The sequence below is a fragment of the Leuresthes tenuis genome, unplaced genomic scaffold (genome assembly GCF_036924035.1).
Source record: "Leuresthes tenuis unplaced genomic scaffold, fLeuTen1.0.hap1 SCAF_14, whole genome shotgun sequence".
NCBI classification, from domain to species: Eukaryota; Metazoa; Chordata; class Actinopteri; order Atheriniformes; family Atherinopsidae; genus Leuresthes; species Leuresthes tenuis.
This window is the reverse complement of record NW_027325368.1, coordinates 3,595,355-3,883,712: the sequence shown is the minus strand read 5'-3', so window position 1 is coordinate 3,883,712 and position 288,358 is coordinate 3,595,355. Positions and strand designations below refer to the sequence as shown.

The window sequence follows — 288,358 nt, the reverse complement described above, 5'->3', positions numbered from 1 at the left end:
TAATACCAACATTAACGTCCTCATAATGCAGACAAATTGGACAAATAGTGGCTAATTTCTGTTAAAATGTCACCAGAACTATCATATTCTCCTTAATGTGCCCATCAGCGCAGCTTCAGCCTGTAAACTGTTGATGTGAACTAATATTCTGAGTCAATCAAAGTCCAACCAAAATAAAAACAGCTCATTTTATCAGACCGTGTTGTAGACCTGCTGGTTTAAGGTATCGTGTTAACTCTCTGTTATTATTCTGAGTCTGATAACAGACAATAAGAGGCTGAATTAGGATCTCTGCTGCATTAAAACACAGTTCATGAAAGCAGAGGCAGTAGGTGAGAAGCAAACAGATGTTGACACAGCTGGACATTAGCTGGAAACCCCCAGTTTTGAAGATGAACTTCATAACTCGCCATCCACAAAATTAGGTTACATCCCTTTCTGATTACTTGCACTACAGAGCACAAAGAAGGGGATGCGTTCACAGAGTGTGGCTGCATTAAGAGGAAATAGCACCATATAATGAAATTCACCATATTAACTCATAAGATTTACTCTTTACTTTGATGTAATGCGGGGTTATTGATGAGATTATTGATACTGCAGAAGCTGTGTTACGTTCAGCCTAATATAGATACTAAAATTCTCATGTTAGTTTTGGATAATACTTAGTTCTTCTTGTTAAAAACACGTGGCTCCAGATGCATGATTATAATTGGCCATCTGATGCCAATATCTCTTTTTCACATGAACACGAATGCATCCAGAGTCGGAGTCGCAGTGCTGCACTAATCGTTGGTGTTAGTTAAGCCAGATTAGCAGAAAATACTCTGGATATGTTGAAAGATATGTGTTAATTAACACTAAACCACATCCTCACCCTGAAAATAGAAGATCTACGTGAGATAATGTTTGTTTTTTTCCAGTCTGGCCCCAGAAAAGTGACATTTATTCACATATTGGCGTGGCCACAACGTGAGGAACATGAGCCTCTTTCTCTCAGCTCAGCGCCTGAACGCAGCTTCCTGTCGGTGTGTGTTTGCAGTTCGCTGCCTTCCCCTTGCTGGGATCCATTTTGGAAAGCGACAGCCTGCGGTTTGAACCAGATGCTTTATAAACAGGCCTCCTCTGCAGACCTCCAGGTGAAGATTATCACCTCTTTTTCTCCTCAGTTTGTGGTGGATGAGGCTGATTTGGGGCCTTTGAATGCTTCTGACTCTGCCCTTTCTGAGACATTTACTCCTTTGAGATTAAAATGTAATGTTTTGAGGAAGTGGTGGGGGGGGGATTCTCCTCCATGATGTCCACAGGACTGATCTGTCCTTTCTCTCAGGGGGGATGTTTCTGAGCTCTTGGTTGTGACAGAGTCCTAATTTTGGGGGATTTTGCAGCAGAACGTGAAGCATCAGATTGCAGAGATCCTCTCCAGTTGACAGAGCACTTAGCTCCAGTGTGAACTACGCTCTCATCATTTATTCATGATTTATTTTGCACCAGGAACCATTTGTTCCACCCTTTCTTACCCCATCCACCTCTCTCTCAGGGACATAATGGAGCATCACTTTTTATTCCTCCGAGGCCCGTCTTGAGGACGACTCTCCCTCCTTCGGGCTTCTTCTTCTTCTGATTAGAGGCTTTGTTTCTCCATCGCTTTTTGGAGGTTTTCCTGAGGAATTTTGTTGCTTTTCAGTGAGACTTAGGAGACAGTTGAGTCAACAGAGGGGAGCATCTTTGGTTTTGAGTCATAAGAAGTAAAAAGAGGACTGATAGAAACACTCGAGAATGATCCAGCAATAACAAGGACACAAGGAGCCGAGCTCAAGGCAGAAAACTGGCCACTTTTGACAGACTGCTGCTGAATCTTACCAAAAACCTGTTTTTCTACACCGTAATGACTGTAGTAAAGCTTATGAGTGGATCCTGAGCTGTGTCATTTGAAATTCTGGAGGTTAAATGAATGCAGCCCGGTTAAATATTGAGTTTTGAGTCGTCAGGTCGCGTCTTTGCAGCCTCTTTGGGGACTTTTATCAATAGATTCAACTGAAATACATCCCACCACAGCAGCATAAATGTGTTGTTGGACTCTTTTATACTTTTTTTAACTTTCTTTTAACTTGTAAAGTAATTTTATCAACCTTGTAGCTTTTGAAACGAGCTACGGAAATAAAATTGACACGGACATAGGTGGGTTGTACATGTCGAAGAAACAGCCAGGACCTTTGTTCCAAAGAGCAAAACAATCACTTCATCAGTTGGATAAAATCCATAAATGACGGTTTTTAGCATCAGTCTGTGTGAAAGTCCTTATTTTAGCTGTATCTTGTTGATGTTCTCCTGCTCAAGTTGTAAGAAGCTTGTGTCTTTGTCTCTGGGAAGGTGAGTAGTTGGACCAGGTGTGCAGAGATGCAGGAGGTGGTGCGGTGGCGTGAAAGCTTGGATCGTAAGTGGATCAGCAGAAGCTGGGACGGGACATCCGGTAATATTTAACACAGGCTGAAGCCAAATCGCTGGCAGAGATGCTGACCCACGTGTGGTGTTTGAAGGGCGGGAGAGGACACAGCGGGAGATGATGGCAGAGGGACTGCTGACTTGACGAGGAGACAGTCGAAAGGGCAGCGGAGCTGCCGGTTTCAGAGGATAGTTGTGCTGAACTTTTCTAGAAAAGGAGATCTGGAATAAGAGCTCAGTCCTTTCAATTTGATGCCATTAAACTTGTCGCAACTGTGACAAACCAAACTTTCAATATTCATATTTTAAAAATTACTTGAATTACTCACAAAGAAGAAGACGACTCATCTGAAATTCTATGTAAAAAGCATCACACCAGTGGGCTTTATTACATGTATGTCAACTTTAAATTATTCATGTTTCAAACATAATGGGTAATTACATCCCAAAGGTTTCATTTTAAAGGAATTTGCTCAATTAAAAGCTGGTTTAACATGTGCTGTGGTCCCAGTTGTACAAAGACCACAAACAAGATCAGCAAATAAATCAAATTTCACTTTGAGGTGTTATGCTTGTGGAATAGATGAAGCTGCCAGTCATGAGAGATTGACGCTATTTTACCCTGGAGGCCCTTTTACCTTGGATCAGTTATTAGATCTGTTGTTAAAGCGCAATCTGTCTCAGTCTTTTTAGGTTGCTGAGTGAGCAAAGAAGCTGAAACCAAGGCTGGATTACAAATCAGGCTAAAAGGGAAACTGCTCAAACTGGCCCCAAAAGCCACAGTTTGAGGCAACATTGTTTTGGGACAGAAATGGCTACGTTGGTGGTTATCCTCCAAATGGAAAGTTGGCAGTTTGATGTGTCAGAGTATCCTTGGCAAGACATTAAACCCCACATTGTCCCCAAAGTCCCGGCAGCATTGTAACAGTAAGAACCAGGAAAAAAGAAAACAAAATGCCTCAAAATCTCAGCATCAGTCAAAAGATCATAGGGATGTTTTGGTGTACATGTGGATATGATGGAACTTTAATGTAAAGTGAAGCTCAACACTGTGAGCTTACTGCCATCGTCACATTCGCACCTCCTTAAATCAACAGACATGTGCAGACTTTCCATAAAAAGAAGAAAATAAAAGCTAGAATAAATGCCTCCTTCCTTCACCTGATATATCCTTAATGTTCACTACAGTATTGGACATGATGGAGGAGACGCTCAGGGCAAGACGAGGCTAATAACTCCTCCCGCTCTCTGGCCTTAAAGGGATAATTTGTGGGATAATTAGATCTGGAAAACATTTGGGCTCTGGGACGTCCAGATGTTGTTGTTTTTTCTTTAACTTACATAATGGAATCTATAGAACAGATGGCACAGACTATTAAATCAGAAGAAGACCACATCCGAGCGTCACAGACCTCCAGTGCTGTGGAATAATTCAATATAATTATTTAAAAAATGTTCTACTAGAACAATGGATTAATTTTCAAGGGACATTTGGCAAAAGTGACTAAGAACTGAGTTTTAAGGTGTGTAAATTGTAATATCTTAAAGCACAATTCAGAATTCCTTCCACCAGCTGCTCAGATAATTGAAAGCAAAATGTTTTGAGCTAATTTAATAATTCTACATCCTTCTTTTTAAACAATCGATTCAAGTATGTACTCAAATCTTTGTTGAATATGTATCTGACAGATTGAAATAACAATTCTACATATATCAAAGATTGAAAGTAGAGCTTAAAAATGAGGATATTTATGATTTCAAATAAGAGATATACGAGCAAAGGCTTAACTGCAGAGTCAGAAAGACGGCTAACTGCTTAGATGAAGCTAACATCAAAAAGCTAACAGCTAGTAACAGACAGACTGCAGAGCTAAAGCTATAGAAAAAGAGCTTGTCATAAAAAGAAAGCTAACACATTTATTTATAGAAAGAAAGCTAAATAGTAAAACTAGCTAGAGAGATGGCTAACTGATAACTAGCGCCACTAATATCAACTGACAGTTAGCTGCTGATATAGCATTAGCTTGTCTTAGCTAAAGCTACCTTTAGCTGTCGGCTATCGAAAGACACGTTCAAATGAACTTTATATCTGCTGTCTGACATGAATGATATTGCTTAACTTTAGTAAGATTATAGCTGAATTCCTGCTTGAGAGGAAATAAATGAACAAACTCCAGCTAATGGCAGCTAGCATAGCTCTCAGTGGGTGCCATCTTATTTTTTTCATACAGAAAGTATGTTTTCAATGTCCTACACTGATGAAGAAAATATGATTTATGCCTAAATATTTAATCATTGTCTTTAATTAAATTATTGTGCTTTATCTATTTTATAGTATTTGGAAGTATTAAGAAAGGGGGGGAAAAAGAGAATTTGAGAAAACTGTACTGTCCTCTCACCCCCTCTCAGATCCTTTACTTTACATGATATTTCAACATCTAACTTTTAGAGAGAACTATTCAGAAACACCACAGCCTGATAATTGTTTACAAATCAAAGAAAGTTCCTCCAGGACTGAATGAAATGTTTTAACGTTCAGCCACTCGGCCTCACAGACCCGCAGAATGTGGGTGTTTGTGGTGGTACGATCTGAGCATGTGCAAAGTGTGCTGACATTTTCCAGCCTTCCCAGTCTTGTGAATAATTGATCACAGGCCTTACTTCTTTCTGTCTGTGTTTGTCGCCCTCAAACACTCAATAAGGTGTCCATCCGACTGCTTCTGTGGTCTAGCAATCACACACATATATATATATCCCAATCATTTGTCCATGCTTAACTTTTTCAGAGCTATATGGATGTTGTATCATCAGTCTTGATATTCTCAGATCATAAAACACCCTGAAAACAACCATGTATACTACTATATATATATCTTTTTTCATTATTCGCTGCCATTTAATCATTACAATAATCCACAAACTAATGTGCCGCTGTGACTTTATCCATTGATTTGTATTTCCTGTCTATCGGTTTACTTTTAAAACCTTTAAAACTCACATGATACAGAAGCAGGACAATAAAACCTTAGCTTTGACTCTTTGGCCACAGCTGTAAATAATAGTTTCTTTAAATTGTGCTACTTCTTGTGGTAAAAAGTAGTGGAACGTAGCCTCAACTGCTCATAAAATGACAAAATAATCAAGTCAATACAGCTAGCTACTTTGTTTTCCACAGAAACAAGCTACTTGGCTACCAGTTTTAGGTTATTAACTCAGTCATAATGGTAAAAAATGAGAGAAAAGTAGTTTTAATATCCAGCAACTCCTTCAAAAAGCAAAAAGTAAAAAGACAATTGGTATTTCTTTCCATTAAGATCTTTATTTGGCTACAAACCTCCTCCACAATGGGACAACTTGGCTTATGATCAAAACTTAGCAAACCAACCAGCATTAAACAAGTTGGTATTAAGAGACTTTTTGTTTCCATTTCCACAGTTTTTCTGGAGGCAGAGCTGGATTTTTACATCATGACCAAACTCAAAGGTTCTGACCAGTGATTTTCCCCCAACCTACAACTCGATGGTAGAGTAGACATTTGTTATATGTGAATTATACCCCATAAAAGTGAATTAAATAACACTAAGTGGAGGTGTTTGCATTGAACATATCCGGGTGAAGTTTCAAGAAAACGAATAAAGATTATTTATGTTTTGGTTCAAATCTTTGCTGATGAAGATTCAGAGCGGGATAATTCCCTTAGAGAGAGATGGGATGTGGCTGAATGTGTGTCAGCAGTAATGACGACTGCGTTTTTCTGAATACTGATGGAGTGTATTTGATGAGCCCGTTGGCTGTCGAGGAGATTTAACAGATGCTGAACCCACTGAGTTGTTGTCCCTCCTCCTAACTGATCATTTCTGGACACTGAGAACAAATTAAACTAATAGATATGAACACCAGTTCACTCAAACACTGAAGCCAGAAGATCTGATTGAAAGATATTTTACTGATTCTTACTGACATATTTTTTTTTTTACTGAATTCCTAATGCTTTTATGTGGATAAAATGATAAAAAAAAAACCTAAAAAAGATCATAACTTGGAATAGCTTTGTTCATAGTTGTGTCCATGTGTTCAGAAAAGGATAAAAAAAAGAGGAAAAATTAAATAAAATCATGTGAAAATGTGTTCAAAATCCACTGTTAGCTCGAAATTGATGGAATTCAAGGTGCCGCCAGGCAGTGATGTCATCAGTGATGTCACCACATGCAAATTAGGTGATTAAATTTACTACGTTCACAAAGTTTGGGTCATCTTTTGTCTTAAAAAGATTCTCTGGATCATTTCAACGTACAGATGGTGAGATTTTCCCGAGTTAGCAGCTCTTTATGCTTGATTGGTTTGGTTCCTGTGCCACAATCATTCAGTATAAATCATTTTAATCCTGTTCAGTCCGTCCCCTGATGTCCATGGAGTGAAAATGGCTTTAAAAAAAGAAGAAGTAAAAGCTGCTGATGCTCTTTATATGGATGCATTGTTCACTTTCTGTGAGCCCTTTAATGAGCATGTTGAATATAATTGATGGCAGCGCAACAACAAGAGTGGAAATAATGGAATGATAAGTATGTGAAAGCAGCATTAATGATGATGTGAACATGATGTGAACCTGGAAGGAACAGATTGCACTACACAGAGCATGGAGTCCAGGTTAACTCAGAAATATGTGCTCTCAGTCTACTTCGGATGAAGTTCTGCCTGCTTTCAGTTGTTTTTAGGGCCGGCGTCTGAGCATTTTCTCAGTGTTGAGGTCGGCTCTCTGCTCTTTTATCAGCCGCCGTCACCACACTCTCACTTCCTGCCGCCAGCTGTCAGTTATCTCTGCTTCTCTGTTCTCTTCTTGTCTCACTCCAGCCCTTCATTTCTGCCTCTCACCCTCCCCTCTGTTTGTTTTTCTCTCCTCTCTGGCGGCTTTTCCCTCATCGCCATCCACCGCCAGCTGCCTCTTTGGTCGTCTTATCGTTTCCCTCTTTTCTTCTTTCTCTTGCTTCATGCTGCAGACCAGAGATCCATCAAATGAATATTGTAGCATCTACCAAATCAAAGTTATACACATAAATAGGTCTAAGGTCTGTTTAATTTGGCTTTTTCCCCGGAGAATCTCAAAAGGCAAACTTTATATACCGATATTTGTAAAAACAATGCTATTAGCAATGCTAGTAGTTATCATTTTATTATAATAACGGCTTTGTGCTTTCCCCTAGTCTACATCTCAATATAATTCTAATTTGTTTAGTCTTATTTATTTTATTTATTTGTTTAGTCTTATTTATTTATTTATTGTTTAGTCTTATTTCTGATTTAAATCCAAATACTTATCAGTAGTCATGTTTCCATCCAAAAGTGATTCAAATCAATGGGATTCAGTCATTAAAAGAAATGTGAATCATGTGTGTTTCCCTCAAATAAACGGACTTTGGTGAAAACCGGGTTTTCCGCAGGTTGGCATGACAACCAGCCTGTAAACGCTCCACCGGAGTGTATCACCATGGAGAGAGGACTTGACCTTTAATAATAATAATTGTTTCAGAATCGGGCAGGTGGTATTGGAGCTGTCAGCCCAGTTAGTCGTGGTCATTAGAGGAGCTGTGATTAGGAGGAGGTGTTATTTAATGCCCTTAAATGCCGAGATCGGGGTGAAAGTGCACTACGTCAGACTTGATGCGAACACAGCTGGAAACAGCTGTGTTCCCTTTGAATAAACCAAAACCCGGCTCTAAGCGAGCATATTTTATTTTCATTTGTGTGAATCAGGGGATTTTAATTTGAATTATGGCGTTTTCGTCATAATTTTCCGAAGCCATACTTCTCGATGTGCATCTTTACATGAAGAATAATTATGTAAATGCTAAATCTTTTCATTCTTAATCTTGGGTACCTCTAGATTAGCTTTGCACACTTTATAACTCCAAATAGATTGTAATTAGTTGAGAACGAGGGAGAAGCCTCCTCCTGAGAATGAGGATCTGGCTGCTGTCTTCTGACTGGTCGAACTTGGTGGGGAAGGGTTTGATGGCGACTCTTTACAACAAGAAAAAACACTACTTTACTGTTCAGAAATCAGGTTAAATGGTAAAGGTTAAGGCAAAAGTACAGGGCAGGGCGTCAAGTCCTCGGAATATGTAGGATTAAATGACACAGCTCTCATAATGATAAAGATTAATCTGAAATATCTTGGAAAATATTCAACCAGTGCATGTAATTTATTTGCATATAAATGCACGTATTTGTGCCTATAAGTAGTTGTAGTCTTAATTCTGCTCTGTGCTTTAAACAGTGACATGTAAGACCACTTTAAGGCCATTTTAACTTCACTTTTAGCGCTTGACTTGTGTAAAAAATCATGCAAATATTAGCATTAATGACAGAAGAAGTGACCACATGGTGTGACGCCGCAGTCCATTCACACCAGGTGTCTGCTAGTGAACAACAGGTGCGGCCATCTTCATCCTCGGTCAACTTCTGCATCTGTTTGTGTTACGACGGCAGACTGCAGTCACGCCGCAGAGTCACCGGAGCGCAGAATCTGAGGAATGGCGAGGCGCTCCCACACGAAACACAGAGCTGTAACCCCCAGCTTCCCCGGAGACGACGTGACTGTGCTGATCCATGGACGGCTGCCGCCTATATTTAGTAAGCTGGTGGGTGTGCTTGCTCAGATTAGGGAGTGTGTGTGTGCTTCGGCTGCAGCACGATGACACAGCCATGTGCAACAAAGAGTCTCAGTTGCTAGGAAACCCCATCCAAAATATGATATGTTTGCAGCAGCAGGTTGGAGTGCTGCAGAGGTTCAGCTTCTGCTCATGTCACCTGTTAAACGGGTTCTCGGCGAGCTTTTAGAAGCAGGTTATCTTCTTATTCGTACGTGTATGTCAGGTCAGAATATAAATATCACACAACATCCTCAGGTGTGATGTCTCCTGAACAGAGAAACGGTGAATAAAGATATTTATGAGGTCCATTTCTTCCCTTTAACTTCTTTAGGACCTCAGGACAAACTTCTGGGTCTTTTTTGCAAATTATAAAGCCTTCTTTTACACATTCCAGTTAGTTTTCTCATCATTCAGGATGGGAAAATTCCAGACTTGCTTCATGGACTCTCAACACTTACTGTCACTACAGACTTTTTGCAGTTGAAACTGTCCCTGGATGACCTACAGAGGTCTGTGGCAAGAGTTCAAGTCAATCTTTGGCCAAGAAATCCTTTCAGATCTTCTCTGCAGTGCAGCTGGAGCCAAGCTGAGTAATTAGTTGGTGGCGAGCGACCTTGTTTAATTGTATCTCTGAGAGCAGAAAGTGTCTCTTCACAGCTTCGTAGTGCTGATGCGCCCCTTAAGAAGGGCTCTGAGTTTAACTTTGGCGGCAGCAAGGTCAGATAATCACCTGAATACTGACAAGTCAGGGTTTTATTCTTGATTCTTGCTAATAGAAACAGTGGAGGCTTTTGTAGATGCAGGTGAAGCCAAATCTCAGTCAGATTAAATCAATGTTAAGTCAAAAGCAGAAAGCAGCAACAGCAAAAGAAAGCCATGGATTGGCTCCATGCTGCCTTGGGAAACAAAGAGTCACCGGCTGTTGGCAGAGAAGTGTGGTCTGATCTGAAGTTATTGCAAAGTAAGGTTTTAAACTTGTAGCCTGAAGTCCGGGGAGGACAGAAAAAGCTCAGTGCAAGCAGAGAGGGATGAGAAACCTCCAGATGTGGCCTTTCGGGTCACCTTTGGCCTGCCTGTGAAGCCAGCCAAGTGCACCTTTGACCTTTTTTCAGTGCATCTGGATGCTTTTGTGCTGTTCCAACCTTTGAAAGTGACTTTCCTCTCGCAGTGACCTTCATGTGTGGGCTTTACTTTCAGGTTGTGATTGATGAACAGATCTGACCTTAAAGTATAAATCAATGACAGATTCTGCAACTTTCTTCAATAGAAATTACTTTTTCGGTACAGATTGATAATTATTTCTGAAGACACTGCAGTCTGGATCAATGAAGGCAAAAAAAATATACAACTGCTATGTTTTCTCGACTCTTTTCCCTGGGATGATGCAGCTTTCATCTTCACATGTCGACTTATTGATAGCATTCATTTACATAATATTAACAAAAATCTCCCAAAAAGTTTAAGTTCATGTGAGCAACACCAGTCTACAAACCCAAAGTCTTTCTTTAAAACACACAAAAAAGAGACAAAACACTGCTTTAAAAGTTCAAAAAGACTAATAAATCTTTGTTGGTTGCAGCTTCAACATCCAGTGCTGTAAATCCTGGTTACATTATAGGACTTCCTCTGTTGATAAAGACTCGTTGACCCTCTGTTTGTCATCGCTGAAGCAAAGCAGATGAAATGGTGTCTCAGACAAGTGGACACCTGCGTGGGTTTGGCCCTCCGGAGAGTCTACGAGTCCTTAAGACCCGACCCGGACAGAAATAGAACAGAAGCTGCTGTTGTAGCCAGAATTTGTGTGGCTGAAGCAATAATAACGCCGTCTGCTCCGCCTTCCAGCCTCCATCTTTGCTTTAAACTGCAACAGGAAGCGCACCTCAGCTCCATATCCCCCTTCAGGTAAAACCACTAATGTGAATATGACTCCTTAGGAATGCTATGATAGTCTAATGCAGCACGTTTTACGTTATTTACACTCGATTAACAGCAGCTCACACGGTGCATCGTACAGAAAACAGAGAAGGGAAGGTCAGACATCACAAGGATGCAAGATTTAAGGTGTAAGTAAATCAAAGGGAGTTAAAGGAAAAGCAGAAACAAGCTGACCAAAGAATGACAAAATAATGGCAGAAATGCACCAAGATCACGTAGTTCTTATCTCACAATCACACCATTAGTTAGAAGTGAAGTGAACCATGAAATAGTCCCAAATTCCCACTTCCACAGCTTCTTATTCTGGCCAACATAACCTCACCCGATGACTCTTATTATGACTCTGGCAGCTGAGGCTATCCCAATAATCAAAAACTGAAAATGCACTTTTTATTAGAGTTGGGATTTCTCTGTTTTTTATTCCCCCAAAAGACATAAACCAGGAGACCTGCCCATGTCTCCAAGAGTTCTGGCTCATTATGCCTAAATGGATCAGCCCAGGTGCCCATCTCTTTTTTATATATTCCCAACGTCTACTACTGTTTCTTAGTCCCATCTTGGGTTTTTATAGAATATTGACACCTTATGATTAATAGGCTTATCTCAATGGTCAACAGTTGGGTTAGCAGCTAACCGTTAGCTAGTCTTTCTGACTGGAACTTTGTAAATATTTCCAGAAATCTCCTTTCTTCTTCTTCTCCTCCAACATTTAGTGTAGTAAACGACTTGAATTAGCCTTGTTTTTAAAGATCATTAATTGTCTGTATACCCTTGCATGTGTACATAGCTAAATATGCTAATGTTAGCTTTCTTCATTCACTTTTTATACTTGTATTTCAGCCCATGAAGTAAGAACAAAGTATACACATAAGTTATGACTAAGTACAAGTTTTAGGAATAGAAATGTGTGAACAGTATGATTTAGCATCTGTTAATGAAATAAGAACAGATGAATGACACACTGCCTTAATATTAGTGGTACTTTGGCACAAAATGATTAGTATTCTTATAAAACAAAGGAAGTAAGCTTTATTTTCGTAATCAAACATGTAAATTAGTACAAACCATGTTCTGAAGTGTTCTAGGTTTACTTTAGCAGATAAAAGTACAATAAATACATTTAAAATTCTGCTTTTTTACAATTTAATTACAACTAAACCTGAATTAGCACAAAACAGCTAACTTTAGCACACTTTAAGTTTCCTGAGGATTTGTTTTACTGCGGCAACACTCAAGTATGCAATATACTGAGTACATTTATTTTTGATAATAAATAATCAATCTCTGGACTCTTGGGGATATTTTTACTATTACTCTTTAATTTGAGTTTGTATTATTATTATTATGGTGATTTATTCTTTAAATCATGCAACCAAATTGTGTTTTTTACAAGGATTTGCGTCAATTTGCTTCCCCGTGGGGCTTTTTATCAGTTTTCAATCTTGGGAAAGCAGAGATCTTTAAATCATGCAACCGAATAGTGTTTTTTACAAGGATTTGCGTCAGAAATTTGTTTGAATTTCGTGTTTTCATCTCCAATCACACGCACATGAGATGTGGTTTTATCTGGCCACAGAAACGCTGTGTAACCAGTTTATCGCAGAAAATAATTCAGCTATTTCCACCTCCAGATCTCCGTCTCTTTTACCCACACACTTTCTGAGCCTCAGGAGACGGTGCAGCAGATCAGCACGCCGTATCGATAGCTGCGGAAGTGTTTTCCTTGAAGGGAGAAAGGGAACAAAAGCTGCCAATGGCATCACGCCGACCCTCCCTCTGAGGCTTCACACGGCCAAAAAAGTGTCCCAGATAATGAGCAGTTTCATCTGATACTGTCCTGAAATCGTCTCCAAGGAGGCGGTAAAACAGCTGTGTTGGACTACAGCTCTTTTCTACTTTTAACTTCACACTTGAGCAGGAAAATGGCAAAACTTGGGATTAAATAACCTGAAATGAACACCTGAACGCAACAGTTTGAACAACAGTTATTAATTTAATTGAATTAATGATAATTTTTAATGTAATCGCACTGATAATTGTTTCTTTCTTAATGAAAAACAAATAACTGTGGGGTAGAGGTGGATCTTTTAGGAATAATCAGCCCTTGATCTTATTATTATAATTATAATTATCAAGTGCTGTTTTTTTGGCACCGACATCAGGCCTCCCCTCCTGGATTTTCCCAGCAGCTGTGTTTACCTGCTGGGATTGTTTGGAATCCAATGTGAGACAATTTTGATGTGGAGCTGAGCTTCTGGCTCAAAGCGAAATAATAATCAAATGAATCACGACTTGATTTCACCCCTCTTCTCCTTCTATTGTTTTTTTTTTTATTGACTTTAATCTTTTCCTTTTTTACGCCAAAGAAGTTTCCTCGGAGGTAAAAAATAAGCAAAAATGAGCTGAAATAAGTCTGAGTTGCTTCATGGCGCCCCAGTAGATGGCGCTGTAGACTGTCCTCCTATAGGAAAGACTGGTACTGCTTCCAAAATGTCCATTTTTTCCTCTTTTATTTGGACACAATAGATGCGAGATAAAGTAGCTTAATTGTTAAAAAAAACATAAATTCTTTAGAAGTAGGGTTTGAAATCAAAACTACTCTCTTGATTTTTTATTTTTATTTAATTTTTTTATGTATTTTGTTTAAAAAAGAAAACATTGCAGTTTGGACTGAAATACATTCTTTTTACGAGGCCATTGTCATGTTAATGGCTGCCATTTTGACACTTTACGTATATCGTTATATCCATTGTTATTGTCTATTTAGCAAATTAGCACCAATCAATGATTAATTGAATTCTATTCAATCCAGTTTTTTGTCTGGTTTTATTAAAATAGCTCTAAATTACAACAAATTTCATCTCATGGCACTTCAAAGATGAACTCCAGTTCACTGTAATCCAATCATAATCCAATCAAATCCAATTAATTAAATTCCAAATGAGTCCAATTCATACAGAGACAATTTTTTTTTTAGTAGCTTCCTAAAACTGGAGAAATATGATCTCTCCTGCCAGTTGTAGGTCCTCCTGATGCCGCCAAATGAACTCTCACCGGTCATGGCGAGGCCAGTGAACATCTAAGGGTATTCTGGGGTGGTCGTGGGTACTTGAATGGCCCTTTGGGTTCTCTGTGGACTGGGCTTTCTTCCCAAAGGTGCCGTCAGATTGGTATCTGGCGAGTTTGGAGACTGATTACAGCTCATGTTTCTGGGCATCTCTCTAAAAGCTATTATTAGTTCCAGATAAATAATACGAGGGGAAAATGGGACTAAAAGGGCCAATTGATACCAATTCTTTAGAGATGGATGCACTTCAAACTGCGCATGCATGTTTTCCAGAATCCGAGGAGGCCCTGCTGGCCATTAAAACTCTTATTTAAGTCACATCCTCTCAGATCTGCTTCTCTCAGCATGAACCAGACTTTGTTTTAAACCCAGTGACCCGTCAGTCCAACGATTCCTGCTCAGTTCTTTTTCCTGCTGTCTCTGGTGTTTAATTTGTACTTTCATGTTCTAGTAGTATGCATTTTCCTTCTTCTTCTTCTTCTTCCTGTGCGTATGTTTTGTTTATTCTCCTCTCCGTGAACCCAATTTCCCAATAAAGCCGAGCGAGAACGCAGCCGTCGGTCAGAAAAACTGTGGGGGAGTTTTGCATTTTCCGTCCTCTCGGCTTGATTCTGCTGGGCGCTCGAGTCCTTTCTTCAGCTCCCGCCCACCAAGCTGCATCATTAAAACACGGGAGGCAAAGACCTCGTCTCCCCAGTGGAAACGCTGCCTGCTGCTTTGTTTTTTTTAACATACCATCCTTGTCTCTTTTCACTGTGTGTTTTGGTTTATTTCCCAGAGTGACTCGGGATGAGTGAGCCAGCAGCTTTTCATCATCTCACTGCTTTGTCTGCAATATTTTGGGAGATTGAACCTTTAATCCAGCCATAAAGAACAACTTTCCTGTTCCAACTCACCTCCTGAGTCACGATTAAAGCAACAGTGAGTTTATGACTCATCTTGAACCCCATTTTGACCTTTTTTTATGCACATTCCCGGGTCTGAAACTTTCCTGGAGCGTTCGGACGTTGAGATACCACAGTTCACGACTTAGGCACCGCGCTATTTCACCTTACAGTTGCTTGACATCTTTGTGGGCTTTTGTTTGATTGGCTGTACATATGCAGGGTTCACACGGAGACTTGTTTCTATGACACTGTTGTTACATGTTAAAACTGTAGCTGAAGACCTAAAATAGTGCTAATCCTCCAGATATTTAACCCTACTGCAGAAACAAAGATTATTACCAGACTTTAAATGATCTGATGATAATCTTTCGCGTCTGTAATACAGTTAAATACCTCAGACATTTTATTACAAAGCAAATTACAGATCATTTGCAGGCAAAACCACATAAAGATGTCTTTTTAGGGCACAATGAATACAACAATGATAGAAAAGCTAGTCTACAGAGACTCAAAGTAGCCTGAAATTATGCCATGAGATTATTATTGAGGTGATGAGGTGGTGCAGTGCAGGATTCAGCACTTTAAAGACTGTTTTAACACAGATTTAATACATTTTTAATATGCTTTGTAACCAGTGGAGATCTTGCAGAAGTCGAGGAGGTCCTGTGGTGCGTTCACAAACCTACAAATGTCTGAAATCAAAGAGTCCGGTTCTGTGTGTTGGTTTGTTTGTTCGTATTTCATTCAACGTGCGCTTCAGCTTGTTTGGAAGTGAACCCTAAAACTACGGCGTCATAAAACAGCCAAAAATATATAAATGGCTCAATAGATAAATGAATATGCCAAAAAATACAACTAAAAGGGAGCAAACAACAGATAAATGCAATGGTTAATTTAAACAATGTGTAATAAATTGATATTTCTGCTTTATTCATTTAACTTTGTGTTAACACCTTCGTTTGTTTACTCTGCCATTTATTTTTCCATTTCTTCATTCCAAATTGTTCATTTCTGTGTTTTATTTATAATTGCTTTTTGTATTTTGGTGATTGCCACTTTTCTTTATTCAGGGACGTATTTATATCTCTATTATTTCCCATTTTGCATCTCTCCCTCCTTTTAATTCCCCACTTTTATCTCCGTATTTCCTTTTTAATGTTTCTACATGCATTTCCTCTTCATTATGCAAACTGAAAAATAACCGATTTAGATAAATAAGTAAATAACATTTTCAATTAAAATGGCAAAGTAAATACATGGGGGTATTAACACAAAGATTAAAGCAGAAATATATATTTTTTCACATTCCATGCATCAGTCGCTGCATGAGTGCATAGTTTAGTTTAGTTTTTGTGTTATTTTAGTTATGTTTTATATTTATTTGTGATTATGGGACTTTGGCAGCAATCACACTTCCTCAAATAGTGTTTTAATGTGTGAGGATGCACTAAATTACTGTGTTGTGGGAGGAAGTATCAGCTGTTTACTGACAAACAGCAGAAAAGGTCACCTTTATGGGTAAAGTTTGGTCGATGTTGTGGATTTTTCTCTTTTTACACCTGAACATGAACCCAGATCTCCTCCCAGAGCAGATCAGGCACACAGATACTTCACTAAATGTTTGTGAAAACATCTGATTCTGTAGCTTTTTCTTGTTCACGCGCCCAAACTGATCTGAAACTGACAGAGCAGATCAGCCAAAGCCGATCAATTCAGGCGACAGGAAGTCAATTTAACAAGTTCGGCCAGAGCTCCGCTGCTAAAAACCTGAAACTCTGAAGCAAAGCGAGGATTCCACCCTCGTTCATATATTTTATTTCTGTGTTTTCATTTGAAATATTGAAGAGCAGTGGCAGCATTCATCAGAGTTTATCTGTAACGGCGCTTTAAATAACGGCTTTAAAAGCTTCCTGCTGTAACGAGGAGTGCAGTCTGCAGTCCGCCCCGTACCCAGAGGGGCAGAAACCTCTGAGCAGCGCCGTGTTTCTGCCCCTCGGTACGTTTGGACTCGGTGAATAACCTTGAGAGCAGCAGCCGTTTCCGTGTTTTCTTTTCTCAGCGAGTCATCCTGAGACAACATGCTGGGCAGCCGCACAGAAGAAGAAGTGAGGAATATTCCTGGAAAGTGAGAAAAAACAGAAGAGACTGGTTCATTCGACCTGTGAGGAGTTCAAAAAGTCTTGTTTTGGAAGCATGAAGAGCTGCACAGAGCAGTGGTTACCATCCTTTCTTGGTGGGATCACAGCGAGCATGTGCACGTACATGTGCACGTACATGTGCACGTACATGTGCACGTACAATCACAGAAAAAAGAATAATCCCCAAAACTTTACACCTCTTTCAGGATCCATTACTTTTTATTTCAATAGAAACTAAACGGCCACTTTGAACTGCGACATTTGGCAAGAGATTAGATTCAATTCAGTTTATTTAAGGGGCCAAATCTTGTCTCAAGGCTCAAAGATACAGTCCAATTCAAGCCAGTTCATTTAAATAGTTATAATACGATAAAATCCAGTTTATGAAATTACAAATTAGTCCAATTCATACGTAGCAAACTAAAAAAAAAAATAAAAAAAATTTAGCTAAGCTAAGGAAACCAACAGATTGCATCAAAACTTCTCTCCGATCCAATCCCCCGTCCTGGAGAGAAAAAACTCCCTTTTAACAGGAAGAAACCTCCATCAGAACCAGAACCAGGAAGGGTCCATCTGCCTGGACCAGCTGGGGCTGAGAGGACAGGAAAGAGGGGACAACAAGCAGCGTAACACCAGGCCAGAGATACCTGCTGAGAGAGAGAAACACGAGTTAATGACAACGATGATGTCATCTGTACATGGAGGGAGGAGAGGTGCATCATGGGAGCTCCCCCAGCAGGCTGGGCCTATAGCAGCAGAACTATGGGATGTTTCAGGCTCACCTGAGCCATCCCTAACTATAAGCTTTATCAGAAAGGAAAGTTTCAGCCTGATCTTAAAGGTAGAGAGGGTGTCTGCTTCCTGAAGCCAAACTGGCAGCTGGTTCCACAGAGAGGGGCCTGATAACTGAAGGCTCTGCCTCTCATTCTGCTTTTAGGGGCCTGATAACTGAAGGCTCTGCCTCCCATTCTGCTTTTAGGGGCCTGATAACTGAAGGCTCTGCCTCCCATTCTGCTTTTAGGGGCCTGATAACTGAAGGCTCTGCCTCCCATTCTGCTTTTAGGGGCCTGATAACTGAAGGCTCTGCCTCCCATTCTGCTTTTAGGGGCCTGATAACTGAAAGCTCTGCCTCCCATTCTGCTTTTAGGGGCCTGATAACTGAAGGCTCTGCCTCCCATTCTGCTTTTAGGGGCCTGATAACTGAAGGCTCTGCCTCCCATTCTGCTTTTAGGGGCCTGATAACTGAAGGCTCTGCCTCCCATTCTGCTTTTAGGGGCCTGATAACTGAAGGCTCTGCCTCCCATTCTGCTTTTAGGGGCCTGATAACTGAAGGCTCTGCCTCCCATTCTGCTTTTAGGGGCCTGATAACTGAAGGCTCTGCCTCCCATTCTGCTTTTAGGGGCCTGATAACTGAAGGCTCTGCCTCCCATTCTGCTTTTAGGGGCCTGATAACTGAAGGCTCTGCCTCCCATTCTGCTTTTAGGGGCCTGATAACTGAAGGCTCTACCTCCCATTCTGCTTTTAGAAACTCTGGGAACCACAAGGAAACCTGCAGCCTTAGAGCAAAGTGCTCTGTTGGGGAAATATCCAACTGTGAGATCTTTAAGATGTGATGGAGCTCAGTCATTAAGAGCTTTTTGTGTGAGAAGAATCCAATAACAAGTGCATGGAGCAGTTTTTCCACATCACTCTGAGACGGGATGTTCCTGATTTTGACGATATTACAAAGGTGAAAGAAGGAAGTCCTGGAAACCTGTTTTATATGTGAGTCAAAGGCCAGATTCTGATCAAAAATAACTTCCGTTTTGTCTGAATTTAGGAGCATAAAATGTGACTGTGGAAGGAAAACGGCACATTCATCATTTATATATTGTGTAGCTCATAAAATATAAACGTATCTACAGAAACTGCAGAATTAAAGAACAAGAACCTCTGTCTGTCACAATTTCAAATAAAAGGATGAATCTGAGACGTTTGTGATGATCTGGGGCAGTTTCTTGCCTCCTCCTTTGCTACCTGTTGATGCATCAGTGGCACAGCGGCGAGCTCATCTCCTTCTGGCGTACAGACGCTCGACACGAGAGGAGGAAAGCTTTCATCTGAGCTCATCAGCTGAGACTTCAGCCTGCAGTGTTTGGAACATCCAGATTTAGAAATGGTGGCAACAACGGCCTGACAGGAGCAGGAATCAGTCATCGTTTCAGAGACGAATTCATTACAATCTGTCCCTAAACGGATCTGGATAGTTCTGTTCTGTGTTGAGAGGCTGCAGCCAGTCCACTCATTAGCATATTTACTCCCGCTAAGGGAGCAGGTCTTTGCTCCAACATTGACTGCAAGGTGCATAGGAAGGATTGGTGGTGGGGGGGGGGGGGGGGGGGGGGGGGGGGGGGGGGGGGGGGGGGGGGTTATGAGCAAAAGATTTTCCTGTTACCATGGAAACTGAGATGCCAAACGCAGCAGTGTGTCGCTCTCAGGGAGAGAAAACAAACCAGAATCGGCTCCTTTGGTGTTTCACACTGCAGGCTCAGAGGCATGTGTCAGCGCTAAAAGCACAGATATGGCGTTAGAGCACATAGAAAGCCTCACCTGTTGCTCACACATATTATTGCTGTGTGCAATCCTGCTCTCTTGACTGAAAGTCTGGGTTTTCTATGGGTTTATCAAGTGAATTTAGGCCTTTGGCAAAGGTCTTCCTGAGAGGCAGAATCCAGGGCAAAAGAAAAACCAAAACCTAACCACAGTAAAGCTATGAATACTATGTAATAACTATGTAATAACTATGTAATAACTATGTAATAACTAACAAATATGATTATTTTGATTAATATTGGTTCTTTATCACGATTATTCACTGATGTTAGAGAAAAACAAAGTTTTTGTTGCACTCTTTTATAAGCTTAACTCTGCTTTTATCCATATCCTGCCTTATTCCTGCTAATGTACAAATATTTCTCCTCATTCAGCTAAATTCAGAGCATCTCTCTTAGATGTAAATAATTCAAACCTGTAGAAAACGGATGCGGTGCTGGTTGACGTTGTTCCCATTAACAACCATCGGACTGTTGTTCTTGGCCTTCATGCATTCGTCATCCTGCAGTTTGTGGTGTTTTCAGATGCTTTAATAACTAAATGATAAGCAGCTCTCTCTGCATATGATCTGTTCTGGGTTAATGACACTAAATCCAAAGTATTTCAAATCAGGGAACAAGCTCTTCTCCCTCCGCTGTGCCAGACATTTAACGCACATTTTGAGTATCGAACGGTCGTGTCGGTTTAATCGTAGGAAGTTAAAATAACTGTGCAGCCCTAATTAAAGATGAAGAACACATCCACTGTTAACCTCTCCTGTGTTGCATCATTGGATTTTCTACCCTTAAAGGGTTGAAAAAGTATTTCTTATCCATTTATTTAATTTATCGATGAAATAATCGATAGAATGCTCGATTACCTAAATTGTCATCTGCTGCCACCCTGGTTCCTGGTTCCTGGTTCTCAGACTGAACTAAATTCCCTTTTTGTACCATTTTTCCTCCGATTTGTTTTGAAATCTTCATGGTCGGACACATTTGCTCCAATTTAACTCGTTATCTTGACATTAAGCGCGGCTCAGACACGTTCTTTAAATGCTGGACTCCGGTTATTCGTCATGATCTGCTGTTAATGGTACAAAGCTGGAGGAGCTGAGGACCGGCTGGAGAGGAGGGCAGCGTCTGCTGGCTGATTGATGCTTTTTATTCCCCCTCAGCAGAGGACGCAGCGGATGATTCAGTACTTTGTTTTGTTCATGTCCGGTGTGTCTACAAAACATCACTGCAGGTCTCATGTGTGCTTAGGTGATAAACCATCAGGTCTTTGTGTGAAAAAGAGCAGATTGAGGTCCTTAAAAAGGTTTTTTTCAGATTTTATATCTATTTAGGTCAAACATTTAGCAAGAATCTCATCGTGTAAAACTCTCAGCAGAAGCAGGGAGTCGTGGCTGCAGGTAATATGCTAAGAATCTCAGTCTTTTAGGATGAAAATTGGGTAAAATACTGTTTGGTTCCGTTAATATTCACTGTATTATTTCAGCCTCAGAGGCTCATGAGATGAGTTTGTATTCGGAGTTTTGGGAAAGTTAATTTCCCATCGTGCTTGTCATGATTGGAAAATCTGAATTTCTGACTTTCAACTTCGAATAATCAAACAAAATACAACCTGAATTCACTTGAATAATGCTTTATTAAAACGTCTGGACTGTTGAAGTGTAGTAGAGAGATATGTGGTGGAGTTCACCATGAATGGATCGGGGTGCTAAAAGAACCCGTCCCCCCTCTGTTCATTGAGCTCCTCTGGCTGCCCTTAGCCGCCCGCATCAGATCCAAGTCCCTGATGTTAGCTACAAAGAGCTTAATGGAACGGCTCCATCTACTTGAATGCTCTTGCAAAGGCTTCTGTCCCAACTGGGTCCCTCCGTTGGTCCCAGGATTGTCGTCTAGCAGCTCCTACACCACGCCTAAGACAATCCAAACTCTGTTCATGTGTCGTCCCACGATGGTGGAATGACCTACCGAGCGCTACCAGAACAGGGGCGTCCCTGTCTATCTTCAGGAAGCTCCTGAAAACCCAGCTCTTCAGAGAGCATCTCCTATCCCAGCACTTACCTTGTACTTACCTACCCCCTCTATCTCTGCACTTTATCTTTCTGCACTTCCTTCTATGCCTGCACCCTATCTCTACTCTGTCCCCTCTGACAGAGTCGGACTCCTGGGTTCCTTCTATGTAGCTTATTGTTAGCTTTTATAAAGCTGTTATATCTTCATTTGTAAGTCTCTTTGGATAAAAGCGTCTGATAAATACAGAAACATGCTCAGTGTCAGCAGGTACCACAGGTGAGCTCTTCCAGGAGAGAACATGGACAGAAGCTAACAGCCAACAGTTGAATGAACTGATGCTCCCTCTACAGATGATTACATCATCTGTTCTTAACAAGCTTTGTAATCCTCCTCCTTTAGTCTTAACTGTCTGTCTGCAGTCTCTGTCTGCCCACTACAAACTCGTCCATCTTATCTCTTTGTGACAGCCCATGATTCCTCCTCACTTTATGTTGTATTCCTGCTGAACAGAAGGTCGATTAAACCAAACCAGAAGTCCGACATCCTGGTTGATTACTCGGGGAAAGTTTTGGCACACCCAATTTTCACGTTATTTTACACAATTTAGATAATTTCTTAACAAGGCATCTTATCAAGTAGAAATCAAATGTTGGTTTTGCTTATTTTTGATCAAATAAAGTATCAAACAAACTACTTTTAGCACATTTTAAGCAAGTTAAAAACTCTCTGAGTTAGCTTTGGTTGTTAAAAGCAAATCTTTTTGTTGTTTTTTTCCACTTTGTGCTTGAAAGACTTTTTCAGTCTATTGTTGCAAAAGAGACTTTGAATTTACTTCATGTTATACCATTTTTACACAAAAAGTCGCATGTTTCAACTGGATTTTTAAAACAGCTAAGATAAATTGATTAAATTATTTAATTTAATTAGTATTTCAGGGACACAACAAACGCAGAACTAGATTTAGTAACAACCACTCCATCCCAGGGGAGAACTTTATATGGACCACAGTTTTATATGGACCACAGTTTCTGAATATTACAGCTCTCTGAAATAATTAAGCTAGTTTATTATCTTTAACTGGACGGTCAGTGAGCCTCCAGCTGTTACAGATCGGTACCTTATCGGGTGAAGCACCCTCAGTGAAAACTATGCTGTGTTCCTATCAATGCCGATTGGAGCTGGAGCCGATAAATACTCTGGACTACTGCAGTCATTTGAGCCAAGACTGAACACTTTCTCAGTGTTCTCAAAAGCCAAATGTTAGTGGATGTTAACAGGTTTCATGATCAGTTCGAGTGCTTTTAAAATCTTTGTCTTCAGATATTTGTTTAAAGCTATGAAAACACAATGTTAATTGTGAATAGTTCTATACTTTGGTGAGCTTCAAATACTTTCAAATACTATCACGGTTAATTTGTGACCTTCTAGACCTTTTAAGCATTCATTTGTCTGGTTGCAGAATCGACATGGGATGACTTTTAATGTAAAGATGTGAAATTACATGTGCAGTTTCTCACAGAGGAGGTAACTGATGATGAAACATGGAGCGTGGTTGTTGTTTTTTATCAGAAACATGCTGGCAGACGCTGAAGGAACAGAAATAATAAAACAAAGCAAACACGCGCTGGTGAGACGCAGCTGGAAGTTGAGAGCAGAAACCAATTAAAAACTGAGGAAAACATCCTTCAGGAGCAGAGAGGGAAACACTCATTTGTTTGAAGCAGAGCACTGAAATGTTTGCTGTAGGGATTCACCATTAAATCTTCATCTAAAATTCAGTGTTGGAGGGAAAGCCAGGATAAGTTCAGCATCTTTATTGTCAGTCAGGGCAAAAGCTGAAGACACTTTCAGATGATACAGAAACTTTTCACTGCCTCTTTTCCTCTCGTGGATGTCCGCCTCAGTTGTTGTTTACTTATCACAACTACTTCTTCTACTAAACCACAACCACTAGCAGCAAGGCCTATGCTGCCACTTTCTGGAGTCACTAAGCAGCTGAGCTTATAAACATCAAACCAGTTAATAGAAATATGTCTTATTCACATTTCTTCAGTGGGATTGTTTCAGATTTGCTTCACTATACTGGATGCCTGGCTGTGTTTGCTGTTATCAGTTTTATGTCCATTGAATCTGATTAATCTGATATTTTAGGATTGTTACAGCAGAGATTATGATAGATTTTTTTTACATCCTGTAAAAACATGCAAGGTGGGGCTGCACAATTAATTAAAAAATAAATTAAAATCTAAAATTTACACATGTATGATCTCATTTTCTAAATTATGACGATTCACTTCCACTTATGCAACAGGTACATTACATATTTACTCGGCAACAATCTTTTAACTCTCTGATCCCCTCATTTATGGCGTGACATGTGACTTGGAGGTGGAGCTAAACAGGAGACCCGTTCATTTGGAGGCCGTTAGCACAACAAAGAATGAAAATTAACATTAATTTGCAGAGTCCTGATGGCGACCGCGAATTTGCAGCTACACTGGTGCCATAAAAGGAGAATATTCCCCAGTTTGAAACTTTAAACCCGATGCTGATGCCCAAAGTTACACTTTCTGTAAGCAGTGCTTTAGCATCATAACTGACTAAAGCACGATATGCTAATTTATTTGTATTTATTTATTATTAATGCTAACATTCTATTATTTTGACTAACTTTACTTTTATAGGTCTAAAATAACATATATTGTAATATTAAATCATATTTAATACTTTAAATAATAATAATGAAAACAAAAATAATTTAAAAAAATTCTAATAAATGTCTTTTTTTTTCTAAAATAACATATTGTTTCATTATTGAAAGTCCTGTCTTGAAAGTAGATTTTTTTTTTCTTATTTTAATACAATAAATGTTTTTGTTGGAAGAATGAGAATCGCTTGATTTAATCGGACTCTCAGTTCACACGATTTGTGGACTTTACTTTGTGGTTCTGCGAGTATGAATTTGTGGGACTTTATTATTTATAACCAGCTCTGATATCAGCTTACAGACTTTACATTTCTGTCTTGTTTGAACTGGTAGAAATATTCCTTTGAATTGATTTTTCTTTTCTTATTTAAAAAAGAAAGAAGGTATTTAACTCTCTTGAATCCAGCCTGAAATCCAGTGGCTGACACTGTTTAAGGAGCCTCTGTCGTCCCGTTTTATATATTCACAGTAAATAATAACCCTTGAGGGGTATTCAGACGACAAATGGCATTAAGCTGAAGGTCACTGTGGAAGTCTTTTCCTGCTATAAGACTGTATCTTTAGTCTGCGTATTAAAGTGTGAAGCATACATCACATTTCCACATCCAAGGTTGCCAGAGGCTGTGCATGACTGAAGGTATTTACAGCACATTGGTTAAAGCCGCTGTGCTTTCCACGTTTTCAGTTGATTGTCTGCTGTTCCAGGCATCCGTCAGTTGCTGTTTCCCCTGAACATTGTGAATGATTCATTACTGTGGTGAGATGTAGTGATGCAGTGGCGAATTTTCCAATTATTATCCATTCATTTGCATGTTATTTCACCACAATTCAGCCAGTTGATGGTTGTAAAGGGAATTTTTCTTCTTAATTTAATCGCTCAAGCAAGTGGTCTTCATTTTTGTTTACATAAATGAGTGGAAACCATCTCAATGCAGGAAGGTGTTTACTCTGCTTTTATTTTTAATTTATTTTTATGTGCAGTTTCTTTTTTTTACTTCCACCTCACCACATCAGTCGATCTTGTTACCATGGTTACCATCAGTTTCAGAAACCTCGATGAAAACGATGTTGGGTTCCTATCAATGCTGATCGGGGCCGGAGCCGATACATACCCTGGACCAACACTGAAGACAGCCACATGTTAGCAGATGTTAACTGTTTATTTTGGTTTTAATCAGAGTAAAAAGGCCTTTAGAGTGCTTTTGAATTCTTAGTTTCCTCGGCTAATAAAACTTAATGTTGCTCGGTTCTAAACTTTGGTGAGACGAGAGCTGGATTCCCTTAAGTTTCAAATACATGTTTAATATTTGACTACTTAAGGATTAATTCGTCTGTTTGTGTGTGTTACAATAAAATGCAAAGAGATCCAGATTCTACAGTTTCTCCTTTTGGTGAGACTTATAAGAAGTGCATTTGGTGGCGGTTCCTTTGTTCGTATCCTCATCAGTAGATTTGTTTTGCAGCCAGTCAGATAATAACATCCATTTCGACACACAACAAAATGTTGATAAAACATAAAAACGTCTTAAAAATCCCCAAATTATTACAATAAAATGATTTAAGTGCTCTGGATCCACAAACTAGAGCGTATAAGAGAGAAAAGGACCAGCCAATGACATCGATTGAAAAGATTCTACACAAATAAGGCCTTAAATTGAGCTAGAATGAAACCAAAATACAATTTAGCACTTTGTTCGACACCTTGGAACTAAAAACCAGAGGGAAGGAGCTGAAAATCACAAAAGATGGGATTCATCCACAGGGTGGACGTCTCTGCTTGTCGAGACCAGATCCAAAATCCTTAGAAACCCAGAAAATGCAAAAGTTTGGAGCAGTGGAGAAAAAAATTGGTAAATGTTGGTCTGTGTATCTTCTGATTATTGGATTTTCCTCTGAGAAAAAAGTGATTTTTGACTTTAAAAATACACAAATGTCCTTTTTTTAAGGTTAAAAGGGACTAAATGATCGTTTTTGGGGTTAATTTTATATAAGAAATCCCTACAGAACAAAAAAACGAGTAAAAGATTCTGTTGTAGATGCCTAAAGCTGCAGTTTTGTTACCACAAAATGATATGTGCATGTGTTTTTCAACCGGTAACAAAAAAAAAAGGAAAAGGAGACTTCAGTTTTCCCTCGTGCCAAGATTCTGCCTCAATTTAATGGAGCTGCCGTGTTTTATGGCTCTACTGAGCCCGAACACATCCAGATAGTGCGCCCCTCCTCACCTCGAGGACACACGAACAACAAAATCTATCTTCTGCATCCGAGCTGACAAATGGTTTCAGCTGCTGAGCCAAAACAAGAAGACTCCACAGCTCCGACACTGCAGATTCCCACGTTTCCTCAACGTGGCAAACATTTGTTTAAATGCTGCCTGAATGTCTCGACTTTAGACTCAGATCTCCTGAGTTCTAGTAGAAGTAGTACAGAGTAAGATCAAAATATGACTGCATTTATCACAGCGTCAATTATAAATTAGATGTTTCTGTGGAACATAGACCAGGTGAGAAGGTTGAGAGGAAGATGGTGTGACGCCACCGTCATTTACTCGCAAAGATTTGACCTAAAACAGCATAATTATCTGAATTAAAGGGATCATAGTTCAGTAAATTCAGTTTTTTAGATGTAGCAGTTGGTGTTTCAGTTTCAGCAGGAGTTGTTTAGCTAACATCGGGTTTAACAAAGAAAGTTCATGGAACATGTTGCGATGCGGCCGGTCTCTACGAATAAAAAGTGCGATCTGAATAATCTGGTGTAGGTACCAGATCGGCTCGGGGTCCTTCCTCTGCTGAAGATGTCACATAATACGGTTTCTACAGCAACGGCACTCGGATAAACTACATGGATAGATAGATGGATGGATAGATGATAGATGAATGGATAGATAGATGATGGATGGATGGATAGATGGATGGATAGATGATTGATGAATGGATGGATGGATGGATAGATAGATGGATGAATAGATGGATAGATGAATGGATGGATGGATGAATGGATAGATGGATGATAGATAGATAGATAGATGATAGATGGATGGATGGATGGATAGATAGATGATAGATGAATGGATGGATGGATGGATGGATGGATAGATAGATGATAGATGAATGGATGGATGGATGGATGGATGGATAGATAGATGATAGATGAATGGATGGATGGATGAATGGATAGATGGATGATAGATAGATAGATAGATGATAGATGGATGGATGGATGGATAGATGGATGGATAGATAGATGGATGGATGGATGGATGATAGACAGACAGACGCCACTTTTTAAAGCTAATTTTCAGTTCTTATTTACTTAGATTATGTATACTTTAAAGATATTTTTCAACTAAATTTAAACAAAACAAACTAGATTTTAAAGGGAAGATACCAGAACCCTTTGTCAAAGTAACAGCCAATCATATTGTGCGACGTCATCAGCAGACGAAGGACCCCGAGCCGATCGGGTACCGACACCGGCCCTGTGCCCCAGTAGGACTTTACATCTGGCAAGGCCACTGGTTTCCCCCCACGAGCAGCTTTCTGAGCTCCGTGTGACAGTTTTCTATGAAGAAATAGCGTTTCCTGCACTCATAAATGTGTTCTGGCACATTCTAACAGTCCAAACACAGCCCACCGAGGAGGTGGGGATGAGAAACACAGACAATCAGGACATGTCACAGCAGTCGACATGTTTAATCGCTGTCTTTGCTCTGACCTACTTGTGGCCATTGTGTGCTTTGCTTTAATTGCCAGCGTGCAAATTTGTAAACCCCCAGATGTTCTGCACATGTGCCAAGAGATGCCAGTCGTGAGAAAACTCCCCCAAACTCTGATTAGTCATAAAATGTTCATTTCTAACCGCAGACGAGTTGGTTTTCGGTGGTTTTCCCTCACAACAGTGAAGGTTTTAACCAGGACGTACTCTCTGTTTGAGGCATTCTGATGCGTCATCCTGCTCCATCCTCATTGGTCCGCCCTCACCTCGCTCTGCAATGCGACCACGTCACCGCCGGCGCTCTCTGTGGATAACAAGTCTAGTGCATTAAGAAGGGATGCTCAGTCAGACACGTCTGATCAGAGCTGTGCAGTTAATGGACCTCAGGTCTTATTTTTAAGGAGATGCCGTCTGGCTCCGTCCCCACTGGCAGATCTAGGATTTTCCTGAGCTAGGGGCCATAATCAAGGGCGTAACCATGGTTTAGACATTGGGGGGGTCCAAGAAAAACGAAATTGTTGAGTGCATTATCTACAATTCTTTATTTATATATGAAAAATTGGACATTTAGAACATAGTTTAGAGGACTACATTGACCATGTAAGTTCACATCTAAAGGAATAGTGTAATTTCTCCGAGACAGTGACTGCCCCCCCCACTTTGTTTTGGTTAGTTGCTTACTGTTTACTGACCTTAAACACACCTACCAATTACAATTATGCTCTTCCAGTAGTACTGCAGCAAATAGGACAGCTTCCAATGGAAAACGACCAAATACCCAAAGCATGTTTATGGAAATATTTTAATAAGGACAACTAATGATGTAACAAATTACAGACTTTTCCTTTAACAAAAAATGTGCCGAGGACTTTTAAGTCCAGGTTCATTTCTATTGTGTCAATGTCTCAAAATGTGCATTAACAATGAAAAGTCTAATAGTCTAATGTTATTTTTGTTTTAAGTTCTTTTATTTTGAAAGGGGGCGGAAGTTTATTTTGTTGATTCTGTGTTGGATTTCCTGTTCTGGTACAATCTGCTCTGTTGAGCAGCGGCTCCGTCAAAAGTAGAAGTCCAACGTAAAGATAAGGAGAGCCGCTGCTGAGACGGCGGCGCGCCCGGTGGGTCACTCTCATTGACTGTTAGCATCAACAACGGCGACCGCGGCGCAGAAGTTACCACGGTAACACACGGAAATAAGTTGAAAATAAACAAGACATAACAAGAGACCGATCCCTTGACAGGGTTCATAAAAGGAGAACATGCATTTTACATATTTTCTTCTGTATATTGGGGGGGATAGGTTGGTATTTTCTCAATATTGGGGGGGACACGACCCCCCAAAGAATGCGTGGTTACGCCATAGGCAATAATATTCATGGATGGTATGAATTTTATCCAACATCATTCGAGATTGTTCAAATCTTCTTCTTCTGTAAGCTTTATTCAAGCTGGACATTCCTATTTGGCTCATTAGTGCCACTAGTGTTTAGACATGGAATTGCATCCACCTATAATCTGATCATCGCACTTCAGGGGCCAATCAGATTTCAGCTGGGGCCAATGCCCCCGTGGCCCCACCCTTAGAACCGCCCCTGTCCGTCCCAGATTTTGGTATTCAGTCATTTAAAAAAACACAATGCTTTATAAATGATTTAAATTTAACTTTCTCAGGGTTTTGGGTTCGGTTTTCAGTCAGGATCCAAAGCAAGAAGTTTGATTTATTAAGTAAGAAATGAATAATGTTGGAGACTTCAGTTGATTTTGTATTAGACGCAGTTTGTCCACAATAAGCACGACTTTTCTTCTTTCTTGTCTTCATAATTGGTCCCAGTTTCTCTTGGATTCCTTGGGAAAGTGGTCATTCATACCAATTTAGCTCCTTAATAATCTTTTCCTTTAATCTTCACCAAATCTGTCTGTTTGTAGCGTTCAAAATTGGCGCCGATGGCCGTGGTTCCCCGGAGCTGCTTTTTGTATTATGTCCTTTGGCATTTTCAGGGCTGTATGCATGAATTCTCCTACCATGGATTCATGTGTTTTTGGGTTTGTTAATCTAGGCCCATGAAAATTAGATTATATCCAAAAGTGCTTCTTTGTCAGCTGTAATGCTTCAGTTTGCTTCTTTACCGATTAAGAAGTTTATGAATAACTTGTGCTCAGAAGGAATTACTCCTTAATTTTCATGTGGGAAAGCAGCTCAGAATTTTTATGAATGCGACTCAGATTAGCTAACATGGCGTTTTGTGGTGGTGGAAACATGGATTCCTTCTCATACTTTGAGGGTTTTGCTAGATCAGTGACGTCAAACTCAAATACAGGTTTTTCCTTCTCTTCAGTTATAAGGACGAACCTTTTAACCTTTAAGAAGTTAAACATTGAATCTTGAACAAGCAAAGCTTCAAACATCAAATAAAAAACACATCTGTGGCATTAATTTCTAAAATAAACTTTAAATCTCTATTTGTAGCGTTGTTCACAGCTTTTTTTGAACAGATATTCTGCTTCCCACCTGTCTAAAAAGCTCCTGTTTTCCACCTTTCGTTCTGCCATTTTTGGGAGGGACGACTGGTCAACAGAGGAAGGGGCGCACCAGCAGAGCATTCTGGGATTTGTAGTAAGGCAGCCAGCTCCAGTAGACATTTAAAAGTGCTAAAGGAACTCTTAAATTCTAGTTTTAGTGGACTGTGAGGATGATGGAGGAGCTGAATGCCTTTCTTCTCCCCTTTTATCAGGTGTTTTCTCGCTTAGAATGAAGAAAATCTATGATTTCTGCGGGTCCAGGTTGAATCATTGCCAGCTTTGTCAGTAAAACGCCTGCTTCACAGCTCACTGAAACCTTAGTTTCTGTTTGTGGTTGTCGGCATTAAACAGATCTGATTACTGTGACCAGAAATGTTTCCGTGAAAGACGAAACCCGCTGTTTGTTGCTCCCAAAACTTCACGAGGACGAGACAACATGATGCTCTTCAGGATTCTGTTTGAAGAATCCTTCAAAACGCTGTCATGACAGTGCAATTAAGGGCTGTTTTCTCTGCTTACAGCGTAAAGTTTTGTTCCACCACAGTGCTGACGCCTCGACTCGTTCTCATGTGTCAGGATTAAATCTGCATCTGATTGGCCCAGTTTTTCTGCTCCTTTTCTGCTCCGATTTAAGTCGGGTATGAGATGCATGACTGTCAGCTGTGGGTAACATGGTTTATGGGGAAAGAAACAAAACCTCGCATCACCTCAGAGTTCCTCTGTCAGATGAACTCCTTCCACAGAAAGTAGTTCCTTGGGAAAGTGGTCATTCATACCAATTTAGCTCCTTAATAATCTTTTCCTTTAATCTTCACCAAATCTTTCTGTCACAGAAAGTAGTTCCTTTCTTCTTGTGGAACAAAACACATCTAATCTAAAGATATCTGATCTTGCATGTAATAATGAATTAGAAGAATTAGATTTCGATATAAAATGTTTATGGGGAAAGAAACAAAACCTCGCATCACCTCAGAGTTCCTCTGTCAGATGCACTCCTTCCACAGAAAGTAGTTCCTTTCTTCTTGTGGAACAAAACACATCTAATCTAAAGATATCTGATCTTGCATGTAATAATGAATTGATTTTATATTAGACGCAGTTTGTCCACAATAAACTTTTAAGACTTTTCTTCCTTTGTTGCAGTGTTTCTTCATAATTGGTCCCAGTTTCTTTCGCCTCTCTTGGATTCCTTGGGAAAGTGGTCATTCATACCAATTTAGCTCCTTAATAATCTTTTCCTTTAATCTTCACCAAATCTTTCTGTCACAGAAAGTAGTTCCTTTCTTCTCGTGGAACAAAACACATCTAATCTAAATATATCTGATCTTGCATGTGATATTGAATTAGATTTCGATATAAAATGTGAAACAGTTTGTCCATAACGACTTATTTACCTCTTAATTACCCTTTTTTTCATTTGAATCTAATACATTTTTGATCCGGACACATTGTTGGACAGAAGTAGTGATTTAAAGTGTAACCTCACACTGAAAATCAACACCGATTCACCACCAGGAGACAGAAATCCAAAGCAAACGTCAGAGCAACAGCTTCTGAAAGAGGTGGAATCGTGTTAACGATCACCCTCCGGTTCTGTCCACAAACTGTCAGTTTACTGTTGATCCATAATGACTTCCTGCTTCCACCGTCAGGAGCATCGATTCACCTTTGGAGCCTTTTACAGGAGACCACCCTGAGGACAAACCTCATGTCTGACAGCAGAGTATGAATAGGACTCATACAGAGGAGGTAATGGTGGGCATGGCACCAACTGCTCCCTCTTCATCAGTCCCTCTGCTTGCTTAGTTTCAGATTGAATGCCCGTTGTTAATCCCCAGAACTCATTATTAATTACATTCAACACTGGCTGGAAACAGATTTCAGCTTCCCTCCGGTGTCGCTAACAGTTTCTGCACCTTTCAGATTCTTAATAATGTACCTGTCACCTCTGGGGAGGCGAAGCAAAGAGGAGGAAAGGCTGACCTTAACGCTGTGGATGGAAAATGGAAAATGTTCATCTGAACAGCTGCAGACAGAACAGATTCTTTAGGTTTTCCATCCATCTAAAGGTAACAGATCCAGGGGGGAAAAAAAGATTGTCCCTGGGGATCCCGAGGCATTCCCAGGCCAGATGGGACATGGGATTACCCTCCAGTGAGTTCTGGGCCTCCTCCCAGTTGGACATAAGCCTGAAAAACCTCCAAAGGGAGGCGACCAGGAGGCATCCTAACCAGAGGAACCACCTCAGCTGAGTCCTTTAAATGTGGAGGAATCTCTAAGTCTGAGCCCCCCTCAGAAGGAAACCCAATCTGTGACCATAGGTGAGGGTTGGAACAAAGATGGAGCAGGAAAATGAAAGCTTCTCCTTCCGGCTCAGCTCCATCTTCACCTCAATGGACCGGAGCGGCGCAACAGAACCACATCATCCACAAAAAGCAGAGATATGAAGCCCTGAGGTTCCAAAACCAGACAGCTCTTACTCTGGTTATTCAGCAACCGGATGGCTCATAAAAGCCACTTCGGCCCACAGAATCCCTGCAGGTAGCAGTGTGGTTTTCACTCAGGTCGTGGACCCGTCATGGTCCAGATCTTGGTTAGGTTTAGTAAAATATAACCCGTCCAGCTGTATTTTACCAGGAAAACTCAGTTTCTGCTCTCCTTTGGTTTCCTCTGGAGAAGAAATTAGCCGAATAAGATGCTTATCACAGGTTAACTCAGTTAAAAATGAGATGAAATGATAAAGATTAAAGCAGTTTATTATCTGATTAAATCACCCTACTTAAGGATAATGAGTAGATCTTCAGTCACCCTGGTTTCTTTGTGTCAGCAGGCGTATTTGTTCATAAATATGGAAAAGATGTCTGTGCAGTAAAAGGTGAAACCTGCAGGTTCTCCCTTCATGTGATATCATCTGTTAAAGAGGCTTAAGGGTTCTTGTTATCTGGATTTTCCTAATCTCCCCGCTGTGTATTTTCTTGTCTGACTGGCTCTGTTAATGCAGAAAGGCTCATTAGTAAACCACTGAAGTTCTTATTTTTATCCCTTCCATAAACCACTGAACAAGCACTGGGTTACTGGACAAGTGGAGGACAAAAGAAGAAGAGTCAGGCCTAAAAAACTATCTACAGCAGATGAACAGGATCTGAAAGTGATGTCCTTAAGAAAGAGGAAAAAATCCAGCTGTGACCTGACAGGACCTGAGAGATGCATCTGGACCTTCAGCTGATCCATCTACTGTTGGCCCAAGCCTCATCAGAAATGGTCTCCATGGAAGGGTGGCTGTCAAGAAGCCGTTCTTAAGGAAGGGAAACAGGGAGAAAAGGCTGAGCTGTGCCAAATGACACAAGAAGTGGACTGAAAATCAGTGGCAGCAGGTCTTATGGAGGGATGAATCCTCCCCAGAGCCCGGACCTCAACATTATTGAAGCAGTGTGGGATCATCTGACAGAGAACGGAACAAAAGGCAGCCCACATCCAAAGAAGAGCTTTGGGATGTCCTTCAAGAAGCCTGGAGAACTATTCCTGAAGACTCCTTAAAGAAATGACAGAAAGCTCGTCTCAGAGGGTTCAGGCTGAGTTGGAGAATAAAGGAGCTCAGACCAGATATTCACTTTAAAACTGAACAAACTCTGATTTTACCTTAAATACTGAACATAACACATAAAAACTGAACCTATTTTATTGAAATATATTGAAATATATGCAGACATGTAGTGTAAATAATAATATTTTTCTTTGTCATCTTGTCACTGAACCAACAAAGTCTGACACTTTTTAGTTTGGGTAACACCTCATTATTGACATATAAAAGGTTAATAATGAGCACATTAACTGGTAATGAGAATTATTTCTGTCAGACCTTTTGTTGCAGCCTTTTTAAAGCTCTTCACTTCAGATTCTGCTAATTTTCTGTTACATTCCTCCTGAATCGATGTGAAAAGAGGAGAGTTTGCTGACATGGATTAAACACAGCGATGTGTCACAAAGATCTTTAAACCTGTTTTCTAACCACTCAGGGGAACGTTTGCCATGTCGTTGTCCTCTATTGGCTCCAATTTGCACAAGTTGCGAGTTGTCTTATAGCAATCGACTCGTCTGTTGTTGAGTATTTGTTGTTTGGTGCAAGAGGAAGAGGCTCAAAGGTCGTCTTCGTTTCATGGCAGCTGTGATGTATGGCCTGGTGTGTGAAGTCATGCTGTGATTTCTCTGCTGGTTTTAGCTGTTTCTCTGCTGGATAAACAGATGATAATGACCAGAGTTTAAGATATTAATCAATCAGCAGTAATTATCACTCCTTAACTGTCTTTTAAATCGATGAGTAACTCAGCAGCAAGTGACAGATAGAGCCAAAAGCTGTCAAACCTTTGGGAGATAAGTTCGCTGAGGCTGTTAGAAAGTAAGACGCCGCTGTTGATGTTGATGCTTTCATTATAGCGAATGAGATGAGCATCGATCGGGCTGACGGCGTGAAAGAGGGCGTCATCAGGCTCCCAGGTGAGGACAGAACATGATGAAACTGTGGCGTTCGGCGTGCCTTCGTGTCGGATATTAGATATTCTGCTTTGTTGTCATTTGAAATCTTCCTGTTTTTAGCTTTTGTTCTCAGTCCTCAGCTGAGAGTCACAGAGCCCTCCATAGTGTTTGGGACAGGTGGCTTCCAGGTGTTCACTCAGGTGGGTTTCATGGCTCCAGCAGTGCAGGGATGAGATACCTCGGGTTGCTCCTACAATTTGCAGTCTGCAGCTGTTCAACATGAGGAGAGAAGCTGTTATGAGGCTGAAAAACCAGAATAAACCCATCAGAGACACGGGTCAAACCTTCGGATTACCGAAATCAGCTGTCTGGGAGGTCAAGAAGAAGCAAGAATGCACCGGTGAGGTAAAGAAACACCTGTCCAACAGACCAGAACCTCTTCAGGAGGCAGGTGGGTCTCCATCAGAGGTTATTATCCTCAGAAGACGTCCTGAACAGAAACACAGAGGCTGCCCTGCAACATGCATTTCTTAAAATGCATCTATGTGTAACTTCTACATCTTCTACAATGACTAATTTCCTTTTCTGATGAGGAAACTCTCCTCTTCCTCTCTCCAAGCGCCTCTTTAAATTTATTTCCTTCTAAAATATTCCTGGCGACCACGTGAGCAGAGTTCCCAGAGTTCGCCACTCTGAGAATGTGATATACGCTGGTGGTTATCATGGGAAATAAACTGAGAAAAGCGGCAGAAATAGACTGGCATAAATCTGAGAGAGGCATCTCTGAGCCGTCAGCTGAGGTCTCAGCACGCCGGGAACAGTTGGATTTAATGAAGTGTGATTTCATCCAGAATCCAGCTCCGACGTGACCATTTACTGAACAGAACCATGAGATTTGGACCCTTAGATTCTCCTTTAACGAACCCTTATATTAATGCTGAGTTTGAAGGTTCATTCATTATCTTGAAGTGAGTTTTTAAAAAAGCCCACTTTCCTCCTCATCTTTTATTCTCGTCTCGCAGTGATTATAAAGTGATTTAATAACCATCTATTATACAGACAAACTTCTGCATAAAAGGGCATTTATTATGTCTGCTGATGTTGGTCAAAGGAGGTGATAAAAGCTCAGAAATCAAAGAGGAGATTCTCAGTTCAGACTCTTTTAAAATCAGGATTTTATTAGAGCAGAGCGACCACCGGGTGACTTAATGGGCTGATTTTCAGTCCCGGTTTCTGACAGAAAAACAGAAAAATGTGTGAATGAGAGCAGCTTTATTCAGCTGGATTGATGGACACTATTTTCAATTCACTATTTCAACTAAAAGATTAAACTTTAGAGGATGTTTAAAGCACCGAGGAGCATTTTAAGTCCAGCTGGTCGTATATACGCTGAGGGATTCGATCCATTTACAGGGTGTGTTGGTCCAGCTTATAATGGGTTCATCTTGTTGTTGTAGACTCTGAGAGAGACGTCACATGGTTATGACCCTTCTACTTTGGTTTAAGGGCACTTTAATGCCGCCCACTATTTATTTTGAAGCACTTCTGAAACTCGAGTGACCTCATTTCAAGTGTTTTGTGTTGACGTCAGTGTGGAGCTCCAAAGCAACAAGACACGGAAATGACATTTTGGTTCAACACAGATGGAAAAATAGAGCAAAATTGGAAGAATTTGGAACAAAAACATTGGTCAAAAGCCTGAATGTGGAGTATAAAGGGAATAGATTTAAAACTCTGACTTTATTTCATCCCCATCGGCTGGATGGGGGTTTTCCCCTCTTCAGTTAAGCTTTAGCAGCCCTTCTGCAGCATTTTATTCTCCAACTTGAATCGCTCAAATGAGCTCCCTATAAAAAGCCATTCCTGTCCTCGCTGTTGTGTCATTTAACATGTTATTAAATAAGTATGGTATGGTGACAACCCTCCAGCTCATATCCAGGAGGATTCCCAGCAGTTACAGCCTGTGAGCACATAGACTGTGGAGAGCTCCCATGCATACAAATCTCCCAGATGTTATGTTCTGAACACATGCAGTGTAATATTTCAGGGCTCCTGCTCGAAAACGAGATGAATATTCTGCAGTTTGCTGTCTTTAGTGCCAGGATCCAGCAGCAGTGAGCTGCAGTGATGGTTTCCTGTGGGACGTTATCAGTCTCTCTCATGGTTCTGGAGGAATCTCGGCCCTCTTCTCTCCAGCGCTGCTTCAGCTCATTGAGGTTTGCAGCTTTGGTTTCTGCACAGCTCTCTTAAGGTCCCACCACAGCATTTCAGTCAGGCTGAGGTCTGGACTCTGACTGGACCATTGCAACACCTTGATTCTTTTCTTTTTCCCACATTCTGCTGTAGATCTGCTGCTGTGTTTGGGATCTTTGTCCTGTTGATGAGCCAGTTTCAGCCCAGCTTTAGCTGTGGGACAGATGGCCTCACATTTGACTCTAGAATACTTTGGTATCCAGAGGAGTTCATGGTGGACTCAATGACTGCAAGGTGCCCAGGTCCTGTGGCTGCAGAACCAGCCCAGATCATCAGCCCTCCACCACCGTGCTTGACAGCTGGTATGAGGTGTTTGTGCTGATCTGCTGTGTTTGGTTTCCTCCAAACGTGCTGCTGTGCATTAGGACCAAACATCTCCACTTTGCTCTGGTCTGTCCAAAGGACATTGTTCCAGAAGTCTTGAGCTTTGTTCAGATGCAGCTTTGCAAACCTAAGCTGTGCTGCCATGTTCTTTTTAGAGAGAAGAGGCTTTCTCCTGCAGCCCTTCCAAACAAGCCATCCTTGTTCAGTCTTTTTCTAACTGTGCTGTCATGACCTTTAACCTTTAACATGCTAACTGAGGCCTGTAGAGTCTGAGATGTAGCTCTGGGCTTCTTCACCTTGGGGTGACCTTTAACCTTTAACATGCTAACTGAGGCCTGTAGAGTCTGAGATGTAGCTCTGGGCTTCTTCACCTTGGGGTGAACTTGCTGGGACGTCCACTCCTGGGAAGATTGACAGCTGTCCTGAATGTTTTCCACTTGTGAATAATCTTTCTCTCTGTAGAATGATGGACTCCAGATAGTTTGGAAATGGCCTTATAACCCTTCCCAGACTGATGTGCAGCAACAGCTGCTTCTCTAAGATCATTGCTGGTGTCTTTCCTCCTTGGCATCGTGTTAACACACACCTGAAAACTGACAGAACTTTAATCAGTTAATTATTGATCAGCAGCACCTGGCAAAACGTCTGTCTCCTTCCAGCTTGTTTTGTTTCCTGTAAACCACATCAGCTCCGTTCATCACAGCCATGTCTAACGTAGTCGATCTATACTGCAGACCTGCATGTGGTTCTCGTCATTTTACAGTTATTGTGAGCTGGACTGAAGCTTATTATGGGGAGATAAACGGCCAACATTACAATGTTCGAAAGGTCGATACCAGGCAATTCTCCTGGAAAATCTTCCATGAAATCAAGCGCATGTTATTCTTCTGCTCTTCTTTGTTTAATTTGTCTGTTTCTAAGGTCAGTGCATGTTCAGTTGGGCGCTCAGCCTTTGCTGTTATAGACTTTGGAAGTAAATCCTGCATTAAGGGCCTAAATAATGATTTATTTTAACTGTGAACCATGCGGTACAACGTTAAAGGAGCCCAACAACAAAAAGACAGAGCTGGAAATGAGCATTAAAGGTCCTTTCTAAGTGTATTAAATTAACTGTATTAGATCAAAACAAGCAAAGATGGAGGCCTGAGAAAAATGTTTCCTTCCTGAAAGACAAATGGAGAATGAGTCAGGCTTGTTTCACTTCCAGGAACCGCAGATTAGCCGCCGCAGAGCAGATGATTATCTATTTTCTACTAAATATTGATTTTATTTTGTCCTTAAAAATAAATCAGTCTTGTCTTGTTGGTGAATTCAACATTCGAGTAAATAGTGTTTGCTAGTTACCGCTGTAAGCTTTTAATGGAGGTTTGTGGTCAACACTGTAGGATCTGTGGCTGGAAAAATCCTTCACACTAAAAAGGCTAATTATAACTCCCATGAGAGGCTTAATTTATTCAAAGATTTGCACATTGTTTCAGTAGAAATCCTCCTGTTTGCTGGTTTAAATCCGTGGTCCAACCTCCACAAACTGCAGATTTACTGTGTTTCTCCACATCAGGTTTAATTCAAAGGATCAAATTTATAGGAAGAAGAAAGAAGGAAATACATGAGGATAGTTTTTTAATGTCTCTGGTTTCTTTTCAGTTGTCTGAAGTCTTGTTAAGAAGGTTTTGAGTCACTTTCAATCACAGGAAAATGTGCTGGTTGACAGTAATTGTTTTGGGAGATCCTCTTGTCCTCAGCTGTCCCCTGAATCAGAGAAGATGGATATTTCTTAAGTGCATCCTGAAATAAGTCTGCAGACTTGCTGTTTTGGGCTAAACACACCAGACTCACATTACACTTTGGCACTTCTGCTCTTCTTGACCAAATATCCTTTGAATATGGTAAACATCCTCAGACAGACGGCAGCGTTTAAACCATGTTTTTCGGTGCATTTAGGAGCCTAAAAGGGTCGATTGTCTGTAGTTAATTCGCGTTTAATCCCAAAATAATCACACTTTTTTTGTTTGGAACATATATTATGTTCAAAATTCAGTTAAATTCAGTTTTATTCATAAAGCTCCACAAATCACAACAAACATCGTCTCAAGCTTCTTCAAAGATGCAGCTCCAGATTATCCAGGATGGTCGAGAAAAGACACAAAAATGTAGATTTTAAACACTTTTATCTGACCTGTACAGGATTTTTACAGGATTCTCATCGTAATGATTCATTACTAACAAACACACACAAAAACACACGTATGTTAGACTTTAAATATGCAAATTTACCTTTACTCTTGAAGATAATGCCTAATATAGCACTGGTAACTTGTACTGTTACGTGTATCTGTGTGTCTCAGGGACTGCAGATGGAAATGAGCTCAGAGCTACAATCTGGTACAAAGCATATTTTCCTGTGTGCTCAGTGCTGCTACACATGGTCTCTGCTCAATAAACTAAATTAATTGTCAACAATGGGGAATTCAGCTCGTATTCAGATGCCAGACAAAGGAGTAACGGTGCCAAAAATCCTGATTTTTCAAGCTACACATGAACGTTACATCCGGTTTTGGTTAAAATCTTCACTCTGGAATAGCTTCAATGCAAAGAAACCTGCGTTTACGCGTGGCGGCGAATGTAACCTGCGTTTGTGAGTACAGGGCGTTGGTCCACAGCTCACATTCACCATCTGCTGTGTGCCAGAAAGGCAAATTTCTTCCTGCTTTACTCAGATTTTAAGTTTCACTTTCAGAGCTTGTGAAGAAGACAGGCGACGAGATGTTTCCCGTCCACCGAATAATACAAAAAGTCAGTGAGTGCAGCTCCTCTGAGGGCGTGAGAGTCATTCAGCAGTCGCACATCAACTTCATTAGCACACAATTCACTCCAGTCTGATCCTCTGCCAGCTGAGACCGGTGTCACTCAGCGCAGCGGCGCCTCAAGTCCACCTGAAAGTGCTGCAAACCTCTGTGCTATAACCTTGGCCTGTCAGGGTGTCCACGCCTGCAGGCGGACTCATTAATCCTGGAACAAGGTGGAAATGCAGGAGCAGCAGAGTTCAGTGGAGGCGGACGCAGCAGGAGCCAAAGTAAACGAACCGGAAACTGAAGCAGGTGGGCTTCAGCTGGAAAAACAAGCGGCGCTCTGTGCATTTTTACATTTCTACAACTTTGAATGAAAACAGACTAAAAAGCATGACTGTGCAGCAAATCTAACAAAGCTTGACATCATCAGTAATTTCACACAACTGGTCGTTGTGCACACAGATGCTGATGCCACAGTTCTATGAAACAGCTTCTTACTCTTCAGTGAAATAATAAGCCAAGTCGGGGGTTTCCCCACCCAACATTTTTACATTCAGTTAACATATGACAGGACCAAGCTGTCTGCTCGATGTTCTTCAAGCACGTTTTAGCCAAACTCAGCCTGTTTGTCATCGTTCATGAGATCTGATTTGGTTTCACACTAAAAAAACGTAGTTTTTAACCTTGTGAACGAGTTAAATCAACCATCAGTGCTACGTCTGTGGATTTTCTGCCGTCTCTGCTCTCACATACTGTTATTTTGTGTTGTCATCAGACGACACAGTGAATCAGAAACCAGCAGCCTCTGACTTTACAGATACAACACGGTCTGATAAGGATGAGCTGGTTTTATTCTGGCTGGACTTTGATGTGACTCAGAATATTAGTTCACATCAGCAGCTGAAGCTGCTCTGATGGGCAGAGGAACATTAAGGACACTATGGTAGAGGGGTAGTTCCAGGGGACATTTTAACAGAAATTAGCCACAATTTGTCCAACACACTCAAGACAAGTTGCTTTTTGGAAAGAAAAAAAACTAAAAAAGTGGCCTCAGCTTCTGTTCTCCCCTAACAAGCCGACTGATTTCCATTAAAATGCTAACGTTGCTAATGCTAATGCTAATGTTCCCTCAGTGGACTCAATATGTGAACTGGCTGTTTTCTGGTGGGAATTAAATTAATTTGTAGCTTAAAAAGCAGGAGCGGGGTAGTTCCAGGGGACATTTTAACAGAAATTAGCCACAATTTGTTCAACACACTCAAGACAAGTTGCTTTTTGGAAAGAAAAAAAACAAAAAAGTGGCCTCTGCTTACTTCTGTTCTCCCCTAACAAGCCGACTGATTTCCATTAAAATGCTAACGTTGCTAATGCTAATGCTAATGTTCCGATATGTGAACTGGCTGTTTTCTGCTGAGATGCTGCAGCATTGACATTGTACTATCGTGCTAAGCTAACTGCCTTTTACAGCTTTCTCTGTTCTTTTTGTTCGAAAAGCTCACAAACTTTAGGCATTTTTCCTCTTTTTCTCTGATTTTGCTCCTTGTTGTTTTCCCGAGCTTCCTCCATCGAATCAAGCTGCTACAAACGTGCGCACGTTGTGCGGCAGGAATAACTGTTCGTGTGAACATGTTGGTGGGAATTAAATGAACTTGTAGCTTAAAAAGCAGGAGCGGGGTAGTTCCGATGACATTTTAACAGAAATTAGCCACAATTTGTCCAACACACTCAAGACAAGTTGCTTTTTGGAAAGAAAAAAAAACAAAAAAAGTGGCCTCTGCTTACTTCTGTTCTCCCCTAACAAGCCGACTGATTTCCATTAAAATGCTAACGTTGCTAATGCTAATGCTAATGTTCCGATATGTGAACTGGCTGTTTTCTGGTGGGAATTAAATTAATTTGTAGCTTAAAAAGCAGGAGCGGGGTAGTTCCGGTGACATTTTAACAGAAATTAGCCACAATTTGTCCAACACACTCAAGACAAGTTGCTTTTTGGAAAGAAAAAAAAACAAAAAAAAGTGGCCTCTGCTTACTTCTGTTCTCCCCTAACAAGCCGACTGATTTCCATGAAAATGCTAACGTTGCTAATGCTAATGCTAATGTTCCCTCAGTGGACTCGATATGTGAACTGGCTGTTTTCTGGTGGGAATTAAATTAATTTGTAGCTTAAAAAGCAGGAGCGGGGTAGTTCCGGTGACATTTTAACAGAAATTGGCCACAATTTGTCCAACACACTCAAGACAAGTTGCTTTTTGGAAAGAAAAAAAAAACAAAAAAAGTGGCCTCGGCTTACTTCTGTAACAAGCCGACTGATTTCCATTAATATGCTAACGTTGCTAATGCTAATGTTCCCTCAGTGGACTCGATATGTGAACTGGCTGTTTTCTGCTGAGATGCTGCAGCATTGACGTTGTGCTATCGTGCTAAGCTAACTGCCTTTTACAGCTTTCTCTGTTCTTTTTGTTCGAAAAGCTCACAAACTTTAGGCATTTTTCCTCTTTTTCTCTGATTTTGCTCCTCGTTGTTTTCTCGAGCTTCATCCATCGAATCAAGCTGCTACAAACGTGCGCACGTTGTGCGGCAGGAATAACTGTTCGTGTGAACATGTTGGTGGGAAGTAAATTAACTTGTAGCTTAAAAAGCAGGAGCGGGGTAGTTCCGGTGACATTTTAACAGAAATTAGCCACAATTTGTCCAACACACTCAAGACAAATAGCTTTTTGGAAAGAAAAAAAAACAAAAAAAGTGGCCTCTGCTTACTTCTGTTCTCCCCTAACAAGCCGACTGATTTCCATTAAAATGCTAACGTTGCTAATGCTAATGCTAATGTTCCCTCAGTGGACTCGATATGTGAACTGGCTGTTTTCTGGTGGGAATTAAATTAACTTGTAGCTTAAAAAGCAGGAGCGGGGTAGTTCCGGTGACATTTTAACAGAAATTAGCCACAATTTGTCCAACACACTCAAGACAAGTTGCTTTTTGGAAAGAAAAAAAACTAAAAAATTGGCCTCAGCTTCTGTTCTCCCCTAACAAGCCGACTGATTTCCATTAAAATGCTAACGTTGCTAATGCTAATGCTAATGTTCCCTCAGTGGACTCGATATGTGAACTGGCTGTTTTCTGGTGGGAATTAAATTAACTTGTAGCTTAAAAAGCAGGAGCGGGGTAGTTCCAGGTGACATTTTAACAGAAATTAGCCACAATTTGTCCAACACACTCAAGACAAATTGCTTTTTGGAAAGAAAAAAAAAAAAAAAAAAAGTGGCCTCGGCTTACTTCTGTTCTCCCCTAACAAGCCGACTGATTTCCATTAAAATGCTAACGTTGCTAATGCTAATGCTAATGTTCCGATATGTGAACTGGCTGTTTTCTGGTGGGAATTAAATTAATTTGTAGCTTAAAAAGCAGGAGCGGGGTAGTTCCGGTGACATTTTAACAGAAATTAGCCACAATTTGTCCAACACACTCAAGACATGTTGCTTTTTGGAAAGAAAGAAAAAACAAAAAAAGTGGCCTCTGCTTACTTCTGTAACAAGCCGACTGATTTCCATTAAAATGCTAACGTTGCTAATGCTAATGCTAATGTTCCGATATGTGAACTGGCTGTTTTCTGCTGAGATGCTGCAGCATTGACGTTGTGCTATCGTGCTAAACTGCCTTTTACAGCTTTCTCTGTTCTTTTTGTTCGAAAAGCTCACAAACTTTAGGCATTTTTCCTCTTTTTCTCTGATTTTGCTCCTCGTTGTTTTCCCGAGCTTCCTCCATCGAATCAAGCTGCTACAAACGTGCGCACGTTGTGCGGCAGGAATAACTGTTCGTGTGAACATGTTGGTGGGAAGTAAATTAACTTGTAGCTTAAAAAGCAGGAGCGGGGTAGTTCCGGTGACATTTTAACAGAAATTAGCCACAATTTGTCCAACACACTCAAGACAAATTGCTTTTTGGAAAGAAAAAAAAAATAAAAAAAGTGGCCTCGGCTTACTTCTGTTCTCCCCTAACAAGCCGACTGATTTCCATTAAAATGCTAACGTTGCTAATGCTAATGCTAATGTTCCGATATGTGAACTGGCTGTTTTCTGGTGGGAATTAAATTAATTTGTAGCTTAAAAAGCAGGAGCGGGGTAGTTCCGGTGACATTTTAACAGAAATTAGCCACAATTTGTCCAACACACTCAAGACAAGTTGCTTTTTGGAAAGAAAGAAAAAACAAAAAAGTGGCCTCGGCTTCTGTTCTCCCCTAACAAGCCGACTGATTTCCATTAAAATGCTAACGTTGCTAATGCTAATGTTCCCTCAGTGGACTCGATATGTGAACTGGCTGTTTTCTGTTGGGAATTAAATTAATTTGTAGCTTAAAAAGCAGGAGCGGGGTAGTTCCGGTGACATTTTAACAGAAATTGGCCACAATTTGTCCAACACACTCAAGACAAGTTGCTTTTTGGAAAGAAAAAAAAAACAAAAAAAGTGGCCTCTGCTTACTTCTGTAACAAGCCGACTGATTTCCATTAAAATGCTAACGTTGCTAATGCTAATGTTCCCTCAGTGGACTCGATATGTGAACTGGCTGTTTTCTGCTGAGATGCTGCAGCATTGACGTTGTGCTATAGTGCTAAGCTAACTGCCTTTTACAGCTTTCTCTGTTCTTTTTGTTCGAAAAGCTCACAAACTTTAGGCATTTTTCCTCTTTTTCTCTGATTTTGCTCCTCGTTGTTTTCTCGAGCTTCATCCATCGAATCAAGCTGCTACAAACGTGCGCACGTTGTGCGGCAGGAATAACTGTTCGTGTGAACATGTTGGTGGGAAGTAAATTAACTTGTAGCTTAAAAAGCAGGAGCGGGGTAGTTCCGGTGACATTTTAACAGAAATTAGCCACAATTTGTCCAACACACTCAAGACAAATAGCTTTTTGGAAAGAAAAAAAAAACAAAAAAAGTGGCCTCTGCTTACTTCTGTTCTCCCCTAACAAGCCGACTGATTTCCATTAAAATGCTAACGTTGCTAATGCTAATGCTAATGTTCCCTCAGTGGACTCGATATGTGAACTGGCTGTTTTCTGTTGGGAATTAAATTAATTTGTAGCTTAAAAAGCAGGAGCGGGGTAGTTCCGGTGACATTTTAACAGAAATTAGCCACAATTTGTCCAACACACTCAAGACAAGTTGCTTTTTGGAAAGAAAAAAAACTAAAAAATTGGCCTCAGCTTCTGTTCTCCCCTAACAAGCCGACTGATTTCCATTAAAATGCTAACGTTGCTAATGCTAATGCTAATGTTCCCTCAGTGGACTCGATATGTGAACTGGCTGTTTTCTGGTGGGAATTAAATTAACTTGTAGCTTAAAAAGCAGGAGCGGGGTAGTTCCGGTGACATTTTAACAGAAATTAGCCACAATTTGTCCAACACACTCAAGACAAATTGCTTTTTGGAAATAAAAAAAAAATAAAAAAAGTGGCCTCGGCTTACTTCTGTTCTCCCCTAACAAGCCGACTGATTTCCATTAAAATGCTAACGTTGCTAATGCTAATGCTAATGTTCCGATATGTGAACTGGCTGTTTTCTGGTGGGAATTAAATTAATTTGTAGCTTAAAAAGCAGGAGCGGGGTAGTTCCGGTGACATTTTAACAGAAATTGGCCACAATTTGTCCAACACACTCAAGACAAGTTGCTTTTTGGAAAGAAAGAAAAAACAAAAAAGTGGCCTCGGCTTCTGTTCTCCCCTAACAAGCCGACTGATTTCCATTAAAATGCTAACGTTGCTAATGCTAATGTTCCCTCAGTGGACTCGATATGTGAACTGGCTGTTTTCTGGTGGGAATTAAATTAATTTGTAGCTTAAAAAGCAGGAGCGGGGTAGTTCCGGTGACATTTTAACAGAAATTAGCCACAATTTGTCCAACACACTCAAGACAAGTTGCTTTTTGGAAAGAAAGAAAAAACAAAAAAAGTGGCCTCTGCTTACCTCTGTAACAAGCCGACTGATTTCCATTAAAATGCTAACGTTGCTAATGCTAATGCTAATGTTCCCTCAGTGGACTCGATATGTGAACTGGCTGTTTTCTGCTGAGATGCTGCAGCATTGACGTTGTGCTATCATGCTAAGCTAACTGCCTTTTACAGCTTTCTCTGTTCTTTTTGTTCGAAAAGCTCACAAACTTTAGGCATTTTTCCTCTTTTTCTCTGATTTTGCTCCTTGTTGTTTTCCCGAGCTTCCTCCATCGAATCAAGCTGCTACAAACGTGCGCACGTTGTGCGGCAGGAATAACTGTTCATGTGAACATGTTGGTGGGAATTAAATTAACTTGTAGCTTAAAAAGCAGGAGATATGTTGCTCATTACAGTTCGGTACTGGTGTTCTTAAACTTAAAAGACACCAGAAACATTAAAAAACTATCCTGATGTATTTCCTTCTTTCTTCTTCCTATAAATTTGATTCTTTGAATTAAACCTGATGTGGAGAAACACAGTAAAGTTCTTCGTGATATCTGTTGGTAGAAAAACACACAATATAACCCGAATCTAATATTCTGACATTCAGAATTCCTTTGGAAGCTTGTGACTTCTGTCAAAAAAGATATACATCAAAGCTGGCCAATAAGCCTTTACCCAGATATCTTGATGATTTTGGTGATCCACCAACCATGTCTTGATATTCTGTGTTTGAACACCATATAGTGGCTGAAATGGTGGGAAATCAGTGGTTGCACACAGATGATACTGGAATCATTGGTGTTTTGGTACATAAGGCCTGTTTTTTCGCCACATCCAGAACACTGGAACAAGGATACGACACGGATCCAGAATCAAATCAACTGATTCATGAGAACAGAAAATAAGGCAAAATTCCCTCTGCTACTGTCATTTTATGCAAACATCACTCAGAAAATCTGCATTTACCGCCCTTTAAAAAGCTGAAATTAGTCACTTTTCAGCATTCAAACTTAAAACGTTGAGTCAAAAAATCAATTAATGAACAAGAGAAGAAGAATCACGTCCCCGTATGTACAGATTTGTGCTTTTGCAGTACATTGAGGTTCTGCATCACCCCCCCTTTTTTGTTCTGCTGAGCGCCGGATGACATGCATTGTGCATCTCCATGGCAACTGCTGCTCATTGCACTCTCACTGGAGTATCCCTCCGTCTCCAGATCACCATGGCGACACCTGCTTGCTTCCTTCCCCCCTCCTGTTGGGGATCGCCGGTCAAACCTCCCCTCCTCGCTGCGTGAGGGAGGCTGCGAGGCGACGTGATTGGACGCTCTGTGTTAGCGGCGCTGCTTGCGAGTGGCGTTTCCTCTGAGTTTGGCGCAGCAGACGGCGAGCGGAGTAAACAGAGAATCCTCGATGACAGCATCAACACGAACAGCCGGCTGTCTGAGCACCGTCAGACTCTCTGTGTGGAGTAAAATCTGCCTTTAATCGGCTTATTTCTAACCAGTTAAACCAGTTAATAAAGCAGGAAATGTTCCCTTTTTATAAACTCTCCCGCCTCATTTTCCAGAGGATGTGATATGAATTTCCTACAGACTGCCAGCCCAGTTTAATAAAGGAGCACGTTATGGACCACACATGTTGAACAAATTCCCTCTTCTGCTTTCAGAAGACTTTCCTGAAGCATCCTGTTGTGTAAATACGGCCTTCAAGGATTTCATCGTCATGAAGACCAAATAAAAGGACAGAAAAAGCATCTAAAAATAAAGACGATTTCACAGGCTGCTCACACTCTGCTTCCTGCCCTGTTTATTTAAATGAATCCAAATTTTAGTACGATGGGATGAAAATGATTCAGCGTCCCTCTGACTGTTGAATTATCGCCTTTAATAAATAAATGAGGTGTTTCGTCTACTGAAAAGAGACATTAAAGGAGGCCTTTCTGAGCATTTAATCAGCTCTGATCACGGCTTCCAGCTCATACTTCTGGTCATTTAAGTCGTTTTTGTGAGTTTATAATCGAGTTATTAATGAAATATCGTGAACGTGTAACAGTAACTGTTGGTAACTCTTCTTCTACTGTTAATTTTTAATGTTTATCGCTGCTTTTCTTTAATCTGCTGCTTCAGTGTCTGTCCTGATTATTAAAGCCCACATTCCAGTAAGTTACTGGGTTTCTGAGCTCTGCTGTGAGGGAAGCAGTCTGGGTTTTCCTCCGTCTCAGTCTGCTGGGTTATTGAATCCAAGTCTAGGAAAATTAAGCGAGAGGAGCTGAGCGTGCCTCCCCGCCCCCCCCGGCGCTGCCTTCAGCTGTCAGCGAGGATGATAAGGTCTGGATCAGCAGTACCCAGAAGGCAGGGTGCTTTAGTTTGCAGTTCATATCGAGCTCAGTAAAAATCCTCCTTAAAGACCACAGTGAGAAAGATAAAGGCAGCGCATGCTATATTTTTCCTTGATGTTTTGTCCACGGTTTTGTACCCTGAAGGCAACATGGACGCTCGCGGTCATCCTGGGACACAGTCCAGGGACTTGAATGGGAAGCAGAAACATGCCACCAAAGCTGTTTTTGTTCTCTTTTGAAAAATCGCAAAGACATCAGCGTGAAAACGTTTTTAAATTCAGCCAGCGAGCGATTACATCCAAGCCAGATATTCTGCATCCCGAAGGTGTGATGATGCAGACAGCAGGAAGCTGCTGGGTTGCAGAAAGTGAAGAGTTTTTGCTGAACTCGACCCTCGGGTCACGCTGAGACGCACGGTGATGCAGGAAATACAGCCGTGTGAAAAGTAAAGTTACCAAATGCTTTCATTTTAAGGTTTCATGCATCGAGATGGTCCCGGTCATCAGTTATTGAACAAAAACTGACACAAAATGCTGAAGCAGTGTGTGAAAAAGTTAACTTTAACTGGAATTAAGAGGGTAGGTAGCAGCCAGGTGCTGCTGATCAATAATTAACTGATCATCAGTCAGTGTGAGCAGCTCTATAAAAGCAGAAGTTCTGTCAGTTTAACACGATGCCAAGGAGGAAAGACATCAGCAATGATCTTAGAGAAGCAGCTGCTGCTGCCCATCAGTCTGGGAAGGGTTATAAGGCCATTTCCAAACTATCTGGAGTCCATCATTCTACAGAGAGAAAGATTATTCACAAGTGGAAAACATTCAGGACAGCTGTCAATCTTCCCAGGAGTGGACGTCCCAGCAAGTTCACCCCAAGGTGAAGAAGCCCAGAGCTACATCTCAGACTCTCCAGGCCTCAGTTAGCATGTTAAAGGTTAAAGGTCACCCCAAGGTGAAGAAGCCCAGAGCTACATCTCAGACTCTACAGGCCTCAGTTAGCATGTTAAAGGTTAAAGGTCACCCCAAGGTGAAAAAGCCCAGAGCTACATCTCAGACTCTACAGGCCTCAGTTAGCATGTTAAAGGTTAAAGGTCACCCCAAGGTGAAAAAGCCCAGAGCTACATCTCAGACTCTACAGGCCTCAGTTAGCATGCTAAAGGTTAAAGGTCATGACAGCACAGTTAGAAAAAGACTGAACAAGGATGGCTTGTTTGGAAGGGCTGCAGGAGAAAGCCTCTTCTCTCTAAAAAGAACATGGCAGCACAGCTTAGGTTTGCAAAGCTGCATCTGAACAAAGCTCAAGACTTCTGGAACAATGTCCTTTGGACAGACCAGAGCAAAGTGGAGATGTTTGGTCCTAATGCACAGCAGCACGTTTGGAGGAAACCAAACACAGCATATCAGCACAAACACCTCATACCAGCTGTCAGGCACGGTGGTGGAGGGCTGATGATCTGGGCTGGTTCTGCAGCCACAGGACCTGGGCACCTTGCAGTCATTGAGTCCACCATGAACTCCTCTGGATACCAAAGTATTCACTTAGTTTTACTCACTGCTTCTGTGTTTTGTCTCAGTTTTTGTTCAGTAAATAATGACTCAGCGTCATATGAGGTTGGATTTACCTCATTTTAAGACCTGTTAGGGGCCTGGTTCTGTGTTATTGTGTCCTGATCTGTGAAGTCTTCGTGCTGATTATTGTCGGTGGGTTTCATAAAGGCAGATCAAACGCTTTTCTTCTGCTCTATGCTTAATGGGCCGCTGAAAGAAGTTTTCTTCAGACAAACAGACAGTCTGACATCGGAGTCAGTGAGCCGAGTCGTTTTCGCGCTAATGAGCGAAACTGTCGCCCGGGTGACACTGATTGCTAACACCTTCTCCTGCCAAGCCAGTCATGGCTGCCCCGGCCTCAGAGGCACTCCGGTGACAATTTACAGCCTTTGGCAGGCAAAGCCCACGGAGGAAAAGGCAGGCGTGCTCAGTAAAAAGGTTCTGCTGAACAACACAGCTGTGGACATATTTAACTGCTGTACCAAACGTGGTCATCAGTCAAAAACAAAGCCAGGGGACAGTTCTATCACCTGAAGAGTCACATGCAAGCCCGGGGCCCAATGCAAGGCTCGGGGGGAAAAAAAGGCGGGAAAAAAATCATGCACATGTGTAAAAGCCTACGTGGATGTTTTTTTTTTTTTTTCTTTTTACATTTATGCTCCCTGTGGGACCGTTCAGACCGTTCTGTGTATTAGAGCTGCATTGGGATTGGGTCCCACGCTATGGCGTAACCACGCATTCTTTGGGGGGGTCGTGTCCCCCCCCAATATTGAGAAAATACCAACCTGTCCCCCCCCAATATACAGAAGAAAATATGTAAAATGCATGTTCTCCTTTTATGAACCCTGTCAAGGGATCGGTCTCTTGTTATTTCTTATTTATTTTCAACTTATTTCCGTGTGTTACCGGGGTAACGGCTGCGCCGCGGTCGCCGTTGTTGATGCTAACACTCTAGTCAATGAGAGTGACCCAACGGACAGCAGCAGCTCTCCTTATCTTTACGTTGGACTTCTACTTTTCTGGGGTTTTTTACATTTATGCTCCCTGTGTGACCGTTCAGACCGTTCTGTGTATTAGAACTGCATTGGGATTGGGTCCCACCGGGTCCCACCGGGTCCCACCGGGTCCCAACTCAAATCTCGTGGCAGTGGGCGCCTAAAAAAAACCAAAAAAAACACTGCGGGATCGGGATGTATCCTAGCAACAGGATGTCGATAAATGAAGTGGAAAGGAAGCTCAAAGAAGGTCTTTGCAGCAGAAAGACAAAGCAAAGCAAGTCTGACATTTGGAGAAGTTTCTCAGTTGTCCACGAATCTCTTTATTAACAGCCTATAAAATGACGTGTTTCCTCCTGCGGGAGAAGACACAAAATCAATGCATTTCTATTGTTGTGCGGCATAAATCCTCAAAGATGAAGCGGGAGTTTTCAGAAATTCAGCGTAAATTTCTTTGACATTAAAAGTATGTTTTGTTCCAGTCAAAGTTATACTGCAGAGATTCTTGAAGCATTATTTTATGTGTTATAAGTATATGAGGGCCTTGAGAAAGTGGGGCCCACGGTGCTTTAATGCGGCCCCGGGGCCCACGGTGCTTTAATGCAGGCCCGGGGCCCACGGTGCTTTAATGCAGGCCCGGGGCCCACGGTGCTTTAATGCAGGCCCGGGGCCCACGGTGCTTTAATGCGGCCCTGGGGCCCACGGTGCTTTAATGCGGCCCGGGGCCCACGGTGCTTTAATGCGGCCCCCGGGGCCCACGGTGCTTTAATGCGGCCCCCGATGCCCACGGTGCTTTAATGCGGCCCCGGGGCCCACGGTGCTTTAATGCGGCCCGGGGCCCACGGTGCTTTAATTCGGCCCGGGGCCCACGGTGCTTTAATGCGGCCCGGGGCCCACGGTGCTTTAATGCGGCCCAGGGGCCCACGGTGCTTTAATGCGGCCCGGGGCCCACGGTGCTTTAATGCGGCCCGGGGCCCACGGTGCTTTAATGCGGCCCGGGGCCCACGGTGCTTTAATGCGGCCCCGGGGCCCACGGTGCTTTAATGCGGCCCCGGGGCCCACGGTGCTTTAATGCGTTCCGGGGCCCACGGTGCTTTAATGCGTTCCGGGGCCCACGGTGCTTTAATGCGGCCCCGGGGCCCACGGTGCTTTAATGCGGCCCCGGGGCCCACGGTGCTTTAATTCGGCCCTGGGGCCCACGGTGCTTTAATTCGGCCCCGGGGCCCACGGTGCTTTAATGCGGCCCCCGGGGCCCACGGTGCTTTAATGCGGCCCCGGGGCCCACGGTGCTTTAATGCGGGCCAGGGGCCCGTGGTGCTTTAATGCGGCTCGGGGCCCACGGTGCTTTAATTCGGCCCGGGGCCAACGGTGCTTTAATGCGGCCCAGGGGCCCACGGTGCTTTAATGCGGCCCCGGGGCCCACGGTGCTTTAATGCGGGCCAGGGGCCCGTGGTGCTTTAATGCGGGCCCCGGGGCCCACGGTGCTTTAATGCGGCCCCGGGGCCCACGGTGCTTTAATTCGGCCCGGGGCCCACGGTGCTTTAATGCGGCCCCGGGGCCCACGGTGCTTTAATGCGGCCCCGGGGCCCACGGTGCTTTAATTCGGCCCACGGTGCTTTAATGCGGCCCCGGGGCCCACGGTGCTTTAATTCGGCCCACGGTGCTTTAATGCGGCCCCGGGGCCCACGGTGCTTTAATTCGGCCCGGGGCCCACGGTGCTTTAATTCGGCCCGGGGCCCACGGTGCTTTAATGCGGCCCCGGGGCCCACGGTGCTTTAATGCGGCCCCGGGGCCCACGGTGCTTTAATGCGGCCCGGGGCCCACGGTGCTTTAATTCGGCCCCGGGGCCCACGGTGCTTTAATGCGGCCCCGGGGCCCACGGTGCTTTAATGCCCTTCCTGCAGCACCTCCTGCTGCGTGGAGGCTGGAGCTTACAGACCGTTTGGAGGAATCGACGAGCAAATCCTAAATATTCACAACTTGTACAGTCTGGTCTGGTCTCAAGGGAAGTCATTTGTCGTGTTATAACAGCACATTTTTGTATGTAACTCATTTTAAGATACGAGGAAATGACGTACCTGTGCCCTAAACCCTAACCATTTCACGGTATATTTGATGTTATGTAGTGTGATAGGAGGAGAAAGCAGCGTTTTATTTCTACGTGTTGTCATGGAAACACATTGACTTGTAAGCTGCAAATATTTGAAGGATTGTTTTGTTGTTCACCTGCGCGCAAAGCACCCTGGGAAATGGAGTTTTATCCGGTGGATATAGGTTTTTGGACAGCGTGAAGCATAGTTTTTGGTCTTCTTTTGCGGCAGGTTCAGTGCATTTTGGTTTTTTGAAGCTTGATGAAACAGCTGTTCACACGCCATGGGGTGAAGGGGTGCATCCCTGCTTTGTGTTTACATCTTTTTGCAGAATTTGTTTACCTGCTCTCTCATTGCTTATTGCCTCAGCTGTGTTTGGTGGTAATAATGGAACTGTTTCTGATTCTGATGTGTCTTTGGATGCCACACTTTGTCCATGTTGAACTAAGGGTTGAAGAGGTTTAGTAACCCTCATAAATATGTGATCAGCGCAGTAAATGGTGGCACTGAGCTTTTAAAGCAACACTAGAGAAATTTGGGAACGTCAAGCGCATAATTTTGAAGAACATCAACCATTATTTTACAAGTTTCCGACCCGAAACCCCCCCTTTGAGCACCTGGGGGCTGAGATACCGCAGTTTATCACTGGCCCTGGGTTTTATCCAGTACAGTACTGTTGTTCCTAAAGTTTAGTTCTTGGATTTCCAGCTCTTTTTGTTTCTTTTTGACAATGCTGCCTTCCACGTTTGGGTCCGCAAAACCATCCACCCTGGACCTCATGACTCTGGGAACCGCAAGTAAACCTGCTGCCTGAGAGCAAAGCGCTCTGTGGGGAAAATATCCAACTCTGTGGTCCTTAAGATGTGATGGAGCTCGGTCATTAAGAGCTTTATATGTGAGGAGAAGAACTTCAAATTAAATTCTATTCTGAATTTAACAGGGAGCCAATGAAGAGAAGCTAAAACTGGAGAAACACCATCTCTGCTGTTAGTTCTGTTTAAAAACTAGACCGTTTGCAGGTAAAAAGAGGATTTTTTGTTGTTTTATGAGGATAAAATGTACCTCTGCGCTGTGGTCATCGACAGAGATTCAGATTAAACCGAAGAGCAGGTCATGTTTTAAACGATCAGACTCTAAAAGCCTGAAATCTTAGAACAGGAACTTTATTTGATGACTTAATAAAACACTGAAGATCTTAATAAGATCCACGTTTGGGGACGAACCGTCAGCTTTATTCTCATTTCCTCGCCTCTCCGTGGCAGACAGCTGGTCGTAGTGGCGCTCTCCCTGCGGCGCGATGACGATGACTCTGTGGAACTGGGTCAATAAGTCTGGTTTCATAACTTCAGTAAACAAACGGCTGAGAGCCGCTCACGAGGCGCCTGATAGTGTTATTTTTCACCATCGCTTGACTCTGCTGTTAATAACTCCCAAACAGGCCGTGAGGGTGACAGCCGGCTGATTGATGGATGAGTTCAGAGGCTGATTGATGAGTGAAAGGCGTCCTTTTGGAGGTCGGAGCACACAGAGGTGGAGGCATCCTCTACTCAAGTACTTACAGAAAGTTTTGTTTCCTAATCAGCTTTTCTGATTGAAAGCTTTCCTTTTTCCCTTCCCTCCCTCTTTTTCCTGACATGCTTCTATCCTTTTTCCTTTTCCAATCTCCTTCATTTCTGATCTTTAACCCTTTTTTATTTCCTTATGTCCTTTCTTGTCATTTTCACACCTTTTTTCTTTCCTTATTTCCTTATTTCCTTAGCCTCCTTTTCCTTTTTCATTTCCTTCTTGGCTTTTTTCATGTTCTTACTAGCCTCAGTGCTTCAAACTCTCTAACTTTCCTTATTTCCTTCCTCCCCTCTGTCCTTCTTCCTACTCTCTTTCCCTTTATTCCGTTCAATCTTCCTTTCTTCCCTTCTTTCCTTTCCCTTTCCTGCTTCCTAATCTCTTAACTGCTCTTTCGTTATTATTTAACCTTTAACCCTCCTTATTTTTAATTTCTTCCATCCTAAATATCCTCATTTCCTTCTCTCATTTCTTCCTTATTTCCTTTCCTTCTTTAATTCCTCATCTTTTTTACTGTTTCTCTCCTCTTTCCTTTCCTTCTTTAATTCTTTCTCTCCTCTTTCCTTTCCTTCTTTAATTCCTCATCTTTTTTACTGTTTCTCTCCTCTTTCCTTTCCTTCTGGCCTTCTCTCCATCGTATCTTTTTTATATCCCTTTTTCCTCACCCTCTCCCGCCTCCTCCCTCAGTTTAAATCCTCCTTCTTGTACTTCTTCTAGCCTCAGTGCTTCAAACTCTCTAACTTTCCTTATTTCCTTGTTTCCTTAGGCCCCTTTGCCCTCCGGCTGCACCTTATTTCCTTCCTTCCTGCTTCCTTTCTTCTTCTTTGCCTTACTTTCCGTTCTGCCTCTCTACCTTTCTTTATTGTCTCAGTGCTTATAACTTTCCTTTTTCATTTCCTTCTTGGCTTTTTTCATGTTCTTACTAGCCTCAGTGCTTCAAACTCTCTAACTTTCCTTATTTCCTTCCTTCCCTCTGTCCTTCTTCCCACTCTCTTTCCCTTTATTGCGTTCAATCTTCCTTTCTTCCCTTCTTTCCTTTCCCTTTCCTGCTTCCTAATCTCTTAACTGCTCTTTCGTTATTATTTAACCTTTAACCCTCCTTATTTTTAATTTCTTCCATCCTAAATATCCTCATTTCCTTCTCTCATTTCTTCCTTATTTCCTTTCCTTCTTTAATTCCTCATCTTTTTTACTGTTTCTCTCCTCTTTCCTTTCCTTCTTTAATTCTTTCTCTCCTCTTTCCTTTCCTTCTTTAATTCTTTCTCTCCTCTTTCCTTTCCTTCTTTAATTCTTTCTCTCCTCTTTCCTTTCCTTCTTTAATTCTTTCTCTCCTCTTTCCTTTCCTTCTTTAATTCTTTCTCTCCTCTTTCCTTTCCTTCTTTAATTCTTTCCCTCCTCTTTCCTTTCCTTCTTTAATTCTTTCTCTCCTCTTTCCTTTCCTTCTTTAATTCTTTCTCTCCTCTTTCCTTTCCTTCTTTAATTCTTTCTCTCCTCTTTCCTTTCCTTCTTTAATTCTTTCTCTCCTCTTTCCTTTCCTTCTTTAATTCTTTCTCTCCTCTTTCCTTTCCTTCTTTAATTCTTTCTCTCCTCTTTCCTTTCCTTCTTTAATTATTTCTCTCCTCTTTCCTTTCCTTCTTTAATTCTTTCCCTCCTCTTTCCTTTCCTTCTGGCCTTCTCTCCATCTTATCTCTTTTATATCACTTTTTCCTCACCCTCTCCCGCCTCCTCCCTCACTTTAAATCCTCCTTCTTCTGCTCTCTGACATTATTCTTTCTGTAAACCTTCAGCGCTCGTCTGTTTCTGGAATCTCTGATTCTTCTTGCCCTCGTTCAGCTTCAGTTGAGGCACGTTTTTATTTAACTGAAGCACCCACAGTTGCCTTCCTCCCATCTTTCTGTCCATTACCGAAGGGGCAGGGAGCCGTTACTGAACCTAATTTCCTTTGAAATGACCCTGATTATACGACCAGGAAATCTAAGACAATTAGCATTCAGGGTTTGAGATTTGGTCTTTAATCCTTAAAGATGAGGTCAGTGGTGTGCGTCAGCTCCCCCTGCAGCGGAAACCGGGGGAGACGTCAGTTATTTCAGACCGATGCATCACTCCATCTGCTGTTATCGGCTCATCACGCTCCCCTAAAGCTGGGATCAGAGAATTTAAACCTCAGAGATTTAGAAACTGTGCTGTTCTCTCTATATGTTGTACTTCCAAAGCGTTAATATAGACAAACAACCAGCCAAACTCCTTTTCATGAGCCAGGAAAGTGAGCGTGCTTTCTCCTTTATTCACTTCTCAGACGACAACATTGAATTGGAGTGAGACTAAAAAAGAAAATACAATAAAATAGACTTAATAAACTACTATATCACCAACAGGTAAGTATGAATGACTTTGAGGACAATAATAGAACAAACAACCAGGTGAGTAGCATGTAACTGTTTGATGGTATTATCAGCAGTAACACTAATATATTCACACAAACTTACAAAATGTCCACAATAATCATGAATATCAAACATGTAAAGACATAAAACTTGGATTAGATGTGACAACCTTCAGATGAAACCATTTGTCTTCAGATTACAGAGCTTTCTACTTCCTATTTCCTGTTTTTCTCCACGGCTAAATGAAAAATAAAAGCAATTATTTGTGTATAAAACTGATTTTAACAGTCAGCTTGGATTCTCTTTAACATAAACATATTCAGGGTAGAACAGAAACAAAAGGCAGCCTTTGGTTGAAAATCATTTGTGTGTTTCCGTGTTTTTCTTCTCCGATTTCCACCGACCTCATCCAGGTCAGGTAGTTAATAAGATCAGAGAAGTGTTAAAGTTGCTGAAGTTTAAAGCTGCAGATGCTCAGTTAGACCCTCCAACATCTGGAAGATGCTGCCACGTTTTTTTAACTATCACATTTAGAGATATGAAGCCTTTTCCTGTGGTCACATTGGGTGTTTGTGTGATTTTAAGTGAAATATACGTACTTTAAACTGGTTTTGTTAACCTCTGAGTGACATTATTTGCATGTGTCGAGCTCAGGGAAACTGATAAGTGGAATAAATCTGTTTGATTTTAAAGATAAACACACAAGAGATGTTGACATTGACATTCACTAAGTTATATTTTTTTTAAACTATAACTATAACTGTTCTCCTTCTGACCGTATGGTCCTAAATTAGAGAGACGTTCGAGTTGTTCCTGCAGAAATGTCTCGATTGAATCCTTATCATTGATGCTCAGTTAGACCCTCCAACATCTGGAAGATGCTGCCACGTTTTTTTAACTATCACTTTTAGAGATATGAAGCCTTTTCCTTTGGTCACATTGGGTGTTTGTGTGATTTTAAGTGAAATATACGTATTTTAAACTGGTTTTGTTAACCTCTGAGTGACATTGTTTGTCGAGCTCAGACGTCAGATCGTCTGATAAGTGGAATAAATCTAAGTTATATTTGTTTTAAACTATAACTGACCGTATGGTCCTAAATTAGAGAGACGTTCGAGTTGTTCCTGCAGAAATGTCTCGATTGAATCCTCATCAACGCTCAGAGCTTGTTGATTTTATCTGCCAGTGATCACGTTTTTCCCATGATGATCAAAGGAAGAAACGGTTTAAACTTCCTCCTCCTTTTGCTCCATTTTGTTCCTGCTCTGCAACCGAGACGTCTCCTCTTCAACTCAACTTGATTTGGGGTCTTATTCCAGGCATTATTTGGGCTTTTTGGAAAGCCTTAAACTTAAATAGATGAAAAATTGTTTAAGTTCTATCATAGACAGGTTGATAATGCTGTCGAAAATCACAGAAAGATGATCTTTTATCAACCTGCTCTGACTTTGTTTGACCTCACTTAATGCCACCGAAAACTGAGACGAAAGCTTTGATCTGACACTAAAACCAAGCTGCTGCTTTTAAGCTGAACAGCATCCTTGTTCACATCACAGCGAAGCTCCGAGCTGCCGTAAATCTCTCAGAAAGAGAGATTAAAAGAGCTTCATTGATCCGAGTGAAGTCCCAGGAGGCCGCGGGGCAGCAGACGACTTCATGATGGGACTCTGAGGCGATTTGATTGGCTCATCACGGAGAGCTTTACGCTCCAACAGTCAGCCGCTGAAGACAGATGAGTGATCAGAAGCTTATTTCCTCCTCAGTTTCTCGAGAAAAGTCCCATCTGAGTTTGCTTCTGCAGCTTTTTGTGCCCAAGTAACAAATGCTCTGTTTTTGGCTTTAATGAATCAGATTATTTAGACTAATTAGCTCGTTTGGACTGTTCAAACATCCCTCCGTCCATTTTCTATACCTGCTTAATCTGTTGGTCGGGGGGTGGAGCCTGTCCCACCTGTCCTGGTCAAACATCAGTCAGAAAATGAGTCATTTCCATACATTTCAGTTCCACCGAGTAGAAATTACAGCACTTTTTATGCACAGTACTCCTCATTTCAGGGCTCCAAAACGTTTGAATGGCTTCAGGTGTGTTTTCCAGGTGTTTGTGGTTACTCAGGTGTGTTTTCCAGGTGTTTGTGGTTACTCAGGTGTGTTTTCCAGGTGTTTGCGGTTACTCAGGTGTGTTTTCCAGGTGTTTGTGGTGACTCAGATGTGTTTTCCATGTGTTTTCCAGGTGTTTGTGGTTACTCAGGTGTGTTTTCCAGGTGTTTGTGGTTACTCAGGTGTGTTTTCCAGGTGTTTGTGGTTACTCAGGTGTGTTTTCCAGGTGTTTGCGGTTACTCAGGTGTGTTTGCTGTTACTCAGGTGTGTTTTCCAGGTGTTTGCGGTTACTCAGGTGTGTTTGCGGTTACTCAGGTGTGTTTTCCAGGTGTTTGCGGTTACTCAGGTGTGTTTTCCAGGTGTTTGCGGTTACTCAGGTGTGTTTGCTGTTACTCAGGTGTGTTTTCCAGGTGTTTGCGGTTACTCAGGTGTGTTTGCGGTTACTCAGGTGTGTTTTCCAGGTGTTTGCGGTTACTCAGGTGTGTTTTCCAGGTGTTTGCGGTTACTCAGGTGTGTTTGCGGTTACTCAGGTGTGTTTTCCAGGTGTTTGCGGTTACTCAGGTGTGTTTTCCAGGTGTTTGCGGTTACTCAGGTGTGTTTGCGGTTACTCAGGTGTGTTTTCCAGGTGTTTGCAGTTACTCAGGTGTGTTTTCCAGGTGTTTGCAGTTACTCAGGTGTGTTTTCCAGGTGTTTGCGGTTACTCAGGTGTGTTTGTGGTTACTCAGGTGTGTTTTCCTGGTGTTTGAGGTTACTCAGGTGTGTTTTCCAGGTGTTTGCGGTTACTCAGGTGTGTTTTCCAGGTGTTTGCAGTTACTCAGGTGTGTTTTCCAGGTGTTTGCTGTTACTCAGGTGTGTTTTCCAGGTGTTTGCGATTACTCAGGTGTGTTTTCCAGGTGTTTGTGGTTACTCAGGTGTGTTTTCCAGGTGTTTGAGGTTACTCGGGTGTGTTTTCCAGGTGTTTGTGGTTACTCAGGTGTGTTTTCCAGGTGTTTGCGATTACTCAGGTGTGTTTTCCAGGTGTTTGCGGTTACTCAGGTGTGTTTTCCAGGTGTTTGCGTTACTCAGGTGTGTTTTCCAGGTGTTTGCGGTTACTCAGGTGTGTTTTCCAGGTGTTTGCGGTTACTCGGGTGTGTTTTCCAGGTGTTTGCGGTTACTCGGGTGTGTTTTCCAGGTGTTTGCGGTTACTCAGGTGTGTTTTCCAGGTGTTTGCCGTTACTCAGGTGTGTTTTCCAGGTGTTTGCGGTTACTCAAATGTGTTTTCCAGGTGTTTGCCGTTACTCGGGTGTCAGTCTGTAGTTGTTCAACATGAGGAGAGAAGCTGTGAAGCTATCATGAGGCTGAGAAACAAGAATAAAACCAGCTTTTTACATTCCTTCTTGATTTCCCAAAGTGGTTTACATTCACAGGTAAAACAAACTTTCAAAGAACTTTTACTAATTACGTTAAAAGCAGCGATTCACCAGGTTTCTATTTCCAGTTTTTATTTGCATTTAGAAGATGTGAATGAAAAAAAAGTGAAAAAGTGAATGGAAATCATAAAAACTGTGTTTTGTCTTTTTCAACTTGAACCCCAGCTGTTTCCGGTATATAGAATAGAAATATAACACTTCTGTGGCTGTGCATGTGTGCAGAGGTTCAACACGGCTCAACAGGAGTTCAACAGAGCGCGATAATAATGTTGGAGGTGCGATAATGATACAAGTCAAGTGTGAGCAGAAGTAGTTTCCGTGTAGGTAACACTTCTGTAACTGAGCAGGTGTGCAGGAAAGAGTATAATAGGAATGTTCAAGGTGCAGTGGTGAGATCTATGTGTCCAATGTTGTTGTTTATTGTTGTTTATGCATTTAGCAGACACTGTTATCCAAAGCGACTTGCAGGTAGGCAGGTAGCCTAAGGACCCCTACTGGAGGTAATACCTTTCATGCAATGTGTGCGGTTCCTGGGGTAGAAGCAGTGAAATATTGTCCATAGTTTGGCTGCTGTTTAGGAGCCTTGTGGCAGTTGGAAAGAAAGCCTGAGGTTGGTCCCTGAGGATGGAGGCAGCTCTCCTCTGGTGGTTGATGCTCTGCAGAGAGGGCAGTGGTGTCCTGGTGATCTTTTCCGCTGTCTTCGCCACTCTCTGCAGGCGTTTACGGCTGTTGTGCTGCCGTACCGTGCAGTAATGCAGCTCTCAGCCATGCAGCTGGAAAAGGATTTTAGTGGACCAACCAAGCTTTCTCAGCCTCCTCAGGAAGTACAGCCACTGTTAAGCCCTCTTAACCACCTGTGTGGTGTTTCAGGTCCTCACTGAAGTGATGCTCCTCTTCAAGTTCTTGGATGAACGGCGGCCAATGAGGTTTCCTTCCTCATGTTCGATATCTTCTCTGGTTGCTTTTCCACCTTATTCCTGTAAATAAGGGCCTCAGATGTTAAGCTGCTGTCCTTGCTGCTGAAACTATCGGTTTGTTTATCATCAGTGAAGATGTCAGCTGTCGTGTTGCTGATGCTGCATGTTGAAACGGGATCTTTCACACACCACATGGTGGTGATATTCCCAGTGAAACACTGTTCTGCCTGATCAGCAAATCGCAGCCTGAGTATCCTTTTCTCTGCTCCCACTGCTGAGCCATCCCCCAGCGAGGGAGGATGGGGGAGGAGGAGTCCCTGGAGGTGAAATCCATCACTCCCAACGTGGTTTTCTATTGAGATCACCGCAAACACTGTAAATCTGACCTCCTGTCAGCGACCAGAGGTGGCGTCGGGGTCACTGGAGAGAGCTCTGAGAAAATTACTACAGATTCCTGACAGACCCAAAGCTGTCCGGCTGAAATTAATCCGTAAATGATTCATCGGTCATCAATAAAGGTAGGGCTCAGCGATGGGGCGGCGTAGCTTCGATAAAAGTCCATCTGAAAGGCCATCAAACTGCGGGATAAGAGGAAGTGACGAGATCAGTCAGCTGAGATGTTAATTCTACCACACAAAGAGGAAAAAACACTTCATATCTGATCATTTACTAAAAGTTTCAATCTTAAACAGGAAAATATCTATAATAACATAATAACAGAGATGTAAATACATCTATAACCAAATTAGGATAAAGAAATGAATAATTTTGAGGGAACAAATAGATCGATACGATGTAAGAACTTCAATATATTTCAATTAAAATAACAAAATAATGTGAAAACTGAGTGGAAATAGCGGCATTAACACAAGCTTACATGAATGCCGTTTAAAATTAAAGCAGAAAAATTCATTTCTTTAACATTCTGTAAGATTATTTTTGCAAAAATTACTTTTTTATTCCATTTTAGTTGCGTTTATCATCATATAAACTTATGTAGCCAGTTTCAGTCGTCCGTACTATCTAATATTGGTGTTTACTGAATAGAGAACTGAATATGGGATCCACTGGCTGCTTTGTGATTGTGGGCCTGATATTTACAGATACATAGCAGCACAACGGGTAGATTCATAATCTGCTCTGTGGTTTTTGCTGCTAAATCTTTGCTCTGGTTTAGTTATTTCTTAGTGCCTTGGTTTAGTCTCTGCTCTGTGTTCTTATTTTGGTATTTTCTTGGTCTTTTTGATCCTGAAGCTTGACGTCTTTGTCCTCATTGCGCTGGTAGAACCATTGTTAGCCGGCTTCGTCCCGCAGAATGTGTTTGTTGCCCAGTTCTACTGTTCTACTGTTAGCGATATCTGATATCAACTGCACTTTATGTTTGATGTTTTTGCTGTGAGTCTCAATACAGTTATGTCTTAGTTGTATGTCACTTTTAACTCGTGCACATTTGGAGTTAGATAAACGAAATTTCAGTCTGCTTGCAATGTACTGTTGTAAAGCTTGATTGACAATAAAGTTCGCTTTGACTTTGACTTTGACAGATGATGGAAACACTTTTGTTGCCGTCTGCTCCGGCCTCATGCTGCTAAAGGTGCAAACTCCGGCAGAAACGGCGCCGTAAACCTCGGTTCCACGTCTCTTTGCTAGTGAAACAAGCGTCTCCTCCTGCCCCAAACAAAAAGTGGTCGACTACGTTACGCCTGATCCACCAATCGATTCGTCCCTTAGATCTTCTTTGATCTTCTTCCCCACTGTTTGTTCCAGCTGGATGTTGGACGCTCTTGTGGTGTGTTCAGGTGTTACAGGAGGATCTTCAAAATGTCAGTTTGAGGCTGAACTGAGGCTGAAAGCAGCTGCATTGTTGGATATTCACCTCTCACGTGGATTATATGTTTGCTCGAGGTGTTTCACAGCTGAATCAGTTGCTCTCCTAAAACATTTCTGTGAGCATTGAGGCTGCTTCATCCCAGCATATCAGACGTCCTCGGCTCTCATCTCGTCCTTGTGACTGCAGTCATTAACACCACGCTGCTGCTGTCCTTTTCCACCAGTGTTTGCATATCGCAGAGCAAATTAACTGTCAGAAATGCATCGTGTGCACTCTCTTCATTGAATCTCGGCGGTAAATTGGTTGTTGGGAATCCTCAGGGGAGGAATCAGCCCCGGGGAGCCCGGCAGGGCTGAGCGTCCGCTGGGCTGATGGATGTAAAGTGGATTAATGGAGACTGAGAGGCTGCGCAGGTGGGCTGCTCATCATTTCTGTCACATGACCTTAGATAAGCGATAAAGCCAGATAAACACATCAGATAATTAGAAACATCTTCTGGTTCTAAGCTCATGTTTTTTACGTCAGCTTCAAGTTTTCATTCACAGAAATCAGAACTGACATGATTGCGACAGAAAAAGTTAGTTTTTTCTTACTCTTTCTTTGTTTGAGTGTCATTTTATGACTTAATTTTGGTTTATTTTAGCCTGTGTTTGACCCACTAGAGCAGGGATGTCAAACTCCGGTCCTCGAGGGCCGCTGTCCTGCAGGTTTTAGATATTTCCCTGCTTCAACTCACCTGATTCAGATTAAATGAAACTCTTCAAAAGATTGTTACATTCTGCACAAACCAGCTAGTGATGCATTGATCTGAATCAGGTGTGTTGGAGCAGGAAACATCTAAAACCTGCAGGACAACGGCCCTCGAGGACCGGAGTTTGACATCCCTGCACTGGAGCCTCCTGCTGTTGTGTGAAATGTGGCTCCTGTAAATCAGCCTTTAAGGAGGATGTTCTGCTGAGGTGTTGCATGATGTTTCAGAGCCACAAAGTCAATGTAGGGAGGAGATTAGGGTTGATGGATGGGTTACTGTGCAGCCTGGTTCTCATGAAAAGTCGTAGTTAATGCGTGACGAGTTAGTTTGCGTGTTATTAAGCTTTTGTGTGCTTTTATGTTTCATTTTAGATGAAGAATTTCAAGGAAATGGCGTCCTGCCCTGGACTTTTGCCCTAAACTTAACCATTTCACAGCATTTAATTTTGATTGTTTATAACATGATGGGTGGAGACCCTCCACCATACTTTACCCTGAACCTAACCACCCACCAAAAGCTTAAAATGCAAATAAATTACACGCCAAAAGTGCCAAAACTGACATACTATAACGCATTATTCTGTCACGCCTTTGCTTCTTGATTCTTTCCTTCAGTCCTTCATTCCTTTTCCATAAAGTCTGCTCAGACCAAATACCAACAATTGGTTTGAAATGTATTTTTCAGAAGGTTATCAGAACTTAATTTGTGGTAAAGTTTAGCTTTTCTTGGAGAAAAATCTTGGCTCAGCGACACAGAAGCTTTTATTTAAGACAGCCACACCCCATAATGTCTTAATAATGTAAAAACTAGAGCACATTAGCATGTAGCTAGCTATAAATACTCTGGCCCCTGATGTAAATGACCCAGGAATGATGAGACGGACGGATACAGGTGTATCTACAGAGTTACTCCCTTTTCAAGACAATGTTTCACCTGATAGTTTTACAAACAACCACAAACAGCTGAGTTAAACTGCAGCTAGTAGCTAACCAAACTGACTTTTCCCCTCCTCTTAAGTCTAATAGCCGATCCTATCCCACATTGTGACCCCAACCTTTTTCTCCCATATGAATCCTGCATATCCTGAGGCTTTAGGACAGTTGTACATGTACAGTTAACACAGAGATATATCCATCAGCCATCAGATTTCACCTATTGAATTCCACTTTAAATGGAAGCAAACTATAAAACTATAGAGAAAACATCTGTTTATGTTTTATCATCTGAGATTAAATCACGATATTATAACAATCGTATTGATTTATTCTCTCCTAATATCACAGTTGCAGTCACTTCTGCTGGTAGATAGATACCAGTTTACCAGTTTAACTGCTCATCTGTGTGACTGGGATTGGATTAATGGAGCCCCCACTGTTGGTGGCGTCTGATAAGCTCAGAGTTTAAATGTATGCAGATTCTGTGCGGATTTGCCATCACTCTGCATTCAGTATGTCGAGCATTTGGATTGGATATCAGAGCCTTCTTGTTATTATGGGATTAACAACCAGCTCCAAGCAGTGAGCCATTTTCCTCAGAGTGTCGGCCCACTTTAATAAAAAGCCCCATTACTTTTAGACCTCCACGAGGTTCAGAAACACACTCCATCTGCAACCTGTCACTCTTCACCTTCTCTCAGAGATAATGGATGGAAAGAAATGTCCTGTTTCCCAGCATCCTCTTGATTCCCAATCACAACCCAGATTGGATTCTGGGCTTCATTTATGTGTCCAACAGGCAGGTAATGGACTGTTGCAGTGGTATCATCCAAAGCTATTACGCACTCTCACTTTTAGCCAGTCTGACTAATGGTGATGGTGGCCGGAGGTGTTTTGTATTATTTTTCTTTCTGCTGTATATTTTAATTAGCTGCATTCACTCTAACGCAGAGATGCACAGTTAAACCGATTTTGACGGCAGCTGCTGCACAATAAATTGTTTTAGTGAAAGCAAAGAAGAACTTTGCTCTGAAGCTATTAAAATTAAATAGTTTGTTTTTTTTCCCCTCGTCTAGTTCAGTTTAATGAGTTGATCTGACCTTGTGTTGTTGAGTTGGTCATTTCCATTCAGGATGAATTGGTCTGTTCCATTTGGGTTTGGTGAGTCTGATCCAGGTGGGATCAGTTAATCTGTTCATGTGTGAATCAGATGGTAGATTCCAGTCAGTTTCAGCTAATTTGGTCTGTTCTGGTTAATTTGATTGGTTGTTTTTCTATTCGTCTGTTCCAGTGGTCTTTATTTTTCACTTGGCCTGTTCCAGGTGGGGTTGGTGGATCGGTTCTGGGAAGGATCAGATGTTCTATTCAGTGGGTCTATTCAAATGATTTTTCTAGTCTCGTTAGTCCTTGTCTGTGTCTGTTGGTCTGTTCCAGTTTGGATAAATTGGTCTGACCTGTGGAGTTTACTTGGTAATTTCCATTCTGGATTAAACGGTCAGTTTGAACCAGGTTGAGCCAGTTAATCTGTTCCTGTTTGGATCAATTGGTTTCAGTGAAATTTAAAAAAAAAATTTGAATTTCAATTTTTCATCAGTGAGTTTTGTTTGGTCTGGTTTTTTTTCTCATGATGAATCCACAGAAATGTTGAACATCATCTTGAACTAATCAACTAATTGAGGTGTTGCTTTCCACATAGGATCAAGGCGTGTTTTATTAATTTCGACCTTTCAATAGAGACACGCTCTAGTTGTACTGTGTGCTGCTACTGGAGGAAAAAAGATACTCGACTTATCTTTGAAATATGATGAAACTGGCTCTGGTTTATGTTGCACTAGATTTGTATTGATTCATCCGTTTTTAGCCGCTCGTAGCTGTGGTTTAACCTGAAAACTGAATTATCGTTCAATTAAAATTCAAAGTGCAGTAGCAGCCTCTTGATTGAAGACTTATATTCACACTCATATTTTCTGTATGTGCCTTTTTTATTGATACCGTTTAACGCCTCTTCATGTGTTGGATCTAATGGGCATCGACGTCGCTCTGTTTGCTTTATTGAACAAACTATTTGAAGCATCTGTTGGATCGTATTGAGTTAATATCGATTTGGTCCGCTTGTTCCAGGATTATCTCTGACCTCTGGATACCTTTGAGGAGAAATGCTCCAATTTAATTTACAGAGCAGAGAGGCTGACATGATGTAACTTCAATAAATAAATAAACAAAAACTACAACGATGCACTCAGATGTAGATCAGCTAGCGTCCGCTAACTCTCATAATTACCCTGTTCGGCAGTAAAATATTCATGCTGTTATGATTGTGCAGCATGTAAAAATCTCCTCAATGCTGCCTAATGGCAACACTAAAGGACTCAGGGTGGAGGTTAAAAAAACAGGGCCAAAGGGCAGAGCAATCAGTGGCTTTTTGAGGCCGAACTCTTTCCAAACATTACAATTATTATGTTAAAAAGAAATCACCGGAAGGCAGCAATGAACCTGAAAAAAACAGCATGAACAAGTGACATTTATGCTTTCCCACGAGTGTTTTCTCTGCTGAAGGAGATGAATCAGACCTTCTTTAAAAGCCTGACGTGAAGGTCACAATCGTAACTCGTTGTTTCTGAAGGACTTTAAGTGACACATCTTTTATACATCATATAAACAGGTTGTTCACCTCAGTACCGAGGCGGCTGCTGCCTTGTATGTTCCTGACTTGGTCGCCTGTCATTTACTGCCTGTGTTGGAGCGCTCAACACAAAAACACGGGAATTATGACTCAGTCTGACTCATGCGGCTCTCTTACAAGTCAAGCTTTAAATATCTCATCGATTTGTATGTAAAACAAACATTTACGGGGTTGTTTTCCAAGAAGAAAATCGTATTATATGTATAAAAACCCTAAAAAAACAGCTGGAGGAACATGTTGCACCTGCTTAGATTAATTGGAAACAGGTCAGTAACGTGATTGGGTATAAAAAGAGCACCTTGGAGAGGTAGAGTCTCTCAGATGGACAGAGGTCCAGGAATCTCCAAGAAACTGCGTCTACTAATTGTGGAGCAAATTTCAGAATAATGCTCCTCGGACTTGTATTTTTCCATAATCTACAGAACATAATATCATGAAAAGACTCTGGAGACATCTCAGTGAACAAGGGACACAGACAAAAATCGTTTTTTTGGTTGTCTGTCACCTTCAGCTCTGCGTTAAAAACTGATTCTGTCCTGGAAATCAGTGCATGGACTCAGAAACACTTCCAGAAATCACTGTCTGTGAACACAGCTCATCGTAACATCCACAAATGCAGCTTAAAGCTCTGTTATACAGAGAAGAAGCCACATGTGAACATAAGACAACATGAATACAAAGCATAGAAAAAGCATGCAGTGTCTAAATTAAATTCATCCAATAATAGCCTTCTAAAATCAAAAGGATTAAATTAATTAAATAGAAATGAAAATTCAGAATTCAATATAAAAAAAGCAAGAAATTCAGAGAGACGAGTGACTAAAACTATGATAATCTGTGTCTGCAGTTGGAGTTTGAAAAGGAAATGGCTTGTTTTTATGTCCCGAAGTCGAACACCAGAGAATAAGAGACTCTGAAACTCACAGAAAACTTGCTTCCTTCCTTCTCAGGTCACGATAAAGTTCTCAGAGGCTTTCTTGCATTTCACGTTCTGTCATGTGATTTGGTTGATTTTAAACCTGCTCGCGATCTTTTCCTAAACATAACCGAGTAGTTTTAGTTCCCAAAAACCAGGATACTCTGATGCCTAAACTTAACCACGAAAACTGACACCAAACCAATGAAAACATGGACTAAAAAACCTGTCTCAAGGTGTGATTGAACGGCTCGTTTATACCTCAGAGACGCAGAAAACAGGAAAGTTTTGGTGAAATGTTCAGGCAAAAACAGTAAAAATCAACTCTTTTTATTTTTCATTAACTGAAACATTTTGAAAAGCTAAAAAATACATTTAACACAACACAGAGGTTTCAGGCAGAAATAGGAGACATGAGCTAATAAAACTTTATCTCTTGAGTTTAAAATCTAAATGACGGAATAATTGATTTGCTTAAGATTAATTTGCTGCTCCATTAATCAGTTCAGTGACAGCTGAGGCCCTGAGAGAGTGTCTGCCTGAGGGTGAAGCTTAAAAAACACCTCCAATGACTCACTGGGATTCTTTTGGCTCTTTAAAACCCAAAAACAGACCCAGGACCTCGAGTTTCTGAGCCGTATTTATGCATTTTGAAAGAAAATTTACATCAAAGTTGATATTTTGTCTTATTCAAACAGGTTTGTGCAAAAGGGACAATTCTGCTGTGTTTTTATTCACAATTTAATCTGTTTTCTTTCATTTTCCATGTCTAACCTTTTGTTTTTGTTTTATTTTCCTGTTTGTTTTCAACTTAAATACTATATAGATAAAAGCTTCAGTGTTTATCTCTGCAACGACACTCATTTAAAGAGAGAAACCACGCCCTCTAGTGGCGACCGTAACAAACTGCTGTTTTACAGCACACGTGGCCTCGATTTGCTGTTTTTTGCTGCTTTTCTGCATCCTGAATGCGAGCTGTATGTTGTTTTCACACCTGCTTGCTCTAAACTGCTTGTTATTTTGTGTTTCTGCAGGTTTCTAATCGTTCTGGGCTGTTTAATTCTGGCCATTCTGACTACATTCAGGGAACATGAGAAGGTGTCTGCACACTGGCTGGTTATACTGGTGAGATTACTTCTTTTTCGCCTCATTGTGTTGCTTTGGAAAGAGCTTTAACCTCCAGTTAACATTCCTTTTATTCTCTGTAAACATCTCAGTTATTATTTAGAAAAAAATTACTCTTTTACACATAAAGATGTCATCAAAATCAAAATGGTCTCATATCTAAAGTAAGAAATTGTCCTGTTGTCTTTTTCCTATTTCTAATCAAATAAAATGTTTAGTTAATTTTTAAATCGCGAGTTTCTGTTTCTCTTTGTTGAGTTTAGCTGCTCATTTGGAAACATGGTTCAAGTGTGTTTCGACAGAAACTTGTGCCTCATTTTCTACAAATTCTTCCAAAACTCAGAAAGAAGAGTTAGAAACTGAAAATGTATGTGGTTTTCTGTCCTGATCCGGTCTTCAATTCCTTGCATTTTCCCTCCAAGCAGCCAGACTTTCCGAAAATCTTTTAAAGTGGTCTTGAGCAGTAGTTCTCCAGCTTTCTGAAGGTCTTTCAAAGTGTTTCTTTGGACATTTTCTGCTTTTTCACTAATTTTGAGTCCAGTTTGTTAAGCCACTTAACTCTGATCTATGAACCATTCAGGCAGAAAAAAGGCTCCTAACTCAAGGGATGAACCAGTGTTGTGTCGACACAGAACAGACAACTTAGCAAAGAAGCCATTTTAAATTGGATCTTTAGGCACTTTGTCACAAAGACACATAATTTGTTCCCATTTCTTTAGTTGCATCTATGAAAAACAGCAAAGAAAACACAGTTTGACAGACAGAAAATAGGATTTCTGCAGCAACAAGGTGATTCCCAAAGAGCTATTAGCTGAAAACTTGGCATATCTCAGCATGGTGTGCAGTGTGTCCTTAAAACATTTGAGGAAACTGGACAAGTGGAGGACAAAAGAAGAAGTGTCAGGCCTAAAAAACTATCTCCAGCAGATGAACAGGATCTGAAAGTGATGTCCTTAAGAAAGAGGAAAAAATCCAGCTGTGACCTGACAGGACCTGAGAGATGCATCTGGACCTTCAGCTGATCCATCTACTGTTGGCCCAAGCCTCATCAGAAATGGGCTCCATGGAAGGGTGGCTGTCAAGAAGCCGTTCTTAAGGAAGGGAAACAGGGAGAAAAGGCTGAGCTGTGCCAAATGACACAAGAAGTGGACTGAAAATCAGTGGCAACAGGTCTTATGGAGGGATGAATCCTCCCCAGAGCCCGGACCTCAACATTATTGAAGCAGTGTGGGATCATCTGACAGAGAACGGAACAAAAGGCAGCCCACATCCAAAGAAGAGCTTTGGGATGTCCTTCAAGAAGCCTGGAGAACTATTCCTGAAGACTCCTTAAAGAAATGACAGAAAGCTTGTCTCAGAGGGTTCAGGCTGTGTTGGAGAATAAAGGAGCTCAGACCAGATATTCACTTTAAAGCTGCTCAGAACTGTTAAAACTCTTCATTTTTTTAAATTAAAGTTTTAATAATTGCACCTCCAGTACTTCCTTACTTCCTGACAATAAAATAAGGTTATAAAGAACCTTTATAATCGTGCTTTTCAACAGTAAGATGTATTGGTTTGTTGTATTTCTCACCTCTTTCACCATTTCTATTGATCACATCAACATTTTGGGACACACTGAACTCATATTTGATCTGAGCTCTAAATGAGACTGAAAACAATCCAACAGATTGTTTTTCATGCCAAACGTCTGATTTAATTTAATGCAGATCTTTTTTAACTATGCAGCAGATATATTTAGTGCTGGAGCTGAAAGATTAACACTCTTCCCACGCAGGAAACCTTTGCCATCTTCATCTTCGGAGCAGAGTTTGCACTGAGAATCTGGGCGGCAGGCTGCTGCTGCCGCTACAAAGGATGGAGGGGGAGGCTGAAGTTCGCCCGCAAACCGCTGTGTATCTTAGGTAAGGAGGTGGAGTCAAAGAAATGTCCTGATAAATGAACACAGGGTGCTCCCTGCAGCTCCCGCCCAGCGTTGGAGGGGAGTTTAAAACGTTAAAACGTTAAAACGGTGGGATGAAAAGTGGTCTTTAGCTAACTCTGCTGGAACATTAGCCTCAGATATAGTTTATCCACTGGGCTCTTATGTCCTCTGAGGCTGGAACTGAACCCTCTTTGTGGCCCAGTTTCCTCTTTAGCAGAGAAGGTGATTTAAAGATTTAGAGCCAGTGTTTGGCTTCTTCTCACAGTTTAACGATATGATGCAGCACCTGTTTATTCTCTTTAGGGCTGGAGATACAGGCAAAGATGGGCCTGGAGCAGCTGGTGATGATCAGGAGTTACGTGTTGTGTCAGAACATTTAACAGCAGAAGAAGCATAAAAACAACAAAACCAGTCGTGTAAAATGGTGGAAATGCATCCAGTTAGTCTCCAAAGAGCGAATAGGAGTGTGTGGAGCTAAATTAGAGACTTTTTCTGTAACATATCGCTATAACGTACAATAAAGTAAACTGAGTGTCTCAGTTTGGTGTTCAGTTCAGATTTCATTTGAACGTGTAAAACTGAGCCGTATTTGTAGTTATGTTGATTTGATTAGTAATTGTACTCGTTGTCGCACTTTAAGATATCAGAATACAAGTTAGAGTTACAAAACCTTCGTCTTTCTCCGAGTTTCGGTGAATCATAAAGTGTCCTTTGGAGGAAATGGCTCAAACTCCTCTGGATAACGTTGTTCTCCAGCAGCTCTGATTGGCTATGCCGTCCGAAGGCCTCTGGAGTCTCTAAGAGTCTTTACTTTTGCTCAGAATCAGAACGACATTTAATGTGGAAAAGACCCACAAAAGAGCTGGAAAAGCCCCACAAAAGAGCTGGAAAAGCCCCACAAAAGAGCTGGAAAAGACCCACAAAAGAGCTGGAAAAGACCCACAAAAGAGCTGGAAAAGCCCCACAAAAGAGCTGGAAAAGACCCACAAAAGAGCTGGAAAAGCCCCATTTGTGAGCAACAACCATCCTGAAATAACCACAAAAGTGTGACTGCGATTAGTTCGGTCGAAGCATCAGAAAAGCTGATTTTCTAATGACACGACCGACACGTTCCAGCTTATTATTCCCAGTTCTGATCCTACTTTGGATGGAAACACCCAGATAATTGTCTTTATGTCCAGCTTGCAGAGCACCTCATCAGCAGGTCAGACTCATTAAACTCTGGATAAGAGCCTCTTATTGAGATGTATTTCTGAAACGCTTTGTCTGTTGGGCCTCAGACATCTTCGTGCTGATCGCCTCCGTGCCGGTGGTGGCGGTGCGTAACCAGGGTAATGTGTTGGCCACCTCCCTGCGCAGCCTGCGCTTCCTGCAGATCCTGCGGATGCTGCGGATGGACCGGAGAGGAGGGACCTGGAAGCTGCTGGGCTCCGCCATCTACGCACACAGTAAGGTAGGAATGAACGTCTGAAGAGGCTCAAAGTTAAATGAGCTTCTACCTGAAGCTGCCTTTTATCTACCATCATGTAAAAAGATCTCGTTTACTGAGACAAAACTAAGTGAACCCTGACTGCTTCCACAGGAATTAAGAGGGTAAGAAGCAGCCAGGTGCTGCTGATCAATAATTAACTGATTAACTGATCATCAGTCAGTGTGAGCAGCTCTATAAAAGCAGGAGTTCTGTCAGTTTAACACGATGCCAAGGAGGAAAGACATCAGCCAATGATCTTAGAGAAGCAGCTGCTGCTGCCCATCAGTCTGGGAAGGGTTATAAGGCCATTTCCAAACTATCTGGAGTCCATCATTCTACAGAGAGAAAGATTATTCACAAGTGGAAAACATTCAGGACAGCTGTCAATCTTCCCAGGAGTGGACGTCCCAGCAAGGTCACCCCAAGGTGAAGAAGCCCAGAGCTACATCTCAGACTCTACAGGCCTCAGTTAGCATGTTAAAGGTTAAAGGTCACCCCAAGGTGAAAAAGCCCAGAGCTACATCTCAGACTCTACAGGCCTCAGTTAGCATGTTAAAGGTTAAAGGTCACCCCAAGGTGAAGAAGCCCAGAGCTACATCTCAGACTCTACAGGCCTCAGTTAGCATGCTAAAGGTTAAAGGTCACCCCAAGGTGAAGAAGCCCAGAGCTACATCTCAGACTCTACAGGCCTCAGTTAGCATGCTAAAGGTTAAAGGTCACCCCAAGGTGAAAAAGCCCAGAGCTACATCTCAGACTCTACAGGCCTCAGTTAGCATGTTAAAGGTTAAAGGTCACCCCAAGGTGAAGAAGCCCAGAGCTACATCTCAGACTCTACAGGCCTCAGTTAGCATGTTAAAGGTTAAAGGTCACCCCAAGGTGAAAAAGCCCAGAGCTACATCTCAGACTCTACAGGCCTCAGTTAGCATGTTAAAGGTTAAAGGTCACCCCAAGGTGAAAAAGCCCAGAGCTACATCTCAGACTCTACAGGCCTCAGTTAGCATGTTAAAGGTCAAAGGTCATGACAGCACAGTTAGAAAAAGGCTGAACAAGGGTGGCTTGTTTGGAAGGGCTGCAGGAGAAAGCCTCTTCTCTCTAAAAAGAACATGGCAGCACAGCTTAGGTTTGCAAAGCTGCATCTGAACAAAGCTCAAGACTTCTGGAACAATGTCCTTTGGACAGACCAGAGCAAAGTGGAGATGTTTGGTCCTAATGCACAGCAGCACGTTTGGAGGAAACCAAACACAGCATATCAGCACAAACACCTCATACCAGCTGTCAAGCACGGTGGTGGAGGGCTGATGATCTGGGCTGGTTCTGCAGCCACAGGACCTGGGCACCTTGCAGCCATTGAGTCCACCACGAATTACATGAAGCTATTTCTGTTAAAGGTGGTTCTACATGTTTGTTGAATACATTTCACGGCTAAAACCTCCTGAAAATGAAAGTCCTGCCGTTCTGGTCAGCAGATATTTCTCCAGTCATACCGGAAACACTCCAGCTCTATGTATAGATATAGACCACATATGTCAAAGTCCGGTCCTGGAGGGCCACTGTCCTGCAGGTTTTAGACGTTTCCCTGCTTCAACACACCTGATTCAGATTAAATGGATCTCTTCGAAAGATTGTTAAGTTCTGCACAAGTCTGCTAATGATGCATTGATCTGATTCAGGTGCATTGAAGCAGTGAAACATCTAAAACCTGCAGGACGGCGGCCCTCGAGGACCGGAGTTTGACATCCCTGATATAGAGAGTTACTCTATTGATCCCAGAGGGAAAGAGTTTAGCATGTAGCTGTAAGCTAGCAGCAGATGCTAGCAAACAATGCTTTCTCATCAACAGTAATAGACACAGCGTAACTCGTAGTGATGTTAACTGAGAGCACCACACACCTTCACACCTAACAGCTGGAAAGACGGCTTAACCCACAGAAATGTTTCAAAGAAGTCAGTTTGATTGTGTTTCAAAGGAAAACAGTTCATGCTCGTTCGTACTTGTGTTTTCGTAGGAACTGATCACAGCCTGGTACATCGGCTTCCTGTCTCTGATCCTGGCGTCTTTCCTGGTCTATCTGGTGGAGAAGGACGACGTCTCCGTGAACGTGCCCGACCATGAAAACCCGACAGCCCAGCCCAAACCGCAGGACTTCGACACATACGCAGACGCACTGTGGTGGGGGCTGGTACGTATGTACGTTACAGACCAGGCACCAAGGGGCTTATCCGAGTCCTGGGGAGTCCTGTGGTTCACATGGTTGGTTTTCTCTCATATGGCCCCAAATCAGAAAAAGAAAAAGAAAAAGTTTAAAAAGTGGACATTAAATGTGACTTTTATTTAATTCCAGACACGTTTGGTCTCTACAACTTCATCTTTGTGTTTAATATGAACTCATTTTTGCATTTCAGGCCTGCACACAAAGTTAGAAAACCCTGTAATCATGATTTGGTACAAATAAAAGAATCCACAAAAGGTCTTTCGGGTGCAAAGATGATCAGAGGATCTTCAGTTTGTCCACAAATGTGTAAGAAAATCACTGAACTGCTTAAAAATAATGTTCTTTCAAGGAAACACTGGAAGGGTTCTGCTTATTTCTGCCTCTACAGAGCAGAATATCACTAAAGCATTCAGAGAATCTGGAGGAGTTTCAGTGTAAAGGACAAGGGAGCAAGTCTAAGCTGGACCCCGTGACCTCTGACCCCTCAGACGCTGCATCAAGAACCGTCATTCATCAGCAGCTGATAGAAGCACATGGACAAGGGATTACTGTGGAAACCTTTGTCAAGCACTACAATACAGAGTTCCATTCACAAGCTTTACTGTGTAGGAAAGAAGCCTGATGTTAACCTCGTCCACTTCTCTGGGCTCGGAGGCGTCTGGGATGGACCGTCACACGGTGGAAACGTGGGCTGTGGTCAGACCCATCAGTATTCCACATCTTTGTTGGAAGAAATGGAGCAAAGAGCAAAAGCAGCATCCAGCCTGCTGTCAGCAACCAGTCCCTGCAGCCAGGCTCTGTGATGGTATGGGGTTGGATCAGGGGGCAAAGCTCATTTCCACTTCTGTGATGGCAGCATTAATGCAGAAAAGCTCACTGAGATTTTACAGCAACATATGCTGCCTTCAAGGCCACATCTTTTCCTGGGACGTCCAAGCATTGTTCAACCAGACCATGCAGAACCACATTCTGACACATGGCTGAGGAAGAAGAGGAAGAAGAGGAAGAAGAGGGTTCAGGTGCTGGACTGGACCAACGGAGAAGGATGATGTTGGAAAACTTGGGACAAAATAACACCTGAAACTCTTCATCATTTGGTGTCCTTAACGCCCGAAAGTCTTAAGTGTTTTGAGAAGAAGTGAAACCATTACAAAGTGATGAAAGCTTTACTGACCCAACTTTTTTGGAACGTGTTGCCGGTCTGAGATGTAAAGATTGATGTATATTACCAGATAAAAGGCAGGCGGTGAGATAAAAGTTCATTATGTCTACAATAAAATAATAATAATAATAAAATAAAAGTCAAAGTAAAAGCAAAGTAAGGTTATTAATGATGTGGACTGGATGGGAGTTGGCAGGTCTAAGTTTAGCTCCAGGTAAACCTCCCTATAAGAGATGGATGGAGTCATCAGTTAGCTCCTCAGCTAATGCCCTTTCTGGTTCGGACCCAACGGAGAATGACGAGAACTTTGAAATTAAAACTACAACAGCATAAAAACCTTTAGACAATCAAGGAATAGTGGTCATATAACCATCCAAATGGCCCCAGAGGTCAAGAGAACTTTATCCCTGCATCAGGTTGCAGGTATTTAATTGTTAGAAGGATTGAAAACATCACAAAGTGCTGAAAGGCTTCTTTCTTTCTTTGTTGATGGGAATCTGCGACATTAACAGCTTCAAAGTCAGCAGCTGGAAAACACGGCGTTTGTGTTGCATCCGAAGGACGAACGCGAAGATTAGCCTGCAGTTTGCAGAGCTTCCTGCTTTAATGAGTGCCTTCGGCCTTCGGCCTCATTAAAGCCGGCGTCCTTCAGCCAAAAGGACTAAACTTTAAACTCTATGGCAGCAAGCATCTGCTCAGCTGTGATTTTGTGATTCTGTGGATCGCAGCCAAGCTCCTCCACAGAAAAGCATCCCCACTGAGGTTGTTGTGATCACTGTGTGTTTGTCTGACTGCTCTTCTTCTGCAGTATTTGTCTGACTGCTCTTCTTCTGCAGTGTTTGTCTGACTGCTCTTCTTCTGCAGTATTTGTCTGACTGCTCTTCTTCTGCAGTGTTTGTCTGACTGCTCTTCTTCTGCAGATCACTCTGACCACCATCGGTTACGGGGATAAAACCCCAAAGACCTGGGCGGGGAGACTGTTAGCCGGCACTTTCGCTCTGATTGGAGTGTCCTTCTTCGCCTTGCCTGCTGTGAGTTTACTCTCCTGGACGTGTGTTTGGATCAGGGCGACTGGACTTCTTCTTCTTGCTTATTAAAGATGTTTCACGTCTCTTCCAAAAGGCTTCTTCAGCTCTGGATTCCAGTTGAAGCCAGAAGTGAAGAAGCATTTGGACTCAGACTCAACTTTATTGATCCTTTTGGGATGAAACATCTTAAACTATTAACTTTTCTATTCACTGTGGTTTTAAAACATTTGCAGTTGATTTATCCATAACCTCCTCAAGTCGAAAATGTGACCGTTTGAGACGACTTTTAGCGATTTTAGATAAATAAAGTGCTGAGTAATTAAAAACGATCTCCAGTTGGTTCCACATGTTGCATATTTTAGCAGGAATTTATCAGAATGATATATACATATCTATTATTCCTATTATTCTCGTTATTTTTGTTCAATTATGAAGGAATATTAATATTTTATTTATTTATTTTATTTAGTGATTCATTGGTAAATTAATTAGTTGGTAAACTGGTTTGTAAAATGACCAGTTTTTTATTTCTTTAACTGTTTAAAGATATAAAACACTTCTATTGTCATTATTTATCTGTGCATGTCGTAAAAAATAAATCATCTAAAAAACATTATTATCAGTAAAATCTTCTATTTTTACTGTTATTTTTATTATCTGACTGATTTAACGGGGACGCACCATGATTATCTACAAATATTCAGCTGGTTGACTGTAATCGGTCCATCAACGTAAACCGAAGGCAGAAGCTGATGTTTATCTGATGTTTAATCGATTTTAAACTGGTAGGATTATCCTGCAGCTGCAGCAAACATCCAGTAGGGGGCAGACTTTGTTTCGTTTGGCCAATAAAACACTGAAAAGTCAGCGAGTTGGTGACATTTCAACAGGCTAAAAGGGCTTTTGAAGCAGTTATTTTTCAGACTTCTTCTGTGAAAGGTTACGATAAAGGTCGGTTAATGAATTATGGTTAATGTCGAAGAAGTTGTGCTCATGCAAAGTGTGTCGGCTGCAGGGTATTCTGGGCTCTGGCTTGGCTCTGAAGGTCCAGGAGCAGCACAGACAGAAGCACTTTGAGAAGCGCAGACACCCGGCGGCTGGCCTCATCCAGGTGAGACGCCGCCTAACATCATCACCACGTCCGACTCGACCTGGTTGTAATTATTATTGTCTTCTTATCTCAAGTCTGCCTGGCGATATTATTCCACCAATCCAATCAGGGAGGACCTTATTGCCACATGGAGATTTTACGAGACGGTCATCTCTCTTCCCTGTTTCAGGCAAGTCGAACTGCGAGTTCCTTCCTCTGGTTTTATATCAGAAACATTTGTTTTCAGGCTGAGTGTAAGGAATGACCTGGAATGACCATTTTCAGTATTTAAATGTGAATCTCCATCCTGGGAAAATCGATTTAGACGTGCCACAAATGTAACTAAAACAGCACAGAATAAAACTGCTAATTCTTGTCTACATGGACATGAAGAAAGTAGTTGAGTTAAACATGTGACCCAAGTTTGTCTCCCATCCAGACCGGTTCTTGACTCAACATTTCGTGCTGTTCAGTCCGGTTTAACCCTTTCAGCACCTTTAAGCACCACATTTTAACAGGATTTCAAAAAGGCTGCAGCTTAAAAATGCTCCGAGATAAAGAGATGCAGTAAATGGGATAAATGTTGAGTCGGACTCAAAGTTTAAAGTAGATTTAATCGCCTCGTTTGTGTTTGATGACATCACTGACTCGTCTGCAGCCAGTGGGGCTGGAATATGAAGATTTCAAACAGTTCTGAGGCTAATCGTGACGTTTTCCTGAACTTAACCACACAGTTATTAATGCTTAAACCTAAACAACAGCTTGCTTTAACCCTTTAAGCGCCACCTTTGCAATAAAATAGGCTGAAAGTCCAACATAACGCATCAAATCTTGTTTCTACTCATTACCACTGGATGGCAGCCCTTATTATTTTATTTATACCCCCAAATTTAGGTGTGTTCCCATTCAAAATTGTCGAGTAAATTGATGATGAAGTGAATGAAATAACACGCCATATTGGGGAAGACCATTAGCTCATGTGGCGAAGTGTTCATATTAAAGATGTCCAGGAGAAATTCAGAGAAAATTAATAAAGATTATTTAGCAAGAGAAGATGTTTTGGTTCAAATCTTTGCTGATGAAGATTCAGAGGGAGAGAATTTCCCTTGAATGGAGATGGATCAGAGGGCGGTGATTTAAACCTGTTGCCCCACAACTGTGAGGGAGGTAATGATGCAGGAAAAGGTACGGGGGGGTCTGAATGTGGCTGGAAACAAGTGTGAAGACCAGTTCAATCAAACACCGAAGCCAGAATTTTACCAACTCTTACTGAGATTCCTTTTATGTGGATGAAATGACCAAAAAACATGAAAAAAATCATATTCTAACAATAATGAATTCAGAAAAGGATGAAAACCGTGTCATCAGTGATGTAATCGCATGCAAATTAGGAGGTTAAATTGAATACCTTTCTGCACACTCAGCATTTTTCCCATTTACAGCATCTGTTTATCTCTTTATCTTCAAACATTTTAAAGAAAAATGATGACAGCAACACTAATTCCTCTGTGCTCAGACATAATCTTGGTTTACATTGTTTTAAATGGAGCGTTCTTCAGCTCCCTGATTTCTCCTCAACAGACATGAAGAATGCAGTAAAAAAGACCCACAATCGATACGTTAATAAGGAGATATATGAACAACAATGTTCCCTCCAGGTCTTAAATGAAAAGATGGAGATTCTTTATTAAACGTCACACAAATCCCTGAAAGTGTGTTTTGATTTTAGCTTCTGTTCAAGGATGTTTACCTCTGAAGTAAATATGTGACCTTTGTGCTTTTTCTCTCCCTGCTTCAAAGGAAGGACACCTTGGAGGTCATGGTGAGGTGGGTCCCTGCTCCTTGAGCCCCTGCAGAGGGGCTGTAATTTACAGGAAAGCCCCATTTCCCATAATATCCCAAACAGTCCGATCTTAAATAACTTCCTCTATTAATCCTCGAGTCAGATTCATCTCTCTGTGAAGATTTGAGTCTTGATTTTGAACGCCCACTCGTCCCGCTGCCTCCCACATCAACCGTAAGGACATTTAAACTGAGAATAGAAACCTATTAGTGGCTCCATTAGTTGCATCTCAGCTATGAATGACAATTAGACAGTAATTACCGCCTGAGAAGAGGTTTGGTTTGATGATTTTTCTTTTTCTGTCCATGACGCTGAGCAAGAATTAGTCTCGAAACATGGTGGAAATTTCACAGATGGCGTCTTCTTTTGTGAAAGCTGATACTTAACAGTACACTTACTTTTATTTTAATCACATTTTAGTCATTCAGCGGGTTTGATTCTCCAGAAAAATGACAATGAGCACAAAAAGCTTGACTGGTTGTCACAATTTCTCCTGTTATGTGGAAGTATATTCATATAATATATAAGTATATTATATATAAGTACGTGTCAGGACATAATAAAATGGGGTAAATACAACCTCAGAAGATGAGCAACAGTACCCAACTGTGTCGTTATGGATTTAAAGCAACACTAGAGAAGTTTGTGAACCTTAAAACTATGACCAACGTTGACGTACGATGGCTTTTCCTTGCATTTCCAGGCCTGAAGCTGGCGTTTGTCGGCCTGTGTGACGTTATCAGTCTCTCACAACGTTTCTCTCTTCCCAACGTTGCTTCAGCTCATTGAGGTGAACGCTGACTGAGCTGTTTGCCTCCTTGTTGCTAAATTGGTTGGTTGTACCAGTGTAAAACCTTAAAAGTTTAAGGCGGTGGACTTAAAACAGCTAAAATGTGGTCCTCAAAGGTTGTTTGTGTCAATGCAGTGAATAGATTCTTGGAGCCTATAAGCAGGCCACTAAAATCAGTACCTGGCAGCCAACAAGAGCAGCATAGATCACTGAGAGGAGCAGCGGTTAACGGGTGTGGATGGTAATGGCATGTTAGGAAAAACATGGCCGCTGTGTTGGGTTTAGCATCAGAGGAAGCAGGGTCGGCACTGGGATAGAGGCAGTTAGGAGCCAGGGGCGTCTCCTTTCCACCAACTGGAATTAGTCTGAGGCTACACCTGTTTTTGTGGTACTTTGTGGCCCAGATCATCAGCCCATCAACCATCAATCTCCCAGATGTGATGTTCTGAACACATGCAGTGTAATATTTCAGGGCTCCTGCTAGAAAACAAGATGAATATACTGCAGTTTGCGGTCTTTAGTGCCAGGATCCAGCAGCTTCAGCAGCAGTGAGCTGCAGTGATGGTTTCCTGTGGGACGTTATCAGTCTCTCTCATGGTTCTGGAGGAATCTCGGCCACTCTTCTCTCCAGCGCTGCTTCAGCTCATTGAGGTTTGCAGCATTGGTTTCTGCACAGCTCTCTTAAGGTCCCACCACAGCATCTCAGTCAGGCTGAGGTCTGGACTCTGACTGGACCATTGCAACACCTTGATTCTTTTCTTTTTCACACATTCTGCTGTAGATCTGCTGCTGTGTTTGGGATCTTTGTCCTGTTGATGAGCCAGTTTCAGCCCAGCTTTAGCTGTGGGACAGATGGCCTCACATCTGACTCTAGAATACTTTGGTATCCAGAGGAGTTCATGGTGGACTCAATGACTGCAAGGTGCCCAGGTCCAGACTGCAGAACCAGCCCAGATCATCAGCCCTCCACCACCGTGCTTGACAGCTGGTATGAGGTGTTTGTGCTGATATGCTGTGTTTGGTTTCCTCCAAACGTGCTGCTGTGCATTAGGACCAAACATCTCCACTTTGCTCTGGTCTGTCCAAAGGACATTGTTCCAGAAGTCTTGAGCTTTGTTCAGATGCAGCTTTGCAAACCTAAGCAGTGCTGCCATGTTCTTTTTAGAGAGAAGAGGCTTTCTCCTGCAGCCCTTTCTAACAAATAAACCTGCAACACAAGTCACCACTTTAGGTCGACTAAATCAGCATCACAAGCTCATTACATCGGAGCGTTGTGCTTCGACGCCTCCTGGCCTCTGCTGAGCCACCATATTTAACACACTGGATTGAATTACTGCGGCTAAAAGCTACCGTTCAGCTGCAACAGGAGCCCTGATACACATGCTGATAGTGTTGAGAGGATGGGAGTTCAAGTCACTTAGGCTGCTGGAGATGGTGTGTGTTTTAGAGGCTGAACTGAAGGGTTTAATTTCCACAGCTGTGTGAAAATAAGCAACAGATATCGTTAGTACAATTCTTATCTTGACACTTTTTTCTGTTTTAGTTTGGGGAGAAAATAATGACAGAAGGAAACAAAGGAAGGCCCAAAGATGCAGACGGACACTGAGGGATGTGGTGAAATAAAGACTGAGAGGCAGAGAGAGTTTTAAGTGCCCTTTAGGATCAATGGCTGGGAAATTAGCACCCTGACATTATCTTGTTCCTCTGAGCAAAGAGGTGGATGGCGGCCAGGAACTACAACAGCTCTGTGATGTCCAATAACAGGCCGATAAGCCACTTTGTATGGGCCTCACTGTGTTATTAGAGCCTTTATCTGAGTTTTCCATTTGTAATGTGAGGTCTATTCAGTACAACACAGGGAGGAAATTATTACCCATCTGAGAGTCAATTTCATGTGTTTACATGTAACTGGGAAAGGACACTTCATTAGATCCTCTCTTTTGTCCAGAAATGTGGGAATGTTTGCGGTTCATTGCAATCTACTGTATCTTTATGACCTGTAGAGTACGTTTGAGCTTAATTTCGATGGAAATATTGCATTTATGGAGACAAAGTAAACTGTTAAGTGTGTCTTTTGGGGCGCTGTGGGAGATGAGCGGCATTATTTTTTCCTGTAGTGTTGATCTCCTTTACAGAGATCCGCGGGATAATCGCATCTCATTTTCTGCTCTTTATTCGGCCGAGGAACAGTCAGAAAGAGATTCTCTCTTCCTTTAAAGCTTCCTATTCTGCAGCCTCTCAGCGCGGTAATCTGCCATCCCTATTCTGCCCCAAGGCCACATAGAGGCTCATATTGTGTGTCTGCTGTGGGAGCAAAGTCGCTGAGAGCGCTCCACGTTTCAGAGGCCTTGTTCAGGCTGATGCCATCTCCGATTACCCCACCTTCCAAGGCACACAGGAGTCTTATTTTACCCAGGGAGCTCTTGTCTTTGTGCTGCCAAACATTGTCAGCCATTGGACAATAAAGGAGACCGATTTCCTTCAGCTCTTTGAGGCTTCCTTTTTCCTGGTCAGCAGCTCTGATATGTTGAGACAGCAGACCCTGAAGACCTTCTCTGAAACAGAAAATCCAAGAACAGCTGGAAAAGAGCACAAAAATACCTCTAAGAAATAGCTGTTGGTCAGAAATAACCCTGGAGAGATCTTTAGATGGGCGAGGATTTTGTTCTGAGCAGAATTGCTGAATTTCTAACTTCTGGGTTCCTCAGGGAGCCAAAATTAGATGTGAAGCCATAGAAAATAACTCCAACCTCGAAAACTCTATGGGTTTTCTCTTCTGTTTACACTTCAGCCAGAAATTGAGTTTACTGGAGCGTGTTCGCCTGCCCAATGCGAGATCTTCCTTGGTGATGAGCAAGAAGCTTACAGGTCACGCGGACTCCATCGAGGAGAGTCCCTCCAAGGAGCCCAAACCTGCCGGCTTCAGTAACCGGGAACGCTTCCGTACAGCCTTCCGCATGAAGGCCTACACACTCCGCCAGAGCTCTGAAGGTAGGAAACCCGAAAGTTAAGCATCTCTGCTGGTCAATATTCAACTATAACATTGGTGATCTCCTGTGTTTTCTTGCCAGATGCTGGAGCCCTGGCAGACCCAGCCTTAGAGGAGCGGGGCTTCCCCCCAGATATCCTCATGGAGGAGATGATCCCAACGCTGAAACTAGTCATCAGGGCAGTAAGGTCAGGAATGGTTGATCGGCGGTCCTTTTAAGCCACAATTAAACTCGACTGCAATGCCAGAAGATAGTAATGTAATATCATGTGATTGGCAGATAGTTGAGGTTCTTTGTCCTATAATACATAAAACTCAGAAGAGCCATCAAGAAAACATCTAAACATCATGACACACCAAACTGATGGGAGTCAATCGTGTCTGTTGGGACCATCTGGGGGATATCTGTCGCATTTTGTTTTGGGAGGTTTTCTGGAATCTTTTAAAATACTTAAATCACTGGTTAGCTGCAGCGTTGTGAATGAAGATGGCACACACTCAAGATAACTATGAATTATTTCAAAATGTTTTTTTTGTCAACCAGTTCTGGTCTCTGGTCTCTGGTCTAGTCATCGGCTGCAGGTGGACATGTGAAAACCTCTACGAGATTTAAACACTAATTTGAATCTGAATGAGATTAAATTTACTAGGATTTACCAGATTGTTTTCTTACTTAGGTGTAAATGTTATGTTTTTATGTTTTTAGCAGACGCTTTTATCCAAAGCGACTTACAGGTAGGCAGGTAGGATAAGGGGGTCTTGCCTAAGGACCCCTACTGGAGGTAATACCTTTCATGCAGGGGATCTGAACCCAGGAAAGATGGAAATCACACCACTACACTATCCAGTCCCTAAATAACTAAACGACTTCGATAATGCCAAAACAATCCGAGTTTTCAATGCCACATTTCAGTTCTTTGGTTTTCAGGACTCCACTGATTGGTTCCTGGAGGCATATGTTCGATACAACCTTACTTAGAGGAAGTACAAAGGTAAATGTGTCAGGGACAGCAATGCACACCAGACCTCACACATCTTGTCAATGTGCTGGTAAATCTATAGGCCACACAGCTGACATAATGCAGGAATTCAATCTAGCATGAGGGCCTGCGAGATGAGTGATTAACCCTGTGAAAGTACTTCTTCCTTCCCCTCCATTATACTGAGGTTGAATGGGTGTCTGAATGGGATGCTCAGACCTTGAGGGTTTTGGTTTCAGGACCCAAGACTTTCTGCCAAACACTGGAGCTCTTGCAGCTGCCGCTGACTCTGACTCTGGGAAGGATCTACTGAAAGTTGGACTAATGTGAGATAAAAGAAGGAGCACAGTGGCTGGCATCTATTCAAAAATAGGTTAATTCTGAGATTTTCCAGTCTTAGCAGCAGGGGGGTGGCTTGGTAAAAACCTAAAACAATAGCAGCATTTACTTTTTTAATCAGGTTACATGTGGGATAGAGTTATCCTCGAGCTAGAGCATACTTACCCTGGAGCTAGCAAGCATTTGTGTGGTTACTTGTCTTGGAGTATTGCCTAAAACATGCCCATTTCACCCAGCCTGCATATTTTATATGAATTTTGAATATACAGTAAGTTCACAGAGACACCCATAGAGGATTCCTTGAGAATAGATAGCTGTGGTTGACATGAACCAGTTCCCACAGATTTAAACATACACTTTGAGTGGAATAATTTTACTGTTTAGGTAGTGAAATTCATTGTTTAATAAAAAAGAAAACTTACCATCTGAAAGTACGTAAGTCAAGCTAGCAAAGCAATGGTGTCTCAGACAGTCTCTTCACTGACTGCGAGGTCCATTAGGTTTTACCTTTGGGATTTATTCGCCAGTCTGGGAATTGGTAAGTTTGGTGGCCATGAACTGGCTCTTCAATTTTCTGTCGTGTGGTGGATATCCACCATATCCACTCAAGTCCCTGATGTTAGCTACAAAGAGCTTAATGGAACGGCTCCATCTACTTGAATGCTCTTGCAAAGGCTTCTGTCCCAACTGGGTCCCTCCGTTGGTCCCAGGATTGTCGTCTAGCAGCTCCTACACCACGCCTAAGACAATCCAAACTCTGTTCATGTGTCGTCCCACGATGGTGGAATGACCTACCGAGCGCTACCAGAACAGGGGCGTCCCTGTCTATCTTCAAGAAGCTCCTGAAAACCCAGCTCTTCAGAGAGCATCTCCTATCCCAGCACTTACCCTGTACTTCCCTCCCCCCTCTATCTCTGCACTTTATCTTTCTGCACTTCCTTCTATGCCTGCACCCTATCTCTACTCTGTCCCCTCTGACAGAGTCGGACTCCTGGGTTCCTTCTATGTAGCTTATTGTTAGCTTTTTGTATAGCTGTTATATCTTCATTTGTAAGTCGCTTTGGATAAAAGCGTCTGATAAATACAGAAACATGAACATAAACCATTATCATTTCCAAACAATGTTCGTCTTCATCTCCAGACGCCGCTGATCTTTGGACAGACAACCAGTTTGTCCTGTTCATAGCTGTCGGATTTTACAAACTGTGTTGAAAGAAGCTGAAAGAAGTGAGTTTGTGGGCGGCTGCACTTCCTCGTCTTTAAGCAGTCGGTCTTTCCATCTCAACCAACAGTTAACCCCCCCTTTGGTGCTGCTTTATACCAGATTAGACCAGTCTGGCCCTTAGTACTTAGTACTTAATGGGCCAAAAGCCCATAGGAAGTCTCTGTCAAACCCTGTTTATGAAGTAAGAGTGGAGAAGTGGAGATTGGATTGGCTCTGGTATGCATCCATTCCCATTTTTGGCCCAATAGTCAAGGCATGAATGGTGCTGCCCATTTGGGTTCTCGCATGGAAAATTTCTGGAAAATTTCAAGGTTGCCGTGCAATGGTGGAAGCAACTTTAGTCCAGTTGCCACAGCAAACCAGCAATTATTAATAGTTGAAAGATTAAATAAGTTATAGTAAGTATAGTAGGTCAAAGCTGAACAAGGAAGTCACTTTACTGCTAATAAACAGATTAAATTGTGTCCAAGTTGGAGAAAATGTCACTTTAGTGGTAAAGTCTTCAACTCATACGCTTTGTCTTCTAGGATCATGCAATTCCTCTTGAACAAGAAGCGGTTTAAGGAAACTCTGAGGCCTTACGATGTCAAAGATGTGATCGAGCAGTACTCTGCTGGACACTTGGACATGCTCTGCAGAATTAAATACCTCCAGACAAGGTAGGCAGCAACAGAACAGAGAGGCTGAACCAAACAAATGTCTACTGTCCACATTGTAAACCAGTTTCTCCTCTTTTAAGGATCGACATGATTCTAGCCCCTGGACCTCCCCTCACTCCCAAAAACAAGAAGACTCAGAAAACGCCCTTTACCTACCCACCCAATCAGTCACCAAGGTAGAAAACAACCAATATGCACAGATTTGAATAAATATTAAACAATATTCTCGAATTTCTGCCGTTTAGCTTTTGTTGTTTGTGGAGTCTTCATCTCTTCAGTGTCCCCTTTGTTCCAGGCAAGAATCCTACCTAGCCAAAGCCACGTCCATGCCAGATGCCGATGACCAAAGCATGATGGGTAGATTTGTCAGGGTGGAGAGACAGGTGAGGATTAGAACCAATGCAACCAATTTTACCAAACGTAGTCTGGGTCGACTCTCTCCCCATCCCATCAATTAGAACTGAGGAAGACTTTTAACGAGAGGCGAAAGGTCTTCAGGAACCAAAAAGCTATCCAATTTGACTGGTATTGGATGGTATTACCTGTCATGGCTACCAAGGTACTTGTTTATTAGTCTGGTTCCTCGCAGCATACCTTTGTTTCCAAGGGACTTAGAGTCAGAAGAAGGGAATGCCTCACGGTATTCTGTTTGAATAGGATTCAAGTTATATCCACACAAATAAAATGTGATCTTTTAGATTAATACGGTTCTTGATGGGGGAACTTTTTTGGGTGAAATTAATCATTATATTTCCATTTATTCAATTTATGAACACTTTAATCTAAATATACTACAAGTGAGAGGCTTTTTTTCATTGTTATTCAGACAGCAAGCCTCTAGATACTTCTACACTTTGTCCGATTGACATTTTTTATATTCAAGAATATTTAATCTTCTTTAGATATTCAACCTTGTTTTTTTCCGTTATAAAAATCTCATATTTAGATATACATATAAATGTGTCTCTGTCTCAGGTGGAGGACATGGAGAAGAAGTTGGACTTCCTGGTTGACATGCACATTCAGCACACTGAGCACCTGCAGGTGGACTCTGCCGGGGCCGCCCACATGACCCTGGAGGCCTGCGATCCTACAGCGAATGGTGAGATCGGGCAGGTTTTCCTCAACTACTCCGAGGCGTTCCCGCACATGTCGTACCAGGTGCCGATCAGCAAGGTGAATCCGCATCACAGGAGAGGACAGGGAGGCAGAGAGGGGGCGGGGCTTGCCAAAGGAGAGGTCGTTCCTCCAGGTCGCCAACACCAACCTCCAGCAGCCATCCCCACGTACGCGGAGCGTCCCACAGTGTTGCCCATCAGCTCCCTGCAGGACTTGTCAGCAGGGCCAGGCAGGACCACAAGGGGGCGGGGGGGTGACTCGCCGCTCTCCATGCTGTCAGTGAACCACGAGGAGCTGGAGCGCTCGCCAAGCGGCTTCAGCATCTCTGGGGAGCGGGAGGGGGAGGAAGGGGTGGACCTATCAATGGGGGCTGGGATTGCCACCGGGGAGGCCAGCTGGACCAGACCCCGACCGAGCTACTTAGCAGAAGGGGAAACAGACACCGACACGGACCCCTTCACGCCAAGTGGGGGGCCACTGCCTCTATCCTCCACTGGGGAGGGGTTTGGTGATGCCGTGTGGAGCACACCTCCCTGAGTGGCATCTGTTGCCATGCGGAAAACCACAACTCTGAGTTCAGACCTTAAATCCAACCCACGTCCCTAAGCCCAAACCACGGCGTCGAAGCCACACCTTTGGGCCGAACCTTGGGGACGAAGGTGGGTCTTACCTGCTTTGATGCTGCAAGGCCTTAAGAAAGGTTTCAGAGGCCGCCGCAGATCTCATCAGAGCCATTGCGCCGAATCCGCCCCGAAAAAAAGGGAAACCAGACCGTTTGTAAAGTAGAACTCTGTACAGCGCACTCTTTAGCTGACATAAGAAAGAACATGAATATACATACTATATACACCCAAAGCTTTATTGCTGCAAAGCCAACCGCACTGCATGTAACGCATGCAATTATTAGTGTAGACACTGCAAAGTTCAGGAAATCAGGAAGCAGAAAAAGAGATCGAATGGATACATATACTTGCTATGCCATTTTGTAACACTTATTTTTTATATGAATACATTTTCATTGTTTTTGCATGGACTGCATGATAATGCACCACTGTAGGGGTGACGATTAGAGGGCGACACTGGAACCAAAAGTCTCGTGTCTCGTTGTTTTATGTGTTTTCGAGTGTGTGTGAATGTAAATGTGTTTCGGAGCTCGTGGATGACGGAGTAAAAGAAAGACCCGGGTAACAAAAACCCCGATTGGTTGCTGACGTTTGTGTTTCGCCATTTTCTGCTTTTCTGTCACGATTTTGTGCTCCGAGGATCATTTCTGCCCAGAAAAATCTGATTTTTCTGATCCGGTTGTTATGTTTTCACGTCACTTCTGTGTTTTTTATGCATTCAGACTTCTCACTTGATAAAAAAAAACAATGAAAATTGTTTTAAATTAGAAACACTAAATCTTTGCTGCTTTGTTGGCACATGAATTCAGGGATATAAACCACCTGCATGTCTAAGTTTTCAAAGGTTGCTGAGCTCTTACAGTTATAACAGTTATATTATAAAACAAAATGGTGGCTAACAGCAACTACACACCCACATGAAAGAAAGCATTTTAAATTAAGCACTTTTAGTCTCAGTGGTTCTAACATCTGCAGCGCCTGAGGTACGGAAGCACCAAGGGAATCGATAAAATGGTTTCTGAATTAACTGCACAGGTCGTGGTCTTTAAAAAAAAACAGGATTTTATTAGAGCAGAGCGACAGTCTGGAAATGCTTTAAGTGGACGCCAGCAGACACATAGTCTTGGTGGGCTGATTTTCAGTCAAAATGTGTGAATGAGAGCGGCTTTATTTTGGAATTCAGCACCAGAATTCACTTAAACTTTACTGTTTTTACAATAAGATGCAAAAAGGTGGAAATCTGGAGCAGGTACAGAGCACCTAGGAAGATTTAAGTGCAACCACATTAATCTGGGTGTTCTTAACCAGTTTTTGGAATCTTGATTTCATGTGATTGCAGTCACACCAACACGTTTAAATGCTTTTTTAAAATCCGGTTTAGGTGGAATAACTAAACAAAGCCTCCCAAATGCTGGACAACTTTGAGAAAAACTTGGAAAAAGAATTTTAAAAGACTAAACAACTGACACCCTCTCACATCGAAACACAACGTCACAATGAGTTTTAAGTCACAAAGACTTCAGATCTTACAGTAAAACCACAACTAGATGTTTCTTAGATTATTTCCCATCATGCACCTGATAGAAACGGATAAGCAGCTTTTAGCCACGAGCTGTATTTTTGACTGCAGATTAAACTTCGTAGAAACATTCGTGCTGTTGCCATAATGCAGACCGTTGTTCCTCCTTTTTTTACAGTCCAATTGAACCGTAAGTTTGTTCCCCCTCATCGCCATGGTTACTCTCAGTTACAGCTTCCCCTGCCTCCGGTTTGGAAGTGGCAACAGCGTTGAAAACGCATAAAACAAGACTAAATACTCTCAATAATATCAAAACATGTTTGATGTGAGTAGGGTCGTCTTAAAACAGCCTGGGATGAGTTTTATGATGAGTTTTATGACCACCTGACACCAAACGACAGGGATCTTGGGAGCGTGACACAACTATATATTATGTCGAGTACGGCCAGTTTAACACGTGGTGTTATTTCCAAGTGGACTGAATTTGGATTGGGACCTGTTGCAGATCTAGTGGAAGTCGATGGTTAACGTAGCTTCGGACGGGAGCAGATGGTCAAAAAATCAACTGAAATCAAGTAAATCCAGCTGCACGGGCTCCAGTTTTTGTTACCAAAAACACACATAACACACGTGGATTCCTCAAAAATACCACAACTGTTTGTTTTTTCTGCTTTGATTTTATTACAAGTCTTATATGTACGTTATTGTGCTCTATGGTGCCTCCACTTGAGCATAAAGTTTAAATTTAGACAATATAGTATGTTATTTTAAGGAAAATGACAACAGCAATACAGTAAATTCTTATTAGATTCTAATCTTGACTTTAACAGTTCATTATCATTGTTATTATTTCTAATAATAAAAGTTTTTAGTAGCCTGTTCAGTTGCTCAACGGTGAACGAATTACACTTGAAAATAAAGCAGAATTTAGCCACAATCCACGTCCTTAGAGCCAGTTTGCAACGTCCAGGCATCCCCCCTTCGGCTGCCCCCCACCTCACACTGCACCCAACCTCGAATTTCCTCCCACATGGAAGTGGCTTTTTCTTTGGGCTGAGCCCGACTGAGCCCCAGGAGCCAAGGCTCAGCCACCAGGTGCTTGTCGGCGTGGTGGTTTATCTGGTTAGGATGCCTCCTGGTCGCCTCCCTTTGGAGGTTTTCCTCCTGGGAGGAGGCTCCGAGGCAGACCCAGAACTCACTGGAGGGATTATATGTCCCATCTGGGCTGGGAACGCCTCAGGATCCCCCAGGAGGAGCTGGAGAGTGTGGCTGGGGAGAGGGATGTCTGGGTTTGTCTCCCGGACCTCGGATAAACGAATGAAAATGGATGGATGGATTAGCCACAATTCATTTCTTACCTCACAAGTTTGCAGTAAATGCTTCGATCTCAATGATCTCAAATGATTTGCAAACATTCAGTTTAAGACTGAACCTGCAACTCTTATTAAAGCCGTTTAAATGAATTTAATTGAAATGACCGTACTGTTCACCTGTTATAAACAAACACCTCATACTGAGCTGGAAAGCTGTTAAGTGATTGGCTGCAGAGATTTCTGGACGTTTAATTTTAATAAGAAGCTTTGCAGATGATCACATGTAGGCCTGAACTGCTTTTTACTACTTTAGATTTAGAACCACGCAGATACCGAATGTTATATCTGACAACACACTGTATCTACACACATTAATACTATTATCACACAGTAAGGGCATGTTCAAGTACCTTGAGCGTTGACATGACAGAGGAGCTTCCACACCATGCTTCAGCTGTGCTTTTATGACTATTGCAACGTGTTAAAAAAGGAGCCACATTGGCCAAATTAATGAGAAAAACACCAAGACTGGATAAACAGAAAGTAAAGTTCTGCTACTGGATGATATAAAGAGGGTATTACACAGCAATGTAACCCGATGAGCCAAAAACACAGAGGAGATGGTGATGTTAAAAGCTTCATTATGTCTTATAAAGCGTTTTAAACTACAGAGAAAAGAAGTGCTCTGACCAGTGTGGAAATCATTTGAATATGATCGATTCTGATTTTAATCGGCTCCTAGTTTTACTGAGTAAAAACGCTCAAAATGTAGGGTTTCGTGTTAGCATATCAATGTAGGGTTAGCATATCATTAGCTATTCAAGTTGATGCACAACTTAAGCAAACAGAAGAGGTCCAACATGACTATTTCCTTCTGTGTTATAGGTTTTAACTGTTAAAAATAGTCTAAATCGGTGAATTACAATAAAAAAATACCTCCAAAAACTAAACAAAAAACTTTATGTATTCACCACCTTTGCTATGAAGCTAAGAAGCTAAGATCCGGTGCCGCCAATCACCTTCAGAAGTCACAAAATGAGTTCAGCCGGGTGCACCTGTGTGCTGTTTAAGTGTCACTTGACCTCAGTGTATACACAGCTGTAATGAAAGGCAAATGTTCTGTTCGTAAAGACCACAGAGCTTTCCAAACCAGGACCAAGTCAGGGTTGGATTGGAAACAAACTGAAACCCGAAGCTCCATTAAATCCATAAAGAATATGGCCCCACAGCACGTTTTTATCTTGTTCCTGTTCCCTCTAATGAACCACGTCAAAAACCACGTCAACGTTCATCTTTTGTTACCGATATCTTCTAAAAAACAATTAGAAATAATCGGTGGAACCTGTCTAATGTTGTTGGGCGAGTTCTCCACAGAAAATCAAAGGTTTTAATTAACTTAAACATCCAGGACACTGTCTGCAGCTCACCTGGAAGCCTGGTGTGGCGCCTCCACAGTCTGTCAAGTTAGACTAAGCCTACTAAACTCTTATTATCTCGTATTTAACTTATTGTATCGCTATTGTTACAATTACTTATCTTCTACTCCTTGAAACAAGTCAATTATATACTATTAACAATCATCTAGAGACACAGCATAGATAGAAAGGTCCCAACGGAGGGATATATCCCTGTTGACGTTCATTCATTGTGCCTCTGCAGCAAGAAGCATCGACCAGAATGACTTTACCTTGTCGTTCTCTGTTTAGTGTTTCAGTGCCACAACATTTCACCACTCGCCTAACACACTACGCAGCATTTATGAATGTGAACTCTTTCCTCTTGTAGAGATCCATCGTTTCGGGGGAAAAAGAAAAAGGAAAATGTGTGTTCTTGCTTTTTTGTAAAGTGCAGTTTTGAAGCTTTGCGGTGCTTTCGGTTCGTTTCCAGGAATCAGACTCGCTATTTTTTTCAGCTTCACAGAAATGCAGCGTTTGTGATGTTTCACTCATTCTCTCTTTAATAGTTCTTATATCAATCTGAAGTTTAACTTCTGTATTTATTCACTTTTGTTGATGCTTTATGTATCTCTTTAAATGCTTTGAACACCAGCGTTTTGTTGCTTTGCACGTCAGCTTTCATTTACAGAGACACCCACAGCTTGGTTTTCTGTAAATTTACTTTTCTTCCATTTGAAATTTAAAGCTATGATTGTTTCCTTTTTGAAATTTACTGGAATTTAAGAATAACAATGGAAATAACTATTGAACAGCATTGGTGTATTTATGGCTAATTACTGTTAAATTTAACTTTGATTATTTTTAAATGATTAAAACAAACAAAAAAAAGTCTTCCAAGACACTGAAAACACTGCGAAAAGGTGATTTTAGCAAAATCAGTCAATGATTAAATGGAAGTAATTCCATATTAGCACCTATGACACACATAGACCTGAAGTTTTTCTCAGGAATTCTTAAGAATAACAAACAAAGGTCAAGTTTCAGTAAAGTTACAACAAGAAGTCTGTTTTAACAAGTCATTTGGTCCATAAAATATTCTTTCAATAAATCAGATCTGGAGGTAAAGTTATTCCACTTCTTTTTGATCCAAATGAACCTGCATGTTGGGGTATTTGGGGGTATTTTTGGAAACAATATGATGAAATATTATGACTCGATGACTCGTTAAGATGAGTCTGAAATGAGCTCACAAAAGCCATTCCCTCGATGTTTCAAAAGGAGTGCTGGCATTACTTTTTGATTTAAATAATGCTACTTTAATATCCTGTGCAGGTGGGTTTTTGTGAACTCGGTTATTTTGTGTTGTCGGTGAATATGGCTCAGCATGACGCTGTACTGTTTTATAGTGAAGGCTTTGTGTTATTTGTGGCCACGTCGCTCCATATTTACTCCAGTGATGTCTTTGTATTAAACCTCCCCGCTGCAAGCAGAAAGAAATCTGATCAAATAATACATTCCAGTGTTTCATAAATGCAAATGAGCTTTGCCACTTTGACTATTTTAAGAGAAACAAAAAAGGTTTTATGGCTTTTTCATCATTTTATCTGTTGGTCACTTCATCTGGAAAAACTGTTCGCAGCAGGTGAAATAATCTCAAGCCTTTAAATTCCTTTACCCAGTTATTTGTGGGTTTTTCCCAATAAGAGTTATACCATGGCTTTATAGCATGATTTACGACTGCCCGAGAAACTCAGTCATCAGGTCCTTATGCTAACCTGACATGCCAGACAGTTTACCACTCAGAAAAATTGAGGAAGTCCTCTTTTAAAGTTGTTAAGAAAAGGGCAAGACCTTTAAAATGTTTGTACTGGATGGAAAAACTGGATGAAACAAGTTTAGTTTAACAAATTGAGACAGTTTGCAAATGTGTTCCATCAAAGTCGATCGTCTTCAAACCCGCCTGTAGCTACCGAAATGGGACGGTTATCGATCTGAACTTTTGTTCTTTGCTATAAGTGAATGGTTTAGACTAAATGGATTAGCATGAAATACTGATCTCTCAAGAATCTTGCTGCCAAGCCCTTTTTGCAGCCAAAGAACCAAAACTGCAAGCTAAAAGATATAAAAGAAATAAAACTTTCAGATTATACAGTTATTTAATATTGTTAATATAATACATAACAATAAGTAATAACAAAATAACATAAATAGAAATGGTCCATTCATGTTTTCTAACTTTGTAAATTTGGGAATTGTTGTTTTGAAGGTTTTAAATTTAATTTAAAGCTCACAGATTGCTGCTTGTTTACTGTAATGGACCATTGGATGAATAAAATGAATAAAAAAGGTTATAGACTAACTAGAATTAAAAATCTAGTGCTGTTTGTCCTTGCTTAGACATATTTATGATGTACTTCCTGTAAAATGTTAGCTAGCTAGGTCACTTCCACTGAAAATGGATCATCACTATTATTACTACTGGCTAATATTTTGGGAAAGTCATATAAAATGTCCACATAAGCCTTTAATTGTACTAGATCCACTTTATCATGAAGGTCCATGGGAAATTAAACTGATAAACCTGCAAAAACCTGCTACGTGAGCTAGCTTGCGCTGGCAGAATAATTTTTCCTTACACTCAAACTGTGAGACTTTTGGTTTTTCTTTGTTGATCTGAAACATCTTCAGCTCTTAAAGTGACGTTTCATGTTGTCAAACTTCTTTTTGAGACTGAGGTTGACAATGATGTTACGATTGTCGTGCTAGCTGCAGCTAACGTGCTAAAAGCTAACACTTTGCCTAAAGTTTTGTAATTGGGGATGTTACCTAAAATATACATCCGCAGCCCAGACAAATTTCTTGAATTGTGTTAACTGTAAGTTTGGGTAAATCCTGAAGTTACAGAGTAAACATTCACATAGACATTGGGTAGAAATTAAGTGTTTGAATTTGGCTATTAGTTCATGTAGCCAGGGGCAGGATAGCTCATAAACATTTTCCTCTAGTTATGAGGAAATTAATACTCTATTGATACCATTAAAACCAAAATAAATGTTTTTTGCCTTTTTTCTTTAACGTATTGTATATAAAAACACTAAAACATTTAAAACTGTGAATTCATGGGAACTTATTCTGCTAAAACCACATATTTAATGAGCTGACCAAGAGATAAAACTATGGAAAAGCAAGAATACTACCTAATCTTCAGTACATTGACCCTAAAGGCCTCTCCGAATGACTCATGTTAGGGTGAGCATGTAAATGCAATCCATTATTCTCTCTTGTGAATCAATGCTTTGGTTCCCAGGACTCATGAAGGGGTTTTAATGAGCTCATGAGGTCACTGGAGGATTTACGCACTTTCTGTCCTGCTGTTTCTGTCTGTACCGGCAGCTTTGTCTTCATTTTCTGTCTTATTGTGCATCTGTTTTGTGAGATATGCATTTTCCATCAAAAGCTCACTGACCATAGTGAAGAGTGACTCAAATTGCATCAATGTGAAATCTTCATGCTATATTTTTTAACACCAACTTTAACCAATGGTTTTAATTGGTCTTTTACGGGCAATTTGAGTAACTAATGTGCACTGCCTCAAAAGGAGAGTACTGTAGTCTCTGTTTTCTATTTGGTCCTTTAAAAATCACCTTCTCAGGCTTCAAATAGCAGAAAATTTAACCTGATTTATTGTTAAAATCCAATTATCTTGTCAATTTGAAAATCAGCATTTTGTTGTTTTACTTTCAATAATCTGCTCTCTACACATTTTGGCAGTGTACTGAAACTGGCTGCCATTTTGTGATATTATTTGGTTTTAACAGTAAAGATTGTTTTGTTTAAGACTTTTTAAGATTTTTTTTGCTTCTTTGTTTTGTTTTGCAGCAATTTTATGACACAAGTTGTGAAACCTTTTGATCTTATACCAACCTGAGACTGTATATATGAAATGGACCTAGGCTACCGTTTCAAAACCTCAACTTCAATAACTGGCCATCGCCATCTTTGCTTATTCGGCACAAGAAGTGACCATATTTGGGGAAAAAGGCAGAGTTGGTGTGAGCCACTTGAAACCTTTGAGTCCTAATATCTATTTGTTTTATTTCTATTATTGTTTCTATTATTCTCAAATGACACTGGAGCCTATTTAGAGCTGTTTCAATCTTAGAAACATCTATGAATCGGTTTATTTTCCACATCACTGATAGCCACCGCAGAGTCACGACATTATGTCACTTCTAGCATCTCTTCCGTTATGTCATACGAACCTCCCTCTGGTGTATTCTGAATTTCTATGGAGGACCACACGGAAAGAGACCTTTTATCTTACAGTATTTGTCAAATTTTCCCAAAAACTTATGTGTAAATATCGCCAGTCTAGTTTATAAATGCTGTTTTTAAATGCTTTTTCCAACCTCTGACTGACGTGTATGAAAACACAATTTGATTAAAGTGGAATCTATAAAAGGCAGATGGTCACACTAAAACAATGTTTTTAAGTTACAAATGTTTATGAATTAAGTTGAAAACGGCGACTGTGGTAACACCAACTGGTAGCATTAAAACATTAAGTTGACAAGCGAACAAGACAAGAACAATGAGCTTAAGTGCTTACGCTGCTGCTTTTAACGTCCATATTGAAGCTTTTTTATAACTCCATTGAATTTAGCAGACTAAACACTAAGCTGTTCTTTTTAAACGTGATGGTCACAACATTTTCATCGGTCCAGTTGGTAATAATCATACCATAATCCCGCTACCATTCCCTGACGTAGGCAATCCTTTGCTTTGGACAAGCAAAGAGTTGGTGCTGGTTTACCTCTAGTTATTTTGGTGCTGGAACAGGTGCTTTGATGGTCGAAACAGAGAGAACTGGTTCTTAGTCCAGTGCTGGAATCAGCTCTGTCTGGCTGGGACCTTCAGTTCGATCATCCGATTCCACTGGTTGGGGTTTGGTGTTAGTGGGCATGGCTTCTAATTCTACCTTCCCACAGGTTGTAGCAAGAGGCTATTCTGCTTATGGTGACTTGTGGAGACATTTTTGACCTCATTGTCTTTCATGACAGACAATTTATTCATAATCTATGGTGGTCAGAGATGTTTTAGAGCCAGCATCTAGTGGTCATGAACGGTACTGCACCCTATGGCATTAACCTGACGTGTCCATCTCTTATATACAGTCTGTGGTACCAACCCATATCTTTTGGTATTTGTTTGATAGTATACAACATGATCTGGTTTTAACACCAACACAAAGATCTAAAATCTACTGTTTACAACATCACAAACTGTGCTACATTTTACTTATTTAATTTAGTTTCGGCCAGTTTTTTTGGGACAGACATTCGGTGCCAATACTTGTGAAGCTCTGCAACGGTAATAAATAGAAAGTATACAGCACCAGTCAAAAGTTTGGACACATCCACTCCTTGAAAATATGTGCAAGTGTGTAAATTTGTAAGTGTGACCTAACTTGTGACTGGCACCGCAGTAAATGTCTAATAAACAGAGATGAAGCATTGGTCCAACGTTGTTGCTGTTGTAGCAGCTTTTCACTCTTCAGAAACAGCCACCAGCTGCTTTAGAAAACCTCCAGGAATATCAAGGCTGAATGCATTTTACATATCACTAAATATATGATCGACACCACTTTGAAAAGTCTTTCTCCCATCTCTCAAAGCCATAACCCGAAGCATGACCTGAAACTTTGTCTCTCGTCTGCACTTAAATGTGTGTCATCTCGTCTCTCGGTATGTGAACTTGTCTGTTTGTGCAACGATTCTGAATGAAAAGGAGCACTTTATGGCATCCATGTAGTGAAGAGGGCAATAGTGCTTGCTGTAAATTTTCTGTTGTATTCACTTTAACTGCATACGAAGCAATGCACTGATCGGCACATCCTACATAACCTGTAATTTAAGGACATTTTGATTGCTACAGATTATTTGTGCCTTGGCCTTTTACAGTAAAGTTGGTTTTATTTAAGTCGTGCTTTTCTTGCTGTGGCTGTGAAAACACAGCACAAAGCTGTCAGATGTATCTGCGTGGACGGCTGCATTTATCAGACAGAAAACAGCAGAAATGTAGTCAGCTTGTAGCTGTTGGCTACGTGATCTGCTTCCATCAGATGATCGAACACGGTCAGGAAACTGAAAACCAGCCAAGGAAGAGAAGCTACAGTCTGCACTCTGAAATATTCAGCTGTTTTCCTGATGAAGACAAAACTTGGATCAATAATAACAGCAACTTTAATATTTCAGTGTGCACAAATCATCCTTGAATCCAAGGAGGAGTCAAAGCATAAATGTTTTTAATCTTTTTTTTTTTACCAGCACATTAACAAAATAGCGCAAAATGTTCTTTTTTTAATTAAACATAAACTAGACATTGCCAAAAAAGGTTTGCATGTGCAATAGCTCACTACTAAAACTTAATTAAATATTTTAAAAAGAACATTGATGTGAGACTGTTATGAAAAAGGAGAGAAAAGCTGGTAGAAGTAGCCAAAATAAACGTCTCAATTAGCACCAGACGCCCCACGTTCACTCATAAATGACTAATTTAGCTAATCTTTTAACGTGATGTTCTCATTTAAATTAGATTTGTGAAATCTTGGCCTTTTGATAAGACAACACATTCTCACGGACAAGACTTTTTCTTGTAGATAAAAAGGAAAAGAAGTGTTCTGGCATTTCAAGCAGCTCTCACGAAAGGCAGGTTTCCCAGTTTTAGAGACCATCCTCCTCCCAGAAATGACCTACCGAATCTTTTGTTTACGACCCTTAATTATGTTCAACGTAAAAAGAATGTATTTTCAGCTCTAATCATGATGTTTTTTTAATCGTAACCAAGTAGTTTTGATTTCTAACGATAAGAAAGTCGTGCTTTTACCTAAACCCAACCAACCAAATCACGTTTTAAGGACCTTTTGTCATGTTATGGACTGACTGTAACCCAGAGGTGAAAAAGCAGCTGTAATCTCTGTCCCCTGGTCCCCTTCTTCCTTAAGAAGGCTTGTTAAACCAAATTTCCCTCTAGTACACTCTTGTAGATCATATTTAAGGGTATTTAACAAACGAAAAAGTCCAAAATTGGTTGTTGGAGGGTGTCTTGGAGGTTCGTTAGTCTCCTCTTCTACCATTTTGGTGAAAACATCACATCTGTTTTCAGATTATTTTAACTTTAAAACCACTTGATTAGGTTTAGGCGTTAAAAACGTAATGGTTTGGGTTACAAAAGCCTCTTGGGATGATGTTTACATGATGTTTCCAGCCTAAAGGGTGATGAATCCAAACCAATTGGGCACAAAACTCTCACTGAAATACATTACTTTTGGCATTACAGGCAGTCTGGGAGGGAGGTTAATGAGCATGCTCAGTGGGCCTAAATTTGCTAAATCATATGAGGAATCCTGGTTTGCACCACTCAGCAGCTTCCATTCAAACCATCCTCTCGCCTTCTCTTGTGATCTGATACCAGATACCTTTCTGACATTAATTATAATATAGAAAAGGCACTTTTCATTGTTGAAAATGATACCATTTCTTATTGCTGCACAGTCCGACTGCCCCAAACTTATCTTAAAAGAGGCATCTTCCACAGTGCGGCCTCTAATAAAGTCCCATTATTTCCGTCCCACTGTCCAAAGGCACCTTAGGTTTTTGTTGTTGAGTGTTGTTACTGTTAGTCATATAAATTATCACTGTTTCGGTCCAGTTAGCCTTTAGTTAGCTACTTAAAAATGTGCCAAATAATAAAAGTAAAAAACCGAGGCTGTTTTCACGAAGATACGAAGGATTCCAAATGTCCGAATGCAGCCGTTTCACCGTTGAAAATAAGCAAAAGGAAATAAAAGAATGATCTTGATATTTCAGACAGCTTTGTATGAGTTTGCAGGCAGCTTGTTTTTTGGGTCAGAAACAGTTTTGTTGTTCTTAAGTTTCATTCGAGGAAAGTTCGGACAACTTTACACTAGTGGCCTTCAGAGCTGTGCATCGTTTTCTCATTCCAGTTTAAAAAGGTAAAACTGCTGTTTCTATCCTGTATTAGACCACTTTGAATATTTTGTTTTGATGATATAATATGCAAATGTATTCTTACTTGATTTTTTTATTTTTTGTCTTTTCAATTGCACCAGTTACTAATAAAGTATTGAACTGAAAACGGTGTCTGTGGACGTCAGCGTTAATCATCTCGTGCTTCCAGGCACAGTAAATCTGTGTGAAGCCTGGCAGACGTTAGTTTGTTTGTCGTTTCTTTTCTTATTTGTGTCGTTGTTGTTTCTCACAACTTTCTTTATGGGTTCTTCCTTCTTTTTCTTGTTATTTTGCATCTCGTTTGAGTCATTTTCTCTTTTTCTTGTGTCTTTAAACTCCATTTCCATGAAGACTTTAAATCTGTAATTTGTTGACTTGTTTGAATCTTAATTTAACACTCGAGGGTATTTAGAAAGTCTGTTAGGCTACGTTTACACTGCAGTTATAATTGTTTTGTGTGATTATTATAATTAAATGCAACCGCCTTCAGACCCTGAAGTGACCTGCATGTGCAGAAGAAGACGTCACACGCTGCAGAAATAAATATGGAGTCGACACATGTCAGCAGGGGTGTATCAGTTCTGGAGTTGAATCCCAAACCACTTACTAACTCCATGAAGGGTGCCTGCCTGCTTTACATTTGAACTTCCTCCGTTTGTCTCACTTCAGTGACGTAAAAGTGAGAAGCGCGGTGGCCGTTCAGACTGAGGTCGCTTTGAAGAACATCAGATATGTGCTGATCAGCCTGTCAGAAACATCTGATACGGGTCACAAATGGTCGTGTTCTCATTGTGTTCCTCAGCTTCTTGGTTCTTCCTACAGTCCCTGGTTGCTGTTGTCTGGTTCTCCTCTTCATGATGCTCCAACATCTGCAGCAGGAGACAGATGTGGACTGCAGGCAGGCAGCCGAGCTCACACACTCTGAGTGTATGAAGCTGCTGGAAGTCCTGCAGAATGAGGTCTGGCATCGTCCTGCTGAAATAACCACGGACCTCCCGGGAAAAGACGGCACCTTGATGGCAGCATCTGTCTCTCCAGAACTCCAACATCCAGCTGTGCATCAGTGGTACCTTCACCCAGATGAAGCCCTCCATGCCCTGGACTCTGCTGCAGCCCCAGACCATCACAGACGCTGGCTTTAAACCTTTCTCTGAGAACAGCCTGGATGCTCTTTCTCAGCAGTTTTTCCCAGAAGCAGCTGAAACTCATCTGCCCACAGAACACGTGTCCACTGTCTTTCTGTCCATCTGAGATGAGCTGGAGTCCAGAGAACTGGGCCGTGGTTCAATTCAATTCAATTCAATTCAATTCAATTCAATTCAATTCAATTCAATTCAATTCAATTCAATTCAATTTTATTCAATTCAATTCAATTCAATTTTATTCATATAGCGCCAGATTACAACAATTGTCATTTCAAGGCACTTAAGTAATAAAGTCCAATTCAAGCCAATTGGAATTCAATTCATTGTAATCATAATCCAATTAATTCTTATGGAGCCAATTCAAAAATAATATCCGAGCTAAGGAAACCAACAGATTGGACCGAAACTTGTCTTCAGTCCAATCTCCCGTCCTGAGCCTGAGGGACTGTGGAAAGGAACGACTCCCTTTAACAGGAAGAAACCTCTGGCAGAACCAGAACCAGGAAGAAACCTCTGGCAGAACCAGAACCAGGAAGAAACCTCTGGCAGAACCAGAACCAGGAAGAAACATCTGGCAGAACCAGAACCAGGAAGAAACCTCTGGCAGAACCAGAACCAGGAAGAAACATCTGGCAGAACCAGAACCAGGAAGAAACCTCTGGCAGAACCAGAACCAGGAAGGAATCCATCCGCCTCGACCAGCTGGGGTTTGAGAAGACAGAAAAGAGGGAAAAGAGGGGGGAAAAACACCATAACGCCATTCAAAGGATACCTGCTGGAACAGGGAAACACAAGTTAATAACCACAATAATGTCACATGGACATAAAATCATTGGAGAAATTAAACAGGAGGAAAAAGTGAGGAAAGGTGTGACAGATGAGGTCCCCCAGCAGTCTAAGCCTATAGCAGCTTAACTATGGGATGTTTCAGGCTCACCTGAGCCATCCCTAACTATAAGCTTTATCAGAAAGGAAAGTTTCAGCCTGATCTTAAAGGTGGAAAGGGTGTCTGCTTCCTGGACATTTACTGGCAGCTGGTTCCACAGAGAGGGGCCTGATAACTGAAGGCTCTGCCTCCCATTCTGCTTTTAGGGGCCTGATAACTGAAGGCTCTGCCTCCCATTCTGCTTTTAGGGGCCTGATAACTGAAGGCTCTGCCTCCCATTCTGCTTTTAGGGGCCTGATAACTGAAGGCTCTGCCTCCCATTCTGCTTTTAGGGACCTGATAACTGAAGGCTCTGCCTCCCATTCTGCTTTTAGGGGCCTGATAACTGAAGGCTCTGCCTCCCATTCTGCTTTTAGGGGCCTGATAACTGAAGGCTCTGCCTCCCATTCTGCTTTTAGGGGCCTGATAACTGAAGGCTCTGCCTCCCATTCTGCTTTTAGGGGCCTGATAACTGAAGGCTCTGCCTCCCATTCTGCTTTTAGGGGCCTGATAACTGAAGGCTCTGCCTCCCATTCTGCTTTTAGGGGCCTGATAACTGAAGGCTCTGCCTCCCATTCTGCTTTTAGGGGCCTGATAACTGAAGGCTCTGCCTCCCATTCTGCTTTTAGGGGCCTGATAACTGAAGGCTCTGCCTCCCATTCTGCTTTTAGGGGCCTGATAACTGAAGGCTCTACCTCTCATTCTACTTTTAGAAACTCTGGGAACAACAAGTAAACCTGCAGTTTGGGAGCGAAGTGCTCTGTTAGGAAACACAGAGCTGATATATGGCTTCCTCCTGGTGTGATGCAGCTTCAGCTCACATTTCTGGATGCAGCCGTGGACTGTGTTGAGTGGAAATGCTTTTCCCAGCTCCTCCTGAGCCCATGTGGCTGTATGGATCATGGTGGCCTGACGGTTTCTCATGCAGTGCTGCCTGAGGGCTCCGAGCTCATCCAACAGGGCTTTCTGTCCTTGGCCTTTCCACACTGAGACTTCCCCTGAATCTGTTCCCAATATTCTGCTCTGTAGATGCTGAAAGACCAAAGTTCTTTACTGTCTTTACTCTCTTTTCAGCTGATTCATGGTTCTCCGATTGGGTTTAGCACAAAGTGGTGACCCATCCTTACTTGGAAAGACAAAGGTCCAGTCCCATTTATTCCTCTTGGCCCTACTTTTACACAGATGGAACGGCCCTTTTCTTTTGGCACCATTTCACCATTTCACTTCAAGATAGAAGAGTTGAACCAGGACCTGAACCTTTGTTCGATGCTTTTTATAATGAAATCGTAGATGTTTCCATTTTCTAGCTACAATGAGCAGTTCATCAGTGAAGTTTTCTGAAAATGGGGCTGTGTAATTTCTTTTTATGATTGCTTTTATGACTTTTAAGGGGTTTTTGTGCGTCTTTTCAGTGACCCTTTTTAGTTGTTTTTTGCTGCTTTATGTATCTTATGTGATCAATTTGTGTCCCTTCATTGTTGTTTTTGTGTTTTATTTTCGCTTCTCCTCTAAATTGTTCCCATCTCCGTCAATTTGTCTCTTCACATTTTTTTTAAAATCTTTTTTTGTTTATTTTTCGCAGCTGAAGGTGGCATCAAACCTCAGCTTCCCAGTTGAAACATAACGTATACATGCTGCTGATTTCTCATCATTAGGTTCATGCGTTGTTCTTCTTGTTGAAGTTAATTGTAAAAGTCTGCACATCTTTTTCCCTGCGGGCATCTGTTCCCAGGCCCTCGGCAGCCCTGTTAACTCCTCTGCCAAATTACCGCTGTGTGCCTGAATGTGTCTGAATGAGAAGGCCAACGCGACCCGAGTGCCCACCAATCCCACGTCATTAACCACTCACAATCACTCGTCTCATTCACTGATCTTCCCCGAGGCTCGTATGTCACTCCAGCGGCTTATTATGGGTAGTTAGCCACACTGTAAAAAGTGCCTGGAGACAGATTATTCCGTGTTGAATCATAATCCTAATTAATTTCACTTGTTGAGACCAAAAGCAAACAAACAAGTGAACAACTAACTCAGAGAGATGCCTCTTTTTGTCTTTCTGTGAAGATGCATCATCACGATCTCCTCCACCGTCGCCATGTTTAATGTCAGAAACTGAACTGGACACTGCCCTCTGGTGGATGTGTTACTTAACAACGACGCCAACGTAAAGCACGCATCGGAGCACGAGGGCAGACGTACTTATTTACCTATTTACATACGTAAAGGCAGCATAAATTAGCCTTAAGCCTCCACCCCAAAAACAGAAAGAAAGGGCTGAGACACGAGCCAATTTTAAGCAAAACCGGTGCCTTATATCTCAATAAAACCCCAGAAAATTGTGTGAAATTGTCCAAAAAAAGGACATAATGTGTCACCTTTAAAGAAATGACAGGAAGCTCATGTAAGACGTTCAGGCTGTGTTGAAGAGTAAAGGTGCTCAGACTAAATATTGACTTTAAAGCTTGTTAGAAATCTCTTTTTTTCTTTTTGCTGTAAGTTATATTTGTTTGTATATATTTTCTGGTTTAATTTAACTCAGGGGGAGTATTTTATGACCTTTTCACATCCAAATGTAAACCTAACACCATGAAACATATTTTTAAATCTGTTTCTGGGCCACATTTCAGCTAAAAGCCTTTTTATGATGTCTGTAGCAGCTGTTTTCACCTCTTCAGGGCAGTAAAACGCAGCAACTTTGGCCCAATCTTTGATATTTCTTGCAGCGGAGCCGGTGGACTTGGCTCGGATCAGTGTCCAGCCTGCAGCCACACACTGGGATTTGTGTTGGTTTTTTATTTTTTTCTCTAAGGATGTCATCGAGTTGCCAACCGCTTGTGTTCAGAGGGGGGAAACGGGCGCCGTTTAATCCTTATCTGACCGCCGGTGTGTGACACACCGGGGGAGGTTTGATGCTCAGCGGTCCTGCTCGGCTCAGACGTCCAGCTGCAGGTACGAAGTTTGTGAAGTTCTGGTTTTCCTTTGGAGAATACAGGCTGTAGAGATGTAATTATAATTAAAAGTTCCTAACTACGTACAGCTAAGTGTGAATCAGGGATAAAATGAGCCAGAAAAAGTAGAAACAATGAGTTTTACAGCCTGCAACGGACTGGAAAGTCATCTGTGGAGGATACTGATATCATGTTGCTGTTTAAAAGCTGCCTGGCAACAGTCTTATTCATCTTATTATCTCTTCTTTTTATCTATTCTTTTATTGGAACACATCAGAAAAAAATTATGTGAAGTTTAACCTTAAAAATAAGTAAATGTTCTGGAGTTATCTCTGTTTTTCAGGCAATTTCACCATGAAATTTTCAATAATTTATTTTACAGAAAGTGAATTAGAGGAGATGAAACGAAGGAAATGAGATTCTGCTCAGTTTCTGAGGAAAAAGCTGCAGACATGCAGATTTGTAGCAAAAAATTAACAGGAAAAAGCACAAATTAAAGGATGAACATGGACCAAACTAACTGTGTGAAGAGAGGGAATATCGACAGCTTTTATTAACGTACAAATCAAGTTTTAATTGAATAATGTGTCTTTAAAAGTGTTGTTTGTGCTGCCGTTGTGAGGCGGGAAATGTCTTTTATTTCCCTTTTTCAAGGCACAAAGTTGATCACATGAGGATCCTGAGAGTGGTTTTAATGCCTCTGAGAGCTGCTTCAGATATCTGCCTCCATCCTCCAAAATCTGAAGTTTTCCCATTTTCTAATTTGACATTTTTCCAAAAAACGTTGATGCAAAATTGGTGAATTTACGAAGAATTGAACCATGTTTTACTCCTTTTCTTTCCTTTCTGACATCCCGCTGTCTCTCAGTTGTATTTACATCCATAAATCCTCTTTAAATGGTTCTTTAAGGTGTTTTTTCTGCTTTGTTTAACAGATTTAACACTTTTCTTGCAGCTCGTGTGTTTTTGGGGGTTATTTCAGGGCCATGGCAGGCTTCAGGGGCTTCATGCAGCAGCCACGTTTCCGTTTTGCAACCTTTGTTTCTGCAGTTTTACTCTTCCTGATCCTCAGCCAAGGTGGGTCAGCTGCAGCTTCTGCCCTATAAGCGCTTTTTAAATGATACAGATGGTTTTATTTGGCTAATTTAGACCCTTGAAACTGTTTTTTTTTAATTGTAATTGTCATTGAATTTCTGCTCCAAACACAAGGAGAAGCAAAACTCTGTTTTTAAAGGATGTTTTTGACAGAAATCAGCATCACACTGAATGTACAGATGATCTTTGAGGTGGAGATGGTTGTAAAATATGTACATTTTAGTTGTTTTTAACTTGTTTTCCGCAGCTTTAAGACCCAAACAGCGGGAAGAAAGGCACAAAAGAGACTTTCCTGACTGCACAGGTATTTTTAAAACACTTCATTTTCCAGCATTCAGGTTCGGTTTTGTTTCTTCTCAACATTTCAGACTGTATTGAACACATTTAAAGGGCGTTACTCAAAGACCAAAAACTGTAAAATGATGCATTCTGGGCTACAAAATGGTAACACGTCTAAGTTTTGCATCATTTTCACCTGTCGAGCTTGCTTAAAGATAGTAAAATTACAACATTTTCAAAGCTCCAACCAAGCTTGGGTCCCATTAAACATCCAACTTTTCTACTTTCCTGTCGGTCGCAGTTTGGTTCGGGTAAAAAATGGGGAGAGAAAGAGGTTTGGAGTGAATAAAAACACGTTTCCAGGTTTGCTTCACATCACCTGAACCCTGAAAATGTTCCTACCTCAAACATTTTGTTTTCTTTTATGAAAGAAACAATCTATTTTTAATGCAGTCTCACAGAAAACATAAAGATAAAGATGAAGTTTGAGAGATTTTGGAGGACATCCAGCACCTCTTTTAAAGTAAAGTGATGCAGTTGGATTCTGGTTCAAGCGTCCAGCACAGTTTATGTGTTTATAGGCAGCGAGTTTTTAAGGAAAATGATGTTTTCCCAACCTTAACCACTTTGTTTTAATTAACCACCTTTAACCAAGCAGTTTGTAATGTGTAAATTAGTGACTGAATGCAGAAAATATACAGTTATTTGAAAGTGCTGGTGGTCAGTGGGGGGGTTCTTCCACCTCCTCCAACCTCTAAATGTGGCCTTTTTCTCCAAATAAATGTGATCCGGGACTAATTAATGAAATGCTGTGGCACCGTATTACTCTATTCTAATCAATAGAATAAATGGATGTGACGACTTCACATTTTTGAGAATCAGGCTTTGAACTGAGAGCTGATAACAAGCTGGGCGGTCCCTCTCCTCTTTGGACTGGAGGATGCAGGGTCCATTTAATTAACCTGCTTTGGTCCAGAGAAGACGGCCGTGTTTCTGCATCACGTTCGTACGGCTTCTTCTCTGAGCTTTAAGCTGCATCGGTGGATGTTACGGTGAGTGTTCCTGAGTCCATGCAGTGATTTCCAGGACAGAATCAGGTCTGTTTTTAATCCAGAGATCACAGACACCCAGGACTGGTTTTCAGACGTGTCCCTGAACCATTGTCCCTCTTCACTTCAGAGAGGCTCTGCCTCTCTAAGGTGCTCTTTTTTATACCCAATCACAATCCCGACCTGTTGCTAATCAACCTAATTAGTCTCAACTTGTCCCTTCAGTTACTTTTTACTAAAAATTACTTATTTTTCCAGCCTTTTGCTGCACCTCTCCTGACTTTTACATCAAATTAAAGATGAACTCACATTTTCAGGGACAAAATGTTACACCAACTTCCTGTTTTTAAGACAACCGCCACCCCAGCGTGGAATTCCGATAACGGTATAGGGTTATATAATAATAGTGATAAATTCAACATATTATTGTGAGTCTTTAGTGGTGCTTTTGGTAAATTGTGTCATTCTGCGTGAGCTGCTGTCACTTCCAAACGGGAAGAAGGGGAAGCTGTTATTCAAGTGTAATTCAGTGATAATTATCCTCATTCTGCTGATGTTGCTAACTCTGTGGCTGAGACTAAACCCAGAATAAACTCTCTCCGCTTTCATTCTGCAGAAATCCCAGCAGAGCACATCGATCCCGCTGCCATCGACCTCACCTCCTTGGTCAATACTTTAATAAATTCAAGCCAGTCAGGTTTGTTGTCATAATCTCATTCACTGGGAGAGTTGTGCTGTGCTATAAATCTTTAATGTTTGTCTTGACTGAAACTGTTTCACTGCTTCAAATGTCACTTTTTTAAGTGCAACTGAGGTCAAATTACTCTTTCCTCGGATTTAGTGCCCCTGAGAAATTACATTCATCCATCTTCTGTTTCTTATCTGGTACTGGACTGTTTTTCCTAGGTGAAACAAAGGCATTCCCAAACCCTCCATCCAACCATTTTCCTCTCCATCCGAGAGTGGCTCACAGAGGCAACGCCTCCAGAAAGAAACTCAGACATCCCTCTCTTGAGCAACACTTTCCTGCTCTTTTTAGGGGATATCGAGACGTTTCCAGGCCAGAAGAGACTCCTAGGTCTCCTTTGGGGCTTCGTCCCAGTTGGACATACCAAAAGCATCTTAATCAGATACCTGAACCATCTCAGCTGACTACCTTCAATGCAGGGCTCCCCCTACAGATGCTCGAGCTCCTCAACTTATTTTTAAACCAGCCACCTTACAAAGGAAACTCATGTCAGCCGCTGGTGACAGTGATCTCATTCTTTCGGTCCCTACCGGCCATAGGTGAGGGTTGGAACTACGATGGACCAGTAAATGGAAAGCTTTGCCCTCCTTACTGCTGACGAAGCATGAATACATCTGTCCATCTCTTGCTCCGTCCTACCATGACCAGTCAGAGGCAAAGACCCTTCCTCTACCTGGAGGGATAACTCCACCTGTCTCTGGTGGAGAACCATGAGTTGACTTTCATCCTTGTAGAAAACCATTCCAGTTCACTGAAGGTTGTGGCTTGAGGAAGCCAACAGAACTTTAATGGATTACAAACTTAAACTAAGGTAAATGCTCTGTGTACATCTCATGCTTTTAAACCTTAAATCAGGGCCTCCTCCCAGTTGGATGTGTTAGGAAAACTTCCAAAGGGAGGCGACCAGGAGGCATCCGAACCAGATGAACCACCTCAGCTGAGTCCTTTAAATGTGGAGGAGCAGCTACTCTGAGCTCCCTCCACCCCCAGCCCCCCTCTGAAGGAAACCCATTTCAGCCGCTTGTATCCACCCCTCCATGTACGACTGTGTAGGGACAGGAAAAAGGGGCAGAACATGCCTGGGATTTATTCTATTCCACATTAAACCAGTGAGAAATTGTCAGTATGTCCAACGTTACACAGCAGAACTAAGTTAATTTGGTTTATTTGCTTCCCCTAAATGGTGCAAAGCCTGTGAATGCAGTGATAACTTGTCCTATAATCCATGTTTTCCCCTGTTTCTCGCAGGTTCTCGGCAGCTCTTCTCTCTGCTCAGTGTGACATCCTACAGCTCTCTGGCTCTCCATAAACTCACCTTGTTGGTCTACAACAGTAAATATTGTCTCCTTACAAACTTCTGTTTCCTGCAAACATTTAAAGGGGAACTCCGGTATTTTTAAACCTGGACCTTATTTCTGGCATGAAATACGTTCATCTGCTCACCAAGAACAGTTTGGTGAAAGTCGGCGTCCTTCGGAAGATATTTAGATAACTGGAGATCCATATAACGGAGTGAACGGGGCTTAGAGCCTCTAAATAAGGCATTATCTGTCTTTATTTCACCAATACTTTAAGAAGAATGAATGAATGAACGTGTGCTATAGCTCTGTTAGCTCATAGCTGCTGTTATGTGGCTACTTGCAGCTATAGGAGAGCTAACGGAGGGATTTCTACACAGGCACTCTACTGGGACCACTTCATCCACACGCCCCCCTGCAGCACAGTTTATTCACTCCGTGCTCTGTGACAGTCGGCTAACTTCACACAGAGTTTGCTGCTGATAGTTTTGTGCAACATGGCAGGATATTTATCAGATTTTGACAACGTGAACGACGACTTTGAGTAAGATGGACGTTCTTACCGGAGTGAATAAACTGTGCTGCAGGGGGGCGTGTGGATGAAGTGGTCCCAGTAGAGTGCCTGTGTAGAAATCCCTCCGTTAGCTCTCCTATAGCCGCCAATAACAACAACACAGCAGCTATGAGCTAACAGAGCTATAGCACACGTTCATTCATTCATTCTTCTTAAAGTATTGGTGAAATAAAGACAGATAATGCCTTATTTAGAGGCTGCATCGTTCACTCCGTTATATGGATCTCCAGTTATCTAAATATCTTCTGAAGGACGCCGACTTTCACCAAACTGTTCTCGGTGAGTAGATGAACGTATTTCATGCCAGAAATAAGGTCCAGGTTTAAAAATACCGGAGTTCCCCTTTAAAGGCACTTCCTCTGCCTGTCTGTGGTTTATGGTGTGGCATAACTTTACCTGTACTGCCATCTAGTGGTGGAGAAACACATTACAGAGCATGATTAAGGAACTGAATCATTTTGGGACAAAAACTGACACAATTATTGTGTTTTTTAATGGATTATTATCAGATTAAAAGCTTAGAAAATCTCTAATGAAGAACACAGGAGCAAACCCTGTTCCCAAATGATGTTGTATCTGATAAATGTGACACAAAAACATTGAAATCCTGTCAGATTTAGTCGGAATTTTGGAAAGTTTTGAATGAAATATCAGAAACGCTTCCATCTCTTTCTATCCTGTAATATAACTGTGTGTTTTTATAGTTTCCAGCATTAAAAGCATAGAAAGCAGCGCGTTCAAGAGAAGGTTCTGCTACTGTGTCACAAACGAGACAAACGACCTGACAGGTAGGAAACTCTCAACTCCATCTCTCGCTCGCCATCAAACTCTTTCTCTTTTTAAACTGTAACTCGTTCATTCATCAGACTTTACAGCCATACTGTTGGATGTGATGGGAAACTCGACGAGTTACCTTCATGAGCTCTTTAAGTCTGCCTCCATTTTATCAGGTGGGTGCATGTTGATTGAATAACAGAAAATACACCACGCTGTGTTAGTTTCAGGCAACTTACGGCGTGTTTTCTACTTCTTTGTCTCAGTAAGTCAGAGGAATAACTCAGACTGCATTTACATCTGTGTGATGGCAGGTCAGAGGGGTAAGTAGAGCTCACTGGATCAGCTCCAATGATCCTGATAATGATCCCAAATCAAATTATCTTCACGTTTCACCGAAAGTTTAGACTCTAAAGTTCCACTCCTTTAAAATACTGAAAGCTTACAACTGTGTTAAGAGGTGAAAAGAGGATAAAAATCCTTCCATTTTCGGCTGAAATTATCCAGGACAGGCTGGTTTGTGTGTTTATATTTAGTTTTTCATGCTTTAACACAGAGTTTAGGTCTCCAGCATTCTTTATGAATCAAATTATCTTCACGTTTCACCGAAAGTTTAGACTCTAAGTTCCACTCCTTTAAAATACTGAAAGCTTACAACTGTGCATATTAATGAAAAGAGGATAAAAATCCTTCCAGGACAGGCTGGTTTGTGTGTTTATATTTAGTTTTTCATGCTTTAACACAGAGTTTAGGTCTCCAGCATTCTTTATGAATCAAATTATCTTCACGTTTCACCGAAAGTTTAGACTCTAAGTTCCACTCCTTTAAAATACTGAAAGCTTACAACTGTGCATATTAATGAAAAGAGGATAAGAATCTTTCCAGGACAGGCTGGTTTGTGTGTTTATATTTAGTTTTTCATGCTTTAACACAGAGTTTAGGTCTCCAGCATTCTTTATGAATCAAATTATCTTCACGTTTCACCGAAAGTTTAGACTCTAAGTTCCACTCCTTTAAAACACTGAAAGCTTACAACTGTGCATATTAATGGAAAGCGGATAAAAATCCTCCCATTTTTGGCTGAAATTGTCCAGGACAGGCTGGTTTGTGTGTTTATATTTGGTTTTTCATGCTTTAACACAGAGTTTAGGTCTCCAGCATTCTTTATGAGCCGCATAGCGGTAAATAACCACATTATTCTAACAAATATCTTTTAAAAGTGGACCCAAATATTGTGCAAGCTATGGAGGAATAACTCCATTAAAGGTCTGGCAACTCTTCAAAGTTCCTTTGTCTTGCATCTTGATTTCAGGTGGTTGCAAAATGTCTTTCTGGAATAATTTTGCGCTGTTTCGAGGCTTGTCTGAATATGATTTGTGGGTTTTGTCCAGGCAGAGAGGCGCCCGAGTTGTGGGAGGTGGGCTCCATCACCCCACTCTTCAACCAGACCATTGTTGAGGGGCCGCACAAAGGTTCGTTCACGCCGGTTTCTGGTATTTTCTGGCAATGAGCAGCTCAGCCAGCAGGTGGCAGCATTGATTCATGGTTTTCTTGGGTAATCTTTTCCATTGTGAAGCACTGGTGGAGTCAGGTTTTTCGGCTTGTTTTAGAGCCACTGTAGTGACTTTCTTTTGGTTTCCTTCCTCCTTTTTAAGTGGCCAACATTTCCTCCTTCAGACTTCTTAAAGTAAAGGTTCATAAACATGTTTCCACCAGCTAAAACAATACTGAGGACAGGCTTTATATGTACATGTTATTAGCCTGAAGACAGTTTACAAACCCAAGTCTTTCCTTTAGCAGCTAGCTGCCTTGTTAGCATATGATTCCTGTCTCTGTAAAGAACTGCAGTGTTAAACAAAAACATCTAATAAGTTTTAGTGGTGTAACCTAAAGGCTATCCCACAAAGAAATGTACCTTTTTCTGGAAAATTCAGAGTGAAATTTAGCCTTTCTTTTGGTTTCCTTCCTCCTTTTTAAGTGGCCAACATCTCCTCCTTCAGACTTCCTGCTGGTGAGTACAAAAGCTCCCTCAAAAAGCTCATTCAAGCATCTGCTGCCATCAACGAGACACTGAAGGAAGCTATTCTGTTCTCAAATTAAAGTATCTATTTTAATCTCCAGATTGGCACCAACTGCCCACGAATCTGAGTCACATCTCTCCGTCTGGGATGAGCTCCACGTTGACCGGCAGAGTCCAATCTACTGCACATGGTAAGTCTCTGCAGGAGGTCGGTATTCAGGGTTTGGAGCCTTTCATTTAACTCCTCCTGTTTAATCTGATGGCTGCTGACAGACTGTAAAGATAATATTAGATGCACATTATCCAGAAAGACTTTTATTTGTCTTAAGCAGTGACCGGCTCCTGGTTATCAGTATTATTTATGGTTAAATGTAATATACGTTCTGCCCAACATCCTCCTTGCTCTGTTTATGTAAAGTGCTTTTTGAATTATGTATGTTTGAATTTCTCTCCACCTGTGCTGAATTGTACTTTCCAGCTGACAAACACTGGCTTTTATTCTTGTTCACCAAGATATGGATTGAAATCTCACAAATTTGTCCTAATTTCTCCTCTAATTACAATCAAATTGAACTTTTTCTGCAGAATTCTTGCAAAACTACCACGAAGCTTTCACAGAAATACGTACATGAGTGTTTAAAAGGAAACTAACTGAATTAGAATTGCATATTGGAGATCTGCTGATACATTATTTCACACTCAAAAAGAATACTAAGGCCCTATTTGTAGGTTTTATGCATTTTTATATGGAAAACAAAATTTGGGTTTAAAAGCTATCGCATAAAACACACAAATAATGTGGAAGTGATGCTCAAACAAGAATAAAGTGCATAAAAATAACATATTATGCAAAATTACCAATATTGCAGAAGAAAATTCATGTTAATAGTAGCAGGTATATTTATGTATTTGTGCAAATTAGACACATTTGAAGTCATTTAATCTGGTTTGTTTAACAAAATACAATATTTGAATTAATTTGATATGTTTTAACTGATTAAATAACAATTTAGAATATTAATTCTAAACAAGTTATTCAGCGTTATTGAACAGGCGACAGAAAAGTTAACTTTGTGACTATTTTCTTCAGCCACTCTGGGTGAAATCGATGTGACAACAGCGGAGGTCACAACCACTCAGCCGCTCACGACGCCTCGATTTCAAACAATCATCATGCCTGAAAGTACATCTGCGGTCCGAAAGCCTGAGATGTCTAAAGCGTGGACGACACTAAGCAGGACGACACTTTTACCACTCATCAGAACCTTAAAACCTGCGTCAGTGACCACTGCTGCAGCTGCAGTTATGGCTCCGAAAACAACAAAAACTCCTAAAACCACAACCTTCCCACCAGCGATTAGCCTGAGCCGACCGATCACAGCTACAACAACTCAACAGTCCACCTTCACAGTTCATCCAGCAAGACTTTCAACAGCAGGATCCACAGCGGCCGGCAGGACTACAGTTAGCACGAGAACTACAACTCCCAGCAGGCCGGTGGAAACGGAGAAACCAGGTAAAGATCCACTGGAACTGAGAGGTTAAAGTTAACTGAGTTGAGCTCATTTAAGAAGGGACGGCGTTCTCTGTGATGTGAGAGTGAAATGATATGTATGCGTTTGTCATTGTCCCTGAGGATGCTCCCTCTGTATGCTGCATCAGTGGAAATCACAGCTGAATACACGCATTTCTGCCGTTGTTCCCTCTACTCTGAGAGGTTGCTGGTCAGCAAAATGTAGAGCAAAGTCAACGTAAAACAAAATATTGACTGATTCTGATGGTGTGAGGGTGAAAAAGAGGAATTCACGACACATAAGTGGAGCCACAACGCTGCTGTTAGAGTCTGTGGAAGTTTGGACTTTGGATTAGTTTTGTTTCTATTCTGTTTCCCTTTGTTGTGTTGATTTAAATCCGGTTTTATTCTGTTATTTGTCTTGTAGTTGCTCTCATGGTTCATCTTGTCTCGGCTCAGTTCAGTTTCCACCATCTTGGCCTTACTGTCCCCGTTCAGGTCTTGAGCTCCACTCACTCACCTGTGTTCAGTCCTGGTTTCTCTGTCCTTAGGGTTTTGTTACAGTTTAAGAATAAGCTCCACTTTCCTACATCCTCCAGCCTTGGCTCCTCGTGTCTCCACCATCCTGCTGCTCTGCTCTCAGGAAGGCAGCTGTAGTCACATCACATCCATTCACTGTCATTTCTGCACACACCGACAGGCTACTGATTGAGTTTCAGCTCGGAGAAAAGGTGTCCAGTTTGTGTCTGTGTGTGCGAGCGTTGGAAGGAGATGCAGGAGATGGTAACCGTGACAACGCAGCGACAACAAGGAAGCCATCGATGGACGAATGTAAATGTAATTTATTTCTACGGCCCTTTACAACAATCCATTTCGGTACCAAAGTGCTTTACAGCAGATAATAAATAAAGAAAAGAATAAGTACAAAACAATAAAATAACAGTAAAAAACAATAAAATAACAGTAAACGCAATAAAATACAGCAAAATTGAATAAGATAATATAAAAGTGTCTCCATACTACTGGGTATTAAAAGCCATCTGAAATAAGTAGGTTTTTAGCCCAGATTTAAAGAGGCCCAGGTCAGAAATAAGATGCATCTGGGGGGGGAGCTTATTCCAGAGCCTGGGGGCACCCCAGGGCTTTTATTTTGAGCTGAACACTTCCAACAAAAGTTGATTTGTTGACCTCAGAGCTCTGCCAGGGTTACAGTTAAAAGCTCAGATAAATACGATGGGGTGAGGCCGTTAAGAGCTTTAAAACCAAACATTAAAAGTTTAAAATCAGTTCTATAAAGGACAGGAAGCCAGTGAAGGGAGTTAAGAACAGGAGTGATGTGCACAGGTCTGTTAGTGTTGGTTAAAGACGGGCAGCAGCAGCATTTTGCACCAGCTGAAGGCGACTGAGAGAAGTCTGGGAGACGCCGACATAAAGTCCATTGCAGTCGTCTAACCTTGAACTTATTAGAGCATGGAGGCTTAAAAACATTTTAACTTTGGCCAGGAGACGCAACTGGAAAAAACTAGTCCTGAAAACATTGTTAATTTGTTTGTCAAACCTCAGATGACTGTCAAAGGTCAAAGGTCACTCCCAGATTTCTAACGGTTGAACTGAGCTTTGAAGACAAGGTGCTAAAGTCAGCCGTCACAGTTTCCCCAAACACAATACATTCAGTTTTATCATCATTTAAATGTAGAAAATTTAGACAAATGAATAAATAAGACCGATAAGCAGCTTACTTTAAAACAAAAACATTCAAATTGAATGTGTATAAATCATCAAATGGATTTAAAATCATGTTAAAGAGCAGTTTTCTGGGATTATTATTTCCAAATCCATCACAACAAGTAGTTCAAACTGCATAAAAAGCCATTTCCAGTGATTTCTCCACTTTAAGACTCAGCTGAACTTCATGCACAACTCCAGCTTTGATGATAAAACGTATGAAAAAGCGTGTTTTTAATATTTAAATGCTGCTTAAACGCTGCTTTTCCTGTGAAAAAATACAGAAAACCAAAGTTCTTTTCCTTAATCTTTGTTTTCCCGACAGGTTACAGACTGAAAAATGAGCACTTATGTACGGAACATTAATAAGAATCTAATTATTATTTCCAAATCCATCACAACAAGTAGTTCAAACTGCATAAAAAGCTATTTCCAGTGATTTCTCCACTTTAAGACTCAGCTGAACTCCAGCTTTGATGATAAAACGTATGAAAAAGCGTGTTTTTAATATTTAAATGCTGCTTAAACGCTGCTTTTCCTGTGAAAAAATACAGAAAACCAAAGTTCTTTTCCTTAATCTTTGTTTTCCCGACAGGTTACAGACTGAAAAATGAGCACTTATGTACGGAACATTAATAAGAATCTAATTATTATTTCCAAATCCATCACAACAAGTAGTTCAAACTGCATAAAAAGCCATTTCCAGTGATTTCTCCACTTTAAGACTCAGCTGAACTCCAGCTTTGATGATAAAACGTATGAAAAAGCGTGTTTTTAATATTTAAATGCTGCTTAAACGCTGCTTTTCCTGTGAAAAAATACAGAAAACCAAAGTTCTTTTCCTTAATCTTTGTTTTCTCGACAGGTTACAGACTGAAAAATGAGCACTTATGTACGGAACATTAATAAGAATCTAATTAGAACTAATTAATGTGTGTTTTTATGGTAATTATGTGTTTAAATATGATTAAAATGCATGAACACTGGTGATTCCTGTGATGCAAATAAGCACCGAACATTATGCAAAATGTATGTAACGAATCCCCACTGTGGGCCTCCAAAGGTTAATGATAACGTCTCTGATCACCTTTTGTTTAGCTTGTTCTTAATTTGTGATCAAGCAGCATGTATTTAAGCAGGCTGTGGACTGGCATCGGCGAAGCTTTAACCCCTTCAGACCCTGAGCTCGGTTTAAAGCGGTCCTCTTAGAGAGGTGAAAGGTTAAACGAGGCCACCCGTGACTGACTTGACGTCTCGCTCCGTCTGTTGAGAGGCTGTCCTTGGAGAAGGCCAGAGCTGACCGGCGAGTCCGTCTCCAGCGGCACGACGACGGTCGGCGCTCACAAGCTGCAGCCCTGCGTCCTCGAGCTCTGCAAGTTCTTCTCCCAGTGCCTCTGCAGACCCTTCAGCCAGAAAGCACGCATGAAAAGGTTTTCACACCTGCAAATTACACCTTTTTATGCGGGATATTGGAAAAAAAACAGTAAAAAATGCTTGATTTTGTCAGGTCACAGCCATAGAAATCAATAGACAATCTGTAGATTGTAGGAAAGGATTATTTATTATTATTAATTTCACCTATTTTAGCTTCATGTGTTCAATACAGACAGGAAGTCCAAAAGGAAAGTCCCTCTCACATTTCGTTGGGCAGCCTTTAGCTTTCAGCTTCTCTTCAGAGCTCTTTGAATATATTCAACCATGGCAAAAGTACAGAAAACCTCTGGAATATCATTTGATTTTCTCTGGTTTTAATCGATTTGTTGTCAAAGTTTATCTTCTGGCATTAAGAGACAATTTTGGACTCTTAGATGATTACAAATCTCTTCAGCTGTGTTTGCTTTTACACTGTAAAGGAGCTGGATTTAGGATTAGCAACAGAATAAAAAACAGCATGAAAACACGCATGAAAAGGTTTTCACACCTGCAAATTACACCTTTTATACGGGATATTGAAAGAAAAGCGGTAAAAAATGCTTGATTTTGTCAGGTCACAGCCATAGAAATTAAGAGATAATCTGCAGATTGTAGGAAAGGATTATTTATTATTATTAATTTCACCTATTTTAGCTTCATGTGTTCAATACAGACTGCCCGTCCAAAAGGAAAGTCCCTCTCACATTTCGTTGGGCAGCCTTTAGCTTTGATTCGGCATCGTTTCCAGAAGCTTCTGCTCCAGGATCATTGCTTCAGCTCATTGAGGTTTGCAGCATTGGTTTCTGCACAGCTCTCTTAAGGTCCCACCACAGCATTTCAGTCAGGCTGAGGTCTGGACTCTGACTGGACCATTGCAACACCTTGATTCTTTTCTTTTTCCCACATTCTGCTGTAGATCTGCTGCTGTGTTTGGGATCTTTGTCCTGTTGATGAGCCAGTTTCAGCCCAGCTTTAGCTGGGGGACAGATGGCCTCACATTTGACTCTAGAATACTTTGGTATCCAGAGGAGTTCATGGTGGACTCAATGACTGCAAGGTGCCCAGGTCCTGTGGCTGCAGAACCAGCCCAGATCATCAGCCCTCCACCACCGTGCTTGACAGCTGGTATGAGGTGTTTGTGCTGATATGCTGTGTTTGGTTTCCTCCAAACGTGCTGCTGTGCATTATGACCAAACATCTCCACTTTGCTCTGGTCTGTCCAAAGGACATTGTTCCAGAAGTCTTGAGCTTTGTTCAGATGCAGCTTTGCAAACCTAAGCTGTGCTGCCATGTTCTTTTTAGAGAGAAGAGGCTTTCTCCTGCAGCCCTTCCAAACAAGCCATCCTTGTTCAGTCTTTTTCTAACTGTGCTGTCATGACCTTTAACCTTTACCATGCTAACTGAGGCCTGTAGAGTCTGAGATGTAGCTCTGGGCTTCTTCACCTTGGGGTGAACTTGCTGGGACGTCCACTCCTGGGAAGATTGACAGCTGTCCTGAATGTTTTCCACTTGTGAATAATCTTTCTCTCTGTAGAATGATGGACTCCAGATAGTCTGGAAATGGCCTTATAACCCTTCCCAGACTGATGGGCAGCAGCAGCTGCTTCTCTGAGATCATTGCTGATGTCTTTCCTTCTTGGCATCGTGTTAAACTGACAGAACTCCTGCTTTTATAGAGCTGCTCACACTGACTGAGGATCAGTTAATTATTGATCAGCAGCACCTGGCTGCTTCTTACCCTCTTAATTCCCGTGGAAGCAGTCAGGGTTCACTTAGTTTAGTCTATTTCAGTGTAATATCTGTCATGTGTTGCTGTTCATCTGAGGCTGGATTCACTGATTTTTAAGACCTGAAAAGGACCTGATTATTTTTTTATTGTCTTGTGTAAAGTCTTCGACCTGAAAGAGGGTGTACTTACTTTCACATTCCTGTAACCTTTGAACTGCTCTGCTGTACAACAACAAACCATTTAGCATAAAAACCTTTTCTTCGGCCCCATTCTCCTCCTCCCTTACAGATACTGCGATGACAGCCACCTTTGGTACCTAAAGCACACGTTTGAGGTGTGTCGACGAGTCCGAAGAATCTCCTTTTCCAGAAGTAAGTGAACTGTACCGGAGGATAGAGTCGATTGAGAAGCTTTGGTGACAACTCTTAGGGCTCAGTTTAAACTGAACTATAGCTGTTTCTAACCATCACTCTCTTGTTCTGGGTCTCTTTTCTGCAGCTTCCATCGTGTCATTTTGTCTTTCCTCAGCTTTATTTTGTGTGTTTGATCTGAGCTGATCTGGGATCTGTCAGTGAGAGTGTCTGAGCACGACTTATTGTCCTGTAGAGACCCAATTTGATCTACTTTATTGAATCATACATCAACACATTTGACTGTTTCAGGCTGTAGATATGTCTGCTTTATTCATTTTTAGGGACTACTCTCTGACATGTAGAACATGTTTCCGTGCTCAATGTGACACGCCTCAGCCGTGTTGCTGGGACTCTGTATTGGAGCTCATTAGAGAAGCAGCTCCCGCTCCATCTGACAGTCTGATCCAACAGAAAGCTGGAGAAAAGACTCAAAACGCTGCCATATCATCCGCTGCTCCAGCTCTAAGACGATCTGGGGATCCCAACACGTTCCCAGGCCAGAAGAGATTTATAATCCCACCCAGGAGGCACCAAAACCAGATGAACCGCCTCAGCTGACTCCTTTAAATCAACCTCCTGATGGTGCAGCTCCTCCCCCCCCCCCGAAGGAAACCCATTTGCAGCCACATTTGACATCTCTCGCTCTGACCTGCCGTCACTCATGGACGAGATGCTTGAGCTCCTCTGCCTGAGGCGGAAACTCCCGACCGGAGGGAGCACTAAGAACCACGGCCTCAGCTTTGGAAGAGCTGACTTTCATCCTGGCTGAAGGTCGTGGCTTGAAGAAGCCGACAGAACCACATCATCTGCAAAGAGCAGAGCCGGAGAACCCGGAGAGAACCCGGAGAACCTGGAGAGAACCCACGCATACAGGGGGGAGAACATGCAAACTGCACACAGAAAGGCCCCAGCCGGGAACCTTCTTGTTTGTTTATGTTTTTATGTTATTATGCATTTAGCAGACGCTTTTATCCAAAGCGACTTACAGGTAGGTGGATAGGGTAAGGGGGGCCTTGCCTAAGGACCCCTACTGGAGGTAATACCTTTCATGCAGGGGATTTGAACCCAGGTCACCCACATTGTTGTGAGGCGACGGTGCTAACCTGCCTCGAGATGCTGTCCATTAAATCACCAGCAGGGGGCAGCACTGATGGAGTCCAACAGGAGAGCCGCTGCTCCTCCACATTCAAAGGAGTCAGCTGAGGTGGGTCATCTGGTTAAGAGGCACACTGGAGGGATTATAGGTCCCCGAGGCCTGGAAACGCCTCGGGATCCCCCAGGAGGAGCTGGGGAGAGTCTGGGTTTCCCTCCTGGAGCGAAAGATAACGGATGGACATCTCATATCTTTTAATTCGTAAGAAAAGCTGCTCAAGATACATAATTTGTGGGACTTTGGTGTAATAAAAACACCCAAAGGTCCTTTTACACTCGTCCTACTTTGTCCACTGAACAAACCCTGAAGAATGTCACCTGGTTATCTTAGTTTAGTTTAGTTCCACCTGCTGGGTTTAAAACAATCAATTACTTTGCATTAGTTTAACCGAAGCGTCAGCTGAGAGGAACATTCATTCATTTATTTATTCCAGCTTCATTGCAGACGATGCGGAAGACAGAAACTTGTTTTAAGACCTTGTGTAACTCAGTCACTGTGTTGGTGTTACTTCTCACTGCCACAGCAGGCAGAAGATCTTCCTGTGGTGTCGGTTACCTGGTCGTAATCCTTCTTCCCTGCTCCACAGATCTGAAACAGAGATGCCTGACAAAGATGTGCAATAAACTGTGACCAGAGAGGAAGCAAAGGAACAAAGAGCCGCTCATCATCGCAGGAAGCCACGGAAACAAGAAAAAAACAGCTGAGAACACCACTGGAACATCTGGGGAGCTCATGGAAATACAATGTGGAGCTGATCTGGAAACTGATCATTCGGTTTTTATCACTTTAATGTGATTTGGTTTAGTTTTTTTCTGACAAAGGTGTCATAATATCATCAAATCTGGACTATTTCAGTTAAAATGAACATTAAAGACTTGAACATCTGGAGAGCAGCGTGGATCACTAAAGGGAATCTAAATGAAATCATCTAAATCAGAAGAAGCTTTTTCCTGTGTTGGATCAATAGATTTGTTTCCCTGAAACTCCTTTTAAGTGATTCTTAAACCCATTTTCACCAAATAAAACCAGTCCAGGCGACTCAAAGCCTCCGTTTCAGCTTCTCTTCAGAGCTCTTTGAATATATTCAACCATGGCAAAAGTACAGAAAACCTCTGGAATATCATTTAATTTTCTCTGGATTTAATCGATTTGTTGTCAAAGTTTATCTTCTGGCATTAAGAGACAATTTTGGACTCTTAGATGATTACAAATCTCTTCAGCTGTGTTTGCTTTTACACTGTAAAGGAGCTGGATCTCAGATGAGCAACAGAATAAAAAACCAGCATTTCACATTAAACAGGATCCACACAGAGCTGCATTTTGCTTTCATTAAATACCGTTTCACTGAGAATATAATTTATTTTAACTACGTGTTTGTGTGGGAGACAACGTGTCCGATGTCTCTAATGATCGATTTAGGACAGGAAACACATTTCAGCTCTGATTTCAACACACTTCCATCAGCCATCGTGGTCTTTCACGTCCTGATAATCTGGAAGTTTTATCTGAATTTCCTTGAGAAATCCTCCAGTAACAGATTTAGCACACAGACGAGAATGGAAATAACTAAATTAATATGAGCACAGGGTAGCAAATAAACTCTTCTGGCCTAAAACGAGTGTGATTCTTATTCAATAGTTTCAGAATAAAATCATGGAAACTGTAGAAAAACAGAAATTCCAGGAAATGTTTGACAGCTTTGCTTCACACACAGTATTTGACTGATTATTTTCTGATGTCTGTGATGAAAAATTGGAAGTAAAAGTAAAGGAGGCATCATGTTTGTAGACTGGGACGATTTGGTGATGGATCCACAGAAGATGTTCTGGTTTCCAGGTGGTTTCCTGTCAGTTTCCACAGTAAAAACAACAGATTACATCTCAGTTCTTTATACAGTCCCAGGAAAACAGGAAATGGGTGCAGAAAAAACTGAATATTTCACATGAGAGCATTCATTGTGTTCCACTAACTTTGAGTTTTATCTACCTTGTAAATATTATTATATTACCTGAAGTAAAGACTGTTATGCTGAGTGGTTTTGGTGTAATTCCATCGCTATGCTGAGTCTGTGTTAATGTATGACAAATAAACCAAACTGAACTGAGCTGATCCATCTACTGTTGGCCCAAGCCTCATCAGAAATGGTCTCCATGGAAGGGTGGCTGTCAAGAAGCCATTCTTAAGGAAGGGAAACAGGGAGAAAAGGCTGAGCTGTGCCAAATGACACAAGAAGTGGACTGAAAATCAGTGGCAACAGGTCTTATGGAGGGATGAATCCTCCCCAGAGCCCGGACCTCAACATTATTGAAGCAGTGTGGGATCATCTGACAGAGAACGGAACAAAAGGCAGCCCACATCCAAAGTTGTTGTTGAAATATTTGGAGACTGGTTAATAAAGACCAGACTCCCAGATTTACTTTGAAGGTGTTCACATCCAAGATGTAATTTGACATTGTGCTCTTGATCCAATCATTACATTTGCACCTGGAAAACAAACCTACAATTAAAAGAGCTGTCAATATATTCATTCAATCCACTGGAGAGGTTCCAAGAACAGTGGCCAAACAGTTTGGTGCATTCTGGGAGAAAATGGACCCATTTGTGAGCTCTTTTGGAGAAATCTACACAAGACCAGAAGAGCCCCAAACCACCACCAAACGGAGGCTCTCAGCTTCTCAGAGGGATTAAATCAGATCCTCACCCCCTTCATATAACACGGGCATGCTCATGCCTCAAAGCCCATCACCTGTTGGTAACAATGCTCCAACAACCGCATACAGGTGAGAAACCAGGAAGTGCTTTTCTAAGAGTCACAGTGCAGCAAAATGAGTCCATTATAGCTGAACCACAGGGTGCTGAAAAGGGCCAATATGAAAGGGAAAATCATAAAAATACAAACCTAAACTACTCCCCAGAGTGTCTCTTTTGGGTCACTTTAGCCGGTCACAAGCCCAGATAAAGGAGGGAGGTTGACCCGGTTTTAAAAGGACCGAAGTTACCCCCGGACCGTGTTCGGTTGGTTTGTTTACACGGTTTTTGGTCAAAATTACGAGGTTACAAAGTTACAAGGTTTTCCTCTCTCAGTTGACGCTAATCTGAGAGCCAAGCCGTGCTGCAGCTCGGGATCCCCCGCAGCCACACGGAGAACGAGAGGCCAAGAAGGAAGCTGGAGCTCATCTTAGGCCGGGGAGACCGCGGGATCTCCGGCCGGTGGAGGAGGGCGGTGGGGGTCTGGTGGATTTCACTGCCGGTGAGTTTCGGGGCTTTAAGACCTACAGAACCGGCGGTGGTTCATCTGTCTGTGCGACATGTTAATACCAGGGACACAGATGATGGATAATCTGACCAGCAGAGTCTCAGATAACTTCTTTTTCTCCATGTTTGCACCAAACTTAATGAGAAAACTCAGAATAATTCGCTTTATTAGTCATAGAGACATGTTTCTGATCGGTTTATCTGCTCAATATATGTTTTTGTGGCTCATATTAAATTCGGCATATTGTACAAATGCCAAAAATGATGTGAAAACTTATGGAAAAGATTGAGAAACAGCTGATGAATGGTAAATAGATCACTTAAACCCACCCTGAACCCAGTTAAGCAGCAGGTTTCCTGTGTGTTTGACCCAGAATGCAGCTTACAGTCCGAACTGCGCTCCCATCAGCCGAAAGCCTCAAACCTCAGAGGACATGGGCTGGTTCCTGTGTTGGAGACCACAGAGGTGACTCACGCCACAGCAGAGGTGAGAGCAACAGTGCAGCACATCTGCGGTCACATTATCTCTGAACCAGAGAGGAAATGTCGCCGTTTTCAGCCCCCCAAAACATGAAGTCTTCACATTTCTATGAACCATTATCACCTGGTTGATGCTTCGTCATTTTAGACACCTGTTAGCACCTGTCTTTGTCTGGGTGTTTCCATAAAGTTTAAAACAAAGTAGAAACACTTGAACTAAACAGGCAGAACCCAGATTTTTTTTCCTCTTTATTACCCCTTATTTCTTTATATATCACCAGGAAAACAGGACATAGGAGCCAGGATTTATTGAACTATGGTCAAACATAAATGTAAATGCAGGAAAATCAGAGTTTTAACAGTTCTGAGCAGCTTTAAAGTGAATATCTGGTCTGAGCTCCTTTATTCTCCAACACAGCCTGAACCCTCTGAGACAAGCTTTCTGTCATTTCTTTAAGGAGTCTTCAGGAATAGTTCTCCAGGCTTCTTGAAGGACATCCCAAAGCTCTTCTTTGGATGTGGGCTGCCTTTTGTTCCGTTCTCTGTCAGATGATCCCACACTGCTTCAATAATGTTGAGGTCCGGGCTCTGGGGAGGATTCATCCCTCCATAAGACCTGTTGCCACTGATTTTCAGTCCACTTCTTGTGTCATTTGGCACAGCTCAGCCTTTTCTCCCTGTTTCCCTTCCTTAAGAACGGCTTCTTGACAGCCACCCTTCCATGGAGACCATTTCTGATGAGGCTTGGGCCAACAGTAGATGGATCAGCTGAAGGTCCAGATGCATCTCTCAGGTCCTGTCAGGTCACAGCTGGATTTTTTCCTCTTTCTTAAGGACATCACTTTCAGATCCTGTTCATCTGCTGTAGATAGTTTTTTAGGCCTGACACTTCTTCTTTTGTCCTCCACTTGTCCAGTTTCCTCAAATGCTTTAAGGACACACTGCACACCATGCTGAGATATGCCAAGTTTTCAGCTAATAGCTCTTTGGGAATCACCTTGTTGCTGCAGAAATCCTATTTTCTGTCTGTCAAACTGTGTTTTCTTTGCTGTTTTTCATAGATGCAGCTAAAGAAATGGGAACAAATGATGTGTCTTTGTGACAAAGTGCCTAAAGATCCAGTTTAAAATGGCTTCTTTGCTAAGTTGTCTGTTCTGTGTCGACACAACACTGGTTCATCCCTAGAGTTAGGAGCCTTTTTTCTGCTTGAATCATTCATAGCTCAGAGTTAAGTGGCTTAACAAAGAAAAAACACACATTCCTCTGCTAATGGTCAGGCTTGGACTGCCGTCTGTGGTTAACTGTGTGGCATAACTTTACTTGTACTGCCATCTAGTGGTGTAGCTGTAAAACATTTCAATCTGCTGACAACCGCATATATTTTGACACCCACGACAGGATGAAAACTGTTCAAAATGTGATCAAAATGAGTGTTTCTTAAAGTAAAGGTTCACAAACATGTTTCCACCACCAGCTAAAACAACACTGAGGACAACAGGCTTTATATGTACATGTTATTAGCCTGAAGACAGTTTACAAACCCAAGTCTTTCCTTTAGCAGCTAGCTGCCTTGTTAGCATATGATTCCTGTCTCTGTAAAGAACTGCAGTATTAAACAAAAACATCTCATAAGTTTTAGTGGTGTAACCTTTAGGCTATCCTACAAAGAAATGTACCTTTTTCATGACAATTCAAAGTGAAGTTAAGCCTTTCTTTTGGTTTCCTTCCTCCTTTTTAAGTGGCCAACATCTCCTCCTTCAGACTTCCTGCTGGTGAGTACAAAAGCTCCCTCAAAAAGCTCATTCAAGCATCTGCTGCCATCAACGAGACACTGAAGGAAGCTATTCTGTTCTCAAATTAAAGTATCTATTTTAATCTTCAGATTGGCACCAACTGCCCACGAATCTGAGTCACATCTCTCCGTCTGGGATGAGCTCCACGTTGACCGGCAGAGTCCAATCTACTGCACATGGGAAGTCTCTGCAGGAGGTCGGTATTCAGGGTTTGGATCCTTTCATTCAACTCCTGTTTAATCTGATGACAGGAAGTTTCCAGAAAGCTTTTATTTGATTCAAGCAGTGACAGGCTCCTCATGTATCAGTATTACTTATGTTTAAATGTAATATATGTTCTGCTTAATGCCCTACTGTCAACCATAAAGGCCTCTGTTATAATACAGAAGCAAAATAAGGCAGAATCTGTGATGGTCAGTTTAATTTAGAGTTAATACAAATATTTTTTACTGCGTTTTGTCTCATACGGAGTGTTTAAATAAAAAATTTACTGTAAAACTATCAGAATACATGGGGAAGAGCACTTTGAGTGGTCAGCTAAACTAGAAAAGCACGGTATAAGTACAGTTAATTTATCTTTTTTCAGTGTTTCTGAGCTGAGGACAGAAAAAGAAAAGCAGTTACATTTTTTCATTGTTTATTTTTGATGATTTTTTCATTTATTACACTAAACAGGACGACACAACAGACGACTACGCCATCCGTAACAGCACCGCGGATTCAAACCACAGAAGAAACAACACTTTTACCACTCATCAGAACCTTAAAACCTGCGTCAGTGACCACTGCTGCAGCTGCAGTTATGGCTCCAAAAACAACAAAAACTCCCTAAAACCACAACCTTCCCACCAGCGATTAGCCTGAGCCGACCGATCACAGCTACAACAACTCAACAGTCCACCTTCACAGTTCATCCAGCAAGACTTTCAGCAGCAGGATCCACAGCGGCCGGCAGGACTACATTTAGCACGAGAACTACAACTCCCAGCAGGCCGGTGGAAACGGAGAAACCAGGTAAAGATCCACTGGAACTGAGAGGTTAAAGTTAACTGAGTTGAGCTCATTTAAGAAGGGACGGCGTTCTCTGTGATGTGAGAGTGAAATGATATGTATGCGTTTGTCATTGTCCCTGAGGATGCTCCCTCTGTATGCTGCATCGGTGGAAATCACAGCTGAATACACGCATTTCTGCCGTTGTTCCCTCTGCCCTGAGAGGTTGCTGGTCCACAAAATGTAAAGCAAAGTCAACGTAAAACAAAATATTGACTGATTCTGATGGTGTGAGGGTGAAAAAGAGGAATTCACGACACATAAGTGGAGCCACAACGCTGCTCTGCTCTCAGGAAGGCAGCTGTAGTCACATCACATCCATTCACTGTCATTTCTGAACACACCGACGGCTACTGATTGAATTTTAGCTCGGAGAAAAGGTGTCCAAATTGTGTCTGTGTGTTCGAGCATTGGAAGGAGATGGTAACTATGACGATGCAAGGTGCCACATTCATTGGAAAGCATGGATGAAACTGAGCGAATGAATCAAAGAATGAATAAGTCGGACAAATAAGACATTTAAAGACATTTAATTAGTATAAATCCATCATAACAAGCAGTTTCAGCTGCAATATTTCCATTTTTATTTGAAACTAAAGAAATGGGAACAAATTATGTGTCTTTGTGACAGGCTGCGAATAACCAAGTGCCAAAAGATAGAATTTAAAAGTGGTTCTTTGCTAAGTTGCCTGTTATGTGTCGACACAACACTGGTTCATCCCATCCACAGTACTGTAGATAATAGTTCACATGACTAACACATCCCCTGCTGTCTGATCTCTACGTTATCCAACTGATTCACTTGTTTTTACACTTCAGATAGTCTCAATGTATGAAAGTATCACCAGGGTCGACACCGCATTTCCCTGAAAAACCACTAGATGGCAGTAACATCACAACGTAGAAGCCCTGATGCCCCTCCCTCTGACTTCTGCCTAGCAACAATCAGAAAGGAGCGTCCTGTGCAATTTGTGACTGAGTCATTAGTGCAGTGGAGTGAGTGTTTGTTGGCCATCAGCACGTGTCTGCACACTCAGGCCTTGACCAAAGGTGTTTGTTTCATGCACACACATACCAGCGATAAGAGGCTGCAGCTCTTGGTTACATAAATGGCTGATCTGTGTCAGCTGTGTTAACATGGCGCTGCTTTTGTGCTCATTTCCCAGATAAAAAAATGGTAATAGCTGCAGCTGTTCAGGGTGATTTGGGGACAAAGACTTTATTTAACACCAGAAATGTATGTGGTTCCTGTAATACTCTGAAAGAAATATGGTTTAAATGGTCTGAAAGTCACTTTCTTTTGCTTTGATTAGAGCTTTCCATGGTTCCTTTTTCTCTCAGCCGGCTTCATGAGCTCATCACTTGGAGCTCTTCCCACATGATGAGCCATTGTTGGCTGCATTCTGCTTTGCATTAGTAGTGTCAAACTGACCTTAACAGATTGTCAAAAAAGAATGAACACCTAAAATTTGTGGTTTTAAACTCTTTAATTTTGATGAGGTCTCCATGCTCCTTTCTCTCCCAGCTGGCTTCATGAGCTCATCACCAGCAACTTTTCCCGCATGTTGAGCAATAAATTGGCAATAACAGATTGTGAAAAAGAAAGAATGAACACAGAAATATATGTAGTCACTGTAATATCTGAAAGAAATATAGCTTTGATGGTTTTAAAGTCGCCTCCTTTTGCTTTGTAAAAGATTTCCATGCTCCTTTCTCTCCCAGCTGGCTTCATGAGCTCATAACCAGCAACTTTTCCCGCATGTTGAGCAATAAGTTGGCAATAACAGATTGTGAAAAAGAAAGAATGAACACAGAAATATATGTAGTCACTGTAATACTCTGAAAGAAATATGGCTTTGATGGTTTTAAAGTCGCCTCCTTTTGCTTTGTAAAAGATTTCCATGCTCCTTTCTCTCTCAGCTGGCTTCATGAGCTCATAACCAGCAACTTTTCCCGCATGTTGAGCAATAAATTGGCAATAACAGATTGTGAAAAAGAAAGAATTAACACAGAAATATATGTAGTCACTGTAATATCTGAAAGAAATATGGCTTTGATGGTTTTAAAGTCGCCTCCTTTTGCTTTGTAAAAGCTTTCCATGCTCCCTTTTTTCCCAGCTGGCCTCATGAGCTCATCACTTGGAGCTTTTCCCGCATGATGAGCACTTGTTGGCTGCATCTTGTTTGCTTGGATTGTGACTGGTAGCTGATAAGCGATCGACTCAGCACAACTCCAACTTTGATAATGAGACAGTATTTCAGAGGAGGTGGACATTGTGTATTTTTGGCTTGCTTGTAATGTTTCTACATGCTGCTTTTCTGTAGTAGAGCCAAAGCGACCATAATTATAAAAAGGAATAACATAAATAACTCGCTTTGTACTTCCTGTTAGCTGTGATAAAGGGCACCAAAGTGACTGTCTGGAGTATAGAGACCTGTTTCATTAGTTTTATTTCGGGAATCAACCACAGGTTGAGTAAAGAAAACATGAACCAGAGAGCTCATCAGTTATTACTTACTGATAGCAACATTGGAGCTAACTCTGAATCCATCTTTTTCCTCTGAGAGCATTGTTTTGGGTCTCTTTTCTGTAGCTTCCATCGTGTTATTTTGTCTTTCCCCAGCTTAATTTTGACACATTGAGAGTGTCCTGTGATGTAGAAACCTAATTAGATCTACTTTATATAACCACTCATCTGTGGCTGAGTGATTAGCAACACATTTGACTGATGTGACAAATTCATGCTGTAGATGTAGATCTGCTTTATTCCCATTTTGTTTCCATGCAAACCGCTGAATTAGCTTTACTCTGACTTTAAGTCGCTCTAAGTTTGTTTTAATCGACGGCCATTTGGCGACTTGATATTTTAGTGCACGGGTCCCCAACCAGCCGAAAAAAGAAAGGACAGTGAATGCAGCATTTTGTTTCGTAATGACTTGAACACACCACAGTTTGGGGTAATGTCACCTGCATTACAACTAGATGAGAGTATATGTTACAACCTTCCAACCTCCTCCCTGCAGCAGTCATAGCGCAGATATGTTCGTGTATTTCGGCCGGATAACGCAGAGTGAATATTGTCACCTGGAGAAAAATGTGACTTCCCGGTGCAAACCAGCAGCATTAAGATGATTGGAAACAAACAAAATAGGGCGTAGATTGGTTTATTTGACCCAAAAGTACTAAATTAGGCAAAAGTGCTGAACAGAGTTGGATGTAGATTTTCATCTAAGCCATTTTAAGGCGTCATGGAATTATTTTAAAGAAAAGAAGATGCAGGTTTAGTTGAAAGATTTGTTTTTATGGACTTAAACTGATGGACAAAGAACTAAAGAAGCTAACTTGTTGTTCATTGTGTTGGAAAAATTATATAGTTATACTATGACAGAAGAGTCCCTCCATCTTTTCCTCTTCTATGATTCAAGCAAAAGTGTTTTGACTCTGGTACTAGTCTTTCCCATAATATTAACTGGTGAGAAGCACCTTTTATGTTCCTTCCCATAACAAGGAATGGGGAGAAAAGCGCCTTTTCTCATAACATTGTGTGATCAGCAAGCATAAACAACATAAATAGCAATAGCACCATTTTGTTGGCAGACAACTCTGAGCGTTCTTCCCGACAGGTTGTATGGATTTGTGCGGACTTGTCTCTTTCTTGCAAGAAATAAATGTTTTGTGTTAATCGTATCCAGCGACTCTGAGCCTAATTTTGAGAGAATTTTTCTAACATAATGGTCCTTCGAGCCGGATTCTAAGTCCTTTCCACCTTCCAGAATCGGAGCTGAAACCGTGCACGGGGGAGTCCAGGACTCCTAACTGAAGTCCTCTCAGACACATTGCTTTAAATATTCAGTCAAGAGAACTTATGGAAAGATTATAGACAGATAGATGACGTGTGTTCATGTGGGGATCATGTTGGTGCTTTTAAGACACTTCAGAGTAATGAGTGTTTAAAGCAGAAGTAATTGTGGGGTGCTGTTGATCCTTCACCTGCGCTGATTGGGACATGTCAGCCCTGTTGCTGGGAGGCTGTATTAGAGCTCATTAGAGCAGCAGCTCCTGCAGGAGCTTAATGGGCCTGAGAGGTCGCCGAGCACGCCGCCTCATCTGACGCTCTGATCCAGCAGAAAGCGGGAGAAAAGACTCAAAACGCTGCCATATCATTCCCTGCTCCTGCTCTAATAAGACCTCGGTGCTTATTTTTAGCTCCCCGGTGGTTTGAGGGGGAGCTGACATGAAACGATGTGAGTGAAAAGAAGATTTAAAAACTCCCAGAGAGATCACGTACTTGCACTGAGGCTGCAAAAGTTCGAACAATGTTTCAGTCAGAAAGGTGCTGAAAAACTCAATTCAGTTCAGCTTTATTTATACAGCAGCAAATTACAACAAGTGTCATCTCAAGGCACTTCAAAGATTCGGTCCAATTAGAATCCATTTAATTGTATTACAATTTTAATCCAGTCAAATCCAGTGTATTAAATTCCAAATTAAGTCCACCTCATTGGATTGAAACCTCAGTCGCCTCGTTTACGCTCAGGATTGGATTGAAATGAGGTTTCAATGACTGGCGATTGAAAAACGAGGCGACTGTGGAAAGAAAAATACTTCCATCAGAACCAGAACCAGGAAGGGTCCAGCTGCCTGGACCAGCTGGGGCTGAGAGGACAGGAAAGAGGGGACAACAAGCAGCGTAACACCAGGCCAGAGATACCTGCTGAGAGAGAGAAACACGAGTTAATGACAGCAATGATGTCAGAGGGAGGAGAGGTGCATCATGGGAGCTCCCCCAGCAGGCTGGGCCTATAGCAGCAGAACTATGGGATGTTTCAGGGTCACCTGAGCCATCCCTAACTATAAGCTTTATCAGAAAGGAAAGTTTCAGCCTGATCTTAAAGGTAGAGAGGGTGTCTGCTTCCTGAAGCCAAACTGGCAGCTGGTTCCACAGAGAGGGGCCTGATAACTGAAGGCTCTGCCTCCCATTCTGCTTTTAGGGGCCTGATAACTGAAGGCTCTGCCTCCCATTCTGCTTTTAGGGGCCTGATAACTGAAGGCTCTGCCTCCCATTCTGCTTTTAGGGGCCTGATAACTGAAGGCTCTGCCTCCCATTCTGCTTTTAGGGGCCTGATAACTGAAGGCTCTGCCTCCCATTCTGCTTTTAGGGGCCTGATAACTGAAGGCTCTGCCTCCCATTCTGCTTTTAGGGGCCTGATAACTGAAGGCTCTGCCTCCCATTCTGCTTTTAGGGGCCTGATAACTGAAGGCTCTGCCTCCCATTCTGCTTTTAGGGGCCTGATAACTGAAGGCTCTGCCTCCCGTTCTGCTTTTAGGGGCCTGATAACTGAAGGCTCTGCCTCCCATTCTGCTTTTAGGGGCCTGATAACTGAAGGCTCTGCCTCCCATTCTGCTTTTAGGGGCCTGATAACTGAAGGCTCTGCCTCCCATTCTGCTTTTAGGGGCCTGATAACTGAAGGCTCTGCCTCCCATTCTGCTTTTAGGGGCCTGATAACTGAAGGCTCTGCCTCCCATTCTGCTTTTAGAAACTCTGGGAACCACAAGGAAACCTGCAGCCTGAGAGCAAAGTGCTCTGTTGGGGAAATATCCAACTGTGAGATCTTTAAGATGTGATGGAGCTCGGTCATTAAGAGCTTTTTGTGTGAGAAGAAGAATCCAATAACAAATGCATGGAGCAGTTTTTCCACATCACTCTGAGACGGGATGTTCCTGATTTTGACGATATTACGAAGGTGAAAGAAGGAAGTCCTGGAAACCTGTATAACTCAGTCGTCATTGTGTTGGTGTTACTTCTCACTGCCACAGCTGGCAGAAGATCTTCCTGTGGTGTCGGTTACCTGGTCGTAATCCTTCTTCCCTGCTCCACAGATCTGAAACAGAGATGCCTGACAAAGATGTGCAATAAACTGTGACCAGAGAGGCAGCAAAGGAACAAAGAGCCGCTCATCTTCGCAGGAAGCCACGGAAACAAGAAAAGAACAGCTGAGAACACCACTGGAACATCTGGGGAGCTCATGGAAATACAATGTGGAGCTGATCTGGAAACTGATCGTTTGGTTTTTATCACTTTAATGTGATTTGGTTTAGTTTTTTCTGGCAAAGCGTCAGAATATCATCCTGATCTCTAAGATCTTTGACCCCTGAACTAAAACTGAACAAGTTATTTTCCTTTAAGAGGAGAAATGAACTGTTTCATTCATGTGTAACAGGACCCATTTCCTGTGTGAAAGGTGACATTTATGTGACAAACATTTGTAGTTTCCTCCCCCACAGATGCAGCTGTTTGACACAATGCCCCATTATCAGCCCCCCCGCCATTACCCCAGCAGTTCTTCTGCCTCACTGATCCTCCTCTTCCAGCTGGCAGTCATTGATCTGAACTTCTGTGAGGATCACATCAGTCCAGTTTGACCTCAGGTCGCAGATCCAGACCCCTTCTGAACAAAGACCACTCTGTGGGGCCCACATTAGGACTCCATCTGTAGCCGAGCTTCAAATATCTACAGAGGAACAAAACCACGATAAGCTCCCACTAAGAAGTCATCTGATAGCCAATAAGAGCTGATCTGAGAAGACTATCACCCCCCCTCCTCAGGTAGAACTTATAAATTCAGTTAGTGGAGCTGAGAGTTCATTCTGTTGGGAAATAAGAGGCCAACCTTCGACTGTAATTCCTGCAGAGATCCATCAGAGCTGTTTCCATCTTAGAATAACACACTTCAGTAAAGAACCACAACTTCTACAGGTGCCGCTCCACAAATAAGGTAAGATTTTATTCCACCTTTACCATGTTTTTAAGTGTATTTATATGTTGAAGTTCTTTTGAAGGCCAATGTCTTGCTTATGAGGTCATAGTTTGAGTTGTTGCTATTTATTTTTGCATTAGAGGAAAATGTTACAATCAGATGTTATGTCGCAATCCTTTTAATAAAATATCTGGAAATGATTTAGAAAGATCCTTTATTGTCATTGTATATTAAATAAATAAAGAGGAAATGAGACCATACTGGCATTAAAAGATAAAATAGGACTTTTGTGCGTTTGATACAGTCCAATTAATTAAAAATAATTCACTAATACACTGTTTAAAGCTGTTAAGATATTGTTAAATTTCTAATATCTGGATTGTTTTACCTTTTTGACATTTTTGTTTGCAATTAGAAATGTTTAAATTTGGGGGAAAATTTGATAAAATGTAAAAATGTTTATGAACAATACGCATAATTAGACTGTACTGTAGCTAACTGCTGCTGGCATCAGCTAAAGCTAATTATCGACTTCTTCTAACGCGTTTTTGTAAAGGAAAAATAAACTGAAAATCCCAGAAACAACATTTATTAAACCCAATAATAATATCAGAAGATAAATGATTACAGGGGAGAAGATTTATGCAGAGAGGTTCAACAGAGTGGTCTTCTGTGATATGCTAGCTGGCTTAGATGAGATGTGTTGATGTGTTATAATGTGCTAATCTCGTTATTTTAGGAATATTTATACCAAAATTACTTTAAAAGGGTATGGGACTCATTTTGCTGTTACACTTTGAAATATATAGCTAGCATACAAATGCTGGCTTCCTATTTTAGCTTGAAAATACTAAAATATGCAGCTAGCATTTGCATGCTAACTACATATAGCTCATCACATATGATGCTAACTGAAATATGACGTTAGCATCCAGTGGTCATGGCAGTATGTAAACCTAAACCTTTCACTTTCAGTTTGTGATTTCAGGAGACTTTGTGGGATGATTATTTCTCCTTTTTTTGATAATTCTTTGACATTTATTCAATATTTTGTCTTGTCAAAAGTCAAAAGTAAGCTTCTGTCTTTTGCTCTCCCAACTCTGTGGAATATGGTAGCTTTCAAAAAAGTAAACGTGTGCATATTCACTTAAAGTTGTACATAAATAACATAAATAAGATTTTATTATCTTTTGCTTGAATGATGGTGTCTGTGACAGATTTTTTACAGTAAGAATCAGTTGACAGTTAATATTTGTAATGAAGAAACCATAAATCAGCACTTCATATTTAATTTATTCTATACTTTGTATTCTTATAAAGAACACATTTAACATTTTAGTCATACAAAAACTGACTACATTTATATTTAAGCAGAAATTTAGATGAAAATGCTCACGTTTACGTCTTTTTTTACTCCTACCTCACCTCATAGCTTCCCCTCTTCATGGAGAAATATGACCTGCAGGAGCTCCGTCATGTGAACAATCAGTATTATAATCATTATAGTCTTTTTTTGTTGCCTTTTGTTGGTCCTGTGGACATACAATAAGTTATTCTGACACATTTTCATGAACTATGAAGTATAAATTACACAACTAAGCAGCAACAAATGCAGCAAAACATCAGTTAAAGTGCTGCAATGTATTATTTTTTTCCTTAAAATGAATTAATTAGGATCCAAAACATTACTGCCCTAAAGAATAAACCACAGAGTTTGTCAGTCTTGGCAGTTTTTCCAGTTCTGAACTGTTTTGTAGTTTATTACTGAAAGAAAATGTACCATCATTTGGATGCTTTTTCTACCTTTAAAGGTTTCTCAGAGCCCCGGATCATAGAAATGACTCTCTGCAGTCACTTGTATCCATTAACGCGGAGACCTGAGCACTTCAGCTTTTAAGTCGACATTAAAGATTAAATATAACTGCATTCCAGACCCCTCAGAGGTGCTGATATGCCGCCTGCTCCTCGTGAAACATAAACGGGGCTTGAGCATCATTAACGACACACTTGTTCACCTCACCGAGCTGAGTGGAGCCTCAGGTGGGCCGAGCTGTTTGAAGCCATTAACTCCAGATGTAGCCAGCGCTGAAGGTCCTGTTTGGTGCGGAAGTAATAATCACTGTGATGATGGGGGTAATTGATCGAGCTGGATTTTAGATGTCAGAGTAAATACAGGTCTCTGTTACACTCAGGAAAAAGGCAGCTGTGACATTTCTGCTCCCCTCTGATGAGCCTTACACATCCATGGTGGGTGGGGGGAGTTTGAGCCGGGCTTTGGTGATAATGATAGCGCCGCAGTCTTTGGTGGCGTTGTATTATTTCTGCTCTTTGGCAGGGAAGCACAGCAGCATTTCCATCTTTTTGTCAGGAGAACTTGTTTAATAAATCAACCAGAGGATAGCCTTTCATGTAGGGTTTCAAAGCTGCAGGTAAACATTGTGAAACTGGGTTTTTTTAAGCCTTCTTCGAAGTTTTTCGTGCCTGTTTATCCTCGGCTCAGAATGCACTCATGAAAGCTGAAGGAACCACAAACCAGCTGCTGTCCACATGGGGCACAGCATGGAGTTTCAATGGATCAGCATCCACAGCAAGAGGTATTCCAGTAAAATCAGCCATGAAGCCTGCACGGTAAATATAAATTAGAAGATTGTCCTCTAAACCTCTGGAAATCTAAAGACAGGCAACTAAAAAATTATTCCATCATGGCAAGAAACCATCATGAAACCTCATGGTTTCCTCACAGGAAGCAGATTCCTGGTTTGAATCTCGGTTGGTGTCTTTCTGCGTGAGTTCGGCTTCGTGCTACAGGCCAAAAACGCGTTTGTTTGGTTAATTGGTGGATCTAAATGGATCTAAATGGATCTAAATGGATCGTTTAAACCAGTTGGATTGTTTTGGCTCTGTGTTTATGCGATGGAAGCCCGACCTGTCCTGGGTTTAAACTAAGAATTGGATTGAGCAGATCTGGATGGTTGTACTTTTATTAATATTGTTTTGTGTTGGTAAAGTTGTTCTTGTACTATATTGTAACTTGAATGAGTCTTTTTCTCCCCCTTGTCCTGTTCAGCTTTATGGCAGCAGAATTGTAGTCTGTACCTTTGATGCCAAACAGATTTGCTTTGCCAAGGGAAGTTTTATAAATGTAAAGCTCCCCTTGATGCCCTTTTATTTATTTTTGTTTACAATATATAACATGTAGTAGAGCTGAACCGGACCGGGGGACAAGGAAAGAAGAAGAGGAAACCGAACAAAAATAGAAACAAAAACCAGCTGCTACACCTTTAAAAAACAGACAACAATCCATGGTCTCTGTTGGGAATCCAGCCTTAGAGCCACCAGGAGCACCTGAAAGCAGACAAGCAGAGAAAAAACAAACACACAAACAAACAAAAACAAGCACAAGTAGCAGCAATCGCATACAACACAGCTGTGGATATAGACGACATGATAATACATCAACTGCTTAGCGACCATGCTACTGGACTAATGAATGTGTGTGTGTGAACTTGAACTTGAATGAGTCTAAGATGACTGTTTGTTTCCTTGTGTTCACATTTATGGATGCGTTAAACATGTTTATGTTTTATGTTTAAACATCTGGACATGGTTCCGACCTTCAGCCCAGTTATCAGTCCCACTGCAGCTCAGAAATAGCTCCTACCTGATAGCTACGTGGCTCCATAGCACAAAACACTGCATTTTAACAGTTGGGGGGGGGGGTTTTCTAACTAAGTTTCCGACAGAAAACATCCGAAGTCTCTGTTCAACATCATTGATCAGGTCACAAATGCCTTTTAGGAGGTTGGAGGTGATAACTGGGGGAGATTTCCATCCAGGGTTACAAAAATATACTCAGGGGTTCATATCTCAGCATGTGCTCAACACAGATCAGCGGCTGGAGGCTGGAGGCTGGAGGCTGCTGATCTCACCATTTCTAATCCTGGATTGTGTGCTGGTGACACTTTTCTACAGAGACCACAATAGTGAAAGAGTCACCTGTAAAGTTGTGGGTTGACTTGAACCATTACTGAGCATCTAATGAGGATGAGTGTGAACCACCACCTGGAAAACTCCCGTTCAGAACCAAACCAGCATCTTAATAGTCTTAATTCCTCTGAAAGCTCAACGCTCTCCTCCCTCAAACCTCTCAGTTCCTCCTGCAGATCTTTAAAAGCTGATCACAGATATCTTACAGCAGGTAGCAGCTTTATCTGGGTCATGTTCAGCGGTGGATTAATCCTGATTTATTTACTGGTAGCAGGATATTTCATGTTGTCTACAGAAAGTTTGATAAATATCAGACAGTTACTTTCTATGTTCTTTGCTGATAGCCACAGAGTGAGTTATGTAGATTTGATGGTATTCCAAAGCATGCAGACTTGTTGATGAGTAGAAAAAGAATACGCATGTTCTGTTTAATTTTCATTAAAACATGTCTAACCGTGCAGGTACAAGTCATGCTTCTGCTGTGGATTTTCCTGCTTTCTGCTCCAAACGGTGAGTTTTCTGTCAGGATGTTTAAACCATGTACAAAAGCTTCATCTTTATGCACCGAATCGACTGCTCTGACAGTCGTTTCCATGATAGTTTCATCTTTTTTGTGTAATTACGCTAATTACACAATGATTTACGGATTCACTTCTGATGTGTTAAACGTTGCAAACATGAATTAAATCAGCGCTTCTGATTCATTTTCCTTCAGCGCTCCCGGCCAGCTTCTTCTGTCCGGACCCAGAGGGCAGCGACCAACGCGCAGGGCACACGATTGGTGAGAATCACGCTTTATATAATGAGCCGTGCGCACTCAACACGCACAGCTTGGGTTAATTTTAATTAATGAATCAGCTAATCAGAGATTGTTGGTTCATTGGGCTGAAAAGATGAGTCAATGAGTGATGCTCAATCACAGCCTGCAGGGAACACACTGTTTTCTATCAAATTCCTTTAATTTGCTAATATAAAGGCTGTTTTTAAAAGATAAATAATTTAATATTTGAACGAACAGAAGCACATTTTAGAAGATAATTCCAGAAGGAATCCACCATTTAGGATAACAACCTGTTTCCACTGTAGAGACTGGTTTGAGAACAAATTATATATATATATATATATATATATATATATATAAAAAGAAAGGACAGATACTAGTCAAAGTATAATGTTAATATCTGAATATCATGTCCAGGCACAGTCTCTTTATAACAGAATAGAGCTGAAAAAGCCCAATTTACAACCTTTCTTACCTGTTTGCACTTAATCTTAACTAAGCAAAGGTAATTTAATATGTATAGAAGAGTGTCATTTTAGGCTTTTAGAAACCAGAAACACATGCATTGTCACCAGAAATATTCAGAATTAGTTCCAACTATGACAAAAATGTGGTGAATTGAGAGGAAGCTACATGTTCAAGAGATGCTAAATAGCCATTCAGTCCATCCCGTCCTGTATAAAACCCTTAAAAGTTAAGATTTTAATTTTTGTTTTATTTGAATCTTTTGGTGGATTTGTCTCCCTTCTCTCCACTTAAAGTTTTTCCTCCAAAGACATTGAGGAGAATGGCTGAGAAAGTAAATCGTCTGCTTCATTCAAGCTAACGCGACATAGCAATGCTTCCTCCGCTACACAGGCTAGCATGAGTAGCATCTCCCTTTACGTCGACTGTCTTTGGTCAAAGCCTGTTGCCTTTGTGCTGAACAAATTTGGCCCAAATGAGCAGCAAATGAGGGCCACGACTCCCTTTTACCCTCTGAGCAAATCAAAGATACGGGAAAACTTTGGGCTGTAAAAAATTAGCCTGATTACAAGGATCCTGCGTCTTTCTCGTAACTTACGAGCGCGGTTTTATTTAAGCACTTGAACCAGCCGTCCCTGCACAGAAGTGGACTAGAGGTTTGAAACCAAGTCTGAAGGACTGTTGCTTCTTATTATATTATATTAAATAAAAATTCAAGTTAATTGAAACCATACTGACTGTGTGTTGCTGGAAAATAAATCAGCCAATAATCTGACTGACACATCCATTCCCCGACAGTTGTTTGATGTCAACAATGTCATAAAAAGTCAGAGTTGACTGATTCCCAATCTGTGATGTTGTGGGACACCGACAGTCCTAATCAGCAGAGTCTGTCTGGCATGTGGAGAGCCGTGGCCCACATTTTCTGCCCCGCATGCTCCTCTGGACTCGGGTTATTGCAACCTGCCAACAGGATTATCTATGATTAAATCACTCTGCTCTCCACCTGCGAGATGACAAAATCTATTTAGGTTTGTTCTGTTACAGCCACTGTGTGTCGGTCTATTCAGACTCCATCCTCCTCCCTGTCAGATTGTCTCGGCCCGCGCTTCACCTGGCTCCACGCGGTCTTCGATAATTTCCCCTCGCTGCTGAGCTTTGTGTCGAAGCTGCGCTGCGTCTCGGGGCTTTGTCCACGTGACCTGGAGGATTACGGCTGCTCCTGCAGATATGTGGCGGCTGGAAACCCCGTGGATCCTCTGGACATGTAAGCATAGCTTGGATCGCAGCAGGATGCAGCAACAGTAGCTGCTGAATTTAAAATGCAGTTGATTTGAGGCTGCAGGCAGGTGTGGAAAAAGCAGGGAGGGAGAGTCTTGGGGCTAAGACGAATCCTTCTCCCCCCGTGACAAATATATTATTAAAGTTTGCCTGTTCTTTCAATTTAGCAGCCTTAAGTGTAGGAGTTGAAGCAGAATTGGATAAACCAAACAAATCTAACCTTTTTCCATATTTACTGAAGCTGTAACTGTCTGACATGCAATTTGTGTAAACGAATAAACAAATAAATGGATAAATAAATACAGTTTTCTGCTTTGAATAATCAAGATGCTTGGGTAGGAGCCTGCTGCATTACTTTTAAACACAGAGGGTACCCCAAAGTGCTACTTGTGGATATGCAGGGTTTCCCGAGCTGGTATTTTGGGGGACGCAGCCCCTATTTTAAAGCTGAATCATTACATTTTCTTCACCTTAACCCACTACTTTTACAAACTAACTTTAACCAAGTACGTTTATTGCATAAAAGAGAAGTTTAGTAGGAAAAAAAGAGTATACGAAAAAGCCAGGGATTAAACTTAAACAGTTTTAAGGTTGCACACAGAATATTACCCGAACCATTCCTGAAGTAAGAGGAGGGAATGTGGGAAAAGTTGTGCAAGAAGGGCCTCCAAGGCGAGTGCCTTCAACCATCCGAAGCCAAATGAACGTGAAAATCATCACACAGCGAAGACGTCTGGGGAACCTGAGCATCATAGTAAGACAGGAGACATTTTTAACATTTTGTGAGCAATCTAGCTGTTACTAGTTCTGCTGTGACGAGATATTCTCATTCCCAGTTCATCACTTCCTGCACCTCTTTACAGTTCCTTCCCACCTCAGACAGCAGCTTTACATCTGAACATTACGAGTTTTCCTTCTGCAGCAGCAGCTGAAACACCAGCTGCACCCATACCGAAAGAATAATGCTAATAAGTATTATTAACCCCCCACTTTAATGTAACCAGCCTAGAATAGATTTATCACAAGTTTTCTCAACATAAACACCTTCACCTTTTCTTTTAAATCCTTCTTTGTTGCAGTTGCTGTGAGACTCACAGAGTGTGTTACCAGAACGCTGCCCCCTGCAGGCTGGAGCTGCCTCCACCGCCGTTAAACTTCACATGTGCTGCGGCAAACACCAGCTGTGGTGAGACTTTCCAACTGTGCTCAGACATCTGAAAGTCCGTAAAGTTTAAATTCAATTAAAAAAAAAAGAATTGTTTGATTTTTAATCTTATTCTTCAATTTTCAGTCATGAAGAAAATGATCTTATATCCCAAAACGTTGAGCTACTGGAGTTATTTAATGCTACTACGGCCAGTTTTACTCTGGATTATATATAACCAATGAAGACTTTATGCAACATTAATGTCTTGTGTTGTTGTTATGAGCTCTTCGGGTCTTAATTTGGTAAACTGTGATATTTTATGTACAATAATGAGAAAAATAGTTCTCTTTCATTTCCAAGTTTTTACCTATCGGGATGTAACAGAAAACTCATGTGTTCCTCACCAGATGAGCAACACATGACAGATTACACTGTGTCAGAAGCAGTAGTGAGAAACTAAGTGTACCCCAAGATCTAACAGCACCTTTGCAGCAATAAGTTGAAATAATGGTCTTTTTCTAACTGTGCTGTCATGACCTTTAACCTTTAACATGCCAACTGAGGCCTGTAGAGTCTGAGATGTAGCTCTGGGCTTTTTCACCTTGGGGTGACCTTTAACCTTTAACATGCTAACTGAGGCCCGTGCTTGACAGCTGGTATGAGGTGTTTGTGCTGATATGCTGTGTTTGGTTTCCTCCAAACGTGCTGCTGTGCATTAGGACCAAACATCTACACTTTGCTCTGGTCTGTCCAAAGGACATTGTTCCAGAAGTCTTGAGCTTTGTTCAGATGCAGCTTTGCAAACCTAAGCTGTGCTGCCATGTTCTTTTTAGAGAGAAGAGGCTTTCTCCTGCAGCCCTTCCAAACAAGCCATCCTTGTTCAGTCTTTTTCTAACTGTGCTGTCATGACCTTTAACCTTTAGCATGCTAACTGAGGCCTGTAGAGTCTGAGATGTAGCTCTGGGCTTCTTCACCTTGGGGTGACCTTTAACCTTTAACATGCTAACTGAGGCCTGTAGAGTCTGAGATGTAGCTCTGGGCTTCTTCACCTTGGGGTGACCTTTAACCTTTAACATGCTAACTGAGGCCCGTGCTTGACAGCTGGTATGAGGTGTTTGTGCTGATATGCTGTGTTTGGTTTCCTCCAAACGTGCTGCTGTGCATTAGGACCAAACATCTACACTTTGCTCTGGTCTGTCCAAAGGACATTGTTCCAGAAGTCTTGAGCTTTGTTCAGATGCAGCTTTGCAAACCTAAGCTGTGCTGCCATGTTCTTTTTAGAGAGAAGAGGCTTTCTCCTGCAGCCCTTCCAAACAAGCCATCCTTGTTCAGTCTTTTTCTAACTGTGCTGTCATGACCTTTAACCTTTAGCATGCTAACTGAGGCCTGTAGAGTCTGAGATGTAGCTCTGGGCTTTTTCACCTTGGGGTGACCTTTAACCTTTAACATGCTAACTGAGGCCCGTGCTTGACAGCTGGTATGAGGTGTTTGTGCTGATATGCTGTGTTTGGTTTCCTCCAAACGTGCTGCTGTGCATTAGGACCAAACATCTACACTTTGCTCTGGTCTGTCCAAAGGACATTGTTCCAGAAGTCTTGAGCTTTGTTCAGATGCAGCTTTGCAAACCTAAGCTGTGCTGCCATGTTCTTTTTAGAGAGAAGAGGCTTTCTCCTGCAGCCCTTCCAAACAAGCCATCCTTGTTCAGTCTTTTTCTAACTGTGCTGTCATGACCTTTAACCTTTAGCATGCTAACTGAGGCCTGTAGAGTCTGAGATGTAGCTCTGGGCTTCTTCACCTTGGGGTGACCTTTAACCTTTAACATGCTAACTGAGGCCTGTAGAGTCTGAGATGTAGCTCTGGGCTTCTTCACCTTGGGGTGACCTTTAACCTTTAACATGCTAACTGAGGCCTGTAGAGTCTGAGATGTAGCTCTGGGCTTCTTCACCTTGGGGTGACCTTTAACCTTTAACATGCTAACTGAGGCCTGTAGAGTCTGAGATGTAGCTCTGGGCTTCTTCACCTTGGGGTGACCTTTAACCTTTAACATGCTAACTGAGGCCTGTAGAGTCTGAGATGTAGCTCTGGGCTTTTTCACCTTGGGGTGACCTTTAACCTTTAACATGCTAACTGAGGCCTGTAGAGTCTGAGATGTAGCTCTGGGCTTCTTCACCTTGGGGTGAACTTGCTGGGACGTCCACTCCTGGGAAGATTGACAGCTGTCCTGAATGTTTTCCACTTGTGAATGTAAATGTAATTTATTTTTACAGCCCTTTACAACAATCCATTTCGGTACCAAAGTGCTTTACAGCAGATAATAAATAAAGAAAAGAATAAGTACAACGCAATAAAATAACAGCAAAATTGAATAAGATAATATAAAAGTGTCACCATACTACTGGGTATTAAAAGCCATCTGAAATAAGTATGTTTTTAGCCCAGATTTAAAGAGGCCCAGGTCAGAAATAAGACGCATCTCGGGGGGGGGGGCTTATTCCAGAGCCTGGGGGCAGCAGCAGAAAAGGCTCGGTCACCCCAGGGCTTTTATTTTGACCTGAACACTTCCAGAAAAAGTTGATTTGTTGACTCCAGATAGTTTGGAAATGGCCTTATAACCCTTCCCAGACTGATGGGCAGCAGCAGCTGCTTCTCTGAGATCATTGCTGATGTCTTTCCTCCTTGGCATCGTGTTAAAAAACACCTGAATGCTGCTACTTCCCCTCTTAATTCCTGTGGAAGCAGTAAGGGTTCACTTAGTTTAGTGTCAGTCTTTGTTCAGTAAATAAAGACACAGTGTATTATGTCGTGTTGTTTTTCATCCGAGGACCAGATGATGTTTTCACATCCTGAGACTTGAAACATCGTGTATTAGACGGCGCTTTTCTCTGAGAACATGAACTAATTGCTCCTTGTTTAAATGTCAAAGATGCCGGAGACTTGTGTCAGCAGAGGTTCTGTGAATGCGACCGGGCGGCCATCGGCTGCATGGCTCAGAGTCGGTACAACTCATCACTGAGAGGCTTCGCAGAGTCGTCCTGCTCTGCTGCAAATCGAACAGGTGAAACATGTTCACTGCTGTCAAGTGTGAGAAAAAAGGAGCAGCAGGAATAAAATGTAATGTGTGTGGAGTTCAGTTTCAGCTGCAGTTTGAGCTGTCGTTCCTGATGGGATGCAAGACTCGTTATGAGTGTCTGTTTGACACTTTACTCCATCATTTACACGCTTTTCAAAGTGGATCTTTTGAGAATTTAGGTCATCTTACTGTCTTTTGTTGTGATATTAAGCTCATTTCTCCGTGGAGGACATCTGCTGCAGGAGTCCTTGAAGATATTCTGATCAGTTCTGCTGTGGGTCCTGCTGCAGAATATATTTCGTATTGATTCAGTCCATCACACCGGCGTGTTCTGCCACAGCTGAGCTCGCTTTCTCCCCCAAACGGCAGCCTGCATCTCTAATTAGTTTGTTTCCGTGTTTCAGATCTGCTCGGCGGCGCCATGGAGACAGACGAGGTCTTCACGGGAGCAGGTGAGTCTAAATGACGTTGAGAACGAGGGAGGTCTCCGGCGCCGTCTCCAGACTGTGCGTCACTCCCTGAGCGGGTCAGCGAAGTCGGATCACAGGAAGCGGCTGAGTCACGCCTCAGCCAATTAAAACGCTGACCTCCTGACGTTTAATCCTGCAGCTTCCCACCTACGTTCAGCTGGGGAAAAAGGAGAAAAAACGTGGATTGTACGGCGTTCCTTTGATCCGAGCGTGTCCAAATATAGATGCAGGACCCAGCTGAGCAGCTCCGAGCTGAAGTAGAGGTTATTAAAGTGGAGAAGTCGGCTTCAGAGGAAAAGTTTCTGAAGCCTGTTGGAGGCCCGTGAGACCGTTCCAGCTGAGTTTTTCTCTTTGAGTAAAGGTTGTAGTGAAACCAGCAGCCAGCAGATCTCCTCTGTTTGAGTTCAGGCTCAACTTAAATGCACTTTATCCCATCTTCAAAGGTGTGTTTTTAACAGTGATAAATGGCCTCCGTCCTAACAGTCTGCAGATTTAAAGGGTCTCGTTTTAAATGGGGCCGATTCAATAAGTTAATCAGGAGGTGGAGAGCTGGTTTGCTTGGGTTTGGCCTGCTGCGCCGGACCGCTACACGGCAGAGACTTACGATTAATGCCAGTTTCTGTTTCACAAAGGAATGTTTTCAGGGTTTGATTTCACAGGATTTCTGTGGGATCCATTTTGTTTGAAGGCGGAGGTTTCAGGCTGCACATTTCATAAAACTGGTGCCTGCAGAGAGACACATTTGATGTACTTGGACTTGTTTTTTTGGCTGTTTTCGAACTGAATTCACATTGCTGTGAACTGGCTTTTTTAAAATGGTTCTGGACTGCATTAGTGTTGCTTCTGAACTTGGTTTGAAACGATTAACTGGACTTGGTACTGGACGAGCTTTAGAACAGGGTCACACTAGGTGTTTTGAACAGATTTCTGATTGATTTCAGCTTTTCTTTCACACTGGTCTTGAGGTTTAAAGGGCGAGTTTGAGCCTGAGAGGCATTGTGCTTAAACCACAGATGGTTTGTGTAGAAATCCTGTGTCGTGTATCAGAAAGTCACCTTCAGTGGTTTTTTTTTGTTCTGTTAAATATTTAGTGTTAATCTTAAGAAGGTTTTCATGATTTGAGTGATTAAAGATGGTCATTATGGGGTTTTAGGAGCTGGTGGGAGGCTGCAGAGAGAGTTTAAGACTGTAATTTATCATCTCTGGTAACAATCCCATATTACTCCTTTATACTGCAGCTATATATTAACCCTTTGGGGCTTAATAAAGTGCCATTGAATTGAATATATACCTGTGTACCATCAGTTTGTTAGAGTTGGCATTTGGCGCACGATCAGCCGTATATTTGTTGTCCGACAGCTGGCTTTAGAGCTCAGAGAGCTGTTATCTGTGTTGTCATCACAGAGGAGTTTAAGGAAGGTTTAAGGGGAGGAAAAAGAGGAAGAACTGACACACCTCAGTTTATTCTCTTCAGGTAACAGTTGCATCACTCACAGTCTCCTTTCCATCTGCTCACGCCCCCTGTGGTCCCAACCGAGCACTTTTCTGGCAAACGTGTGCTTTTCCAAGCTGCTCATAATTTAGCTTTGGCTGGAGCCGATTGTCCTACAGCTTCCACAACACCAGAAATAATTTCCCCGCTGTGCGACTCCTGCTGCTCGATGACTCACTTGGCTCATGCGTTTCCTGTTGCTGTGGCTGCATTCACAGATCTGAATGAGACCGTGGCAGAGGAAGCACTTGAGCAGGAAGAGATAAATGAAGATCAGATGACCCACAGTCCTTCAGCAGTCAGCCCCGGTGAGCCAGTAACGCCGTGTGTCTCGATCACGACTAATAAAAGGAACACACTGCAGTCTAAGAACAGTTGGAGATGGATTTCTTTTTAGTTTGATGAGATTAAAGTGTTCGAACGACTCTTTTAGCTGAGAGTTGTGATTCTGAATGCTGCCACTCAGAGAGTGCTTCCTTTTATCTTTGGTTTTGTGTGAAATAAACAAACAAATGTCAGGAAAGATTAAAAGAACAAAGAATATAAACCTTTTTTGTTGGGTAAAACTTCGAGGAAACCCGTCAAAGCAGACCCTGACATTGATGTTTGAAAGGTTAAAGAATCTTCCTAAAAATAAAACTTTTAAATAAATGGACCACTTGAATCGAATCAAAACAGTTTTTTTTTTTTTTTACTTTCTGAATCATAGTCACCAAATAACAGCAAACTTAAACAAAAGGTGTCTGGCCTTGGATGCTTTTGACTGGCAAGTATATGATCATCCAGCTAAACTTCCACAAAACTGATCCTTTAACTCATCACTAACTGGTGTCCGCCATGTTTCCATACAGTTAGCAACATGCTAACTGTAACATTTGCTGTGCTGTTGTTGCTAAAAAAACCTTCCCAAGTAGATAGTATATTATCAAAGAGTTAAACAGCTGAGATAGTCTTTTAAATCATGTCTGTGTCACTAAATGTCTGCTATATATTTGTATAATTAGTGACTGTGTTAGCTAGCTACTTTGGTTTGCTCTGGCTTTTCTAGCTCTTGAATGTTCCTGGTTAGCTTTGTTGGCCTATATGTTGACAAACTAGTTCTTTAAGTCATCAGTGTGTTGGAAAACATCTGCTCTGTTTTTGTATTGTCAGTTACGACATTAGTTAGCTAGCAATGTTGTGGCTTGCTAGCATATTATCGTTCAGCTCACACAATGCTGCAAAAAGATCTTTTTATGGAGAGTTTCTGCAGACAGGCGACGAAAAGTTGCTAAAGCAGCTGAACTCATGTGATCTACAGTTTTCTTACACTCTTAGGCCAAATATCCATGTTGAAATAGTTATTTAACAGTTAAAACTGTTAATTCTGTGTCTTACAGAAGGCCACACTGAGCAGCAATAGTGATGCTTTTGGACCTACCAGGGAGAAAGATTGACAATCTAATTTATTTATTCATATTATCAGTGGTTTTGCCCATATTTTAAACAACTTTTCCACAGTGGAGCCGAGAGGGGAAAAAAAATAGCAAAGGCAGGTGTTCTTTCAGATTTTTTTAGTATGATTACATGATAATTCACAATCAGCATGTTGAAAACCTCTGTTGCAGATTCACTTTTGTTTGTCCACGATGTCGAATCTGAGCTAATCTCTCTGAGCTCTGCTGATGGAAACGAGACGACGAATCAATCATCGCTCGCTGGCGTCGCAGCGTTTGTTCACGCCACAACTTCTACGAGAGAAACCTCACTTAGAGAGGAGGCATCGTTTGGAGAAGGTGAGGAGGAAAAGTTTGTTTTTACTCTTTCTCCTTTTTAATGAGGTTAAAAAATACCAGAAAAAGCAAAAGAGGCCTCAGGTGGCTTTCACAAACTATTTGATCCCAGTAGCTGAATTATTATACATGAAAGGGAAATTTAACTGGTAGGATCTGACTCCTGCAGATTCCACTGGAGCTGGCAGGATGTAATGATTATTTTCATGACTTCCAGCTGATGTATCTGAGGAGGAGGTTTCTACTTTGTCTGCACCGAGTTGTTTATTAAAAAGCTATTTTTTAGCTGATAAACTTAGGAAAAGTAGGTCTGTAGCATGCAACAGATAGTCTACTCTAAGCCAGACTGTTATGTTTGACACCTTAAAGGAAAGAAACAGGAAAGTTAGAATTAGATAAAGGCGTGGGACCACATCAGATGGGAGACGGACTGTGGGACACCTGGTAAAATTCCTAATTACTTCTTTTTTACCGCTTTCTTAGTTCGGTAACAATTTTTGTGTCTCCATACGTTAAGAAAAAAAAAAGAAATAGAAATTTGTTTGCAGGGGCAGAATATTTCACCTCTAAAGCCTCCCAAAAACTAACTCCTGACACCTCACGTCTAAAGTTAAAGTGCAAAGACTTCAGATCTTTCAGGGTCACTATTTTCAAGACCCCAACTAGATATTTCTGAGATTATTTCCCATCATGCACCTGGTGGAACTTCTTACCAACAACGAAGTTGACCGTGAAGCAGATTTTAGTCACAGCTGCATTTTTAAGGACAGAAGAATCTTCGTAGAAACATTCGTGCTGTTGCCATAAAGCAGCTTGTTGCTCCTCCGTCGCCATGGTTACCGTCGGCCACAGCTTCACCTGCTTCCTGTTTGGAAGTGACACCAGCGCACGTATCGGATGAAAACGCATAAGTCTTCAGTCTTGCTGACTTTCATCCTGGTGCTGGAAACTGTTTAAGTGTTTTCATGAAATTAGCATAGAAATTTAGCTAAAAATTACTAGTTTTTGTGGCAGCTGTGGTTTGTACAACAGATATTTGTGGCTTCTTTCCTCCTGTCCTGTTGCTCTCTGGGTGTCGTGTATTTATTTGAACTTTGACAGAGCAGAAGCATCAAGTAATCCAATTTTACTTTATGTAATGTTGATTAATGTTAGTTATAAGCAGCCATTTTGAGCCGTCTTGGCAAAGTTTTAAACACCTATCAGGAGACGAAACGCTGCCTTTTAAGACTCCTTTTAATCTGTGACACTAAAAAGACGATAGTTCTGTTATGAAATTAGTTTGTGCTTTGGGAAAAGTGAGTATGGTAGTTCAGCAACAGCTGAGGTGGACAAAATGCAACAAATTCAGGAAACAAAGAGCTGGAACAAAGTCGAATTACATTGAAACAAATGCATCAAGACAGAGAAGAGAAACATTTAGTCTAAAAACAGCCTCAAAGCAGAGTTAGTTTAATAATTCCTGTCACATTTTCTGTCGTTGCCACAGAGTCAGCAGTGATTTCAGCTAAACCTCAAATCAGTCCAAGTTTGAAAATGACTCCCAGCACGATCCCCCCAAATGAAAAAGAGGATGATGGGGTGGAGCGGGATGCATCTGAAGAAGACGGTCAGTTCCCATCAGGCCACACAGAACGATCCGGTGTAGGAAATAACTGCTCTGAGACATAAAAGGTTGAGTCTGTTTACGGGAAGGTTTGGCTTTTTGTTCTTTAATCATCGATGAGCTCAAAATCCCAACCGGACAGACGGTGTCATCTTTTTAGTTCCTGCTTTTTTTCTTAGCTGTAGCATGTTCTCACCGGCTGTCACCCGCTTCAGAAAGAGCGTTTTAATCGAGTCAAGGAGGAACTCTGACTTATAACCGGCATCCTTTAGTTATTTTCCAGTTGGAAGTTGTGAGTTACGGTTTGTCAGTGAATGCACCGCCTGTACAAAGGCAGCCTTGAGTTAAAAGTGGCAGCAGCTATGAACCACTGCAGCCTACAAACTGCACCTTTAAATCGGCACCAAAGTAAGAAAAGGTTACGAAAGAATTCAAGCTATTGAACATCAATAAGAAAATTGAACAGTTATAACTACAGATTTCCCTTTTAACGAGAACACAAAACGCACAATAATCCAAATTCAATTGGATTTTTCTTTTGAAGTTTGTCATTTTCAACTATTTGTTACTTTTCTGTTCTTAGATATCGCAAAAAATGTCATTATTGGCGTAGAAATGTGATATTGTGACATCCCTGAGTCTGTAAAATACCACAAGGAAACCATTTATTTGGAGATTATTTCTCAAACCGAAACAAAACCAAAGAAGACGGCGCTTTGCTTTGGGAGCAGTCGCAGATTGAAGTGTTGGTGAGATGATGAATTACATCCTGATGCAAACAGACAGCACATTTAAGGAGGTTTTTGGTGTCTGCGGGGGAATAAAAACAAGCTCTTACATTAGAAACGGAGGGGAGATTTATATTCTCATCATCCTGCTTGCTTCTCTGTGGGAGGTTTCGGGCAGAGTACGAATTCTGCAGCTTCTTAAAAACACAGCGAGTGGCGAAATGTCCCAACCTCAGGTGGGCAAAGGCAGAAAACACGAGTGAGTCTGTAATTAGAGCCCGAGGCTTTGAGAGAACGCTTTAAAATCCAGTGGGAAAAGGGACTCTCGCTTTGTCTTTGCAGAATGTATTAATATCTCACTTCTGACTGTCTTTGTGTGCTCCTGTGTTCAGGTGTGAGCTTTACATTAACACCTCCGGCCTCAGAGGACAGAGGAGAGCCGGCTGTTGGCTTTCTGAAGCAGACCCAAGGTCAGGCCACTGCTGCAAAGACGCCGCTTCACTCTGAATAAAAGCAGTTTGTTCCATAAGCCCAAAATCCAACTTAGCCTGAGACACAGAAATATGCTTATTGGCTGTCTGGCAGAGAGATAAAAGAGGATGAGGACACCAGGTGGCTTCCAGAGCCACCGTCTAATCAGTTTTTAGCTTGGAATAAGAAATAACCAAACATTTAACCTCCTTCAGCAGGAAAATTCCACCCCAGAAGCCCTTTAAAAATGAGTTAATCTGATTTTAGATGAGTTTCTGTAGAATATGTGCTTTTAAAACCTGGTTCCTTGTGTTCAGGGATGAGAGCCCGGCACACGCCAACATTTGCAAGGACCGCGTCCTCATCACCAGCCGTCACCCGGACGACGGCTGGAAGGCGGGGCTCCTCCATGGCGCCCACAGGAGGCACGGCAACCGTAGCTGTGGGATCTAAATGGCTCACCATGATGGAGGCTGAGGCTGGGGAGGAGCTGCAGGAAAAGGCCGAGCAGGCGAACGGCTCGCTGGGGACGCCGGGTAGAGTTTATGAGTTTAGAGGTTACGCTTTTATCCAAAGTGACTGACAAATGAAGATATAAGAAGCTAGCAATGAGCTACATGGAAGGAACCCACAAGCAAGACTCTGTCAGAGGGGACTAACTAAATGTAATCGAATGTAATGTAAAGTAAAATGTAACTAAAATAACTCATTATTTATTATAACTTATTCAAGTGACAATTACAGTTGCATAGAAAACATATGTTTGCTTGTTGCTCTAACATCCTTTTAAATTTTGTCAGCTTATGAAAACCCACATAACTCCATTAATGTTTCTGTTTCTGTATTTATCAGACGCTTTTATCCAAAGTGACTTACAAATGAAGATATAACAGCTCTATAAAGCTAACAATAAGCTACATAGAAGGAACCCACTAGTCTGACTCTGTCATTCACTCCTTCACTGGTATTTTATTTGTAAATGTTTATGTTTATATGCATTTAGCTAACAGCTAACTGTTAGCTGCTAACATCAAAGCTAACAATAAGCTACATAGAAGGAACCCAGGAGTCCGACTCTGTCAGAGGGGACAGAGTAGAGATAGGGTGCAGGCATAGAAGGAAGAGCAGAAAGATAAAGTGCAGAGATAGAGGGGGGAGGGAAGCATGAGCGAAGTGCTCGGATAGGAGATGCTCTGTGAAGATAGACGGGGACGCCCCAGAGTTTAAAAGTGCAGCATGTTGTTCCCTGTTTGACCTGCTGATGAATAACTTTAAAGCTTCTTCTCTGAGGGATTCAACCAAGTTAATTGTATTTAAAAGGATGAAGTTAAATTAAGCAGTTTGTGACCTGTAATGACAGCCGGAGAAAAGCAGATAATTAGAGGAGAAACTTCCCCAAAGGAGCTGAAAGACCTGCAACATGTTCCAGTTACTGCCTGGAGGAGAAAGCTCTGTTTTCCCTGGTGAAATGGGTGCAGGATGCTAATCTCTGGGTGTCTGGGATGTGCTTCTGCCGGCAGACGTGGTTCAGAAGAGGGCGGCGCCGTTCTTCGCCTGGTCCTTACTGGAATCTGTTGGGCTGACGGAGACCCAGCAGCCAGACAGCAGAGGTGAGGATGATCTGATGGGTGATACGTGTGGAGATGGACGTCTCTGCTTCAGCGCTGGTCTCCGGCTGTAATTAAACCCGGTTCCTTCCCAGCAGAGTGCGGTGACTCCTTCGGTGTGTTCAGCAGCGACGGGCAGAGCAGGCGGGAGTTGCCGGCGCTCGGGGAGATGCTGCAGTGCCTGACAGGAAGATGTCCACATGAGTACCAGATGTACGGCTGCTACTGTGGACAGGAGGGCGGCGGGCAACCTCTGGATCAGCTGGACAGGTCAGCAGTGAGAGCCGCCAAGTTTCCAGGAAAAGTGATTTATGGAAATATTCATTTAGATACAGAATAGAAGGAAAAAACAGAGTTTTATCAGTTCTAAGCAGCTTTAAAGTGAATATCTGGTCTGAGCTCCTTTATTCTCCAACACAGCCTGAACCCTCTGAGACCAGCTTTCTGTCATTTCTTTAAGGAGTCTTCAGGAATAGTTCTCCAGGCTTCTTGAAGGACATCCCAAAGCTCTTCTTTGGATGTGGGCTGCCTTTTGTTCCGTTCTCTGTCAGATGATCCCACACTGCTTCAATAATGTTGAGGTCCGGGCTCTGGGGAGGATTCATCCCTCCATAAGACCTGTTGCCACTGATTTTCAGTCCACTTCTTGTGTCATTTGGCACAGCTCAGCCTTTTCTCCCTGTTTCCCTTCCTTAAGAACGGCTTCTTGACAGCCACCCTTCCATGGAGACCATTTCTGATGAGGCTTGGGCCAACAGTAGATGGATCAGCTGAAGGTCCAGATGCATCTCTCAGGTCCTGTCAGGTCACAGCTGGATTTTTTCCTCTTTCTTAAGGACATCACTTTCAGATCCTGTTCATCTGCTGTAGATAGTTTTTTAGGCCTGACACTTCTTCTTTTGTCCTCCACTTGTCCAGTTTCCTCAAATGTTTTAAGGACCCACTGCACACCATGCTGAGATATGCCAAGTTTTCAGCTAATAGCTCTTTGGGAATCACCTTGTTGCTGCAGAAATCCTGTTTTCTGTCTGTCAAACTGTGTTTTCTTTGCTGTTTTTCATAGATGCAACTAAAGAAATGGGAACAAATGATGTGTGTTTGTGACAAAGTGGCTAAAGATCCAGTTTAAAATGGCTTCTTTGCTAAGTTGTCTGTTCTGTGTCGACACAACACTGGTTCATCCCTTGAGTTTGGAGCCTTTTTTCTGCCTGAATGGTTCATAGCTCAGAGTTAAGTTAACTCAGATAGGATTGAAAATGAGTGAAAAAGAAGAAAATGTCCCACGAGAAACTCAGGAAGACTTTCAGAACTATTAAAAGACTATGAGCTTTATCACAGATGCTGTTTGATGGTCTGTAAGAGTCTTCGGTGGAAAGATGTTGACTCTGGTCCCTGTTTTCTCCTCCTCAGGTGCTGCTTCTTCCATCATTGCTGCATGAAGCAGATCAGCTCGATGGGCTGCAGAGCAGAGAGGAGGCTCAATGCTCACGTCTCCTGTGAGGGCGGCAAACCCCGATGTGAGTGCAGCAGGTCCACTGATAGACCCCCATGCTTGGTTTCTGTGTTTCCAACAGACCTGGTGGGGAGAGAACGCTGAGCACAATCTGCAATCTGAGAGAATCCTGATTGGTTTGGTTTGTCTTTACCTGTGGAAATGCAATGTCTCCAAAAGGTTTAAGACACTCTGGATGCTGTGATTTTGTGTATGTAGAGAATAAATCCTTCTAAGAGGGGAAAAAAAAGGACGAAAGTCCACCTTTATTCACAGAGTAAGTTTAAATATCAGGAGGAATTTAGTCTCTTTCACCTGTAAGGTTTGTTAAATGAGTTCAGAGTTTAGCATCTCTACTTAAACTCTAAATGTGGAGCAAAGCAATCCAAAGACTCGTTGATTGTTTCCGGCACACATTGAAGCATTTTTCCTCCTCGGTGCTCTGCTCTAAACTCCTGTTTCCATCAGGTGACGGCGTCTCCATGTGTGACAAGCTGCAGTGCGTCTGTGACAGAACCACAGCGGAGTGTATGGCTGCGGCGCCTTTTAACCACAACCTGCCGTCACAGCGGTGCCGTGGACCGCCGCCACCCTGTCACCGAGCCAGCAGACCCCCCAAACCTTCGAGGGTGTCCTCTGAGTCCAGCGAGGAGCTGCAGGGGGCGGGATTAGACACAGCCACGCCCCTCCAGCATCCCGACAGGTGAGGTGAAATGTGCCAACCTGTGTGGTGCAGCACTTTTAGTCAGATGATCAATCCAAGACCAATAAAAACACCTTGGAGAAGGGGGGAAGAAAAGCCTTTTAATAGTCTGATTAATCAATTTCAGCTGAGAGTTCCCTGTTCAAACCACATGGAAGTGAGCTGAACTGATCTGGTGTGATGCAGCCACTTTATTGTTTGGTTTAGGTTAAATATCTTGACTTCTACAGTAGATTCAGAGCAGGAAACAGGCTACTGTGAGCTGGAAAATGTTTTTCTTTTATTCTGCTTGTTATTATGCAGCAGGTAGAGGTTAATCTGTGCTTTGTAGTTTTAAAGTGACATTTTCTGATGAATAGTGGTGAGGTTAAACCAAAAGAAAGCAAGCTTTATCATGGGGTACCTCTTCTTTTTTAAGATGTACACCATCTGCTTATGGCCTCATTGATGTTTCTGTGACAGACCCCCAACTAACTGTGATGTAATCGTTTTCATGGTGGGAATGAAGAGTGAACAGTGAGTCGGGTCAATGTGCTTTTATTCTGGCAGCCATTTTCATTCATCCAAAGTGCCTTACAAGCAAAAAGGAGAATTACCAAGTGTCTACTTTTTAAAGAACAATTCCAGTTTAATGTAAACAGATACAGTGTTAACAGGCAGCTGGAAGGGGGGGGGGGGGAGTGCATGTGTTGAGGTTAAAGTGCAGCTTTAGAGGATGAGGAAGTGACTGATCAGGGTGCTTTGGTTGGTTTATGAGCTGAGGAACTGTTGGGAAAGTGATGTTTTGAAGGGCTTCTTTAAGGCTGGGAGGGGCCCTGCTCTGGCAGCACCAGGTGGTGTCCATTGGTGGAATGAAGGAGCAGAAATGCCTTTGTGGGCTGGCGGTAGTGGTTAGACTTTGATGAGCAGCTCAGGTCCATGAACAGAGGCGCCACTGGGAAGGGGTGCAGGAGAAGGCTTTGTCTTTGGCAGCGGTGTTACCTGTTTGAAGGCTGTAGGAAAGGTTCCTGAGGCCACTGAGGTGCTGAGCTGGAGGTTGGTTGGTTGGAGTTTGAACAGAACAGGGTGGAATGATGCAGTCATAGACCAGGAGGACTCCTACATGTTGCAGGTGGGGTGAGGCCCTTGACTGGATTAGGAAGGTTGTGCCGGCTGTGTCCATGATGGCTGGGTAAGTACCAACTGAGAGGTTGACCATTGTTTGGGTGGGAGTTGGCTGGTCCTGGTTCCCTGTCCAAAGGAAAGCTGAGTTGTTGGAGAGTGCAGCCAGGCTGGCTTTGTTCTGTGGTGGGATGTAGGTGGTGGCTGTAAGCAGCAATCACATCTTCTCTATCTGCTGTGGGGGGGCAGTTCCACAGCCTGATGGAGAGGGATGTTGGTGTGAGGTTCCCGGCCTGATCCGTTGGCCTGTGCTCGGTGGACTTGCGCAGGTTGACTTGCTGGTCTTTACCTCAAAGGTCTTCACACGAGAAGGGCTGAACCCAAGGGCTGACGCTTCCGCTGACGCTCCACATTCAGCTGACTGTTATAGAGGCTTTATTACACACAGCTGTCCTCACACTTCACTGATTGCACACGACCCAACCGTGACCCAACGGTGGCAACAAGCGCTCCCAATAACACGTTCCAGGTGATCCCACTCAAGGACAAATCAAACCAATTTCAAAAGCACACCAACAAAAGCTTAAAATACTTACAATCAAGGTCCTCTGTGCAGTGCACACATCTGTCAGATTCAAACTTTACAGCACTAATTTCACACATTATAACTAACTAACTGCATCACGTCTGCCATAGCTGGACTTATCCAGGTGTCTCCTTTGTAAACTACTAAGCTCTGCATGCTAGCCAGTGATATTTAACACTCCACATACTCCAATGAAAACTTAGTTGACATTGACAGTAACAGCAGATGACTTTGGTCCTGACAACACAACCATCTAACAGGGTTTTCTAAATCAACTTTCCACAACATTAGGCTAAATCCCTTCCTGATACATCAAACAACAAAGCAGACCAACAGTCCCCACATTAATCAATGACTGACATTAACAATTCCCATTTACACATTAATTTTGGCTATGGCCGCTCAGGAAAGCATCAGAAGCCGATACATCAATGCATCACCGACATATAGCCTCACTTCCTGTTAGCCATGTTCATGCTGACTTTGATTGGCTGCCACAGGCAAACAGAAGCAAAATTAAACAATACACATGATCACTTTTAGGAGGCTTGGTCTGAACATTCTGTGCCAAGTCCTGTGGAAATCAGACCATCTAAGTGACTACAAAAACGCTTTTCTAAGCATTTCAATACAATCCAAAATGGTCACAAATATATTTAGGCAGAAATTGATGTCATAGGGTGCATTGGACTCATCATGATCCAAGGATTCCAACAGCACCCCATTAGTGAACCTTCCCTGCTTGGCCCCCAATAACAGGAAAAGCTACAAACACAATAAAAGCACATTACAAACTACATACATTACCTTCAAAATAAGAGAAAGTGTGCAAGCAGAACAGCAGAATACAAACCTTCAGCCACATGGAAGCAGCTAAAGATGGGAAACATCCTTTAAAATGGATTCCACTGAACACTGCACCTGCTGAGATTCACCAACCACAACAATTAATTCAACAACTTTGACCAGAGCCAACACATCTACACCAGAACAGCAGGTCCAACATGGTTCCACAGTGAAGGCTTCCTGAAAGACGCCACTGAGCCTTTTTCAACACACACCTTCACTATATGCTTCAAAACTAGGTTTCCTAGCAACAATCCTCCACCAGGTATCCTGACCTTTGTGTGGATGTTTCCCCCAAAGTCAATGCACAGATTTACCTGGAGGTGACATTCCTGCACAAAGTAGATCACCAGCCCACTGACTGTGACACACAATGACTTCTCAAGACAAATGGAAACTGCATTATTGTCAACTACAACACCAATAACATGATAGTATGTCAACTAAACACTTTTTACCTTCTGCACTGATGAAAGCTCCCACCTGCCGGGTGAAGACAAGTCCAATCCTCCTCCTCCTCCTCCTCCTGCCTCCAGCCAGGACAGCAGAGAGCCACCAGCTCTCAGCGGGATTCAGACCCACAACCAACAGCCAGGAGTGGGAGAAGAAGAGGAGGAAGACAAGGAGGAAGAAGAAGAAGAAGAAGAAGAAGAAGAACAAGAGGAGGATGAGCAGGAACAAGAAGAAGAAGAAGAAGAAGATGGAAACTACAAATGAACATGTTACTTATCAGCTTCTCCCAGAAAACACATTGAGGAATTGTGTCTGAGCTGAGAACCGACAGCCATGAACACATCACAACTCAACAAATTTGATAGAAACACTTTATTTTAATCTCGTGAACATTAATTCCAATCCACAGATCTATTAGGTAGAGGCTTTGTCATAAAACGCAGAGACTCTGCTGCTGCTGCAGTTCCAGGAAATTCAGAAAATAATTCCTCAGTTACTGTTGGACTCCGCCCAGTTTAAGATAAGTTGGTTGAATGTAGAGGTCTGTGTGTAGTCAGAACCTCTCACAGACATGAACCATGTGATGCCACAGTCCAATCACCCCACTCCCAATGACAGTCGTCTCAGTATTAACAGACGAAGCCAACCTGCAGTTTGTCTTCTCAGATCAGGCAGAAAGTAAATGATAAGTCAAGTCCAGCTTCTCTGGACCAAAGTGCTGAAATTCATCTGAACCGTTTCCTGAACCCGCATGCAGGAGCCGAGTCTCGACGCCATCTAGTGGTCATGGTCCCCGCCGTGTTTGAATTAAAGCCAAGCTGTGAAGGCCGAACAGATGAGACATTTTATCTCTAAGACTGGCACAAAAACACAAACTGTTGCACCACAAACAGAACAAAAAAACACGTTTTTGTTGTTTTTGACATTTTGCAGCTGGAAAACTGAAAAAAGTCCATCTGGAAAGGTGAAAGACAGCAGATTTCTTTTTCTTTTTAAAGGAACTTGTGTGTACAGCAATCTAAAATAAGGCAGGTCTGTAGTGAAATCATTTCACCCTGTTTACTGACTCCTGTTGTTTAAGACCAATGTGACTTCTATCACCTGTCCAGAGGGAAACCTTTTCCAGCCTCACCATTTTTGTTCTATAACATTTCACCATCTGAACATCCAGAAAATAAAAACACTTCAAACAAACAAGAACTTTGTACCCAACTAATCTGTGCTGATTAGCCTTTGCGATAGTACACAGTGATCAAAGTGCAAACACAACATCATCATTAAACATTTAGACACTCTTCTGCATTGGATTTTAACACCTGCTGCTAATGTTCAAAGGACTGAGCCAAATCCATTACAAATCCCATCATTTACTCATTCAGACGGATGGATTTCTGCATCCTGCTCAGCTTCATCCTGACTTAAACATTATTTCTGAGTCAGCTCACTACAGACTCTGGTCCAGATTCACACAAATCATCTGAGAGCCGGTCTCCTCTGACCACAAAAAGCTCAATAATTAGATAATATTTATGGCTTTCGTCACTGATCTTTGTTACATGTGGACAACATTTTTAATTATTCTATATTTGTAAAAGAAGTAGCTACATTCTGGAGTGTCTTATCTGCAAATTCTAGCTGGATTCAGGAATAAATCGTTGCTTTATCTGTCATATAATGACACTGTCTGACAGTGTAGAAGCCTTCGTACACAAAGGTCATATTTTTCATTGCACATTGAAAAGATCACATCATGTCAACCATATCTACACCCGTCTGTCTTCCAAGTTTTCATCAGGCCAGATTTTTCTAAACGTTCGAAATTATCCGAAATTATATCTGACAAACTGATTTACTTCAGCCTCTTTATGCCTTTTCATGCTGGGACTTATTTGCTTCCATAAGTGCATCATATAAACACGTGAAAGTACAGGTGAAACGATCCTGCCTCATGCGCTACACTTCGAACTCCAACGAATGTTGCCGTCATTCGGCAGCTGAGTCCATGACACATGGTGATGTGGCGCTGAGCTGCTTTATGTGGCGCTGAGCTGCTTTATGTGGAGCTGAGCTGCTCCTTACAAGCAGGAACAGCCGTGGGTTACAGACAAGGTTTTAAAGACGGGGTTTTTGCACTCAGGAGCAACATATGTGCAAAAGACACTTTTTGTTTCCCAGAATAAAACACTTTATTCTGGGAAACACGCTCATTTATTTGACTTGTTTTGGATAATGTCAGCTGAAGCCGTGAAGAAAATATGGCGTAACCATAACATTTTCCTCATCTACTCCCTTTTTCCACATGAAGGATTGATTAATAAACACATCTGAAAACTAGGGACTCCAGTCTGTGCATTCAGGTTTTACAGGGATGTGACTTTAAGACGGAGTGTATTAATTTATGCAAATACGCTTCAGATTACAAAGGCTGTTGAAGTCTTGCAGGAATCACTATTTTTGTTCTTGTATTGATGTCACCGAGGAGGCTGAGCATTAAAATCTTTACCAAACTACGACATTTGATGGCTTTCAGTGAATCTGGACCCGATTCTTCTCTACCAAAAACCTGAGCCGACTCCTTAGTAAAAATAAATCTCAATGCTAATATTAGCAGATTGCACTTATCATCCAAAAATAATTGAGATCTGACGATATATAGATTATATTCATTTGTATATATCTGAAATGATAAAATGGATTCTACTTGAGAAAACAAAAGATAAATGATAAAAATTCTCCCACATTGATTACAACTGCACGATCCCATTGAAACCCTGAACTGTTGTGTAAACAACAAAAAAAGACTAAAAACAATTCAGCATTTGTATTCCTCTCGATAAATCTCTAAAATCTCTAGGAGGCAACGATTTGACAACATGATGCATACAATGTACAAAAATATATGATATGCTGCTGAAATGACACATTCATCACGTATTCCAGCCACATCTAAACAAACAAGTCATCCATGGCTCAAATCGGACTTTTCTCTCAACTACATTACAAGTTTTCCTTTGTGTCATTTATCCTGCGTGTGAAGAAAAGTCTGATTGTGTGTCCAGCCGATAAAATAACTTGTTTAGATGGATTTTGTTGCAGTATTTCTCGCTCCCCGTCCGTACTCCACGATGTAATACTAAGAAATCATGCAGTTATTTCCTGTAATGCATGTCTTTAAGAGCTATGATTCTAACATGTTAAGTCACAAGAGTCATTGTTTAAAGCTAAGACATTATGCAAATTAGATATGCACAGATGAGAGGAAAACACTCGTTTAACTTTCAATCAGGCTTCTCTGCTCATTATCCTCTTTTTAAAGTACGTTTTCAGCCAAGATTCACACAGGTTACAACATAAGACTGATTTCTGCAACTGCTATTAAAAGATACTGTAGAGCTGTCTGCAAACTCAACTCAATCTGATTTCTAAATGGAAACTGACAGCAGAAACAGAGAGGGATGCTTTCAGGGAACGCTACGATGTGCAAGGCTCGGGTCACGTGTTTAACAACAGACTTTCAGCTCATGCTGCCCATTTAAAGTTCAGACTGTGGTTGCTCAAGACTTTTTAAAAGCCTATACATACTTAAATTGAGGGATAATATGTTCTGTTATTATCTTTATAATCTCTGTGGTTTAAAGGGCCAAGTTAAAGTAATTCTTCCACAGAATTGTGAAGGTACTGAGCTGCACCATAGAGGTTCTTCTTCTAAGTGTGGAAGTTTCAGGAGTTAATTACAGTCACTTAAATGACTGTCAGAACCACGATGATAGAGTTCACGATCAAACTTGACTATCTAGAGGAAGTAAAAGTCGGAACAAGGATCACCCGCCTCAAAAGTACTGGAGAATCATCATTGCGCTGATATCTCAGCTGAATCCTTAGACCAGGATTGCACTGCCTTTATTTACATTCTGATATTGTGGAATTAAGATGCCTTGGACATCCTGTATTTGTTTGGAGTGTGTTTTGAGTATGTCCTCAGAAATTACCGTCAAGTGTTCACAAGCTGCAGAATGTAGGGCCAAATTTGATCAGATGCAGCGTCATAGGGGAGATAACGGTAAAAATGGCTGGAAATTATTAGTAAAAGACACCTAGACACTACTCCAAATGGTTCAAAAACAGCTAATTCCTGCCATTTTCACCTAAAAATGCCTATGAAAGCATACCCAAAGTAAATTTCAAGGTGGTCTTAACCCGACTGGATTAGAAGCATAATCTGATGGAAATTTCGAAGGTTTCGTCTTTATGGATCTTTTTACTGGAGGACATTCACTGGACCTTTGCCTACGTAACGGGACAGTTTTTGTTGGAGTTGTATTTGTTCTCGGAATACTGCGAGGCTTCATTATTGCATAGTTTTTTGCATTTGCAACTTCTTTGACAGTGTTTACTGTGTCTACAGTTATGACTGTATCCTGAAACAACATCATTCAGATCCCAAGAACTTCAGCTTTCCAACGCTGTATAACATGTAGGTACATAGAAAGGGGGGCTGAGGAAATTCTTTGATTTTTGGACGCCTTAAGGGGTTAAACCCATTATGTTCGGTTGAGTGGCCAATAACACTTTTACTCAAAAACTCAGAAAGTAGATTTATTTCTGCTTTAATTGAATTTTGGCCACTTCTGCAACAGGTTCATAAAGAAAAACCTTCTTGCATAGAGTCGCTAGCAAAGAGTAAAATCATCTATACTGCAAGGTTTGCAAATTCAAACTGGAGCCATTATAGAGCCCACAAATAGGGAAATTCATTATATTTCATGTGCAGAGGATGTGACATGTAGCTTCGGTCTCTGGAGAAACAACAAAGCCACAGGAAGCTTCCAGCTCCACAGACTGTATGTAACAGATGGACAACGTGCCATCGTTTGGTTCGTGGACTGTTTGGGAGCATTGATTTGACCGTCTCTATTTTGGTCTTTTGGAACCAGAAATGACCATATGTTGACAAGATGGTGGCCATAAATACATATTTTTGAGGCCTTGTATCTATTTGATGAGGAATTTCTTATCAAAAGGACAACAAACGCACTGATCAGAAGGGGTTATGCTCGCTAATTACATCATAATAACTTTCTACGCTTACATTTCATCACAGAATTTGATGCTTTTTCAACTGAAATATACGTACATAATGGCCAGAAGTGGTACTACAGCTTGAACCTGAAGCTTGAAAGCCTCATTTCATCACTGGAGCCGATCCCTACATTTTGCATCATGGTGGGTAATTAAGGGGTTGTCCTTCAGCCAGGAAGAGGGGGATGATTCAGATGGTTGCATGACCTCTACTCCTTGATCTTCCAAAGAAAATGGGTCCCCTACAGATTAAAAATGGGAAGTGGGGCCAAGGACAATCGTCAGTCGATAGCTTTTATGACCTGATCACATGACTCCTGTCTTGCACACCGTGACGGTCCCTGAAGCTTCTATGTTGGCTCTGGCTATGTTGAGCCAGTCATCATTCAAACATTCTGGTGCTTTATGTCCTCTTTTGCTTCAACAAGAAGCTGCTCCACCATCGTCAAAAATCAGCTGCAGCAAAACAAAGACCTTCAGAGTTCATTCATTCAGGAGAACATCCAAAAAAAAACACCCGAAACATCCGAAACCACATCGAAAACATCCAACATCCTGCTGGGCAGAACACAGTCATGTTTCACGTTCGTTCTCCACCATTTCAACACAAATCTGAAATCTTTCAAACAAGCTCCCAAAAATTCACCCTGACCCGACAACTGATCCGCTCCTAAAACTATCAAACAAACCAAGTGGAAGGAACCGCTGACCTTCAGCCTGGAATAAAACAGAGGCAGCGGCTATGGTCCTCCAGCTGGAGGGACTTTCTTCCCACATGGAGCTCAGATCAGAAACATACTGATAGCCATCTGCTATGACAGATCCCAGCTGCAGCTGTGCCTCGTGTAAATGACTCCCGAACCACTCTGGGAACTTAACGTGGCGTCGGGACTATAATAAATGTCACTGCTCTGTCAGAGTGGTTGAAGATGGACGTTAATACTACGGCACGAACCTTGGCCTTTAGCATCCGAGCAGGTTGTGGTTATGAAGAAGCTGTGAAGAGGTAACTGCTGGTGTACGCCACAGAAATATTGCACTCTCTTTATCTCCCTTAATGAAACTCAGCTGGTTGTTGAAGCCGTTACTGAAACAGAGGATTTAGCCTAAAACTCAACATTAGACTAACTAATCTCACACAACTGCAGACATTTGTTTAAGAGGCAGGGGCATGTCTCACGTGTTCACCCTAAAAAAAGCTTTTATCCATTTCTAAGAGCTCGAGTTGATAGTTTTCTGCGCTGTATGTACAAGGTGTGAAGCTTCCGCTCAGCTGCAGGTGAAGCAACGTCACATCAAGCATTGTTACATTAAAACCGCAGCACTGAAGTGGTTTAGGTCGCCCTTTTTTTCTTCTGAGTGACTAAAAAATGTTTAGGTTTAGGGATGCGAGTCAGGAAACAAAAAAAGCAGCAAATCAGGTCATTTCCAGCTGCTGCTAACAGTTCACTAAACGGTATTTTTAAAGTGTTTTTTACATTTGCTGCAGGTTTGTGTCCCTGATTGCATCCCTGACACCTCTGTGCTGGCTGAATGGAGGAAACCGGAGTACAGATTGGGATGTTTGTGCATTTTTAATCTTGCTTGTGAGCTGTGCGGTGGGGGTGTGGGATGGTTATGGCTGCGGTGTGCTCAGTACACGCAGAGGTCTGGAAACTTCATCTCGTAGACTGGGACAGATGGGTGCTGGGTGTGTCCCGCTGAGATGGAAACGACGCCGGACGGACTGGGAGGAGGCCTGCAGGGGATGAGAGAAGGCAGACATTTTACATTATCCCGTAGAAACTAGTTCAAAGTTAGAGGTTTAAAACCATTAAACATTGACTGGTGAAACAAAGTACTCCTTCCTGATATGTAAAAGCTTAAAGTTGAGTTTAAATGTTCTTTTTCTTCTTTAATGACTGTAATTTTTATCTAAAACTAAAGTTTTTACACAGAAATTGTGTGAGTTTCCGTAAACACAAACGTAGAAAATAAATAAAATATTAAAGTTTAGCTGAATAATAAAATAAATAAAGCGTTCACTGATTTATTTTCAGTGTAAACTTAAATTTAAGAGTTCACAGACTTACCGGATTGTAAGTTCGAAGATCTGAGCCAGACGGTCGTGCAGCATATTCGCCTGGTGGAACACAAGGTTTAAAATGAGCAACACATCCCTTCAGGTTTTATTAAAGATGCTGAGAGTTTAGTTCTGAACATCGTTATCCTACCTTGGACTCGCAGTGAGCGGCGATCTCCTCAAATGGAGCTTTCTGGAACTTCTCCATCACCTGACGCCTCTTCTCCCGCTCCTGCTCCTCCAAACCGGTCGTATCTGGAAACACAAGGAAGTTAGATCCCACTTCTGCTTTATCAGTGATTTATATCTCTGGGGGAGGTGCGAACGTTTCTGTCTTTGGTCAGTTATATTGCTCTCGTTCGTTGTGGTAGTTGACCCTTAAAGCCTCATTTAGGAGCCAATAATTACTGTCATCTCAAGGCATTTCAAAGATACAGTCCTATTAAAGCCAATTCTAATCCAATTAATTGTAATACAGTCATAATCCAAACAATTCCAATGATTTCAAATCCAAATGAGTCCAATTCATACATTTCCAACTCAAAAACGTTGCCAAGCAAAGGGAAAAAAGTTGAATTGAAACTTAGTAGGCATCAGCTTTCCGTTGGTATTTAGTCTATTTTAGCTAAATAATACCATTGAAAATGTGCCGAATTATCTAATTTCCAATTCTGAAACTTGCTCATCACAACCATAAAACCCTGATATGAAATAAGACAAAACCAACACTTTGCAGATGGAAGACTTCGAGTGCGAAGTGAAAGTTACCATCAACAGTCTGACTTCCTGTCAGAGAAGCTGCAGCCTTAAACATGAAGGCAAATATCGGATTTCATTTGTGGTGAAGGACACAGAGAGGTGAGGAAAGGCAAAACAGATACTTACCGATGGCCTTCTTCAGGGTCTCAAACGTGATCTCCTCAGCCAGCTGGGACTGCAGACACATAAGAAACCAAAGAATGAGGAATACTCCACCATATTATCCATCTTATAGATTAACATTTGGGGTCTTAAACCCAGATGTACCACACTTGTGTTCAGGAGAGTCTTAATGCCCAACAATAACCAAAGGAAATCAAACCTTATCTGGGAGGCTGTTGGACATGATGTCCACTTGGAGCGAGATTGTGTCCACAAAACTCTTCCTCCGGGTCAGACGGTCTTCATCTGAGGGACGACAGAGACAGTTCAACCAGAACCTCTTCAGTTTATGTTTTCTGTTTCTAATGCTCATCTTTCCTCCCCCCTCAGATAACTTTCCTACTGTTGGAACCAACAGTATGTTTATGTTTCTGTATTTATCAGACGCTTTTATCCAAAGCGACTTACAAATGAAGATATAACAGCTTTATAAAAAGCTAACAATAAGCTACATAGAAGGAACCCAGGAGTCCGACTCTGTCAGAGGGGACAGAGTAGAGATAGGGTGCAGGCATAGAAGGAAGTGCAGAAAGATAAAGTGCAGAGATAGAGGGGGGAGGGAAGTACAAGGTAAGTGCTGGGATAGGAGATGCTCTCTGAAGAGCTGGGTTTTCAGGAGCTTCTTGAAGATAGACAGGGACGCCCCTGTTCTGGTAGCGCTCGGTAGGTCATTCCACCATCGTGGGACGACACATGAACAGAGTTTGGATTGTCTTAGGCGTGGTGTAGGAGCTGCTAGACGACAATCCTGGGACCAACGGAGGGACCCAGTTGGGACAGAAGCCTTTGCAGGAGCATTCAAGTAGATGGAGCCGTTCCATTAAGCTCTTTGTAGCTAACATCAGGGACTTGGATCTGATGCGGGCGGCTAAGGGCAGCCAGAGGAGCTCAATGAACAGAGGGGGGACGTGTTCTTTTAGGCTGATCCAAGACCAGACGCACCGCCGCGTTCTGGACCATCTGCAGAGGTTTCACAGGCTGGAGACCAGTTAGGAGACCAGTTAGGAGACCAGTTAGGAGACCAGTTAGGAAACCAGTTAGGAAACCAGTTAGGAGAGCAGTTAGGAGACCAGTTAGGAGAGCAGTTAGGAGACCAGTTAGGAGACCAGTTAGGAGACCAGTTAGGAGAGCAGTTAGGAGACCAGTTAGGAGACCAGTTAGGAGACCAGTTAGGAGACCAGTTAGGAAACCAGTTAGGAAACCAGTTAGGAAACCAGTTAGGAGAGCAGTTAGGAGACCAGTTAGGAGAGCAGTTAGGAGACCAGTTAGGAGACCAGTTAGGAGACCAGTTAGGAGACCAGTTAGGAGACCAGTTAGGAAACCAGTTAGGAGACCAGTTAGGAGAGCATTGCAGGAGTCAAGGTGGGAGATGACCATATAGCTTTTTGTATAGCTGTTATATCTTCATTTGTAAGTCACTTGGATAAAAGCATCTGCTAAATACAGAAACATAAACATAATTGCTCAGGATTTCTGGTTAAATAAAAAATTTCAGCACGTGCCTTGAAATCTCTGCATTAAAATGTCCACATAAAGAGGCTCTGAAACCCGCGTTATGACTCTCTGACTCTCGTTGGAGTTGTGCTTTGACATTTCTCTTCAAATGTGGAGCAGTTATTGTGTGCTTCGAGTCTGCTTGATATCAGCCGAAACATCTAAGCTCCCACGAACCAAAATCCATTTTCCAAACAGCCAGCATCCACTTTGAAGTTCTGGTTTAACGCAGAACAAATCCGTGTGATCCTGCAGAGAGAGATCAGCCTCTGAGCTGCTCGGGAGGACGTGAAAAAGCCAAAGAGGTGGAGTGATGCGGGTCGGTAAGGCATCAGATCAGATGTGAAAACAGACAGAAACACGCTGCAGCACTTTCTAATTAACTTCTACATGAGTCACCTCTGCTGTGCCCTCTGAACAGGTATGACTCAGCAGTAATGAGGAAGCTCATCCAAACAGACACGAGATGAGAGGCCCTCAGAAAGCTGTGCTTTTCTTTCTGTCCAGAATATTCTGATACTTTATGGATCAGTTACGAATAAAATTTCTAAAAAAGACAAAAAAAATTGAAGGAAAGAATCAACGAGGATGAGAGAAACTCTAAAAACTAACGAGTCTTTACAGAGAGGCTGTCCCTTTAAATCAATCAGTCAGTCCCATCATAGAGCCGATGCAGATATCTGACTGCTAATCTGGTCAATGAGCGTCAGCCGTCAACCAGCCGTCATCACGGCTGGTTGATGTTTGAACAGATTTACGCCTACCAGCTTCTCAGCTTGGTCACCAAAACAACCAGAACTCATTCAAGTTAATGTTTAATCGGCTCCTTGAATGTCTGCGAATCTTAAGAGAAGATCAAAGATCATGCAGAGAGCACAGCTGACCCATTTCTAAAGTCAGTTATTCTTTATTTAACCTTTAGCTACACAGGAAACCTCACTGAGACACGGAGGCTCATTCTCACCTGTTTGAAAGGTGAATTTTTAACCCATTTTTGCCCAGATTTTCATCAGTTGAGTCCCTCTGAATCATGTTAAGTATTTTTTTTTTCATTTTGTACTTTGTCTTGAAGAAAATAGCATTTTTATGACTGGGAACCATTGTTATCATCCCAATAAGGTAGCTAATGATTGAGGTTCAAACCTTGGTTCCCCCCATATAAAATTCAAACAAACAATTTGAACTGGTTTCTTTATACTCAAAACACCTAAAAAACGTTGTTTCTTTGAACCTCTAAAAACTTATTTATCTTTCATGCATGTTCTACGCAGTGTGCCACTTCCTGAAGCACTCCACATGTAGCGGCACATCACAGCTTCCACATGTAAATGATGTGCAGCGTTGCTGACATCATAACCCTCTGACCATAGGAGACACCACCTTGGGACTGTGTTGTAAGCACTGGTCAACCATAGAAGGTCAGAAGTTCATCCTCAGTCAGGTTGAGTGCTTTCCCTTTTTGCTTGGTGTGGAGATTGGATATTTCCAGGGTGGCATCTCTGAGGAACTGGGGATAGACTGTGAGGAAGATATCCACTGGATCATCTGATGTGAAGCCAGGATCGTGTTCTTTGGGGACTTTGCGAGGGATCTGATATTTTTTGTTGGCTTGTGGTGGTGCTTTGGCTGCAATCTTGATTTTTTTTTTTTTTAATTTCCTGTCTTGGATCTTGGTTTTGTGGAGCATGGGCCCAACAATCTGACTGGTCACCTTTTCATTTGTGCCACTGACCTTTCTAGTCTCTGTCTGACTCACTGAGGATGAGCAGTTACCCAGCAGTTGCATTTCTGAATTAAGTAGAAAGCCTTCACCTTTCAGTAATCTCAATGGGAGGCGGTTATGGTCACCAGTGGCATGCATTTCTGACTATCAAAATCCCATAGACACAGGCCTTTGAATACCTGTGAATTTATTTAGGTAGGAAGAGTATTCTAAGAGGACTAAAATGAGCCATTGTACATCATTCTACAACTTTAAATAAGTAAATTAGGTGCAATCCTGCAGACAGTGTTTTCCTTTAGTTAGCAACAAGCCATGTGCCCACTGGCAACATTTAAGCTTTAAGTTAAGCACGTAAACAAAAAAATATTTGTCCTAGGTAAAAATTTTTGGGGGAAGGTTATTCTAGAGACTTGAATGATTAAATAATTATTAATATGTTTGGGGGAAAAATGGCGAGAAATTTATGAAAATGACCTCTTTCCCAGAGGATTTGCATCCGGCATGTTTTCAGCCGGAAGGAGTAGGAAACAGATGATGTCATGCGATAGGAAGCACTTGGAAACGATTTTTTTATAAATCCAAACCTTTGCCTAAGTTGTCTGCGAGCATATAAGTGGAAAAAGTTGCATTAGTACCGTTGAGATTTTTTATTGTGAGTCGAAAATAACGTTGATACACTTCAGCAGCAATTGTTACCAGTGGGGCAAAACGGGCTAAGGCACCACACGACCCAAAAGGGCTTAAATTAAAAACCGGGAACTCAAGAAGTCCATAAAGCTAAATAAGAATTAGTGACAAAGCAAATATTTAAAGAAAACAGCCTTATTTAGTAAAAAACGTAGGGTTTCTATTTTCTAATATCTTTATTTGTATTATTTATTGACATTTTTAATCTTAATTGTGTTTTTCGTGCTTGAAATGATTCTTTATTGCCGTTTTCGGACATCTCAGCTTATTGAGCATCATCTTGAGGTCACAGTTTGTTTTGTTTGTCTTGGCTGGTTAATTTCTGTTGTTATGTCAACATTTATTAGAGCAGATCAGGCAGAGGAGGTAGCAGGTCTCTCATTTTTGACCCACTTTAGCTGCATGTTGAACCAGGGGTCAAACAGAGTTCCAGAGAAAGTTCACCAGAGAAAGTTCACCTGAAAGTTCACCCTGAAATAGGCCCAGTTAGGGAGGAGATAACTTCCGATGACCCAAACATTGAGTTTCCCACCTTATCAGACCCCTACACCCAAGACCTCTGTGGAAACTCCAAAACAAGACCGAAATAATCTCCTTAAAAAGCTCCAGTCTTTTGCAGAATAACTCGTATAAATGTTTTTGAACTGATAATCTTTCAGTCTTGGACACACATGTCAAAGCATTAAGAACTCTGTACTCTTGATTATGATTATGCTCGAAGTTCTGAACTTTCTGAGAACCTGTTGTGTAAAAAATATCCAGGTCAGGGCCACTTTTAACACTGGACAAAAATGCATCATTACAGGAATATTGGCAGTAAAAACAGAGTTCCTTCTGTTTGTTTGAGTCAGAAAAAAACCCAATGCAGCCGAGTATTTATGAAAGTTTTACAGATCTTACGGGCTTTTATTCACTCAGTTTCTGGTAAAACCCTGCCTTTTCTGTAAAAAAAACAAAAAACAAAAAAAAAAACCTCTTTTTTCTGCCCAGCAACAATTACATCACACCCAGTACTTCTCCCCTATTGGTTTGGCTCTCTGCCAACATCCCAAATTCCTTCTGCACCTGTGAGAGGCCCCACTTGGCTCATCTTTGGGGAAATTCCCAAAACTTTAGTTCTTGTGCATTCGTATATCTGGTTCATAATGAACTTAGTGTAGAACATATTAATAATACATTTGAGTGATTTCAATGCTGTGTTTTACGTCACAGTAACAGCAAAATTAGTATCTATGACGAGAAATCTAGTAATCTCTTCTACAAACCTTCTGTCAGGAAGCCCCACATGAACCTGAAGCAGCTGCATAGGATCAGACTTTATTTGTTCTGCTTTCAGATCAAATACTCTGTGTGAAGCTCCACAGGACGACAGCACACCACCGTACGGAAACTACAACACTCCCACATGTAGTACGATTACTCACCGTAACAAGTCCAGGTGCGATGCAGGCAGATAATTACAAACATCATCAAATTACTGAGCTGTTTAGGTTGAGGTCTACAGCTAAAAAGCTACAGGATATCTCCAGTTATGGATCAGCTGCAGGTTAAAACTGACGGTAGGTTGAACAGATTCATGTCATTTATTTGCAGATTTTACACCACTTATATTTTCTGCCAACAGCAGCAGCCGTGACTGATATTTCTCATTTAAAGACAATCAAATGCTTTGATTGAGAAGAATGTGTGCTGGGTACAGTAAAGACAAAGCAGTGGAACAGATTCGGTTATTAACTGCGTCCCATTTCAAACCTGCAGCTGAAGCCACCGTCAACATTCACCGCCTCTGGCTTTAAACATCTAAAAAGACGTGTCTGTGTTCCTTTATGTACATTTAAAAGGTTTATCTTTACCTCGCTGCTCTTTTTAGGTGCAGTAAAATCACATTGAAGTTGTAAATCATTGGTAAGACTTAAAGTATCACTGGAGAATTGTTTTGCTCTTTAGCTCCCCCTACAGTGGTGGGATGTAACACCACCATAGTAAAAACAAATGAAAATGCACAGCCATACATATGAATGTTGAAAAGACCACAAAGACGCCATCAGAAGCCCACAGAAATGCCAGAAGACCGTAAAGTAGAAACCAAAGTCGTGAACTGCGGTATCTCAGCCAACTTCAGGCAGAAACAAAAAAATTCTCCAGTGTTGCTTTAATAAAAAGCCATACAGGGGGTTCACTAACACTAACACTACAGCAGTGTAATCTACAGTCAGTTCATCTCAACAGATACACCAGCTAGTGTCACACTTTACTGGACTTACACTGATCCGCACCATCAATTTAAAGGGTTTTAAAATTATTCTGATGTTACTGAGCGACTCACGGCTTAACATCTACAGATTTTACAGTTAACTACATGAAATCTTGTGTCCTACAGTTAATCATGTATAATGGCGACAAATGGGTATTCAGAGGAAAATGACTTTTTTTTGTTTAAAGACTGACTTTTTTGATGAAAATGCATCTTAAGATACAAACTGGAGTCGTAAATGTGTTCTGGAGGGAATGAATGCATGAAAGGATGAGTGGAGATCCAAAATGGAAACAATATCATTGTCCAGTCACCTACTTGTAGCTCTTAAAGAAACTATCACAGCTGAGATTTAAGCTCTGTAATCAACTTTATTATCAATTTAATTTGATGTGTCAATTTTCCATCAATATCTGTTCCAATGATAACAAAGAAATGTGCTTGTTGCTATTCAGAGTGCGATATGTCCTGGAAAACTAGTAAAAATTAACTTTAACAGGTCTATTGGATCCAATTGGGAACGACTCATTGAATTGTGATGGAGCCTCTTCAGCTCAGTGGAGCTGACCAATCAGAGCAGATTGAGCTTTTGGGGGAGGGGTTTCTAACATAAAACATGAACATATGCAGGGACAAACAACGTTTCATCATGACTTTAAATAATAACTTGCATAAATGGAACCAAACTGAGCTCTAATGGGAGGCAACTACATCTACAGCTCTACTGTAGCCGGTTACCTCTGGATGTCTGCTTGCACCTGTGGAGGATCTTTCCTACCGTGTAAAGCACTGATGGTACATGAACGCATGACAAAGGGAAAAAAGAAGCAAGCACACTGGTGGTTAGAGCAAAGACGAAGCAATTAACTTCTTTCTCACCCCGTGAGAAGCTTTTCTGAGTCGCTTTGACTTTAGTAGAGCAAGGACAAAGTATAGAAATATATATCTATGTTTTCTTTGAAGAGCAAAGATTCAAAGGTTACAGTAATGTGAGACTGAATAAGGAAAGAAAATTAACCTTGAGGATCGATTGATTCTAAGAAACATTTCACACAAGAGGGTTAATGTTGCTCTGATGTGAAAAATGCCTTTAAACCCACAGGGTGAAGGAGAAAGACTGTGACAGCCTTCAGTCTAATGAGGCTGATAACACAACGACTCATTTAAACTTTATTTTCTCTTCAATGAGCAAGGCCTTAAGCTCTTAATCCCACAAAGCTTGGAAATGTAACAGTCAACCCACATCCTTCTTTATGACATCTTTATAAAGCACCACCATATTGCTTTTATGCTTGTTCCAAAACCTTTGTTGCAGATATGCAGCGTAATCTGAACACTGAGACCAAAACACAACCCCGATTCCACCATGACTCCAACAACCTTTGTTTTCCACTGATAAATGACCTCTTTTCTCTAGAGAATTGAGGAGTAGGGTCATCTAACCCAGTGGTTCTCAACCTTTTTGAGTTGCGACCCCCAATTTAACATGTATTGCTGTCTGCGACTCCCCCCCCCCCCCCCCATCCCCCACACACACTACACTAAACAATGCCTGATCAATACGCCTTATACGTCGCATTTACTTAATCAGACAAGCACTTATGCTATGAACTCACTTCAGCTATTAGTTTCTTTATCATTTTATTTTGAAACACATTGGAAAAACATGAAGTAGCATCAAGAGGCTAACTTTCCGGCAGACATGAGACTAGTGGACAGGTTCGTTGTTGTTTTTTTTGGTGTAGCCTAGTTACGACCGACAGTAACTGGTTTTGAGTAACAAAATGCCTGTTTAAGACCAACCGCTTGTCCTCCTTCTAACTCCAGTCGGAAGCTACATTAATTTTTTGCATTTATATTTTTCAAAAATGATTTGGCGACCCCCAGAAATCATCTCGGGACCTCAAGGTTGAGAATGGCTGATCTAACCATCCAAGCGCCTCAATTTGTTATGTTATGTTTATGCATTTAGCAGACACTTTTATCCAAAGCAACTTACAGATAGGCAGTCAGGGTAAGGGGGTCTTGCCTAAGGACCCCTATTGGAGATAATACCTTTCATGCAGGGGATTTGAACCCAGATCTCCCACATGAAAGGTGGCAATCATACCACTACACTATCAAGTCCCTAATTTAAGGGGCCCAAAGGGCACTTTATCCTTAAAAATACAGTAGTGGGTCCAAGTCTGTGGCTGCGTTCCATCAAATAAAAATGATTTCAATGTCAGAGTTTCGTTTTTAAAAACCATTTAAAGAAAAAGTAGAACAAACCCTCCTTTTCTGCCCTCTAACATACATCAGGGTGGACATGGTGAACACGTACGGTGAAGGTAAAGGTGGGACCGGTCGTACCTGTGACCTGAGGAATGTAGGGGATGGAGAGTCTCTCTGCGTTGTATCCTGGTCCTGCCAGACACTCAGCCATGTCGGCCGTTTGGAAATACAGCTGCTTGTCATCCTTGTCCAAAGATTCAGGGAGTCTGGAAGAAGACACGGAGAAAGACGAAGATCCAATTTGTCTGATCTGAAAATGAATTTGGACGTCCAGGATGTCAAGATAATAAAGTGCTCGTGTTCAAATCTGACAACAAGGTTATGGACATTATGTTTTACGTCTGCAAACAGATCCCCCGAATGCTACACACCGGATCTTTAAACCTCTAAAACTGCAGAGTATGTAGCCAATACTCACGGACACCTATCTCTGAAGATGTGCTCTGGCAGGAGATATGGAGCGTCCATGTTCCTCAACTCAATAACCTGAAGAGGAAGAACCAGAAATGTCCAACAACATAACGTCAAACTACGTCACTGCACAAGTACGAGCAAAACAGTGAAACAACGGTGTATCATCAGCATATTAACTGAACTTCAAATATTACGTCTGCCTTAAGAACCTGATGACACACCTTACTGACGTGCTGACAGAAAGGCGGGTTGGCGATCATCTGGCTCAAGAAGTTGAGGTACGCTGCCACCAGCGCCATGATGCCACAGCGAATGAACATGGGCATGTTCTCCTCGTTGATCAGAGCCATGTCCTGCACAAACCAGGCACATGTTAGAGATGGTGGAGTTTTATTTCCTCCCTTATTTCACTCGTCAGTCCTGCAGCCGTTGAATCCCCAAATATATTATTTATGACAAAAACAACACATTTTCTACAGAGTAGAGGCTGTAAGCAGCAACTGGTTAAGGATTAAACCCAATTTAGATGGTTTCAAATTATATTATTATAAATTATATAGTGAACTATTCACTCCAATTATTGCTAAATGTTCCATGTTGTGGGTTATAAATAGCAAGCTGCAAGACTAATGTTAAATATTTTGTAGGAATTTACTTGATCATTAGGTATGAAGATATTTACTTAAAATTCGTCGTTATTTAAGAAACAAAACTGCTTTTGAAGTCCTACAAGAAGGAAATGCAATGTGTGCATTCATATGTGTGTTTGTCTTTTGTCTAAATTGAGGTGACATTTGGAAATGATGAGATCTCAGCGTGATCCAGGATCCAGCGGCTGGTGTGTGCGTCGGAGCGTTTTATCTTAACACCTTTCTGCTGTCATAAAAACAGGAGGTTTCATTGAACCTGTGTGACCTTTTCAGTCTAATGACATTAAGCACTCGGCTGCTGATGCTGCTCATCAACAACAGAAACATGACGGCGGACAGCACAAATAAACCATCGTCACATCGGAGAAAATGAAGAGCTTATTCTTATGAGTGTTTCGACCTTTAAATAAAATCCTCAAGACCAAATATGTATTTGTATTTGTATTTTAGAATAGTTTATGTCGCCCGACAGGCTCTTCTGCGGCATTCAATTAAATATTGAATGTCATATTATTATTATTGTCAATATTATGTAGTTTTCTTTGATTTCTTGCATTCAGAGTTTGAAAAATCCAAGTTTCTTGTGGTCATTGAATGCAGCACTACTTACAGAGGCAGCTCTCATTCGAATTATCCCCATGGCGCCTGATATCTACGAAGCAGCCACCTCAGTTCACTCAGCAGGATAAAAAACATTTGTCATTTTAAACCAGACTGCATTTTGTTTGCTTCATGACATCACGGCGGATACAGAGCAGCCGTGTCGCCAACACGTGTGTCTCTGTGGAAATCTTCCACAGTTCAAATCATTAGAAATGGCTAAATTTTCAACTGTCAAGCAGTGCGGTTTTTTTACAAATAAAAGATTTTTATTCACGATACAGGAAAATGGTTACATTAAAGTTTCTGAGTGACGTTTCTGCCAATGGATGTAGCGATAAGCTGGTGTGGAAGATAATAGTGACATATTATCAGCCATAATACCTGCCATTTTGTCACCATAATGATCTATAAAATGTTTACTTTGACTCCATTAAATATGTGACTTTGGACTTCCTCATTACAGTCCAGAGTTGCAGTTAAATTTACTTTGATTATTTCATGATAACCACCACTTTTCCTTGTGAGAATCCATATTCTTGTAAAACATGCGGTAAAAGTTTCATCAGCAATTATCTTCCTTTTAAGCTTTAACAGACATTTTTTGGAAGTAACTGGATTTTAAGAGCAGAAATTAGCCCAAAAACCTGCACTTTCACCTTCCTTTGCTCTTACTTTGTGTAATGACCCTGATTCAGATCATAGAACAAGCAGCTCCAGTTCAAGGACAGCTAAACATCTGCTGAGAGCTCAGAAATACCCCAACGAAACGTGTTGTTTCCCACCTAATGACTAAAACCTTTGATAGCTGCAAATTAGAGAGAAATAGAAAGATCTGAGACAAACACCCTGCAGCGGTATGAATAGCGAATGCATCGGTTTTACCTGGAGAGCAATGGCGAGTCTGATGAGGTCGATGACCACTTCCTCGTTGGCCAGCTCAATAGTCAGAATGGCGAGAGTGGTGAAGAGCAGCTCAAAGTTTTTGTGGATGTTGTCGTCCTCTTTGCAGCCGAGATAGATGTGACGGTAGAGCTGCTGGCCGTGCTGCAGAAAAACAAGGTATTACCAACGTAGTAATCACAAACGTAGTTCTAAAAGATGCCACACGGCACCACTTACGTCTGCAACCCAACCCCCACAGCTGAGGGTTCGTGTTAGAAAAAATAGCAATTTTTAAGGCTTTGGTTAGTTTATGCAGCGAAACTGCATCATTTCTTGTTTCAATTCAATTCAATTCAATTCAGTTCAGTTTAATATATCGCTATAGCACTGACTCAACAACAACAGCCAACTCAAGGCACTTAAAATCAGGTCCAGCTCAGTCCAATCATAGTAGAATTCATTCCACTGCAGATCCCATTATTGTTCAATCCAGGTTAGTTCAACACAGTCCACTTCAGCAACATTCTTATTAGTGGAGGACCGCCCTCCTCCTGGGCTGCAGTCAGTTCTTTTTCACTTTTTACATTCCTGCATGCATTTCTGCTTCAGTATGCAAATGAGGGGGCTGCATCATTGAGGCTCGCTTCACAACAGAAACCAGACGTGGGGAAGGCTAGCAGTGCTAGCAGCGCTAGCGGCTAGCTTCCCAGTCAGAACAACGGCCTAAAAGCAGTCAGCCATGTAGCGTACTTTTGGTTTTAACTATATTAAGAACAGTTTAAGCAGGTAAATTACAGACTTTGGGAACACAAATTATTGCAGTCTGCTGGATAAACAAGCTTTGATGATCAGCCAATAGGTGAGCAGACATTTCTCTCAACCTTCATTATATTTCATTCTGTTAGTTGGATTTATTGGTATTCTCATGTTTTCCATCGAATTTTTTCAGATTATGTCAGCATCACTCAGTGCCGTGCTGCTTTTCTGACAACATGAGCCGAAGCAGAGGTTAATGAGAGCAGCTGCACTGACATTTAAAGTGAGTGATGACAGAGAGGGTTGGAGGCACAAAGGGTTGTCGCTAACAAGCGTTTCAATGACCTGCAAACATGTCATTAGTATGTTGGGAAACATGCTGGCATAACGACTCTGAGCTACATTATAGACGTGGCTACTGAGGAACAGCCACAACGTTCCGATACCCAAAACAGCTGGATATATATTCGAGTTTTCTGTTTAACAGACCCAAACCAAAGTCAGACAGGACTCTCTGACCTCTATTCTCTGTCTCTGAATGTTGAAGTCTTTGGAAGACATTATTGATGTATTAGCTCTGTGATTATTCTTAAAGCTCAGTGTGACTCCAGATGTGTGTGATGCAGGTGTTTCTGGGCCTCTGTTTTTACATCAAAATATACAAAAGGGTAAAGGACCGGATCCTTTAATCCTCTGACAGCCGCTCATGGTCGGCTCTCCCACCTGCTAGCATCCCTGCTAGCTGTCCATCTTTCACCATTTAACTGGATGGAAGCGAGTCCCTCGGCCCCCAGCTGCAGCCCAGTATGCTGATGAACTGTGGCTGTTTTGGTCTTAACTTTTATTCATATTTGTAATCCTTAAAATGACCTCACACAGGAGGCGTTTGTATTTCCTAAAAAACAGGGACAAGGGTGCGTTCGTGGGCAAGTGAACCCAAACCCAAACAAGCTGCAGCGTATGTGTTGATGCTAATGAAGCGGTACATCTGCCAGGGATCCGCAGTGGCTCACTAATGTGTTTTTAATAGCTGTTGGACAACAATGGGGCTCCGTGGCACTGAGGATGGCGGATATCAGGCTCTGATACAGAACCAACACACTCAAGTATGATGAAAATCATTTAAATCTTTATTTTTGTCTCCTGCGATGCTAAACGGAACATCGCTTAGTTTCAGACTTCTGGTCTGACACAACAAGGCATCCCAGGACTTTTCCTCCCTTTAAACTAGTTTCTGACATTTTTGGAAAACTTCATGCTTTACTTGAGGAAATAATCTGTTTAATCAAAAGGCGATTTAATGGCCCGCTTCTGAAAATAACATTTCATAGCTCCTCAGAGCAGCTACAGTCGCTGCGAAGGGAACGAGGAAGCTACTGTGCTGCTGAATGAAGAGATTAATCCAATTAATTCTGAATCAGTCTAAAAATAACCCACCGTGTCGGGACCTGTGCTGCAGGAGATTGCAGATCGACTCAATGAAATAAATAAATGTGCCCACTCTCGGAGCCTGGCTCGTGCATTCATACGCTTGACATGGAGGTTAATGGGAAGCGAAGGCCAGTGACTTCTATTCGCCACTAATGAATTACAATTAGATTCCATTAATGGCCTCTGGCAGCAGATAAGAGGCGGCTTCATCTGTTGTGAATACTGGGTGTGATTATCCAACCCCGTGGTTGCTCTTCCAGGTGTTTGACGTGTGGGTGAAGGCGGCTGCTCAGGTGTGATTCACATGTGAACAACTTCAACTGTGAGTCTCAGTCTGGAAATGTCATGTGCTGATGGTGACCGGGCTACTTGCTGTCAGGGTCGATCAACTCCAAAATCTTCTTAAATGAATCTGTGAGGGCGCCCAAAGGCAGCCGACGTCCACTGGTGTCAGCGCTTTCCTTTCAGGCTGGAATCTGTCCTGATACAATGTTTTTGCTCCTGCTGTTGAAGCCACTTTTACATCTTAGAAACATAATATTTACTTCACAGCAATATCTGGGACACCAGTGCCCCCCTCACGCCATTAGGATGGAGAAAAGAGCTCCAAATACAGCCAAACTTTCACAAATCCTCTTCAAACGTCATATTCTGTCTTGTGCTATTTGAATTTTTCCAGGCTTCCCTAACTACGAACACCAAAGAGACAAAGATACACTGAAACTAGACTAGGATCAGTAGCTGTATACTGAAAGGTTCTGACTGTACAGTCCAGAAAGAGTAGTGTTGCCATGGTGACTTTACGTAACTCTCTGACTGGAATTCAAGAAGAAGAAAAAGTTCCAAAATCCACACCGTCGAGCTCCACTAAAGTTTCGTATAGTCTGATGAGCCACAAGTGAGTTGTGTGTCCCGGAGTCTGTATCAAAGACTTACTGGGGTTTCAAATAGCAGGATATTTAATAATCCATCTATACATCGGTTCCTGCAATAATAAGTTTCTCCTCCATGGTTTTTACTCTCTCGCTCTGCCCTTTTCCCTGATTTTCCGCCTTTTTTCTGCCATTTTTCTGCCATTTCCCGCCTTTTTAATGCCATTTTCCGCCTTTGTTATGCTCTTTTCCACCTTTTTTGGCCCTTTTCCACCTTTTTCTGCCCTTTTCCGCCTTTTTTCTGCCCTTTTCCGCCTTTTTTATGCCATTTTCCACCTTTTCTATGCCATTTTCCACCTTTTTTCTGCCCTTTCCACCTTTTTCTGCCCTTTTCCGCCTTTTTTATGCCCTTTTCCACCTTTTTTCCGCCTTTAGAATCCAGATCAGCTGTGTTGCGTCACTGCTCATTTGCATAAAGTTGAGCCTCTCTCAACTTTCGAAGCTCACGACGCTCATGAAGCTCACAATGCCGGCCGCTCATCGACGCCAGCTTACATTGAAAATGAATGGCAGCTGGTCGCCTCGGCCACTCAAGACGCTTTTGGTGTGAGCGCCTCTTAAGGGGCAGAATTCTACCCCCAAAAAATTCATGGTTAAACACGGTGGTGGCAGCACCATCCTACGGGTTGTTTTGCTGCCAGTGGAACCGGTAGATGACACAAAGGAGGTGCAATAAAGAAGGACAAGCTCAGAAGCCTCCAGTTTAACCTCAAACCATCAACTTTACAGTTGAAATTTAACCGCACGAGTCAGAAGAAGCAGAATGACCCTAAAGACCCACAGAACCTGGCTGAGGAACGGAAAACGCACCCTGACATCTATGCCAGGACACAAGCACATTTAACTGAACTCTACTAGTTCTACCAATAAGAGCTCTCTGACATCCAACCAGAATTAAGCAAAAAGCTTGTTTATTTTGACCAAAAGTGTCTGTTCAAGGTGCCAAGTTGCATGTACTGACCGGAGTCTATGTTAGAGGGTGGAACAGAAGGTAAAGTTTAACTAGAGCCGGACGCTCTTATTCAAAGTAACTAAAAAACTTAGTATTATGGACTAATTGAGGTGTTGGTTAGATAAGAGGAGTGACCCCTGCAGGGCAGGAACTTAGACGTTTTACCTTCTTCATGAACGCTATGTCTTGTTTGGAAATCTTCTCTCTTTTAATCTTGAGAGCTGCGACATTAGGGATGATTCTGTAACAAAGAGACACAAAACCTCTGTACTGTGACATGGGAACCACTTATAGAGACGTTAAAGCTGCTGGTGCAGACACCCAAAATGCTCCGTACCTGATCCCTCGCAGCTTGGCGCGGTTGTCGTGTCGGTCCAGGATGTTGTGCAGGATCTCCAGCACCAGCTGCCTCAGCTCGCCGTCCTCCATCAGAGAGATGGAGAAGAGCGGCTCCAGGAAGGGAGGAGGCAGTGCGGCGGCCATGGACTTGGACTTAAAGCCTGAGGTCACCTGAAGAAGAGGAGAGGGGTGAAGAAGAGGTGAGAGCCAACATCACAGCGTAAAGCCATTAACAAGCAGGAGACGCTGCTGCTGAGAAACAGAAAGGTTGCGTTCACAAGCAGCTGAAACTGTCCAGATGTTGACCTTTTCTGTGCTGAGTGGCCATGACGCAATGACTTAGGATCAATGCGAACAGCAGCAAAAAGCTCAGCGACTCACATGATGCAGCTGAGTTTCAAGTAGCTGCGGTTGGACCCGGGGTCGGTTCAGGTGGTGATTCCAGGGGAGAGAAGGCCTAATATGTTTATGTTTATGCATTTAAACAGACGCTTTTATCCAAAGCGACTTACAGGTAGGCAGATAGGCTAAGGGGGCCTTGCCTAAGGACCCCTACTGGAGGTAATACCTTTCATGCAAGGAATTTGAACCCAGGTCACCCACACGAAAGATGGAAATCATACCACTACGCTATCCAGTCCCTAATATGATCAAACTCACACCTATACGACTCATTTCCAGTATTCCTCCTGTGCCCGGCACGCCCCCCTCCCAGGATTTTATGTTTAGTGCCTCCAGGTGTGTTCACACCTCACAGAAATCACAGCAGCCAGTGTATCAGCTTTAACCTTCACCCCTCAACCATCTGGGCTTTGCCCCGTCACCGCAGTTTGCACACAGACACCCACTCTGACTGACCCCCCCACAGCCCCCCGCTCAGCCCCATCTGCAGCTGCACGGCAATATTAATACTGTAACCTTTCACCCCTCCTCCAGCTGCACTGGGAAGCAGGTGGGGGCGAGCCGAGGGGAGCCGAGGACAGAGGGCAGCTATAACGCTGCGTTGGAGCGTGCACGGACCGCCGCAGTGCACGAGGATGGGACCGCCGCAGTGCACGAGGATGGGACCGCCGCAGTGCACGAGGATGGGACCGCCGCAGTGCACTGTGAAGGCTTTCAGAGGCATGAGTGTGCAGATGTGAGCCCATACATCAGTGTGGGGGTGTTGGTGCCACCTGTGCCTCCTTATCTCAGTAATGGGAGCCTCTTACAGGAAGATGACGAAGGAAATGACTTCACAGACACTTCTGATGATTAGAACTGACTAACAGAGTATATAAGGAGAATTAGCTGCAGCATCAAATGCTTTTCCTCTGAAAAAGGTTAATATCTAAATGCTGCACTTGTTGCTGAGTGGACACTTTGGGTGTGGGAGGGACAGTGATGTCTCCTGTGTTTCTGTTGTTTAAATGCTAATGCTAGCGCTGTTTGGGAATAGTTCTTACCTTCATAAAACTGACATTTTATAATGTTTGAAAGGTTCAGATGGCAGCCAGGTTTTATGTGTTTTTACTTTTACACAAAGCACCATCTTGATAATTTCAGCTAAAAAGTAAAGAACTCTAACTCTATTTAAGTTTTTCTACACTGGAATATCCATCTCTGTTTTGAGGAGGTAACGCTGCAAATCTTCCTGAAGAAAAATAGATTTTGTTGCATTCAAACCTATTTAAAATAAGACTTTATGCTGTTATGGTTACAGAAACTGATCTTGGCTGCTTTCAAGGATGAGTGAGGAAAAAACAACCAGAAATCAGTCAAAACACACATTTTTACTGTAAGCAGCTCCAGAAATGGTTAATAACTGTTCACACCTGATGAAGTTAGTGGTTAAAGAGAAGGACTCACCATGATGAGGGAGCTGAGCAGCATGGTCTGGATCCGCTTGGTACCCTGATGCCTGCGTCACACAAAACAGTGACAGTCAGCAGAAAGGCGACAGTCTCTTTCATTTAAGGTTAGTAGAACTCAAGCACGGCTCGTTAATGATGGGGGGGCATCGATCCTGGTCGCCGTTCAGTTAGAAAACTGTTGTTTAACCACAGTGGGCAGAAGAAAGCAGCACTGGAACAAGGCACCACCAGCAGATGCTTTAAGTTTCAGTGCATGATCGTATTCATGATGGCATGAAACTCTAAAACTAACAGATTTAAAAAGAACAGATGGGTCTTTGGTGGGTGGGATGCTTCATTTCCATTTATATCTCTGAGCATTTGTTGCTGCAGCCAGTCCAGTGGCTCCAGTTTGGACGCGTCTTCTCTTTGGTTTGTTCATTTATGTCCAAAGACCAAAGACAATCGCCTGTTTCTGCCTCCAGAGGATGAACATTCAAAACTCTGACATGAAAGAACCATCAAAATGTAGCAGAAACTAATTCTCCAGATGTTTTTCCTCTCTTACGGCCACCAGCAGATGCTTTAAGTTTCAGTGCGTATGATTCTTATGATTTTACATGCAACGCACCAAGCAACAACAGCTTCTTTCTGTCAGACTCTCGCACACTGCAGCTTTACTGCTGTTTCATCCCTGGTCTGACGGTCATTAGAAAGCTTTAAGTGGTTACCCACACGTCTCCTGAGTCAGTTAAGACCTGCTCACTGTTAATCAGACCCAAGAGGTAATTAAACCGTCGGATAAATGAAGCAGTAATGGGGAAATAATAAAACTTTTCACAATGGTGAATTCATCAAGCTTCAATCGACTAACTGACAAGTCAAAGCAATCCAACAACACCGGAGGTGATGGTTTATCCATTCATCCGTCCAACTAACACCCTTCAGTCGACCCATGTCGACATAGTCAGATTCTCTCTTAAAGCACTTTGGTTGAAATTCTCAGTGAGGAACTTTTAGGGTAAAACTTAAAGGGGAATTTTTAGACCTACACCTTAAACCTTATTTCTGGCATGAAATACGTTCATCTGCTCACCGAGAACAGTTTGGTGAAAGTCGGCGTCCTTCAGAAGATATTTAGATAACTGGAGATCCATATAACGGAGTGAACGGGGCTTAGAGGATGCAGCCTCTAAATAAGGCATTATCTGTCTTTATTTCACCAATACTTTAAGAAGAATGGATGAACGAACGTGTGCTATAGCTCTGTTAGCTCATAGCTGCTGTTATGTGGCTACTTGCAGCTATAGGAGAGCTAACGGAGGGATTTCTACACAGGCACTCTACTGGGACCACTTCATCCACACGCCCCCCTGCAGCACAGTTCATTCACTCCGGTAAGAACGTCCATCTTACTCAAAGTCGTCAAAATCTGATAAATATCCTGCCATGTTGCACAAAACTATCAGCAGCAAACTCTGTGTGAAGTTAGCCGACTGTCACAGAGCACGGAGTGAATAAACTGTGCTGCAGGGGGGCGTGTGGATGAGGTGGTCCCAGTAGAGTGCCTGTGTAGAAATCCCTCCGTTAGCTCTCCTATAGCTGCAAGTAGCCACATAACAGCAGCTATGAGCTAACAGAGCTATAGCACACGTTCATTCATTCATTCTTCTTAAAGTATTGGTGAAATAAAGACAGATAATGCCTTATTTAGATATTTAGAGGCTGTATTTTCTATGCCCTGCTCTTTCCAGTTATGTGGATATACACGATCGCGAGTTATCTAAATATCTTCCGAAGGACGCCGACTTTCACCAAACTGTTCTCGGTGAGCAGATGAACGTATTTCATGCCAGAACTAAGGTCCAGGTTTAAAAATACAGGAGTTCGCCTTCAAAGAACAGACTGTATGTTCAGAGCCAAACGTATGACTCGTGGAGGCTTCTGGGAGCTGACAAAGTGGGAACCCTGGGGTTATGAATGTGTGACTCACCCAATCTTGACGGTGTCCAAGGTGTGGCAGGGAGTCCCGTACACTGGCACTTTGCCCATAACGAACATCATGACTTCAGCTCGCTGGTAATCTGGCAGGTTTCCACCAAAGAAGCCTGGAGGACGACACGTGAGACGAGTCACATCTCAAAGACTTTTGGGCAAAGTTTTACTTGTGAAAACTACAAACTTTTGATGACAACGAGCAGCGACAGACTACATACGATGCATGAGACAGAAAAGCTGTCGTACCGATGGTCTGGATGATGGCGTTCTGAACGATCCGCTCTTCGCTCTCTTTGCCGCGGACGGATGAAACGCTGCTGCCGGAGTTTCTCCTCGAGGTCTCGCCCAGCTCAAAGTCCACGCTCATCCTCAGGTGTTTGAGCAGAGTGTTGAAAACCTCCAGCACCGTGGGACCTGCCGCCACACCGACCAGCACATTAGGGTAAGTAGAGCTGATGGAACCAAAGCGTTTGGCAGTTTTCACGTAGTTTAAAGGTGGATTTAAATTTAATAGAGAAAGAAATATGCCTAAAATATGTCCTTCCAAAAGATATTCAGCTTAGCTGACTTCAGAACCTTTCACTGAAGCATCTTTACGGTTTAAAACGTTCTCCTTTTAACCTCCATTTGACAGCATCAGAGTTGGATTCTTAAAAATTCACTTCACTGTCATGTTTACACAGAGTTTGAGCCTGTTGCTGGCTGCTAAATGAGCTGAATGTAAGAGGTTAAAGTGAACCTGCAAACTCTCTTTATCAAAAATCCAGTTAAATAACATTCACTGAGTTCTATTCAACCGAGCTCTGCCTTCTGTTACCGTAAACTGGTCGTGGTGTGGAAACTATCACCTCATGTTGAATGTAAACCAGATAAAAAGATGACTGTGGGTTTTAGAAGGACCAGGAATAAGCTAAACTCTATCTACATACAGGGAGAAGAGGTGGAACACGACAGACACCCGGCTGTTTCAACAGACTAGACAAGAAATACAACACAGAGTGTCTACCAGAAGGGACAGAACAGACTTTAGTCATGAGGAAGTTCCTTCAATGTCTCTTTCCAGATGTTGTATATCTTCTATAAGACAGCGGTGGACAGTGAAACCTGCTTAGCAGCATCTGTTGGGACTCAAAGAAGCCAAATAAACTGTTAAAGAAGGCTGGCTCTGTGCTGGGGAACAGTCCCAAGAGCTGATTGATCAACAAAATGGACCGATTAACAGCACGGTATGTTCAGTCAGAGGCTTCTTCAGCTGTGTTGCAACACATAACGGGACAGGAAGTCATTTACTCTTGTCATTTGTTAAAGTTTTTACACTGAAACAATATAATTTCCCTTCGGCGACTGATCAAGTGCTACTGAACTGAAATATGGGCGAAATAAAGATATCTTCTTTATGCTGTACTTTCATCAGTAGCTTTAAGTTGCATTTAACAATGATTTGTGGTATTTTTATAAATCAACTGAAACTGTTTTGCTGCAAAGGTGCTTTGGTAAGAGGAAGCAACCCAGTTGGCTTCAGGTCTGATGGTGCCGGCTGGAAAAAAAAAACAGTTAAATGAGTAATAATACTGAGGTTTCATGGCAGGTAAGAAAATATATGAATGTAAAACCTTTTCGTGGCTCCTGAGGCGTTTCTTTTGTTGTGAAACTGAATTCAGCTTTTCAGAGCCTGCAGATACCCGACACAAACTGCAGCAAAGGGCAGTGCTCAGTTCCACACTGTGGTCCTAATTTACTGTGTCACAGCAAGCAACACCTCAGATTATCAGGCTGTCGGTGCGGACCGGTTCATCCCCCACCGCCTGTGGCCCGGCGAGGCCTCAGCTCAGAACAGACCGAAGCACTGAGGACCCGTCATTTTAAAACACATGGGAAGACATGTTGCCTGCAGTCTGTACGTGAAACTAGGGTGGCAACATCCTGTGAAATCCATCTGCTCACCAGAAACAACACAGTTTCCTTTGGACTGTTCCTTTAACTTTTACTTTCATCTTTACTACACAACGAACACCAAAACTGAGCTAAGAGACCCAGGAAAGCAGAAATATAGAATAACCACAGTATCAAAGAGCCGTCGAAAAACACAAAATACATACAATTAATGGACTTGTATTATTGTTTAAGGTTGTTTTTCTGTCAGGTAGAGATGCACCTTTCAGTAATTCATTCAAATAAAAACAACCTCAACATGTTCCTGAGGACTGACAGTTTTTGAGGTGTTTCTTTGGATATTATCATTCAAGTCCAGCCCGTAGCTCCATAGAAGATCTTTTAACCTGATTTAAGAAACAAACCATTAAATTAGCGTGTATCATCTGGCATTTCTGCGTTTCTGGTCACTCTACATGGGTTTGGATTGACTCTGTAATAACTGTTGGGTTTAACCGGAGTCCTATTGAGTGTGTGTGGCATCAACATGCATCTTAAATCCATAAATACTTCAATTTATCTCAGTGAAAGTATCTGCCACATGGTGTGCCTCACGTTTTAACCACCCAATAAAACACTCGTTAATATAATCAGTTGGATCGTTATTTTTTTACAGCGCAGAACAAAACTGAAGACATCAAACTATGAGTTTTCAAAGTGTGAACTGGCTCATCTCAGACCATCTGAGCTGGGTTAAGGTAGCGCTCTGTTACCCTCACTGAGCCTTAAGATGCGTTTAGGCTCATCGTCCTGATGATGGGACCAACTGAGCCAGAAGAAGTTCAGATGGAAAAGTGTTGCTCCAATCAGACTTTAAGTGGCACGATGTAGTTCTTTGTGTTTCTTATCTTCTTCTTGGACTTCCTCAGTGGTGGCTTATTTAACTCCACCATGAAAGCCGGCTTTACCCCGGTTTTGTTATGTTTATGTTCATGTATTTAGCAGACGCTTTTATCCAAAGCGACTTACAGGTAGGCAGATAGGGTAAGGGGGCCTTGCCTAAGGACCCCTACTGGAGACAGTACCTTTCATGCAGGGGATTTGAACCCAGATCTCCCACATGAAAGGTGGCAATCATACCACATACTATCCAGTCCCTAGTTTTCATGTCGGCTCGAATCCAAGCTGCTGCTGCTGATTCTTCAGTTCTGATTAATATTTTCTCTACAGAAGAAGGAACTCTCGGAGCAGCTCCAGAGCTGCTACGGACCCAGTTCCAAACGAAAAACCATCTTTTTTCATTTTGATGGCAAAAGTACTCAAGCTGCAGCCCCAGAAAACTTAAACTACAGCATTAAAAACCCAAGTGAAGGACAAACCAGACCGACTACTGTGAAATCGCAGAGTCAATGTAACGTACGGTCTGCCTGATCCAAGGGGGAACAGTAAAATCTGAGCTTTAACATAGATATGAAGGCGTAGTACCAGTTTAAGTGCTTGAGCTTAGTATTATGTCATTTTTTTAAATATCAGCAGTTAGATTTGTGAGCAAAATTACAGCTGAAGCTGTATTCACAAACACTGCTGTCAGATGGATTTATAAACCCTGTCGGGCGTCTTCTATCCTTCACCAGCTGTGGTTTAGATGCTCAAAGCAGCAGTATAAGTCCTGTTTGCAGCTCCGTTTATAAATGCGGTTCGGTGTTCCATAGAGCGTTCGCAAACACCGACTGCTGTTTAAAACAGTGCTCGTAAATTCAGTTTGTAGGAAAAACAAGACCAACACGGTGATCTGTAGATAAACTGTGGTGTTGGACAGAAAATCAGCACTTTAAAGCAGTGGTTCCCAACTGGTCCGGCTTCAGGACCCACCATCATTTGTTATGGACAAGCTGCGACCCGGGAACTTTTTTAACATCTCAAATTTCTTTAATGAAAACATGTTGCAGTTTGAAGCTCACATAAAATAAAATATCACAGTGTGTCAATAGACACAAAATTCAAGTTTAACGATTTAAACGACGATTTAAAACAAACGTAGCTTTTCTTCTATCTGTGAAATGGCCAGAGTCGATTAGCATTACAGGGCATCGTCGCCACCTGCTGTTTAGGAGTGTGAATAGCATGCATTCTGAGCCCTTGAAAATTAAAGCATGGTCATTTTTCCGAACTCTTTTTTTCCCCCAGTCAGAGTCTGGCGACCCACCAGTTGGGAAGCACTGCTTTAAGGGAAGTGATGTAATGACCTGGCTCTGTGTTAGCTCTCTGGCCGGGTAAATCAAACCAGTTCTTAGCTGGTTCTTGGTGAGAAGTGGCTCTAAAATCAGCTCTGAAACCACTTTGGTTGGTATTTGTCTTCCTGTTCTGGTCCATTTGAACCAGGAGTAATTGGGTGTTTTGGCTCTAAAGACATCCTTAACTTGGCGACCCGGCTGGGATGGCTGGTCCCCCCACCCACACCATCATTTGATCCAAGGCAGCATTGAAGCTTTTTCTTTTTCTGTCCCGTAACCCTCCTATGTGAACCGGACTTAGTGCCCTACGAAGCTCGTTCAGCCCACTTCAACATTTAAACTATGAGAAACATAAAAAGCTGAACTTCTTCAGGAGCTTTGATGTCTTCATTTTGTTTCACACTCTGGAAAAGAGTGAAAATGACACCTTGATGGGGAAAGTGGATGTGCTTTATTCGAACTATAAGTGTGTGCTTTGTGTTTCTGGTACATGAACACAAATATGCTGCTGAGTGCTTGTTAATGCCAGCTCACTGTGGGGGGGGGGGGGTCATCTGCATTTTCAGTTCAGTCTAACTACATGGTCATACTGTACCGAGCCACAGATTAGGAGGAGTTTCGCTTTCAATGCTGAACACGTCGCTTTTTCTGGACTCTTGGATCATTCCTGTCCGGATGGAAGTGCCCCCCCCCAGACAGAGACAGTAAAACAGGTTGATGAAAGCAAAAATGATTATGATAAAACACGTTTGTTCCCAAGTTAATTTAAATCAGTTCCCTCACCACAGCCGGAGGTTTTCACCTTCATTTAACAATCAAATCAAAATAACTTCTCGCAGCAAATGATCATTCGTTTTCCGTGGATTTGTTTCCATTCTTCCTTCTTCAAGGTGACAACCTTCATTCTTATTCAATTATCATATAATTAGCACACACAAACACCAAGACGGAAAATGGCACTATCAGAAACACTCCAGCACCTGCTGAAACACCTGTAATTATCTGCTGTTATGTTCAGGTTAAAGGTCACGGGGGACCTGAGGTTTGTTTAATGGAATAACCTCAGATTTGAGATCACACGCAACAGAAGTGCTCAAAGTTGGAGACCACGTTCTTCACTGACCTCTAAGAACTTCCATATTTCCCTTCATCTGTTTCGCAGAGATGTGTCAAAATGAGTTTCATCCTCTGCTAATTAATTAATTAAATTTGATACTTTAACAAAATGTTTTCTTCTCCAACTCACCGATATAAAAAGCCTTAATTGAGACACCCCGTGATGTGGGAGGTGTTTCCATTAACACTTCTGAACCCTGACATTTTCTTCTCGACTTAATATAGCACATTTAAAATAAGAGACTCATTATTCTGAACCGAATGGTTCACATTAAGCAAAGCAGCAGCTTGAGAAGAAGAAACTTAACTCCAGGATGTCGATGTTTCTGCTTCTGAATGTCTCTGGGTTTTAAAATCTAAGTATTGTATTTTTTACCACGATGGCAAAGCTCCATTTTAGCTGAATCTTTGGTGAGATTTAAACTCCAAAGCTTCCACTGAAGGACGAGGGTCGGAAGTCGTGAGTCGCCACCACTTAAAGGCACGGATAATCTCACATTTTTTAAGGGTTGCATGTTGCTTAATGCAGTGTTCTTCAACCCTGGTCCTCGGGACCCACCGCCCTGCATGTTTTCGATGTTTTCCCTGCATGTTTCCTGCTCCAACACACCTGATTCAAATTAATGGCTCCTTATCAGGCCGCTGCAGAGCTTGATGACGAGCTGATCATTTGAATCAGGTGTGGTGGAGGAGGGAAACTTCGAAAACATGCAGGGCAGTGGGTCCCGAGGACCAGGGTTGAAGAACCCTAAAGCAACACTAGAAAAGTTTGTGAACCTTAAAACTACACGATTGTGAAGTACATTGTGTTTTGTGATGCCCACCCGGGGGCTGAAGGTACCGCAGTTCACGACTTTGGTTTCCCGCCCTGCATCACATTGTTCTTCTTACGGTCTTTTGACATTTTCGTGGATGTTTGGTGGCGTCTTCGTGGTCTTTATGTTCCTTTCTATGGCTCTACATGTTCGTTAGTTTTATGAGAGACATGTTAGATCTGTAGGTGGACTTTAAATATCAACGTGGAAACTCTGTTCGGGGTGTTTTTATTGGGTGTTTATTGGGCATTTACTCTCATATGAAAACAAACGTAGCTTTTCTTCTATCTGTGAAATGGCTGGAGTCGATTAGCATTACAGGGCATCGTCGCCACCTGCTGTTTAGGAGTGTGAATAGCATGCAGTCTGGCGACCCACCAGTTGGGAAGCACTGCTTTAAAGGAAGTGATGTAATGACCTGGCTCTGTGTTAGCTCTCTGGCCGGGTAAATCAAACCAGTTCTTAGCTGGTTCTTGGTGAGAACTGGCTCTAAAATCAGCTCTGAAACCACTTTGGTTGGTATTCGTCTTCCTGTTCTGGTCCATTTGAACCAGGAGTAATTGGGTGTTTTGGATCTACAGACATCCTTAACATGGCGACCCGGCTGGTATGGCTTTCTCTATTGCGTGAGAAACATGTTGGTGTTGACTGGATCTTTTAGTGAAGACATATTCGTGAATTTCGAACAAATTTTTTTCGCTGAGAGTTTAAAAGAAAGCAGCAGAGATGTTCCAGTGCATTCTGGGAGCAGGATCCCATTACTTAAAAACTAACGGTCGTCATCCTCCTGTTACTGTTTCAGAGAGGGGAATCTTTCCTGATTTCAAACTTCATCTGTGGTTACGAACACATTTTCTTTGAGCTCGGGGAGTCTAACTTATCTCTTTTAAATGTCTCTAACAAGAAAACAGAAAGTATGAGTATAACTTACAGATTAATTACAGCTCGACACAGACTAACTGGTGATATATTCAATCAGCATACGTGTATTAAGTGTAACAACCCCAAACTTACTACATTTACACTGTTTTGGGTGTATTCTTGTAGCTCCAAGCTTCAACACCATGAACCCATGTATAATAATATATTTCTACTCTTTCAAGCATGTGTCTGCAGTCGTCTCTGCAGCTGATAAATAAACTAAATTTAAATGTAATTTAGCCTCTTTAAATCTAGGCCAAATACATATTTATTTCAGATGGCTTTTAATACCCAGTACTATGGTGACTCTTTTATATTATCTTATTCAATTTTGCTGTATTTTATTGCGTTTACTGTTATTTTATTGTTTTGTACTTATTCTTTTATTTATTATCTGATGTAAAGCACCGAAATGGATTGTTGTAAAGGGCTGTATAAATAAATTACAATTACATTTTAAATCAACACGACTTTGACCCCCCCTCCTCCGTTTTCATCCATGTTGACTTGACAGCAGGTTTCATCCTCATCTTTGCTGACACTTTGTTGAATATCTCTGCACATTATTGCCATCTGTGGATGTATATAGTGTGAAACCAAAGGCTCCAGTGGGATTTCATTAATTACATTTGGAGGTCAGAAACTCCACATTGCACCTATTAAAGCTGTAAGCGTGAAAATCCTAATGTAACATCAGAGCTAGGTGATGACTGTTTGTATTGTTCTGTTTCTAACAAGATTTACATAAACATTAACTTATTATATACTTTGTGGTTTAAATGTTCATTACAAGACATGAAATTAGCATCGAGTTAACGGAGCATGATAAGTTAGAAAGTAAATATTTTCCCCAGTTACTGATCCTACAAGGGGAAGCAGTGGCTCTCTTTAACTCACCCACAGATCCTTTGGCAGCGATGGCCACCGTCTCCAGCAGGACCTGGACGATGCCGGCTCTGACCCGCGGTGTGTTCTTGTTGTTGGTGTCCAGGTGGTTCAGGACCTGCTGGATGACGTGGTGCGAGTGCTGAGCCTGGAAACAACAGAGAAACAAAGAGGATTAAAATCAGAGCCGAAAAAGAAGGACACAAAGTTTCCAAGAAAAAAACGGCTGCTTGCTAACTCGTATTTTTAAATGTTTCCTGTAAAAATAGAAGCCAGGAGGCTGTTTGGTCAGCTCTACTGACCTTAAAAATATGACCCATCATTCTAGTTTAATGGTGACTTTAAATGGCTGAGATATGATCTTTGGAAACTACGAATTCAGACTAAAACAACAGCCAAAAAACCTAAAGAAAAGCCTTCAAGCAGCTCTTTAAAACTCTTATTTCAGCTAAACAGGCCAATTTGGACTTGTATCATATCCGTCTCTTTGTGGGAATCATATAAACCAAAGGAGGAGTTTGTTCGGAGGAGGAAAAGCTAGAAATGCACTCAGTTTCAAAAAATCACATGAGTGGACCCTTTGACAGAGAGCTAATGAACAGGAAATGGAGGGACAAGAGGGATAAAGTCAGTGAGCTCTGGTAAAAACAACAATTTACAGATGTAGCCTCTCCCAGAAAGGCTAGTTTTCAGTCTGAAAAGTGATGAAAGTGGATTGTTTTGCAGCCACAGACCTGAAATGGGAATGTGGATGTGATCAGGAAACCCCCGAAATACTTCGAAACATCCACATTTCACACTTCCATACAATTCCTACTTGGAGTGGGTAATCCACGCCTTTCCCACGCTTGCAGGTGCTAATCTTTATCCCATTGCTTCGTATTGGGCCACAAACGGTCCCAGTGCCTGCAACTTTGAGTTATTTATGTAATCGATCCATAACCTATCCGAGGTCAGGTCACAGAGGCGACGTTTAGTCCCTCCAACGAGTGCTGGGTCTTCCCTGGCTGCTGCATTCAGCTGCAACTACTGCTTTAAGACTTCATAATGTTAAAGATCAGTCTAAAATATTAATGAAAAGAGCTTTTTTTCCGCTTTAAACTGGCAGCCGTCCATAATGTCCGACTGTCACAGCCCACAAGGGTGTCAAAAAGAGAGAATATATTTCTCATTCTTACTAATTTTTAAAGAAAATAAAAGTGAGATTAGCTCCTGAATATAGAACGTTGGCTGTCGCTCTTTTAGATCATTTCCTGAAGTTGCTGAATGTGACATCAACCCGAGGACATCGGCAGCGTGTTTCAGGGATGGATTTTGATCTTTCTGACGGCTGCCGACACCGTCGATTCCTTCTGACAGCCGACTGTTCGATGGGTGCGTTTGTTTTTCGTCACTTTTAGATCAAAGAGGTCTCATGGCAGACAGACGAAAACCTCCCCCGGTAGATCAAACAGTGGAAACTTTGCTATAAAACACTAAAGATGTGCCGCAGCACGTCCGATTCACCTGGGAGTGACCAGTCAAACAAACAGTAGAAAGATAGAAATTTCTAATTGATGTTGGTTCAAACCATCCTCAGGAGGATCACAGCCCAAAGACTGACGTCTAGTTTAGATAAAACTCTGAACAATACTCTTTTTACAGTAAAATACACCTGTTAAAACAAGGCGTTTGATTCCTTTCCAGGTACCAGAAGCGGCGTGGCTCCCTTCTGTGCTCTGGAACGGATCATTGCTTCAGGGGACAACCCTGCAGAATACTATCCTCCAGGCTGTGGTTGGCCACAGTCTCTGATAAGTATGCCTTTCTGAGAAAAACATGTTATTTTCCTAGGCAGCGGGAGTCAGCCCCACACAGCCAGACTGAGAGTGAGAGCTGCCAGAAGTCATGCAGACTGGTGAAATCAATCCATGTCCTCTAGTTCTATCTGCAGGTCGCTGCTCTTATCAGTTTCAGAGCGTCTATAAGGGGCACTATGAAGGGTAACCAAGCGTTTTAAAGCATATTTCTGGGCTGTGGTCAGAGAGCAGTGCTGTCAGCAAACAGCCACTCTGGTGTCATGTTTAAATCCCCCGCTGATCAGAGCTGGAGACGACAAAAAGCCACAACTATTCCAGTCATTTCACACAGGGAATGAACGTAGATTGCACCCTTCAGGCAGATGTTAGAGGGTATTTCCACCTGTTATTTTGCACCGTGCTGAAGGCACATTTGCCTCTTATTTGCCATCATCTTCTGCGAAAATGAGCAAATGTTTCCGCTGAAACCAGTCTTCTGTATGATTAATATTTCTGTAGAAGAGGTGACTGGTCTTACTGGTGAGTTTCCCATAAAAAACTGTTATTCAGCTGATCACTAACTTGCAGGATAAGGTTATATTATCAGCCAGGGTATTCAAGTCTTGATTAAAATGCCCTAATTTCCTTAGTTTTTATTAGGGCTGGGAAAATATTAAATTCTTTAATCGCATTAATCGCATGATTTCCTGTGATTAATCACATTGTTATACACTAAATCCAATAATCAATTCAAAGTATGTTTGATCAGATCTGAGTTTGCCATTTAGTAGAAAATGTCTCCAAATGCTGAGGATGTGCTCTCAAGGGGAGTAAAAGCATTGTGTGTGTTTCGAATATATTCGAAACAATATTTCAAATTTCTTTTGTGAATGATAGGTGGAGCTTTATCAGGCCAGTCGAGCTGGCCAATCAGAACAGATGTGGCCAACAGAGCAGCCAAGCTATGAAGCTAAGAAAGTTCCAAGCTTTATTAAAACAAGATGACGATTTCAACACTCGTGTTTTATCACACATTTCTGTGAATTTTAGGGCCGTTTTAGATAATTGTTTTTTTTTAAACAAAGCTCAGGTCGGAATGAGTTAAACTAAATTAACTAAACTAAATTATCTAATAAATATTAATAAAAACAGTATGTTTGATCAGACCTGAGTTTGCCATTTAGTAGAAAATGTCTCCAAATGCCGAGGATGTGCTCTCAAGGGGAGTAAAAGCATTGTGTGTGTTTCGAATATATTCGAAACAATATTTCAAATTTCTTTTGTGGATGATAGGTGGAGCTTTATCAGACCAGTCGAGCTGGCCAATCAGAACAGATGTGGCCAACAGAGCAGCCAAGCTATGAAGCTAAGAAAGTTCCACGCTTTATCAAAACAAGATGACAATTTTAAAACGCCATAAAGGCAACGTTACTCAGTTCTCTTTCAGAGACGACTACAAAATTAAAACAGCTGCTCAGAGAATAAGAAAGTCACTTAAACTAAAAGGCAGTGTTCAGATTTCTGCTCACACAGTTGGTTTGTATCGCACCTGAATGGAGTACATGATGATTCTGAAACAGGAAACAGCAAAATCATTGGGGTCCCACAGGTGATGGTTGTCCAGGTGACTGCAGAGAAGGAAAATAAAGAAATTTTTTCAATTTCACAAACACTCCACAGCAACATTAATGTGAAACTTCACCGAAACTTGGCTACGGTGAGAAATGGAAACAGCCCAACTGTTTTCATGAAGGTTGAGAAACAATCAGTCAAACAACAAATACAAGTTTATAGTCGAGACCGTGTCAGGTTTCATCTGTTCTATCTATTGATTATAGATTAACCCCAAGAGGAAGCATTTACAGTGTAAACTAAAGTGGACCAGATGTGGATCCTTGGGGTACACCACAGGGCAAAGAGGCTGAATGAGAAAAGTGATGACCAACGCTAAAAGAAAAGGAAACTTGGTAAGAACTTCTATTGGTTAATTTAATTAAATATGAAGTTATTGAACAATATAGTTATATCGATGTCACTTGGTTTTCATCACCTTCCCCAAACATTTGGAAAGTCCAATTGGAGAAGTAATAATGAGCACAGTCTGACCAATTCTTTGGCCTCTGAATGACATACTGGATTCATTTCATACAATATATTTAAAAAAAAAGACATTTCAGGTTTAATAATGGCGCTAAATAGTAATGCTTTAAAGGCATAATGATGCAGCTCCACTGTTTAACTGAACAATGCTCCAGTGGACTACCAGACAAGAATAGGCCGATATAATTAGATAATGCAGAGGAGGCCCAGTTACACAAAGGGCATGAAAGTACAGGGAAAGCAAAAGGGAATCCGACACATCCCACTGCTGATCTTTGAGGAGCCACAAGGTCAGAGGTTTTTAAAACAAACACATCAGCGGGCGTCAAAGACGCCGGACGGCGAAAGATTTACTCATCTCCGCGGGAGCCGACCTGCAGCCTCAAGGTAAACTCAGATACACTCATCTATAGGATACATCTGCTATTTATGTGTGTGGAAAAACACACACAGGTGGAGGTTGGCTTATTCACCCCACCCACTTACAGCCGGAGCAGCTTCCACAACATTACAGCCTTCAACATGCACACCGGGTTTATAAAAGCTGCAGGTTTGAGCCAGAAGTACCTCACATTTCTGCTGTTTATTAGTATAAAATAAAACCAGATGCAGCATGTGAGTGAATCTCCTAATACTGACGAACATGTGGCAAAGCCAGTCGTTTATGATGAAAACAGAAGGTTTTGCCTCTCAGATTAGTCTAATTTAACATGTTTTATCACACATTTTTGTGAATTTTAGGGCTGTCTTAGATGCTGTTTTTTTTTTTAAACAAAGCTCAGGTTTGAATGAGTTAAATACTGAGACCAAGTCACACATCCACAGGTGTTGTTTCTCATCATTAAAAAGAAAAGGCCTGTCACAGGGCTGTTTTTTTTGTTTTAAATGGGGGAAAAAGGAGAGTGAATCCCTGTCCAAATGAAAGTGTTTTCAAGAGACAACAGATTTCTTCACGTTTTATGGCAGAATTAGCTTTATACCTACTATAGAGCAGGAATCACCTTTTTTTAGGCACCGAAAGGGCAGAACAAATGATAATTAAAACTAAATACCAATGAAGCCTGGTGACAGTCACCAGGACTTTACTATAATAGTAGCAACAACCGTAAAAAATTAGGTTTTGTCTGAGCAGGCATCCCAGTTACAGAGGCCAGAGGGCCTTTAGTGTCGATAAAATGGCCCCGAGTGCCCAGAAACCTTTGGAAAAAGGAGTTATAAAGCTAAATTAAGGTTAGGATGCCCCTTATTCGACTGCCTTTGGACTTGGGAGGAGGCCCTGGGGCAGACCCAGAACTCGCCGGAGGGATTATACATCCTCTGTGGACTGGGAAAAGATTATTCTTCTAAACAGAGAAACTCTTGAATACCACAGGTTCTATGTTTAGGAGGCAGTTGGGTGGATATTTACGCAGGTGTGGGTTGGCTTCCATAACAAATCCTGTGGGTGGAGATGTAAAAAACCCACTGATCAAGTCACTAACAGGGTCTTTATGAATGTTATTAAAGGTGACTGAGTGTCTGTGAACAGGTAAACGTGGAATTTGGCGTGAAGCGATTTTATTAGTCAAGATTAAAAAGAGCCATTAACCAGTTAAATGTCTAAAGACAAGCAGCTTATTCTAAAATGTCTCAAACTTCATCTTCAGTCTAATTAGGAACTATGTGAACAAACAGAGTCTATAATTAAAATTTTAATTTGGACACATGAATGGACCTAAAACACCAACAAAGAGGGGACACAGATGGACTTGGTTCATCTTTCAATCTCTGTGTTGTGTTGCTCTTCAATAGAAAGTCAAGATGGCGCCTACAGGTCGTCCGTAATTAACCCAACTCGGCCGGTCATTGATCTCTTCTGACTTCTGGCTATTGTTAAGAATAAGTGTTCATCTCTAAAAGCTGAGGGGAGCTCTCTGACTGATGTGGAGCCTCTTTAGTTCAGGCCATGAGATGCGTTACGTTAAAGCTGCGGGTGGAAAGCGTCGGGAATGAGACGGACACGAGGACGGCTGGATACCGCCACACATGAACGAAGCCATCTGGCTGATGGATGCTTAAAATATTCCCAGTGACCATCTGGCTTTCAGTGCAGCTCTGAAAAAGTCTTCAAAGCTATTATCTTAATGTCCTGAAATACTTAAGATAAGAAATAAGAAGGGATAAACAAGCTGAACAACAGCTTTTTCTAAGAAAACTCACTAAAAAGAGATCAAATTTCCAGTAAAAATATGCTTTAAACAGACATTACAGAGCGTCTGTAACCGGCCAGCCAAACTTTTCCTTTTATTTTTTGGTAAATATCGAGTGAACGATCGGGAGAAACATCAAGAATTCCTCCAAGAGGAAGCATGTACAGTGTAAACTAAAGAGGACCAGATGTGGATCCTTGGGGTACACCACAGGGCAAAGAGGCTGAATGAGAAAAGTGATGACCGACGCTAAAAGAAAAGGAAACTTGGTAAGAACTTCTATTGGTTAATTGAATTAAATATGAAGTTATTGAGCAATACAGTACAGTCTGACCAATTCTTTGGCCTCTGAATGACATACTGGATCAATTTAATACAATATATTTAAAAAAAAAGACATTTCAGGTTTAATAATGGCGCTAAATAGTAATGCTTTAAAGGCATAATGATGCAGCTCCACTGTTTAACTGAACAATGCTCCAGTGGACTACCAGACAAAAATAGGCCGATATAATCAGATGAAGCCTTTCGATATGACAGCAACCTCTTTCCTTTCCACACATACAACGGGATCAGACTTCTTCTTGGTCACCGAGAACAAAAATTTGGCAAATTATTCAGAAACTTTGCAGTTTGCTCTGAAAACCAAGTGTGAAAATAACATTTCCAGAGTTTTACAGGGAATTCTTTCCCATTTTTATTCCATTTTTGCTCGGTGGAAACGTATTTTTCACCAGATGGAATCGCTTGTATGATCAGTGGATTTTAAGCCTCTGATCTTTGCCGGTACTCTGATTGGACACGTCTGCACTCAGCAGATATCTGAGGTTTTCCATCACAAACACAGCAGAACAGGCGACCTTCGTCTTCTATAACACGGTGCATTAAAATAGCGTCGCTTTTTGACCCAACCCTCTCAATATCTGCCACGTTTTCTATTAAAGTCGATCCGAACCGGCCTGAACTGCGGGACCTCAGGCCGCATAACGGGCTCCTAAAGTCGGGTTAATATAATTAATTAAGCAGCCTATATCACTGATCTTTCAATTATCTCTCACTGATATTCCAAACTCTCCGACAGTCTGCTGAAACAGGACTCACATTTAGGTCCACAGCTTTAAAATGAGAAGCCAACCATTCACACAGAACCTTTTAATTATACACAAACAACTCTTTTTCTGATAGAAAATGTAAAATATATTGAGCTCTGTTAGAGGTCCAGTAACTGGCTGAAGGACCTGAGGATTGGGAATTAAAACCACCAGGATATCATATTCGATGTGTCTGCCTTCTTTGGCTAAATATTGGTAAATCGGATCCTTCAGTGTTTAAGAGAAGCTCATGTTAATGCAACAAAGCCGCAGACTGAGGGCTGAGGATGTTCAAACCGTCCTCTTGTTACTGCAGTGATGAGACGTGTCAGGATCTGTCAGATTCGGCTCGGCTGGGGGCCGATTGATTGATCGCGGTGCTGCTTCATGGACTTTAATCAGCTCAGCGTGTCGCAGTAGCAGGAGAAAGAAGAACTTCTGGGTTTTTTTGGGTTCTTTTTGCAAAAATGAGGAAAAAAGCTGGAGCTGATAATCACACATTTTACAGGAAGGACCCGTTTCTGGGCTTCTGTGCCGCTCTTTAACTACATTCAGCATTTTCCAGGGGAAACATGGAGCAAGCTATTAAATAGGAAAGGAGACGAGAGGGGATAAGTAAAGAGTAAAGAGAGAGGAAAAGGCAGAGGGGGGCGATAAAGATGACTGGAATCTACTCGTATGAGAACAGTCCAACAAAATGACGTCAATCCAAACCCCCGAAACCACCCCCCCCCCCCTCCCCGTTAACCCCAATCCTTGCTATTTATAGCCTGAAGACGCTCCACCTTTCTCCTCCTCCTGCCTGCAGGAGGAGAAACCGTTTTCACCCTCAGACAATAAAACGAGCAGCTGCTTAATTGGGAGAAAATGTAAAGGCTGGGTATTAAGTCCTGTTCTGCTGCTGTGGAGCAGGCGGGTTTCTGTACGAAGCAGCAACACCAGAATGCGTCACATCTGTGGCCTGATGGGTGTGGAAACAAAGCTACACCTGAAACTCCTGAATTATTAAAAGAGAATGATATGAAGGCTAAAAATACAGCACCGGCCAGGACATGCCGACCCGTTAGAGGGAATCTCTACAGCAAAATCTGAAAAATGAAGCTTGTATTGTTGAACTAATGAAATATTCAATATTTTTAACGTTTCGCACTGTTTGCTCTGATTGGAGGAGTCTTAAACAGCTTCACAAGGTCGTCATAAAGCTGGATTAGTGTCCAGTTCAAGTAATTCATCCAAGTTTGGCGGCTCTGAGCCGAGGTAGCATCAAACCACGCTACTAGTCCAGACGATAACAGGAGCCACTCGTTTTATTTAAGGGAAATAACACTAAAATGCATGTTGATTTGACCTTGATCTGGTCAAAAACTCAAAGAAGTTCAGCTTACTCCCATGAGAAATGAGAAATGTAAAGAATTTATGTTTAAGAGGCTTAAACAAGCTGATTTAAGGCATTTATCCATTGAAACAATGACCTTAAAGTCCTCATGACACGACTACGTGCCACATGCCTCCAGATATACTTTACACTGGCTGCTAAGTCTGCTCTGATTGGTCAACTCCAGTGGCCTGATCAGGCCCCTCGAATCGGTCTAAAAGTCCTTGTTTTAGGGCATTTCAGCAGCTCGCTTTGGTTTCACACCTGATCAGAACCTTTTGTCTTGAGTTTAAAAAGCCAGACAGCTCCAGACTGTGGCGCCGTCTGGCCTGCAGGGGGCGCAGGAGGCCAGCCTGTCAGAGCTGCTGCCTGAGCACAGAAACAGACACATTTGAATGGAGAGGCAGTGTGAAAACGACCCGATGCTGCAGTCTAACAGCAGCCATGTGAGGCTGAAGGCAGGAGATGTGTTCGGACTCAGCAGACGTCCTCTGTCACACCTCAGATAAATACTGACGGGGTGTCAACAAAAAGGAAGGAATGACACCGTTTCTCTAACAAAAACAGGCACAAAACGGGAGAAAAGACCAGAAACACACACACATTTACACAAAGAACCACTCTCACTTTGAATCGCCACATTTCAGAGTAAAAAATATTCATTTTCATTTACAAATGAACAAATAAAAATGATGAACCACTGATTAAAAAGGCTTTAATCGATAAATATCTTGATTATAGTTTGGAAACACTTCCAAGGTTCAAGCTGCTCGTCATCATCAATAAATCAGAAGTGGTTCCTTTAATTAATAAAAACATGAAGCATTTAAAAGTGTTTCTAAAAAAAAGTCACACTGTAAATGTGATGCAGTCGGTTCTGAAGGAAAACCTGAAGAATGCCGACGGCTCCCAGTTTAAATAACTTCAGTCTGACACTATGAACCGCTGTGTATAATACAACCACATTATAGGCTGACGTTTTAACGCCTTTAACGGGTCTGAATAACGCAATAACCCGGAGCCTGGCCCGCCGTCGCCATGGAGAGGAGGCGTGAAGCTTTAGCAGAAGCTTATTAAATTCAAGTTTGGGTTTAATGTCATTCCTCTGTCCAGAATTTATCCAGAAGAATCAGAGCTGCTGCTCCAGATCTTTGGATCTAACCACAAGTATGTGAACTGACGGCAGAAATAAAGAGCAGAGCAATAATAAAACTGGACGAGGTTTGTAAGAAGCTACAAAAAGCATCAACAAGCCTTCATTAAACCCGTTGTAGATAGTATTGATAACGGTAGATGAAGCTGAAGATGAGCTGCAGCCAAAGATATACTGAAGACACATTAAGAGCCAGAAACAGACGCTTCAGTAAAGATATACTGAAGACACATTAAGAGCCAGAAACAGACGCTTCAGTAAAGATAAACTGAAGACACATTAAGAGCCAGAAACAGACGCTTCAGTAAAGATAAACTGAAGACACATTAAGAGCCAGAAACAGACGCTTCAGTAACTATTAATTCTTCCTTTTCTCTGCATGTAAACATGCTGTAGATCCATTTTAAAATTCCACATCTCCAGCTAAGCTAAATCAGAAATTCCTGGTTAGTTTAAGCTAACCTCTGGTTAAAGTTCTCAATAACATTTTTAATAATCCTGCACACGTTTAAAACTCGACTGCTGCCTGTGGAGCTGAGGTGGTTAAAGAGTTAAAAAGGTCTTTAAGAGGTTAAAGAGCATTAATGAGCTTTCGGTGGGTTTTCAGGAGCAGCTCCGAGGCGAAAAGGAAGGTGAGTAAATGAGGAAATGCAGCTCCTAGTTTTCCTGATGGTAACCAGTTCAAGTCATTCTATGGCCGACTGTTTACGGCAGCATTAAGGTTTTCTTGCCATTCATCTTCTTTGTTTGGATCATCATTTCCAGGTTTTTCAAACTTTAGACCAACCCCTGAACATGCGTTTTGCCACTTCTGTGGATTTGTAACTTAATCCGATGTCCTGCTTCTGGGTCAATTTATCTGAAACTGCCACCATCTGAAGTGATGGGATGGCGAGATTAGATTAGATTAGATTAGATTAGATTAGATTAGAGTCCAAACCTGTTGTTGACCATAAAAAACATCCTGCATCTTTTAAATTAGGCTTCAACTCATCTCAGGACGGTCATGAACAGAATCTGATGTCTTGGACTCTTGACATTCAGAGAAGCTCCATCCCTTATTATCCCATATTTTCCATTCCTTTCTACATTTTGGAGTAAAGTAAAAAGTAGGATCCTGCTCTGATTAGCTTCATTGGGTACATATGATGCTGTGGCCCCTTTTTTTCCTCAACACAAAACAGAAAGATGACTTTCTACGGGAGCTAATTTCCTTCTTCAGTGAAAATGAACAAAACCATCCCAAGCAGCACGGCAGCCCCCCCCCAAGGACTGTTGTTTCACATCACTGCATATTAGAAGAGTTTCATCAGAGTACTCCATCTCTTTTAAGTGGCTCAGGCAGCCCTGGGTGCCACCAACAAGCTGTGAATTAAGTAGATCAGTGGAGGGATGAAGAATAAACCCATTTTTCCTTCATGTTTTTGCTTCTGAGATCATTTGTGTTCTACGGTATTGCGTCACTACTGAGTTAAAGTGTTTCCCGCAACTTCAAAGTCAAAATAATTTAGTAAAATAATAATAATAATTAAAATTTTTAAGGATTTGTACAGAGAAGCTTCAGAAAGCAGCCTTCCAAAGTTGTAGAGGATGACATCTTATCCCTCCCAGGCTCTGAGCAGTGGATGATAAATTAATTCAAACAGTTTAAGAAAACCAAAGCTTAAAACCGAACTCAGAGCTCAATCTAAACACGTTCGTTTAACATTTTAGGTTAAATGTGAATAAATATCTTTTGATTTATGTGATTCTGTCTGGAGCTTCAGTGAATTAGGAATATTTTCAGACCTTTTTATGTTTTGTTGTAGCTGCCGGAAGCTCGTGGGTCACCGCCATCCACCCCCCCCAATCTGCTAACCTCAAGCAAGTCGACCAATCAGAAGATACTTTAACCAGATCCTCTTATTCTTAATAGAGCAATAAAGTTGAGGAAGGAGTCCAAAATGCTAGCTGGTCACATGGTTCATGTCGCCTCCAATAGTCCTTTGCAGGCTATTTAAATGCATATTTTCGGCGGGAAAGAACTGCGATTTTTGGCCATTTATGGTCAACAATACATCAATCTACATTTTTTATTTACTCTAACGAGCATACATAGTCTAATAATAATATATATATATATATATATATATATATATTGATTGATTGATTGATTGATTAGAAGCAGCTTCACAATTATTTCACGTGTTGTCTAAGGATATTACTCACAAATAATTGAAATTATTTAGTCACTTTGCGTACATCTTTAATGTAAACAGATATGCAATATATTAAAAATTCTAAAGAGATATGTTGTTTACTTTATATGCACCAGAAACAAATTGCTCTATTGATTACATGTGCAGAAACCTGCTGTTGAAACTGACACATTAAACCACAGATAGAAATATTTATACACATCAATTTATACTATCGATGTGTAAATATTGAGGATTTTTTTATTATTATTATTGCATTATTAGCTTATTTACTTCAATAAATCCCTAACAAACATAAGAAAATTAATAGCATGTCAAGTTAATTCTTCTACATTGTTCATACATATAGTCCACCATGTAATGTGCACGAATGTACCGTTTCCTCACTGACACAGAGAGGAGAACATTTTTTATTAATGTTCCCCAAATGCAGTTATTTAGTCATATTAATTTAATTCAGAAGTGGAGAAGATGTAGAAACTATTTTTTTTTTTACCTTTTCAAACTGCGTCATTAGCAGTTCACTCTATAATAAGTCTATAGCGTTGCTAACGCTAGCGGCTAACGCTAGCGGCTAACGCTAGCGGCTAACTTCCGGAAACTATAGAGTCAATTGGAGACTTTATCTCCACAATAGAAAGCGCTTCCTCATTCTGAACCAATTAAAACCTATTTGGAGCTATTTGAAGTGTGCAAAGCTAATCTAGAGATACCCAAGATTAAGAGTTAGATAACATGAAATTATTGTGTCCACTTTAAAAAACTGTGGGAGAGAATAAAAGGAAATTAAATTACTTTGCAGAGGTCAGATATGTGGAAAGAAAAATAACAACTGCCGAAATCTGCAATGAGAAAGTGTTTAAGTTTTTATGTTTTCTTAGCTTTGCTCGTCTCACCTGGGTGCACAAACTTCTTATTAATGAAGATGCTGCAACAGTGGACACAGCTCACCTTTACCAGCAGTAATACCCAACATAAAAACATCTGAAACTGAAAACAACCCGCAGACAAAAAGCTGTCAGTCCAGAACACAAAACTCTAATTATCCCAGAAAGTTGTGCTCATTAGAAACTGTGGTCCAACACAGCATGGAGGACACAGAGAAACGCCATCCCTTCATGCTGTGGTGGCAACAGGCCGTCCCCTGGGAGATAGTTACAGCTGCTGGAAAAGTTCGGAGTAAGCTGAAGCCCCCCCCCGAGCTCTGAGGTTAAACACTGCTGCTACTTTAAATAGTAAAGGATTTCATCAGCTTGTTTTAGCAGGTGCACCAGAGTTTAAAGAAACTGTTTCAACGTGATATAATATATAATAATATAATAACATAACATAACATAACATAACATAACATAACATAACATAATATAACATAATATAATATAATATAATAAAATATAATATAATATAATAAAATAAAATAAAATAAAATAAAATAAAATAAAATAAAATAAAATAAAATAAAATAAAATAAAATAAAATAAAATAAAATAAAATAAAATAAAATAAAATAAAATAAAATAAAATATAATATAATATAATATAATATAATATAATAATTCAGATATCAATAACAGGAGATGTGTGCCATGACTCCTGGTATTTCTATCTATTTTTTTTATCTTGAAGCCATTGAAAAGATTGTTAAATTCTTGCTGTACGGGCAGAGATTTTGATGAATAATAAGAATAGAGTTTGTTTCCTTCAGCCCATTAAAGTGCATTCATTCAGCATTCACACCACTGTTTTGCACCTTCGAGTATGTCATAGAAGGCATTAATTAGCTGTGATTTTGGGGTCATATGTCAGTATTTGTGTTTATAATCAGGTTAAACTCAAATAGATTAACAATAGTCAACCTTTACGTATAGTTTTCTTCAAATTCCTGATGAGAAATTGCAGTTAAAACCATCCCAGAAACCAACCGAATGACATCACCGCCATCAGGGCTAAACCTGCTTCATGGTAAAAGCTGATGTTTTAAACATGCCACTTCCACACAGAAACACACCGTGGCAGAGAAAATCTCAGCAGGGATCCTCCGACTGCTTGATAACCGCCTAATTTATGCGAGCCGTGCTGAGCGGCGGGCGAGGATCTTTACCCTGGAGACGGTCGCCGGGTGGCGACGGAGCGCCGTGTGATAACAGCGCTCTCTTAATTTCCTCTGTGTGCCGGGGGTCTGCACGGAGAAATGAGTGCGTGCGAGACGGAGAGGATGCATGTGAGGAAATGATTGTACGAGGACGGCGTTTGTGTCCATCTGGAGGCGAACAGACACCGTTTGTACACGGATCTCCAGTCCCGTCCTCCTGCTGTCTGTTTCATGACCTCCACGTTTGATCATTCAGCGTGAGGAAGGCAGCAGGTATTTGTGTATGAGGCCGTAATGAAAAGAAAATCAAATGGAGATTATCTGCAGCAAACACACAGCCGACACCTGCCCATAATGAATAAATATGGCGCTGGATGGCAAAAATACACGACTCACCAACCCTGTTCGCATAAAAACTCCAGGATCCTTAACACCGTCTCATATTATTTAGCTAGGATATTATTTTGTTTTATATTATATTTATATTATTATTTTTATTTATATATTTTATTTCTTCCTGGTTCTGGTTCTTCCAGAGGTTTCTTCCTGGTTCTGCTTCTGCCAGAGGTTTCTTCCTGGTTCTGGTTCTGCCAGAGGTTTCTTCCTGGTTCTGCCAGAGGTTTCTTCCTGTTAAAGGGAGTCGTTCCTTTCCACAGTCCCTCAGGCTCAGGACGGGAGATTGGACTGAAGACCAGTTTCGGTCCAATCTGTTGGTTTCCTTAGCTCGGATATTATTTTTGAATTGGCTCCATATGAATTAATTGGATTATGATTACAATGAATTGAATTCTAATTGGCTTGAGTTGGACTATATTATTTAAATGCCTTGAGATGACAATTGTTGTAATCTGGCGCTTTATAAATAAAATTTAATTGGATTTTATTTGAACACTTTAAACATTTCCAATAAAACTGAAGCTCCATAGAGCAAATGGAAGATCAGTCTGTCAAACTTTGAGTTCTCCACAGCTGCACTGAGCCTCTTTTTCTCAGCCTTCTTCAACACTGATTTCAGATTGGAAAAGATGTTCAGATTAAATCTGAGGTTCTGCAGCACCATCAGTGCAACATTTATAAGAACAGAACTGATTTGTTTGTCAGAAAGTAAGCTGTGATGCAAACTATGAAAGGAATAAAGTAAGTAGCACAGATTTCTCAGATAGTTTAAATTAATCTGGGACTAAAAGTGTCGTTTCTGAGCAAATGTTTCAGATGAGATTTGCACCAAACCATTTGGAATCTTGTCGTGATAATATAAAAACTAGAATTCTACGGCTAATTACACACTCACAGTCTTACACAAGTCAGATAAAACACCACCACCTTCACGAGTAACAGCTAAAAACAAACGCATTTACAACATATTGACCTAATAGAACCACTATTTTTCCTTTAGGCAGCATTCTGTGGGACATCTCCAAACTTCACAGAGGTTAGCAGTATTTAAGCAGATTCATTTTGGGCCACTGTGCTAATGCAAAGGTTGCTGAACAACCTGATTATCTCAGTGAATTCCTAGAATACAATCCTGTTGAATATTGTCTGTGAGTGCAGTTCTTCGTCCCCAACAGGAACACCGTGCCCTCTTCCTTTATCCTTCACTTCCCTTAGTACCTACACTTAAGGTCATAGGACCAGAGCCCTAACCATAAGTCCTTCCCCTGGCTCCACCACGGGAAAATTAATTTTCATAATTCCAACAATTTTGGCTAAAGCTAACTTTTTTCAGCCTATATCTGACCACCTGTTTCTTTTTGCTTAGGCCTTTCCCTGCCATTTATCCTTACCCTAAGGTCCTAGGACCAGAGCCCGAACCATAAGTCCTTCCCCTGGCTCCACCAGGGGGAAATTAATTTTCATAATTCCAACCATTTTGGCTAAAGCCAACTTTTTTCAGCCTATATCTGACCACCTGTTTCTTTTTGCTTAGGCCTTTCCCTGCCATTTATCCTTACCCTAAGGTCCTAGGACCATAGCCCTAACCTTAAGTCCTTCCCCTGGCTCCACCAGGGGGAAATTAATTTTCATAATTCCAACCATTTTGGCTAAAGCCAACTTTTTTCAGCCTATATCTGACCACCTGTTTCTTTTTGCTTAGGCCTTTCCCTGCCATTTATCCTTACCCTAAGGTCCTAGGACCATAGCCCTAACCTTAAGTCCTTCCCCTGGCTCCACCACGGGAAAATTAATTTTCATAATTCCAACCATTTTGGCTAAAGCTAACTTTTTTCAGCCTATATCTGACCACCTGTTTCTTTTTGCTCAGGCCTTTCCCTGCCATTTATCCTTACCCTAAGGTCCTAGGACCATAGCCCTAACCTTAAGTCCTTCCCCTGGCTCCACCACGGGAAAATTAATTTTCATAATTCCAACCATTTTGGCTAAAGCTAACTTTTTTCAGCCTATATCTGACCACCTGTTTCTTTTTGCTTAGGCCTTTCCCTGCCATTTATCCTTACCCTAAGGTCCTAGGACCATAGCCCTAACCTTAAGTCCTTCCCCTGGCTCCACCAGGGGGAAATTAATTTTCATAATTCCAACCATTTTGGCTAAAGCCAACTTTTTTCAGCCTATATCTGACCACCTGTTTCTTTTTGCTTAGGCCTTTCCCTGCCATTTATCCTTACCCTAAGGTCCTAGGACCATATCCCTAACCTTAAGTCCTTCCCCTGGCTCCACCACGGGAAAATTAATTTTCATAATTCCAACCATTTTGGCTAAAGCTAACTTTTTTCAGCCTATATCTGACCACCTGTTTCTTTTTGCTTAGGCCTTTCCCTGCCATTTATCCTTACCCTAAGGTCCTAGGACCATAGCCCTAACCTTAAGTCCTTCCCCTGGCTCCACCACGGGAAAATTAATTTTCATAATTCCAACCATTTTGGCTAAAGCTAACTTTTTTCAGCCTATATCTGACCACCTGTTTCTTTTTGCTTAGGCCTTTCCCTGCCATTTATCCTTATCCTAAGGTCATAGGACCAGAGCCCGAACCATAAGTCCTTCCCCTGGCTCCACCAGGGGGAAATTAATTTTCATAATTCCAACCATTTTGGCTAAAGCCAACTTTTTTCAGCCTATATCTGACCACCTGTTTCTTTTTGCTTAGGCCTTTCCCTGCCATTTATCCTTACCCTAAGGTCCTAGGACCATAGCCCTAACCTTAAGTCCTTCCCCTGGCTCCACCACGGGAAAATTAATTTTCATAATTCCAACCATTTTGGCTAAAGCTAACTTTTTTCAGCCTATATCTGACCACCTGTTTCTTTTTGCTTAGGCCTTTCCCTGCCATTTATCCTTACCCTAAGGTCCTAGGACCATAGCCCTAACCTTAAGTCCTTCCCCTGGCTCCACCACGGGAAAATTAATTTTCATAATTCCAACCATTTTGGCTAAAGCTAACTTTTTTCAGCCTATATCTGACCACCTGTTTCTTTTTGCTCAGGCCTTTCCCTGCCATTTATCCTTACCCTAAGGTCATAGGACCAGAGCCCGAACCATAAGTCCTTCCCCTGGCTCCACCACGGGAAAATTAATTTTCATAATTCCAACCATTTTGGCTAAAGCCAACCAACACAGCCATGTTCTGCCACCTGTCTGAGCACTTTGACCCGTATCGTAAGGAGATATTGAGCCAGAGCCCGTCTGAACAGACCTGGGAGGAAGTAAAACCTGAATACTTACACCAACACGGGGCGGACGGCGTTGTTCATGTTGCCATAAGCTGCTCGCCCCAGCAGCTCTCTGAAGCAGCTCTCAGCCAGAGCTGACGGGTTCTCCTCGCCATCCTGACCCACCCCCGAAGGAGTGCTGGGATGCCCCGCCCTGTCACAGAAAGAAAAGAGCTGTTAGGAAACGCAGAAAGTGGGAAAAAGAACGAAAATACAAGCAGCACAACGGTTGTGTTAGCTAATCTGAGTTTAAAAGTTTGCTTTAAGAAGAGTTAAAACGACTGGAATCAGCTGCATCCAGAGAGAAGAGGCCGAGGGGGAGTGCAGAAAAGGAGGGATGGACGGAGAGAAAGAGCCTCTGAGGAATGAAGGAGAGGAGGAATCAATCAGAGCAGCTAACAAAAGGGAGAAATCAAATGAAAGTATCGACCAGCCTCAATCAGATATGTGTGTGGAAACAGTCGGCTTCCAGCTGAAGACTGAAGCACTGCAGAGCCTGTCCAGGGAGGGCGTTTTTCACCCAGCGGCACCCCCCCCACGCTGAAAAGAGCTCATCAGAAAATCCATCACTTTTAAATCTCTTTGATTTTAGAGTCCAGGTGATGAGGATAAATCCTGGTTTAAAGGAAGTTCAGCATCAACAAACATGATGCCACTTTCTTTACTACGGGTAATAAAATCTGCTTCTTCACTGATAATTGGCACTCCTTTATCTAGTAATATATATATATATATATATATATATATATATATATATATATATATATATCCTTTATGTAGTAACGTCAGATTGGCTTCGTACTCCAGATCAGAGCGTAAAGAGCAACGTATCTCAAGAATCTTTTGGTCCATGCTGCATTCATACCAGTTTGTTTGGGATGACAGCGTTTTCTTAATTAATAGATCTGCTTTCATGTTGAACAATCAAACTGCTACCTTTAATTCAAGGAAAAAACAGCTCATCTGTAAAGAATAATAAACATCTGGTTACGCTAACCCTTCCAGCACAGCTTCACGTTAATATCCTCCTTAAGATGGCCGATATCCAAGATATAAAACTTACCAACAAGTTGGTCATTTAATTCAATCCAGTTTTATTTATAAAGCGCCAGATTACAACAATTGTCATCTCAAGGCACTCAAATAATATAGTTCAATTCAAGCCAATTGGAATTCAATTAATTGTAATCATAATCCAATTAACTCATATGGAGCCAATTCAAAAATAATATCCTGGCTAAGGAAACCAACAGATTGGACCGAAACTTGTCTTCAGTCCAATCTCCCGTCCTGAGCCTGAGGGACTGTGGAAAGGAACGACTCCCTTTAACAGGAAGAAACCTCTGGCAGAACCAGAACCAGGAAGAAACCTCTGGCAGAACCAGAACCAGGAAGAAACCTCTGGCAGAACCAGAACCAGGAAGAAACCTCTGGCAGAACCAGGAAGAAACCTCTGGCAGAACCAGAACCAGGAAGAAACCTCTGGCAGAACCAGACTCAGGAAGAAACCTCTGGCAGAACCAGAACCAGGAAGGGTGGCCACCCGCCTCCACCAGCTGGGCTTTGAGAGGATGGATTTACCGTCGTGGCAGCAGAGCAAACTGCTCTGTTTTACATTTTTTTACATCATAGTAAATCACTTTCCCAGCAGGCAGCTGGGTCTCAGGAAACAAACAATCCAATTACTGTCAGACCACCAAGGAGGTCCAGGGGAAGTTCAACGCTTACTGCTTGTTGGAAGCAGGGAAATGGGAGAAAAACAAGAAAAGCTACGCTGTATTTGAAGGTGGGATGTTGTAGTTTAAAGTGTTGACGAACTTAAAGAGATCTTTAAGGTTTCACTTATGTTAGAAAGATTAAAATGTCCAAAAGTGAGGGAAATGAGTGTCATCTACAGTCATCTTAAAATGACAACGAAAACAGGACTTATTCAAGGATATTGCCATGGTTACGATATCAAGAATCAGGAAAATAAAGGTCAACGAAGAAAATCCATATTTAGGTCTGCCTTCATATCATTAATATCTGAGGTGTTAACCTGGTTTTCTTTAAGATGAAATCATGTAGCAAACTGAGAATTTAAACTGGTTAATATGCTAATTTAGATGCTAATTTAAATTATACAGTTTTACATCTTTGCCAGGTCACAAAACCTCAGATGCACAGCTCTCTTAAGGTCCCACCACAGCATTTCAGTCAGGCTGAGGTCTGGACTCTGACTGGACCATTGCAACACCTTGATTCTTTTCTTTTTCACACATTCTGCTGTAGATCTGCTGCTGTGTTTGGGATCTTTGTCCTGTTGATGAGCCAGTTTCAGCCCAGCTTTAGCTGTGGGACAGATGGCCTCACATCTGACTCTAGAATACTTTGGTATCCAGAGGAGTTCATGGTGGACTCAATGACTGCAAGGTGCCCAGGTCCTGTGGCTGCAGAACCAGCCCAGATCATCAGCCCTCCACCACCGTGCTTGACAGCTGGTATGAGGTGTTTGTGCTGATATGCTGTGTTTGGTTTCCTCCAAACGTGCTGCTGTGCATTAGGACCAAACATCTCCACTTTGCTCTGGTCTGTCCAAAGGACATTGTTCCAGAAGTCTTGAGCTTTGTTCAGATGCAGCTTTGCAAACCTAAGCTGTGCTGCCATGTTCTTTTTAGAGAGAAGAGGCTTTCTCCTGCAGCCCTTCCAAACAAGCCATCCTTGTTCAGTCTTTTTCTAACTGTGCTGTCGTGACCTTTAACCTTTAACATGCTAACTGAGGCCTGTAGACTCTGAGATGTAGCTCTGGGCTTTTTCACCTTGGGGTGACCTTTAACCTTTAACCTGCTAACTGAGGCCTGTAGAGTCTGAGATGTAGCTCTGGGCTTTTTCACCTTGGGGTGACCTTTAACCTTTAGCATGCTAACTGAGGCCTGTAGAGTCTGAGATGTAGCTCTGGGCTTCTTCACCTTGGGGTGACCTTTAACCTTTAACATGCTAACTGAGGCCTGTAGAGTCTGAGATGTAGCTCTGGGCTTCTTCACCTTGGGGTGACCTTTAACCTTTAACATGCTAACTGAGGCCTGTAGAGTCTGAGATGTAGCTCTGGGCTTTTTCACCTTGGGGTGACCTTTAACCTTTAACCTGCTAACTGAGGCCTGTAGAGTCTGAGATGTAGCTCTGGGCTTCTTCACCTTGGGGTGACCTTTAACCTTTAACATGCTAACTGAGGCCTGTAGAGTCTGAGATGTAGCTCTGGGCTTCTTCACCTTGGGGTGACCTTTAACCTTTAACATGCTAACTGAGGCCTGTAGAGTCTGAGATGTAGCTCTGGGCTTCTTCACCTTGGGGTGAACTTGCTGGGACGTCCACTCCTGGGAAGATTGACAGCTGTCCTGAATGTTTTCCACTTGTGAATAATCTTTCTCTCTGTAGAATGATGGACTCCAGATAGTCTGGAAATGGCCTTATAACCCTTCCCAGACTGATGGGCAGCAACAGCTGTATCTCTGAGGTCATTCCTGATGTCTTTCCTCCTTGGCGTTGGCCTCAGTTTCAGTTCATTTTGTTTCAGTAATGTGTTGTTGATCCTCTGAGGTCATATTCACTCTAAGACTTGGATGATTTTAATAGTTTCTTGACACCTTTTAGACATGAATGTACCACGTAAATATATTTTAAGGAAACATAAGTGCAGACGCTCGTCTTAGCGGCTGAGAAGAAAACAGCTGAACAAAATTACAGCTGAAGGTCAAGTTCACGTTGAAGGAGGACGTCCTGATATCCATCGTGCTGCATTTCTGTGCCGAAGGCCAAACACAAGCAGGTGGTTAACTGTGAACCTGGAAGAGCTTTTCCTCATTCATTTCCACCCTCTGCACGCCGGCCACGTCCGCCTTCCCTGAGATGCAATTAACCGAATCCGGCGCCCTTGACCGCTGCTTCCCGCCAGATCCACTGAGGCTCGATTAGAAAGCCACAAGCTAAACTAACCACAGCTGTGTCTGGAAACAACATTGTCCTGAGATTGTGTGCGAGTATTCAGGGGAACAAAGGAGCTAAACACAACCAAACGCAGCTCCATCCTGAGAGGACTGTGTCACACATTAAAGTGACAAACCTGGACTCTGCGGAGGGAGGTCGGCCTCTGAGAGGGTCCAAAACTGCAGCAACAGCATTTAGCTGTTCGATGCTTCTATTTACTGAGCGAGGCCTCAGAAAAGTGCACATTCAACCCCCTTTTTCTGCAGGGTTTAGTTGGAAAGCTTTACACAACGAAGCAAAACTTTACCCTAATTTTAAAGACTCCAGTGGAACACCAAAGATATAAAAACAGAAGTAAGTTACAGGTTAAAAAGGTGGTAAAAGCTTTAAACCTCTCAGACATATCGCCCAACAAAGCAATCAAAAGTCATCTTTTACCATTTAACATGATTTAGTCTTTGACATCAGTCCCACTTCTACACCTCCTGTCTCACATCTGACTGATGTAGCTGCTCATTAACACTCAGCATGACCCTCAGAAACTGCCTGAATGATTCTGTTAACACCGAGCTGTTCGCCCAGGTGATGAATACGTGCAAATACGGATTATGGGAAGGCTGCATTTCCATTTAAATGGAGAGAAATGAGACCTAGAGATTGGTCTGTGGGGTGCAGGAGTGCTGGGAAATAAAACGGTGGGATCATAAAGAGAGAAAAGTGAGTTTAATAAATGTTACACCTGCAGGGAGTCTGATGGAAACGGTCAGCTGTAATAAGAGGGAACTGGCTGCTGAGCTGAGGCCAAAATATCTGACAGGATTTGGAGGATGGAAGCGGTTCAGAAAGGCCAGTCACATGAAACTGAAGCGATGTTTTTTATTGTAGATCTGTCACACGATTTCAATTCAATTCAGTTTTATTTATAAAGCGCCAAATTACAACAAATGTCCTCTCGAGGCACTTAAATGATAAAGTCCAATTCAAGCCAATTGGAATTCAATTCAGTGTAATCATAATCCAATGAAATCCAATTAATTCATTTCAAAATAATCCAATTCATTCATATAGAGCCAATTCAAAACCAATATCCGAGCAAAGGAAAGCAACAGATTGAACCGAAACTTGTCTTCAGTCCAAACTCCCGTCCTGAGCCTGAATATGTTGTCCAAAACAGTCCAAAAGCTGCAGAGTAATAGAGAAATAACATCCCAGCTGGTCTCTGGTCTTTAGTGAAATGGAACCTATTTGTATTTGATGATTTCCGGAGGGAAACCTGGTGGTTTCAGGCCATCCTAAGTTAGTCAGGTCACTGTAGGGTGGAGCTGGGCGTTTATTCTCACGCTAACTGTTGAGCAGAGGTCAGGACGGACAGTTCGGCACACAAAGCCTCCGACTAACACCGTCTCTGCCCATCTGCTTCCCAACAACCAACGCATTGAAGGTGATCCAGCTTTAACCGCGTTGGTTATGTTGGAGAACAGTTTGAATACCTTCAGACGAGGGGTGGGCGATATGGCAAAAATATCATATCACGATTACGATTTTATCACAATCTTCAATTAAAAAGTGAAAAACAGACAGTGTTGCAGAAGTAATTTTCGGCTGGGCAGCTCGTACCGCGGCTCAACTACTTGAAGCAGACGTTCGAACCTTTTCTACCGTCTTGAACGGTACCGATACTTTGCAAGATAAAAGGTAACTGCTTCTGTTACCTCTTTCTATCGCTTGTTTGACTTGTCATACGGAGTGCCTTTGTTAAATGCCTGTGTTAATGTTGTCTGTTTTGGTCTTAGCTAGCTGCTGCTAACGCTAGCTGCTGCTAACGCTAGCTGCTGCTTACGCTAGCTGCTGCTTACGCTAGCTGCTGCTAACGCTAGCCGCTGCTAACGCTAGCCGCTGCTTACGCTAGCCGCTGCTAACGCTAGCCGCTGCTAACGCTAGCCGCTGCTAACGCTAGCCGCTGCTTACGCTAGCCGCTGCTAACGCTAGCCGCTGCTAACGCTAGCTGCTGCTAACGCTAGCCGCTGCTTACGCTAGCTGCTGCTTACGCTAGCTGCTGCCTCCGCCTGCGGTGCCGGTGCCGCCGGGCACCTAGCTTCTTGGCTCTCAGCATCCTGTTTGGATGCTTCCTCTTCAAGTGATTGAACAGCTTCGTCCTGTAAACTTTGCAAATTACATTTGCTTGCGCTTGATCAGTTGCGTAAAATCCAAACCAATTCCATATTTTTTTTTTTGCGACCAACTTCTACATTTGGCTTTCAGCCACAGCTCTCCATGCAGCTACACACAAACAAGGAGGCGGGTAAGAAAGCGCGTCACTGCCCGTAATTCGCTGTGATTGGCCGGTCAGGTTGATGATGTAACACGTCTGGTGCATCAGTATAGAACTGCAATTTATAGAATGTGCCCGAGACGATCCCACGATCTGTAGTTTGACAGATCGTTACGGATCGTCTTCACGATTTAATATCGTCATATCGCCCTACTATCAGCCCTACTTCAGACATGGACAAAGAGTGAGGAGCCGTTTCCTCTCCATGACCTTCGAGGTCCACAGACAGATTGTGGATATGGTCGTCTTCCTGCTCAAAGACGTGTGGACTCTGCTAAAGCTAACTCAGACTGAAGGACACGTCGCCACAGACCCTGCTGGGTTCAGCAGAATTCACAGCAGAATCAAACAGAATCAAAGAATTTTTCATGTGCCAACAGTTATTTGAGGCCTGGTGTGACAGTTTTCATCAAAAAGAGCTCTGCTCTGCACATTTCCAGTTAAAAAGAAAACTAATTAGCAGCACTGCTCCACCAACAGTCCACATTAAGGTGGAACAACTCCCGCTGAGGTTCTGACCTCCAGCAGAGATGTTTTATTTCCATTTCCTGCTCTGCCAGCGGACGCACGCAGAGGTATGCATGCAGAGGTATGCATGCCGGTAAATCATGAGCTCCGAGTTCGATTTTAAAGCAGGTGTCGGTTAAATCTGGGATCAGATGTGAACATATTCACCCTCCGGCTGAAAAAACAACCACTAATGATCAATTACACGGAGGGACACGCTGCCCTTTGGCTTTGTTTCAGAGGCTTCTCAGGATTACGGCACGACTGCCCACAATATAAGATTCCTGGTCACGGCACAACCTCAGGAGACACGCTTTTTGAGGGATGATGGATAGACGTTTTTAGGAGGAGCCGTGAAGGTGGCGGGGGGCGCGAAACCCAGACAGAGGTGTGAACGTGAGCAAATAATGAGCTTAAAGCATCGACCCGTTTGGGACCACAACCTTAATCTCCAATTCCTCCTCGAGGGGAGTCGCCTCCACTTCAGGAGATTTAGGTGGAGGAGGTGTAAGCAGGAGAGGAGGCATGCAAAGACAGGCGGAGAGGCACCCAAAAATAGCTTTTTGTTCACATGGAAACCACACAAATGAGATGAGGAGGAAGGAGGAAGAGACAGCGAGAGCGAGGAAGAAGGGAGGGGCGCCTCAATGAGAGAAGGTGAGAATAAAAAGTGAAGAAGAAGAAGAAACTGTGGTCGCTGTTTTTAAGATGAAAAAGGTTTCTAATCTTACTCAAACAACTTGTTTAATTAAAGACATTAAACAGCATTTATGGGATGAAATGAGAGCTGCTGGACTCAGAACTGAACTGAAGAAGCTGCACATCTGCTTTATTTCAATCAAAACTGCAAACAAAGACAAAATACAGATGTTCAGAAGCACCTAAGCTCTGCTTTCTGCTTTCTGTGGTCTCTGGTCTTTAGTGAAATGGAACTTATTTGTATTTGATGATTTCCGGAGGGAAACCTGGTGGTTTCAGGCCATCCTAAGTTAGTCAGGTCACTGTAGGGTGGAGCTGGGTGTTTATTCTCACGCTAACTGTTGAGGACGGACAGTTCGGCTCACAAAGCCTCCGACTAACACCGTCTCTGCCCATCTGCTTCCCAACAACCAACGCATTGAAGGTGATCCAGCTTTAACCGCGTTGGTTATGTTGGAGAACAGCTTGAATACCTTCAGACGAGGGGTGGGCGATATGGCAAAAATATCATATCACGACTTTTTTTTAAAAATAAAATCACGATTTCGATTTTATCACAATCTTAAATTAAAAAGTGAAAAACAGACACTGTCTGTTTTTCGCAGAAGTAATTTTCGTCTGGGCAGCTCGTACCGCGGCTCAACTACTTGAAGCAGACGTTCGAACCCGTCCTTTTCTACTGGCTTGAATCTATTGTATAAAAGGTAACTGCTTCTGTTACCTCTTTCTATCGCTTGTTTGACTTATCATAGGAGTGCCTTTGTCAAATGCCTGTGTTAATGTTGTCTGTTTTGGTCTTAGCTAGCTGCTGCTAACGCTAGCTGCTGCTTACGCTAGCTGCTGCTTACGCTAGCCGCTGCTTTTATGGGATGAAATGAGAGCTGCTGGACTCAGAACTGAACTGAAGAAGCTGCACATCTGCTTTATTTCAATCAAAACTGCAAACAAAGACAAAATACAGATGTTCAGAAGCACCTAAGCTCTGCTTTCTGTAAGTCTTTAAGGCCTAACGCACATCTGGGAGATGGGAGATGGTGGTTCAAATCTCCTGCACGAAAGGTACTACCTCCAGGTAGGAGGTCCTTAGGTGAGACCCCTTTACCCTACCTGCCTACCTGTAAGTCGCTTTGGATAAAAGCGTCTGCTAAATGCATAAATATATATATAACATAAACATCTGCTTTATTTCAATCAAAACTGCAAACAAAGACAAAATACAGATGTTCAGAAGCACCTAATCTCTGCTCTTTAAGGCTCTTTAAGGCCTAACTTTGTGAGTTTAAGTCTCCTCCTGGAGTCTCGGTGGAAAACTTTTTCTGTTTTTTCTGTTTGTGCGTGCAGTACCTGTCCAGGTCCTCGCCGTCCTGCATGTTGAACAGCATGGAGGGAATCAGCTTGTCCATGTGCTGAGGCTCCCAGATGATGGCCTGAAGCTCGTCGTTCACCGTCTTCCTCACCACACCCTGAAGACCTTTGATCCCGGCGACTCGGATCCTGATGCAAACACACAGAAGAGCTCACTGCCAGCGTTTTTCCTGTTTCTAACTTCCTGGTCACAGATTGTTGCTGTTTCCCATCATTAACGCTCTGATTTATTCGACCGATCCAATGTGAACAGAGATGCTAACACTCTGAAGCTGTGCTGCATTCGAATGAGGCCAAACATTTAGAGGAAGAAGCAGAATCTTTCTCATCTGTCTGCACAGCATGATTCCTTTCAGAAGCCGAGAGAGACGCCAACTTTCCTTCTCATTGTTCTGTTCTGGACACAAAACTCTCTGAGCAATAACGCAAAACACAGGGCAGGCGACCCCGCCTCGGGCTTTATCCAATCACTGCCCCAGAAATCCTATTTGGGAATTCATCTCCACCTGTGAGGAGTCGCCGCTGAAAGGAACAATGAGATAGAGAGGAGAAGCGAGGAGTCCTACTGTTTACAGCCAGGCAGCTGCTGAGAGTAAAGAAATAACTCAGAAATAATCCCAGCATTCCCCAGATGCTGCAGCCCTCCACTTCCAATAAAACACCGGCACACGAGTAAAGATAAGAGTGGATTTTATGCAGAAATATTCTCACCTCTCAGCTGCCGCTGAGAGTTTTGCAAATAGTATCAGTCATTCTGAGCAGGGAGGCCATTTTCATCATGAAAGAGACGGAAAAGTCTTCAGATATTGTTTTCATACGCTGCTCATCTGTGTTAGAATCGAACTGCCTCCACCACGAAGCTATTTTTACCTCCCTAAAAGAGGCCGGAGAGCAGAGCGAGCCTTCAGAACGACGAGCGTTTTATTCCTCTCTGATTAAGAAAGTAACTTTTTGTTTTACTGAAGCATCCGCTTCACTATCAGTTTTTATCCTATTATATTTAAGTAGCTGAGCCACACAAGAAAAAGGCTTTCTGAAGGGATTTCAGAGTCTTTCTTTGGACATTTTCTGCTTTTTCACTTGTACCTGAACATTTTCAGAGGAATATGTGTTTTTTCTTTGTTGAGCCACTTAACTCTGAGATATGACATCCTCCTAACTCAAGGGATGAACCAGTGTTGTGTCGACACAGAACAGACAACTTAGCAAAGAAGCCATTTTAAACTGGATCTTTAGGCACTTTGTCACAAAGACACATCATTTGTTCCCATTTCTTTAGCTGCATCTATGAAAAACAGCAAAGAAAACACAGTTTGACAGACAGAAAATAGGATTTCTGCAGCAACAAGGTGATTCCCAAAGAGCTATTAGCTGAAAACTTGGCATATCTCAGCATGGTGTGCAGTGTGTCCTTAAAACATTTGAGGAAACTGGACAAGTGGAGGACAAAAGAAGAAGTGTCAGGCCTAAAAAACTATCTACAGCAGATGAACAGGATCTGAAAGTGATGTCCTTAAGAAAGAGGAAAAAATCCAGCTGTGACCTGACAGGACCTGAGAGATGCATCTGGACCTTCAGCTGATCCATCTACTGTTGGCCCAAGCCTCATCAGAAATGGTCTCCATGGAAGGGTGGCTGTCAAGAAGCCGTTCTTAAGGAAGGGAAACAGGGAGAAAAGGCTGAGCTGTGCCAAATGACACAAGAAGTGGACTGAAAATCAGTGGCAACAGGTCTTATGGAGGGATGAATCCTCCCCAGAGCCCGGACCTCAACATTATTGAAGCAGTGTGGGATCATCTGACAGAGAACGGAACAAAAGGCAGCCCACATCCAAAGAAGAGCTTTGGGATGTCCTTCAAGAAGCCTGGAGAACTATTCCTGAAGACTCCTTAAAGAAATGACAGAAAGCTCGTCTCAGAGGGTTCAGGCTGAGTTGGAGAATAAAGGAGCTCAGACCAGATATTCACTTTAAAGCTGCTGAGAACTGTTTTTCAAACATTACTGTAAGTATATTTGCACTCCTGAGGTGGTGTTACTCAGCCATGTGGTCTCAGTGGAAGGGAGAGGCCATGAAATATGGATCAGGTGGAGCTATATTTATATCTGTATTCTGTATGGAATCAAGAGAGATGAGAGCTGCTCACGTGGGGCTGTGTTGCCTCCCCTCCCTCATGGATGTTGCTGTTGATATGAAATCCTTCGCCAAGTTCAAAGAAAACTGGAAAATCTCAAACATACATATGCAGCAGCGAGCAGCTTAGTACTGAAATGTAAAAAATCCACTGAAGTGATGTCCATGCAGGTTTTCATTTTATCCAAGGAACATGTTTAATGGAGGCAGCTCATTGCTGTGACTGCTCAAAATCAGTTAATGAAAGGGTTTAGTCTGCTTATTTAGAGCGATTTTAATAATGCAGCCTCTCCCTGGTCACATGGGAATATTTCTCTGCATACATATGTACATATATATATATTTATTAGGGATTTTTGTGAAGAAGGAAGTGGGGAAAGTAGTTTATGAAATACATATGAAAAGAAGCAGAAATTTCTCCTAATTTCACATCAGAACGATAACTAAAAGATTAACACAATCCAATGTGACCAATAAAACAATGGAGTAAAAAGTCAGGGGGCTATTGGCTCATATTGGAGCAAAATATGTGTAACTATAGAAAAAAATAAATAATATGGGCTATAATTATTTTTTACCATCAACTGAGGTATGTTCTTGATACTTTGCAGAACAAATGCTCCCAGTTTAACACGCTAGCATCAGAGTAACCATTTGAATGCGTTTCACTTTGACAGATTTAGCACTGAAGAGGAAAAAAATCTGGCCAAAAATGCATGTGGTATTAAGAGTTTAATTTCATGAAGACATCCAAGTCTAAATACCTTGAATACAAGATTTTAATATGCAAATGTAAACGTCTAAATGTTGTCTACGTAGCTTTGAAAACATCTTCACATGGAAGCATGTTTACAAAGAACTACAGGAGGCCCATTAATGAACCCTGAGGGACGCCACAGAGAAGGAAACACTTCATTATCAGCAAAAAATTACAACATAGAAGCAGAGACATACCTAAAAAAGATGAATCAAATAAAGAAATTAATGCACTTGCAGGTTATGACTAAATATTGAAGGTCAGGGGATATCTTTTTGGGATTATACCTGGTTCTGGTATCAGGCTCGTCATGAGTAGAGTGGCACATGGCGCTGAACTGGGAGACAAAGAAGTCGTAGCGGCGATGATAGGATGGCGTGTCCTCCTCAATGTTGGCAAATTTCACAAACTACAGAAAAGAAATAAAGAGGAAGAAAACATTTACAAGCTTCATCTGTCTTAGAATTAAGCACAAAATATGAGGCTTTGTGGTCAGAAGTATACGCAGAAACAACCAATTCTGGCTGGTTTAATTAACAGTTTTATGTGAAGAATACAATAAAAGTGTGGACAATACTTTACAAAATCACTTGAAAGTCAAAGTTTGCTGGTATTTTGATCCATCCATCCATTTTCTATGCCCTCTTTATGCAATCCAGGTCACAAAGGGAGTGGAACCAATCATAGCTACCACAGAATAAACCCTGGACAGGCTTCCAGTCCATCACAGGTTGGTATTTCCTCTTAGAATAAGCTAATAAGCCAATAGCTCTTTGGGAATCACCTTGTTGCTGCAGAAATCCTATTTTCTGTCTGTCAAACTGTGTTTTCTTTGCTGTTTTTCATAGATGCAGCTAAAGAAATGGGAACAAATGATGTGTCTTTGTGACAAAGTGCCTAAAGATCCAGTTTAAAACGGCTTCTTTGCTAAGTTGTCTGTTCTGTGTCGACACAACACTGGTTCATCCCTTGAGTTAGGAGCCTTTTTTCTGCCTGAATGCTTCATAGCTCAGAGTTAAGTGGCTTAAAATGCAGGGAAAACGCAGCCAATGTCCAAAGAAAACTTTGAAATAGTCTCAGAAAGCCTGGAGAATAGTGCTTAATATCACAAGAAAGTCTGGCTGCTTGGAAGAAAATGAAAAGACACGAATGCTCGATCAGGACCTTTGCTCTGGCTTCATCATTATGACTTGCCTCAATCAGCAATAATTTACTGGACACCTGTTCACTTGCTGTTAAGTCATCCATCTTCTATCTCTCTGAGTTGCAATACGACCGAAAACAGATTTATTTGAACAAGCCTGGAATGAAACTTAAAATCAGAGCTGAAAACCTCCCTGAAGCGGTCAAACCAACCACTGCAGAGCTCTGAGAACGGTTCCTGGGACTAAAAAGCATCATCTTGCATTGCAATGCTGATGACAGCCATTGAAGAGTTTCCCCTTTAGCCCAGACTATAATTTCCTCGCTCCAAACAAGCATCGAGTGTCCTCTGGAGAGGCCTCTTCTTTTCCACACAGTCGGCGGCTCTCGAGGAGCGCTTGCCTCCACCCTCTCATTGTCCACTGCGACAAATTGCCTCTGCTCAGTTTGGCATCAATGACAAAACCTTGCTGTTCTACCTGGTAATTTCCTCCCATTTCGTGGCTAACCTCTCCTGGGGGTAACGGCTCAGATGGAAGGCAGCTGGCACACGGGAGCGACTTCCCCTCAGGCTGCTAATACACCGCACAACCGGAGGTAGCACAGCTGATGGGTGGCGTTTAGGACCAAGGCGAAGCTCTGGTCAGGATGTAAATTTGGGCCCACGAGCCTTCCATAGATTTAGTTTGGTTTAATTCTGTCATAAGAAAATAAAACAACACAATAGCCGAAAATCTTACAAAGTTACTGACATTAAAGTGTAGACACACCTGCTTAAAACCATCAAACAGCAACTCCCATTTGTCCATTCCTGGCGTTTCTAGGTCAAAGCATTTCTCCTCTTCGGCTTGTTTTCACTCCACCTTCTCCTCCAACAGTGGCCTGTGAGATGTTTCCTGAACATTGGCTCTAATCTGATTGGTGTAACTCTCTCCAGCAGAGGGTCTTCCTTGCCTTGTTCGCCACTTTAACTCCATTCAAATCCAGTTAAGTCCTGGAAAAGCCATCGATGGCTTACTTTAAGTAAAACGAAGGCCGTTCTTGAACCATGGGGTAAAAATGCTTGATTTTGGTCTCGTTTGAAAGCTGACCTTCATATTTTGTTGCCGAAATCATAGGTCTGTAGTCTGGAAAGTTGGCTGTGAAGTGTTCCTGAACATGCAGATTTAGACACATGCAGCCTCTTTAACAAGCTTCTGTTGAATTTCTGATACCTTTCTCAACAGGAAACTTTTCCAAGTGACACAAATTCAACTAAAAGAAAACTAAAACTGCTTTAATATTTCAATTCTACAAGAAAGCACCGTTTGATTCAAGTACTTTGGGTAAACGCCAGCCTCACGTTGCCATGAAATACAAGGATTCTGTCGTGCTCTGAATGCAGAACAGCCATAGAAACCTTTTTACTTCAGACTGAAACCAGTGGAGAACCTGAGATGTGTGAACAGCTGCAGATGAAATGATGTGACGGTGACAGAAAGATGAAAACACGTCTCACGCTCCGACACATCAGCCAGACGAACATGCCCAAAGTGACGAGGCCAACGAGACACAGTGGTAAATTTAAAGAGATTCCTTTTCAGGCGGCGTTATGCGAAGCTTTTCTTTCTTCCTTCCTTCCACTACAACATCCACATGATGCCAGCTGAGAAGCAAATGCAGCCCTGAGATGACCCAAAAACATGGGAAAACCTACAAAGCTTTCTTGTAAACCCTGATAGTGAAATAAGAAATTCCAGAAGCTTTCACTACAATGATCATTTTGCTACATAAATGCCTCTATTCTTTGATTTCTTTGCCTTAGAATCTCTTCTGAGTTTTAAAGCTTTAAATACAAAAATAAGGGGAATAAATGCAGAAAATGAGACCCAACTATCAGGGGATCGAACTGGCATTTAAACACCCATCGAGGGTGTTTCTGGCCTGAGCGACTGGTTCACTGATGGTCCTGCTGGCTGCTGGAGTGGCAGCTTCACAGTTTGAGTGGGAGGAGGCTAAATGTTTGTCGACTCAAGCCAAGAAGGAATTTTATAGCTCCTTCCTTTGGCCTCAGTTTGGGCTTTAAGTCGTGATAACAGCAGAATACGAGGGACAATATTCAGTTTGTGTACGCTGTAATAGCTTTAATAGCTTTAACAGGCCATGTGTTGGATATCCTGACTTCTTTTGCTCTCGTCAGTGCTACAGTTTGCCAGAGGAAAGTTTCCTGGTATCTGCAGCAGGAACGTGTTGCAGACAGAGTCCCAACATGCTGCTGCCTCCTGAGTCCTGAATCAGGTTTGTAGACGGTCTGGGAGTTTGTTTCCTGAAACATCTTGTTCGTACTGTCGATCAGACCCCACAAAGCTGAGCCCTTCGGTAGCCGTTAGATAAATGCTTCTCATGAAACTTTTGACTTATGGTCTCTGGATGATGCAAACAGGATATCTGCTCGCTATTCCATGAAAAGGCCCAAACATTTCAGACAGCGTCAGCAGTCTGAATGCAGTTTCTGTACCTTTCCTCCTCACCTTGTTTAAACTCATTTCAAACATGAGAACCTGATGAATGCACAGCCAGCTAACATTCAGCTAACTTTCAGCTAATGTTCAGCTAGCATTCAGCTAACGTTCAGCTAACATTCTGCTAATGTTCAGCTAACATTCAGCTAACATTCTGCTAACATTCTGCTAACGTTCAGCTAGCATTCAGCTAACATTCTGCTAACATTCAGCTAACGTTCAGCTAACATTCTGCTAACGTTCTGCTAACGTTCAGCCAATATTCAGCTAACATTCATAACCAGCTGATCTGGTATAAAAGGACAAACTGACAAAAACAACACACATTTGTAAAACAGCAAAATACAAATAAATCTACAAAAAATGCAAATAATTCGTTGTCTTTTTTTTTTCATTTTCACTGTATTATTAATTTTTTCTTACTTTTCTTACGTACTTACGTCCTGGATCGCATCTATTTCTCCTATTTTCACTTCGAAATTAATTTTAACTCCATTTGCAATTTCTCCCCCAAAATATTTATTTCTGTGTAAATTTTCAGGTCAAACGCTGCATGATTAAAGAGGCTTAAAGCATCAAACACTCCGATTCACTTTGAATTTTGCCTTTAAGCAAAATAAATATGCACTAAAGCCACATTTCAAAGTGACATACGAGTACTAAACCGCTTCTATGTTTACCTGTTTGTGCTAAACCAAAGACTTTTTCTGTATTATAGAAGGAAAAACTGTACATAGACACAGTTAAACATGTCGGAAAGATAAAATAAACAAAAAGACAGAAAGAAAATGAGCTGCTGTAATTATTGTGAACACGCCCATCTGTAAATTACAACATGTGGTGTACAGTCTTAAATCTAAATATAATTGTGGTCTGTCAAATTATAACATATTTTATAAAACAATCTTCAGTCCTGCCCAGATCTAAACAGCTTTAAACATACGAGCTTAAATAAAAACACTAGTTTCTACTGTAAAAGCTCATCTCATATGACATTTCATAATCAAACTGTCAGATTTTATTATTGGCCATTGGCAACGCTCTACAGAGCAGACAGAAACAAAGACGTAACTGTAGACTAAATAAGTTGGAACAGGAGCTGACACTTCTCTGACCATCTGTGCACTAAATGTGATGTGTGAAATTAAAAGTGAAAGAGGACAACGAAGCCAACAGCGAAGTCAACAGATGGAATCTAATAAAGACGACATTGATTTTCTGTACAGCCCACTGAGATTAAGCAACACTTCGGTCCAGTAAAAACAGGCATCAAACTGATTTAATGCTAAGTTGTACTAATACCTCGGAAAAAATCTGGAAGATCTAGTTCCCATTTTAGTTTTTTAACTTTAAAAAAAGGAAAGAAAAGAAATGTCGAACTGTCCATAAATTATAGACCAACATGATTAAAGGAAAATAAACCATTCAGACCAAGAGTAACAGGTTTTCTTGGCAGGGAATCGGCTGTACTGTATGTGCAACACAGCTGGCTCCACAGGCTATAAATATTGGACCTGAACTCCCCTGTGAGTCTGACTCATTGGCTTCATGTGTCTGAGTGTGGGCTGATGACTGTCTTTTCTATTGAGATGGAGGGAGACGCTTCTCACCATCCCAGACTGCCAATAAAGTCGACTGGCAGGTACATTTAGCAAGTGAAGAGTGAATACCAGGGGGTGCAGACAGCAGAGAAACACTGCGGTGACGTATTTATTTGGGAACTGCACACAAATAAACACACAGGAGAAAAATGATGTCATTTTAAAAGATGTTGCTCCTGATGTTTGTTGTGCTTTCGGAAATGTTTCATTGTCCGTTTTATTGCGTTTTCCTAAATGTTTCAGCGTTTGTTTTATTGCATTTTTTCTAAATATTTCAGCGTTTGTTTTGTTACTTTTTCTAAATATTTCAGCGTTTGTTTTGTTACTTTTTCTAAATATTTCAGTGTTTTTTTTTTGTTACTTTTTCTAAATATTTCAGCGTTTGTTTTGTTACTTTTTCTAAATATTTCAGCGTCTTCTGTTTTGTTGAGTTTTCCGAAATATTTCAGCGTCTGTTTTGTTTCCTTTTCCTAAATATTTCAGCGTTTTTTTTGTTACTTTTTCTAAATATTTCAGCGTTTTTTTGTTACTTTTTCTAAATATTTCAGCGTTTGTTTTGTTACTTTTTTTAAATATTTCAGCGTTTGTTTTGTTTCTTTTTCCCAAATATTTCAGCATTTTTTTTGTTACTTTTTCTAAATATTTCAGCGTTTTTTTTTGTTACTTTTTCTAAATATTTCAGCGTTTTTTTTGTTACTTTTTCTAAATATTTCAGCGTTTGTTTTGTTACTTTTTCTAAATATTTCAGCGTTTGTTTTGTTACTTTTTCTAAATATTTCAGCGTTTGTTTTGTTACTTTTTCTAAATATTTCAGCGTTTGTTTTGTTACTTTTTCTAAATATTTCAGCGTTTGTTTTGTTACTTTTTCTAAATATTTCAGCGTTTGTTTTGTTACTTTTTCTAAATATTTCAGTGTTTTTTTTGTTACTTTTTCTAAATATTTCAGCCTTTTGTTGTGCTGTCTGAAATGTTACTTTCGTGTCTGAGTGTGGGCTGATGACTGTCTTTTCTATTGAGATGGAGGGAGACGCTTCTCACCATCCCAGACTGCCAATAAAGTCGACTGGCAGGTACATTTAGCAAGTGAAGAGTGAATACCAGGGGGTGCAGACAGCAGAGAAACACTGCGGTGACGTATTTATTTGGGAACTGCACACAAATAAACACACAGGAAAAAAATGATGTCATTTTAAAAGATGTTGCTCCTGATGTTTGTTGTGCTTTCGGAAATGTTTCATTGTCCGTTTTATTGCGTTTTTTCTAAATATTTCAGCGTTTGTTTTGTTACTTTTTCTAAATATTTCAGCGTTTGTTTTGTTACTTTTTCTAAATATTTCAGCGTTTGTTTTGTTACTTTTTCTAAATATTTCAGCGTCTGTTTTGTTACTTTTTCTAAATATTTCGGCGTTTGTTTTGTTACTTTTTCTAAATATTTCGGCGTTTGTTTTGTTACTTTTTCTAAATATTTCAGCGTTTGTTTTGTTACTTTTTCTAAATATTTCAGCGTTTGTTTTGTTACTTTTTCTAAATATTTCAGCATTTGTTTTGTTACTTTTTCTAAATATTTCAGTGTTTGTTTTGTTACTTTTTCTAAATATTTCAGCGTCGTCTGTTTTGTCTGAAATGTTTCGTGTCTTTTTTGTTGCGTCCGTTTTGATTAACAAAATATTGTTTCTGTTAACAAAACATCGCTAAAACATCAAATATCATCTAAATGTTTTATGAAAGGTTTCACCTATTTTTCTCTTACATTTTCTGTTTTGGTGTTAGTTTTTTTCAGGAAATATTTACTTGTTTTGTGAACTCTTCTGTTTGTTATGTAAAATGTTTTATTTCATACACCTTAGGGCCACCATATAAACGTCTTTAGACTCTGGTGAGCCTCCGATTAAAGCTGCAAATCATCTTTTTTCCACCAAATTTATGTAATTTTTTCTAGCTTTGTGTTGATGTTGCTCTGAAGACATCTCAAACAAACTCATTTAATTGATAACTAGCAAAACAACAAATAAAAGTGCTTAATTTTGCCCGGCTATGATGCAAAACCAAACACCGACATTAAATGGAGCACATCACCTTTGAAGTGGGCCATATGTGGAAAATTTAATTAACATGGCTCTCACCCACAGGCTGCCAGTGTTGAAACCGCCCCCCACTCTCTAACCACCTGATTTTGCCACCCGTCTCTGCATCTGTTCTCCTCTGTCAGAGTCTAAATACCACACATAAATAATGCATGGGCTTTTGCATCTAAACCTTCAGCTCAGTATCCTGCTCAGATGAACCACGAACAATGGCAAAGACAACAGGTTCAGATAGGAAGTGGTATGAAAGGAAGTTGGAGGGAAAACAAAGCCCTTTGGGTTCACCTTTAAAGGACTTTGAGGGAGAAAATTGAGCCGAGGTTTACACCTTATAATAAACGCTTTACAAAGGATTCGTTACAGGGCCTTTTCCTTTCCCAGAATGAGAATTAAATTAGCTATGCAACAGCAAAAAAATCAGCCTCTGGGCTGAAAGTAATTGATTTATTTGGCTTGTTTTGAGAATAAGAAAATCAACTTTAGTCAATACAAGTCTGCTCTGCAGCTACAGGACAGTCAACATAAAAGTATAATAATCTGAAAGGAAAGCAGAGACACCACCTCATACAAATGAAACAGCCAAAGGTGCTTTAAAGTATTGTTTGGTGAACAGTATTATTGTGAAAAGTCCTGTTTGCTGCTCAAAGAAATTTGATGTGAAACCCTTCAGGGAAGGCAGCAGAAGTACTTTATCACATGGTAATTTAGTTTAATTTTCACACTCATCTCCTCCTGGCTTTCCATGTGTGCTCCACCTAGAATACCAAGTTATCCCAATGGCAGTGATAGCTGTTATGAAGCACGTGCACGCCTTTAATCAGACCCACGTGAGCTTTTTCAGGACCCTAGTAGAGAAATGTATCAGCCTGAATGCCCTTTTCTTCAATTGACCATATCTTGAGAGCCATAAATAAGCTTCTGAGAGCAGAGGCAAGATGTCTTTTTCTGCCCAGATTTCTGCTAGCATTCAATATTAATGCATCTATGTTTGGTGGCATTTTCTTAGTATGTTTCTCAGATATTTTCCCACAAAAATAACCTCTCAGAGGGTGAGAAAGATCTAAAGAATTCATGTGAAACGAAAATGTCTGAGTGCCATTTTCGTGTCTTACCGAGTTGGTTCCCAGGACCTGTAGGTCCGGCTCTCCGGACTCCAGCAGCTTGGCTACCATGTGCAGGAAACTCTCCACAAAGGGTTTGATGCTCTGAGAGTGACAAGCCATCAGCAGCTGGTCCAGTGCCTCCATAGCTATCACCACATACCTGCAGACAGGTGGCAGGGGGGGGTTAAAGTTCCTCATCAAGGTGTTTTCCAATTGAAACATAACCAGAGCACATCATCCAGGTCAAAAAGTCAGCTATGGACACCAAGTCAGGTCATTTTAATCCTTCACAAAGCTTGAAAACAGTCTTTATTCATCTGCATCTTGTAGATATTTGCAGTAAGAGGCAAAAATCAAGAATTGTTGTGGTCCTCTTACTCGGCGTCCCTTTTCTTTTGCAGGAGTGGTCATCCAGCCCTTCAGCCTGGGAGTTGGGGGGTAATCTGGAGTTGAGCTACATCATATTCCACTAAGTTGTTTTAAAGAGCAGCTTGGCATTCAGGGTGCTGTCCTGCTGTGGTTTACTTCTTATTTAACAGGCAGGATTTCCTCTGTTAACACAGGGAATTTCTCTTCAACAGCCCCAGTCACTAGTGGAGCTCCTCAAGGATCTATTTCGGGACTTATCTTATTCCAACTGTATATGCTTCCCTTAGGCTACATTTTCAGCAAATATAATACCTCATTTCATTGCTACACAGATGATAAACAAATCTACCTGCCCTTAAACTGGAGGACTCCACTTCTATCCAAAACTTCTTCAGGAATAAGCTGAATCTTAGAAACTCGGAGGTGGAAATCCATTCTTTCCGGTAACAATTTGAAGACATTTGTTACAGCTTTGATCACCTGAAGGAAGGATTATTGTAGCTGCTTTTACTTGTGCATCAGCCAGTCTCTTTTAGCCCATCTGCAGCTTCTAACAGGCACCTCTGCTTTAGCGTCACTCCACTACCTCCAGATTAAGCACAGAAGTGATTTTTTAATTATTTTGTACGTGTTTTAATGCTTTAAACGGGTCGGCACCAACTCCTCTGATAAACTGCTTCCAGCTGCTCGAGTTTAGTGAATAAAGGAGACTCTCTTTGCAGGTTTCTGCCGTTTATTAAACATTCCCGCTCAGCTGAGAGTTTTAAAACACAGCTGAAGACTTATTTGTTCTCATTTAACTGCATTTAACTCTCTTAACCATTTCCAGTTGTTTTCTTTCTTCATTTTTTGCTTTCTGTGCTTTTAATCCATCTCTACTCCTGATTGTGTCAACTTTGGTCAACTGCAGTTGCTTTAAATGTGTTTTTAAAAGGAATCTGATTAGATTTAAGGTAGGTGAAAATAAGTGGAGGGATGGGTTGAGCCAAAGTGTGACTATATGGTAGATTTACTGATACTGAGTGAATTAGCTGCAGTAAGAATCCACTTCTTTGAGTTTGCTCCATCTGGAAGGTAAAGGCTGCCAACAGCTTTGGGATTTGAGTGAAATAAACTCCAACATGTGAACACGTCACTCTGTTAAGAGCAGAACGTCTGAGGCAAAGCCAAAGATGTCTGTAACGGCGGCAGATGGAAGAGGTAGGAACACGTTCTCCGGTGGTCGGCTTTGGGAATCAAAATCACAGCCAATTAAATGGTTTCTGACATCATAATGACTCCATTGATCTGGTGACACTCAGAAGGGCTGTTTGCATATTTCAGCTCATTTCAATTACTTTCCTAATGGAAATAAACAAAGAATAATATCAATCGACCCAATATTATTGCATAATATATCCAGAACGATGTTCTGAAGCTTCTCCAAGCAGCAGGTTACCTGCTGACAGGTGAGGGTGTCAGGATTGGGTATAAAAGTAGCTTCCACCAAAGATTCAGCCTCTCCAACAAGGATGGGTCGTGGCTCACCGCTTTGTGCCAAACTCCATCAGAGAATCATCAATAAGTTCAGGAAATATTCCTCAGAGTCAGACTGTAAAGAACTTTGGTCTTTCAGCATCTACAGAGCAGAATATTGTGAACAGATTCAGGGAGTCTGGGGAAATCTCAGTGTGGAAAGTGGCTGTGAAACTCATCCCGGCTGCTCAGATGTGTGTTTTATTACTTTGGTTTCAAGCTTTAATTTGCTTTAAACGCCAACAACGAGGTAAAAACCCTCAGAAACACAGTTAAAACAGTTAAAACAGTAAAAAACTATCAAAAATCAGCCCCAGAGTCAGACACAGCAGCAAGAAAAGTGTCACGGGAAGTGAAGAAGAAGAGAAGGAAGACAACAGGAAGTGAAGAAGAAGAGAAGGAAGACAACAGGAAGTGAAGAAGAAGAGAAGGAAGACAACAGGAAGTGAAGAAGAAGAGAAGGAAGACAAGAATAAACATCAGATGCTGGAGAGATCAGAGGAAAAGACACAGAAGCAGAGAGAAAGAATTCTTTCTTCTAACATAAGCTCGAACCTTATTGGTGGAGCCTCAGTTAGCTCCAGTTTTATCTAATTTCACTCAGAAATCTAGTTTTCAGCCTTTCAAAATGTTCTTTCCAATCTCACACTGACACATATCGAATGAGAGAAAAACATTTTATCCTCCTGTTTTGTCTTTTCTGAGCAGGTTTAAGCTGCTTCACTGACCAATTTTTATGTATTTGGAATATCAAAAGAAATTAGTTTAATGCAGCAAAACACTCTAAAAGCTGCTGTAGAGTCAAAGAAAGACAGAAAGTTTATAGAATCTACAGCAACAGCTTCTGGAGCTTCTCCAACCAGAAGGTTACCTGCTGACAGGTGAGGGTGTCAGGATTGGGTATAAAAGCAGCTTCCACCAAAGGTTCAGCCTCTCCAACAAGGATGGGTCGTGGCTCACCGCTTTGTGCCAAACTCCATCAGAGAATCATCAATAAGTTCAGGATATATTCCTCAGAGTCAGACTGGAAAGAACTTTGGTCTTTCAGCATCTACAGAGCAGAATATTGGGAACAGATTCAGGGAGTCTGGGGAAATCTCAGTGTGGAAAGTGGCTGTGAAACTCATCCCGGCTGCTCAGATGTGTGTTTTATTACTTTGGTTTCAAACTTTAATTTGCTTTAAACGCCAACAACGAGATAAAAAACCCTCAGAAACACAGTTAAAACAGTAAAAAACAATCAAAAACGAGCCCCAGAGTCAGACACAGCAGCAAGAAAAGTGTCACAGGAAGTGAAGAAGAAGAGAAGGAAGACAACAGGAAGTGAAGAAGAAGAGAAGGAAGACAACAGGAAGTGAAGAAGAAGAGAAGGAAGACAACAGGAAGTGAAGAAGAAGAGAAGGAAGACAACAGGAAGTGAAGAAGAAGAGAAGGAAGACAACAGGAAGTGAAGAAGAAGAGAAGGAAGACAAGAATAAACATCAGATGCTGGAGAGATCAGAGGAAAAGATGCAGAGAGAAAGAATTCTTTCTTCTAACATAAGCTCAAACCTTATTGGTGGAGCCTCAGTTAGCTCCAGTTTTATCTAATTTCACTCAGAAATCTAGTTTTCAGCCTTTCTTAATGTTCTTTGCAATCTCACACTGACACATATCGAATGAGAGAAAAACATTTTATCCTCCTGTTTTGTCTTTTCTGAGCAGGTTTAAGCTGCTTCACTGACCAATTTTTATGTATTTGGAATATCAAAAGAAATTAGTTTAATGCAGCAAAACACTCTAAAAGCTGCTGTAGAGTCAAAGAAAGACAGAAAGTTTATAGAATCTACAGAAACAGCTTCTGGAGGATTCTCCAACCAGCAGGTTACCTGCTGACAGGTGAGGGTGTCAGGATTGGTTATAAAAGCAGCTTCCACCAAAGGTTCAGCCTCTCCAACAAGGATGGGTCGTGGCTCACTGCTTTGTGCCAAACTCCATCAGAGAATCATCAATAAGTTCAGGAAATATTCCTCAGAGTCAGACTGTAAAGAACTTTGTTCTTTCAGCATCTACAGAGCAGGATATTGGGAACAGATTCAGGGAGTCTGGGGAAGTCTCAGTGTGGAAAGGCCAAGGACAGAAAGCCCTGTTGGATGAGCTCGGAGCCCTCAGGCAGCACTGCAGGAGAAACCGTCAGGCCACCATGATCCATACAGCCACATGGGCTCAGGAGGAGCTGGGAAAAGCATTTCCACTCAACACAGTCCACGGCTGCATCCAGAAATGTGAGCTGAAGCTGCATCACACCAGGAGGAAGCCATATATCAGCTCTGAGCAGAACCACGGCCCAGTTCTCTGGACTCCAGCTCATCTCAGAGGGACAGAAAGACAGTGGACACGTGTTCTGTGGGCAGATGAGTCCACGTTTCAGCTGCTTCTGGGAAAAACTGATGAGAAAGAGCATCCAGGCCCTCTGAAAACCTCCAACAATGAGTGTCTGAACCATTAAAAAGAGTCATTAAAGGAAGCTGATCGCTCCTGCAGCCTAACATCATGACTCTGGGTATAAATAAGTGCTCCCCCTGTTTAACCCGACCTTCATTTGGACATCCACTGAACCAGTATTGTGCCTTTAATCTAAGAATATTCTCCTTCTCCCTCAGCTTCATCATGTTTTTGCCCAAACAGCAGTAAGTAACCTCCATCTTTTCCTGTTCTCAGAGGAAAAGTGTTGCCATGGGTTTAAGCTTCTTGAGCTTCGGTTGCTTTATTTCACAGAATCTATGAATTGAAAGGGTTAATATGAGCAGTTGTTGCTGCTTTACTGAAGAAAAACTGGTGTAAAATGCATGAAGCACTCACCCGTAGCGGTGTCGCACCACATCTCTGCTCAGCCTCTCGGCCAGGTAAGCCCCGATCCTGTCCAGCTTTTCTGGAGCCGATACAGCGTAGAAGGTCAGCTTCTCCATGTCAGATTTACTGAGGCCATCCTGCGGAAAACACAGGATAGGCTTCAGAGATTAGGAGGGATCACAGTTTGTTTCTCCAGCTTTTACAGGAAAGTTTAACCACAGACGAAACCAAAAGGGATCTCTGTAAAATCAGAGACCGCTGCTTAACGAGAAGCTCTTTCCCTCTGTTTCTGAGTCGCTGTGCCGTCCAACAACAGACAATAAAAAAGGAAATAAGAGGCTTTGTGAGGATTTTAGCTGCATCGAAATACAGCAAACAGACAGCAGGACAGAAGCAAACAGATGTTCACACAGCTGGACATACATAAATGTTCATGAAACTTGTGATTTTATTAGCTTCTTTACTCAATAAATCAGTTAATAATCAACAAAATACCTAATTTATCTAAATAATACAGGATGACGTGTTCTTCCACCATCAACTGTCTGGGTACTACTCCCACTTATCAAAGCACTTTAAAGTATTAAAGTAGTTCACTTTGGGCAACATTCAGTGTCCGTTTAAACCGTTTAAACTGTTTAAATGTTGCTTAAAGTGAAACCGAAGACTCCAGGTTTGTTCATTTCCAACGACAGACGCATTAAACCCAACAGAGATGTTAAATGAACCGTGAACATGTTTGATTTGGCTCCTCTGCTGCAGGAATAAATGGCCGAACACAACAACTCACCGCTTAGAAACCTCACCGGGCCTGAAACGTAATTATGAATCATTCAAACACAGCTCAAACCGCCAGCAATCAGAACAAAATACACTGAAATTTGCTCCCTTTCCTGCTCAGAAAAACAGACAAAGTCACTTCCTGCAGAAGGCAGATGTTCTTCTGGGTAACAGGAAGGTCAAACTGAGTGTTCTTCAAGCTAAAAGACAACAGGTGTAAATAAATACTCATCTGAGAGGTGGGGGGAGCTAATCTGAGACCGTCCCCTGGGGGCTTTGGTCTCAGCAAGCAGAAATTCATTCAGCATGCTCTCTGCCATGCTTCCCTTTATCCATCAGCCAAAAGGTTGAAGGTCACGAATGGATGGATTAAATATGAGCGAATTAAGCTTTTTAAATCAACCGAGACGGCATCAAACAAGTGAAAACAATGTTCTCTGGTTTTCAAAGCCATGGCAGAGTTATTCAGTTCCTTCACTTCAGCGTTTCTCTGCACGGGTCTCCGCATCAAGCTCGCCGCCGCCGTCACAAGCGGCCACCAAACGTCGAGTAATTCACGGTGAAAGCGCCCAGCTGCCTCCTCCGACATCAACAGTTTTACTCCAACAGCCGCTGGGCGACCACTTCCCAGACGGATGAAAACATTTCCATCAACAGAAGCATTTAACAGATGATCAGAAGCCAAACGGGCGTCTCTGAGCGGGTCGATACGTTCAGATTAATGAGAGCAACATTTAGCAGGAATAATCAGCACAAATTTAGCCAATCAAAAGCTGCAGCTGAAGTTGGTAAGTTAAAAAGTGCCAAATGACCTTTTTTAAACACGAACCATTCATCTCTACTAAAACCCTGGATGCTCTATATCAGGGATGTCCTGGAGGGCCGCTGTCCTGCAGGTTTTAGACGTTTTCCTGCTTTGTTTCAGATCAAATGAAACTCTTCAAAAGATTCTTACATTCTGCACAAACCAGCTAATGATGCATTGATCTGAATCAGGTGTTTTGGAGCAGGAAACGTCTAAAACCTGCAGGACAAACGGCCCTCGAGGACCACAGTTTGACATCCCTGCTCTGTATTAATGGCAGAGGCCTGCCAGGATTACAGATAGCACACCAACACATTAGCTCTGCGTGATTTCTGTTCAACGGAGGATGTTTAAGGCTTGCCAGCACTCACTTTGGGGTCCTCGGGGAAGATGTTATCCACCAGGCGTTTGTACCTCGGCCTCAGCGGGCCGCAGCAGCCACAGACTCCTGTAAGAACAGCAAAGATGACACAGTTAGCAAAGGTTACCCTGACCTCCTGGTACTCTGGGACTGAACATCTTCCTTTATAAGAACTAAACAGCTGAAGAAGCCCAGAAACGAGACATGGAGCTTGGTTTCCACCAAGCTGAGTAATCTGAGCTAGAAGAACTCATCAGTTTTGCCCCGATTTATGTTTATATGTATTTATCAGATGCTTTTATCCAAAGCGACCTACAGGTAGGCAGGTAGGGTAAGGGGGTCTTGCCTAAGGACCCCTACTGGAGGTAATACCTTTCATGCAGGGGATTTGAACCCAGATCTCCCACATGGAAGGTGGCAATCTTACCAGCCCACTCTGTATTCAAGACCCGGCTGCGATAGGTCGTCTCCTATTGACCAACGTGAATTTGTATGACCGGCCGCAGCCTGAGTCAATAAGAAGTGTCGAGTCATCAGAGTCACGGAGCGTCTGAGCGGATATCAGATTCCACTCTCGCTGCGGTGCGTTCACTGACCTCAGAGAGGAGTAAATCACCTGCATTTGTTGATAATTTACTGATTTTTTTGATGAATTCCTTCCCTTTTTGCTTGTAAAATTCTGGAAACCATGCGTCTGAAAGCTGAAAATGTCAACAATGAACCCGACAGAGAGGAGCTCGGCTCAACAGAAGCATCGATTAAACCCGAGTGCACATCCCGAATACAAAAACAGGAGCAGGTCACCACTTTCCTGATGCTTCACCTTTACACAAACACTTAAAGCCTTTATTCTGATCTGCCAAACGATACCTTCACTGAAGAAGGCAAAGAGGCGACTTTAGGGGGCAGAATCAGTACGAATCCGTAAGAAAATGACTCATCGCCCACTTCTGAAGCCGTGCAGCTCCCTTTAAATCAGTTTCTGAGAGTTTGATACCTTTCTTCAGCTTAGTTTTATTCCGGTTTAATCCGAAACTCGTCATCCAACTGGTTTCTTGTGTAAGGAGGAATAATTAGATCATGGAAACCTAACCGGCTCCATTTACATGGGCAGGGATACAGAAGTTTCAGTCCAATTAATGAAACTGATCCACATTACTTCGCTTTAACCACTCCGATGTTTAGTCCCATCCAAAGTCGTTATAGTGCAAATATTCTCTAAGAAACGGAGCTTTTCCATCATCTGAACGCTTCATAGTGCAAATATTCCCTAAGAAACGGAGCTTTTCCATCATCTGAACGCTTCATATCTTTAAATGTATGATTGCTGACTCTGAATATGATCTTATTTGGGTTCAAATAACACTTATTCAACTTATTAAATCGGGTTAATGCACGAAAGCTGCTGTTAAATCCAGATGTTCCAGAGGAGCTGCAGCAGTCAGCCAGCTAAAGGGTAAGAAGTTCGGGAGATAAAATAGTCCCGAGACGTCCATCGCTCAATGATATCGACACAGAACCAGTGAGCAGGGAGCCTCATCTGCCCCTCTGCAGCCACTCCAGAGTATTTCCTGTAAAGAGGACAAAGTTTTATCCTATCCGGCTACAAAGGCCAGCTTCCAGATATCACTCCATCGTGAACCTGCAAATATCCTCAAACTTGCCGGTGCACAAACTTCTGAATGTTCCTTGCTGCTCGTTGACCATCAGCACAGCCGGCCTCCTGCGAAATGTCAGTGTTTCTGAGTCTGAAAGAGCAGCAGCAGCAAAGGTCACAGCAGCAATCTCTCCTCTGAGAGCCGATCGATGAGGGAAGCTCTTCGGCATCAGAGACCCAGCAGAAACACTTCAGGAGGAGCCAGGATCACGACTGCCATAACAGGGCTTCTGTTCACCTTGTTTTCCTTCTTTAATGATTCAATTCAATTCAGTTTTATTTATAAAGCGCCAGATTACAACAATTGTCATCTCAAGGCACTTAAGTAATAAAGTCCAATTCAAGCCAATTGGAATTCAATTCATTGTAATCATAATCCAATTAATTCATATGGAGCCAATTCAAAAATAATATCCTAGCTAAGGAAACCAACAGATTGGACCGAAACTTGTCTTCAGTCCAATCTCCCGTCCTGAGCCTGAGGGACTGTGGAAAGGAACGACTCCCTTTAACAGGAAGAAACCTCTGGCAGAACCAGAACCAGGAAGAAACCTCTGGCAGAACCAGAACCAGGAAGAAACCTCTGGCAGAACCAGGAAGAAACCTCTGGCAGAACCAGGAAGAAACCTCTGGCAGAACCAGAACCAAGAAGAAACCTCTGGCAGAACCAGGAAGAAACCTCTGGCAGAACCAGAACCAAGAAGAAACCTCTGGCAGAACCAGGAAGAAACCTCTGGCAGAACCAGAACCAAGAAGAAACCTCTGGCAGAACCAGGAAGAAACCTCTGGCAGAACCAGGAAGAAACCTCTGGCAGAACCAGGAAGAAACCTCTGGAAGAACCAGGAGGAAACCTCTGGCAGAACCAGAACCAGGAAGAAACCTCTGGCAGAACCAGAACCAGGAAGAAACCTCTGGCAGAACCAGAACCAAGAAGAAACCTCTGGCAGAACCAGGAAGAAACCTCTGGCAGAACCAGAACCAGGAAGAAACCTCTGGCAAACTATCCAGAAACCACCTCAAATAAGAATCTCATTTTGGAAAGAAAAAAGCGATTAAACAGCAAACCGCAGAGTGAGACTGAGCCCTCGGCTACACTACCGCGAGGCGTTCATAACGGTCCAGAAACGGGATTTCACAGCTCGCTCGGGAGGATTTATTCAGTCTGGCAGTAGCTGAATGCAAAGTGGTGATAATGCTGAGCTGGTAACTTTCCAATTCCTTCATGCCTCTTAATTAATCTCCAGAGTCTGCAAAGAAACAATATTTATAAAAGCACCAAAGAATAATTCAAATATACCGGAACTGTTAAAGTATCTAAACTTGCTCAACTCAGATGATCTTTGCCTCCATCTGTTGCCCTGAAAAATGAGGCTTAATTTCCCACGAGCCCCCCCCCTCAGACAGGTGAAGGAGCTCCCAGAGCCCCCCCCCCCCCCCATGCTGCATTAAGACCTCTCAGACTCAGGAGGAGTCACCTTCACACGACCAGCCGCTCCTCACCTCGTATCAACCTTTCCTGCGCTTCTATTCGTTCATTATGGATCCTGGACTTACTCCTTCAAGCTAAGGGCGTGGGGGGGGGACTCGCCGGGTTTAATGGGATTCAGCCCTGAAGCCTCTTACTGCACACGCTCATGATTAAACCCGATCCAGCCTGTTTGAGACGTTAAATAACAACAAAATTAGCCCTGAATTTAACTCTGGGAGTTAAAGCGATGCGCTGGTAGTCGTGGAAACAGCTCGATGGTTAAAACAGGCAGCGAGCTGATATCTAACAAAGCGTTTCATCTGTTGGTCGCACTTCCAGATCTTGATTTTCTTCTTTTTCGGGGGGTTTTTTGTGCTTAATTTGGAATTTATTTTCAGTTTTGCTGAAGTAATGTTTCAGTTTGTGGTTCTTGATCCCTTCTCAGCACCAGCTAATCAACCCATCCTCAGATGAAGCATGCAGGCAGAGCTGGAGACTCCAGTGGTGGGTGTGTGGGTGGGGGGGTGACTTAATCAATGCATTTTATTTAGTGGTAGACTTGCTTTGGCTCCCCGTTTAGATTTATGAGGCTTTTTCAGCGTAACGTGCAGCAGAATCCAATCTGATCCATTATTCCAGTCACAGGTTGGACATCAGAGTGATGTCACTGCTCCAAATATGGATCCAGACTGATCAAACGCTGCCAAAATGTTGTCGCCTACTTATTTAAATCATGAGTTATTCAGCTTTCAGATATATAAATAAAGCAGGCGACAGGAAGGCTAAACGGATCGACTTTAAGCCGAGTCTAAAGGCTTCAGAAACCGTCCAGGTAACACACACAGAATCAATATTTATCCATTTTATCTTATTTTACTGTGTGTGCGGCGCAGATCATCACCCCCCCCCCCTCATTAGAAACACACCCCAGATCAAAAGATGACTGCTCCGAGACCTCATTTCAATATCGTGACAAACTCTATATTTTGGTGTTTTTCTTGCCTTTAAATGTGTTTTTTATGCATCTTTTTACACCCAGAAGTTGCCTTGTTTCATCATCTTCGCCCCCACAGATGAAACACCTCTGCAGCCGGCTTTAAATTAACTTCATAATTAGAATTTCGCTCAACACCATGAGGTGAAATGCAGCTATTTGGACCGAGCAGAGCACTGGATCGAGCCGAGGGGCAACACGGGTGCTTGTTGTGAGAAGAATCCTCATTATCCACCTCTATGATCAGCCGTAGACCGATTACATGGGTTACATGGTGTTGCCACAGCTGAACCAAAAAGGCAGCACAGAGCGACTCGGTTTGTGCACGTGGACGGGAAAATCCTTCCTTCTCGTTTACAGATCAGACCCTGGGTCTCAATGAGATTTTACCTGTATAAATAAAGGTTAATAAAAATAAAAGAGCGGAGAGTTTGCTGTAAATTCAGGGACATTTAATTAGATCCGATGCGTCGGCCGACATCAGAAAAGACTGAAACTCTGCAGCGAGCCCAGAAGAGGATGAAATCCAGTGGGACGCAAATGTAAATGGGTGATTCTCACGAAAGGTAAGGATTTGATAGACTAAACGACTAAAACAATCAAACTTTTGTATCATATATAAAACTATGGTATGTACTAATTGTAGAACTACTGTTGTCATTGCATTTGATGGATTACTCTATATTTTATGACAACATTTCAACCTTAAAAGTTCATTACCGTAACGTTTCCGTTATTTTTTTTATCTTAAACCCAAAATGATCACAATACATCCTCATAATTTAATATACATATAAATAGAAAAAAATGGTTGGGGTTATACCCTTTAACTAGCAGTGTTAGCATTTTGGGCCAAGTATTTGTGAATAATTATTTTCTGGGCAAAAATTGTTACAATTCATTTCCGTAACAATGATATTTGGCTCCATTAAAATCCAATAAATAGGTTTGTTTTTTTATCCCATGATGCCTTGTGTGGAAGAGAAGTTTCAAAATGGCTACTAGGTAAGATCATCTTTCAAGTTCTTCCAGTAGATATTTAAAAAAAATTGTAATTATCCATCATATATATATATTCAGTTATCATCAATTGAAAATGTGTTACGGTAATGAATTTATTTGGTCAACGACTCAATAAAACATTCCGAAAATGTATTAAAGAACGTGTATTGATCACTAATTTTAATTGAGCCAGTTAATTGAGACCCTGCTTAATACTAATAAGAGAAAAAAAATAGCAAAATTGACCTAAATTGGGACAGTTTCGTGAGAATCACCCAAATACGACTGGAAACACTGCCGTGACCATATCAACAAGAGTCATTTTCCAGGAAAAGTTCAAGTTAAAAAGGGTGAAAAAGTTCAAACTGCTGCGTCTTTAGCATCAAGTCCATCATTTCTCATCTTTTTGTCAATCGAATTGTTGTGTAACTCTCATACAACCGCATCAAAGAGACTCCTGATGTTAGCTTCTGGTAATAAAACTAATCATCATCCTCTGAATCAGCCGGACTTTAAACCAATCCTGAAAAGTTATTTATCAGGAAAAAACAGCAAATACTTCCTGCCGCTTCTCCTTTGATTTATAGCTCTGTAAATGCAACAGTTTGGGGTTTTTGGATCATTGCAATGCGATTTTGTGGTAATACAGGGCTAATTAGTTGATAAATGATCTAATTAAATAATGACTGAGACACCAACAGAGCTTCATTGTTTATTTCCCAATGGTTAGCATTAGCAGAAGAGCTAATCGTCTTTCAGAGGAAATGTGACAACAGCAAAGTCAGTGATGTTTTACAGCCAAAGGCGTCGATGGGGAAGAGCTTAACACTCGGTTTTATCCCAAATTACAAAACTAGCTGAAGTCTGATGTCATTTCTTTAGCTTGGTCAGTAACTGGCAGGCAGCACATCCACCCACACAGCTGCCATCCGTCATGTTTTTCAGTGAGCTGGAGGATTTTGGCTGGAAACTACAGAACATTTAGAAGAACAGGGAGGTTTTTATCAGCCAATTACTAATTGCTTTGAGAATCAGTCCAGATTGGCGATATTAGTGACCGCTTCCTCCAGAGAAACGGATGGGCTTTAAAGGTTGAGCTTTTCAGAGCCCATCATAGCACTGTTCCTTCATTACTGCAGCTTCCTTCAGTGTAGATTTCCTTATGTGCAGCCTGAGAAGGTGACTGAATGTAAACACACATCACAGCATGTGTGGCTGCAGACGTAGATGAAGTGCAAACACCTGAGAGGCCGCTCCGGGGACAGCAGATGGACGGCCCGACGACGGAGGTGGTGCGACAGCTCGCTATTTTCATCCTCATTATTCTACCTCCGATTCGGGAGGAGAATGAAAGAAGCTTAGCACGGCCTGGAGGCGATGCCCTGAAGTCATGTGGCACCATGAGGAACATTACAACCTCTCAGGTAACCAAATGACCTCAGCCGAAGGATACATCTGGTGATATTTCAGGCGCTTAACGAAGCCCAGAGGCAGAGCCGAGCAGCAGGGAAACCGTCCTGCTAACAAGCAGTTTGTGTCAAAGCCTCGATGCTGTTACTCCTCGGTTTAGGAGCTCTATTGTTATCATGAAAGGATTAAAAAAGGCAACTGTTTTATTTTAGAGTCACGTGGCATTTATCAGAGGACATGGGTTGGAATCCTGAGTCGTGGTCGTTTAGAGCTCGGTCCGATTGGCCGGGAATGCCGAAGAACTTCGTACCTTCATGTGGTAATTTGACCAAAGATTATTTGGCTGCTAACGCTAACAGCTAGCAAGTGTTTTTATTCCCCCTCTCTTTCTCCGTGTTCTGTTGCGATTCGTTATCATTAAACAAAATAATGTTTTCTAGCCAACTTATCTCAGAACATGTTTTAAATTTTTCTGTTTTATCAGTTTGTTCGGAACGTCGCAGTTTTGTCTTCCTCGACTTCCTGGAACCTGCTCAGCCCCAAGGCCCAGAAACCAAAACAAACAGCACAGCAAAGACTTGTGTCCATATTCAGACTGAGAATTTATCAGAAGACATTGGTTGGAATCCTGAGTCGTGGTCGTTTAGAGCTCGGTCCAATTGGCCGGGAATACCGAAGAACTTCGCACCTTCATGTGGTAACTGATAAAGATTATTTGGCTGCTAACGCTAACAGCTAGCAAGTGTCCCCCCCCCCCCCCCCCCCCCCCCCCTCCCCCCCCCCCCCCCCCCTCTTTCTCCGTGTTGCGATTCGTTATCATTAAAGAAACTTATCTAAGAACCCCAAACATGTTTTAAATTTTCTGTTTTATCGTTTTTTTTTGGAAAGTCGCAGTTTTGTCTTCCTCGACTTCCTGGAACCTGCTCAGCCCTCAGGCCCAGAAACCAAAACAAACAGCACAGCAAAGACTTGTGTCCATATTCAGACTGAGAATTTATCAGAAGACATTGGTTGGAATCCTGAGTCGTGGTCGTTTAGAGCTCGGTCCGATTGGCCGGAGAACTTCGCACCTTCATGTGGTAATTTGACCGAAGATTATTTGGTTGCTAACGCTAACAGCTAGCAAGTGTTTTTTTTTCCCCTCTTTTTCCGTGTTCTGTTGCGATTCGTTATCATTAAACAAAATAATGTTTTCTAGCCAATTTATCTAAGAACCCCAAACATGTTTTAAATTTTCAGTTTTATCATTTTTTTTTGGAAAGTCGCAGTTTTGTCTTCCTCGACTTCCTGGAACCTGCTCAGCCCTCAGGCCCAGAAACCAAAACAAACAGCACAGCAAAGACTTGTGTCCATATTCAGACAGAATTTATCAGAGGACATTGGTTGGAATCCTGAGTCGTGGTCGTTTAGAGCGTTTCACACCAGAATAGCTCGGTCCAATTGGCCGGGAATGCCGGAGAACTTCGTACCTTCATGTGGTAACTGATAAAGATTATTTGGCTGCTAACGCTAACAGCTAGCAAGTGTTTTTTTTCCCCCTCTCTTTCTCCGTGTTGTGATTCTTTATCATTAAACAAACTTATCTCAGAACATGTTTTAAATTTTCAGTTTTATCCGTTTGTTCGCAGTTTTGTCTTCCTGGACTTCCTGGAACCTGCTCAGCCCCAAGGCCCAGAAACCAAAACAAACAGCACAGCAAAGACCTGTGTCCATATTCAGACTGAGAATCCTGTTTTTGCAGCATGTTGGACGCAGCAGAGACACGACGTCCCGTCTGGGAGATATTTTACTGACAAATTCTGACCAGATCCAAACCAGAGTCACGGACTGACTGAAGAAAGAGGAGGATAACATGCTAACTGTTGATTTAAAATGCCTAATAGTTTAATTTTACTCCAGTATGTGGAACCATTGGTGTTTTAGCCTTTTAATAAATGCGACTTTGTGGCTGTTTTTCTTTTTTATACAGACTAAATGAGTCTTTGGTAAAGTGAAAAGAAGTGAAAGATTCTGGAAGTTAAATAGTTCAGGATCAGGCACCAAAGGAATGCATCTGTGAGCTACTCTGGTGACAGAAATTCCACTTTAAAGTAGTTAAAAGTACAGTTAGAGATACTTCTTAAAGTATATTTTCCACTCGGTTCATTTCTATCCGATTGAAAAGTTTTAAAATCGTTCTCCAAACGAACTTAAAGTGGAATAAACATCAAACACAGATTAATCTGAATCTGTCCACTAAGCAGGTTTTAAAGTAATGATTAAATGATTGGGCCTGGATCTGGGACTTGCTGTCGCCTGGCCTGCCTGTGCTTCTCCCGATGGGGGGGCGGCGTTGCCTCTCTCCGCTGCTCGCGACTTCACCCACCTGTGGGCACGTCTTGACTCCCAGGGCACTTGGCCAGGGGCGCTGGGGCAGGCGCTGACCCACTGCGTGGCTGTCTGGGGCACTTGGCCCTCCTGGGTATTGGGTGGGGCCTCTGCCGGGGGGTTTGGGGGCGCTCGGGCTCCCGGGGCCCGGGTCCAGTGCACGGCCCATGTCTGGGCGGCTGGGACCTGGCGGGGTCGGTGGGCTGTTGCCCCTGGCTCTCTGAGGGCCTCTGCCCTATGCTTATGGGGGCTCTGTCCGGGGGCTTCCTCTGCAGTCTTCTGGGTGGATGCGTGGTTGTCCCTGCGGTGGGCTTCGTGGGTTCTGTGCTCCGTGGGGGCTGCTGGTGGCCTGGGTCTTGTGGCCCTCTCTGCCTGCTTCTGATTGCTGGGGGGGGGCTGTGGATTGTGGCCCAGCACACTTATACACTCATAACTAACCACGGTTACCATGTAGATCCTGTGCCATGGGTGTTGCATGTTCTCACACACACATTCATTAGCCCATTAGCATGCTCGCTAAGCAGTTTATGTGTTATCCTGTGGTTTCAGGTCATCTCTCCACAGCTGTGTTGTATGCGATTACCGCTTCTTGTGCTTGTTTTTGTTTGTTTGTGTGTTTGTTTTTTCTCTGCTTTCAGGTGCTCCTGGTGGCTCTAAGGCTGGATTCCCCTCAGAGGCCATGGATTGTTGTCTGTTTTGTTTTTTACAGGTGTAGCAGCTGGTTGTCTGGTTTTTGTTTCTATTTTTGTTCTGTTTCCTCTTCTTTCCTCTTCTTCTTTCCTTGTCCCCCGGTCCGGTTCAGTTCTATTACATGTCATATATTGTAAACAGAAATAAATAAATGGGCATCAAGGGGAGCTTTACATTTATAAAACTTCCCTTGGCAAAGCAAATCTGTTTGGCATCAAAGGTATTCAGACTACAATTCTGCTGCCATAATGCTGAACAGGACAAGGGGGAAAAAAAAAAATAAATAAATAAATAAATAAATAAATAAAAATAAATAAATAAAGTAATGATTAAAAGTAAAAAACAGTCTTTGTTTTGATGACATCCCATTAAAATCCATTCTGGCAAAGAGCATCACGGCTTATAGAAACGATGCATCAGTTTAAGTGTCCAGCCATGAAACTGCAGAGGAAGCAGCTTAATCACAGGGCCTGAGATCCAGATGTGTGTGTGGACTGATAAATTTCACTGGGAGACAACAAACTCAGCGAGGCCATTACAGAAGATCAAATCTATCATCCCGCTGCGACACAAGTCAAAGGCAGGACCGAATGAACGCCATCGGAAGCGTTCACAGAACCGCCTGCAAACAGAGATATTCATACGATAATGACACTAATACACAGGACCACTGAAGCATCAACATGTTTGATGTATTAGGCTGATTTTCAAGAGATTAGGAGCTAAATAAATGCTTGAATCCGTGTTTTTTTTTAAACGTTTAAACGCTTGTTAACACAGAATCAGCTGCAAACCGAGCAGAGCTGGCTTATATGTAACTAATGCAGGTATTCCAGGTATCCAGGCTCATTTTAGAGCTGGATGTGATGAATTTCAGGCACAATTCTTTGGGAAACAGTCTTTCCAGTCATTTCAGGCTTTAAAATGAAAGAATATTCAGGTTATCCTCCTTCAACAGCAGAGTTTGGGGTCAACATATGTTCATCTTTGGTTTCAGCTCCTGGTTAGAAGTTAATTTATCCTCTTTTAATGCAAGAAGTGATGATATTCATTTCATTTTGGTGCTGGGTGTGTTGAATTTCAGGCACAATTACTTGGGAAACAGTCATTTCAGGCTTTAAAATGAAAGAATATTCAGGTTATCCTCCTTCAACAGCAGAGTTTGGGGTCAACATATGTTCATCTTTGGTTTCAGCTCCTAGTTAGAAGTTAATTTATCCTCTTTTAATGCAAGAAGTGATGATATTCATTTCATTTTGGTGCTGGATGTGTTGAATTTCAGGCACAATTCCTTGGGAAACAGTCATTTCAGGCTTTAAAATGAAAGAATATTCAGGTTATCCTCCTTCAACAGCAGAGTTTGGGGTCAACATATGTTCATCTTTGGTTTGAGCTCCTGGTTAGAAGTTAATTTATCCTCTTTTAATGCAAGAAGTGATGATATTCATTTCATTTTGGTGCTGGGTGTGTTGAATTTCAGGCACAATTCCTTGGGAAACAGTCATTCCAGGCTTTAAAATGAAAGAATAGTCAGGTTATCCTCCTTCAACAGCAGAGTTTGGGGTCAACATATGTTCATCTTTGGTTTCAGCTCCTGGTTAGAAGTTAATTTATCCTCTTTTAATGCAAGAAGTGATGATATTCATTTCATTTTGGTGCTGGATGTGTTGAATTTAAGGCACATTTTCTTGGAAAGGGATGCCATCTTTAACCACTTCCTCTCACAAGGTCAACAATAATCACATGGTCTGGTGAGGAAATCGTGTATGTTGAACAAATGTTTGAAATCCCAGAACAGCTGGAGGGATTCTCTATGCTATTTGAACTGGGAACCCCCTGGGAGTCGCCAGGAGGAGCTGGGGAGAGGGATGTCTGGGTTAAACTCTCAGCCCTGATGCCTCAGAGACCCGACCTTGAATAAGCGGATAACAATTGATGGATGTTTACCAATACCGGAGTTCCCCTTTAGTTCCCAATACTTTAAGAAGAATGAATGAATGAACGTGTGCTATAGCTCTGTTAGCTCATAGCTGCTGTTATGTGGCTACTTGCAGCTATAGGAGAGCTAACGGAGGGATTTCTACACAGGCACTCTACTGGGACCACTTCATCCACACGCCCCCCTGCAGCACACTTTATTCACTCCGGTAAGAACGTCCATCTTACTCAAAGTCGTCGTTCACGTTGTCAAAATCTGATAAATATCCTGCCATGTTGCACAAAACTATCAGCAGCAAACTCTGTGTGAAGTTAGCCGACTGTCACAGAGCACGGAGTGAAATAAAGACAGATAATGCCTTATTTAGAGGCTGCATCCTCTAAGCCCCGTTCACTCCGTTATATGGATCTCCAGTTATCTAAATATCTTCTGAAGGACGCCGACTTTCACCAAACTGTTCTCAGTGAGCAGATGAACGTATTTCATGCCAGAAATAATGTATAAAAATACCAGAGTTCCCCTTTAATATGATTTAACCTGAAGTCCAGTCAGACCTGAAGACTTTAAACAAGGTAACATTTTGCTTCCCAAATAAAAGTATCTGTATGACCAACCGGCCCGTAATTATTTCATTTTCATGAAAAACTAAACACAGGTGGGTGATTAAATACCTTTGATTGAACAAAGCTATCCTGTTCCTCTAATCAGATGATATTAATCCGACTGCAGGTGCATTTATCTGACAGTTTCGGACGATTCGAACCTACCAGAGTTCAGCAGGCCTCGTCTGTTTGACGCTCGGTTGTAGTTAAAGGCTCCGTCGGCCTCAGTTCGAGGCACCTGCCTGTACCTCCTCACGATGCCCCTTCTCACGTTTACACAGAAAGACGGCATGACTGGAGCAAGCTTTAACCAAACTGTGGAGAATCTCTCACGACTGGTTGGTCTCACAGTGAAACCAGCCTGAATTACATCCAGAAAGTTGGAGTAGCTGCTGTTTCCAGGCCACCATCGTGAGCAACATCCCTGCTGCAGCTTTTCACAGATTCTCCCTGCCTCTGGGTCAACATCACGGCTTTGATGGACAACAAGTTCAGCCAATGAGCGTCGCCGGGCCCGTCATCACCTGGGATTACCCCACTTTCTGACAGAGAAGACGAGACGCCGGTTGGTCTAATGTGGGCCCGGCTCGGGTTACCTGCCTCTGTGCTCACAGGAAAATGTGACCCAACACAGAGAGGAAGCCTGGAAACACATGAGCCCTCAGAGGCGTTACTTATTCACAGTACAGCCAGGGTTTCATACAAAGGGGATGCAAATTTTAACCAAATGATGTGGAGGAGCAGGTTTCACCAACTTAAAAGTCTGGTAGCTCTTAGTTGTATCCCTCAGGATAAAAAACTAACTTTATTTAGTTTCATTTCTTCAAATAAAGAGCTCTAAACAGCACATTTAACTCTTTTTAATACCCGATCATGTGCTGATGAGGTCAGACAGAACAGAACGAACTCATCAGTACACCACAGGTCAGTCGTTTAAGTAAAAAAAACAACTCTGATCATGCTCAACGCGGCTTCTTTTGCCATTAACACTTCGTTTATGGTGCTTTATCAGGTGATTCTGCGACAGCAACCATCAAAGCGTTGCCCTCCCCTCTGCATTTACTCACAGCCTGGAACTGGTTTGGTTTTACAGAGTCAGACCTGGAACAAACCAAAGGTTATTGCAGCTAACTGCAGGATATTTCAGCATCTCAGACATCCAGCCCAGGGGGAGAAATGTCGCTCACGACCCGATCCAAAACGCAGCCCCGAAGCTACAAAGCAGGTAGCATGAGTGGAAAGAAGGGGACCCGAAGCCGGACGACTGAAAGAGTGAAAAGATCGCTAAAGTTCAGAAAAGTAGGTTTTCAGAAGTGTTCAAATTAAGTTGGATTCCATTTAATTCCCTTTTCGTACGGAGCTTATTTACTGAGCTTGTGTTTGGTTAAAACAGGTTAAATGTAGAAATCCCACAAGGGAAAGTCCCTCCGTCTCATTTAGTTTCATTTAAAAGAAGGAAAGAAACTGATTGCCAATCGAAAATCCAATTTGGGGCGTAAAGAAATCAGAGATTTGTACCATTACAGTCAACAATGGTATATTACAAAATTACAAAATAATGCAAATAATGTATAAAGCTAAATCAAAGTTACTCCCAGTCAACGTACATCGTGTTTATTTATGATTTCGCTTAACTATTCTTCTATTTTGCATCTTTATTGGATGCAACTCTGTTTTGTTTGTTTTTTTTCCATTCACTATTATTATTTATTTATTTTTCTTTTACTTTTTAAAAACCCATTGAAGGGTAGCTTGATTTTTTTAACATTTTTTTCAATAGGACAGGCTTATATATAAGCTTCAGCCTGTGCCTTTTCAGTCACTTTTAAAGGCTTTGATTGTACAGAACTGAACACATTTGTTGTTTACTGTGTGACTGAATAAACAAACAAAACAAATAAACAAAAACAAAGCCAGCTCCTATGGACTCAACCCTGAGGGTGCGCCTTTGGACCAATGCTCCTCAGCTATGAAAAGCCATTTAATTCCAGATTCAACGAAAAGACTCATCTGTTTTCCAGCCCTTTTTCTTTCATCTCAAATAAAGGAACGACGGGGACGTAGTTATCCGAGTCTGAAGAAGAAAAAGCACCACTGGTGAGTCAGAATGTGTAAAAAGTTAAATAAACACGCTGACCTTTTAATGTTATCATGAAAGCCTTTAATGAAACATCTCGACTCAGATCAGACTTATTTCTTCGTCTGATACTGAATGAAATGGCCTCCCATACTGCACCTCAGAGAGTGGTTTGTAATTACAGCCTACCGAGCCTCGTAGGCAATATTACCCACATCTACGAGCCATAATGACCATTTAATAAGCTGCTATCATGTGAAACAGCCTGATACAGAACCTGAGGGATCCTCCAGAGCCCATCAGTCCAGGCCGAACAGGGTGGAAGTGATGAGATTCCTTCCTTTTTCCCCAGATTCCCGAGAATTAGCTCGAAACTTGCAACTACTTTAACCTTTTCTCCAGTTATAGACAAACACAAACACAAGCCCGTCACATTGCATCTCCCCTCCAGCAGCGCCGTGTGCTTTAATCTACACCTAAAACCACCCGAGGAACACAATCTCCAAGATTAAAGGCGGCCTTGTCCCCTGCTGATTAATTCCTCGGCCTTTGACAAGAACATGAAAGTCATAACAGCGTTGCTTTGTCAACACTGTCCATCAGCGGCCTGACATCAGCTTTCCCACTGCGCCCTTGTTCGGCGCCGGTTTGCAGGTTGACCCGTCTTTGAGTGGCTCGCTGTGACGTCGTCCTTGGACACGAGAAACAATGACAAACCAGAGAGAAGTTTGATTGACTGAGAGAGTGAGGCTAAAGGAGAGCGATTCCCATCGAGAGAATCGTCTAAAGGAAGCTTTAATCAATCATAAAGATAGTTTACATGGCGTCAGGGTGCTGGGGGAAACCATGGTAACCGTGCCATAAAGACGGACAGCATAAATAGCAGTCTTCATTACCCACATTAAACCTTTATGGTGTCAGTCCTCGTAATAAATGCACAGAGGCACAGAGTGGAAGTTCACGTCCTCTAAAGAGTGGGACTGAACTAACGGAGTCAGAAACACCATCTCCAGCACAAGTTGTTCCATCAGTGGCCACATTCTGCTGTAGATCTGCTGCTGTGTTTGGGATCTTTGTCCTGTTGATGAGCCAGTTTCAGCCCAGCTTTAGCTGTGGGACAGATGGCCTCACATCTGACTCTAGAATACTTTGGTATCCAGAGGAGTTCATGGTGGACTCCATGACTGCAAGGTGCCCAGGTCCTGTGGCTGCAGAACCAGCCCAGATCATCAGCCCTCCACCACCGTGCTTGACAGCTGGTATGAGGTGTTTGTGCTGATATGCTGTGTTTGGTTTCCTCCAAACGTGCTGCTGTGCATTAGGACCAAACATCTCCACTTTGCTCTGGTCTGTCCAAAGGACATTGTTCCAGAAGTCTTGTGCTTTGTTCAGATGCAGCTTTGCAAACCTAAGCTGTGCTGCCATGTTCTTTTTAGAGAGAAGAGGCTTTCTCCTGCAGCCCTTCCAAACAAGCCATCCTTGTTCAGTCTTTTCTAACTGTGCTGCTGCCATGACCTTTAACCTTTAACATGCTAACTGAGGCCTGTAGAGTCTGAGATGTAGCTCTGGGCTTTTCCACCTTGGGGTGACCTTTAACCTTTAACATGCTAACTGAGGCCTGTAGAGTCTGAGATGTAGCTCTGGGCTTCTTCACCTTGGGGTGACCTTTAACCTTTAACATGCTAACTGAGGCCTGTAGAGTCTGAGATGTAGCTCTGGGCTTCTTCACCTTGGGGTGACCTTTAACCTTTAACATGCTAACTGAGGCCTGTAGAGTCTGAGATGTAGCTCTGGGCTTTTTCACCTTGGGGTGACCTTTAACCTTTAACATGCTAACTGAGGCCTGGAGAGTCTGAGATGTAGCTCTGGGCTTTTTCACCTTGGGGTGACCTTTAACCTTTAACATGCCAACTGAGGCCCGTAGAGTCTGAGATGTAGCTCTGGGCTTTTTCACCTTGGGGTGACCTTTGACCTTTAACATGCTAACTGAGGCCTGGAGAGTCTGAGATGTAGCTCTGGGCTTTTTCACCTTGGGGTGACCTTTAACCTTTAGCATGCTAACTGAGGCCTGTAGAGTCTGAGATGTAGCTCTGGGCTTCTTCACCTTGGGGTGACCTTTAACCTTTAGCATGCTAACTGAGGCCTGTAGAGTCTGAGATGTAGCTCTGGGCTTCTTCACCTTGGGGTGAACTTGCTGGGACGTCCACTCCTGGGAAGATTGACAGCTGTCCTGAATGTTTTCCACTTGTGAATAATCTTTCTCTCTGTAGAATGATGGACTCCAGATAGTTTGGAAATGGCCTTATAACCCTTCCCAGACTGATGGGCAGCAGCAGCTGCTTCTCTAATATCATTGCTGATGTCTTTCCTCCTTGGCGTTGGGGTTTTAGGTCACTTTGTCTCAGTTTTTGTTCAATAAATAATGCCACAGTGTAATATGTCACGTGTTGTTGAATTATTTGAGGTTGTATTTGCCTCATTTTAAGCCCCGGTGAGAATCAGACGACTTTTTACTTTGTTTTACACGACTGCAGATACAGATGAAGAGATAAATGAGGGGAAGCAAAATGCTTCTCATTATGATTAACAGCTCTGAGTTGTTGCATTTACTCGTTTATCCATACATTTATCTACAACTTACTAGAATAAAACAGCCATTTGTTTGCTTTAAAAGTCCTGGCTGCTGGACTCATGGACTTGCACAGATGATCCATAAATTCACAGCATTACAGAGGCGGTCCTGGAGCGTCACACAGCTGCTTACTACAGAAAAGACCAAGTGTGCATTTAACCTTTGAGCTGCTCCATTCTTCATATAAAACAGGGAACATTTATCCCACCAAGTATCAAGAGTTGGTTTGCTTTGAGGGAACTTTACGGGGGATATTTTTACACAATTACTCTGCATTACGGCCTGGAAAAGTTGTGTAAAATGAAAACAGGAGCCATGACAGTGAAGTCTTGCATCCGACTGTGTTGGATTACTTTGACCTTTTCAGAGTCTGCACACAGAGGCTGCTCAGGGATGACTTACAGGGCAGAAATGTGCCGTCCTGTGGACAGGATGAGTCAGCAGGTTGAAAGCACACAGCTCCACACACGCTACATTTCTACTCCACTTTGCATAATTAGTGGAAACAACGATATATCGAAGGGTTCGTAATCAACTGTAAAATCATGACTCAGATGAATGAAGAGATAAATCTCCTCCAGCGATACTTCCTCAGCACAAATACAACCTGACAGGCTGTCAAAGCTTTTCCAGGGAAACTACAGACGCCGTGACATCAGAACTGATTAAATACAGTAAAAATAAACTAAAACAAACCAAAAACGGACACGATCCAGTCTGCACAAAGTCGGGCTACTTTACGTTCTGTTTCACTAACTTCGGTTCATAACTTTGGACAAAACAGTGGAACAATCATTGAATCTTGATTTAAGGAGGGCTAAAAAAAAGGTTCAGTGTGGCTGACAGATCTGTGTAAAGTCAGGAGATGAGAAGCTTTTTCTTTCAGCCCATTCAGATTTCAGTATTTTTTAAAATAAGCCTTTCAAAAGGTTGTTTTATACCAATCAGACGAGAAGAACGAGGCTCCAACTAAGAACGAACAATGAAGATGACTCAACAAAAACAGAGTTTTAACAGTTCTGAGCAGCTTTAAAGTGAATATCTGGTCTGAGCTCCTTTATTCTCCAACACAGCCTGAACCCTCTGAGACGAGCTTTCTGTCATTTCTTTAAGGAGTCTTCAGGAATAGTTCTCCAGGCTTCTTGAAGGACATCCCAAAGCTCTTCTTTGGATGTGGGCTGCCTTTTGTTCCGTTCTCTGTCAGATGATCCCACACTGCTTCAATAATGTTGAGGTCCGGGCTCTGGGGAGGATTCATCCCTCCATAAGACCTGTTGCCACTGATTTTCAGTCCACTTCTTGTGTCATTTGGCACAGCTCAGCCTTTTCTCCCTGTTTCCCTTCCTTAAGAACGGCTTCTTGACAGCCACCCTTCCATGGAGCCCATTTCTGATGAGGCTTGGGCCAACAGTAGATGGATCAGCTGAAGGTCCAGATGCATCTCTCAGGTCCTGTCAGGTCACAGCTGGATTTTTTCCTCTTTCTTAAGGACATCACTTTCAGATCCTGTTCACCTGCTGGAGATAGTTTTTTAGGCCTGACACTTCTTCTTTTGTCCTCCACTTGTCCAGTTTCCTCAAATGTTTTAAGGACACACTGCACACCATGCTGAGATATGCCAAGTTTTCAGCTAATAGCTCTTTGGGAATCACCTTGTTGCTGCAGAAATCCTATTTTCTGTCTGTCAAACTGCGTTTTCTTTGCTGTTTTTCATAGATGCAGCTAAAGAAATGGGAACAAATGATGCGTCTTTGTGACAAAGTGCCTAAAGATCCAGTTTAAAATGGCTTCTTTGCTAAGTTGTCTGTTCTGTGTCGACACAACACTGGTTCATCCCTTGAGTTAGGAGCATTTTTTCTGCAGACAGCCGATCTTCCAAAACAAAGCAGAAACCTCTTTTATTTACATATTATATCGTTTCTTCTTGTTTGTTTGACAGTTTGTGCCTATGGTTCAATCTTGGTCTGCAAACACCAACCTAAAGTGACCTTTAGTTCAAGGCTTGCAGCTTCATTTAACTCTTAAATCCTCAGAGAAATATAAACATATGTATCACTTACACCTTCAGACAAATACGCTTATTCATTCATTTAATGCTCTTCGTGCAGCAGAGTTATTCCAGACGGATGGCTTTAGATACCATCATCCAGGGCACATTCAGCCTCCCTGTGGCACTGCCTCATAAACATTTAACCAGCGAGTACAGAACGCTCCGCAGCTCCTGATAAATGTGTTATGTTCAAACTAAGTTATGATCCAATCCAACCACAGGCAGTGGATTTACAGCCGAGGCGCTGGAAGCTCAGCGCTTCTCATTTAAATATGCATGCAGGGTAGACAAAGGAAGGAAATGGAAGCGGAGTCACATGAAATCCCTGGCTTCACGTTTCCTCGACAGAGGAGGAAAAATGCAGGAGGCTGAGGCGGAAAAGAGGGAACTTGAGCTGTCTGGAGAAAGCTGGCAGGTGAGAAAGTACGAGGTGGTGTGAAAATCTCATCCAAAATGTAGAGAAACTCCCCGAATCAACAACGGCTCAGACACTAATTATCCACCAAACAAAGCAATGTGCTATAAGAAGACAGCGTGGCCCAAAAAAATTCATAAAAACATTTAAAACCTTTGCATTTTTCATGAAATATGGTTTCTCTGCATCACAGAAGGTCAAAGTGCAACCAAAACTGACACGAAATGAAGCTACATTTCAACATCTCCGTTAGGATGTCGAAGCATTTTCACGTTTCCTGACCCCTGACCCCGAGTGGCTGCTTGAAAAATGACTCGACAGGTGAATTACAGCAAGAAGAACTTAAGGATGGGTTATAATCAGTGATGAGTAATGATCATTCTCTAAAATTCCTTTAAGAATATCGCGTTTGTCGGCGTTTACGAATCAAACCAAACTCCCAGGGAGGCAGAGTGAGTCTTTATGGGCGTTTATGTGAGCATTCGCGTCATAATTGGAGCATTTCGACACCGTTGAAGCTCCACAGCCCAAAGAAATCATGAGAAATCATTCAAACTGCCTTGTTTCCATGGGTGTAGACGGCAAAGGAGCCACAACAAGACATAACAAGGAGCCAAGACAGCAGTCCGAGCCAATCAGGATGGGAACGTCACCAATGACCAGTAATTGCAGATTTTTTCCCCATTTCCTAAAGAATATAGTTTGTCGTAGGAATCAAACCAAACTCCCAGCAGAGCCTCATAATCAACCTTCCAGTGTTTCACTGCTGCAACTGTCTTTTACCGTGAGACAGTTAGGCAGTAATAACAAGTAAAGCGCTGCATTTTATCAGACAGCAAACCATTATTTAGATAATCCAGTGTTTTATCAATCATTTATATATAATCTGATCTGATGAGAAATACTTTTGCTACAATAACCATTTAAAAGAGGGGAAAAAAAACAGGTGTCTTAACATGAATCATTGGTTTGGTTTATTTTTTAGAAAATGCAGCAAATTTAAGTGTTGAAATGCATGTAAGAATAAGTTTGAGTGCCATATTAAGATGTTTTTAGTTTTTTTTTATATGAAGAATGGGGTTGTTCCAGTGACATTTTAACAGAAATTAGCCACTATTTGTCCAACACAATAAACAAAAGATGCTTTTTGGAAAAAAATACAGGACAAAAATGAAAAAGTGGCCACACCGTCCAGCCCGAGCCTCAGCTTCCTTCTGCTCTCTGCTAGCTTCCTTCTGCTCTCCGCTAGCTTCCTTCTGTTCCCTGCTAGCCTCCTTCTGCGCTCTGCTACCTTCCTTGTGCTCTCCGCTAGCTACCTTCTGCTCTCTGCTAGCTTCCTTCTGTTATCTGCTACCTTCCTTCTGCTCTCTGCTAGCTTCCTTCTTTTATCTGCTACCTTCCTTCTGCTCTCTGCTAGCTTCCTTCTGTTATCTGCTACCTTCCTTCTGCTCTCTGCTAGCTTCCTTCTGTTATCTGCTACCTTCCTTCTGCTCTCTGCTAGCTTCCTTCTGTTATCTGCTACCTTCCTTCTGTTCCCTGCTAGCCTCCTTCTGCGCTCTGCTACCTTCCTTCTGCTCTCCGCTAGCTACCTTCTGCTATCTGCTACCTTCCTTCTGTTCCCTGCTACCTTCCTTCTGTTCTCCGCTAACTTATTTCTCAGCTAACAAACCAATGCTAACGTGAAATGTTCCCTTATGTTTGTTCCGCTCAGTGAACTCAATATATGTGAACTGGCTGCTTTCTGCTAAGATGCTGTAGCACTGAAGTTGTGCTATCATGCTAAGCTAACTCACTTTTCCAATGGACACACTGTGCAGTATTTTCTCTTTTCTTTAATTTGAAATGCTCCCAAACATCTGAAAAAGAAATTAAGTTTGGAGACACATTATTACACGTTTGAAGAGAAAATAATAAAACAGAAAGTTTCAAAACAAGCCTCCGACCCGTTTTAAAAATGATGCAACCTGCAAAATAACGACCTAAAAATCACTCTTTATTTACTAAAATCATCTACATGACCTGTAGAGCAGAGCAGTGTCGGGATATAAAGAAATAAAATAGACTTTCTGAAATTCTGGGTGATGTAGAACATGAGGACGCAGCAGCGTTCATCATTAAAAGCTTCGGCCTCTCAGGTTAATGCTGCTGGGATCCCGCTCAGGACCAGTGAGGTCGAGGTGATGTTCAGGCCTTTAGAAACGCATCAAAACTGTAGCTCCTGTCTCAACAACCAGCTGCTTCATCAGTCTGCCACTGAGAGGTAGCTAATGCCACGAGGCTCCAAGAATGACTCCAACAGCTGAGCCGGGGGATCCATCAAAACCAGCGGGGAGGGGGACGATTGCAGAGCCGAGCCATCTATCTCTGAGCAAATTACAGGCACCACGAGGGAGAAATCAACTGGTGAGAGGAGGGGGGAAGATGGATGGAGGAAAAAAGGGTAAGAAGGCAGTAACAGAAGTGAGGATAAGATGGAAAACAAAGCGGGGGGGGGGGGGGGTAAAAGATGGAGAAAATGGAGGTCAAAGGGAAGGACAGAGAAAGATGGTGGGAAGCAGAGAAAGATGGAAGATGGAGAAGAAGAAGCAGAGAGTAAGAAAAAAGGCTTGTTGGCTGCAAAGTGACAAATGAGTCCAATTTAAAGTCGGTTCTCCCGCCTCCAGCTGGCCTCCAGACAATGAATCTGGAAGGAGCTGAGGTCACACCGATGGTGGATCTGATGTGCAACACAACCAGAAAGAGAATTGCAGAAATTAAACTTCAGAATCTGCTCCTCCAGAAGATCACGACCGTCCTGAAAGCTTCCAACCGAGCAGGAGGAGCAAGAGAAATGCTGCTCGCCGCCCCGCTAATCAGTCTCCATGTCAGGGTGGTGCTGAGCGAAAAAGGAGCAGATTAAACTAAAGCTGGTGGGCGTTAAGGGAGGGAGGTGGTGCGAATCACCTGCCTCAGCCTTTTATCGACAGAGAGAGATGGAGGGAGAGGATTCACCCTGACGTTCCTCAGCTCAGGGTCCTTCATCACTTCAGGGTTCATGTTGCTGTCCAGATGCATCTCAGCTCATTCCTTCACTCTTAGAAACCGTCAACACTGGTTTGTTTGATCCGAGGCGACATTTATCCAACAATCAAGGACAGCTGCCTGCCAAATTTTATTAAGAAAACTGAATTATCTTAATTTGAGAGGTCGGCGGGCTGGAAGCAGTGTGGAAAGTCTGCAGCTATTCCTCAGATCTTTAGGTATTGACAGAAAAAACGGAAATAGTTGCAGTTATTTATTGAAATAACTCAAAATAAATCAAATTTATTGATCAAACGTAAAATAAATACAGAATAGAAGGGAAAAAAAAAAAGTTTTATCAGTTCTGAGCAGCTTTAAAGTGAATATCTGGTCTGAGCTCCTTTATCCTCCAACACAGCCTGAACCCTCTGAGACAAGCTTTCTGTCATTTCTTTAAGGAGTCTTCAGGAATAGTTCTCCAGGCTTCTTGAAGGACATCCCAAAGCTCTTCTTTGGATGTGGGCTGCCTTTTGTTCCGTTCTCTGTCAGATGATCCCACACTGCTTCAATAATGTTGAGGTCCGGGCTCTGGGGAGGATTCATCCCTCCATAAGACCTGTTGCCACTGATTTTCAGTCCACTTCTTGTGTCATTTGGCACAGCTCAGCCTTTTCTCCCTGTTTCCCTTCCTTAAGAACGGCTTCTTGACAGCCACCCTTCCATGGAGACCATTTCTGATGAGGCTTGGGCCAACAGTAGATGGATCAGCTGAAGGTCCAGATGCATCTCTCAGGTCCTGTCAGGTCACAGCTGGATTTTTTCCTCTTTCTTAAGGACATCACTTTCAGATCCTGTTCATCTGCTGTAGATAGTTTTTTAGGCCTGACACTTCTTCTTTTGTCCTCCACTTGTCCAGTTTCCTCAAATGTTTTAAGGACACACTGCACACCATGCTGAGATATGCCAAGTTTTCAGCTAATAGCTCTTTGGGAATCACCTTGTTGCTGCAGAAATCCTATTTTCTGTCTGTCAAACTGTGTTTTCTTTGCTGTTTTTCATAGATGCAGCTAAAGAAATGGGAACAAATGATGTGTCTTTGTGACAAAGTGCCTAAAGATCCAGTTTAAAATGGCTTCTTTGCTAAGTTGTCTGTTCTGTGTCGACACAACACTGGTTCATCCCTTGAGTTAGGAGCCTTTTTTCTGCCTGAATGCTTCATAGCTCAGAGTTAAGTGGCTGAACAAAGAAAAAACACATTCCTCTGGACTGAAAATGAGTGAAAAAGCAGAAAATGACCAAATAGAAACTTTGAAAACCTTCAGAAAGCTGAAGAACTACTGCTCAAGATCACTTTAAAAGATTAGAATAAAGTCTGGCTGCTTGGAGGGAAAATGTAAAGAAATGACGGAGCGGACCAAGACTTTTGCATTTTACTGTAACATAATGTGCTGAAATATGAAAAGAAACAGATTCTAAAGAGGCCTTCAGTCGATTTTCTCCTTTTTTTCAACTACAAATGTTTTACAGGGTTTTCTCAGTCGCTCCGTTAAAGTGGAAAAACCATCCCTGAACATAGAAGGTCTCAGTTATCTCCCCAGGAGGCTTCACAGCCATTCACACGTCGGATCCTGTGACCAAGAAAGACTTTTCAGACAGGTCAATAACTCACAGGTGAGAAGGACTTAAATGAGCCTCACCTGTGAGCATCCTCTCAGCTGCCTTTCAACTTCCCACCGTCCAGTTTAGAGCTGAAGATGCCTTTCAGATAAGAGATGAAACTTCTTCAAGAACCAAGTAAAACAAGCCCAGCTGCCCATATTCAGGCTCTTAGATCCCTTCATGCTCGGCTCGTCTCTTTATTAGATCACAACTCTTTCATCACGAGCAGACGACAGGCTTATTGTTGGGAACACACAGAAAATTATCACAGCAACCCACAAAGAACCCAAACCTGAGGAAAAAGGAAAAAGGGAATGTACTCAGTGACTTTCATCGCAGTTATTTTAACCTACAAAGCCCCAATTTGGACATGTCGAGGAAGAAATAACTCGTTTACTCGTGTTTCTGCACCTTGGGGAAGATCCAGCTTCGCCATAATGAAATGGAATAGAAATCAATTAAAAGATGTGTTCAGGTTCCTGTCTGCCAGATGCTCTGCTCAGCATCTGGCAGACAGGAACCTGAACACATCATAAGTCATCTTCAAACAGCCTCCTTCTCATTACAAAAGGAAACAAGATGAAAAACACTCCCTCCGTTTCCCCACGGCGATGTGAAACAGCCGGGGGGGGGCTGTTAAGTTCCCACCCAAAACCTGAGAATGACACATGTTCGTAAACAGGTCCGTAACAAGCTGCTGGACGATGACAAACTTTACCGTAAGAGCGGGAAAACGGAGGCAAAGAGGAGCCCAAGAAGAAGAAGTCAATCCTAATGCTTTTAGAAGCTCAGATAGCTCAGAAACTAAAGCCTCTTGTTTTCCTCCACATTTATTCTTTCATATTCATCTGTAAAAAGGTGGAAAACATTTTCAGTATCATTTTCAAGGCTCTTAGAGATGCATTTCAGCCTCTGAGCTGGAGGCAGGCAGACGGTCTGTTGGAGAGGAGCACTTTTCTGCTTCTTCCCCTTTTAACAGACAGCCTCCGTGTCTCAATGAGACAGCCAACGGATTGCAGAAATGCTGCCACAGGACGGGCTCGGCAGCATTTGCGGGCATATGGCGCTTGTTTATGCAACACCACTTGAGTTTACTTGTGCTGAAAAAACACATCTGTTCGGCACAGAAATACGAAGATGAGCCAGAGCTGCTCTCAGTCCGTCAACCGTGGCTCGGTCTGAAGGAAAAGGGAAAATTTCAGTTTCCACATTTTGCAACATGTCAAAGCAAAGAGGAAGTTTTTGTTTTAAAAAGTGGAACTTGCTGCTCACAAGAGGAGAAGAAAAAGATAAAAACAGGCATCTTCAGAGAATCTGGATTTAAAACGGATCAAAAGAAGTTCTTTTTGGCATTTTATGCACCTAAACCAGCTCAAGCATCTCAGCCCAGACTCCTAAAAGAAAATACATCTGAACTGTGCTGCAGTGCGTCATTCATGATGCTTTCAGAGGAAAAAAGACCAGTCACGAGCCTGAGCTCTTAATATTTGGGCTGTAACACAACCATCAGAAGTTTGGCTCACTTTTTGCACACCGTGCTTCTGAAAGAACTAAAAGACAACCAAAGTGCAGACTTGGAGCTTCAATTTAAGGGAAACTGGAGTGTAAAAGCTTCACCGGAAGGAACCTGTTTTCACATTAAAGCTGAACCCAACACAACGAGACCTGAAGTTTAAAGGAGAACGTGTCCAACGAGTGAAGATAACACGGTTTATAAAGCACTATTAAAGCTTAACATTTGGATTTTTACAAGAAAGAAGGCAGAAATCTGACCATTTTTAGGTCTGGGAAGCACTGATTAAGCTCCAGTTAATCCACAACTTCAGCTGCTCTGCTAATATCCTTCAGCCTCTTCTTCCTTTCCTTAGTGCAACAGTTAAATGTGATTTAATGTGTCACCTGACCATAAAGTTACATCTTATCTTAGCAGTAGCAACACATGTCTGAGCGCTCATTTAGTGTAATAAAACCAAAGCAGATCAGAGGAAAATAAAACAGCCGACAGCAAAAACAGCAACGTACAGGATGGTCAAGTCACTACTGGGGTATATACGGAGGAATTTATAGGAATTAATGGAAATAAACTGGAAAATTTGAAAGTTGAAGGTTGGGAACTAATATATAGTTAGTAAAAATAAATATGGTAGCATAGTCTTAGCAAAAAAAGCAGATTTTATGCAAATACAGTTGAGTATCGAGGCTTTTCCTCCATCACAGGCACAGATTATTTCTGGAATACTGAACTGCTAAAGCTACTCTTCTGAGCCCACAGACGACATGAAGTCAAATAGGTTTTGGTGATATCAGGAGGTAAATAAACTGGATCTATGGAGTAAAGGTTTAACTGTCAAAATATATTTATACAGTAGCAAAATAACCGCTAGATCGGCTATGCTAAACATAAGCTAGCTAGCATAAGGCTATGCTATCATGGTGCTAGGAACCTTAAATGTGATACATTTATATTTTAAAAGAGAGGGGGGGGGGGTCCTCTCAGTTTATTAGCTGCAATATAAGAAAAATCAGGACTAGACATGAAAACAACTCCCATGGCAACAAGACGAATGCAGTCCACACTACCGTTAATGCTCAGCAGTGCCTGGATGATCGTTTATCACGTCCAGCTCAACAGGTTCAACATACTGCCCAAGCCAAGTATGCGGTCGCTCATAGAGAACTTACAAAGGAAGGATATCAGTCAAACGGTGGCTCTTTCTACAGCAAATTCAATTCAGAAGCTCATCTGGAGCAGGTTAGAGGTGTAGCATAAGGTAAAAAAGTATACCAACAGTTTAAGAACCACCTTTGTGGCACTGAAAACTGGCTTTTAGCTTAACATACCTTCCTAACACATTAATCTTGCTTCACTAAACACATCAACTTGATACTGAAGTAACTTTATCACCTGCTCCTCAATTTCTCAGAAAAAAAAACATCTAATCTTAATTAACCCTTAAATGAACAAATCATATTGTTGAAATTAGCCCTAAAAAAATGCTAAATTTCAGTCAATTATGGGTAAAAACCTTCCAAGACACCATTTAAAAAAAGAAAAGACCCTTAAAGCTGAGAGATTCTCCTTCAGAACATCCCCTCAGCTGTCTGACCCGAGTACTGAACACACTGCTGAGGAGAGTTTAAACAATGCTGGACTGGAATCAAAGATCTGATCCCTACCCTAAAGTCATGAAGGGAGAATACGACAGGATGTAAGACAGCCAGCAGACTGCAAACACCATGATGCACAGGATGGGACTGCAGCAGCATACTGAGGGCCATGCTGTTATATACCAGGGATACCCATATCCGGACCTCGAGGGCCGCTGTCCTGCAGGTTTTAGAGGTTCCCGGCTAAAGTGCAGAACTTAACAATGTTTTAAAGAGATCCATTTCATCTGAATCAGGTCGGCTATTCTTTCAATATGTGTTGATGTTGGCAGGGCAGCAGCAGCATGTGACTCAGCTCTCTTGTAGTTTAATTACAACAGAGGAACAAGAGATTCAGCAGGAAAAACAGCCGGCCCCATCTTTAATGTAGGTCAACAGTTTGGGGGCACTTTGGACTCTATAACGTTCAAGGGAAGCGAGTGCGTGACATTAAATATGCAAAGTTTGCAGAATTACAGCCAAGTACGCATCATCCTGCATCCACAAAGATACCAAGTTAGTCTCATCAGTCATGAGCAAAGCATTTTTACACAGGAAGGGTTTAACGATCAATATCTACTGGAATAATCCCAACTGTTTACGAAAAGCCTGAGAACGCCAAGAGCCAGAAATCAATACCTGATCAATAGCCTGTTACGTTTAATCCAGCATGTTTGTGTTGGTTTAATTCAACTGGTGGAAGAGATCCAAAACTAAATCTTAACTCAGTATAAAACACAGTAACTGAGCCTGAGATTAACTGGAATTAGCAGTTATTTGCACATATAAATATAATATAAACAGTTTCATTACTGTAATGTGGAGGTTAAAACTGACTGCACAGTAACACAGAATATCATACCTGTGCCTGTGGAGTCGATGAGGTTTCCGGTCAGAGAGAAGCTCATAAAAGGAGTCCTGGTTATTTAAAGCCGGAGCAAATCCAATTAACCGGGGCCGCCTCTGAATAAATCCCTAACAGCAAATCAAATCTTCTCCATCTGCCAGAGACCGAATCAAACTGATCAGAAGTCCAGCAGCAATTCATTCGACAACACCGAGCAGGCAACAGGAGCAGGTGAGGCTATTAAAGAAGAATAGTTGGTTATTCTAACCACAAAGGGTCTCTAAATCATCCCCAAGCACTTGAAAATTAAGTTTAATTGTATATAACTCCAACTATCCATCCATTTTACTGTGGGAAATCCCTTCAGCATCTGAATTCAGCACCAAAATGTTGCAATAAAACTTCTATTTAATCCTTTATAGTTAAAGAAAAGAGGCAAAGCCTTACCTAACGCTTACCTAACCCTACCCTAACTGAGAAAAAAGGGAAAAATGTTATTTTTAAATGGAGACAAGAGCAGCAACATCTCAAAGAAAGCCTGGAAGACTGGAAGTTACAGTTATTTATCTGGAGCTGGTGAGGTTCCACATCCAGGTCAGATCAGATCTGATCAAACTCGAGTAATTATCGGTTAACCCGATGTCGGCTTCACAAGCAGAAAAACTTTACAGCATGACAAAGATAACTGAACAGGAGACGAGTGAATGTCGTGGTGTTAGAATGAGTTCCACACTTTGGAGGAATTACTGAAATGCGTTTTAACCAATGGATTCAAAGTCATTTCCGTATTTTCTGGACTATAAGTCGCACTTTTTTTTCATAGTTTGGCTGGTCCTGCGACTTATAGTCAGGTGCGACTTATACATCAAAATATATATAATTCAACATGTTTTTAAATGTTAATTCATCCTGACTGACATGAACCAAGGAATAAACATTATCTACAGCAGCTTCTTCACCCACTCTGAGGCAACAAGCTGGGAAAGTTTAGGTTTGATCATTTACACTGTAGATGTCAGAAAGCAGAGAAACTTCATTTAGATAATTAATTCATGCAAATTACGTGATTACAACCTCGACTTTTTATGAACCGATCCCAACAGAAATGACCAAACTGCTTCATTTCACCTTCTGATAACATTTCTTTGGCTCTGGTTTGAGGGTTGCTTCACCTTTTTTTTCATAGTTTGGCTGGTCCTGCGACTTATAGTCAGGTGCGACTTATACATCAAAATATCTATAATTCAACATGTTTTTAAATGTTAATTCATACTGACTGACATGAACCAAGGGGTAAACATTATCTACAGTAGCAAAGAGGACACTTTAGGCTTGTGATAACTATATGCTGCTCCTGTACCACTGAAACATTAACTTAAAGACATCCTGTTCAATCCTGAACTGCAGGTAGTAAAATATGCAGCTGAAAACGGCGATTGAGCAGCAGACAGAAAGGTTTGAGTGAGTGAGAAACTTGTGAGGGACTGGTGAAAAGCAGAGGTTAATCGTACAGCGATTAAGAAAACAAAGAAAGCTAATCGCGGGCTGAAAGCAAAATGGGCGGAGCTGGAGGAACGAGTCCACAGGTGGGAGAGGCCCAGGTTCCATCCCTGGTATCTGCCAAGGAGGGGAATATAAATGACCTCATGCAACGCAACCGCCTCTCCATCAGAGCACGGACAGGATTTTATGAAATAAATTTCTAAATAAATGCGATTTATAGCCTGGAAAATATGGAGGTTGTTTTTCTATCAGTTATAAGGTAACCAATGGCAGGAAGAAACTGGGTGTTTGTTGCTGCCAAAAGAAAAAAAAAAACTAAAATGAGTGTCAGAAAGTGCAAGTTGATGTTTGCAGCGGGTCGAGTTTTAGAAGCAGAAAATGATGATTATACTGAGTCACTGTGTTATTACAGCTCAAAAACAAGACATCTGAAGCCTTTAAGGGATGAACTGATGCAAAGCAAAGATGTTAAACAAAAGGAGACGAGAAAACAAACCAAAGAACCACCGCTGTATGAATCAAAGTCCATTAAACATCAGCAAATATTCATTTTAGAGAACACGACAGGGCAAAAGAAAGGAAGCTGATCTGGACTGAAATGGAAGCATTTTTACACACCGCTTCATTTCCAGGCTTCATCAGATGAGAAGGACTCAAACAACCAGAGGAAGAGAGCTGGTTTCACAAAAACATTTCCTTATTTTATGACTTTCTTAAATGGATGAAAGAAAAACTAAAGAGGAGAACTCGCTTAACATTCGCTTGGGAATGGATAAAAATAACATGTTGATGTGTTTGAGCCTGAAAAAGTGTTGCAAAGACAAAACAAATCTAACTTAAAGTGGAGGGTCAGACATTAACTTCCTGCTCTTTGCTTTCAGGGCTTCTGTGGCGCATCGAATCCGACCGACATCGTTCACCTGCACGTCACAAAGTACGACTGATGCAATATGACGTGTCGTAACGAAGCCTTTGCAGCAGGACACACATCCTCCTTCACCCACTCTGAGGCAACAAGCTGACAAAGTTTAGGTTGGATCATTTACACTGTAAATGTTAGAAAGGAGAGATAATTAATTCATGCAAATTACGTGATTACAACCTCAACTTCTTATGAACTGATCCCAACAGAAACTGCTTCATTTCACCTTCTGATCACATTTCTTTGGCTCTGGTTTGTGGGTCGTTTCACTTTTTTTTCATAGTTTGGCTGGTCCTGCGACTTATAGTCAGGTGCGACTTATACATCAAAATATATATAATTCAACATGTTTTTAAATGTTGATTCATACTGACTGACATAAACCAAGGGGTTAACATTATCTACAGCAGCTTCTTCACCCACTCTGAGGCAAAGAGAAAGTTTAGGTTTGATCAGTTACACTGTAGATGTCAGAAAGGAGAGAAACTTCATTTAGATAATTAATTCATGCAAATTATGTGATTACAACCTCGACTTCTTATGAACCGATCCCAACAGAAATGACCAAACTGTTTCATTTCACCTTCTGACTTTGGCTCTGGTTTGTGGGTTGCTTCACTTTCATAGTTTGGCTGGTCCTGCGACTTATAGTCAGGTGCGACTTATACATCAAAATATCTATAATTCAACATGTTTTTAATTGTTAATTCATCCTGACTGACATGAACCAAGGGGTAAACATTATCTACAGCAGCTTCTTCACCCACTCTGAGTTAACAAGCTGACAAAGTTTGGGTTTAGGCTTCTGATAACACTTCTTCTGCCGCATGGGAGGAAACTTTGGCTCTGGTTTGTGGGTGTGCTTCACATCTCAAAAGCAATTTAATTATCCGCGAAAGAACACAAAGGGAACTCGAACGCAAGAAGAAAAAAAGCTCAAAACGCGTCCAAATCGATGTACAAAGAGAGTTCAAACTATGAGCTCTTTGGCAGGAGAGGAGTGAGGTGGCTTCGGTCCAAATCATCCGATAATCAGCCAAAAATCAACAAGACTGCATCAGAAATGCAACAAGAGGAAAAAGCTCTTCACTAATGCAGAGAGCCTGATCACTGATCTCAAACAGCTTGAGCGTTCATTTACTTTAATGGCTTCTGAGACGGATGGAGCCAATCAAATCATTTTAGTGACTCGCGTGTTCATTCCCCAGCGGACGGAGCTGAAACTGGCGTTATACGAAGATATTTGCATCAAGAACGCTTTAATCACTAAACAGAATTTATATTTGAAATCAGCACGAATGTAAGCTGTGTGCAGGATAAATCCTCAAACTAATTCCTGCTTGCTCTGCTTAAAAAGGGCAGGAGCAAATGATCTTTAATATTATATAAAAGCATGGAATAAAGACACAATGAGGCTCAGATTGTCACGAATGATCTGGAACTGCATGCTGGATATAAATCCTACTTATGGTGCTAAAAGAGAGTAGAGGATCAGCTAAGCTAACATTAACCGGTTGGTCTGTTACTGTCCTTTAAGTGTTTGTTACTGCATCTCCATCTGTGCATTGTTAGTCAAAATAAACCCACTGATTAGTGTCAGAACCAGCTCATTTCACTGGACCACCATCTTTGCCCCAGTATATTTGCACAGGACTGGAATCCAGTTCCTGACTGGTGTAAAACTGCATCATTAAACGTTCAGGACGTCCTGCTGCCTCCAACCTCCTCTGTAGGAGATCACGGTCCGTGTCAGACCGGCTGAATTCACTGCACAGACGGCGTCTTATTACCGGTCGACTCGTAGTCTGAATGCGCCGATTTTCAGTCCCGGTTTCTGACCAAAGAAAGCAGCTTTGGGTTGCGGTTACCACAGAGGAAATGGGCCTGTAGTTTTCATTTTCAGGACATCAGCTGAGCAAATCTGATGAGAAAACAGCTGCATTTTGCAACCTTTCATCTGGGAGACACCAGCAGAGATGTTGGGTCCGATGCGTTATCTTAAATCTGAGAAGCTGCCGGTGGGGAGCCACTGAGGCTCAGCCCTCCGCTGGTCACGGCTCATCACTCTAAGCTCGCTGTCACCATTTCTTCCCAAGATGGAGACCCCACTTTGACCCACTCAGTGACACCAGGCGGTGAGTCCAAAGGTGCTGCCTTAAAACCGAGTCCTGCCCTCAGAGTGAGTCACCAGATCAGATACAGATCATTGTGTTATTAAATGTGGAGATGCAGCGGGGGGAGATGCAGAAGGGGGAGATGCAGCGGGGGGAGATGCAGCGGGGGGAGATGCAGCAGGTGCAGATGCAGCGGGGGGAGATGCAGCGGGGGGAGATGCAGCGGGGGGAGATGCAGCGGGGGGAGATGCAGCGGGGGGAGATGCAGCGGGGGGAGATGCAGCGGGGGGAGATGCAGCAGGGGGAGATGCAGCAGGGGGAGATGCAGCAGGGGGAGATGCAGCAGGGGGAGATGCAGCAGGGGGAGATGCAGCAGGGGGAGATGCAGCAGGGGGAGATGCAGCAGGGGGAGATGCAGAAGGGGGAGATGCAGCGGGGGGAGATGCAGCGGGGGGAGATGCAGCAGGGGGAGATGCAGCAGGGGGAGATGCAGCAGGGGGAGATGCAGCAGGGGGAGATGCAGCAGGGGGAGATGCAGCAGGGGGAGATGCAGCAGGGGGAGATGCAGCAGGGGGAGATGCAGCAGGGGGGAGATGCAGCAGGGGGGAGATGCAGCAGGTGGAGATGCAGCAGGGGGAGATGCAGCGGGTGGAGATGCAGCGGGGGGAGATGCAGCAGGGGGAGATGCAGCAGGGGGGGTTAAATAAGGTTTATAGATCCCCTTTCACTGAATGAGAATGAAGGAGAGGAGCCACACAAAATGCATGTTTTTCTGGCATTAATAACTGCTGAATGGGACTTAAAGATCTCACAGAACATCCTTTAGTTCAGATGTGTACAACATTTAATTATTTACCTAATTTTCCCCCATTCTGACATGATGCCCAGTCCTCACCTCTTCAAAATGACATCTGAGAGTTAAACAGCCGAGATTAGAAGGCCAGTGAGAGTCCTCAGAAACCCAGAGGTCCACATGTGCGCATGTGTCTTGCAGCAAAGTAGCAGGATGGATGGGAAGGACCTAATTGAGCATGAAAGGCAGCGGATGTCCTCTGGTGTTTCAGCTCAGATGCCAGTCAAACATCTGCCCGCCTGCAGCTCAAATACGGCGGCGTGACGCCCAAACAGCAGTCCTTCATGCTCAGATTCACCAGGAAACGCAGACTGTACACTGATCTGAGCACAAGGTCTCCTCAGTTAGTGGTGGAGGACTGTGATGGAGTAAAGAAATGCTTAAAACAGTGTTGCTGCTGTGCGTTTATGACAGACTTTCTCAACTTTCTACACTACAGTTACCGGGTGTTTGGACAGTGTCCTCCGGAGGGGATTGTCCCCGTTGGGCTTTTTTTGGTTGACTTTCAGGGAATTAAAAGAAGTACGGCTTTCATCAACCTACCAGAAGCAAGGTGAAGAGCAGCTGTTTGTGGGCTGCCAAAGAATTAAGCAAATGTGCCAATCACCAGCAACACAGCGACCATCTCAGCTGATTCCACTGCAACGTTTCACCCGTTTTAAGCCAAAATAGCACACTTTCCCCCTCTAATACAAGGCAGCCGACTGCTTTGGTGCACAGACTGCTCCCAAGGACGACAGATGGAGATGGCATCTGAATTAGTCAAAAAGTTATCTGGTAAAATGCTCCTGTCAGTTTCAGAGCCTTCGTGATGCAGCCACATGACCATAACTCCACATGTTTCACTGCTTCTCAGGGAAGCTTAACTCCCCATATATGAGTCTGGGGGACAGAAAACGAACCGCTGAGAGGGGATGAGGTTTGGACGCCCCTGGGTGACCTTAATCTATCTATGTGATATTGGAAAAGCTTGAGATGATGCGAGAAGGTTCCAGTTTGTGGGATTTAATGACATCTAGAGGCCCAAATTGCAAACAATTTAATTGGCATCAAACTATGATGTCGTTAAAAAGAAAAGGAAATTGTCCCACTGTGGACCAGTGCTTGGTTAGGTCCTTCTGGACTTTATCCAGCTTTTTAAATCAGGGTCATGCCAGCACAGCCATGACCTTTGTAATCTCTTTTCTCAGAACCATTTACGCTATAAACAACCATCTAAGTAGCTGCGTCTGTAGCAGCTTGATTTGATTAAGGAATATGAAGAAAAATAAATAAATCAAAGAAAAAGAGGAGGAAAGTCTTAAGTCTGGGAGCATTTCAAAGAAAAGAAAAGAGAAAATACTGCACAATGTGTCCATGTTAAAGGCAGTTAGCTTAGCACGATAGCACAACATCAATGCTGCAGCATCTCAGCAGAAAGCAGCCAGTTCACATATTGAGTTCACTGAGCGGAACATTTCACGTTGGCATTTTAATGGAAATCAGTCGGCTTGTTAGCTGAGAAGGAAGCTAGCAGAGACAAGAAGGAAGCTAGCAGAGAGCAGAAGGAAGCTAGCAGAGACAAGAAGGAAGCTAGTAGAGAACAGAAGGAGGCTAGCAGAGAACAGAAGGAGGCTAGCAGAGAACAGAAGGAGGCTAGCAGAGAACAGAAGGAAGCTAGCAGAGAACAGAAGGAAGCTAGCAGAGAACAGAAGGAAGCTAGCAGAGAACACAAGGAAGCTAGCAGAGAACACAAGGAAGCTAGCAGAGAACACAAGGAAGCTAGCAGAGAACAGAAGGAAGCTAGCAGAGAACACAAGGAAGCTAGCAGAGAGCAGAAGGAAGCTAGCAGAGAACAGAGGGAAGCTAGCAGAGAACAGAAGGAGGCTAGCAGAGAACAGAAGGAAGCTAGCAGAGAACAGAAAGAAGCTAGCAGAGAACACAAGGAAGCTAGCAGAGAGCAGAAGGAAGCGGTTCATGTTAAGACACCTGAGCTTTTTTCCATTTAAATGCGAAAGCATTTCTGATCCGATTTAATTAATCGACAGAATACTCAATTACCTCATTGATGGTTTGCTGCAGCGATAGATATAAATTAAAATAAATAAATAAATACAATTTAAAAATAAATAAATAAATTTAAAAATAATAAATAAATAAATTTAAAAATAAATAAATAAATCACAGCTCTTTTAAGTTCTGACCCAAACAGCAAATGAATGAAAACAAACATCTTTCAGAGAAGATTTGAGCAAATCCTACACAAAGACTTCAGCTGCTGATTACTGCTGCCGGGGCGCTTTAAGGCTCAGAGGCTGCAGCCCGGCCCGGGTCGACCCGCGGCCCTCTGCTGCACGTCTGCCTCCTTTCCTGTCCGACATGCAAAGGCCACCGGAGACAAAAACTTGAAAAAGATAATAATAATGCTGCAGCTGCTGAGGTGACAGTACAGAACAACCAGTCACACCAAAACCAGCAGTGTCATAAATCATCAGCATCCTTCCACCGCTCCGGTTGCTCTGTTAAGCTGAGGCAGACGGCCGATTGGCCGGCCTCAGCCGTTCTCACGCCATGTGAAGGCTTGTACCAACACGCAGCCCTGGACTCCGTCAGCTTTCCTCACTCCATCACTGTCTCACACACAAACCCGATCCCAGGGGGGGACGGCGAGCTGGGATGCATACAAACACGGGAGGCACAGATTAAAAGCTGCCCCCTACCTGAGTCGTTGTTCTCCGAATCCATCTTGTTGGAGGCGAAACGAGACGGCCTGCCAGGTGGACCTCGACTCCTCTGCGTTTCCACCCCGGCGCTCTCTCAGCGCCGCCCCCCCTCACACGCTGACACTCATCAGTGACCTTGCAGTGTTTGTGTTTCGCCCTCGCCGACAGCAGCAGCTGCTGAGAGCTGCAGAGTCGAGTCCAAACGGCCGAAACACTCAACCAACCTCAGCACCGAGGGCCAGGAGAGGATGTTTTAATCAGCCTGATTGGAGAAAAACTGCAGCTTCACTGAGACGGACTCCTCGTGTGAAGGAATTGAACATGTGTGGGCCTCCGTGGTTATCTAACAGCTTTTAAGAGAGTGAGGACTAATTTTAGAGCTGAAACATGAGAAATCTCTCCCTGGTTTTTAGCTGACACAGCGAGCTTCTAACTACAGAAAAATCTCTGCAGAGAAACAGCAGCACGCTCTCACATCTGATTTAAAACGACTGTCGCAGAGCTCAGTGACAAACCAGCACAGTTCGGTGAACACAGCAGAGGCTGAGGAAGTCCAAATCACCGCATTACAAACAGTACGTTACCTATTGATATCAATCTGTGTTAAAGTCTGAGTCATCTCTCTTTTCTTTAGGTTTTCCTTCCAAGCAGCAGAGTTTCCTGAAGGTCTTTCAGAGTTTCTCTTTGGACATTTTTTCTGCTTTTTCACTCATTTTCAGTCCTTGCACCTGAACTCTGACTCATTCAGGCAGAAAAAAGGCTCCTAACTCAAGGGATGAACCAGTGTTGTGTCGACACAGAACAGACAACTTAGCAAAGAAGCCATTTTAAACTGGATCTTTAGGCACTTTGTCACAAAGACACATCATTTGTTCCCATTTCTTTAGCTGCATCTATGAAAAACAGCAAAGAAAACACAGTTTGACAGACAGAAAATAGGATTTCTGCAGCAACAAGGTGATTCCCAAAGAGCTATTAGCTGAAAACTTGGCATATCTCAGCATGGTGTGCAGTGTGTCCTTAAAGCATTTGAGGAAACTGGACAAGTGGAGGACAAAAGAAGAAGTGTCAGGCCTAAAAAACTATCTCCAGCAGATGAACAGGATCTGAAAGTGATGTCCTTAAGAAAGAGGAAAAAATCCAGCTGTGACCTGACAGGACCTGAGAGATGCATCTGGACCTTCAGCTGATCCATCTACTGTTGGCCCAAGCCTCATCAGAAATGGGCTCCATGGAAGGGTGGCTGTCAAGAAGCCATTCTTAAGGAAGGGAAACAGGGAGAAAAGGCTGAGCTGTGCCAAATGACACAAGAAGTGGACTGAAAATCAGTGGCAACAGGTCTTATGGAGGGATGAATCCTCCCCAGAGCCCGGACCTCAACATTATTGAAGCAGTGTGGGATCATCTGACAGAGAACGGAACAAAAGGCAGCCCACATCCAAAGAAGAGCTTTGGGATGTCCTTCAAGGAGCCTGGAGAACTATTCACATCAGTGCAACGATGCCTTGGCTCATGGAGGGTTTTTACAGGTCAGGTTAAATATCATGAGTGAAATGAGCCGGTCTTAAAGACACAGATTCAGCTGCAGCTGAAGTTCAACAAACAAAGAGTAATAAACTAAGCTCTAAACATGGCATTTCTTTGGGCTGCACCCTGCCTTTTGCTTCACGATGGCTGGGTTAGGCTCCAGTCTAAAGTCCTGATCTGTGCCTTATTGTTTGTGCTGCCAGGCTCAGATTCGTCTCCGGTCACAGCCTGCAGACATTCTTTTCACAGACTTCCCAAACAGCATTTCATATCCAAAAAAGGACAGACTGCAGAGGCATCAGGGAGGTGGAGGTGGGCGGTATCTGCGCCGGTGCTGTGCTCTGAAACCTAAAGCACGGAGAGCCCGACGTCATCTTCACATCTGCTGCTCTCCACTTTCCTTCATGTCAGAAATGCTGCATCTCAGAGTGAGATACTGACAGATAAAGGTGGCTCAGCAGCTCCTTTCTGTGCCACAAACAGAGAAGAGAGAGGCTGCAGCTCAATCCAGCAGCAAGGCACACGTGAAGCACAGCAAAGCGTTCTGATCCTGGGGAAATGTGAACAGGTCAGACTGACACGAAGCTGAAAGTCAGGAATTTTATCTCAAATGCAGGCGAGTGAATGTCAGCAGTTCCCCTTCAGCTGAAGGAACCAAATCTCAGTCCCACTGGTGAACATTTCCATGTGTAGAGGCGATCCGAGTCTCATGAAGAACTTTTTAAAATGATCATTTTCTCCCAGGAGCAAAACTGAAGTTTTGTAACTGAAGGAAAGAAGCCGTGAAGCTGCTTTGATGCGAGGACAGACGACGCCGCAGGGCTGTTTTAAACCACCCTTTGACCCCCGCTGGGATGTGTTTTTACAGGGAATGCAGCTACAACCAGGACATCTGCAGCATCAAGTCAGCTCCAGAAATCTGTGACCTTTGGCAACAATCTTTACGTGACACAAGAATAAACTCAATCATTTCTGTGTCAATCCCACCGAATTCGGATGTAATCGAGCTTCATAAAACCGGACCGACACACCTCCATAATGCAGTCGAGCGTCGGCTCAACAAGACTCTGTTCATGCTCCAGATCTCCATCTTTTAGGAAAAACAGTCAAATGTATAATAATCTGCTCTCATTCACATGTTTTTCTGTTTCTTTGGTCAGAAACTGGGACTAAAATCAGCCGATGGTCACATGAAGCGTTCCCAGACCGTCGCTCTGCTCTAATAAAATCCTGATTTTATAACCTCAGCCTCTTCTGACAGAATCACCGTTCAGGTGACTTAAAGACAGCGTCTGTGCAGTGAAAGTCCACCACATGCATACTTCTGTCAGGAGCTGCATTCCCCACCATACTGGGGTGAGGTCCCTGATCCCTGAAGCAGGTTTATGATCAGAAACCACTGAAATAAAACCACAAATAGCTGCTGCAGCAGATTATAAAGCTAAGAAATGTTTCATTCTGAGCAGCCGGAGTCCTTTTCACAAACCAACTGCGGCTTATCGGCGAGAGAAACCCGCCGCCATGACATCGATGCACATTAAACGCACGCCAGGCAAAGCCAGGCAACCAATCAGAATCTGACAGGAAGTGAAGCAGAAGCAGAACCTGAAACGTCATCTTTGTTCAGCTCTGCATTTGAGTCCTTTAGAAAACGTTTTCAACCATTTCTTAACTTTAAAAAAGGCTTCGCTTGACTGGCGCTTTGCAAACCATTTGATCCGAAACATTCAAAGAAATGATCCCACAAAGTCCTAATTTAAGCCAAAATGTTTCATGCTTCCCCATCAAAGTGCTCCACTTCACTTCAGTTGCTTTGATTCGGTCGTTCTTACGTTGCACAGCGGTGCTCTGAGGCTAATCTGCATGCAGCAGCGTCTTCTATCCCAGGGAAAAACACGCAGGTACCGACCCTTTCGCATGCTGCCGTCGTCCTGTTACAGGAGGAAGGTAAATCCTGCCCAAAGAGCTGAAAAGCAGCAAGCTGAGCGTCGCACAACAAGCACACGAAGATGAAAGCTTCCCCCGACTGCAAAGATGCATCGGGCCGAGGAAACAGAGGGAGGCGCGTCTCCTTTGAAGTTATATTTAGGCCAAAATCCTTCTTTGCAGAACAAACCGTCTTCTACTCTGAATGCAAATCGCAGCCAACAACTGAGGGGGGAACCGTCCAAAGAGCACAGGAAGCTCTGCATATGCATCAAAACAGCCCAGCGTTTGATTGACTTTGATTCCAACTGGATTGCAAATACTCGTGATCCACCTGGGACACAGATGCATGCTGGGCCACTGGTTTCCGATCGGATTCAACTTTGAAGATCTGAACCAACAAAAGCCTTTTGCTGCAGGTGGTACACATCCAATTAAAGCACATTTAGGCCCACTGTGAAGCAGGTCCAACACGACGGAAATGGAAAGTAACCTTTGAGATGGAGCAGCTGAGGGCGGCTGGGTTTAAAAAAAAAATGTTGATTCATTTCCTTTTATTACTGCGATGTGTAAGGATCAATAAGCAGTGGTTTTATGTGGTGTAATCCATCATCTTTTCAAGTTTATGAAGCCAGAAGGTAAAAGAGTCCGTCTTAAGTTGGTCAATTTACATCATCGTCTTTTAAAGGATGTGAAAGCAGCAGGAACTATTTCTCCCATAGACTCAAACTAAGAGCCTGTAAACGGGATCGCCATGAGAGCGCAGATTCAAGGCACTTCTCAGTGGAGAAGGCACTTTATTTCTGAAACAGGAGGCCATCTTCTGTGTCAAAACAATTGGTGACAATGACTCTGAGGCACAGAGGGTCTTAAACAGGGTCTTAGAGGCAGTTTAAGCTGTCGATAGCCAAAAGAAAGTCCACCAAAGGTAATAGATTCTGCAAATCTGCCTCTGAAGAAAGGGATCAATGTCTCAGCTGCCACCAGAAGAAATAATCACAGAATATATACACATGACATATTACACTGTGACATTACTTATTGAACAAAGAGAAAGACACCAGCAGTGAGCTGAGAGAAGCAGCTGCTGCTGCCCATCAATCTGGGAAGGGTTATAAGGCCATTTCCAAACTATCTGGAGTCCATCGTTCTACAGAGAGAAAGATTATTCACAAGTGGAAAACATTCAGGACAGCTGTCAATCTTCCCAGGAGTGGACGTCCCAGCAAGTTCACCCCAAGGTGAAAAAGCCCAGAGCTACATCTCAGACTCTACAGGCCTCAGTTAGCATGTTAAAGGTTAAAGGTCACCCCAAGGTGAAAAAGCCCAGAGCTACATCTCAGACTCTACAGGCCTCAGTTAGCATGCTAAAGGTTAAAGGTCACCCCAAGGTGAAGAAGCCCAGAGCTACATCTCAGACTCTACAGGCCTCAGTTAGCATGTTAAAGGTTAAAGGTCACCCCAAGGTGAAAAAGCCCAGAGCTACATCTCAGACTCTACAGGCCTCAGTTAGCATGTTAAAGGTTAAAGGTCACCCCAAGGTGAAAAAGCCCAGAGCTACATCTCAGACTCTACAGGCCTCAGTTAGCATGTTAAAGGTTAAAGGTCACCCCAAGGTGAAAAAGCCCAGAGCTACATCTCAGACTCTACAGGCCTCAGTTAGCATGTTAAAGGTTAAAGGTCACGACAGCACAGTTAGAAAAAGGCTGAACAAGGAGGGCTTGTTTGAAGTTCACCCCAAGGTCAAACAGGAGATTACTCCTCAACAACAACCTTTAAATTATCAGTATAAAGCAATTCCAAAAGCCTCCAAATGTAGGATTATTTTGTCCAGTCATGTGTTTGAAGTTATTTTGCGTTTCTTGAATATCTTACTTATGCTTTATGATATATTCCACCTTCCCTCTGCTTATCGGAGGTCGGGTCGTGGAGGTTACCGGTCCTCCGGGGGGACCCCGAGGCGTTCCCAGACCGGATGGGATGCATCACCCCTCCAGGGAGGCCTGGCTCTGCCCCGGGGGGGGGGGGGGGGCAGATGAACCACCTCAGCTGAGTCCTTTAAATGCAGAGGAGCAGCGCCATCATTACTGCTGACGAAGCCCGACTCCATGACCCAACGTCTCCCTGCCGCTTCTCACCAAGTAAGATTTGAAAATGGAAATTGGTTATTCGAGGCCTTTCCTTTAAGTCATTCCGTTCGTTTCTTGTTTTTTTTTTTTAAATTTCCATTTCTACCGGGCCTTTATCCTGCCGTTGCTACGACAACCTAATTTCCCTTCAGGATGAATCGTCACGTTTCAGGCGACATCACTTCGTTCTGCTTTGGTAAACATTTGGGTTTTTAGGCGGCACTTTAAGGCTGGAAGGTCTCTGCAGGATAGCGGTACCAGAAAAGTAAAGTATCCTCCCCAGCAGGAGGGCTTCCATCCAGCCACATATTTATATCTGCTTAACTGACTGTTCGCTCGGTCTGCAGCAGCAGCAGCAGAGTGACGGCAGCGCCGGGTTTGTCCTACATAATGACTTAATTGAGGTGGTTAACACTTTAGGATAATGAGAGCCTCTAGACCTCAGCAGACCCAGGAGTGCGAGCTGGGAAATGGAGCACACACACATCTACGAACACACAAACAGACAATCAGCTTCGGTTATAAATAACGGCTCTTAATGCAGCCGAGTCGTCCGCTCCCGTCTCTGTAAGACTCCACTTTAACCTTCGGTCATCAATAACGAATGTTCGGCCTTAGAGTCGGGGGTGCAAAGAGAACCGGAACATAAAGAGGTTCTCAGCCAGAGCTCAACATGACTGAAGCAGAGTCTGCTGCAGCTGTTGTCTGCAGATCAGATGCTACGAGCCAAACTGTGGTGTTTATTTCACGCCTCAAACTGTTCATCAACAGAATTAGAGTTACAGTTCAGGTGAAATTAGACTGAGTCGTCTTCTCAGTCAGCAGCTGTCACCTCGGGCTCAAACCCGACTGGCTCTGGGCTCTACTGACGGCTGAAAAAGGAAAAATAAAGACAGAGAACATCCATCCATCCACTGGTCTGCTGTGTACCCGTCCACATCATCAACATGTTCAAACAAACTCAAACGTTCAGCCTCCCATCAGGGATCAATGCTGAAGGCGTCACATTACAGCTAATGGAATCAGCACTTTACCACTGGGAGTAATTACAGGGCTGCAGACGGGAGGCCCGCCGGGACGCAGACGGGAGGCCCGCCGGGACGCAGACGGGAGGCCCGCCGGGACGCAGACGGGAAGCCCGCCGGGACGCAGACGGGAAGCCCGCCGGGACGCAGACGGGAAGCCTGCAGAGACGCAGACGGGAGGCCCGCCGGGACGCAGACGGGAGGCTCGCCGGGATGCAGACGGGAAGCCCGCCGGGACGCAGACGGGAGGCCCGCCGGGACGCAGACGGGAGGCCCGCCGGGACGCAGACGGGAAGCCCGCCGGGACGCAGACGGGAAGCCCGCCGGGACGCAGACGGGAAGCCTGCAGAGACGCAGACGGGAGGCCCGCCGGGACGCAGACGGGAGGCTCGCCGGGATGCAGACGGGAAGCCCGCCGGGACGCAGACGGGAGGCTCGCCGGGAAGCCCGCCGGGACGCAGACGGGAAGCCCGCCGGGACGCAGACGGGAAGCCCGCCGGGACGCAGACGGGAGGCCCGCCGGGACGCAGACGGGAAGCCCGCCGGGACGCAGACGGGAAGCCCGCCGGGACGCAGACGGGAAGCCTGCAGAGACGCAGACGGGAGGCCCGCCGGGACGCAGACGGGAGGCTCGCCGGGATGCAGACGGGAAGCCCGCCGGGACGCAGACGGGAGGCCCGCCGGGACGCAGACGGGAGGCCCGCCGGGACGCAGACGGGAAGCCCGCCGGGACGCAGACGGGAAGCCCGCCGGGACGCAGACGGGAAGCCTGCAGAGACGCAGACGGGAGGCCCGCCGGGACGCAGACGGGAGGCTCGCCGGGATGCAGACGGGAAGCCCGCCGGGACGCAGACGGGAGGCCCGCCGGGACGCAGACGGGAAGCCCGCCGGGACGCAGACGGGAGGCCCGCCGGGACGCAGACGGGAGGCCCGCCGGGACGCAGACGGGTGGCCTGCTGGGACACAGCCTCCTTGGAGCAGATGCTGTCTGCAGCAAAGCGACAGCATCCAGACACATCAGCAGCCTGAAACGCAACCTCCACAGCATAATGAGGGAGGGTTTTTGGGCTCCAGATTCTCATTTATCATCCGAAATGTCTCAGCGGCCAAGTGGGACTTCAGGAGTGAAACAATCAGCGAACGGCAGCCGATACCTGCCATGGCAGCCGATACCTGCCACGGCAGCCGATACCTGCCGCAGCAGCCGCTGGAGGAGAGGAAAGGCGAGGGCACCAAAAGTCCAGCGTTCCCAAAATAGAAACAGACACGACAGCAAGCAAACAGAGGCTCTCTGAAGCCGGGGATCATGACTTTATTTGTGCAACGCTCCATTTTATAGATCTTAAACAGATTTTACCATTTAAGCAGCACGTTTTTAGTGTCACGGGGAAAACAGTCGTTTCACAAAGAATGCATGAATTTCACAAAATTCATGCAAATGTCATCAGGAAACTTCAAAGATACAGTCCAGTTCAAGCCCAAAGCAGGTCCTCTCAGCGCTTCTGAACATGTTTTAGCTGCATTACATCACATTTACAGCATTTTCACGTCATGTAAACTGGCTGCAGGTTACAGAAGTCACAGTTTCACCAACATAACGTTGTGTTTTAGCCCAGAAAGAGACTTTACTGGGATCCTGCTACATTTTAAGCACCCTGGAGTGAAACTGCATCGTAACGACATCTTTTCAGCAGATTTCTAATTAATGCACACGAGTTTTATTGTGTGCAGATAAAAACATTCCCTCCTCTGATCTGAAGTGTGCAGAGATGCTGTTTCGCCTGCAGCCTGCAGTGTTTTTACGACACTTTTTATTACCCGCTTTGCCCAACTGGAACCTCTGTTTAAGTTTAAAGTATAAAGAAAGGATGAGAACCCCCCCCCATGCTGTGTGGTGCAAAAGGCTCATTTCAGGTACTAAATTACCAGAACAATTATCAGAACAAGATAACTCCTCCAAGGCTGAGAGAAAAGATCAGCATCAAAGGTTAATCCTTCGTAAATTTGTGTCGGTATAATAAAGCCACACTTTATTCCTTCATATAAACCAAGACTCGACACTCTTCTGTTCGAGAAGAAAAGAAGCTGAGCGGTGACGCAGTGAAAGAGGATGAAAAAGCACAAAAAAAAAAGTGTTAAAGTGACCCACTTGTCAGATTTCCCCTGAGAACACGAGGCTTCCCTGCAGCGTTTATCCACCTCCCAAAAGTCTATTATTCTCCAGTCATGAACTACAAACCAGGGTGTGTCCGGCTGAAGGCCGATGACACACTCGCCGGATGATTTAACGTTGCACAAGGGAGGAGTTCAAACTGATTTCTGTTTTGGACCAACTTTAAAATACTCGCCATCTTGCTTATTAGTTCCCCAGATGTGTGCAGATGTGGTCGCATCAAACCTCTGCAGTGAGGAGTTTCTCATAAGAAGATCTATAATCTACAACATGTTCGCTGTCATTTAATTTCTCTGGTTTAGTTAGTTTATTCTCCTTATTAGCTCCTGATCATAAAGAGCTAACTGGGGTCTTATCGGCAGGGTTAGCACATCTGTGATTAGCAGACAACTCGCTCCATCACCAGAGCAACAAAAACAGAAATAAACGCCAAACAGAGAATAAAAAGCTCAGTCACAGCATGTTTCATGCTGAGGATTGCTTCAGCCGAGCACCACTGTTGACTGGTTAGTTCCTCACAGAGAGAAAGTGAAAGCTAATTAAAAGCCCGTTTTGTGCCAAAATCTAATAAATAGCAACCTCCAAATGCATTCAGTGGTGTTTATCTTATGCACTCATACACCATGAGTCACCATATGAGTCACTACATTGACTATAAAACGTGTTTTAACCTTGAAACTCATCACAAATACGTTTTTTTTTCAGCTCACAGTGGACAGATATGTAGAAATGAGGTGTAGAAGCTGATAGCAAAGTCTGAAAGTGATAACACTGTCAGAAAGTTCAAATTCAGGGTCTGTTCTTAGAAAAGAGACCCTCAGGGCAGGCAGGAACACAACCTGGCATCAAAACAGACCGATACTGGGGCAGAACCACACAGATAAAGAGGAACCACAAACAAGAACAAAGAAGAAAAAGCCGATGCAAACGCTGACATGGACATTTAGAAAAATTATAACAGCAGGCGGTCAATCACTTTACTGATCTAAATATAAAAACACTATAGCATGTGTTGTCTTATAGGTTTTACTGGTAAAGTTTTGGCTTTTAAACCTTGTTTTGGTTATAAAATGTTAGAATTTTTCTCTATTTTCACTTAGAACAGGTTTTACTTATTGACATCAGGTTATCAACTGTTTAATATCGTTGTATTTCATTAATAAAATCGCTAACTTGTCGATTGACAGGTGAAACTTTCAAATCCCACACTCAACCTGTGACCATAAACGCACCACTGCACTTTTTTTAACTTCAATCCTGTTGTCATAATTAGCCCAAATCAGTGACATTAAACGCATCACACACACATTCAACATATGGTTTATTTCTTCAGGGTGGCCGCGCACACACTCACAGTCACTGTCACACTCTCACGCGCATCTTACCGGCGGGCATTGTGGTGCAAATGTGCCGCAGTCCGTCTGTGTGCCGAGCAGCGATTGATCCGAGGTTCGTCAGTTAGCCTCCATGTAGCTTCTCCAGCCGTTACGCTTCACCTGGCGACGGACTCTGAAACACCAAATCACCTGTTTGTAGCCGCTTCACACGACACATTCAAGGGCCGGTGTGCGTGAGAACACGGCGACAGACAGTTTCATTCACGGGCTAAAGCTGTCCGCTGTGACACTAAGCAGCAACCCTGAAAACACACCGACCTGTCCGGGAGGATTTAGCCGAGAAGCTAACGACTAACGTCCCGCACAGCGGAGGGTTAACGGACACACACACCGACGTTAATGACACCAGTGGACATACCTGTAGGTAAACAGCAGCGGGGTACATTAACTCCTACACATTACTACAGTGCTTCCTGCTTTACGGTGACAGACAACACGGAAGTGTGTGCTGCGGCAGATCCAAAAAAAAACACCCCTGCTCCGGTTCAACATATGCTGCCTGAGAAGGGCGACAACCGGCCGGGGACACGGCTAATTATAGCCGCCTGCGGCAAGGTGCGCCCTCACCTGAACCGGCAAAATACACACCTATGAGTTCTCTTTACTTCCAGAAGTTACTGGGAATGTGTCACGAGCAACTTCATGTTTCATGTGAGGAGTTCACAAAATTAATTATGTGGAGATTTATCACATAAGAGGCAAAAAGTTTGTCATGAAGACTGTAACCCTGACTGGAACTAAGATGTTCTAGAGTCAAATAAGTGGCTTTTTTTATCTTTAAAAAAGATCAGGTTTACTGGAAATCTAATTACAACGTTTGTCTAAGTGTAAAAATGATCCTTCTATTGTTATTTTAGTGCCAAAGTGTCCAAACTCATCATTAAACGCTCTTAAATGTGAATATTTGCTTCTTTTCGTGACAGTGAACTCAATAAGTGGCTTTTTTTATCTTTAAAAAAGATCAGGTTTACTGGAAATCTAATTACAACGTTTATCTAAGTGTAAATATGATCATTTTATTGTTATTTTAGTGCCAAACTCATCATTAAACGGTCTTAAATGTGAATATTTGCTTCTTTTCATGACAGAGAACTCAATAAGTGGCTTTTTTATCTTTAAAAAAGATCAGGTTTACTGGAAATCTAATTACAACGTTTGTCTAAGTGTAAAAATGATCCTTTTATTGTTATTTTAGTGCCAAACTCATCATTAAACGGTCTTAAATGTGAATATTTGCTTCTTTTCATGACAGAGAACTCAATAAGTGGCTTTTTTATCTTTAAAAAAGATCAGGTTTACTGGAAATCTAATTACAACGTTTGTCTAAGTGTAAAAATGATCCTTTTATTGTTATTTTAGTGCCAAAGTGTCCAAACTCGTCATTAAACGCTCTTAAATGTGAATATTTGCTTCTTTTCATGACAGTGAACTCAATAAGTGGCTTTTTTTATCTTTAAAAAAGATCAGGTTTACTGGAAATCTAATTACAACGTTTGTCAAAGTGTAAATATGATCATTTTATTGTTATTTTAGTGCCAAACTCATCATTAAATGCTCTTAAATGTGAATATTTGCTTCTTTTCATGACAGTGAACTCAATAAGTGGCTTTTTTATCTTTAAAAAAGATCAGGTTTACTGGAAATCTAATTATAACGTTTGTCTAAGTGTAAAAATGATCATTTTATTGTTATTTTAGTGCCAAACTCATCATTAAATGCTCTTAAATGTGAATATTTGCTTCTTTTCATGACAGTGAACTCAATAAGTGGCTTTTTTTATCTTTAAAAAAGATCAGGTTTACTGGAAATCTAATTACAACGTTTGTCTAAGTGTAAAAATTATCCTTTTATTGTTATTTTAGTGCCAAAGTGTCCAAACTCATCATTAAACGCTCTTAAATGTGAATATTTGCTTCTTTTCATGACAGTGAACTCAATAAGTGGCTTTTTTATCTTTAAAAAAGATCAGGTTTACTGGAAATCTAATTATAACGTTTGTCTAAGTGTAAATATGATCATTTTATTGTTATTTTAGTGAAAAACTCATCATTAAATGCTCTTAAATGTGAATATTTGCTTCTTTTCATGACAGTGAACTCAATCCTGTGGTTTTCTATCATCTCCAAACAGTCTTTGTGCATTTTAAAGTGGCTTTAACCTGAAACATTTGAGTTTACAGTACTTTCTCCCCTTCTTCTTTGGACATTAGCTGCTTTTTCACTCGTTTTCAGATAGAATATGCACTACATTTTACAACTGATTGTACAAGCCGGACTACGAAAAGCAAATTAGACTCTTAATTAGCTTGTTTTAACTGTGTTGTCTCACGAAAGATGAATGAAAATGAAGAAACTTGTGAAAATCTATGATAGCAGAAGGAGCTCCTTTCATCAGCATTTGGAGAATCTAACCAGCTCTTGTGGTTGCCACAAATTTTAGGTAATTTAACTCAGTTAAGAACCTTAATAATAACTATATTAGGGTATCGTATGTCTTTAAATGATTGAGGCACCATCACATTCTCACATCACCATGAAAAGCACTTCATCATGATAACAACTAACCCTGAGTGGGTCATTATTATGACATAATGTTATTCAGTCTC

At 42.2% G+C, this 288,358-nt stretch overlaps 3 protein-coding genes across 3 annotated transcripts in view; 2 read left to right on the top strand and 1 right to left on the bottom strand.

Annotated features, from left to right (window-relative positions):
* kcnq3 (potassium voltage-gated channel, KQT-like subfamily, member 3) overlaps positions 1–90,027 on the top strand; it is a 115,302-nt gene extending 25,275 nt beyond the window's left edge. The window contains exons 3-16 of the mRNA XM_072364053.1: positions 69,911–70,001; positions 71,779–71,905; positions 73,206–73,378; positions 75,403–75,576; positions 77,692–77,802; positions 78,815–78,910; positions 78,985–79,083; positions 80,694–80,716; positions 84,314–84,513; positions 84,594–84,699; positions 87,583–87,714; positions 87,795–87,890; positions 88,010–88,097; positions 88,690–90,027. Coding sequence (XP_072220154.1) covers positions 69,911–70,001; positions 71,779–71,905; positions 73,206–73,378; positions 75,403–75,576; positions 77,692–77,802; positions 78,815–78,910; positions 78,985–79,083; positions 80,694–80,716; positions 84,314–84,513; positions 84,594–84,699; positions 87,583–87,714; positions 87,795–87,890; positions 88,010–88,097; positions 88,690–89,370 — 2,197 coding nt within the window. The 3' untranslated portion in view covers positions 89,371–90,027. The remainder of the gene's footprint in view (positions 1–69,910; positions 70,002–71,778; positions 71,906–73,205; positions 73,379–75,402; positions 75,577–77,691; positions 77,803–78,814; positions 78,911–78,984; positions 79,084–80,693; positions 80,717–84,313; positions 84,514–84,593; positions 84,700–87,582; positions 87,715–87,794; positions 87,891–88,009; positions 88,098–88,689) is intronic.
* Positions 90,028–107,716: 17,689 nt separating this feature from the next.
* LOC140269135 (HERV-H LTR-associating protein 1) lies at positions 107,717–123,143 on the top strand. Its single transcript, XM_072364157.1, has 19 exons — positions 107,717–107,807; positions 108,073–108,129; positions 109,770–109,850; positions 111,150–111,233; positions 112,478–112,561; positions 112,640–112,723; positions 112,814–112,870; positions 113,939–114,019; positions 114,526–114,558; positions 114,669–114,758; positions 115,922–116,083; positions 116,230–116,302; positions 116,724–116,911; positions 118,131–118,157; positions 118,401–118,427; positions 118,671–118,697; positions 119,079–119,235; positions 121,236–121,318; positions 123,100–123,143. Exons 1-19 carry the CDS (start codon positions 107,717–107,719, stop codon positions 123,141–123,143), a joined length of 1,530 nt encoding a protein of 509 aa, XP_072220258.1.
* Positions 123,144–160,260: 37,117 nt separating this feature from the next.
* On the bottom strand, positions 160,261–286,235 carry efr3a (EFR3 homolog A (S. cerevisiae)). Its single transcript, XM_072363104.1, has 24 exons — positions 286,112–286,235; positions 285,742–285,865; positions 239,536–239,612; positions 237,589–237,716; positions 232,873–233,023; positions 224,719–224,840; positions 221,523–221,672; positions 212,691–212,831; positions 198,361–198,439; positions 195,046–195,181; positions 187,437–187,604; positions 187,186–187,300; positions 185,209–185,260; positions 183,359–183,531; positions 183,187–183,262; positions 178,951–179,112; positions 177,037–177,168; positions 176,820–176,887; positions 176,480–176,607; positions 168,130–168,215; positions 167,934–167,982; positions 167,200–167,303; positions 167,059–167,108; positions 160,261–166,724 (listed from the first exon to the last, which is right to left on the bottom strand). The coding sequence occupies exons 2-24, from the start codon at positions 285,749–285,751 to the stop codon at positions 166,619–166,621; spliced, it is 2,463 nt and encodes an 820-aa protein (XP_072219205.1). The 5' UTR covers positions 285,752–285,865; positions 286,112–286,235; the 3' UTR covers positions 160,261–166,618.
* Positions 286,236–288,358: the final 2,123 nt, after the last annotated feature.

Bases quoted from the DNA above. Each gene is read 5' to 3' on its own strand.
- LOC140269135 (XM_072364157.1), top strand. From the start codon at position 107,717: ATGGCAGGCTTCAGGGGCTTCATGCAGCAGCCACGTTTCCGTTTTGCA. The intron at 108,130-109,769 runs GTATTTTTAAAA...TTCATTCTGCAG, and splicing joins AGACTTTCCTGACTGCACAG to AAATCCCAGCAGAGCACATC. The intron at 114,759-115,921 runs GTAAGTCTCTGC...CCTTCCCACCAG, and splicing joins AGTCCAATCTACTGCACATG to CGATTAGCCTGAGCCGACCG.
- efr3a (XM_072363104.1), bottom strand. The intron at 224,841-232,872 runs GTAAGACACGAA...TCTTTTCTGTAG, and splicing joins AGGTCCTGGGAACCAACTCG to TTTGTGAAATTTGCCAACAT. The intron at 185,261-187,185 runs GTGAGTCACACA...TGTGTGACGCAG, and splicing joins TTGGACACCGTCAAGATTGG to GCATCAGGGTACCAAGCGGA.